The sequence below is a fragment of the Rissa tridactyla genome, chromosome 1, assembly GCF_028500815.1.
Source record: "Rissa tridactyla isolate bRisTri1 chromosome 1, bRisTri1.patW.cur.20221130, whole genome shotgun sequence".
Taxonomy (NCBI): domain Eukaryota; kingdom Metazoa; phylum Chordata; class Aves; order Charadriiformes; family Laridae; genus Rissa; species Rissa tridactyla.
In genome coordinates, this window is record NC_071466.1 from 199736365 (window position 1) to 200024722 (window position 288358).

Genomic DNA, 288358 nt, shown 5'->3' on the forward strand with positions numbered 1-288358 from the left:
TGTAATCATTAATCATTCTGTTCTTGGGCTCTTTAATTTATGAGGTTTCTGTACTCTGGGCACAGTATTTCACAGGTCTGTACTTGCCTTCCCAAGTGATAGAAGTGACAAAAGGGATAGGCTAACTTTCCAACCTTTCTTGAACATTTTGCAGGCGATCAGAAGCAATATGGCATGAAAAGAATTACCATGTTTTCCTTTTCTTAATCTACTTAATCTCATGATATTAATAAACCATTTAAAACAGAATTCTTTAAACATTCAAACTTAAACATCTCCGCTTCACAATATCAATCAAAAATAATAAACTTGTTTTCATGATTCAGCATAGAAGAAACTAATTGCCTTTCAGAGACTGACATAAATGGTTAAGTCTTAAACTGTGCTAACCCCACTGGATTCAGATTTTTTTGCTTATTAAGAGGTTGCAAGTCTTAGTCCAATTATTCCGTAGTACATACTTTTAAATTATGATTAAACATTTAATTAATAAAGAGGGAAAATTTTCCTTGCTCATTTCTAGATCATGTTTAGTTGAGATCAAATAGTATAAAGCATTGTTATGTACTTAACACATCTCTTAGCACACCTTTATGAAAAGATGATTAGTTAGAAAATTTTGTGATAACTTCCTTAGCCAAGCTTAACTGGAAAAGTAGATATATGCATATGACAAAATACACACTTCCATCCACTTACTCTTCTACCAGTCATAACAAAATGACTACAAATTCAGAACAGGATTTTGAAAGAAAAAAAGATCCCTAATCTCTTTAACATTTCTGTGGATTTTCACTTTAGCTTTGAGTAAAAGTTAAATATATGCTTAAGTAACATGTTAGCTTAAGGACTAAAAAAGGAACCCTGAGGAATTGTAGTGATGCTTCTTAGTTCATGATATTCCTAACTCTATCATTTTCACTATATTTTCACTGCAAGCTATTTCACTATTTTCACTCTAAGCAAAGCAATCTTTCAGCAGGAGAAGATTCTATAGAAGCAAAAAGAAAAAACATTGAAGTGAAAGTGATTGGCAGCTGCAAATTAAACACAATTTATAAAACCAAACTTGCAAGGCTAGCTCAGGGGAATTGCACATCCATGCAAGCTTTGAAAAGTTTATTACTTAGCTAAAATATTTTAACTACATATTCCAGCTCTCAAGAATATTGAAACACCAGAGTAAATATACTTCCCGTATAAAGGTATATGCTTTTCAATGTACTGATAAAAATATAGCTGTGTAACAGAGTATAACTTACGTCAACTCTGCATTCAGCATTTAGGATGCATTAAGTCAAAAAGCAATGGAGTTTTATTGACAAGCATTCCATGATCTAAATTTAGTAGCTAACTGATTTTTAAATTAACTAGACAAACTCTATAAAGCAAGTGATCTCATATTGTAAAAGGTTACCTCATGATAGATGTGTTTAATTCCTTTTAGATATGAAAATTAGATACGAAAAGGTCATAGAAGTGCTTAAACATAGTATAATCAGGTAATTAAGTCAGATAATTCAGATCATCGTTGAGTGATTAAAATTCATACTAGTGACACCTGATTAAAATAAATATTTTTTGATCTCTACATAATTGCCTGTTAGAGTGAAACAACTAGCTCGGTGGATGAGGGGAGAGCTGTGGATATGATCTGCCTTGATTTTAGCAAGGCATTTGATCTGGTCTTTCACACAGTTTCCTTGCTAATGAGCTGGTAAGGTATGGACTGGACAGATGAATAGCAAAATTGCTGGAAAACTGACTAAACTGCTGAGCTCAAAGGGTGGTGGTAGTTAGTGGCTTGAAATCAGACGAGTGGAGTTTCTTGGGTCAGTACTGTTTCCAATACTGTTAAATATCTTTATGAGCAATTTGGATGTCAGGATTGAATACACACTCGCCAAGTCTGTGGATGACAACAAATTGGGAAGAGAAGTAGATAAGGCAGCAGACAAGAGTCACCATTCAGGCTGACCTCAGCACGCTGGAAGACAGACCAGCGAGAATTGCATAAGATTTAAGAAAAACAAATATGAAGTAATGTACTTGGGACAGTAAAATTATAAACTTCATAAATATAGGCATGGGACTGATGGCTGAGAAGCAGCTCTGATGAAAAGGCCCTGGGATTGTTGGGGGACAGTAAGCTCAACCTGAGCCAGCAGCATGCCTGGCAGCAAGGAAGGACAACAGCCTCCAGGGGAACATCAGAAAGAGTGTACCAGCAGACGGTGGGATATGATTATTCCATGCTACTCAGCACATGGTGTGCCATGCCTGAAAAGTAAACTGTTGTGATCCTCCTAATTTAAGAGAGACATTGATAAACTAGAGAGGGTCTAGCAGAGGACTACCAAGATGATGAGAAGACTTAGGAACTTGACTTATGAAGAAAAAAGTTGAAGGAATTGGGCCTATTCAGCCATGAGAACAGAAGAGTCAAGACTGGTAGAGGTCAGGGGGAACAATACTCCAGTCACACTCTTTCGTTAAGTGAAGAGGTTACAGAGAAGAAGGATTAATATCTTCTTCAGGATGCACAGGGACAGGACAAGAAGTGATGACCACAAGTTGCCATAGAGGAAATTGTGTACGAATTTAATAAATGCTTCATTGTGAAAACAATTACTCATTGTCAAATGTTGTCCAGAGAAGTGATGGAGACTCTCTCACCAGAACCATTCTTTTGGAAGGGACCTTTAAAGGTCATCTAGTCCAAACCCCCTGAAGTAAGCAGGGACATATTCAACTAGATCAGATTGTTCAGATACTCATCAAGCCTGGCCTTGAATGTCTCCAGGGATGGGGCCTCCACCACCTCTCTGGGCAACCTGTTCCAGTGCCTCACCACCCTCATTGTAAGGAACTTCTTCCTAATGTCTAATCTAAACCTACCCTGCTCTAGTTTAAAACCATTGCCCCTCGTCCTATCGCTACACACCCTTGCAATCAGCCCCTCCCCAGCTTTCTTGTAGGTCCCCTTCAGGTACTGGAAGGCCGCTATGAGGTTCTCCCCAGAGCCTTCTCTTCTCCAGGCTGAACAACCCCAGCTCTCTCAGCCTGTCTTCATAGGAGAGGTGCTCCAGCCCTCTATCATCCTCGTGGCCCTCCTGTGGACCCGCTGCAACAGGTCCATGTCTTTCTTGTGATGAGGGTTACAGAGCTGGATACAATACTCATTCAAGACAGCCTGATAAGGCGCTGGAGCAGGGCCCTGGAAAACCTGACCTGAGGCCTTGCTTTCAACAGATGGTTGGACCAGATGAGCTCTGGAAGTCTGTTCCAGCCTAGGTTTTTCTATGGTTCTATGATTTTACAATGAATTCTATCCACAAATAGCTGTTTTCAGGTTAAGTTGCTTTAAACATTCTTGGGGAAATATTTTTTTTCTTTCCCCATATAGAAACAAAAATACTTTGTCAAATCCCTTGAATGATGTTGACAGACATATGTAATAGATTTATTTCAGCTTAAAATGCACTAAATATATTTAATACTTGAAATATTATGAGGTAGAATACATAAATTTCCATTAATAGATCCCTCAGTGCCTTATGAAAAAGGCCAATTTTACTAAAAAAGCAAAAACCAACCAATCTGTTCTATTTAAGTGTCACATAAAATTTCTGATATTTATGTGAAGTTCTACCTGATGATAAAGAAATTTTTAAGGGTTTCTATCCTTCTCCATACACAAATACGATTAATTATACAGACAAATTAATCTAGAAGTTAACGCAAGTTCTTTTTACCCCTCGCACTAAGCAGAGTTTAAAATTGTCTGCTATGAGTTACAAAGTTCAATAATTTAGCCAGAATTCATCTTCTTATCAAAGTTCTAAGATACAAAACAATAACTTCTGCTTTGCAAGAACTGTGTCTAAGTTCTTGCAAATTCAATCTAATAACAATACTGTAAGAAACAGTGATATATCTCATATAGCCTGGAAAATATCTTTTGAATGAAGTTTCATAATAGAGTCACAGATTTACGTTTGTAGGAAACTCTGGAGATCATCTAGTCTAAACTCTCACTTAAAACAGGACTTGGTTGCTCAGGTCCAGTCAAGATTTAAATATCTGCAAGGTTGGAGATTCCACAGCTTTGCTTGGCAATCTGTTCCAGTGTTTGACCACCCTCATAGTGATTTCTTTTTCTTTATTTATAGTTGGAATTTCCCTTTTTGCAACTTGTGCTTTTTCATTTTTTCCTGTCATTGCACCTCCAAGAAAAGTCTGGTTAAGTGTTTCAAGACAGCAAAAAGATTTTCTCTTAGCCTTCTCTTCTTAATATTAGATAAGTCACTCCTCTGAACATCTACCTGTACATCATATACACTGAACTCCTAACGACGTTGGTGGCTCTCAGCTGCACTCTAGTCAATGTCTTTCTTATAATAGGGAATGCAAAATGCGACACAGTACCCTGGATATGATCTTAAAATTGCCAAATAAAGGGGAAGAATTACTTCCCTTGACCTGCTGGCTACGTTTTTCTTAAAGAACTTTTATCTTCCCTCAGTAAATTTGTTCTGGCTCTTCCTAACCACCTTCTCAATCACCATGTGCCTTGTCCTGGCATCCAAGAATGTTTGCTCCATAATCCTCACAGGGACTGAAATGAAGCTGCCCTCCAGCTGGAAGCTACCTGATCCTCCTTCTTGCCCTTCTTCAACTTGGATTTGCCTTTTTTTTTTTGCATTCATCAGGAATCTTCCTTGATCGTCATGACCTTCCAAAACTGAAGGCTTACAGCAGGCTTACAATGATATTTGCCATCTCCTTCAGAAACCTTAAATACAGGCCATGTGATCCCATGAACTTCTCTATGTCCAATTTACTTACATAGCCCCTGTCTTTCTCTGCTGTGGGTAACGCTTCATTCTTTCACCGATTCACTACTTCAGTCTTTTCCACTCAAAAAATGTCTCTGCATTTCTCCATATGCAAGGTAACCCATACCTGCCCCTGCTTTCTGTGTTCTTCCTTTCTGCATCTGACTTTAGTCAGAAGGTCTTTGTTTAGCCATGTTGCTTTCTGCTCTCCCTCCTCAACAATTCACACATTGGAATAGACCATTCTGTGCTTTGAGAAGGCTGAAGACCAAACTAGCCCTTCTGGACTCTTTTAGGCGTATATCACTTGGCAACTGCCAAGCAGATCACTGAACAAGCTTAGATCTGCTTTCTTGAAGCTCCCTATTTTAATCCTACTATTTGTTTTCCTTGCTTGTCTCCAGATTTTAAACTCTACTGGTTCATGTTTGCAGCTGCTAAGGCTGCTATTGGTCTTCACATCCCTGACCAGTTCTTCCTTATTCCTGAGCAACAAATTCAGTGAAGTTCCTCCTCTGGTGACTTTGTTGACTACCTTCATCAAAACATCCAGCAGTCAGAGGTGAATCAATGACTTTAAAAAATGTGCATGTCTAATGCCTGATTGAGATTTCTCTATTGGGTGTCCCTGTCCAGGTGTTGGTAGTGAGGGGGTTGCAGGGGTGTTTTCTGTGAGAAGAGACCAGGAGCTGCCCTATGTCAGACACAGTCGGTTCCAACTGACTCTGAACAGACCCACCGCAGGACACAGATAAGCCTGTCAGCCAAGCTCTGTGATAATGTATTTAAGGGTAAAAAAAAGCTGCACAGCAGCTGTGAGAGAGAGGAGTGAGAAAATGTCAGAGGAAGAGCCCTGCAGACACCAAGGTCTGTGAAGAAGAAGAAGGAGAAGGTGCTCCAGGGGCCAGAGCAGAGATTCCCCTGCAACCAATGGAGAAGACCATGGTGAGGCAGGTTGTCCCCCTGCAGCCCATGGAAGACCATGCTGGAGCAGATATCCACACTGCAGACAGTGGAGGAGCCCACACTGGAGCAGGTGGAGATGCCCTGAAGAGGCTGCAGCCCACGCAGCAGCAGGTTTCCTGGCAGGAACTGCAGCCTATGGGGGAACCATGCTGGAGTAGTCCATTCCCAAAGGACTGTACTTCATGGAGAGGACCCATGCTGGAGCAGTTTGTGAAGGACTGTATCCCAAGGGAGGACTCCATGCTACAGCAGGTGAACATTGAGGAGCAAAGAGCACAGGGACAAAGTGTTATGAACTGACCTTGCACCACTCCAGGAGTGGGAGGATGTAGAATAATCAGGAATGGAGTGAAGTTGAACCTCAGAAGGGTTGGAATAGGCTTATTTTTAGTTTTGTCTTTCTTTTTTACCATCCTACTCTATTTTTAATTGGCAATATATTAAATTAGTCTTCCCCAAATTTAGTCTACAACAGTAATTGGTAAATAATCTTTATCTCAACCCGAGAGTTTTCTGTCATATTTTCCCCCTCTATGCTGTCAAGGAGGGGGAATGAGAAAGCAGCTGGGTGAGGGTCTGACTACCAGCCAAAACTAACCCAATTTCTTGTCCAGCTTTCTTCTTTATAAAACCAAATAATAAATTTGTGATGTATGGTGGTTTTTGGGTTTTTTTTAAATCTTACTGTTTGTTGCATGTGCATTACTATAAATTATTCCACTCTTATTTTAAGGTCAAACCACTTATATTAGGTAAAATAGTCATATTAACAATACCTGTAGATTAATTTGGGGTGTGTGGGGTTCTTTTTTTCTAGTATCATACAAGGGCACATTTAGGTAACTTTTTTTTGTTTTGATAACCACCATTGTTTCACAACACAGAAAAAGCTCAATTTATCAGCAGCCTTCATAAATAAATAAACTATTTTGAAGCTTGTTGTGGCCTTGGAAAGTATCAACACCAGCATCTTCTGTCTTTTCATAATCTCACAACTGATAATAGGCCAGCTGGGGATCCACTTTAACTTGGTATATCAGCTCCCAAACATAGACACTGGGTTACACAATTTTGTTGTAAGACACAGGTTTCTTAAAAAGGTAATCTGCATGAACTGTTTTAGTTGTATTTAATACTTAAGAAAAGGGTGGTGGGCCAATACTGGCAGTTTTGCTGGTTTTCCATTTTAGCATCACATTAGTTTCAGATTGAAAAATAAGATTTTTATTTTTTTTTAATTGGAGATTGAGTTATTGATTATAAAATAGGAAACAAACTCAGGAAGGTATAAAATGATAAACAAACTGGAGACTGACAATCTATCTAGCAATCACCTTACCTTTTTGAAGTTACCTTGGAAAAATGCTTTTCAGTTCATACTCTTTAATTTCTTAAACCTTGACACACTCTTGTTTTTATGCATTTATATTCTTGCTTGACAGTTTTTTCTTTCCAGGAGGAATTAAATTTCAATGATTTACATATCTTATCCCAAATATATCTACTCTGATTCACTTTGTTGTTTCCACCTCCTCTCTTCTGTCTTTTCTTTATCTCTTCTGTTGATCTTTTTCCCAAACCTTTTTAATGTAAATGAAACATTCAGTACTTGGCCTTAGGGCTGATTCATTGTAAATTAAGCATTCTGTTTTATCAGGGGATGAGGGAGGAATGATACATATTTTGAAGACTGTTACAATATTTTATAAATCGTGTATCATAAGAAGTATTTACCTTACATAGATATTGTGCAATTCAGAGTCTCCATAACACGTTTACTTTTCCACTGAGATTTTATACTATGTATTAATTACATGCGTGACAAATACTAGTTACGGAACACTCTTTCTAAGCTCTCTCTCCTGTTTCTGCTTCCTTTTTGGCCATTTACCTGCATATCACAAGTTTTACCACCCCTACCCCCCCAAAAAAAAAACCAACAAAAAAACTCAAAAAACCCAAACAACTAAAACCCCAAAAACCAAACAAATAATCAAAATTAAATATTCCCTGATGTCTTTCTGAAGCAGAATTTCCCCCTTCAGATTATTCCCCCAGTCATAAAGTTGAGTTCCAGGAAGGGCATGATCTCAGAACACTGAAAGCACAACTCTAAATAACAGAGGCAAACATGGATAAGATAGTTTAAGTATTCAACCAATTTCCCTTTTTAACTCATTTACTTTTCACAGGCTGTAGTCCTGGACTGTGACTATCACTGACCTCACTCAACCTTATGACCAATGACTGGCATGTGCCTTGTTGCAGGTATGCTGCTAGTTCCAAGAAACAGGTACTTGCACGGTTTTTACTGGAAACATCTGTACTTAAGTTAGTGATTCAGCCTTATTTGACTCTGATCATGTAATACTCCCTATAAGTAAAACCAACAATACACAGGGAGGTCTTTCTCCCTCTGTCTTTTCAGAGAGACAATACATCATGCTTTGCCACAAAATGTAAGATGAGAAAAGCTTTCAAAAGAACATGTGGTTTCTCTGCTTTTTTCCTACATCATGTGGTAACTTCTCCTCCCTAAAGTCACGATCTGTACCATAATATGACTTGTGTCAGTTGGCACTGAAGAAACTGACATGCCGTAGGATAACCAAGGGCATCTGATCAGGACTGGCAAAAATGGTGTTTACACAAAACCCACACTTTTCTGGGTAGCAAAAAACGACAAAGCTAATAGGCTATCCTTGGACAACCTCATATGGCAGTAGACATCTGTGTTTAGGCAAGTCAGTCCCTTCCTTGTTGTCAACTGTCACTGAAGTAGAAAGCTAAATGTGGAATTTATCCTATGCATCTTATGGAAATGTTATCCCTTCACAGCAAAAAAAAAAAAAAAAAAAAAAAGAATGAAGAACTAAACATATATTTTTGTAAAATTAAAAACAATTAAAACTTTACTTCTTTTCTTTTTTAAGATAAGCTCAAGAAAGACTATATGACAGTGCAATTTCATTTTTCTCCAATATTTCAATCATCTACTGCCTACCTACAGCAAAAGTTAATAGTCTGAAATCAGTGAAAAAATTTAGATTTGATATGAAAAGACAATAAAGGAATGGGACTTATAGGTTCAAATACATTTTTAAAACAACTTAATTTGTGTCATTCTTTGCTTTGACTCTAAGCCTTGAATGTGAAGGTCTTGTCTTCTTAAATGCCAGTGACTTTCAGAGATCTACATATGTCTTCAGTCATTTTCCAGGGGTTTTCAAGAGGTTTTTTCGCTTCTATGGCACAATCAAGAGTTCACTGAAACAAAAGTTTGCCTTGAATTCTTTTGAGATAGAAAATACTGCAGAAAAAAAATGCAAACATTTTTTTCTATAATTCAAAATCAGATGTATAGCAAAAGTTTATCCTTTCCATATACCTATATTGTTATTTCATCTGAGACATACTTAGTACAAGGTGGAGACTGACTTCATATACATTCTTCTTTGTTCCTTGCAGAGAAAGTTCTTTGCATGCACGTCTATTCCTCCCATAGCTCTAGAAACTCTTGAAAGTCCTATCTCAGTATATACATAATATGCATTATTCTAATGGACATTGTAACCAGTTCTTAAGTCTGTTCTCTTTATCTGGGCAACACTTTCACCATACATTTTAACACTTCAATACGATCAATAAAAATATTTCCATCCCTGATAGATAGTATCGGTACTGGGCCTAAAAATATCTGTTTCAAGCCATGGAGAAAAACTTGAGAATAACTCTGATCTCAGAAAGCACTGGAAGCATTTTTTGTACTTTAACCTCGGCCAAACTACTTATCAGAAATTTGTCCAGACAGTAAATATCTTTGCGATGAGGGCTTTTGGCTACATTCCATGTAAAATTGTCTCTTCAGTCCTTTCCTTTACTTCTTAATGTTTTGCTACATAAGATGTCATTTTTCCATGGCTTTAAGGGATATTAAAAAAAAAAAAAAGAAAGACAGACAAAAAACACACAAAACACCACAAGAATATTGAAGGATGACATTATAAGATGACCTATAGCAGAATTTGGTATGGATAGAATCTACCCGTCATTGTAAAGGCAGCTTCATAGGAAAATATCATTTTTTCACTTTGATAGTGTGGTTAGGGGAACAAGACCTATATTTCGCCTTTTTCAAAGGAAAGAATCAGACATTTATCTAGTTGGGTGACTGTGTTAAATTGAACAGGTTCTGACTTAACACAAATTGTACACAACCCCTCAAAACGAAATAAACCAAAACAAATACAGCCTAACATGTACAATATCCTCATCTACTTGCCAGCCAAAAAGTGGTATATCCCAGTGATCTGTCGGTTATTTATCTACTTATATTCAAAGTATTTCTATGTCATCAAAATCCAAGACAGGATCTTTGTGTGAAAAAACAGCAAAGGAAATTGTTTTGAACTCAGCAGCTTAATGACCCTGGTTTATAATTGCTCTTTCACCTCTCCAAAATATTTCCTTTAGCTAAGCTTTTCTTTTTTTTTTTTTTCCCCTTCCCCACTTAATACAAATTAACCCAAAAAGTAGAGAAGCTATTTCTTAAAGTCCAAAATTATTTCATGGTAAAATATAATACTGTGCAGTATATTTTTCTCATTTTTTGGATATACATTGCATGATGAAGGAATTTGTTCTTTGTGAACATTAAGAGTCTAAAACATCTGCTGGACAAGTAATATTATTTTTTAATATTTTTATTTACATTACCTTTACGAAGCCAGGTTTCACATTTCATGCCTTGGTGGTTTTAAAGTTGTTTAATGCTCTATTTTCCTTATCACTATGGAACATGTTGAGAATTCCTGTTACTTATCTGTCTTCAAGGACCTGTGTACTGGACCGGTGTAAATTTTTAACAGAGGATAAAATGCCTTTGTTTTACACCACCAGAGAGCACTGTTGGATCATTAAGATTTAGCTTTTTTTCTTTCTAGACATTAGCTAAAGTAATGATAACCAGGGAGGCAAATAAAACTTCGCTAAGTATTCTTTCTTTCTTACCACATGACAAATGCCACCTGCACATAAAGCATAATAAATCAATTGGTCTTTTTGTGTTTATAATTCTGCATTCTTTCAACATTCTTTTCTTTTAAATAAATGAAAAGTCCAGTATTCACAAGTTTTCAATTAGTGATACAGTTTGTACCATCAACTTTCATAAATTTTATTTTACTCACCAGTCCAGTGGCACAGCTGTGAGCTATATCACAGGACGACTGTGAAGATCACTTCTGGTTCCTCATTCTGGGAAACAGAAAAAGTATCACTTAATGACTCAATAAATTATATGACAAAAAGTTGAAGACCATGCTGCAAAAATACCTTGCCGCTGTGCCAATCAACTCACCCCAGCAGAAGCCATCCATTCTTTCAACTTTACAGGTGATTACTGCAACAATCACAGCAAGACCAAGGAAATCGCGTTCAACTAGGAAAAAAAAAAAAATGGCATCTTCAGTGAATGAGGAAAAGGGTGGTAACTTGGTCTTCTGGCTTAACTGTCCACCAAAACCAAGAACTACAATGAAGAACCCAAATGTTTGGAAAGTCATTCACTATGTCTGCATGTCTGCATGTAGGTATATGCATGTGTGCCTATGGCTACATATACATGCATATAGCCTTGCATAAAATACACATATGTATAACATACTAATTTATTTAATTTTCTCTTAATTTGTCAAGAAAGCTAAGTACCTCTCTCTATGCAGGTGTTTAAATGAAGCTTTATAGTGAATTCACCAAACATAGGTTTCAGGCTTTTTTCATAATTCAAAAAGTAACCATTAACTTAACTAACAAAACTGCTTGACCACTTCGTAATTCACAGGTTTAGGATTTAGGTTTTAAAGATGTTTTGGGATACTGTTTAGGAATTTTCAAAGACAGGGGAATCCTGTCTTCTTAAGCTCTTAGGATTTTTCAAAGACAGAGGAATCCTAATTTAAGGTCATAACTTCTACTTAGATTCTAAAATTCCCATTTAACTTTAGGTGTCTACGTGCATTTTTATTTTGAAGCTTGGTGATTAAAAAATTCTGGAAAACTTGAAACAAACATATTTTCATTAACCAATTATAAGATTTCTGGTGTAAATAAATAAAAATTAAAAAATTTCTAGAAAAACTCCTAGAAAATTAACTGTGTTCCGGAAAAGTGTCCTCTGGAAAGATACATTTCATAATTTTCTTACACCTAAACTTCATGATATTTTTGTTGTATTGAGGAATATTTCATTAGAATTGTACATTTCTTATGGTACTAGGAGAAGACAATTATTCTGAAATTAACAATAACAAATGTCTTTATTCCATCCATGATTATATCTCATTTTTCCTAGCTTTCATTTTAATATAGTATAAGGAAATTATTCTAAAATTATGATGTAATGATTGAGTGTTAACAAGAATTTTCTCATCACATTGAAGCTTGGATATTGAAATGCATAACTATCAGTTCTACTGATTATTTCTAAATTCTAGCCATAGCACACAACATCAAACAAACCCTTACTGTTATTTTTTCCTCAGCATAGCTTACACTCGTAGCAAACTCTGGAATAGAATACAATGCAAAAGCATCTTTCAGTGTTTCTGAACTGCAGGGTTAAACAGTCTTTTTCTTTTGATGCATCTGCAAAGTAAGAGTTTTTCCTTTCTATCTTTATAAAAATATATCTTATAATGAGCTTTCTCCCATTACAGAATCACAGAATCACAGAATCGTAGGGTTGGAAGGGACCTCTGGAGATCATCTAGTCCAACCCCCCTGCCACAGCAGGGTCACCTACAGCAGGTTGCACAGGAACACATCCAGGCAGGTTTTGAATGTCTCCAGACACAGAGACTCCACCACTTCTCTGGGCAGCCTGTTCCAGTGCTCTGCCACCCTCAAGGGAAAGAAGTTCCTCCTCATGTTTAGGTGGAAATTCTGATGCTCAAGTTTGTGCCCATTACCTCTTGTCCTGTCCCTGGGCACCACTGGAAAGATCCTGGCCCCATCCTCCCGACACCCACCCTTTAAGTATTTATAAGTGTTGATAAGGTTCCCCCTCAGCCGTCTTTTTTTCAGGCTGAAGAGACCCAAATCCCTCAGGCTTTCTTCATAAGAGAGGTGTTCGAGTCCCCTAATCATCTTGATAGCTCTCTGCTGTACCCTCTCCAGCGGTTCCCTGTCCCTCTTGATCCGGGGATCCCAGAACTGGACACTGTACTCCAGGTGCAGCCTCACCAAGGCAGAGTAGAGGGGGAGGATGACCTCCCTCGGCCTGCTGGCCACACTCTTCTTGATGCACCCCAGGATGCCATTGGCCTTCTTGGCCACAAGGGCACATTGCTGCCTCATGGTCATCCTGTTGTCCACCAGGACTCCCAGGTCTCTTTCCACCGAGCTGCTCTCCAGCAAGTCAGCCCCCAACCTGTCCTGGTACATGGGGTTATTCCTCCCCAGGGGCAGCACCCTACACTTGCCCCTATTGAATTTCATAAGGTTCCTCTTTGCCCAGATCTCCAACCTGTCCAGGTCTCTCTGTATGGTGGCACAGCCTTCCGGTGTGTCAGCCACCGCCCCAGCTTTGTGTCATCTGCAAACTTGCTGAGGGTGCACTCTATCCCCTCATCCAGGTCATTGATGAATATATTGAAGAGGACTGGGCCCAGTACTGACCCCTGGGGATCACCACTCGTCACTGACCTCCAACTAGACTCTGTGCCCCTAATCACGACCCTCTGAGCTCTGTCTTTCAACCAGTTATCTATCCACCTTACTGTCCATTCACCTAGCCCACTCTTCCTAAGCTTCCCTATGAGGATGCTGTGGGAGACCGTATCGAACGCCTTGCTTAAGTCAAGGTAGACCACGTCTACCACCCTCCCCTCATCTATCCATCCAGTCATGCCATCATAGAAGGCTATCAGATTAGTCAGACATGATTTCCCCTTGATGAATCCATGTTGAGTACTTCTGATAGCTTTCTTTTCTTCCACATGCCTTGAGATGACGCCCAGAATGAGCTGTTCCATCATCTTTCCAGGACCTTTCAAAGATTATGGAGAGGGGCCCAGCAATGACTTCTGCCAGCTCCCTCAGCACTCTTGGGTTCATTCCATCGGGGCCCGTGGACTTGTGGATGTCTTAATTGACCTAATTGATCTCTCAACCAAGGTAATACAGACTATACTGAAATTATCTAAGATTTTCCATTGGCTCAGAGATGATGATAGAAAATGCTTGTTTCCACAATATTAATTCTTGTCCTTCTCCTCCATGCTTGACTTAGATAAAACATGCATTGGAATTTTTGCTTGTGTAAGGACTTCAAGATATCTATATATTCAAATGAGAAACAGGAGAAATGTGATAATCTTCTTAACCTGTTTTCTTGATTATTGCTTTCTTCTGCTACTGCAGTTTTTTCATATCTATATCATACATTATTTATATGTAAAGTTTATTCTCATGCTTTAAAAATAAATACAACTCAAATATTGAAAAATATTGTGTGTAAATAACGCTTCCATATCATGCAATTTTTTTATAACTTTATCATTGGTTTTATAAAGATATTTTCATGGGAATGAATTAGAACTTGGAATAGGGGTGAAAGGAAGAAAAAGGGGTTTGTGGGAATTTTTTTTTTTCCTTAATTAATTTGATCCTTCTACTTATTCACTAACCACTGTGTCATAACTGTATTGCTTCATGATATTAGGGCAATATCAGGGTTGATGTTGTGATGTCAAGCAATTTATACGTAATTGAGAAACTTATTCCAAAGTAATCTTGACTGATAGTGTATATATGTAAGCCAACTTGAGAAACATTTGCTGTAAATCAAAGATCAAAAAACGATTGAATTATCAACTAGAGAAGGAAAGAAAAAACAAGCAGAAAACCTTATTTTGTGACTTGGGGACTAATCAGAATCTTGAAAAGCTTGTGTGCAGTCTCTGATTGCAATACAAATTGCCAGGATGACCTTGAACTAGTTATTTAGGGTCATATTTTTAAAAGAGCTTTAGATAACAGCAATAGCAACTTGGAATTTTTTAAAACCATGTAGGAGATCAATTCCTGTAATGGAAAAATAGCAAGAATATGACAAAAATAGTTTAGTTTCCAGTAACAAATAAGAAACAATAGACTTGCATACTCTTTGTTCAGAAGACTAAAAGAAAAACAGTAAAAAGAAAAAAAGAGAAATGTTACCCAGAAGTTTATATTTCATGGTTCATTTTAATTCAAATTAGGGGTCAGCATACCTTTTCTAACTGTGAAGGTGATTAACTGCTGGAATAATGTCCCCAAGGAAGATGTGGATTCTTCATCTTTTGACATCTTATAAAGGAAACTGGATACCTATTGAGAAGATATATTTTAATTCAAATGAAGTCTTTTTATGTCCACGCTGTATTATTTGTTTAGTAATATCCACATTATCTAATTGACAAAGTTTAGCCCAGATAATCTCAGGATTTTTTAACCTTAAAATCTCTGTGACTACCATAGGGTAACAGAAGTTGCAGCAACATACGTGTTAAATATTTGGTTATGCCTGTGGGCCAAGAGATTCCACTGTCCACGTGTTTCCAGATTAATTGTAAAAATATAAACAGAGAGCTTGAGGTTAATAGGAATTTTGATCAAAGTTTGAAAGACACTGTTTTAATTTTGTGAGTTAAGAAAAAAAAATGCTTGCTACATGACATTTCTTCAAAAACCACGCCCAACTGTGTTCAGTAGAACTTCAAATCAGTAGTCCTGTTTCATTTAAACAACATAACCGCCTACGCTACAGCTGCCACAACTCTTAAGTCTAGTAAGTTATTATCACTAGATGACAGTAGTCTTTACAAGTACGTCCTACTGCTATGAAGCTAATTCTAAAGACAACTCGTCCTCTGACAGGATTTATTCATAGAATCACAGAATCATGTAATAGTTTGGGTTGGAAGGGACCTTTAAAGGTCATCTAGTCCGCCCCCCCCGCAATAAGCAGGGACATCTTCAACTACATCAGGTTGCTCAGAGACCCGGCCAACCTGACCTTGAATGTTTCCAGGGATAGGGCATCTAACACCTCTCTGGGCAACCTGTGCCAGTGTTTTACCACCCTCAGTGTAAAAAATTTCTTCCTGATATCTAGTCCGAATCTACCCTCCTTCACTTTAAAGCCATTAGCCCTTGTCTTATCACAACAAGCCCTGCTAAAAAAGTTTGTCCCCATCTTTCTTGTGCGCTTTCAGTAGTGAAAGCCCACAATAAGGTCTCCCTGGAGCCTTCTCTTCTCCAGGCTGAACAACCTCAACTGTCTCAGCCTGTCCTCATAGGAGAGGTGTTCCATCCCTCTGATCATTTTTGTGGCCCTCCTCTGAACCTGCTTGAACAGGTCCATGTCCTGCTGGGGCCTCCAGAGCTGGATGCAGTACTCCAGGTGGGGTCTCACCAGAGCAGAGCAGAGGGGCAGAATCACCTCCCTCGACTTGCTGGCCACGCTTCTTTTGATGCAGCCCAGGATACAGTTGGCTTTCTGGGCTGCATGTGCACATTGTTGTCTCATGTCCAGCTTTTCATCCATCAGTATCCTCAAGTCCTTCTCCAGAGGGCAGCTCTGAATCCCTTCATTCCCCAGCCTGTATTGATACTGGGGGTTACCACAACCCAAGTGTGGGACCTTGCACTTGGCCTTGTTTGAACCTCATGAGGTTCACAGCGGCCCACTTCTTGAGCATGTCCAGGTCCTTTTGGATGGCAACCGGTCCCTCAGGTGTGTCAACTGCACCAGTCAGCTTGGAGTCGTCTGCAGACTTGCTGAGGGTGCGGTTGATCACACTTCAGTTTTATTTTGTCATGAAACACCTAGACCTCAAAAGAAGTTAAGAGTTATTCCCAGAGTTTTAGAGGACAGAAATTCTGTAGGAATTCAAATTGTTGAAGTAATTCACTATGTTTTAAAAGAGTTCAAATCTGAGAACCAAGGACCTTCTGCCATAGGCTATTCTACCTTCTTTTTACCATGTGTGATTACAACATCTCTCATGTTAGTAACTCAGGTTTTAATATCCTCCCCTAGTAACTGACGACTTGTTCCAATAAGATCCCAACCCTGTACTGTTATAGTACTCTGTGGGATTGATAAGTTTCTGCTATAATAACTTCTTTTTCCATTCTGAAAATCCTTTTTCAGTAATAGCATTGACATGAAAATTTCCTCCACATCACTTGAGAAAATCAAGTATTAAAAAGAGTCTTAATAAGTGCAATCAAATTTTAATCCAAAGCCATTCTTAGTAAAGCTTTTTAATCAAAACTCTTTCACAATGCTGGCAAAAATTAGGACTAGATTTATGAACTTATTCAAATGACTTGACAGCAAAAATAGGTCAGTGGGATGCAAAAATCCCACATTTCTTATACAGCCTTTTGTTTCTAACTAACTGTCTTTTGCTTTGAAACTTTGCATTCCTTGGACACTTGCTAAGTCTTTAAATTAGCTTTTACTCAGTAAGCCACTTACTTACACGCTCTGAGGTAAAGACCGTCATCCTGACTGCAAAATCTACTAGCTTTAAGCAATTAAAAAGCTAAAGTCCTTCCATGTTGAAAGAATAAGGGGATGTGTAATTTGCATTTGATGTAAAAGTTGAACAGACAGCCTTTCTAAGAAAGCAATCATGCTGACCCCACTCAAGACATCAAAGCCTTGCTGAAGTCATCTGAGGGGAGGGGGAGAAATCCACAATACTACGAAACACCAAAACACACTATCCATTCCCTACTTGTCCCTTCTGCTGCTTTGCTTGCCATCTCTATTTCTGCAAATACCTACGCAAGAACAAAGCTTGTCACCTTGGCCATTTTAGAAATCTGTTAAATGAATTCATATGGAAGGATAATGAATCATAAAGTGTAGGGAAGCATGGATCCACTGTGAACAGATCATTTAGAGCATGCAGAAGTTTAAAAGATAGTTATAAAATAAATAATAAAAAAAAAAATAAATACGCTAATAATTCTTTCTGTTCCTGCAGAAAGAAAGAAAGCATTTATTACAATAGATACTTAATTTCTTTTAATTTTACACAGTGGATAATCTAGTTATGGAAATGCAGAAAATTTCCCATGACAAAAAAAACCACTTTCTACAAATACTGAATAAATGAACTCTAGTAGTGCAATGAAGCAGTCCTGTTCCTTAAACTTCTATTTTAGGTTGAAAAGCTTTTGCATTCTCCAAAATCTAAAGACACCACATTCTTGCTCATAATTCCCTTTCCTGGTGCAATGCTTGCTTCTATAAGTTGCTGTAAATCTTCTGTAAGATGCTGAGCAGCAGAGGAAAGCCTAAAGGAAGCTCAGTAACCTAAATAAAAAATCTGCCTTCATGAAAGAGAAAATTCATCTTACAGATTAAAGTATATTAGAATGTACAGCTAAACAGTTTATAAATTCAGTTCTATAGCTGCTCGGGCACAAATTCCTTTTGGCACCAGTTAAGGTCCACTGCAGCTGTCTGGTATCCTACACAGATAGAACTGAGCATATATCTCCAGTAATTCTTAATGGACTGTCTAAGGAACAGTTCTGTGATTCAACTTAAATTTTTAATGAATTAGAGACTTATTTCCTACTTTGTGTGGACAGTGTCAGCAATTTATATGCATTGTTGTGACCTAGTCCCAGGATTAGTTCAAGGGGTCCTTGAAAAAAAATATTTTGTAAGAAAACATCCACACTGTTACAGTTACCAGTTGAGGCACCATTACAATGGTAATAAGTACCATTTTAATTAGATAAATATCTCAGAAGCAATATTTTTCACGGTTACCACTGATTGCAACTGTTAATTTTTTTTTAATCTCAGACTGGTTGACTGACAATCGCTGAAGACAATATCATTAAAATTAGTATACCAAGGCGCCTCATTTCCCAGTGAGAGCTCTAACTACCAAACTGTTATGATCATGATGGCACTACTTTCACCACCACTCTCCCTCTTAACCCTTGTGTTGCTCCCATTAACTCTTCAAACATCTGAGGAAAGAGTATAGGCTGGCTACTTAAACTTGGATCAGAATGCAGCTCTCAGAGGCAGATATCTACTCAGAAAAGACCACTCTGAACATCTATGTGAAGTAAGATCAGGCACTGAGGAAACTTTTAGGCTTATCCAATGGTCCAGAAAACCCTATAATCACTCAAAGAGGGTTGCTGTCTTGTACCTAAGCAGCAGACATTCATTGCTGATGAGATTTAGGTGGCAAATATTTCTTCCCTGTTATTTAAACGTGTTGCTATTATTTTAGCAAATACGTATTTTTAATTTTTTTTATGATAGTATATGTTCTGGATTCTAGTTTTCGATTGAAAAGACACCTGATTTAATTTGCACATATTTACCTTTTTTACAATGAAAAATTTCAGTGTATACACATTTTTTCCATCTTTCACTATTTTAAAACAACTGATCTATTCCTTTTTTTTTTAGTTGTATTCCTTTTTTGAGTTGTATTCATTTTTTTATCATCAGCAGATGATACAAGGTAAAGTTAATATTTACCTTCCTTTTTCTCTCATCATTTCTTTCCTATCCAAGATTCTTCTGATTCTCTGTTTATTGCCCAATGAAATGTAGTTGTATCAGGCAGGTTTGATAGGTGTAGCAGACGCTGCAAGTCATATATGTGTATGGATAAATATATGAGAAATACACCAATGCTTTGTAGTTATTGTATAATGAAAGTTCCAGATCTAGGATAGAGGCATCTGTTGTTTAATAAAGACAGCTTAGCATATGGAACTTTATTAGGTACAATGCTAACTAGGGCAGAGATGCTATATACACTTATATTCTTTCATATTTTTCTGTATATCACATGTTTTAAATAACTCATTAGCTGTCAATTTTGCCTGAGTGCAGCAAATGAGTGTTGCCTATTGGCTTTATTCCAAGGACACTTCACCCTCTATGTATAAACTTTTTCTGCAGCTCTTTGTAGGTGAACTACATAGTTTCTAGATACGTTATATCCCTGCTGGAGAGGTTGCAGTCAATCTAAAGCAGAAATCATAATGACTTGTAGGTATTTTGATACCTAACAAGTAAGAGATATTTCAGGAACATACTGATAGAAAAGTCTGCAAGAGAGTTAACGAATCTATAGAGTGGGTCTCCCCTTTAGTAACTTCTAGGGAGTTTTAAATCAACATCAATAAAATCACAAAATTAATTAATCAAACCATGCCATTGCATCTCATTAAACTCTGTAGCATTATGCAGTAGTAAAAATATACAAGAGTACCAGAAATTCCATTACCTATTGAACTCAAATCTCCAAGTTAACTACAAAAGAACAATGAGTAACCTTGGAAGCTGAGTTGATTTTGAATTCGCTACTCTAGAAAATTGGTCATTGTAATGGTAAATTCTTGGTACTGATAAATATATGCTTTTAAAAAGATGTTGAAAAAGCTGTTTGAAAAATTTGCAGAAGATATAGGTCCCTTTCCTGCTTGACTATGTATGCATTTATGCATATAATATTAAGTAATCAGTGGATATTAAGAAAGTATTTCTGAGAGCCTGGACTACCTCCTCTCATCTGAGTGCTGTAACAGTAAGCATCCGAAACATACTGTTTTCACTTCCTCTGCTCCTAGTGTTAGGACCTTTATATTCTTATACAGTTTTACATACACAGAAATGTCTTTATTACTGCAGAGAAAATGTAATAATCTGAAGCCAGCAAGCAGTATTCTTTTGGAATATGGAAGATACGGATTAAAAACCTGCGGACAGGCTGAAGGGAGAACTGATGTAGCCAACACCAATTTTTAACCTCTTGTGAAAAAAATGGACACTATCATGTGCCCTTTGCATGGCTATGGAAGATGCAAAAACTGGCAGCTAACTAGATGCATCCAAATGTATGACTTCAGCCTCTACATGAAGGAAATGACTGCAGCCTTTGGATCCTATTTTATAAAGATATTTTTCTCCATCCTTGTGTTAAATGTCAAAATCCATTCTAGTGCATAACCTGCTAAGGCATTCAACTGCTGTGAATACCAGTGTTAGAAAGCTAGATCTCACCATTCATTGCAACTTATTCACCACTATTGTGAATCCTTCTCCCCAGGCCAACAATTTTGATAGCAGAGCATTGTGCTTCACAATGCCAAAGTCATTATCTGGGTTCAGTACAGAGTGTACAGTTGGATTTTGACCATGTAAAAAGATTTCATTACTGTTCCTGACAGAGATATTGTTAGAACAAAGGAGTTAGCTCCCAGAATAGGCACAACAGTGAAATCTCTCTATTAGTGGGGTTTAGGTATTCAGTCATTTTTTGTGGTGAGTGGCTTTGTTTTTTGTTTTGTTTCTGTTATTTTTTTTAAATATATATAGTTACTGTACTATTGCTTCAGCCTTATCCATCATTTCAAATAAAAAAAAAATTATTAAAAAATCCAGTCTATGATGTGTTTAGTATTTTATTTTGCACACAAAGTATTGAATTGTAGCATAGCATGAAGATTATATCTCCTGTAAATCACAATAATCTGTTTTTAAAAAGACAGTAGAATACAATGGAATCTTACTAAAATATCTAGATGCAATTCCTTAAGTTTGTGGAGAAAAAATTCAATTATGTGAGCATGGAAAAAATCAAAATTTCCTTTTTCTCTAATGAGGCACAATTTACCTAAAAGGTCTGTAATCTAACATAATTAACTTAAATATAGTTTACAGGTGTAGTAAAAGGACAGAAAGTATTTTTGTAAATTAAAATATATGGCAGAGACTTCATTTATTGCTATGATGTACTAAACAGAACTCTTCTTTTTATGTCTGTACAGATGAGCCTCTTTTAAGAGTACCTGGATCCATACAAATGCATAACATCATTAGGCTGTAGTTTTTAACAGGGAAATTTATCACTAGTTTTCAGCGGTAAACTGAATATTAATTTCCTTTAAAAAATTTCCCTTTTAAATATATTAATCCTGTGCTATGCAAGTATTTATGCATAAAGTGTTTGGGAAGGAGCTAATTTGCGAAAGATAGCTTTGCTTTGTTCTTGAACTCTTTTGTTGTTTTGTTGTTTGTTTTTTTTTTAAATTCATTCAAAACAAAAACAAATTAACAAATATGCATGCATACACTTGAGACAAATGAGATAATGAAATAATTCATTTTGTTTCCAGAGGTGCTTAAGGGATGTTAACAAATACACTGTCTGCCATCAGGTGGTGCCACTCTGTAGGAATGTGAGTCATGCTCCAAAGCTCTTTGCACACCTGCATGACTGGATGTGCATTCATCCACTGATCAAATGCATCCCTTTTCATTTGATAGGCACAGGTCCCTTCATTTGATGGAACATTCAAGTTGCCTCAGTTCACGTCATCCAATACATAAGCTCTTATGACATGAGCAAATGTGTATCTACTGCAGGACAGAAACTCCTTCCTCATGAGGTGCTGACATGGCAGGTGTACACTCAGTAACTTCTTTCTCCAAAACTCTGACATCTCCTTCCTAAGTATGTAATAAAGAATAAGTTCTGTACAGGATTATTAGCAGTTTTGCAGAACAATCTGGTTGAGAACTTGCGAATGGGGGAAAAAGGCTGATTCTGTTTTATACTAGCTTCCCAGAAGGCAGAGAACGTCATGAGTATATATTTGGATGAAACATAGTTTGTGATAATTTTTAAAGTTTGTGTTGTTTGGCGTTGGTCGGTTTATTTTGGGGCTTTTAATATAATAAATAAGTAAGTAAATAACATTTTTTAAATTGTCACAGAAGCTGTGTAAAGCAATCTCAAAGTCTTCTAAAATGACAACTTTTGAACTAGTCATATGAAGTCCTGACAAAATAGTAAGACATTATCAGTTGCACAGTGCTGAACAGGAAACTTCCTGGTAATTAAAGAATGCCAAACCCACCATAACTCTGAACTGTTTCTGTTTGTCTTGAACCTCTATTTCATTACAAAACCATGAGCTATTTCTTCTGCTTGTGATAAATTGGTAGATAATGCTTTGATATATGTGTGAAAAACACACAGAAGAAGTTATGTATGAATAGTGGTAAAAATAGATCTGGCATTTGAATTATAAACGAGAAGTAGGTTTAGATTTCCAGAGAAGAACTATCTCTTCTGGGGATATTTCTATATACACAAGAATGACTTCATGGTTTTAGCCGGAACTGAAAAATACAAAAGAGCCTTTGATATTCTGTTCTGGGTCACCTTGTTTGCTGCATTTTTTCTTGATATCCACTGGCTTTACTAACTAACATCTGAGTCTTGTTTTAAGCTTACTGATTGCATTGGCTTTGTATTTGCTATGCAATAAGCTGGCACTAAGAAGGATTTTGATCTTTAATCTGGTTCAAGGGATTCTAAGCAGCTCTGATTGCAGCCATAGGCAATACATGTACTAAATGAGATTGAAGGACAAATTAAAATAAATAATGTTTGACTAAATCACTTTGTCCTGGTTAAATGCACTTAACAATTTCATTTTCCCTTGCAAAGCAGGTTTCAAAGAAATTAACAAGTGTTTTATTTTTTTGATGTAAGTATAATGAATCTTTTTCTGCACAGAAAAACTAATGCCATTAAAGTTGTGTCTCTCCTCCATGTATTAGAGTAGCTTCAAAGCTTTTGGGTAGAAAGCTGAGGAGAAGTCAGAGATCTGTAAAATATATCGCTGTATTTATTGCCAAAGGCAAAGCATGGGAAATTGGTTAAGGCTTTCTTAACAATCATAGTTCACTTGAGTAATGACTTTTTAGGCCTTTTGACTAACAGCAGCTCCTGCAGCCAGACCATAGCAACTTTATATAGTTTGCATTGCTCTAAGAAATAAAGTCTAGTAATGAACTAGCTAAGAAACAACAAAAAGCAGGTTTATTTGACCCAGTTATTTTAGCAATCTTTCACCTACCAATTGCTTACTTATTCTACATTTAAAGTAACATTTTTATGATATGTTGCTATATTTGCAGAAGAGAAAACTAAACAGTATACTGAAAGAGTTGTCTGACACTGTAATAAGGGAAAAAAAATAGAAAGGTTAATATTTATGGTTTAAAAAAATGTTACTCCAAGAAGCATATTTGTCAGATTATCTATGTTAGACAGGTGAAAATACCTGATAATCTGATAGACTAAGCCCTGTTTGGCCACAAGTCCAAACAGAAAAAAATACTTATAGATGTTACAGCACTTTGGGACCTATCATTTTATGTTCATAAGTTACTTCTTTATATGTGAATATGTTTCTACAATTTAACATTTATAAATATGAAATGTCAAAACAGCATATGTATCAATTCAGAAAGGAAAAATGGTCACAGAATAATGTTTTAGTGGTCTTTTCTGAGCATTGTTCTGGGGAAAAAACTTTTTTTCAGTACAACTTAGTGTCTCTTATAGAATTCAGAGATAAAGTCCTAGCTACTTCTGCATTATTGCTAAAATTTCTATTGATTTCAGCTAGATAAATATTTAATCTGTTTTGGATCAGGAATTATTCAACTCTTGTTTATTTCATCTACCATTATTTTTCCATGCTTCAGTATTCCCCTTGCACTCTTAGGTAAAATTTCTTGTGTGCTACAGAGCACGGGAATGAATCACTTTTCATATAACTTCCCTCACATTTAATATTGGAGCACCTTGAAATAATTTGACTGCATACTACCACTGCTCAGAGAACTGTAGTAGTTGGGATGTTAACTATCTGCTAATATTTCAAAGTCTTTTTCTAAACACAAGTTTATACTGCTGCTTATGTACCTTTCCCCTCTCCTCTCTTAAAGAGAAATATGAAAAAAGTTTTAATTATAACTAAAAAGAAGTATTTGGGCTCATTGAAGTTGTACTTTTCTTCAGTTGTGGCCTGTGTGGGACGCAGTGCATTCCTACACTGCTGCTTTGGTAAGAAACAGGATTAAACTAGACAAGTTCTTCCATTATGGAATCTAGTACAGCATTTTTGTATATACTTTTATCATATACTCAAGTGATAGCTATAACACTGTCATGAAGACCTTATACTTGTTTTGTCTCTTTTAGAATACCCAAAGCACAAATAAGATTATAAAGGCAACATTTCCCCAGGTCCTGCCAGCAGATTTTTCTGTCCCTTCCCCATGCATTGATATTTCACCCGGTATTGTTGGTCCAGGTCATTCTATATTCTAGTCTATGGTAGTACTCTGTGAATCTGAAGGACCCCTATGCATTGGTTTGAGAAAAAAATCTAGCTTTAAAAGCTATTTTTTTATGGTATAAATCAAGTGAAAATGCAGTTTGACTCATCTTGAAGAAAAGTGCTGATGTTGTATTTAAAAACTGTAAGAGAAAGAGTTCATTTCCTCTAAAAGAATTCCCAACAGCATGAGAAATAGTTAGTACTGGTTTATAGCTTTCTTCCCTCAAGATGATTTAAAACTGTGCTTCCCAGTAGAATATTTTAATCACCAAACTATACTGTACTCCAGTGCAGTAGGTGTTAAACAGGCCTTAAGGGAGCTGTAAAGGTGAAGTGCACCTATAGAGAAAACAACAGTTTTTTTGGGACAGAGATGCCTAGAAGATATGGCCTTTTAGCAAGGCTTTTGATCAGAGGAGGAAACTACATAGAAAAAGGATGTATTCTATTTCCTTTGAGGAATGGAAAATGTTGGCACAATGCCTCTAGCTCACTTAAAGGAAAATAGCAGTTCTTTTTCAAGATAAAATTAAATATTTTGAAATGTTTCATGTGAATGCAGAGGGGTGAAAAAAAAAAAAGAACAACTTGATGTTCCTTTCCCCACCTTATCAAAAAAAAAAAAAAGAGGGGGGGGAGGGAGGGTGGGTGGGGAAGAAAGAGATAACATAAGGGAGATGAGTGCTTAATTCCCTGCAGTATATCAGCCAGATGAATAACAGTGAGTTGGTTCACCCATGTGACCACGCTAGCAGGATATACCAAAACACAAAACTCTTTGAAATGGCTATTAAGAACACAAATTCCTACAGTTGATGGCCAAAGCTTGATAACAATTCGGTAATCCCTGATTTGGTTAATGTTAAGAATCCCCTTCATAGGATTCGGAGAAAGGAAATAAGAGATCTTCATTGGATGCTTATAGAATACATGGAAGATTGTAAAATCTAATTATTGATGGACCGGTTTTGCATTTGGTGCAGTTCTGCATGTTTTTTAAGCAAATACTTATGCCATTTTATGTAAACAACTGTATTCAATAACTATCTTTTGGAAATATTCAATCAGATTTAGCAATAAAGTGCAATAGGTCCCCTGGAGCCTCTTACTTAATCCAGAAAATATATAGTGGTCTATTCAGGATTTTGTTTGACATTTGGAAAGCATATTAGAAGATCACTTGCTGGTAAATGCACTAGTGTCTCTTTTGACAGCATCTGCATTATTTGATAGCCTGTGACATCTTTGCATTACGAAGAAGCACTATGAGACACTCTGAATTAATTAAAAACAAACACATGTTTGTGACTGTTTTTTGTTTTTTTTTCATAATGCACCAAAACTGCACAGGGTTCAAAATTTATATAATACAGTATCGGTCCATTTACCTGTAACATAAAGAGAACTTTTCTCCTATACAAGGATAGACTATACAGTCTACCAGACTACAGCACCCCAAGAAGGGTGTTAAGGTGCTTGAATGCGTCCAGAGGGGGTAGTAAAGCTGGTGAAAGGGCTCTAAGGCATGTCCTATGAGGAGTGGCTAAGGACCCCAAACTTGTCTAGTTCGGAGAAGAGGAGGCTGAGGGGCAACCTCTGCTCTCTACAGCTTCCTGAGTAGAGGAAGTGGGGAGGGAGGTGCTGATCTCTTCTCCCTGGTATCCAGTGATAGGGCATAAGGGAATGGTTCACAGCTGCATCAGTGGAGGTTTAGACTGGACATTAGGAAGCATTTCCTTACCAAGAGGGTGGTCAAGCACTGAAACAGTCTTCCTAGATAGGTGGTCAATGCCCCAAGCCTGTCAGCATTTAAGAGGCATTTGGACAATGTCCTTAACAACATGCTTTAGCTTGGTCAGCCGTGAATTGGACTAGATGATCGTTATAGGTCCCTTCCAACTGAAATAGTTCATTCTGCCTTTCCCCAAGTATTTCACGAACGTTTTGTCAACTATCTCTGTCAGAAGACAGGAGAATGATCCAATCGTTATGGGATCTTTTTTATACTAAGGGTTATCGTTTTCTTCTGTCAAAAAACATTCATGGGCCCAATATATTCTTCTTTCCCTGTTTCAATATTACATCAAATGATTTCTTCCTTTTTCTCTGATCTTGTTACTACTTGGTTGATTTGACTACAAATGCATGCAACCAGGACCTACTGACTATACATATCTACAAGTGGAGTTGCAAAATCTTCTTTCAAGGCAAGACAGTGTTAAAGTCAAATGAGCACAGGTGATAGCACAGGCATTTTTATGATTTCTAAGACTTTCTTAATTTTATATATAAAATTTCTCATCAGAGAAACTCAGAGATAACTGGAGACTTAATATTAAGATAGGCTGAGCAGTTTTGATAATTATAAAGACAAAGAGTTATGACTGGTGACATTTATATAAGCAACTTCATCGTATAATATAATCTTCATGTCCCAATGACAGAGTTGAAATATTTTCTTGTCCACAAAAGGCAGCATGGATAGCAGGAAGAATTTACATATGGAACACTATTCTTAACCCTTGGGTGAAGTAAATTCTTTGGTAAGGTCTTTCTGCTATATCCTTTTTGGTTCATTTTGTTACCTTTCACTGTAATTCATGAATCCTGGTAGCTCCAAAACACATTTAGTTCAACCAGTTCATCAAAATACTTATTTTTATTAATTTTTAAAATTAACATTGATTAGGTGAAATTTGTAAATTGTTAGAAGGTAGAAAAATATTACAATGGGTACATTAGATTGTGCCGTTATGACAAGGTGAAAGCATTAAATATAGACAAGTTACAACACTCAGTAGTGTAGGGACCCTAAAAATTTAATACACTTTAGCTGCAGGCAAGAATCTAGCAGCTGCAAGGACTGAGGTGGAGGAAGGTCTAATTTATTGGTAGCATGTATTTTGTTGGAAAAAGTAGTGTATCATCATAACCCTTTCTGTTTTATTGCTGAAAGTTCTCACAAATTGTCATCTAGTGCATATATCTATGCAATTACCTATTGCTCTTCTTACATATTTTGCAAAAGTAGTAGGCAAAACTTCGTACTCCAAAAAATCTTATTTCAGTTTTTCAGAAATATTAAGTCTCTGCATATTTGTCCTTTTGTATTCTGAACATAGTCCTCTGTTCCTAATAAACCTTCTATGACCATGAGATTGATCTTCATGAACAAGACATCTTTTTTGATAAATATCCTGTAAGAAGAAGCTATGTTCAGGATATAGATACTGAAACAATATGCTGTTAAATGAAAATGATCAGTTCAGTCTTACAATAGTCATGTTTAACAGTCAATGCATAAACAAAAGTAACAAAATGACATTGTTTTTTAGCTATTTATGCAGATCTATTCTCCAACTTTATTCTCCAACTTTATTCTCCAATCCTGCTGCAGAAGGAATGGTATCAGAGCACGTGTACTGAAGACTGATAGGCTTACAGCACATGGGTTTTCTTTCTGGAGTTGCAGGCCAAAAAATGGTGTTCTTCATGTTTCCAGCCAACCTGGAATCTACTTTAACTGAATCTGAAAGAGTCTGAGTCTTTGTTACTAGAGTTCTGAAAAAGAGCTGTGGCATATATTATCACTATTACATTATGATGTTGTGATGTCAGGATTTAGGTGGTGCACTGTGAGTGAAGTAGTCAGCTTCAAAAGATATTAGAAAAATCCCATTATAGGAGTCACTCATTCTAGAAATACTTCACTCACACTAGGCTAAACTACGTGAGGTTAACAGACTTCCCCCTCCATTTAAATGCTCTGTAGAGGTACAGCTTTTTCTTGTTCAATTTATCTAGAACTTTACCGTGGGTAGAGAACACCTGTGCCTAGAGAAAACCTGTGTCTAGAGACACAAAGGAACAAAACCAGCCAAAATAAAACAAAACAAAATTTTTTTATATGATTATCTTATTTTGGGGAACAGTCTTAACACATTCTGTTAATCGTACCTTTTTGTTTGTAAATATAGAGCTAAATTTCACACTATAGTGCATAAATATGCTTTTTTTTTTCAGTCCTGGATCAAATGACATGCACTTTAAATTTGACGGAAAGTAATGGTAAGATTAAGTTGTCTATATGAAACCTTTCAGTTCAGAGGTGAAATGCAACAACTTTAACAGTATACACTGCAATGTCCCAGTCACAGAGAGAATAAAAGCAAAAAAGGACTGTAGAGTAGAAAATATTATTTTTAAAATGTGTAAATGTGTATCGTGTTGACCCCAGACAATACCCATCCAGCCTCTCGCTCTTTCGCCTCTCCACAGGACAGGGAGAAAATAAAAGGAAGATGAGAAGACTCATCGATCAATATACTGACAGTTTAACAGGGAAAGTAAAAATTGCGTGTGAAAACAAACAAACAAAAAAAAATAAGGAAAAAAGAATTCATTCACTACTTCCCATCAGCGGTTAGATGCCCAGCCACTTCCTGTAAAGCAGGGACATTCATAACAACTGCTTGGGAAGAAAAATGCCAATGTCAGTATCATCTCCCTTTCCTCTTTGTTTTCCTGAGTGTTTATTCCTGAGCAAAGCATCCTATGGTATGGCATATCTTTGGTCAGTTTGGGTCAGCTGTCCTGGCTATGATCCTCTTGCTTACCCTCAGCTTACTCACTGAGGGGGTGGGCAGGAGGAAGGAAGAGAAAGGAGGGAGAAGAGAAAAACTTGGCACTGTGCAAGTACTGTTCAGCAATAGCCAAAACACTGGTATATTATCAAGAGTGGTTTAGCCATAAATGCAAAGAACAGAACGATATGGGCTGCTAAGAAAAAAACTTAATCCCATCCCAGCCGGGTCCAGTACAAAATTATATCTTCCAAAAATGATCAAGGCATTTATATCAAGGCATTTATAGAGAAATTGTGATTGGGATTTTCATTAGTTACCATTAGTGTTAGAGCTATCATTTTAAGAATAATTTTATTTAGAACTAGATAAAACACAATTTTAAAAATTCAGTATTTGAGGGTAAAACTCCTTCTTAAAATCAAACCTTTAAAAATGTTTACAGCTGAGCAAACTAATATGAGATACTTCAAAATATTCATAATTTTTGGCATGAGCACGTACACTGGTGAATATATTGCATCTGGGGTTTACATAGAGCAAGAATCAACATCGTCTCTTATGGAGTACCTTATGCGGTTAGGTTAACAATTATAAAATGGCTCATTAAAATTCATAAATGTATTTACAAATGAAGAACAAGCTTTTGATCTTCCAACCATTGCAAATATTATCTACAAAAGAAGCTGAAACACTAGACTGACAAGGAAATTCAAAATATGCAAAGGTTTTATCAGCAAATACAGACATTATCCTTCCTTGCAGCTATCAAATCAGTAAAGTAAAATTACAGAAATTTTCAAAATAAATGAAAATTCTCACTTTATGCTTAGGATCATGCTAGGAGGGCAATAAAGAGAAAAGTTGGTATAATAGTTTTAACACAGCTGGGATGAAGAAAAGCATTGTCAACATGAGGTTGACTTGGTTGAAACATAAGATGAAATACTACTTCTAAGCTATCAGTCTAACCCTCAAGTTCATACTCACACAGAAAACTATCCTTCCAGACTACAGGTGCGTAATATTAATATTTATATTTTAATATACTTTTCACAAGATTCATCACCAACTATATAGCACTTATTATCTATGGGTACTATAAATACTTCCTGTTGGGAAACTTGACTTAAACAGAAAAAAACCCCACACTTGCTACCTTATAAACATTAGTCAAAAGACTGACTAATCACACTAAATTGCACTAGCACAGGATAGATTTTCTTCAAGAGGTAAAATTATTCATCCTTTTCATAGAGCAGGCATGCTACGTCACTCCTGAGCTCATGGAAAGGTACAGTGGAAGGATAATAATTTACTCACCAGACAGAAAGATGTACAATCACCAGAGAACAAGGTTTTTGCCCTTTCCTGCTAGGGTCTATTCCCAAACTCTCGTGCTTCACTAGCACTGCTTAGAAAGTCACTAAATTTGGAGTAAAATGGATTTTCAATATAATAAGTCCTAGAGATCTGATTTCTCCACTCTACCTGTCTTTTGGTTGATTTTTCTATACTTTAGAGCATATGGACAAAAGATGCAATGATCCATCAGATGTAAATTCTATGGTGCTACAAAAAATTACCAGAAGTGACATTTCTGATAGCAGAACCTTAACTTCTTTCAGACTTAATGGCTCACAACAAATGATAGGGCATCAAATGTAAATTACATTATATTTGACTAATAGAAAAATGTTACCTTTTTGCATTAAGGTCATATTTCAACAAAAAAAGTTTAAACTAAATTTGAAAACATCTAGGAAAAGCTTATAGACATAATGTGAGCCATTTCTAGCTCAGTCAAAGTAACAATCTAGGAAAAACATCAGGATAAGAAAATCCAATAGTACAGACTGGATATGTACATAATCAGAAAGTAGCTTTCAATTTTATATGACATATTAAAAGTGAACTTGTCATCAGACAATACAGGCTCACTCATTCTATCTATCACTGGGAATAAAGAGCTCCAACATCAAGCCATGCACCAGCATAATAATTTTCCTTTTCTTTGTATTATAGTAAGTTTTGAACTGAGAACATATTAAGGAAAAAAGTCTAATTAGAACTGTGTTTGCAACAGCAACCAGTCTATCTATGATCACGGAAGAAAAGCTAATTATCACGGTATGATTTAACAGTAGATGGTATTGATCAAAAGCATTATTGACATCACTGACTATGTTGAGCTGTAAATTAAAGTTTTCCTTATTCCTGTCCCCAGACAGTGAGTGAAGACCCTCTTAAAATACCAGGGAGATTATGTATCTACCAGTTTCTTATTGTCAAAGATTTTTCTTAAGCCTCCTCTCTCCTTCATTTGTTAAAGCTCTACTTCCTTACCATCAGAAAGAGGTGGTTTCAAGGAAGAATCACAGGACAGAGTGTAAAAGTGACTTTGATCCAACTCCCATGAAGGACTAGATTTGCTGTTTTAGAAGGGTTGTTAGGGGTACTTTTTACCTTCACTCTCCTCACAATTTATATGGGACGTTTTTGTGGCCATCAGTGCTGCTCCATTTCACCCTTTGTTGTTCAGTACTGATCCTCCACTGAAATTCAATATTGTAGGGAACATTCCTGCATTTTACTTTTACAGTGGGACAACAGCAAAACCTAAGAAAGACAGTATTGAAGAATTATGTATCTCTCTATCTGATAAATAGGAAGAGTAATATACACTCCTCTAAGAAAGAACTTGGCATAGCTTCAGAAATTAATGAAGTATGCCTTTCAAAAATGTGTAAAGAATAATTTTACACATGGCCTGAATTAACTTAACTTCTTGTATTCAGGTAACAGCTGCTATAATAAACTTATTTTTAAAAAGCCCTGCATCTATTGTTATCCGTTTTGATGATAACGTACGAAAATGTGGGTGAGAAATATGGCAGTTAATTTTAAAATCATTATGCAAGACAAGTCTATATGAAACAAATTTTCTGTGTCGGGTGTAACAAACAGGTTTTAAATGAATGAGTGGAATTTATGTAAATGTATCAGATTCTACAATATCTAAATGCTGTATGACTCATTGGGAAGCTCTCACAGTTAAAATTCTGCTGTCTGCATTTTCTAGGAAATGGCAGGAAGCCTATCGCTTTCTTTTGTGAGGATTCATAATGCTTCTAGGTTCTTTATTGCCCCAGTTGCAATTTGTAGGAAAGATTCTGGAAAATGAACTTTTTTTAGTATCAGTACAAGTATTTGAAAGCCATTTTACAATGGAAGTATTTCCATGGATGACCGGAAAAAGATTATATTTAGTTTTTCTTTTCTTTTTTTGCACAATATGATGATACAACAGAATATTTCTGAATGACTTCCGAACAGCAGATTTTCAGATTTTAAGAGAATTTAATTAGTATCAGTTGATTTAAGTAACAAATTGGATGGAAACAGGAGTAAAATGACAGATAAAGAAAACTTTAGACAGCCATTGAATGAATTCATGAATTTGCAGACATTCTTCAGAATTAGTTTGTATGAGTAATTTTTAAAGTGATTATCTGTAAGAGTAACATTCATTATTTATTTATTTATTAAATTGCAAAGATTTATTAAATAAATTATTTAATTTATTAAATATTAAATAAATGATTATATGGAAAATAACTTACCCTGATCTCCCTTAAAAAATATAGACATAATAATAACATCCCTGAGAACAGTTCTCCAGCTAATCTTGATTCATTGTGTCACTTTATGCATGGGTAGTAGAACTGGGACCATTTTATCTTTTCCTAAATGTCTTTTGAAGTTTATGGTCATTGAAAAATCCATGCAAATAAATTGGTGAAGTAGATGATATATGCAGATCTCATACAGAGTATCAAAGCATTATGGTGGCTTAAATCCCTCTAGAAGCAACAAGAGACAGGATGAAAGAGTTTTCTAACAAATGTCTAAGGTATTTTTTCCCATTCAGATGAATGAGTTCTTAAAAATAGAAAAGAATATTATAAGATCAATTTATAGTAGATCTAATACTTTATGTTAAGGGGTGTTAGAAGCGAGGCTGCCTCTAGCAGCGCCAGCCCAGGACTCCCTTCTGCCAGCCACTGGAGCCCAGCCCCATTCCCCCAGGGACCTGGGGTCTCTACCCAGGCTGAGGGATGCAGCTGCCACTTTCCTGTTTGCAGGTTCAACCAGTGGTGAGGCTCAGCACGTATCCCAGAGAGAGACGCACACAGACACACACATGCAGGACACTGACATGGCCAGTCACACAGGCTGCCACAGACAAGGTTCTGCCTTCAACAGCACCTGCATACAGAGCTCACATACAATGCAAGCACACAGGCAAATCCCTGTCTCCTCTTGCGCTGGCAGAGACAGGAGGTCACTAGTGCAGCACACACACGACACTCTCCAGGCTCACAAGCATATGCACGTTCATGGATCCCCTAAGTACTGGTAGAGCCCCTCTGTTCACCTGGCACCCCTGCCCCCATCCCAGCCCCCTGACCCATCCCATGGGTCCCCTACTCACCCACTGGTCCAGATCAGTGCTTGCTGCACACGTGCAGGACTCACACACTCGTGCCACAGTTGTGGACCCCGTGGACACCACCATAGATCCTCCACCCACCTGCAACCTCTGCCCCAACCTGAGGCCCTCCTTCTCACTCACTGGTCCAGCTTGAGGTTTGCCAGCAAATGCACACCCAGACTGCGGAAGATAAAGATGATCAGAGACCCAGCAGTTGGCACCTGGCTGGTCGTGGCACGTGAGGTCCCTCTCCAGCTGCCGGAACTGAGCTCCTCAATCACACCATTCCCCCCGGTAGCTGGTTTTTGGGACATGCACTGTCCTCACCCCATGGCTGGAGGTTAAAGACCTCCACTCGCTCCAGTAGCTGACACTGAGACCCAGCTCACGCCCGTAGCTGAGACCACAGGTCAGGGGCACCCACACCCCTCCAGTAGCTGACACCAATTTTCACTCACACACACAAGAGGTCCACAAGTAGCTGGCACTTTGTCCTTGCAGCACACACACACATAATCTCACAGACAGTGAGATTATGCTGAGAGATATGCCGAGGAGAGGTTCGCAATGATTCCAAGCATGAGATTAAGACACAAATGAGGTCAGATGCCACTAACTGCAGGTTTATTGTTATTCCCCAGCAATAGTCACTGAGACGAGTGATGGAGTAAAGGCAGAAGTAGAGGAAAAGCAAAAAGCAGTAGCAGTATTATGGAGCACAGCAAGCGTATAGTCACTACCACAGGCTCGACAACGTCTCGACGCCTTAGTAGTCCTCTGGAATTTCAGCAGCACCCCATTGATCCACGGTTCTCAAGTCATGATGGTGGGAGGGGAGGTGGGGGGGGGGTCCCAGTCCCCACTTTGTGGTAGATCACCGCACCAGTTATGGTCCAGGTCAGTCCATAGCTTGACCAATTGGCGTGACGGTTGCCTTTGCCCAGCTAATTGTCATTTGATACAGTCGCTGTATGAGCTCTTCCTGCCCCCTGTTGCTTGGGCAGCGCTTGGCTCAGCACAGTCATGTGCCTAAGCAAGCTAGGGGTTAATAGGGTCTAGCCACTCTGATAATCAAAGGTCTACACCCTTTTCAGCTGACAGTAGCACACCCTTTTCAGCTGGTGGCAGTCTTGGGTGGTGACTGATAAGCAAAAGAATGGTCTGCAGAACGTGCTAAATAGACACAAGCAAGGTTCTTATTGGCTTCCAAGCTTGCCATTGTTTTGCAGAGGCTTAAGCAAGCTTTGAGACAATTATTTTGAGGTTCCTGTCTCTCACAGACAGTTAAGAAAAAGTTTAAGAAGATACAAAAGATAGGATAGACTGCTGTGATCAGACACAGGTCTCAGCAAGGCACATCTACTGACTGGTTCCATTTTACATGCAACCGGACCCTTTTATACCCCTTTCTGTGTTCTCCCCTTCATTCCTCCCTCATTTGCTTCCCCTGCATGTTCCCTCATCACAGTCACATTGACCCCCTCAAACATCCTGGTTCCTCAGGTTTGCATCTTTACCATTTCCAAAGTCCTGGTTTGTCTGCAGTTTCGTGATAGCCCATTAATTAGTGCAACTGACCAGGTGTGTTTCTTCTCTTTGCCTCCATATTGTTTGTCAGGTTTGTGTCTCTGTATATTTTGTCTATGGCTTCCTCCTTTTCCTTAGTATCCCATTTGACAAGGTCCTCAATCAGATAATAATACTGAAATAAATATTTTTCTGTTCTGCCTACTCTTATTAGCTAGTGGTTCTGACCATGTTCAATTCTCATTATTGCGTAGTTACTTTGGTGTCTCTGTATGATCTTGCTTATGGTTTTCCCCTTTTCTGATTATCTTTTTTTGCACTGGAAAGGCCCTTGACTAGAAACACTTAAAGGAGCAAATGATCTCACCTTTCACATACCCTTCTTAAACTTTAATACTGCTACAATGTTTGACTTATATCCTCTTAGCATATTTTATCCTAATGCTCTTTCTGCATGTCTAGTTCAAATGTAACACATTAATAATTTTTTAATTTTTTTCTCACCTTCAGATAATTTTTTTGAGTATTAATAATGATAGCATAACTAAAACTTGATTACTTTCTGAAGTAACCATTTATTTTGTTCTTTTTAGTAAATACATTCCTTCATACATTCCTGCCATCCCTCCTTCTGCAATTTGAATGATTTTTATTCACTAGAAATTTGTTCTAGTTTCAACCTTGGATAGAAATGGCCCAAAGGGCTTGACATACCACTTAACTAAAAATCTCCTCCAGTTCAGCTGTGGACTGTACATTACTCAATTACTTTTACTTCTATCTGAGAAATGAATTTTAAAAGTGCTTCCATGACAAATCAATGATAGTTATCACAATTATTAGTTACACTTTATATTCAATGCCATCCTAAATTAGATACAGTAGATAAAAATATTAACACTGAAGTTAAATACAAGATTCATTCTTCTACTTGCATTTCTAATCAAATATACAAGTTGCCTTCGCTGGCTTGTCATTACATTTGGGTATGAGCTTGTTGCTTCACTGGCCAGCCATTGTATTTCACCTGTGAAGGTATCTACAGGATGTGGCATTAGATTCCCAAGCTGAAAAATGTCAGACTTTAAGAAAAGGAGACAGGAGTTTCATAAATTAAGCTGTCAACATATTTTTATTATACATTGCTACAGTGACATTGTATAGTTTCTGGGAGGGGAGGGAAGGAAAAAAAAAAGCAAACAAAATTCTAATATTTTCCTCACTATTTGATTAATCTTTCTGGCTGAATTTTCTCATATTATTTTCTCATATTAAAACTAAAGGAATTAATTTAATGTTCTCAAGTATTTAGTAACGATATCAAGAACTCACAATGAAGTCGGTGTGGGAGAGAGGAATCTTCTCTCCTTTTGGAACTCCGCAATTCTTAAAGTAATACAAACATTAGTCCAAGAACTGGTTTTCCATGGAAATAAAAATAAATGTGGCCTGAAGTATTAAGAAGAGTTCTTTCCCTTAGGAATTTGGGAAAGTAATTCAGAAAAAAACAAGCATCTTGTCAAGACGCTTAAACTCAAAGGGCAGAATCCCTTCTTCTGCTTTAATACTGAATTAGTTAAAAAAATGGAAATGTTTAAAATTAGCATTCTAGACTAAGAAGGTCTCTACTCCCATGCCTGTATGCACACAAAGAATAATCATACCTGTATACTTCTACAGAAGATATTAATTGAGAACCCAAAAAGTATGTGTCCCAATGGAAAACAATACTCTCTGCTTCCATCTCCTGGTGGAAAGAGTTTCAAGCAGAGTTTAATTTGCATAGATTTTTTATTCATAATTCCTTCAGTGACACATGGGAGTGATCATCACTATACACAAACTCATAATTATTTGAGAATTGGAATTGCATGGAGAGAGGTGACAAGGGATTTCTTTCACGTAGCTAAAAGAACATCTGTGAGGTAAGGACTCACAGATGTTCAAGCATCCTACAAGTTATTAGTTGTCAGGCCCTGCAGACTATGTGCTGTTGAGAGGTGAAATATAGGTGCCTCCTTAAAAGAGTCTACAGAGGGCAGAAGAAGAGCTAAGTGAAATCCAGTGATTTTTTTTTTCCTAACAGGAAAATAAGGCTGCATTTCACAGCTTCAGGTCTTGCTTATTCATTAACAGCAAAGGAAGCATGGATATTAGGTGATCAGAAAAGGTGTTGTTTCTTTGGTTGTTTTTTGTTTTGTTTTGTTTTGTTTTTTACAATCTAATAGAAATTCCACCCTGAATCAAAAAAAAAAACACTCCTAGTGACATTTTCTTTAGAACGCTTCATTTTGATTGAGAAAATTAGTAATTCATAATTTTAGAAAATTTGAATAGAAGCTCCTCTTGCTATGAGTTTCAACATAGTATTAGCTTGGACTTAAGAAACTGTCAGCATTTTATGGAAGAATCACAGACTGTGCTTCCATATTATGCATTCATTTCCCTGCTTTGTTCCAGTGGTCTAGTCTCCTGATCATACCTGCAAGGATGTGAATGTGCTCCTGGGTTGTATTCACGAAGGAATCAAGCTGCTTATTTGGCAAGGAAGCAGACCAGCTGCACACACCCATATCTACACCCAACAGACGGTATAGATAATTTTGTTTCTTCTGCTTGAAATAGTCTTCTAATAACTGACTTACTTTTCTCCACTCGATGCCGTCCTTCACATCAGCAAATTGCATACTTTCACATTACTTCCCACAATATACATGTCCCAGTTTCAGCACAGTGTTGTAAAAAAGAAATCTGGAGAGTAGCAAAAGCCTTATTATTCATTTTTCTGTCTCAGGTATCAGCACACAAAAGCTGGAAGAGACCGGCTACCTGTAGGGACCTTGTGTTATCTCAAAGTTTTGTTGTCAGGAGGATTCCCAACAGTATTACAAGGAGGTCACTTGCCATATCTGCCATATGGTCAACATGCCGCAGATGGTTACTGTTACTCTCAAAATCTTTTTATGGGCACAGGGGAACACACCCTGTATGCAGAGCCAAGAATTTATTGTTAGTACAAGTAATGGTTTAACAGTGTAATCAAAATACATCAAACAGTTCTTATTAGTCCAATTACAATAATACTAACACTCATAGTCCAAGTTATCTAATGAGTACAGAAAATTCTCCTTGATAAGGCAGTTAAAACTGTTATTCTCTAATAATATTTAGCTATTCTCTACCTTTTCTTGGGTATTGTTCTCACCTTCCCAGTGTTCCTCTAGTCCTTGATTGATTGTGCTAGCTAGTCTTCCTCAAGAAGACTTATTCAAAAAGAGTGTGGGGAGTTATGACAAATCATCCTTTCACCCTTACTTCTTCCTCTAGGAAGAGTATGATGTTCATAGTGGAGAGCTTCTTCCTCCTCAGATTTGAATCTGCTTTAAGTTGGTTTTGAATATTTTCTAACACAATTTGCTCTGCTGCTCTTTCTTCATTACAAACTCCACGATGCATTTGTACTTCTGTCTGTTATCCCTAACAGCAGATTCACCTGCCTCACAGGGTTACACTTGTTTAGTGACCACTTATTAATCACTATGATATGTTTTCACAGTTTCTAGTATCATTCTTTATCTGTAGTCTTCTACTTCATGTTTTTGTTCTAGGGCCATAAATAGGTTATTCTACACAGAATAAATATTTTTACTACTACTTGTAAATTAATACTTATTAATTAAGGTCAGATGTTACATCACACAACTGCACAAAGCTAAACTAGTGCTAAAACAAATTTAAACAACAGTCATCTGACTGCTAGGTAATTGTTATCACAGATAAAACAAGCTAAGGTCAAAACAAGCCCAAACAAGTCCTAAATCCATGCTATGTCCTTTTACTAGTAATGGTAAAATCATGTTTACTTGGCAAGATTATGAACAAATGGCCAGGTAACATTAAAAATACTGATAGTACCGAATACCAATATTGCACTCAGTTAACAGGCTCAGCAAGGGGATCTGATGTTCTAGCAGAAAAATAATGAAATGGCCATCTCTCTCTAGCTTGGGCAACAGGTTCCTGACACAAGACTGACTGCAGAGCAAAATGAGATATAGTCCCACAAGGGAAAGAAATAAGAGTTAATTTTAGTGTTTTCACACATTACTCATTATGGGTTTCTGTTGTAAGTGCTCTGTGAGCACAGTCTCCCCGCTCCCATTCTGGGGGTTTAGTTGCCTAGGCTCAAGGACAAGTTGCACATGGCACATCTGGTGAACTTAAGGAGAGTTATTGTGATGAAAGCTAGAGGCCTTGGTGAAGTTCAGCCCGTCCTACCTTCGGGAGATGCCTAAATTACAGTTTCATCTGTCTGGCTATGCATTCTGACGATACAGAACATGTCCTTTACAGCTGTCCTCTGCCATAGACAATGGTCTTATGCAATAGCCTTTCCAGGCAGTTGGAGTTCGGTTGGGTTGTCATTGGAAGAGCCCAATGCTACTCTAGATCTGTAACAATGAGCCTAAAGATTTGAATATATCAAACAAAACACAATATATGTAGGAAGATTTTCTGCTGCAATGTGCCAGCAGTGAGTGCTGTTAAAGGAAACTAGGTACGAAAGTAACAATTCCTGTGTATATTTCACAAAATTCAGAGAGCAAGAAAGTAATGAAAAGAAACTTAATCTTTTAAAAAAGTATACTGTTATATAGTGCGTGCTTAGATTTTAATGATATATTGACTTTTCTATGTAGACATTTCATCACCTTTTCTTCAGCTGATCTTTCACTATGTAGAGAGTTCAAAGCTCATGAGCTGCCTCTCAGTTCGTCTGAAGGAACACAGATTTAGAACAGTGGCAATACCATGGTAAAAACATATGAAGAAAAAATTACTAGTATACTTTGGAGTCTTATATTGACTTCACTCAAATCTGGATTTTGCAAACAAAGTTACTTACTCCTTGCATTTCTAGCAGAGGTATGAGAGGGACTACAGTCATGATTTCGAGGTTAGTAAGGAACAGTGTCTGAGACCTAGGAAGAAAGCTCATTTGGATGGCCTCCAAATTCAACTTCTCTGCATTAATAGGGACTAAACGGTGACTACTAACTAAAATTAAGGGAGGAATTCCCTACAGGAAATTTGCCTGTTTTGTCATTAAGCTTTACAAGAAAAAAATATGGTGTAAGCTAGAGAGGCTAAATGCAAAAGGATTTAAAACTAATTCTTATTCAATTGTATGCCAATACGCAGTATGGATTTGATCTGTCAATGTGAAGAAGCTATAAGTCATGCCTCATCTGTGATATAGAAAACAGAGCTCAGTCGCTGGGACATGCAACAGTGACAGCACAGACATAGTCAACGAATACCCAAAATCAGCGCTGGACTGAACTTGATGAGTGCCTGGGCAGGCTGTGTCTTTGATACCCTTTCTCTAATTATTCACTGAAACTGGAACCTCATGTAATATATTCCACAAGGCCTCATGAACAGTTAAGGAGAATCAACATATTAAAATGATATAACAATTAGCCTAATATGAATTAACATAGCTAGGCAGGAAGGATGATCTACATTTGAAGGAAATAGACTTCAGGACTTGTTGTTCTTCAAAATCTTCCTAGTCAACAGCAAAGCAAACTAATGACAAGAAGGAGGCATTCTTCTTACCACTTTGGCATTAGGATTTACTTTATAGCCATCCATTTACTAGAATTTGTTTTGAAATTAAAAAAATTCCCAAAGAAATATAAGTTCAAAAAATCTCAAAAATCACAGAAACAGTCCAACAGTATCTAAATTTAGAAGCAGAACACATGAGAAGAACAGTGAAGTAGGAACAGAAGTGTAGAACCCTAGTAGACCAGAAAAAAGGTTAGAAAAAAACAAAACCCAGAACAGGCAATATAATACTTATTGAACAGATAACAGTAGCATATTTCTGTTGAAATGAGTGAAAATTGAGGTATAGGGTTCTTTTTTCTTTTCAGAAATGAGGTAATGTGTTCTTAGACATCTTAATAATAAATGTCTCTGATAGGAATTTATCACTTTTTCGCTTCCTCTTTGATAGGCCTACAACATTTTGGCAACAACAGAGAAATTCAGATCCAAGCATCTGTAGATGCTCCAGATGGATTTCAGTCAATGGTGATGTGAGGAAATGACTTCCAAACACACTCCCTGCAGTTCTTTCACTCCACAGTGATGAAAGTTTCCTGACAACAGCAGGCAGCTCCCACCATGCTGTGCATGAAGAGAGCAATCACAGAAGGTGCCCTAAATATTCATAGTGTTTAAGGCAACACTTGGGGTATGAAGTAATTCATATTACTCCATATTACTCCATAGTAATGAAGTAATAATGCCTTCTGAAAGACACTGTTAGAAAACTAATGTGAAGATCATGTGATGCTCAGAAATGTAAGCAGAAAGAGATACACTAATGGATTTAGATAATCTAGGGACTTTGGAGTATAATGTATGTTTGCTTGGCTGCAGAAAAGCCCCCTCTGTGGGCAAGTGCTTTGGCCTCATTACTACTACAGACAGTAACTTCATGACACCCAAACAGGCCATCTGTTGAGTTGGATAGCATGCAAAAAATATGTTTTAGGCATAAAAGCTCCTTCCAAGGTCTTCTCACAGTGACAGAACTGTGATGCAACCATAAGAAACCCACTTTTCCTCTACTTTCAAGGGTATAGATTGAAGAGAAGTGAGACTTTCCATGCAATTTAAATTAACTATATTGGGATCACTGGTAACTCAAGAAGGTAACGGTTTGGTTTTTTTGTTTTTTAATTTTTGGAAATAAAAAACAAAATTTAGATGTCATTATGTTCATTCCAGGAACTGAAATTTACTAAACGCCTGCCCACATTGTAGCGGGCTTTTAGTTGAAGGAAAATTACACCAAGAGGAATTTCTATGCCGCAGATTTCATTGTGTTGCCTGAACATTTCAGACAAGTGTAAAGGAACAAGCTCATATAGGAAAAGCATTCTAGCCAGTCTAACCACACAGTCAAAGAGCTCCACGTGGCTTAATTTACCCAGCCCTCCAGTCCATGCTGCAATGGTTAACATGCTTCCAGTTCTCAAGTTAGCTTATAAAAATCTTGCTCAGGATTTGGAAACTATACTGCAATCTGCAAAACACGTATAACTTGAGAATAAATGGCCACTATACATGCTAGTTGGATTTAATTTTCAGGGGTTTTTTAGCTGCCTTATCTGCTTGTTAGAGATTTATGGTTTTTTCAGATTTAACGTATAAAGTGATGACAGCAGTGTGTGTTTCTTTGTGGATATGAGTGGAAAGGATTCACTAGTAGCTGTATACCATAAACCATCAGTTGTTAGGGAGAAATCTTTTTGCTTTTCTGATGCACTACTTCCTACTTCTCTTTTGTTTTCAGACTCATTGTCACCCATGAACACATGGTGCACAAAGGTTTTGTTCATATGATACTACCCATGTAAGGGAATTTCTTTTTCCTAGGTCACCCTGTAGATTTTTTGTCACCTACAGACATCAGTAGAAAATCTGCTGTTTAGCAGTCATTGTAAGTGAACTGTTGCAACTCACAAAAGAGAGCTTTACTCTTTATGCTCTTTATGTTTTTAGGAAAAAGTCATTAACTCTTCGTTAAATCTATTTGAATAACAATAATCTCTATGACAATAAAAGAATGAAAATATCTTGCTTTAGTTCAGCCCCTTATTATTTGTTTTAATATGCTTAAAGAAAGTTAAGAATGACAGCTAGTTATATACAGATTTTCAGAAACAAGGTAATACAGTACCTTCAATATACTTTACAAGCATTTTTTCCTCCCCTAGATTTAGCATTCAGCCTCTTACTCGCAACAGGATTACAGTTACAATTGCTGAAATATTTCTTTCCTTCTTATTTTTGTGTTTACACGCATTATTAGCCCAACTTTAAAACTCATAGCATGGATCTTCTTCATATGAATAAAAAACATAGTCACAGAAAATTTATTGCCTTCTCTCTGATTTCACTTGCTTTTGTTATCAAAAACATTTTTACATCAACAATTGCATATTAAGACACCATGACATGGGAATTAAAAATGAATCACTACGAAGTCCTGGAACTGTTCATTTTAAATGGAATTAAACGAAACTCTATGATTAAGTGTTCCTTCTCTGCCATGGTATGTGAACTTAAAATAAATATATAATAATCTATTCTAATTCTGAACTTTAAAGTCATGCCAAAGTGGTTGATACAAAGCCAAAAAGATATCAGTTGTTGCTGGTTATGTAAAAATATGAGAACACTTCAAACAAAAGGTGTTTGGTGTCAGAATAAGATTTTTATGATTTACTGTTTTGTCAGAAAAAAAACCCCAAAGTTTATAAATGTCTTAGAATTTGTTGTGATTTGAGATTTTTTTGGCTATAAAAGAATTATTCATAATAATGTATATACATATTTTATTGTATTGCTGATCTTTTATTATATTACATTCAGGATACTAAAAGAAAATAAATCTCTTTAATATAATGAATGCATAAAAGCTCATGTCGCTGGTGATTATATAACTTCTATGCAATAAGAATAAAATGCATAGCCCAGTAAACGTAATTTTTGCCATTCCTAGTAAACAACTTTGGGAAGCGTCCAGCAAACTCAGAGGGTCTCTGCCGAGCAAACAAAAGCCTCTGGGGGACTGTGCTTGGGGGAGGCTGTGGGGCCATGCTCACACTCAGCTGGGAGCAGTCAGAAGGTTGTGGCTCGTGGTGAAGAAATATAAAAATAAACCCAAGTAGATCCCATTGCTGAGGAGTAGGGAACCCCCACCATGAACATCATATTTGTCTCAGGAAAGACTTCAAGATGCTGTTGGCTCACCATAGCCCTCCTTCTTGAGGAAGATTCCACTGTGACCTTCAGGATGCATTGGAAGGGAGAGATCTAGGAAGGTCTTTTTGATATAACAATCGCTACTACATTTTCATTGAGGCTTTTCTGATTTGGACTGATTTGGTTAATGCATAAATGACACCAGTACTAAATTGTTATCTCTCTCTATATATGGTGTGTTTTCTTTAGCTCATTAAAAAAGATTTTGAGAGTCACAATGTGTGGATTAACCATAATCTTTCAAGCTTGAACTCACTGGTGAAGTTAAATTATTTTTTAATGTCCAGATACAACAAAACAGAATGAATTGGGTGGTAGGTATCCAATAAATTTCTAGTTTCCCTTGGCCATGAAATCTGCTCACCAAGTCATTTTTAGATGATGCTGCCTGTGTTGGGAGTGGGGCCATCCCACACCTCCCAAGTGGGTGAGCCCCCAAAAATGGGGCTCCCAGCTGAGGTGGATCAGGGCAGTTATGACCCAGGGGTGCTCACTGACAGCCTGTTAATCTAACCCCAAGTTTAAGAATATTAAATAATTAAATTTTAAAATTCATGCTATTACACAGTGTTACACTTTGACACTTAATAATGCCTCTATCTGATTGGGTTGATTTGAGTTTCCTTGCTTGAAGTGTGGCAGCATGTGCCACACACTTCTAAGGCAAACACAAAAAATGCTATTTCAGTACATGTTGGTCACTACATTGAATTCATTTGTTTGTGGTTCTCTCATAATTATTTATTTTCAGAAAAATAGACTTTGAATCCTTAGGTTATTTTAATACCATTGCATGGTTAAGTACAACCGATATGTGCTGAGTGCTTGTAGAGCCCTGTGGCAACCCAAAATCTAATTTCCTCATTACCCAGAAAAGCTTAACATTCTGCGGTTCAGGACTAAGAATGTTACTGGTGCTGCTGAAAGGAGGATATAGTGCACTAGAGGATATAGTGCTTGTCTAAGATACAGGCAACATGGATTCTAGGCACTCTTTCTGCAGATTAAATATTCACTGTCTCAGCCACAGCACTGAGAATTCCAAGTGGAAAAAAAAAAAAAGGCAAGTATTTTCTAGTGGTTTGCTGTGCTCTTAATGGAGAAAAAAAAGTGTCTAACTTAGGACAGAGGATTTCCCTCTGCAGATATCGGAGGTGTCTTCCTCTACTGGCTATATGAAACATTTAGTCATTTTAGGGGAACAAGCTTATACTCCAGGGCTAGACACCTAAAATTTAGTGGAAAAAGTGCAGAGATTAAAGTTTAATAGACTGAGTCCTATAACTCATTATCTGCCAAAATACATCAATATATTCCTATATGATATTTCCATTTGCACAGACCAACATTTTCTCACAGCAGCTTATTCTAGGAGAAAATTGCTAGCCAAGTTTAAAACACAAAGAGTAAATACAAATTAATAACACAATAATATTCATATAGTAAAGCAAGAATGCCCACTGAAGAAACAAGGTCTGCAGTAGCATAAGTAGAGGAAAAAATTCAGCTTACTTTTTGGTATGAAAATACAACAAGAGAAATGAAAATAATGATGGTGTGGGAGCCAAAAAACACACATGCCATTACTCATATGTACCATATACAATACAAATACAAAACTTTAAGGGTTAAGTATGAGTCATCTGGAAAATTTTGTTATAAAAGGAACCACTACTTTTGCAAGAAAAGTAGAGTAAGACTTGGGGATTTTTTCCCTTTAGATCTTTTGGGAGCCTTGACAACATCAAAAGGTCTCTATGGACAAAACATATCATACTACAATACTTAAAGTGTATTTCTATTCAAAAATAAGATTCTCTGCAAATTATATTTTGTTGATACCATGTTTATACGACCCTTGATGCTAGCCAAGGCAAATTTGCTCAGTTTCAGTTGAAAGACAATTCTTCCGGTTAATAGCCTTGCAAAGTCACCCTGGAGTTCAAGAGTTAACATATTTATGTACATCTATAATATAAAACGTGAAAATGAGACCAGAATTTGTTGTTGAAATTAAAACTTAATGAACAGTTCTGTCAACGATGGACAAGGAAAAAATAGAATTTAACTTACTCTTTCAGCTTTCCATCAGGTCTTGAAAGATAATAAGATGTAGATTTTTTTCTGCAGGAAAAAGAATCAGCTATGACTGCAAAATCCATATATGAAACATATCCTTTCAGTGAGAAACCAACCCATATGAGTAATTGCTTTGTTAAACAACACTTCACATATTAACACTGTCTGGCTGCCTCTACCCATCATTCCCGAATATTAAAATGAACTCCTTTAAATGGTACTCAGAAAAAAAAAATGAAATGCAGTCTTAAATGGGGTGCCTGTCTTAAAGCAATTCATTAAATAAAGTGACTGACTCCTTGAATAATACAAACCTATAACTCTAGTATTTGGACAGCTGATTAATTGACATGATTTTGTTTTTACCTTGCCATTTCAATTAGGTGGATAACACTGTACCATAACTTAATAGAAATTGTTCAAAAGCAATGAAGAAAGCAAATGTATCAATTTTATTTGCATAATGCTATCAGTGGAATAACTTAATGGATACTGCAAAAATCTAACTCCGACAGAAGAAAATGGGTTCATCACAATTGTGTAAATTATTCCATCACACAAATGGCCTTTACTTGTTTGACAATTTGAGAAAGGAAGTGAATAAATTAAATTGAAAATCAATTTCTAGCTCCTTGATCACAATTTGATGGTCTTTTATACTTAAATGTGTTGTGAGCAATTTATTTTAAAGAGTACGAAGGACTTGAATCGTTGCTGTTTTCTGGAAGTGAGGGTTTTACACTAATTTCATTTATACCAATGAAGCTACAATTATGTCTTGAAAGATCGATTTAAATTATTACAATTTCCCAAGATTCAGAGGTCTGAGTCCCAATTCAATCTTTTGCATACATTATGAGAAGCAGACTTCAGCTGTGACTGTTGAATTCACTTCACAAATGAATCATTTTGTGACCACACGTATTTGAGAAAAATAAGTCTACCAGCCAATGTTTAAAAAAGTGAAAACCTAAAGCCTTCAAAGTCTGCATTTTTGTAACCAGCTAAACATGCAAAATGCCATCTACCTTTTGTTTCAATGGCAGCTGTTAGGAGCAACTTGGGAAGATGCATGCTCAGAGCAATTCAGTGAACCATGAAAAAATTACTCCTGTCTTTAATAGGCACTGGGTTCAGGTTCTCACAGAGTATTTCACCGATTTATTTTGAACATACATGATACAATGAAGAACAAGACAGAGAATACAATGATAATCCTTTACTGATTTAGTTCCTATGTTTTTCATGATAGTTAATTTTCTGGTTTTTTCCTTTTTCAACAGTGTAAATATTTGTTGTTAAGTTTTCTATGTGATGACTGATTAAATGATAATTGATTAATTACATATACAGTTAATTTCTATTATGCCTGTCACCGATTGTCTTAGAGTAATATCCATCATAGTATTGTATCACAACATATAATGGATGAATCACCTTTTGTTGATAACGTAAAAATACCAAAACTCTTTTAAATTTTGTTCTTCAAAGATGTGCTCTAAATCTATAAGTGAATTAATTAGGCCTAAAGTTTCTCTGCTGCTCTGACCTTTCCCAGCATTGGGACGTTTTTCTCTACTACTCTGACTGTTATCACTGGGCAGACATAGTGATGTTGAAGTTGGATAAACAGTGCATATTTAGTCGTAGCAGAGAAGGATGAGAAGTAGCTATACAGTTTTCCTGCTTTATTCCTACTTTACAATTCTATTAGCTAGGTATCGGTTACTGATAATACAAGAGCATTTGGACAATGCCCTTAATAACAAGTTTAAACTTTGAGTCAGCCCTGAATAGCTCAGGCAGTTGGACTAGATGATCGCTGTAGGTCCCTTCCAACTGAAATCATTCAATATCTAGTCTAGTCTAGTCTAGACAATTTCACTTATGTGGAAATCTGTTAACGTGCAGTGTTTTTTCCCTTCAAATACATCCCAGATAAGAGCAGAAGGGATACTTGTATGTGATGTAGTTTGGGGAAGTACCAGTGTGTTTGAAGGAATGCAGATGATATCTCATAGCCTATTCATTTTTTTAGGATTTTGTGCTTGCATAGCAATCCATAGCTGAGGCATAAGTCTTCATATCTCGAGTAATTAATGTTTTTCCTCAAGATACCTCAACTATTCATAATGGGAATGCATGTTTGTTCAGAGATCCTAGTCAGGCTTGTGAGTTGACAGGCCCTTCATGTTCATCTCAGGTTTATGACAGAGAAGGACCATTGCTGGGTAACATCAGGAAGACAGCTTAACTATATATATACACACATTCTTTACATTAACCATATATTGATACTTCTGCCTCATTGTTCACGTGAGCTTCTTTCCAACTCCAAATTTGAATTTTTTCAAATCAAATGGTTACTAAGATGTGAGGTCAAATCCTCTAATTTCCTCAATATACAGACTCATTACTCTTGAACACAAAGCTTTTATGAAAATGGTATCACAAAATAGCTATAAATATTTCATCAAATGTGATATTAAACTATAATTAAATTTCAGCTTTTCCATATTACAATTTTAAATTTTTATTTAGTCTTATTAATATATTTAACATTCAGCTTCAAAAGTGTACAATATTTTGAAATCTTTATAAAACTAAAATTTACAGCTATTAAAAAATTCTGAAGGCTTTATGCCAAAATGTTAAAATTTTGTAGAGGCATCTCTCAAAAAGGAAGGTAAATATTTAACAAAGTCTAGAAGTCCTAATTTTAATAAAGATTAAAACTGAAATGAGAAATTGAAATTACTACTGTAAAAATTGTAAAAATCATCCTGCAGTAACTGATCTTATGCATGCTTTTAGTCACCTTCTAGGTAAAGTTAAGTAAGCATGTTTAAACTGTCTTTGAAAAGAAGGGGCTTTCACTTGCTTATGTTTAGCAATAGAGTTACAAAACAATCTGTACATTTCAGTGTATTTAACTATTAATTTTTTAGCTATCCAGCTTTGGAAATGTCTAGCACTTCTAAGTAGGTCAGTTCCTTCTTTATTCCAGATATGCAATGGAAGGCCAAGAGGCATGCGTATGAAAGCATTTGCTATACTTTTAATCTTTCTTGTTAAAGCTGGAATGCCAGAGCTTTTTTCCATTTGTTAATGAACACCTCAAAATACACAAACAATAAATCTGATATCAGTACTTGACAACAACAATTAAGATATGGCCATTGTATTTGCATAGTCTCTTAAGAAAAAAAGATTCAAGTATGGCTCTAAGGCACCAAATCTGCATAATACATGTACCACACACACCAGCAGTAATTGGATATATTGCTATAAACAGGATGTTAAACCCCTTGTATATTCCTTGTAAACTTTGATTGATTGTCTCTGTTTAACTTATGCCCTTGTGTATCTCTTTTGAGAACTATACTAGACCTACATTGAATTAAATACTCCTGGCTCACAATGGACTCCTAATACATTACAATATCTTTAGAAGACAGACCTGATTTTTAATGAGCATGTATTATTCTTGAAGTACTACTTTTTGAAATCAGAGCTTAGATGATTAGAAAATCTGATTAGCAATCAGAAAGAAACTGGTCACAAAAGACAGTCTTAAAACACCAATTTTTCTTTTAGGTTTATTAGTGTGTATTCGTTTATAAAAAAATCTCACGATAAGATGATTTAGAATCGTGTTATTCAAACAGTACAGGTTTGTTAACGGAAACATTTAAGAAATATTTTAAACATATGTTTCAATATGGATCTTTTAATATATGGTTATGAATAAAAAGGTAATGTTATAAAAAAACCCATTTCTATTAGAATTTTCAACATGGAATTCAGTATCCATGCACACAGAAAACAAAGTATTTTATATTGTTCTGTTTTAAAATTCTATTTCAGAACTTGCATGCAATGGGTACTTATGTGGGTGTTTCACATAGAGGACCCCTAGCACACAGACCTGAACTGTTTCTCTAACAACCTGTATCACCTTCCTTCCTAGAAGTGTTACACAGCTCTGGTATAATGCTTTTATTCCATTGGATTAGCATAAGTGACAAATCGCTCTTCACCACTGATTCCAGTTACTGATTCTCCTTCATTAGAATAAACTGTGGCATAGGATTTCTATGCACAAACTTCAAACACAGCAGAACTTTTGGTGCCTTTTGCGGCCCAGCATGGACCTTCATAATGGCAATTACATGATGGTTATTGCTAGTAATCCCCCCCACAGGCATGTACTACCATAAGAGATATCCTGGACATACAAAAAACTGGGCTGGGGAGATGTCATAAGGACTGAAGGGAGAGCAAAGGAGCTACAGGTGATGCATGCTCTAGAATGGCAGCTGAAGGGCAAGTATTTAAAATGATCTATGACCACAAAGTCACACTTTGGTACCCATACTGGTGCTCAACAGCTACCTTGTTCTGCAAGGAGTAAATAAGCTACAAGAAGATTTGGAGAAAGGAAGTATTAAGAAAACAAGACTTGGCTCATTGTCCTTACACAACTATTGAGTATCATTCCTTCTGTTGTTGATCTTTCTTTTGCATCAGTGTTCCAACTGTCTGTGTTAGGTGTTTTATATACAACCCAGTAAGTAAATGGTAGTTTAACCTGGAGAGTAAAGATTAGATGTCTTTCAGGCAAATAATTTAATCTTCTCTCATCTGGATAAGTCAGACCTAAACAAAAGTGCCAGAACTTTTTATCGGTGAACAATTCTTCATGATGGTCATACTCGCGTTTTCCTTAATTGTTAATGTACAAGTTATACTTTACTTTGGTAAAGAGGAGATTTTAAGCATGAAACTCTATATTTAGCTAATAGTCTGCTCTGTGCTTTTCTTCTGTGTGCAGAAGGAACCCACAAAACTACAATTTGAAAGACTTACTTCCTTTACTTTGGTGTGAAAAGAAAATTAACTCAATGAAAGAGCATAGAGCGAGACAACTTTTTTTTTCCCCCCACACTGAGGGAGATTAAGGTATACCTTAAGAACTTTTTATTTTTTTTTTCCAAAAACTGGTGCTCAGTGTCTCATTTTTCTGAGACCTGCCCCCTTTTGTGAGAAAGGGGGTTGTACTGGGTCTGGTTGGGATGGAGTCAACTTCATAGCAATCCATACGTTACTATGTCTTGGATTTGTGACCAAAACAGTGTTGGTAACACATCAGTGTTTTAGCTATTGCTGAACAGTGCTTGTACAACAAAGTTTTCTCTGTTCTCTCACTCTGCCTCAACTAGTGAGTAGCCTGGGGATGTGCAAGAAGTTGGGAGGAGACACAGCTAGGACAGATGACCCCAACTGAGATACTTCATGCCATATTATGTCATGCTCAGCAATAAGAAAGGAAAGGAGGTGGATTTGGGGTACATATCCATTGCTTGGAGACCGGCTGGGCATCAGTCTGCTTGTGGGAGGTGGTGATTGCCTTTGCACTATTTGGTTTTTCCAGGGTTCCGATTGGTTCCCCATCATCCCCCCCCAATCCCCCTGTCCCCCTCTTTTTTTTCCTCTTCCTTTCACTTCTTAAACTATCTTTGTCTCTAACCACAACTTTTCTTGCTTTTGCTCTTCCTATTCTTTGCCCCATCCTGCTACAGAAGGAGCAGTGAAGGAGTGTCTATGTGGTCCTTAGCTGCTGACTGGGGTCAACCCAGCACAGGGCATGAGTATTACAAATTAAAATCTTTAAAGAAATGTGAAAACTCTTGCTTAGAAGTTCCCCAGAAATGAAAGAAATTCCATCTTTCAAAAATACACACATTTAATCTTTTAAAAATACACGCAATTGGATAATATTTGAATATTAGATGGTGATTCCTTTTTTTTTTGCGTTTTTTCTGTGGGAATGGCCGACTACTTGAAATTATAGACGAGCTTCTAAACATGTGTGAAAATTTTTTTATATGTTCAGTACTGCTGATACTTATTTTAGAGCAAAATAAAAACTCCAAAGTGACAGTAAAAACTTTTCCATCTTCATATTCTCATTAAGAACATGTATTTCCCAACAGTATTATCCAAACAGCACATGCAACATGAAGAAAGTTAGGAAACTCTCAGGGTAGAATAAAGATATTGTTTTCAAATGGATAGACAGCTTCACAGACTCAACAGAGAAAGATGGACCTGAAGAAATGCAATTTTTGTTTGAAACTATAAAACATAGCATAGTAATAATAATATTTAAAACTTTGGTTGAAACATGTGAGTCCGTAAAACAAAATCTTCAATAATATTGCATCAAATATCCTATGAGATGATTTTTATAGCTTTTCTCCCTTCCAAAGACATCATCAAGTTAAGTCAAATCTCAAAGATTTCATTGTAAACTTCTTTGACTTAGTCCCAATAGCTAGAATACAAAGCAAGAAAGAAAGAAAGAAATGCATAAGGGAGGTACTATCTACTTTGTATTAATTTCTATCTACTAGAGTTATTAATCTTTACACAAAAGCCTTTGAACTAGAAATTTATTCTTTTTATTTAAGTAGTCCATCCTCAATATTTTTTAAAAGTCTAGCATTCTTGGGAATTATATTAATTATTAACCTTTGATCAGGTTCATTTTTATATCTTATCTGCCTGTGTAAGAGGAAATGTTATCTGGCTCCATTTTAGCTGAAACCACACTGCCATTGTGTGTTACAAATTAAAACTTAATATTGTTGGCTCCTGAAAACTGACGAGGGAGATGTGGGATCAATGCTTTAAAATGTTCCTAGTTTCAGGGGAACCATAAAGGGAAATGCCAGGAAGGGAGCTGACACACAATATCACTATATCCTGCTCTAGCTTTTAGATGAAATTAGGCTATTCAGATGAGAGTTAAAACCTTGCAGAATTTGGAGCAATCTCTTGTTCATCCCTCAGGCTGGTTTCCATCCTCTTCGTTTATCCTAGTGTGATCCTGTGGCTTGTTTTCTACCCCACTTTATTTCTCTGATACTTTAAACTCTTATTCAGAAACTCTCTCTTGAAGCACTGAACAATTCATTACTTTCATATGGCTATCATTTTCCATTTCTCTTCTTATTTCACTGATCATTCCCCTACTTACTCTTCAGAAAACCCTGATGTTACCCTGACGTTACCATATTCTTGTCAATGACAGAAAAAAAATGGCTGTATAGAGAAAAAAAAATAATAAAGATGGTGGTTTGTTTTTTGTTTGTTTTTTTTTTTCCAGTGGGTTCATTGCCTTAGACCAAGTACCATAAAGCTGAACATACTGCTAGACTGGTTTTATGATCCCTGTGCAACTGTGGCTGTTCCTGTCTTTTGCTTTCCTGACTGCATGTAAATCACTCAATATAAAAAGGGCCCATAAAGTTATCCACAACACAGGTCTCTCAAAGACCTGCCATCTTAGATTTGCTTCATTTCTATAAGTATGGAAAAAAAATTAATCTCAGCAAAGTCTCAGTGGGTGATTGAAGAGTCTTCTCGGTTGAGTAAATGTAACAGCTTTGAACTCCTGATTGTCATTTGAAGAACCTCAGTCCACAGATTTTATTCATGAAAGCCCAAGTCTTAATTTTTTATCCCATTGGTCATGTATAAATGGCAAGAAAATTGCTAAAAAATATTGTTACTTAGAAGTCTAAATATGGAACAGATCCGAAGATCTGGACATTAATCTGAGATGTGGGAAGTTCAGGTATTGTAACATCTAATGTTTAAACTTTAAAAATATAAATTTTTTAATCTTGGCTTCTCGTTTTAGGATTAATTTTAATTTGATTATCTCTGACCTTGTGTAACTGTGTTGGTTTCGACTTCTCTTAAGGAATCTTTATCCTACTGAAACAAAATTTAATATATTATTTAGGTTGGTATTAACTAAAAGTTAATACTTTTAATACAACTTCCTTCACAGTCATGAAAAAGTACTGGAGTTTCTCTTGTCAGCAAGTACTGGTGTAGACACTGGTGTTTACTTTCTCTGCTCCTCTCTCTCCCCATAGGAATAAAGTAATGTATTGGACATTCTTTATTAATATTATTGATACAATCAGTGTTATGACTGTACATAATGGATTCTACCATTCGTTACTTCTGCTTTATTTCAACCAATTTGTAAAATCTAATTTAAATAAAATTCTTCAATTAATGCTTCTACATTGTGTACAACATAAGTCATAAGGGTTTATGAAAGTAGATCATGTATCAAGTAAACCAAGAAATTACCTTTTCTTTTTCTTTTTTTTTTTTTTTTACATATATTCCAGTAAAAGGTTTTCTTAGGCTTCCATTAGCCTTGTCTTGCCTCGCCTTGCCTTCTCTTCCCTTCCTTTCCCTTCTCTTCCCATTCTATTTCTTTCCACCCCTTCCCTTACTTTCCCTGCCCATTTTCTGCCCATTCCCCTTCCACTTCTCATTCATTTTCCTGTTCTCTCTCCCATTGTATTTCCCCTTCTCCTTCCCCTTCTGCTGCCCTGTTTTAATTTTTGTGATGAATCCAAGCTAGAGGGAAGGGAAGGGAAGGGAAGGGAAGGGAAGGGAAGGGAAGGGAAGGGAAGGGAAGGGAAGGGAAGGGAAGGGAAGGGAAGGGAAGGGAGAAAGAGAAAAAAAAGAAAAAGAAAGAAAGAAAGAAAGAAAGAGAGAAAGAGAGAAAGAAAGAAAGAAAGAAAGAAAGAAAGAAAGAAAGAAAGAAAGAAAGAAAGAGAAAGAGAAAGAAAGAAAGAAAGAAAGAAAGAAAGAAAGAAAGAAAGAAAGAAAGAAAGAAAGAAAGAAAGAAAGAAAGAAAGAAAGAAAGAAAGAAAGAAAGAAAGAAAATGAAAGAAAGAAAGAAAGAAAGAAAGAAAGAAAGAAAGAAAGAGAGAGAGAAGGAAGGATAGAACCATAGAATGTCACGGTAGATAGAGTGACATGATCATAATTTATTATTATCAGATTTACTTCCCCTTTCTCTTAATTTGATTTGGTCTGTGTTCAATTTTCCATCTGTCTTCAAAAAGCCCTTAAGCATGTGATTACATTTAATTATGTACTTAAGTCTAATTGATTTCAGTAAGGTTTTAAAGCACATCCTTTGTATTTTTAACATATCTTAATCTACAAAAAAAATGATACCCATAAAATTATGCTTGATGGTCTTCTCTGGTTGACAATTATGTTCAAGAATTCTTGAGATCATCAGCAACAGATGTTGAAATATCTCACAGTTTCAAAACTGATTTCATTCTTTGGTCATTAACAAAGTTGTGTGAGGAATGGACAAAGGATTCAGAGTGCAGAGTAGACTATTTCATGTCAGAATGTGGTAATCTTCATCTTTTCTATAGCTTTAGCTATAGACTGTACAGTCTGTAACCAACTATTGAGTGACTTGCTAATAGTATTTTTTATTTGATGGAAGAAAATACTTTGCTGCCATTAGAAGCACTTTAAGTACTCCTTAAAATTTATCTTCAAAACCTCATAGGTTTGTTTTGTGGTGAGAAAAAAAACCTACAAGGAGAATGGTTTGACCTGAGATACTGGTGAGGTGATACTGGAGACCTGAGGTGAAAACAAATCACCTATAATTTTCTCCAGACATGGCCTTCAATGTGAAGTGTCAAGACAGGCAGCAGGCCAGGAGAGAGGAGGGAAGGGGAGGGGAGGGCAGGGAAGGGAAGGGAAGGGAAAAGCTACCTATTTTAACTAAACAGGACCAGGAGATGGGATGAAACATTGATATGAAAAATCCTTGTAGATATAGTGTCAGCATGTTCCCTGGTATAAATTTGGCCAACACCAACTGCTGCTTTTACAAGTAATCCCCAGGGATTACTGGTTAGAAAAAACAGTCTTTTTCCTTCAAGGCATTTGGGAGAATCAGCTAGTCATCAGAGAAACACAATTAAATCATACGTGTATTTTTTTATAAATATGTTTGTTCTCATATGCTTGAATCCATAGGCAGAGGAAATAAGTAGCTACAGTCACTGCCTGCAATATACAAATATGCATGTTTTACATCATGTTCTAAGCCAATACTTTTTCTCTATATGGTGAAAAATAAGCATAGAAAATCTTTTCCTCTTACCAAAATAAAATACAGAACTCATGACACATGTGCTTGTAATATATATATTAGTTTTGCTCCACTACTTTTAATTCCCAGCAAACAGTTTACACCATAAGTGGGACCCACTAAATCAGGTCTCTTCCATGTTAAACCAAAGCTATAGCAATTGCCTTGGACTCTGCATTACATTGCTCTGAGTCATCCTGGAGTTGTAGAGATTCATTAGTTTTTGTGAAAAATTCTCAGGAATTAAACTTATTTCAGAGAAATCTTTCACCAGCTCCTCTCATTTTTGTTGACTTCACTATCCCCTGGCCTAAAATGATTTGGTAAAAAATTAAGCTGACCTTCAGCTACATTTGCTTGTGGGGAGTGGCTTACACTTGACATCACTACTGAACACTTGCTCAGCTTTTCTAGGGTGATTATCCTCTCTACAAACCTCCCCAAAAATGAAGTAAAACTCAAGTGTGACAATTCTTTGTTTAAAATGAAACTTGACCATAATTCTTCTGTGTATTCTTTTTTCTCTTCAGAGGCCACGAGAGGATTAATAGATGATTCATGGTGTGCTCCACAGACTATCCATTTTCTGCTTTCAAGATACTACTAGATTTCTAATTAAAATAAGAATTTTTTTTCAGTCCACTAAAAATAATCAGTGATGTCTATTTAAGCAATGAATAGTTTTTCTTTGGCAGCAAAGCATAACTTGATCAGATTTTAAGGCTGAGGAATTTTTTTGGCTTTTTTATTTCTTTTTTTTTTTGTCTCTCCTTGTGGAACTTTGGAATAACTGAGCAGTTAAAATTCATGATCTACACTTTTGTGTCATTATTATTGCATTAGTATGAAATTATGGTTCTAGTTAGTCATAATTATACTCATAATTATTCAATTTATCACTATAGGTCCTCCTGGAAATTTTATTGGAAGAGTTATTAACATTAATAAATTGTTTTTCTTCATATCCATATTATTAATTCACCTCATGTGTGATATGAACTTTCAGCCATAAAATTATTACAAACTCTGTTCTCTGTGTAGCTGATTTAATGATGAAGATTCTGATAACCTTTAGCCAGTTTTCTGGTACAGCTGTTTGTCTTCTTCACCAAATGTAAACAGAGGGAGACAGGTGGACAATGAAATGTTCAGTCCCAGATGCACCCAACACACTTGATGGAGTTTTTTTCTTTTTAGCACAGCAGTCTTTCTGTTTTTCTAAAATTTGTGATAAAAGAAAAAAAAAAAAAAAGAGAAGATATTTCTATGAAGCAGTCCATCAGTTTCACCTGACAGATATTTCTGGTCAAATTCACAGAAATGCTTGTCAGAGCCCAGAATAGCCAACTCAAAGATCCAGGCACTCACTGCAGAATGCAACTCTAACTTTGCAAGTACTTTTTCTCTGATGCTTTAAACTTGAATACACATGTGGATCTTTACAGTGTCACAAAGCTCTTCACACCTGAGTTGTACCCAGAGCTGATGCACTATAGCTGCATCAGTGCAGTTGTTAAGAAAACATGGATCTGGCTTTCAGAATCTAAATTAGAACTCTGCATAGACCTACACCATTTGATCTACCTCCACATTTTCTGAGTCATATTCCGAGTCATATTCCATTATGTATTCATGTATAAATACTTACACATCTGTGTTTATCTATAGATATACACCTACCCTGGCTTCTTTCTTTCCCATCTGCTGCCCTCCTGACAATCTTACCAATAACCGTGAGGTTCTCCATTGCCTACTAACCCTACGTGATATAAATGAAGCAAGAGACCCAACTCCATTTTCACACATCAAAATGAATGTCCAATTATTGGGTCATAGTTTCAAAGGTTTTTTTGTGGGTTTTTTTCATCTTTGAAGCATGTTGATTCATCCCAAAATTGAAAATTACTTAAAACCAGAAATCTTTTTGGAGATGGAAAAAAATAGCTGTAGCAAAACATTTTTTAATATATATGGCAGAGGGCAGAGGAATAGTCATTTATTACCTAGTCTTGTAGTTCTTTTAGAATAAATATCAATACCTGCATTACTGTACAAATTGATTTTTTAATTGTCAATTCCTAGTTCTTTCCAACACAAGAGGTCAAAATATTGTAATTGACATATAATCTTTCATTTAATAAAACTGATGGTTTATGTTAGATCTTGACATTGAAGCTGGGACTTGGTGTGGAGTACTTTTTGCTGTTCCCCTTTCTACTTGTTTTCATTGAAAATCTTTAATTATAATTTCTAATACTTTCACACTTAAACAAGGAATGTAAGTGATCTGCAATTCCGCAGTGCAAAGTTAGATAGGAGAAAGGAATCAAATTCAAAAGCTAAAGACTTTTAAGACTTTTAAAATATGGCCTCAAATAATAATGCATCAAATATTTTTGGTGGATTTTCCTCAGTTCTGAAGAATTTAATAATAGATATATTAGATACATAATACTTTCATTAAAACTTTCTATGTAGAAGTCTCATTGTAGAGACCAGCATGGAACCATAGAACAGATTTTTCATCCTGTATATTGCCACATTACATGCTATCTGTTTTATGTAGCAACTGAGTTATTCAGAAACTTATATTTAAGTTAAAATTATTGTAAATCAAAGGCAAAATGTAGTCATGATTAAGACATAAAAGAAGCAATGATGATCACTTCCTCATTAGATGTTAACACTGTCTGTGCTTTACAAAATCATTGAAATATGAACACAAACAGAATAATTAGCATAACTAAAACTGAAAAGAAAAAGCATCTCATTATTTCAAGTCCTCCGTGAATGAGTTTCGGATCTGCTTTGGTTCCTATTAGCCAGCTCTGAGGCAGTTACATCTTAACCAGAACATATATATGTAGATACATCTGACTATGTTTGCATTACAAGATGGAACTGTTGTACGTATGAGTAGCATTCTGACTTTCTTTCTCAAATTAATGGAGTACTTTGCAAACAAAAATAATCATACAATTCATCCCAGTGAAGGAGGTCTCTGGAACATTTCATATATGAAAGCAGTTGCTGGAGGATTCTCTACCAGGGAATCTTAAGATGTATTTAGTGTATTTATTCACTTCCACTTATAACACCAAACATTTGTCAAGCCCTTGTCTGAACTGGCTGAGCCTTGCAAATTTGGGACAGGTAAAGAAGAACAAATTAAAGATGCTTCTGTAATTGATATTGCTGACAAGGAAGTGTCACTGGAGTTACAGATGGATTCAGAGCTGACGCTGAGAAAAAGGAATTCAAATAGTTCATGACTAAGTGCTCATTGAGAAGCAAAGTACAGATCAGGGAATAGCAGAGGAAGCTGTTGGTGGTCAGTTTCAATCTAAGCAAGACAGGAGGAACAAGAAGAATTTGAACCTGAAAAAAGTGTTTCCAGGGAACAGGTCAATAGATAGACAAGTCAATAGGCGTCCAAGTACAATCAAGGAGAAAGCTGGCCTGCCTTGAAGAAGGTAGCTGTGAAATGTTAAATGGAGATTAGTTTACAGAGGACAAGAATACTGATAGAGAGAATTCTCAGGACAGAAAAATAGAGAATAAGGATTTAGGAACTGAATGCATGAAGAGAAAACACCTGATACACAGTCACAGGTGAAACTAAAATTGGAAGGAAAGACTTGAAGATTAATGCAAAAGCAGAATCCATATTCATATTGCATAAAAGAGAGGCAGGCCCAGCATAACAGATAAAGTTACAGCCAATAAATATAAAAGCTAATACACTCCAAGAATTTAAATAATAAATAATTAAGAAAAAAAAGCAATCTGATTGGCCACAGAATAGTTTATGCCAAGCTTCTGGGTAACTAGGAAACCAGATTAAACATGTTTTTCATGAAGGATGGCACTAAAGAGGCTCCAAATATTCTAGATTATTCATCTGACCATTATAACTATAATCACATGTGATCACACTGCATAATTTTGGTGTTTGTACTCCAGTAGAGGATTCAGACGTTTTTTCACCCAGCTCAGAAGAATCTAAATCTTTTCATGGTATTTTATTGGATATAACAGTAATTTAGGAAGACGTTCATACTCACCTGCAAAAAACAGTCATGAAGAGCCTCACACTGGAAAAGGGGTTGCATTTGGACCATATGAACACAAGGACAGACACATATGGAAACTGCAAGATATCTCCCAGGCTACATTTTGGCCTTCCTGTTTGAAATAACAACATACAGAAAATTGGCAACCTCAATAGCCATATCTCAATATTTCTAAGTAAAAATATTAATTTCCTGCTGTAGATGCGGATTCCCAAATAGTTTTTCTAGTACACCAGATGTTACAAAATGTGTTATAAATACACATTTACTATCAAATAGTATTGTACGCCCCACGAACCTTTTCAGATAACCTGGCAAGCTGTCTCGCAGGTTTGTTCAGTTGGTGATTGGCAATGGCCCTCAGCTGCCTTTTTTCTTTCTTTTTCTTTTTCTTTTTCTTTTTCTTTTTCTTTCTTTTTTTTTCTTTTTTAAATATGTTACTGGAATGGTAGAAAGAATAAAACACACTGCAAAAAGAATGTAATTAGAGGAAGATCTCTCTTTATGTTCATAGAGCTACTTATAAATAGAAATTACTTCAATGTGAAGTGTCTTTTTCTGAGCAGATAAAAATAGAATATTATATTAGGGTAACCTTATAATAAAAACAACTCCCTAAAATCTCCAGCTTGAGTTGGGAAAAACTACTGGCTAATAAAGATGGTAAGAAAAAAAATAATGTGGTACATTAATATAATTTAAATATTAAAGGCCTCTCCTTTAGGGGATTAAATAACAGTCAGTTATAAGGATGTGCTGTCCTCTGACTTTGATAAAGAATCGAAAGAGTCACTGGCACTGAAAAAAGGAATACATTAGAATAAAGAAATAGTCTTGTCCCTAAAGCAACTCTCTCTCTCTCTCAAAGAAAAGTTTCTGCCTAGAATGTTCCACCTGACTGACTTTCTTCCAAAGAAAGAGCATTCACCTCCAAGGGATGAATCTCTTCCTCCAGGAAGAGATGAAATTTCAGACCCGTGTCAGTGAGGTTTTTAATGACAAAATACATGGCAGTAGAAGCTATTTACACTTTATGAGGAAAAGAGAACAGTAAGTAAAGCAAGCTCCTTCTTTTGTCCTCATTTGCAGCCATTATGTTGTATGTCTGATGTGTTAGGCTGGGGCTTCAAACCTCGAGCACAAGACTTGTGGGAAGCCTCTGCTACAGAGAAGTAGGGACGTTAATTCTAACAAGAGGACTTTTTCTCTTGCCCTGCCTGTCAGGGCAATAAAAGGCTCCCTGGCTTCTTTGCAGTGACTTTGTTGCTCTTAAAATGGCTAAGCACTGACTTTGTGCATTATTTCAGGCTTCCTTCTCCCTGATAAAACTGATATCTAGGTGAAAGAAATATCCTGCGCCTCACAAGGTACCTGCTACACGTCAAGCTTGCCTTCTTGAGCCTCGAGGTGTTGTCTCCACAGAGTGAGCAAAGTGCCTGAGGCTCTGCTGTTTTGGTTTTACAGCAGCATCTCTGTTTTCAGCTTCACAGACTGTAGCCAGCAGCTTTTGTATTTCCTTCGTACTCCCACTGAGTTTAGTATAATTTTAAAGTATATTTACATGCATCTTCTGAAGAGTAGGATATTTCATTTAGGACTTTTTTTCCTATACTTTTCTGTTCTGAATATGCATTTTGCTGCTTTTCTAATATGCTGGTGGCAGGCTCTTTGCATCTTTGTTCCCAGTACAGCATCCCTTCCAGAAAAAAAGGGGTGCTATGCTAAGTGGAAAAGCATTTCTTCCCTGAGAGTACTGGACACAAAGAGCTCTCTAAGGTTGTCTCTGTTTTTTTAGCTGAGCAAACACTTGGGTCTCTCAAAATGTCTGTCTGAATAGAGTCATGCTCAAGTATATTATCCATACACCATTTTACAGGACTGTAAAGTGTGCTCCTGAAAGGACATATGCTTGCTAAGGCAAAGCAAGGGGTTTGCTTGGCACTGTACACAATTGAAAACAAGGCAGAGGCACTTCAGTTGTTAAGTCCAGCAGCAGCTTTTATGTATGCATATACATTTCATAGGAAGTAAGTGAGCGATGTTGAGAGAAAACTCTCTTTTTTAAGGGAGAAGTAATATTATCTGAAGGTATCGATATTGCCTGCATTCCTCAGTGATTATTTTTTTTTTCCTCAATTTTGATGGCCAAATGGTGACTTATCCAGGCAGATGGGATGGGCTAAAATGTTCCTTACTGTTCCCCTTGAAACAAACACAGGGCTCAGAGTTCCCTCTGAAAGAATATTTTTTCTCTGGATCAAATTTCAGTTATCATCTTATTTTCTGGCTTTTACAAACTCCCACCCAGTCAGATCTGCAAAATGGATATTTGAAATATTATTTTTGCTGTTAACAGTGGCTTAGGGAAGTGAAGTCTATTGCACTTCATATGGGCTGCTGTAGTCAGTCCCTTCCTGATAACTGTTCTTAAAATGAGGCTGTGGAAATGAGGTGTCCTATGAGATGGATGATCTCCTTTTCCTACTTACACTAGCAGCTGTTTCTTTGTAGTCTGACTTTCTTTTGTGTATCTCTCTAAGATCTATGGCCAACTCAGCTATAGGACACAGGGCAGCACAAGCTTATAATGTTTATTCTAGAGCTTTCTGACTTTTATAAAGCAGAATGCAAATGTAAAAAGCACACAGTCACTAGCATGACAGAGAGGAGATTAAGAAAAAATAATAATCAGTAAGTCATTAAAATTGCAGAAAAAATGTATTGGTGGCTTCTTTCTTTTATTTCAGAAAGGACTTGTTTAAAATCCTGGTATATTTTTGCAACAATATACAAAATACTGACAAATAAGCTGGTAGCTGTAACAGCTGGTACAATGTAAAGAAAGAACCTAATTGCCAGAAATATGTAGGTAATACAGTACTTCACAACATAAACTCAGACATCTGTGTCTGTTTTTGTAAAACCTGAATCTCTGTGATTAAAGGTGGTTTCTCTACTTCAAAAGTTGATTCTACGGCCCCAATATAGTTAATCTGTTTAATATCCTCATTACATTGCACATAATAATTTTCATAGTTTATTGTATATCAGGTGAATCTAATACACAGCAAGGAACATAATCTTGTGATTTTTCCATTTAGCGTGAATTACAGAACTTCTTTGGACCAAAGAATAAGTACAGACTTACTATTTTTCTCCTCTTAACCTTTCCCATGCTTCCATGTGGTTTGGAACATCTAACTCATTAGAAGTAATACACACATGGAGACCACAAACATTGAGATCAGTTTCTCATATATTAGGAAAAGCATATTAATATCAAATTATTTGGGCATTTTTTTACTTTAAAGACGGTGAGATTTTTTTCTTTTTTTTACATGTGATGTCTAAAACATTTATTTAATAGCTGTAATATCTAATAATTATAAATATCAGTGATATATCTACACCCTTAGGGGTTTTGACAGATCTGTGATATTTCCTCAAGACCGGATTTTCTCTCAATACCAAACCCAAACATGTTTTACAGGAACAGCTGGAGGACATTCTCTGGAGACGGATGCTCCTATTGGTGATTTACTATACTGCTATTATGGCTGGATGGTAATTGGCACACCTTCCAGGGTGTTTGTATTTAAAGCAAGCATGTCACAAAATGTAATATGCACACAGCTGACTAGACCTAGACTATGAAGACTCAAGGGTCACAGCCACTGGAGTCTTGCAGGCAGTATAAAACAGAAATTAGGAAATAAAAATTGTATAATTAAAGACAAATGCTGTGAATAGTTTATAACCTGTTTTTTGGTTTTTTTTTTTTTATTTTCTTGTCTTTTTTGGCTGTCCATCGACAAATCTTTTGATTTTTTTTCATATGAAAAGGTAGTAACAGTATCTCTTAGTGGGTTCTGTTCTTTTGGGGTGGTTTTTTTTCCTGTCTGTGAAATTTAGGTTTTGTCATTTCAAATGTTGCTGTGTTTTACAGAAATACGTTTACAATGTCAAAAAGTGTGTAATTTGTATTTCAATTGAGTCTTGAAAATGACTAAGAGTAACTTGCTATATTACAATTTAGAAAGGCCTTCTAATGTATAAAATGGTGTAGTTATAACATGAAAAGCATAATTGATTTTACACAAGTATTATTTGGATTGATTTATTTCTATGATCAGTATTTCTAAATTATGTAAAAAAGGTAGACCTTAGTAGATGTATTAAAGAAATTATACCTTTTTTTTTGTTTATTTGTCAGTGCAAATATGGGTTTGATGCTTGATCTAGTTTTGAAATTACAACATTGAACTGATAATGGCCATAGATTGAAAGGACAATAATACTTTAAACACCTTTTTATTTATTTGGGTCACAGCTGCCTCAAAAGTATTTATGAAATGATATAATTTGAAGAAGCTTTTATTGTATCCATTTGCTTGGTTTCATATTTTCCTAGAAGACAGAACCACGTACGAATTCAAGGATGTGGAAATGCAGATGTTAAAACTGAAGATCTGGATTGCACACATCTATTTTAAGACATGTAAGTAGAGAATTAAATACCAGACTATTTTATTCCACAGAGTTAATCTCCACTTCCATTATAATCTTTGTCACAGGATGAATTAATTTTATACTATTTTCTTTTCTCATTACACTCCTTGACACGAATATAGTCATATGTCCTTTTCGGAATGAGCAGATACTTTCAGAACTCAGAATAATTCTACCTCTGATGCTCGTATACACAGTAACTTCAGAACACTTTAAAAGAATTACAGTTGTATCATCATACAGCCGAGAAGATATACACAATATAATCCACAGAATATAGAATATACACAATATAGTCCACAGAATACAACAGAGATTTCCTTTTTTTTTTTTTGGTGGGTTAGCACTGCTCCAATTCTGATGCTAAGGCAAATATTACCATCTGACAGCCACATGCTCTTCAATGCTTTCCAATGCTCTTTCAGACATTTTCGTTATGTTTCAGTACCTTGTCATTGCCTTTTTCTGGAAACAGATTCATCCTCAAGAACCGGTTTCATGACTTGACAGTCTCAAGTAAACAGACTGGATTTATACATTTTCAGTGTTCCAACAAAACAGCACTATGTTCTCACTTTGTTACCATCGCTGTTTTGTTACTGTTTCATGTTTTTCAGCATTGCAATGTCATAGTACTAGTATTGTTATTTCTTTTGGTAATAAGTATCTGGCCAAAAGTCGAGCCATATAAATTGGATTCAGTTATGGGAGAAAATGATGCTCAAGCGCACTGTTTTGTTTTGATTTGCCATTGTTGTTTTTTTTGTAATTCTATTTATTTAAAAGTCGTGTACAAAGTCCTGCTACTCTGAATACAGCACGAATAAAAGAGAAGGCAACTGTTGTCAATAATAGAGGAGAAAGAGAGGTACCATTTTTCAATAATATTTAGATTAAAAATACTCCCTCAAAACTACATTTTCTGTATCTTCTATACCTCCCACACTGCCTTTTTTAAAAATCAGTGTACACCCAGTGAGATCACAGAATCACAGAAAAATGTTAGAATTGAATCTTAGTCCACCGTCCTGCCAAAACCCTGGGATATCTTTATGGCAAGAACAGGCTGCTCAGGTCCTTCTCCAGACAAGCTCTGAAAATCTCTCAAGTCAGTGATTTCCCATCCTGTCTAGGCAATGTCCTATGAGGTTTAACCCACTTCTGGTGAAGAATCCTTCCCTATCCTATAACTGCAGTTTACTTTGCTGCAGCATTGTGAATCTTAGAATCATAGAATCGCTTTGGTTGGAAGAGACCTTTAAAATCATCAAGTCCAACCATTAACGTAGCACTGCCACTAAACCATGTCCCTCAGCTCTTTTACATCTTTTAAATTTCTCTAGAGATGGTAACTCAACCACTTCCCTGGGCAGCCTCTTCCAATGCTTGAGAACTCTTTTGGTCAAGAAATATTTCCTAATATCCAATCTAAACCTCCTCTGGTTCAGCTTGAGGCCATTTCCTTTCATCCTATCACTTGTTACTTGGGAAAAGAGACCAACCCCCACCTCTCTACAACCTCCTTTCAGGTAGGTGTAGAGCGCGGTAAGGTCTCCCCTCAGCCTCTTGCTGTTGTCTTCTTGGTCACCTGGGCACACTGTTGGCTCATATTCAGCCAGCAGTCAACCAACACCCCCAGGTCCTTTTCCACCAGGCAGCTTTCTAGACTGACTTCCCCGAGCTTGTTGTGTTGCATGTGGTTGTTGTGACCCAAGTGCAGGACCCAGCACTTGGCCTTGTTGAACCTCATACCATTATGAGTCTCAGCCCATTAATCCAGCCTGTCCAGATCCCTCTGTAGAGCCTTCTTACCCTCAAGCAGTTCAACACTCCTGCCTACTTGGTGTCGTCTGCGAACTTACCGAGGGTGCATTTAATCCCATCATCCATTACCTCTTGATCTTTTGCTGTTCATCTTTGGCAAGGGTATGTCTCCATCTTCTCTGTAACTCCCTTTTAGGTAGTAGAAGACTACTGCCCCTCCAGTCTAAACAAACCCAGTTCACTTCATTTCTCCTTTCATGTGATGTGATCCAACTCCTTAACCACCTTGTTGGTCCACCACTGGTTTCTCCCCAATTTGCAGTCTCTCGCTTCTGTTGGGAGAGCTGAAACAGGGCAACATATTCCAAAGATGACCAAGTTGAGGGGAATAATAACCACTCTGGACCTGCTGCAATGTTTTTGTTCATGCACCCTTCATCACCTCAAGGGCATGCTACAGATTCATACTCAATTTGGTGCCTACTAGGATGCCCAGGTCCCTTTCTGCAGACATGCTCCTCAGCCAGTTGTTCCACATTCGTCTATCTATCTGTGCCTCACCTGAGGCATCTTGATCAGTGTCAAATGCCTGTGTTTTAGGAAGTAGCTCCTGTTGCTGAGGTAATATGATTTTGCACACATCTGGTTTTATCCTAAAACCACTTCACTCCAGGTCAATGAACTCTACTTTAAAAGTCATAGCCTCTTCCCAAAGCAGCTGTTAAAATCTGACTTTAATAATCTTTACTCCCTGAGGCTGTTGCCAGTCCCTCAGGAAGCTTCACCTTTTTGTTCTTATTCACTCACACTCAGTTGTGGAAATTCCCACTTTCCAAAATGCATAGATTTGACTGTTTCACACCAGTTTCACCTCTGATTCAAATTGCTCCTCAGACCAGCCCTCAAAGACAAATGATATATTTCGGGCCATAAAAAAAATAACCTGTTTCTCTAACTTAAAAAGTGAAGAATGGGGGTTTCAGCCACTTGTTTCAATATGTTTCAATATCTTTAATAGAACTCACCCTTTTAAAAAGGGACCCTAAATTGTTAGCATGGGAAGAACACCCTTAACAGATTTTAATTACTCACCAAGACCAATAAGGAAACAAGTAATTAAACAAATTACAGATGCCATAACCTTTATTCTTGACATCTTTTCATAGTGTCAACCCAAAATGGGGTCTCTTTCAAAGTCCTCATTACCCAGTGTTGAAGATGAGATTTTCCCTGCCCATTTTTTTTTTTTTCAGCTGTCAAGATGAAACTTTTTTTACTGTGATCCTGAAGAACATTTATGTGTTGGTTTTTTGGTTTGGTTTTTTTTTGTTTTTGTTTTTGTTTTTTTTCTGTGAGCAGCTAAGAAAAATACTATCTTGAAGAAAACAGCAGTTCCTGTTTCATTTTTTTTAAAATCTCATTTTCTATTACTTATATTACGTTTAGCGTTTGGGGACATGTCAGATATTACAAGAAAATAGGGAAAGATGCTACTGATGACAACAAGGAGGTCTCTGTGGTAGGATGATTTGTTTGTTTGTTTGTTTTCAGTGTGAGCATCGCATCTCCTTGATCAGCCTTCTATGGTTTACCTGCATTTTGCCTGGGTAAAATATAAATATAGTGTATCATTTGCTAAGGTATTTGACAACTTCAAATGGAGAATAGCTTTACAGACACAACAGCTCTGGAATATTTTTCAATGTAGCCAGTTGATCATAGTGCTTATTATACTTTGATTTACCCTATTACTTTTACAGTATTTCCCATATTGACTCCAAGACTTACCACTGCGACTAAATGAGCATTTACCATAACTAAAGAAGGTTTCACAGTTTCGTTGATGTATTCAAATTTGGTCATGTCTGAGAGAACTTTGCCTTATACAGTTGCATGAACATGTTAAGTTTCTAATTTCTTGGAAGCTCAAGCCTAACAGATCCACAAGGGTACAAAATAGGAAATTGCACCTCATATAAATGTCTTAGGGATTGAGACTAGAAGATAATCTTAAAGTGAAGCTGGTACTTTTCATCATTTCTACACTACTTGCTCCTGTTGGCATTAAAAAAAAAAAAAAGTCACCCTGAAGATTTACACAGATGCCAAAAAATAACTTTGCTTTTATATAGCCTTTCGTCAGGTTCTCACTCTGTACTTAATTCATAGTAATTAAAAGAAAAAATGTCTTAGAAGCAAATCACATTTACTAGATCTTCAGATTCAGATATATGCTTCCAATTCTATGTACTACATTTGCTTTGAAAATCTTGGGCCTGCATGTACTCTGAGTATTTTCCTACTCTGTACATGTACGCCTTTTCAGTACTCTTTTTTCCTTAGGTAGAAGATGAGCACTGAGATGATGGACTCTGGATTACATGTTGTGTTGTAATCAAACTGTTGAAATTAGAACTCTATTATATTGTATACAAATTTGGACTAAGCAATGTCATAGTCAATCTTCGGAAACCTGTGGGGCTTTTTACATCAGTGGGCTATAATATAAGTTCCTAGCTATAAAAATAGGAAAACCAACATCAGCCCTTAAAAGAATTACTTAAATACTTCTGAAGCTGTTAAGGATTTGAGGAACATTTCTGCAGGGGATAATTTTAAAGAGAGGCCAGAAACATTTGAACATGGTCCAGAGAGCACTTCCTTCACACACTTAAATTACTTCCCTCATTCTGATTATATATGGAGGAAGTATGTGTTTCCTGAAACTATTCATGGCTAATAGAAGTTGCACACAATTCTCAGTTTCTTGAATGGAAATAATTCCTTTTGATCACTTCCCTCTCTATACAGTCACTGCATGCAATTTAAAATGTTGAAACAAAAAGGCATATCTGTGAAAGCACACACTATGACATCCATACGAATACCAATGTTTTAACTCTATTTAATATTACAAAGGATGCTAGCAAGTATTTACAGTAGAAACAGTAAACAAAATGAAATTTAGTTTAAATTGAATTAACTGCAGCAGGATGACATTGTAATACATGAAAGTGACAATCTGAGCAAATAACCTGAAAGTTTGTAGAGATTGGTCTAAAAATCAAATCCTCTATTCTTTTGTTGGTCTTCTAAACTAAAGTGTGTGTGAAAATATTTTATTTGTTTATGTAAGCAAAATAATGCATTAAATACAATAAAATTCTCACCATAGAACAGAAAATCTATTGCATCTCAGGTCTTTTTATTCTTTTAAATCAGTATTGTGATGCAAAAGAAAAAAAAACAAAACACTGTAGTTTGGTAAACCACACAACGAAATCCGCAAATAAAGTACTGCCTAAAACATGCTATTTTAAGACTACATTATTTCCACAACATTTCATCTTATGAATGAGGTCTGTAATGCTAATGTACCAATAAAAGTGTTCTCTGAATGTGTCAAAAAAGTGATTTCAAAATACTTTTTCCTCCATTATCACAAGTAAAATAATTTTTTGCTTAAAAGTGACTTTTGTCATCTTTTTACGAGTGTTTAGTTCTTGGGTAGATGTGGAACTTCTTGTCATGAAATTTGTAACATTCATTCAACTAATACTGTTTCACTTTTCCCTTCTCAGCTACCTAACATTTTTTCATACAAATGGAGCTTTTGAGAACAGACTAAAATGAAAAACACAGTGACGGAGGGAAAAAAAGCCCAAAATCTCATACAAGAATATTCCCTTTCACTGATAGACAATATATTGTTCCTATTTTGTATCGTAACATTTCGAAGAATGCTTTCAGCTTGTAGCCTAACGTTTTCCTGTGCAGGCATATATCTAAGAGCAGCAGGAAGGTTTCTGCTATTTTAGCAGTTTCTATGATGCAGCAAAGAGACAAGACAGTAATTTGCTGCACACGATGCAACACACTGCATCAGCAGGGAGCATCCCAGTGATCTGCAATGTACATGCACAGCTCAGTTTGAGGCATGTCACAGATTTCTGTCACATTGCAGCTTTGCTGAGACATACATAATTGTCGGCAGTTAAGTTATCTTTGTTCAGTAATGTATGCCTCTTGCCATATTCACAATGCTAATAAATAAAGGATGATCAAATGGAAACCAGTGCTGCTGCTGCTTTTACAAATATAATTTGATTCCTCCAGAATCACTGAATGCAAACTAAGCCAGTGAGAAAGTCAGTCCTGTCCAATGTTGCTGCTAGCATTACCATTCACCTTTTCAAAATTTAAACAACAACCAGAAGAAGTTACACAAGAAAGAATACTTACAGAATTGTTTGGGTTTTTTTTAAAGAATTTTATTCTTAGGGAAAGTCATAAGTCAACACAAACAAAAAATGGTTCTTTTTTATAATACTTGGCTGGAAGTATGAGATTAGTCCTTGAAGGGGCGTAAATAAATAGAGCTGTACCGACTTCAGTGTTGGTCCACTAATGGAACCAAATAACTACCTAATCTAGTCAGATGTGAGACAGGTGTTGCCCACATGTTCATGAACAAACAAAGCATGTCCTACACAATTCAAAGCAGATGATCACCTCTGCCATCAAAACCAGACATGGTACACAGAAAGTGCAGAATTAATTAAAGTGCACCTGGTAAGTATATGAACACTTGTGACTGGGAGAGATCAATACGCAATGCTTCTGAAAGTAGGCCAAAACTGGCTTTCACAGACACATATTACCATTACAGCTTAGTAGACTGAATTAAATCTCAGGTGACACCAATATTTCCTTTGCTCTGACGGGAAAAATTCTTGTCCTAGACATGCATGGACACGAGATGTTATTGTTCAGCCTCATGTGATCCTCTAATGCATTTACCTCCAATAATATATAGCCCTAAAAATAAACAAACTATTTTCTTTTGTCATCTTAACAAACAGCAACTCTACATAAGCATGATCATAAATATTTACATTTGTGTTATTTCCTTAATTTAGATAACCAACCTAAAACATAGAGTGATTCTTCTGTTTCTTTTAGCGTCTAGAGAGTTTAATAATTACTGTACTACTAACTTCAGGCTCATCTATTTTGACCCTCTCCTACCATACAGTTATAGATGTTGCCATTATGTTAACACAATATATGATTATAATTCTTCCATTGTGACATTCAGCTTACACACAAATTAGTGGCATACCTACATTTACTGCAGCCTCAAAAAATTATCTTCCCAGTGTGGTTAAAAAGCTACATATATACTACTTAAAATCGGCCCCAAAAAAAGCTGAAGGGAGTAGGGATCGAAAGGACTTTGCAGAATTTTAAAATGCATGAATAAATCAAATTTTTGCTTGTTGAAGAATGGCTATTACTGGAAAATAAAGTTACTGGTGTGTGTCACAGAAGGACACTTGATAGAACTGGAGGTTTATTCACCCTGCCATACCAAGCTTAGGTCCTTAAAGTGAAAAGCTTTAATGCAACAACACATGGCTGAATCTTCATATACTTCTGCTTAAGACTTCCCTGTGGAGACCAGCAATAAGAGTGCTAACTAATGCCAAATGCAGTTGGTATTTCGTGTCTTGGAAGGCTATTTTGTAGCAGTCACCAAACACCTGGCAGATGGTAATAGGTTTTAATCGCTAGTTGAGGAAACAGTGAAAGTAGAGAGGTGAAAGTCTGGGTGGGACTTTAAATCCTATAAATGGAATCATAAGTTTTAAACAGGTAGCTATCTGCACCTTAATATATGTTTATAATCTGCTGAATATGAGCATAATGTAAACAAAGGGATAAACAAACCAGTAAGTATATGATCAATTTTAAATGCAAGTAGAAATCTCTTTAAATAAAAATATCAATATTCGGTTCTGGGTAAAAAAAAGAAAGACATATTTTAGTACAGTGATTTATTTCATTGGTTGCATTGTAGATATTCCCAAATAGAGGCTCCATCCTTTTTAAAGAAAGTCAAAGCATAATAGTTGTAAGGATATATTCCTTTATAAGCATTCTCTGTTCAGTGGCATCTTAATGTCACTGGATCTTGATAATTCAGCGGAATAAATTTAGTAAAAAAAATGTTTCAGTGAAATTTTATTTGTATTTATTTCTAATACTAACACATGGATTATTGCTATCTCCAGACTAGGAATTAAAACACCCCAAAATGAAGGATGAGAACTGGTAACAAATTACAGCTCCTTTTAAGCAAAGAATTCAGCTTTTAATTAAAACTGCTGAATTCTCATCATTTCATTCTCTTCTAAATATTTAGTTGGAATCAAGTGTGTCCAAATTATTTAGAAGCAGTTGTAGAACCTGTACAACAGACTGTTCAGGTTAATAATCTCTTCCCTTTTTGTTGTGAAATGAAGAACATCATAGTATTTTTATCTTTCACAGATTTATACAAGAACAAAAAGCTATGGAAAGCTCACATATGTTGCCTTTGAGGACAATAAAAGTATCTCATGGAAACACAGAGTGAATAAGAAGAATTAGGATAAAACTTAATTTATTTAGAAAACTTACTCATTTGATGCTAGAAAAAAGGACATATACTCTGCTTTATCGTTGTCAATAAAGTCAACAAAATGCTATACGTGGCTTAGCACATTTTAATACCATTGTGACAAATATAAACATACATCTAATGTCATCAATGCACAAAGAACCTGTTTATCCTTCCATGACTCTTGAAGTTCATTCAGCAGCTATGAGCTTCTTTAAATATGTTAGAAGTTTACAGCACCATGGCTGAATTCATATGATCATATACTGATTGAACAAAACCAAGTTCCTTAAAGTTCAGAGAGAATTTAAGGAGGAGGGAACTTCCATTGTTCTTTTTTAGGAAAGAACAATGCTGTGAGATCACAAGCAGTGGATGCTTATAGTAATTTTGTTGAACTGACTAGATCCTTTCTAATGAAGGAAAGTTGGTAACTGCCCAGTGTTGGTGATTTAAAGTAGCATTCACGATACAAGAATAGTGCTTTAACCAATAATGTTATCTAATACATGTGGTAGGATTTTTTTTAAAGTTTCTGGTCTCAGATGCAGGTCTATAGGACCATATAAATTCATCTGCTGTTAATATTATGCATACTGTCAATCATAAACTGGGGCTCAGATTTGCAGAAATCATTCAAATGCTAGAAAAGGAGGCCCTGCAATTAAAGAAAATAATAGATATTTCAGATTTAGTAATAGAATCTATTCATATAAGACACATTCAACCTCCCTGGTGTCCTATTTACTTTTAAGAGCAGTCTGGGTCACTGATATCAGTCCAAATTTCTGTTATTACCAAAGTTAACATTATTCTATGTAGCTGTCGTGGTTTGGGATGGACTGGCCAATGAGACGAACGACAGATGCTATCCCTCATTTCTCTCTCCAAGGAGATAAAGAGATTTATGACTTTAGAAGGAACTTAACTACTTTAATGAAAATATTAATAAAATAATAAAAAGAAAATAAGGAAATATATACAATATGTACAAAACCAGTATTGAGCTCCCTAATTCTGCATAGGTCAAAATTTAATGTCCCAAAGCAATTAGCAGGTTTGGCTAACCAAAAAGTTATCACAATAGGATGAGTGAAGGTTAGTTTTCAGCCTTGTTATTAAATTATCTGTCTTGGGTACTTTCAGTCAAGTTCTCAGTGTCATTGTCGTGTTAATTTTTGTATGTCTATTTGCTTTAAAGTTCAATACAAGAAATAATTAGATGTATATATGCAGTGCCTGGTACAGCTGATAAAAAAAAAAAAAAGCATTTATCTGAAAGTCAATAGCTCTGATTTAGTACAGCAACAAAGATGTTGATAGTATTTCTACCTTTTATTCCCTGAAGTACTTCCTGTAACTTTTTTTTACTGTTAGGAATGAATCTTTCTCTTTGCATTAAAAGATGTCTATCTTAGATTTTTAAGTCATATTACTTTTGTTGGTAACTTTTTCCATAAAGAAGTGAAAAACATAGCACCCTTATTAGCAAGGTAGGGCATATAGCCTTTAACCAATATTAAAATGCACAGATTTACATTGTTGCAAGGTTGATTTTTGTATGCTAATACTAGTAGACTGATTTTCATCTGAAAAACCTAGTTAATATATGGAAGCAACTTTCAGGATAAGAAAGACGAATACATAGATATGAAAATAAATCTGGAAAATTACCAAAGAATGTGCAGGAGTAAAGAAACTCGAGTCTTAGAATTTGAGCTGAGATTGAAGAGAAGGAAAAGGTAAACTGCTCCCTTATATTTGCAATGTCACTCATGTTTTCCTATATCAGTATAAAAAGTTCAAAAAAAGCGTTATCATAAAAATATTTATTTTGTTTCTAACTAAATTCATTGGAAAAAATACAGTGTTTATACATTCAGTTATAAAAGTATTTTTACAACATCTATATGGGACTTCAAGGATTTTCAGAAAAAAAATAGAGGGAAAAACTGAAACTAAAAATAAAAAACTTACATTTTAAAATCTGATAATAATTTGACTCATTTTGCATGTATTATGCACAGTTATTTTCAATGCCTACTATTAAGAGATCTTCTGAATTTTAATAAACCATGTGCATCACATTTCCCCCAGACTTTGCTACTCACTTAAATCAAAGTTTGGTACAAAGTTGAAATAATACTTAATATAAATGATACATGAGTCGGACTATGAATAACCTAGGTTCAAAATGATTTAATATATTCCTACAGTACAAAACCCAGACTATTTAGCTTGTCTGTTAGCCTTTACTTAAATTCAGAAATCCCATCAACGTATGTTTCACTAATGTACATGTAACGTTAAATGTATTTGCTTTCATTATGGAATCATACTATTATTATTAATATTCAAAAAAACATCCCCAGTAAAAAAAAAGTTAATGTAGTCCAAATCGTTCATTACTTGTATAGTGATCAGTTTGTGGTTTTGAAGTATATTATTAGATTGCAGTCTTTTAGGACTTAAGCAAATAAAAAAAATAAAGATACCTGTAAAACTCCAAAGGACTTTTTAATTGCCCTTATAAGATAATTCTTATTTAAATTATAAACTAGCATTACTGACTAAGTAAGTAAAATGAGTCTTGTGTCATGTCACAAAGTTATACACTGTGAAACTATGCAGAAGTCAAACTTGAGAACTACTCTCAGGCTAATCCCTGGAAGATGTTTTAGGTCTGTCTATCAAAAGAGCCAAAAAAGTGCTATATTGTAAGCAGGTCTAAATATTTATGAAATGGCACCTCAAGCCTAATACTTTCTTTATTATGCTTCCTTATTATGGGATAACTGAGGATATAACAGGTCTTGATCTCTAAACCTCCATTTCATCAGAAACTGTCATGTTCCTGTTTATTAAATTCAATATTAATTTCACTCAGATGTCCTGAGTGAAATTCATTCATTAGAAAAGCTTGGAAGTCACTCTTGTCTTTTCCCACTGCATCTTTTCCTCCAATGTTCCCTTCCAATACGACAACTTTAACTGGTTCTTTGGTCACGAGGCAAGCATTCTTTATTCATCAGTTCTAAGGCCTACATTTTGTCTCTTCAGCAAGCAAAACCCCTGCAATTCTTGGGAGTTTTCCAGTCTCAGATCCTACTGCAGACATGCCAGGACCTGTGAGTCCCTTCCTACCAACCCCATTCTGTAGAACTGCACCCACCGCACATGACCTATCCCTCCCAGTGGGCCACCACCCTGGTCCCCAGAGCAATCTCTTTTACAGAACATAGTATACTGTGATGCACAATAAACTGTGTGGGAATGATTCTACAATTTACACAAGTAAGAATTGCTTAAAAACAACATAATTCTATGACATAGAGAAGTATTGTTGAATAAAAGCATAAGAAAATTTATTTTCAAATTGGTCATATTTGTATGTATGGTTTTGATCATGACCTAGCCCTCAACTAGCATCCAATTTATGTAGTTATATACTAGACACAAAGAACAATAAAAAAAAACCCAAAAAAACCCCCAAACATTATTTGACATCACTTGACAACTACTACCTAGAAATATAATGCTCGTACTACAAGGTGCAAACATCAGTGTTCAGAATGATACAGGTTTGGGGGCATTCATCTTCCCCTTACAAGACACAGAAGCAGAATATCACAGTTCCACCTCACTTATCTTCCAAAAGAAGACACTTTGGTTAAGATGATTGCCTGAAAAATATGCCATATCAGTGCTGGCTTGGTCACAATTGTCCTATTTATTTTTCTTCTTTTCTCAGGCTAGAAATGGATGATCCTGAAAGGCCATAGCAAACCAGAGGTTTTAGATGCCTTTCAATTCCCTCTTGAAACAAATATGACATTTTTTTGTAGCCCAGTGTGGAGTGTGGCTGCTTGTCATGTTCCAATTAGTGAAGCAGATGTGAAAAGCTTGTTATCATCACCTGAGCCTTCAATTTAGCTTGAATTTGAACACTCCTAACTATGCAGGAGTTTACTAGTTCTGTTCTTTTTCCCTAAATGTGTATTAACTTATATTATAAGTTATGTCATTTAAACTTTAAAAATACTCTTCTGCTCCTACTTTTACTGTTCCTGGACAAATTTTTGTTCTTGGTAAGTTAATGGCAGTTTTGTCATAATCATCAGTGGGAATAGAAGTAGTTCCTATAATATGATAATTATTTTAAGCCAAATCTTAATATGTAACAGACAGTATTCTATTGCTATATTATCACTTAATTTGCCATAAGATATACTGATAAAAATATACTTAATCCACTTTGTTATGTGTCAGTTTCATATAATTTTCTATCTCATTATGAGTTCTTCTCCATAATAAATGCAAAGCCTTACACATACCTAAGAGACTGGTAGCTTTTTAAATGCTTTTTAATGCACTCTGATGATTTCAGGGGCTACTTGAGTACAGGCTAAGTCCTTAACCAAATCACTAGTACATGAGGAGCTCTGACCTCCACCCCCACCAGAGCTTTATTAAGAGCTACCTCAGTGAAACCTTCCTCAGCTGTTTGCCTCTTGCATGGCACAGAGGGAAACCACTGTACTGCAGCAGAGAGACCATCACCACCACATGCCAGCACGAGCAGCGTAAACAGGAAGCAGAAACACGCCACCCCTGCACAATAATCATGGCGAGTGGAAAGATTCCTATTAAGTAAAAAGTGGTACAGCAGCCACTGCAACACAGTATTCTCTCTATTCATAGTCGAATTTCCAGTGAGTGGTTTGGAACATAAAAAAAAAAAAACTTTGGAAAATAGATTATTAGACTTTATACCGCAGGCAACAGGAGGGCAGTGACAAGATTCAAAGAAGACACAGGCCTAACTGTCAATGCAAGGTTAGTTACCATGTTTATGAAAGGACTCTAGGAGGCCAAGATGGAAACTGAAGAGGAGAGCTGCATTAGTTTTGTCACAGTCTAACCAAATAGTTGATGGATAGAAAAAAAAAAAAAAGAAAAAAAAACAGAAAATTTTGCGCAGAAAAGAAAAAAGAAAAAATATATTTTTTACTTCACCTAATACAGAGAAGGTATCTGCATCTCTTTATTGTCTGTGGAGAGAAGCTATAGAACTAATTTAGTTAAAATGCCTTGTATTTTAGTCAGCTCTAGTGAAAGGAATCTTAACAATGAATGCTAAAGAAATTTACTCAGTGCTAAAGGGAAAAGGAAGAAAAAAGTGGACAGAGATTGCTATGATACCTCACAATAATACCTGCTGACATAAAAAAAAAAAAAAGAATGAGAAGAAAGAAGAAGGAAAAACAAAGGTTGAAGAAGTCAAGAGAAATTAGTTTTATAAAGAGTAACCACTCAGACTATGTAGACATTCTTGCAAATTTATGACCTTTAATAACATTAATTACGGTAATAATAGTTCCAAATATGGTAACATGAAATAATACAAGAATAAATGCACTCTACCTATACCAGTGGATAAGTTCAATGGTCTATATAGTCTGAACACTTTTTTCCCAACAGTATGCATAAGCAATCCCTAGGCTAGAAAAAAATATTTTTTCTAAGTACGGTCCAGTAATTTGCCATTTCCTGAATCAAAGTGGTTTCTAAGAATGTAGAAAACTTTAATAAATTTATTCATTGGACTTGTCTGGTCTTTCCTTAAATCTAAGGATGCTTTCAGTGTTCTCAGCATGCTGAGAGAAGGTGTCACCAAAATAAACAGATGAAGACTTCTAATATATATTAGGAACTACCAATAGCGCTTCAAGCCTCATGATATTGTAATATCAGACCAAAATACAGAGAGGTTGTGAACTCACAGAATCACAGAATGGTAGGGGTTGTAAGGAACCTTCAGAGATCATCTAGTCCAACCCCCCTGGTAAAGCAGGTTCACCTAGAGCAAGTTGGACAGGAATGCATCCAGGTGGATTTCGAGTATCTCCAGAAGAAGACGACTCCTCATCCTCTCTGGGCAGCCTGTTCCAGTCACCCTCAAAATTAAGAATTTTTCCATATGTTCAGATGAAATTTCCTGTGTTCCAGTTTGTGCCCGTTTCCTCTTGTCCTGTTGCTCAGCACTGCTGAAACTCAGATAGTTTCTATTTTACATTTATTTTGCCATGTAGCTCTTCAAAGTTGTAAAATTATTTTAATCACTGGAATATGTGGAACCAGTGCTAAAAGTGATTTAGAAATCATGGAGGCAGTTTTGTCAGATGTCTTGGTGTGATTTTGTGATTCTACTGCTCTGGTCCTTAATACGCTTTGTTTGGTTTTTGGTGCTATGACGAATAAATGAATAACATGGTCTAAAAATATAAACCACATGAGGTCATAAACAAAGATTTCCTTATTATTCTTTTTCCTGGACAAATATTTAATAGTGTATTATGCTGTCATTTTCACTAAAACAGTACATTTTCATTAGTTGATCAATCTGAAACTAATGTATCATTTGGAAGAAATTTTTTTAAGAAAGCATTCACGAAATTGAGACATTAAGCTGCTAGTTTATACTTATGATAAACATTGTCACTGAGTGCAATAAAAATAATGACTTGCATTAATTTTCAATTTATTACATTTTCAAATCAAAACATGAAGTTAACAAATCTTGTGATTTTTCCTTTGAAAATGTTGCTAAATTGTATTATTCCAGTTCAGTACAGTGTCATCAATTTATTAAGTTACCATTACATATATCACTAGGGCCTCTATTGAATATGACAGTTACATTTCCCTATTCTACTTGAATGTTTTCTCCACAGCCCATGAAACCGCTATAGCAATTGCTTATCAGCAAGTAAATATTCAGTAAGTAGATGCTCTAAGATAGTGCCTAATTGAGAATGAGTGAACAACGTCAGCTGAAACTGACTCTAAGGAAGGCATGTTCATAGTGGCTTGATCAGCCATGCTTGTTAATTCTAATCCTGACTAGATCATTTATTTCTGGAAGTGTTAGTAATAGCAGATAGTAATTATTCCACAGTGAAGAAGAGTGCAAGGGGTCAGTTTCTCATTAAAAAAGGAAAATTAAACACATCAGATTTAAAATAGTTTTTCACCTTTTATTTAGCATTCTTTTGGAGAAATTATTTCCAACTAAATTAAATAATTTATGTAGGAAAGGAATTATTTTTATCCTGTATAGAAAAAGAATGCCTTCATATCATACATTCCCAATAGAAATGAAAACATATTAAAACTCTTTTAGGCTACATTATGATCAAACATGCTTTAACATTAGGTCTATTTAGGAATAAGAATAGGAATTCCTCTCATCTTAGTTGCTTCTAGACCGCAAAGTAAGTTACATACCAAAAAAAATATTAACGTAAAAATACATTTCACTGAGGTGAGGATGTCCAATAAAAGTATTGATCATTTTGTCTATTATGGGTCAAAAGAGTGAAAAATGAATGAGAAAACTGCTTTAATACAGTTTCAGTTTACTTAGATTTTGAAAAGAATTGTCATAATTCATAAATCAAGTAAATTTCCTAATGATTAAACCACATGATTAATATAAAACCCTCTGAATGTTAGAAGTCTAGCTCCTTGTAGAGATTAGGTTACAACTTAATTCTGAGATAGTGACGCAGAGTGTGACTGTTCTTGTATATTTTTAGAGATGAGAACCATAGTCCTTTATTTTTGTGAACTAGAGTAGGATCTAAGGATCTTCCCCACCAGAGATATAGTTTGACAAGTAAATCCATAGTAATCGCCTTTAAATCCTATTACATTTCATGCAGAAAACCAGAAGTATTCAGAGATTGTCCTATCTGAACTGTCTTATATACCTATGTAAGGCTGGCCATACTCCTAAAATCAGAATAATAGAATGGTTTGTGTTGGAAGGGACTTTTAAAGTCCATCTAGTCCACCCACCTACCCTGCTGCCCCCTGGCAGCTGAACCTGATGTCCATAGCCACGGACTTCTTTCACCAGATGAGCTTGCTCAAAGCCTCATTCAACATGACCTTGAACACTTCCAGTGACAGCACATCTACAGCTTCCCTGGGCAACCTGTTCCAGTGCCTCTCTACCCTCTTTGTAAAGAATTTCTTCCTTATATCCGATGTAAACCTATCCTCTTTCAGTTTAAAACTGTTGGCCCTTTTCTTGTCATTACAGGCCCTGGCAAAAAATATTTCTCCATTTTTCTTGCAAGCCCACTTTTAGTCTTGATAGACCACAATAAGATCTCCCTAAGCCTTCCATTCTTCAGGCTAAACAAACCCGACTCTCTCAATTTTTCTTCATAGGTCCTAAAAAATTCTTATGGTGATTATCTTCGGATATGAGAAAAATTAAATCAGATGAAACCCATCAAAATTTCTAGAGGAAAACCAGAAAAAGAGGTAAGTCTGTTGGAGTCCAGTTATGCACAGTGACAGACCTGTGCACGCTCAAAAGTATCCACTCATATAAAAGCAACCACCAACTATCAATTCTGATTACTGAAATTTGTCATCTGTGAAAAAATTTACACTCTGAATAACACTGAATCTGTAAAATGTAAAGAAAAATAATTTTTGTTAGACTTTTGAGAATTATTTTTTATAAACAATTCCTATTAAATGAACTTGTAAAAATGCAAGACAAACATCAGAATAAAACATCAGTCTAAAAAAAAGTAAAAACTTTTGGACAGGTATGATTTCACAAAATGTATTAAATGGCTTATGAAATTTAATGTAACTGGGTAAAATTTCCTACTGTGAACCTGTTCACTAAATATGTTAATTATATTGACAAATTAAGTCAAAACTGCAAAACTTGAACTCTTAATGAGATCCACTCGTTGAGACTGACACTGAGAGTGACCTTCAGCAATACTGTAATCGAAAACTTGTGTCTGGAAGGAAAATAAATACTTGGTCTGTATATTTGAAATACAGAAATAATAATGCCCACTTATATTTATAAAAGCATAATGACATATGGGCAGAAATGCTCTATATTTTGTAAGAGTCAGATGTTAAGTCTTCTCTACTAATTAAAATGCAGACAAACTCTCACTCAGATACAAGACCATGAATAACTGTGACACTTACCCAATTGCACCTTGCCAGTTCACCATTTAATTTCAGCTGTGAATACCATTTTGTTAATTGATTGTTTTTCTTCTAGCTGCAAATAAATGCATAATAAGTGTTTTTATAGCTATTTACTACTTCAAATTTCAGTATTCAGTGTTTTGTCACTTGAAGTTCAGTGAAACATGACCTAACATATTAAACAAAGAAGCTACAATATATGGTGAAATATTTTCCCCAAGTGTCCTTCTACACTGATATATAGATATTTTAATTTATGGAATTATGTTAATGGTGAGCCAGATCTTATGTCCTTTTTTTTTTTTTTTTATTTATTTCACTGGTTCATCTATTTTGTTATGTGTGACTTGAGTAAGAGGTCACACTTTCTGCAAATAAGATTGCTGGAAAAAAACATGATAAAATCATGTTTGCTCTGCACTTCAAATACCAAATGGTTAAATAAGAGAGTGAAATAAATTATGTCTATTCCTATGCAGTACCGAAGGACAACAAGAATTATTTTTTTAATACGTTCAGCCTTACATTCTTGTCTCATTTTAGTCAAATATTAGAGAATCTTTTCAATAAAGAATTCTCAGAATGCTTTTACATCACTATAAATTATTTCTAAATTATACTTCAGTAAGAGTAGAAAGACGTCCAACTTATAATTCGTATCCTAAAACACCGCTTCTCCCTTTTGCCAGCAAAGGTTGAATATAGCTAAACACTTTAAACACAAATTGATGATCAGTAAGTGCATATATGCCCAGGACTTTGAGAAATAATGCTGACCAGCTGTAAGGTTATTGTTGACTTTATATTTCATGCAATATATCTCATAACTTGATCCTTCTTTAGCTATAACCCTTCTATGACATAAATTTGTTGTAATTCAGTCTAGGTGAAATCACCTAAAATCATGTTGAAGCATGACTCAGCCACTCACACAAAGGCATTTAGTGTCAGTTGAAAACTCACCAGTATCTAAGAGTTGACAGGGAACAGGCAATTATGAATTTGCAGCAAAGAAACTGATGGAAATCTAAGCATGTAATACGGCACTATACCTATACTCAGACAAATGAAACCCTAGGTGGCTACTTTAAGGTGACACAAAACTCTCCCTCTAAGCTTCATTCACTGTATTGATGCCCCTTTTGAACGTCTCCATGGCAAGAACGAAGACACCTTGTGCTCAGGAATCTCATGCACATACAGACACCCTCATGCAGGCCTACTCATCATACATGGATTGGAGGCAGTCTGACTCCCAGGCACATTAACTTCAGGTAGCGTTGACCTTCAAACAAGGATTATTAGAAGAGAAAATGTTCTTTTTCCTCCCACCCCTGCTTTCAAATCAGATGTACGCTGCAGCTAAGGCAGGATTCTACCATAGATATTGATATTTGGAATTAATTTCTTTGTTTTAACTCTACTTAAACAGTTTTCATACTTTTTTTTTTTTTGTTATGGGATATGGAGCTCAAGAGAGCTAATCTGTCAGGTAGAAATTAAGAGATCTGAGATGGGTATTCAAATGTAACAAAAGAGTTTTAGAACTATCAGTTCTTAGGATTTGGTCAGCACAGTGAGAAACAACAAAAGTCTGACAAAAATTTATAAGCTATTAAAAACACTGGAATAGATTCTTGTTAATTAAAAATAAAATTAAATTAAACAACAAAAAGCTTTTTACATGCTGCTTAGGTTGATTTTACCATAGGAATAAAATAAAAAATTTTTCATAATTTCCACTGGAATCAGTGGAATTCATCAGTCAGATCATACCCATAGAATTTCCACCATAGTGGAAGAGTTAGATAAACAGATGAAAAAAAGACTTCTTTTCACAGCAATGACCCTGTATACTAAAAATAAATTAATTCAAAGCAATACTCAAGAGATATGCATATTACCATAGCCAGCAACACACCATCTCATTTTCCTATTCCCTAGTTGTTCAGGAGTAGTAAAATGCATATTAGTATGGAGATTTTTTGCAATGGGGCACACACTTTTTGCTAATGAAGCAAGTTTGTCAGAGCAACAAAGATGGAAAAAAGGGTAATTGGATCTTACTTGAAAACCTTCAGCTTAAGTTGTGGTCTAGAACTGACAGGTCCTGTCAATATTTACAGAGAGATTTATTGGTATGCCATATATGCTCAGAATGACATACATTTTTGTACTATAATAAAAAAGAATTGCATACTGTTATTATATTACTTTGAACTTGTTTGTCTTTTTAAAGTACAAGAGGATTTTTTTTTCAATTGCATAAAATTTAGAATTAACTGCAGGTTTTGGTCTCTGGTTTCATTGAAAATAAACAGATTGTTATAAAAACTGTGAAAGCTCATTATTTGCATAACTGAAAACAAGGTAGTGAAGCTAACTAAGAAAGAAGGCCTGTTCTGCCTATTTAGAGAATACATTTTGCTTATTTTTATAGTATTAGAACATAATTTTAGAGAAATAACAAAAGACAATTGTGAATACACATTTTTAGTACCTAGGTTCTGCTAAATATCAATATTGTATTTCATGCACAAAGACATGGTCGGAAATAAATCACAACAAAAAATAAATAATGATAAGAGAAACTTTGAAATAAGCTAAAGTTAATTTTTTTAACACTTACAGTGTGCCTCATGAGAGCTTTATGTTTCATCGTTTTCAGTGTCAATATTTTATTAACATGTTTTCATATGATGGGAAGATGAATAATTGTCTAAATGAACAGTGGCTGACAGAAACCTTCTTTCTAGAAGAATTCTGTGTTTAAGGCTTATCTCCAGCATCTGTCATGTTTTAAATATGAAGTTGAATCTTGACCTGTACAGAGAGTGTGACAGATATGTGCTTTATTTCCTTTTGATTTTTTGCCTTGAAATAATAAACAGAAAGGATACCTATTTCTGAATATAAACTGAGATCTGCTATATATGTTTACAAGGGAAATAAGCAAATTTCAGAAAATCCTTGGAATTTGCATTCCTGAAATCAGCCACAAGGTGAATAATTGCATTCCCTCCTCTACTTCTGTTTCTGTTTCATTTTTACTGAAGCTTTATTCTCACTGAAAAAAAATCATATGAAAACTTTGAACAAAATTGCATTAAGAGACATCAATCAAATAAACTATGACATTTCATGAACAAAGCTCCCTGCTTCTAAAAAAATGCTGGTAACATCTGCTGAGTATCTGTAGGTTCTCAGATTTAAAATTTGTTGGGCCATTTTTCTCACCCAATTACGTTTATCAAAATATCAAAAGCTTGTTTTAGACTGCTAGGCTATATTAACTGTGATAATACATGGCTAAGCTATCTGAAAACCACTTTTTGCTGACCAATGTTATTAGCTGAAAAAGCCTGAAGATGAGCTTTTTTAGAGAAGAAATTTAAGATTTGTACATGTGTAAAAATTTATCCTTTATTTTAAGATATAATTCCATAGCTCCCAGAGGAGATTTTAGTCACTAAGTTCTCAAAAATACCTAATTGGAGTCCTGAATTTAGTACTTACATCCAGGACAGAATTTAAGATAAACTTCTCTCTACTGTTTTGCAGAAGTGACTGTTGGGAATTGCACTGAAGCTTTGAGTGGCTGAATGCCTACATGCTATTTTGCCCCAGTCTTAAATATCTATATGGCATTTAGGTAAGGTCTGCATGCTTAGATTTCAAAAAAATTACAGATTTTTTTGAAAAGAAAAAGAAGCTCAAGAAGCTCGTTGCATGGTATCCACCATATGTTTTTTATAATAAATTTTATTAACAGCATTGTCATTTTGTCTTTATATCTTCCTAGATCTGTTCAAAGAAATAAACAAACAACTTTTGCATATTTTTATTTTTAACTTTCATCTATTTACATATTTTATACTATTGCTCTCAAGTCATAAGGAGATATATTACATAGTATGTAAATATGACTAGATTCTGATCTCTGTTACATCTGAATAATAAATAACATAAGACTGCCTTACAATGCAAGCAACAGTACAAGCACAAGATGTAAAAATGATTGAGAACTGGAGTTTATGAGAACACACAAGTAAAGGGAATAGAGGTAAACAAAAATTAATCAGATATGCTTGTGAGGAAGCACAAAATAAATCTATGTGGGTTACTCTTCTCCATCAAGCATGTATAATTATATTGTTTCAAAACTTGCTTGCTGGCTCAGTTCACAAATGTGTTCAAGTCTTTGGAAGCTTACTGTTTTGCATTTGTGAACCATCTCCATGAACTTATACAGTGCAACTGTTTAGAGTGTTGCTTAAAAATATTCTCCAAATTGAGCTCCATGTAGGGGATGTCTATTGTTTGCAATATAAAGTGCAAAGTGGATAATATCTAAATGTCAGCTGATTATATTCTCCCTTAAGCTAAAGGAAGGACAGTAGAGGAAGGGAAGGGAAGGGAAGGGAAGGGAAGGGAAGGGAAGGGAAGGGAAGGGAAGGGAAGGGAAGGGAAGGGGAGGGAAGGGAAGGGAAGGGAAGGGAAGGGAAGGGAAGGGAAGGGAAGGGAAGGGAAGGGAAATTTTTCAAAAATTTTGGCTGTTAGACCTAAAATTTTGTAATCCCAAAGACCCCCCTTCTTTCAATATATCTGTACTGCGGAAAAGAGGTTAAAACTCTCCTCCCCTACAAACCACAAGAACTATTCCTTGTTCATGAAGCTTTTTGAAACTCTCTCTAAAAGAAATCAAGTGAAGAGGTTGCCTTATAGGAAGACATAGTATTTGCCTCGACAATCCTTGAGAGGGTAATTGTTGTATAACACTGCTCATTTTACCACTGGCTACTGTTTTGAAGAGAAAATGCTGAGTATGCTGAGGGAGAACACATTGTAAATTCATGTCTTATCTCTATCAGCTGGTTTTGCTGATCATGGACAGTCTATAAACCCTGTTCAGTAACAGAGCTGGAAAGGATGGATCTGAAGAATGAAAAATATGCTGGCAATGAGACAGGTCATCCTGCTGGCCAGCCCATCAGAAATGGTGCTGAGTGTACCTGAGGACGGCAGATGATGAATCAGTGAATCAGACTAACAGAAGGACGTGAACAATTTGACAGTTCTGTCAGCTAGCTCTTGGTGGAAAGCAATTAGGTTATGATGAATAAGAGAAATAAATCATGCAGAAACAGTGGACATTTAATTAGAAGAAACCTCCCTGAAACATACAAAATTACAGCAAAACTTTCAAAGAGGAAATACAGATTGTGTTGCCACTGCAAAAGTAAAATGAAAGGCAGAAGGAAAGAGCACAAATGTCCACTGAAAATACTCATAATTAATTTCCTTCCTTCTCCCTTTCTTACTGACTTCCCTATCCCTTCCCTCTCTTTCCCTCCATCCCCATATTAATTTGAATTTTATTACAGAATAGCTATAACGTCTCCCCCTCTCAGAATGGAAGTGGCGAGAAATACTCCTTTGACAGCTGGAGCTCAGGGAGCTCAAGGCCTCTACAGCTGTGGAGACAAAGAGAAACAATAGTGCAAATGTGGTGGGAGGTCAGTGTTGGCCCAAAGACACAGGGTGGCACCTGGGAGAGCAGGACTTGCCAAGTCCTGTTGCCTTTGAGAAAGCCTGAAGTGTAGGACATGACAGTTTTAGCATTCCCCCATAGCACTCTTTCTCTCAGAAGCAGCATGAATAGTTATGGTGGTCTATACTGGTCAGAACTAAAGACAGGCTGATTTTTTTATTTTTTTTCATTGACTAAACAGAATCATGACTTCTACTTCTCATCCTCTGAAACGCATCAAATATGATTAGCTAAAGTAACATAAAAATGGAAGTGTGTGTAGTTTTATATTTTCAGTATTAAAGTGGATCAAAACGGAGCTCAACACTGATCATTCTCTACCATGCAAAATCACTTTCTTTATAACTTTATTTAGCTAGCAGAAACAAGCTTTACTTGTCAGCTGAATGGTAAAATATAAGGGAACCATCTCTCTGACTGTCAAGAAAGAAGTCTTGCAACAGGGAGTCTGAATTTGAAATCTCCTGTTCTTTCTTAATATAAACTTACAGTGCTTTTACTTTCTCCTTCTACAAAATTCTATATGTGTTCTGTCAGCATACATAAAATGTGATAGCTTATTAATAAAGAATCCAAAAATAATATCTCTTTTGGGAGATTTTTTCCCTCTATTTTATCAGTTACTTTCAGATTACTTTGTTTCCTTAATGTCTGGTTTTGATTGCACAGGGGGCATTGTAATAACTTACTAGTTCTTAAAAAAACTTATTTTCTTAGTATTCCCCATTGTAAAGAGTAATTTTTGCTGGTATTAGGCATATTAAGATATGTTTATGTGAATATTTTTTTTATTTTTTTTTCTAAATCACCATCATCTACCATCCACCTATCAGTTAAAAACACTGAGAAACTCTTGGTGCCATACACAGAATAAAAACTATTGTTGTTTCATACAAAGAAAAACAAAAGTAAAAGAAAGAAGACACAGCCACTTGGTCTTTAGAAAAAAAAAGGCTGTTAAAGCTAAATGAATTAAATAGAAGAAACAAGAAGAAAACCAAAACCAAACCTCCAGGCGAGCCAAAATTGTTCCACACAAAAGAAGTCTGGCTTTGAAGCCTTGCTAACTCCTTGCAAAATTTTGGCTTTTTGCTAGCAATGGCAATACTGGATGACTGGGTGACTATGAGCTGCTTTCAGGGTTTCTCAGTTCCTGTGTTTTGGGTTTGGTGGTGTTTGGTTGTTTTGGCTTTTTTTTTTTTATTTTTCTCTGATTGAAGGCCCTTGCAATCTTTGGAAAATAGGTATAAAAATGGATACAGAAGAAAAATTAAACCTTCCCATATGAAAGAGTAAACAATACCTACATTCTCTGTAAGTCTTTAACCAAATGGTGAATAAAACAGCTGATAAGGACAGGAGACTTCAGGTTTTTTTCTTATTTTTTAATTGGTGACCCAGGGCAAGTACCTCCTTTTTCTAGTGTCCACATTTCTTTTCTGTGGTTTTAAGGTGACTTATCTGCCTTATGACTCACTCCTCCCTTACTAACCACAGTGTGATCTAGAAACCTGAACCTTGCAATTCATTATTTTAAACAGGGTTATTACTTTTTTCCGGGGGAAAAAAAAAATAATCAAGGAATCTGTGGATTTTTGTTATTTCATAAGAGTATTAACAAGCTCCCAAAACACTGCATCATAAATAGGTTTTCTCTGATTCTTGTAAATCAAATATTTCCTGTTTTGCAGCAGGGACGAGAACTAGTAATTGGATTTTCTTTGACTCTAAGTTTCTTCTTTAGCTTTCTATTAAGCCTTACACAGGATTTTCTAGAAAAGATTCTATCTAGAGTACTGTCTGAGAAAAGCTGACACAAAGTGACATGGATTAAATGGATGTTTATTATACAGATAAATGAAAGGGAATATAATACATATACATACATATAAGTACAGAATCTATACAGTGCAGATTACAGACTATGTATACAAAGAAGAAGGAATGGTATAATGGGCACAGTAAATAATGAAAGTGATTGAGAAAAGAAGAAATATTACACAGTATTTCTTGTAATTTATATAAAATACTTCATGTTTGAGTACAGATTCAGTATTCTAAAATAATTACATACTTATATATCAATTTTGTTTATAGAAGAAAAACAGCGTTGAATTAACTGATTTGTTCCATTTAACACTAAATCCTCACATGACTTTCCTTTCAGTAACTTGTGTGTGTGTGAATTCCGTGATGGGATCTTCTACTTAGCTCCAGTAAAATATCTAGAAAAAAATGTCCATTCTCCTGTTTTCCAACTGGAACTTTACTGAGGAATAAGAATTAGGTACCACTGACATCTGCACCAATTGACAAAGACTGCAATTATGCACAAGTATGTACCTCCCTATCAACATCTGCCATTAGTGTCTGTCTCTTGGCTGCAAACTGGGCTCCTTTCTGGTTAAAAATGCATTTATCATCCGTAACTACGGTGGCAATGGTTTCTATTATTTTACTGTTATACAAACCTCCATCTAGGGATACAGAGTGACAGTGTACCATATTGAGTAAGCATTTACCAACTTAATCTCAAACAGCATTTGGCTACTTGTGATGTAATCCAAAGCTAATAAACTTAGTTTATGCAAATGCAATAGCTATTATACCACACGTAGTTTGCACGGGACACTGGTGCTGATTCAATTTCAACTGGAAATTGGCAAAACTATCTAACAATGTCTAACAATGAAGATCAGTTGTGTAATTTCTTTTAGGTATGTTGTTTTCTTAGTTCATATATGTAAAGTTCCATAGCCTGATTAGATTAATATTTACTAGCAGAAAACTTCCAAGGAGTGGAAATCAGGGCAGAGGCCAGGGGGTAGAGGGGGGAGGGCAGCAGGAAAGGATAGTAAAGAAAGAAGTGTACATGTATAAAGTTAGTTTGAAGGACCTGAACTTAGAGAAAGTAATGTTTCATAGACAATTCCTGCTTTCATTGTCTTGGTTCTGTTGTAGAATTCTTGATGATTTTATTTTTATTTTACTTGAAGTGTAAACTCAATAATTTCTACACAGTTGAATAAATAAGGTCTTGAATTTAACTTAAGTGAAGCATAATGTATGCATGTACATTGAATGCACAATAAATTAGATTTCAAGGGCATTAATTAAGTGTATTTCTCATCAACACATGAGTAAGTTGTATTCAATAATGTACCTTTTGTTCAGAGAAGATAGCAGTACTAGAAGCAACTGTCAGAAACTGATAATGATTCAAATTGCACTATCATGAAATGAAAACAGTCCAACAAAAACTAAGGGAATCACAGACTGACTAAAGTCATGTCCCTACTGGAGCTGCAAAGATTGAACCAGTTTAATGAACCCGTCATACTGTTACTTACTATAAATTGAAGAAGTATTTTGGATTTCTCATAGCGTATTAGCATTCTTCCTTTTCTAAAATAAGCATAGCTGATACATATACCAAGAACTACATCTCTTGGGAATACACATCTACTTTTCCCACTGGATGCCACTGTTTGATCAAATTCAGGCAAACAATATCCTGGAAAAATCTTGAAAATTTGTAGTTGAAAGAAGCCATTAATTCAAATTAAAACACAGGCTCCTTAGGAAACATATGAAGCATGCTTTATTAAAATGTCTGGAGCACAATTACTGTGGTTTTAGTATGGATTACACAAAATTAAAGATTGTATGAGGAAGTAAAAAAGAATTTAATTTTGACTTCATCACGAGAATTTATAAAAATAAGGGCATGGTAGGATCATAGACAAATTACTGATGTATAAAAGCAGAACATACTTGTTGAATAACACAGATAAATGTTTACACCTTATTCATTTTGAGAATGAGTTTGTAATTTGAAATTCACTGATGATGAGACTTGCCACTAACATTAAAATATTTCATGGCTGGAATATCAAGTACTTTTTTCTTCTTCTTTATAATAGAATTAGCTCAGTTTAAGCAGAGCTATGGTTGCAACTCAGGGAGAATTTATGATCTTTGGAAGAAGAGGCAGGCCACTCATGAGGACTATGAACATGTTGTGAGGCTATGTAGGGAGAAAATTAGAAGGGCTGAAGCCCAACTATAACTTAATCTGGCTTCTGGTGTTAAGGACAATAAAAAAAGTTTCCATAAATACATTAGCAGTAAAAGAAGGACTAAGGATAAGCTCCATCCTTTCTTAGACAGGTGCAGAAACGTAGTGACAAAGGATGAGGAAAGGGCTGAAATACTTAACACCTTCTTTGCCTCAGTCTTTAGTAGTAGGACCATTTATTCCCTGAGTTCTCAGACCCCTGACCTGGCAGAATGAAGCCCCCATAATCCAAGGGGAAATTATGAGGGACCTGCTACAGGGCCAGATGGGATCCACCCAAGGGTACTGAGGGAGCTGGCAGAAGTGCTCGCCAAGCCCCTTCCCATCATTTGCCATCAGTACTGGCTAAACAGAGAGGTCACAGTTGGGTGGAGGCTAGCAAATGTGATGCCCATCCACACGAAGGGCTGCAAGGAGGATCTGGGGAATTACAGGCCTCTCAGTCTGACCTCGGTGCTGGGGAGGTTATGGAACAGATCATCCTAAGTGCCATTATGCAGCACATGAAGGACAACCAGGCGATCAGGCCCAGTCAGCATGAGTTCATGAAAATCAAGTCCTGCTTGACTAACCTGATCTCCTTCTATAACAAAGTGACCCACTTGGTGGATGAGGGAAAGGCTGTGGATGTTGTCTACCTGGACTTTAGTAAAGCTTTTGGCACTGGTTCCCACAGCATTCTCCTGGAGAAACTGGCTGCCTGTGGCTTGGATGGGTGTACTCTTTGCTGGGAAAAAACTATCTAGAGGACAGGATCCAGACAGTGGTGATTAATGGAGTTAAATCCAGTTGGTAGCTGGTCAGAAGTGGTGTTCCCCAGGGATCAGTATTTTGGCCTGTTCCGTTTAATATCTTTATCAATAATCTGGATACGGAGATTGAGTACACCTTCAGTAAATTTGCACCAAGTTAGGCATAGTGTCAACCTGCTTGAGGAAAGGATGGCTCTACGTAGGGATCTGGACAGGCTGGATCTATGGTCTGAGGCCAGTGGTATGAGAATCAACAAGGCCAAGTGCACTTGGGTCACAACAACCACATGCAACACAACAGGCTCGGGGAAGTCTGTCTAGAAAGCTGCCTGGTGGAAAAGGACCTGGGGGTGCTGGTTGACTGCTGGCTGAATATGAGCCAACAGTGTGCCCAGGTGACCAAGAGGCCAACAGCATTCTGGCTTGTATCAGGAACAGTGGGGTGAGTAGGACTAGGGAAGTGATTGTCCCCCCATTCTCGGCACTGGTGAGGCCCCACCTCGAGCACTGTGTTCACGTTTGGGTCCATCACTACAAGAAAGACATTGAGGTGCTCAAGCATGTCCAAAGAAGGGAAATGAAGCTGGTGAGGGGTCTGGAGAACAAGTCTTATGAGGAGTGGCTGAGGGAACTGGTGTTGTTTACTCTGGAGAAAAGGAGGCTGAGGGGAGACCTTATCGCGCTCTACACCTACCTGAAAGGAGGTTGTAGAGAGGTGGGGGTTGGTCTCTTCTCCCAAGTAACAAGTGATAGGATGAAAGGAAATGACCTCAAGCTGAACCAGAGGAGGTTTAGATTGGATATTAGGAAATATTTCTTCACCAAAAGGGTTCTCAAGCATTGGAACGGGCCATGCAGGGAAGTGTTGGAATCGCCATTCCTGGAGCAATTTAAAAGATGGACAGATGTGGTGCTTAGGGACATGGTTTAGTGGTGGTTTTGTCAGTGTTAGGTCGATGGTTGGACTCAATGATCGGAAAAGTCCCTTCCAACCTAGACGATTCTATGATTCTTTGATAAAAGTTTCAGTTATTTCTAAAAGCATGTAGTCAAATATTATTGTCACTGGAATCAATGGCATTTTCACCACTCACTTTCAGAGGACATGATCAGGCCAACATGAATATTATGAATGTACTGACTTAGCAGTTTAACTCCTTGAAGTAGCATGGTTCACGTGGCAACAATAGTATTTAAACAATGATAGATATTCTAGCACAAAATAAGAAATGGACTTTATAATCTAGGTTCTCAAAATGCGATACCATCAGACAGGAAAAAAAATACAGTGAGAATATGAACATACCAATACGAATAGAAGATACAAGGATGCTATGAAAAAAGCAAAAACTGCAAGTAAAATTAATTCAATTTTCAGCGTTTATGTCAAAAGACAAGGTACTATCAGAAATTTAAAAAGAAACATGGGAAGAAAAGGTGGTGATAGTATTGTAAATCTTCTGTTTTATCTAGATTACCATAGACTAGTCACTTGTATAGCATTTGAAACTCTGCTTTTCCTTTTTTTTAATAATGTGTGATTTCACATGAATTCTGACAACATGAATTCTTGACATTTTTAAGTACGTTCCAAAAATGTACCACAGCTAAGAAATTACAGTTATCTTATAACAGAGACATAGTATATTTTTTGTGATAACATGAAGTAACCTTTCCTATTACTTTTCAGCATCTTATACATTGCATAGCATTTTCTGATCTGTTTACCTTATAATATTCCTAGAATTCTGAAAATGCATCATACCCCACTCTGAAATACATTCCTAAAGCTTGCTTTACGCTAAAAAGGAGCAGCTGACTCTCCTAGGTTTGATAAATTGCATGAAGGCAAGAATAACAAATCCTTACCTGCTTCAAAGATGTGTTTATACGAAGTCCAGGTTTTATGCAACACTGCAACTCCCTATTTCAGGACTTGGTTTTCAGATTACTTTAAACCAAGATTGCGCACTAAACATTGCCATAATTTTAAATTTGGCTGGAATAGTGTAATACACATTTCATGGTACTTTTCAACAGTGTCTTCTAGTATTCCACAGCAAAAAACTTTTGGTGTCTTGGTTGGAAGCAGACAGAGCTCTGTTGTCTCAAGCCTTTGTTCATCAGAGGCAGTGCTGGCACAGGACAGTCAGCTTGGCAAAGAGGTGGAATAGTAGAAGTTAAGAATCAGTAACAAGAAGGAAGCAGGATGGGGTAAAAGTTGAAGAGACTCAAAATCAAGAAAAAGGGAAAGGTTTGGTAGAAAATGATAAATAAAAATAGAGAAAAGCAAAGAAAAGAAAAAATGAGAAACAAAATTGTAAGTGCTTTATAAAACAGTATTTTTTTTTTTAAATTTTATTATAATTTTTTCTGCATTTATTCTTTGGGTGGATTTGTTGAGGTGATATACCATCTCAGACAGAGTGTTCTCTGTATTTTTATCTACAGGTACAAATATGTATGTCTACCTGTGTCTCTTTGAACGTATGTGTTTCTAACTATACCATTCTATATATAGAGCCACTTTCCCTATGAAGCTGTCCCTAGCTCTGATTTATTTTTTTATTTAAATAAAAATTAGTGCAACTAAATAAAGAGAAATTAAAAAATAAATTAATTAGGAAACTTTGTGCATTGTATCATATAGTAAAAAACCCAACCAACCAACCACAAAACGGAGTCATAAATCTCATAACATCTCATACATGTGATTGTGAGGTTAAAGTAAAAGTCTTCCAGGCACTCATACAAAGTACACAAAAATGAGCCTGAATTCTTAACTAAAATTCAAGGAGTTTTGGGGATAAGACAAACGTAAATTTTCTCATAACCATGTACATCTGAAGATGTCTGTAATCTTAAATGTCAACTTTTCATTAGCCTAAATAAAAGTATAATTTACTAGATCACAAACACTAAGGCGAAAAAGTATCAGTGTCTTATTAAATAATTTGTAACTACTTTGACTGCACATGACAGCACATTTCTCCTATTTCATTTCCTTTTTCTGAGAGAAAAGCCTTATTTGACCATGTTTTATGATAGCACAAAAGCTAACGTAAACTGATTTTACAGGAAAGAGAAAAGTAACATGAAACAGTCTCAGCCTGTTGTATTTGTTAAGTTTTGAGCACATTGTTTGTAAGACAAAATGATACATAAATAATCAAAAGGGGTTCAGAAAGAACTGCAAAGGTAATGCATCTTTTTGTCTCTGTTGTTGACTATTACCTTAACCTCCATTTTGGACATATGAAGGCCTATTAGTCAAGTAATTTATTTGATGATGTTCAATGAATAGGCAAGTCAATGAGCAACAGTGAATTCGCAGTACAAAATGGATACCTTAAAAGACTAATCAGCTGTCTTTTTTTATATTTTTTAATTCTACTTTTAGGAGAAGTAGTAGAAGTTGTATCGTAGCACATAAAAACTGTAATTATTTGCGGTGCATTTTGTATTATTTCTTGTGTTCTTGTGTATCTCTGTGAAAACCTTTACTGTCTGATACAAGTTGGTATTCAGATATATCCATCTATATAAAAAATGTAAAAATCATAGTCATGATACATTTAGTTAATATGGAGCCATTATAACTTTGTTTCTGAATTGCAATTATTGAAAAACTAAAAAAATTATTCTAACATAAAGGATAAAGCATAATTGGCACTGGTCACTTAAGGATGGTGTAAATGGCTCATCAGTTAAAAACTTGGAATGTGGATACTGCTTAGAAGAAATAAGTCTACACAGTCTTTCAGGAATAGAGAAATATCTTCTGCCCACATTATGAACCAGTCAGATAAGATCCAGCCCTGACTGTCAAGGTGGCAAAGCTAAAAGACCCCGCAGGAAAAAGGCACAAATCTCAAGTGAGAGCTGGTTTGTGTCAGAGGAGCTTGAAGCAGGCAAAGCAAGCTCCTGTGCTCCAGGAACTGGAGATGCAAACACGTCCATGCCTTGTGTCGCGGGTTTCCAGTAGTGCGTGCCAGCTGTTCAGGCATTACAGGAGGCCTGTCATAAAGAGGACAGTCCAGGTGAATAAGTCATAGCAGGGACTGGGCTTTATGCTCAGGGCAATCAGTGTTGTCTACTGCTGCGAAAGCAAGCAATGAGGAGGCACTAGTAAGGGTACAGGAATGCGGGAGGAAAAGAAACATGATATGGTCTTAAATAAACATCAGAAGATACTACTGTAGACTAAATACAGTGACAGGGAAGAATGCAGTTGAATTTTCAGCTGAAGATCATTTGATACTAAAGCTTCCTTTTGGCCTCAAGATCTCAAATACATTACAAAAAAGAAATAGGACCTGATTCTGAAAATATGCTTGTGAACAATATCAATTACATGAGTACATGAATAGACATTCTGTAGGATTGAACCAAGGCTAGCAGTACTGCAAATGGTCAAAGTTAGTGTGCTGATCATCCGTGCAATGGTTGAAAAGCATTTCTGCATGTCTGAAATGTTTAAGAAAAGCCCTTTCATACTACCCTATTTTAATAGTTCCTAAAATGACCTGCCTAAAATCAAGCCAGCCGTGAAATAGAGCTATGCAATCTGACTTGGCTCATTCTGTTTATGCACAAAATAATAATAGCTTCATTATTTGATGCTAAAATTTTCTTTTTGTGTTTTTGATTTTCTTTTTCTCTTATCAGAAATACTTAAAGTCCTCACTGACCCATCTTGTCACTTAAATATATGCTAGACCTGCAGTTTCTCATCTTACCATAGTCTTCTTTTTTCTTCTTTTGCTTTCTGAGGTTTGTTGTAGGGTTTTTCATCTCTTACTTCAAAGATTCACTAAGAATCTTCACCTGTAAGTATGGAAATTGCAAACAAAGAGCTCTCTCTTGATGATAAATCAAGTATAGTCTTTCTGATTTATCTGTACTTTAAAGTAATTGTTGGAGTGAGCGCGGTTACCATGCCGTACTTGAGGACAGTGCAAAACAGAACAGTTTCCATCTTGAGCAGAGCTATTCTTCTGTGATCCAATTCATGATCCAGTTAGAAAGAAATCTTTCTATGACATTTCCATATGCTTTTATTGACAAATCTTCATTCATAATTTGTAATGATGAAAAAATACAAGGATATACCATTATTTTCTTTGGAAACAATACATTTTTTGAAAAGTCTACCTATTGACTTCAATACTGTTGACAATAAATTTATCTTTATGGTGGATTTGTGATTTTACTGATGATGTATTTTACCTAAGCCACAATTTATTTTGAGGATTGTCAGATATCAAAATTTGTAATAATCACATTGATGTCAATGGAGTCACTTTGATTTTGGAAGACGAGAAAATTATTCACTCCATTTTTTGTCAGAGATCATAGTAAATATTGGAAGATATAAACTATCACTTTGAGGGGCTATTATAAACAAGGTATATTTTTCCTATTATTTTTAAGATATGAAGAACAAAGCTTAGGACCCAGTGAAGCTCAGGTCATTATACCCAGGTATTAAAAAGTCTCCTTTATTTGAAGTCTCTGCAAAAAAAATATATCTTTCTGTCTATTTAATTCATGGTTAAAATTAAAATTAAAATCCATTGCAGGTCTTCAATATGGAAAAGTGAATTTTTATGGAAAGGGGTTAAGTAGAACACATCTCAAGAACTTTAAACTCTAAAATAAATGCTACTCCATGACCTTCATATATTAAAGTTAGTAGGAGATCTGTCATTACATTTTGGTGAAAAAACAACAGCAGTTGTTTTTCTGAGCAAACGCTATATAAAAGCAGCAATTTTTTTTTCCAAAAATTTCTTTTCCTATCTTAAGCTACCTGGTCTACCCTAGATATTATTGTTTAATGTGCCAGTACTCTAAGATATTATACAAGCAGATAAATTAACTATAATCCCTGCCCCTGAAGAGTTTCATTACACACAACTACAATGATGTGAGAGAAGGCAAAACAAAAGAAAGTATTAGCAGGGGATAAGGGGAGAGAAGGAAGGAAATCAACTATGAAATTCTCAGCTTTAACGGTGCTTTGCATAGCTTTCTATTTGTTAGATTTTTATCTTCCATCAAGGAATAATACAATAAAAAACAGATGGGAGCTGTGGAACAGATGAGAAAGCTATGAAAGTGGACAAGTAGGGACAACTGAAGGAAGGACACATTAAATGAAATGTGTGGTTATAAGAGTTTTACAAGAAAACCAGCTGCAGTCAGTGGTGAGGGAGACTTGCATGATATACAAAGCTGATCCATAAAAACAAAACTACACAACTTTGAGAGGTTTCTGGTCACAAACCCCATTGGGCAGAGGGGAGAAAAATCTGAGGAGAATCATCTCATGGCTATGATGATATAGAGACAAAAAATGAAAAAAAAAGAATATTACACTAGTATAAAATTACTTTGGGGTTTGGGGGATATTTGTTGCAAGAAAGAACAGCACTGTCAGAAAGGCTAACTTCCACGAACATGAAGAGATTCAGAAAAAGAGACAGTGCAAGTTAGTCTGTTTTTTTCTTACAGCTGTTTTGCTTTTTCTGCATTGTTTTTTGAAACTACATTTCCCAATAGAAATAAAGGACTCCTGCTTTGGAGGAGGGATGCTTCGATATGTTGTGAAAATATCTCTGGAATCATCTGAGGGGGAGTGTTTCGAGAGGTGTTTACAGCACTACAGAAGTAGCTAGCAAAGCATCAATGTATTAATATATCTTCTGTTCACAAGCCTTCTTTGGATTATCCCTGCTATGTCTTAAATCATTTTGCAATTGCCCATTAAGGAAAGCAGTGGAAAACGTAATCTCTTTCCTTTTCCTTTGCCTTCTCTCAAATCATCAACTATACATTAAACTGTTTTTTGCCTTACTATATACAGTGCAAACACAACATAAATCCCACAGCATTATACAAAATCCAGACGTGGAAAAAATCTAAATATTTCTGTTTCATAGAATCACAGAATTTCTGAGGTTGGAAGGAATATCTTGAGATCGTCTTGTCCAACCCCCTGCTAAAAGCAAGGTCAGCAAAAGCAGGTTGCTCAGGACCATATCTAGCTGGGGTTTTTATATCCCCCAAGGACAACTCTACAACCTCTCTGGAAAACTTGCTCCAATATTTGATCACTATTAGAGTAAAAAAAGAGATTTTTGTGTATTGAAGCATAATTTATCATTTCATTTTCTTGGTTCTTGTCTTATTGTTGGATATCGCTTAGAGGAGTCCAGATCCTTTTTTATTCCTCACCCATTTATACACGATTAAGATCCCTCCTGAGCCTGCTGGTCTCCAGGCTGAACAGATACAGCTGTCTCAGCCTCTCCTAATACTAGAGGTGCTCCAGTCTCTTGATAATAATTATCAAAGATTACCATCTCTGTGGCCCTTCATTGGACTCTTTCCAGTATGTCCATGTCTGCCTTGTACTGGCAAGACCAGGACTGGGGGCAGTACTCCATATGTATTTCACAAGTCCTGAACACAGAAGAAGAAGCACCTCCCTCAGCCTGCTGGCAACACTCTTCCTCATGCAGCCCAGGAGGCTCTTGGCCTCCTTTGCCACAAGACTGGAGAGTCAACTTGGTCTCTACCAGGATCCCCAGGTCTTTTTCTGCAGCACTGCTTTTCAGCTAGTCAGCCCTCATTAGGTACAGGTGCCTGGGGTTATACTTTGACATTTCCTTTTGTTGAAGTTCATGAGGCTCCCCTCTGCCTTTGACGTCCCTGTGAATGGCAGCACAGCTATCTGATCTAACCAACACTCCCAGTTTTTTATCTTCTGCAAACCTCATGGGGGTGCAGTATATCACGTCATCCATATCATTAGTGAGGTGAAAAAGTATTCGTCCCAGTCTTGACCCCTGGGGCACAACATTAGGGACCTCCCTCCAGCTGAACGTTGTGCCACTAATGATAACCCTTTGATCCTGGCAGTTCAGCCAGCTTTTAATTCACTCCACTGTCCAATTAACTAGCATGTAATTCATCAGTTTGTCAATGAAATGTTATGACATTTTGAAAAAAACTTGCTAAAGTCAAGTTATACAACATCTACCACTCTCCCCACATCCACCCTGCTAGCCATTTCATCATAGAAGATGATTATCAGCTTGATTAGGCATAATTTCCCCTTCATAAATCCATGCTGACAACTCCCAAGGGCCACCTTCTCCTTCATATGCTTGGAAAAGGTTTCCAGGATTATTTTCTCCACCACCTTCCTGGAGATTGAGGCGAGGCTCAGCAGCTTACTAGGGATCACCAGATCCTCCTTCTTGCCCTTCTTGAAGATGCCAGATCTTGCATTTAGTTACTTTATGTATGCCATATACCTGTATGCGTATTATGTTGGCCAAACTTCTGAAAGTCTGAAAGGAGGAATTCTTTCATGTGAAAAATGTCACAGGGTCAGAAACAGATTCAGAAGTGAATGTCGCCCTGTACCTAGGGGCTGTGTGTTGAACAGAGTGTGAGCTGACCCTGCTGCAATGCCCGGTCTCAGCCCTGATAAAGGGGGACAGACACATCCTCCTGCTGGAGGCTTATGATGGTGTAGGATGAAAAGCAGACTGTCTCTGATGAAACTAGCCTGGGAGACCAAAGACTGCCCGTGAATGATGATTAGTTCAATTTATCCAAATCAAACATGTTCTTTGATCCTAAAAAAAAAAAAAAAAAATCTTTCAACTGTTATTTACATTTTAAAAAAAACACCAACACAACTACCAGAAAAAAACAAAAAAAAACCAAAACGAACCTTGAAAGTTGCAATGCAGTTGCATACAGAAAGAAATTTCAATTAAATCCCTGATACAGTTAGAGACATCATTGACTGTCCAAAAAAAGGAATTCTCAAGAAGTTGCAAGGATGGTACCAGTTTGATAATGATCATAATTTAAAAATTATTTATAAGTACATTCCTGCATATTTAAAAAAAAAAAAACAAACAGTATTTGTGGTTCCCAAAGGATTTCTTCACTGCATTTCAACAAAGGCTGACATTTAGAAAGCCCTTTTTGATAAAGTTTACTCTGTAACAAACCACATACTGTGATTTCAAACATGTTTTTGCATTAGATAGATTCACCATTGCAGTTACTTACTTGTTTTTCTGTAAATCAGAGCCACAAAATATAACAAAATCTAAAATGTACTCCTTACTTTTATATGGTAGCAATGGTGTGTAAGAAGCCCATGCTGTGTCAATAACAGATAATATCCCTGCACACTGTGCAGAAAGTTGAATCCCCTGAAGTTTGAGCTATTAGGTTTACATGGGACAGCAAGTATGCTGTTGTGGAATATCAACAAGACAAAATGGCAACAAGACATTTGATTCCCCAAAAGTGGGGAACTAAAATGGAAGCAGTAGGAAATGAGCTACAAGAGAAGCAGGGGACATGCTCTTTGCTTCCCATATGGCAGACAACAGATCTCACACCCCAGAGAAATACAGGAGTTGCAAAATACTCTTATTTGCTGCTTCCTTTGTCCAGTGCTAGAACTTCTAGACATTTGTTGAGTTAAAATCATTGATGATTTAAAAAATATGAAAATGTTGTCAAGTAGTTGGTGAACACGATTATGATATCACAAACAAAATTTAAGTATGTCAGTGCAATACATTCCAAACACAGCAAATTAAACGTATACCAATTGCTGTTGTCAGATAAATTTGATTCTTATTTATAATACATTGTACATGGTTCTGTTTATTTCATTTTCTTTATTTATCTAAACTATATCATCTAACCATAGCGAAATAAAGACATTTACATGTCATGCCATAAAGACATGTGATTATTCTCTTAGTTCACACTGAAAGAAAAAAAGATATATGCTGAAGAAAAATCTTATTCTTTCATTGGAAAATCAAAATTGGTATGGTTCCAAAATTATTCTTCAAGATTAATAACCTAAGAATTTAAATATTTAAAAACGGCATGCATATGCAACATGGAAAACAACTGCCAAATAAGAAAAATAAATCTGTTGTCTCATGTCCTTTTCATCCATGCCCTCTTCCCAAAAACTCAACATAAAAAGATGCAGCATCAGTGAATCCTCATTTCCTGGGAAGAAAAAAAAAATATTAAATTTTCAGGTAAAGCAGAGGTATTTCTTCTTTAAAAAAAAAAAAAAACAAACAAAAAAACCCACAAAAAGCCACAAAAGAACAAAAAAGCCATCAGCACAGCAACAGACATGTTAACACTTTTCAATAAAGAATCAGTTGCCTATAAGCTGCACATTGTTTTCAGTATATTAAAAATGACTTCTCATAAAAGTACACTGCTGGGAAAATCTAAGCATGCTTAGATGTCCATGTCTTTCCTGTGCTAAGGGCTCCAGAGCTTGATACAGTACTCCAGGTGGGGTCTCACCAACGGAGAGTAGAGGGGCAGAATCACCTCCTTTGGCTTCTGGCCATGCTTCTTTTGATGCAGCCCAAGATATGGTTTGCTTTCTAGGCTCCAAGCGCACATTGACGAGTCACGGCCAGCTTTTCGCCCACCAGTACCACAAAGTCCTTCTCGGCAGGGCTGCTCTCGAACCCTTCATCTCCCACCCTGTATTGATACCAGGGTTGCCCCCACCCAGGTGCAGGAACCTGCGCCTGGCCTTGTTGAACCTCATGAGGTTCACACAGGCCCACTTCTCAAGCTTGTCCAGGTCCCTCTGGAGGTCATCCTGTCCCTCAGGTGTGTCAACCGCACAGCTCAGCTTGAAATTGTCTGCAACCTTGCTGAGGGTGCACTCAATCCCACTGTCTATGTCATTGATGAAGATATCGAACAACACCGGTCCCAACTCAGATCCCTCTGGGACACCACTTGTGTCATCTCCATCTGGACATTGAGACGTTGTCCACTACCTTCTGGATGTGACCATCCAAACAATTCCTCATCCACCAAAGTGTCTACCCATCAAATCCATCTCTCTCCAATTTAGAAAGGGCGTTGTGGAGTACCATGTCAAAGGCCTTAGAGAAGTCCAGATAGATGACAACTGTAGCTATTCCCTTGTCCAGTGAGGTAATCACTCCATCATAGAAGGCCACTATTTTGGTCAGACAGGACCTGCCCTTGGTGAAACTATGGCAGCTGTCTGGAATCACCTCCCTATTCTCCATGTGCCTTAGCATAGCTTCTAGGGGGATCTGTTCCATCATCTTCCCAGGCACAGAGGTGAGGCTGATAAGTCGGGAGTTCCCAGGATCCTCTCTAAGTCACCAAGGTATTACTTACTATGCTATTGTTCTGGTATGGTGTTATGGATATATTGGGCATGGGCCTGGAGACAATGGATTAGAAGTAAAATGAATGTCCAATAGTATTTACTCCAGGGAATGAATAAAACTGTTAGTACTGTTAATAGTGGAAGTCTGCTCTCTGCTAGGTATGAAAGGGAAGCTATAGAGCTGTGTTGAGACAAATACCTGCACATCAATGCAATGTGCATATTGCGTAAGCTAATGGAAAGATGAAATGTCCTTCATCAACATACGCATCTGTGCTATAACAGAAACATGTCCATGCTAATAAATTGCTGCTTTGCATGTTTCTTTCTTACTAAATATTGATAAATCAACCACAATGAAGCAAGCCAAATTGCAGGAGTGTCTAGAAATCAGAGAAATCAGCCACTCTATTTCACCATGTTTTGGAGGTAGCCTTGTTGCATTGTTTGGTTCTATTGTAAATTTATGAACAGTTTAAAACAAAAATAATACAAAGTATTAGAGAAATTTACTTAGTCTGGACAAATTGCAGTCATGTGTTTTATCCATTTAAAATCCAGTACTTTAAAGTAAAATATCACTACTTTATTTCCAGAGTAACTTAAGAAAACATTTACAACAAAAGTAAACAAATTCCTAATTCGATAACTTTTATGTCTTACTACTACTAATAGTTCTTTTTCTCCCCCTTTCAGATAATAAAATTGCATGTCTTCTGCTGCACTGATTGTTGGCCCAAACTCGTCTGGCTACTCTAATGAACAGGGGTGGATTATTAATCATTGTCTCTTGGACTGATTACTACCTGGCTGTTTCCCAAAGACATTACACATTAAATAGATAATGGAAAGGCTGCTGCCATGGATAAAAGACTATAAGATATGGGAAGACAAAGGAAAGATGGGGTCTGAAGGAAACTTGCAGCTTAAATTCTCTTCTAACCATGCATATTTTTAAGGGACAATTCATGTTATCTCTTGACTTGTCCAAAATGTGCCAAGAGAACCACCCCCAGGAGCTGTTTATTTCTTTGACTGTAAAGGGAGCCTCAGTCACTCACATGATTAAGCCTCAGGCATCTAAAGCACGGTCAGTTGAATTCCATCCATGAGAGAGTCTTCTGTGCTACTTTTGACACATAGACTCCTTTCACAAAAGAAACAGATAAAATGAGAACATACTTCTGTTCTAAGACAAATTTACACATCTCTTTAGCTCAAATAGGACAAGGTACCTAGAGGTGCATGGAAATCCATTTTTTTCATCAGCTATGATCTGAAGATTTGCAGGAAAGTGATTGCTTACATTCATAGGCATTCTGTGACTATGGTAAAAAAAGATCAACATGAATTTTTCATATTCGCATAGAGGATTCACATGTAGATAGTACAAAACATAACAGGGACTTTAATCCCAGGCTTTCCAAAAGTAATGCAAAAAATTTGTGGGAAAAAAGGATAATTCAAGAGGCAACAGGATATGACATTAATTGCAATTTTACTAATAAAGGACTGATGGTGGTTAACACTTTTGGATAAAGACGCATTACAGTGTCTAAATTCTGCAAAGATTTTGATTATAAAAATTCTTAAATCAAGATTACTGACTGATTTCTGTTGACACGATGTCTTTGTCTTCATTCTAGATTCCCAGGATTTTGGGGGGTATGTGTCCAAAGAGTTTCTTTTTCCTCCTTTTGTCTAGGCCCTGAGTCTGCCTGCTGTTATTCCTGCAACATCACACTTTTCTGAATGTTAACAGCTTCTGGCCCTTCATCTGATTTCCTGAGCTTATGATGCTCTTTTGTAAGGAAAAAATATTTGCTAGGAACACTTGCTAGGAAAAATGAAGTCCACCTTAACATGGAGATTTGAAATGTTCTGAATAGTGCAGTCCTGTCTTTTCCTCACGCTAGCCCTGTTGAGCCACTCACCTGTGTTGGACACTACATGTTGAGATATGATTTTACTGTTCATTACACATGGAAAAGCACTGCCTTTAAACTCCTTTCTTTACCCATTATTAACTGAAAACTGGGCTTCTGGATTGCTGTTACAAAGCGGTTTTGAGGACAAGAAAGGACAAAGAATGACAACATTGTCTGCTAGCATCCTTGAAAGAGGATATCACCCTGAAAGAAGAAATCCCTACTGACACAAAGCCTTTCTTCCTCCTCTGCAATTAACACCCTAGCAATTAGTCAGACTCGTATCAACCCAGAAATACTATTCAAACAATACATTTGCATAAACCATGACAGCTCATTACTTGTTATAAGAGGTTTACATAGAGAAAGGGAGAATGTGAAGGTCCTATTTTTTTGAAAACCATCCAACAACATTCAAGACAGAGAAATCTACTCATTCTGTCCCCACTCTTGTTGGTCTTATTGGTAATAATAATTTATAATTTGGCTTGAGGAGAAATATAAACAAATATACATCTACTTTTCTGTCATGAAGATGTAGGGAGTACTCTCCTTACCTGCCTTCACGGTCTCTGTGACTGATATGCTTGATAGCCATATGCTTGGTAAACTGGATTTCTGAACAGCTATAAGATGTCTTTTAAAGCTCTGACCCAAGGGAAGAAAAGTGTTTTTAAACTGCTGTAGTGAACAATAGTTATCAAATTAGACAAAAGCACACAACAGGAAAACAACACAAGAAAAATAATTTACGAGTATTTGCTATTAAAATTTATTATGGCTCCCAAGATAGCCTGCAATAAGAAGATGGTCTCTTTTTTCAGATCGATGAAAAAACAACCAAAAATCCCACAAAACCTTAAGCTGATGAGAGCAGACCGCTTTGAGAAATGTTATTTTTAAAGATTAGCAAATCAATATATACATCAATAACTGCTTACACCCATAGCACTGCAGTTTTCCTGTTTATTTTTAACTGTCAAAGTTAAGCATGAGAAGGCTTTTATTTTAATTCTTGTATATGAGTGATGCACTAACACGGTTTACCTCTTGGTAGAAGATAATTAAAATACCAACACAATTGTGATTGTGATAGTCTAGACTCTACCCTTATTTTTTGATGTTGTACAATGAATTCTTCATTCAGTATGTGGTTGCTTAGTAAAAGCTGAAGTACAGTTAGCCTGAATTTAATAGCTAAGTGTTCATCTGGAGTGAATCATTGGCTTTGATGACATTATTGACATGAATTGATTCACTTTGGATTTATGGATAAGTAATTTAGATCTCAATCTAACCTACAAAATGTATTCTAAAAAGCTTATTTACACACTCAGGAAGGGGAGGGGGGGTCAGAGGAATTAATCATCTCACTTAACTATGGGCATGTAACTGAGGCATATAAAGTAGAAGCCTAATCTTTCTCCAGATTCTCTAGAATGACATGACAAGAGTAAACTCTGCATCAGCCTTAGGAAGCATCTGTTTTTCTTCACAGTTTATGCACAAAGCCCAGAATGAAAAGTGCCATTGTGTAAGTGTCTTGGTTAGGTGCTTAAGTTTAAATTATATATTTTATTCACATGATAGAAACTATTGGCTGAGTGAATACTAAATTTTGATGCTGTCACTCAGTCTTACACCTGGGTGTTTACTGGATCCTTATAAGTACAGGTCTCGGGACCTGTCTCTTCTTTCTCTATACGTGCTAATATTGTAGTTCAAGCTCTGCAATAAAGGCTGTTCATTGTAGAAATCATTCACTCAAAGTATTTTGAATAGAGCATTAGGGTATTTTTATTATTTTTTTTTTTAAAAAGAGCTCTGACATTGGGAATAAACCCTGTAGGATATTTTTTAAAAAAAAAAAAAGTAGTACTAATGGAAGAGACTTTATATGTCATTTATTTATTCTGAGAGGTTGGAACTGTATATAGTTTTAAACATCATGTGTATACATTGCAACAATTAATAATCCAAATATTGGAATGTTATTAGTATTTTGGGAAGATCTTCTCTGCTAATATTTTATACCAGAAATCACTACCCTAAACAGAATTTAAAGACCTGAAGCCAGAAAATACAAGTCTTCTTTCTTTTCAATTGTTTTTGTCACTGAGGACCAGACATATGCTGTATTTCCTCTGAATGTCATTAAATTACATGCACATAGTCCCTTGTAATGACCTAGGGAATGCACTTCATCTACATTCCATAGTCATGTAAAATTTTAATTACTTTGTTCCTCTTAATATATTTTTTATTACATTCATAAAGATCAAAGAGCATCCTCTGTTGGCTAATACAACACCTGATTCTGTTGTGCTACTCGCTTAATGTAGCCTTGTGAATAGGGTAACTAATGGTGTTATGAAAGGGTATGGGTTCAATTCCTGTAGAGGATTTTCTTTCATTAAAATTTCTTTTATTAACATCTACCTTCTTCTTACTGGGATGTGACTAAATTAATTTTTATTTTTAAATTATTTTTCTCATATTTCTAATTGGTGTATCCAGAAGTCTGGGAGCACGAAAACAATAAGGAAGACATTAGAATGACAAAAGAGATCTCTAGACAAACTTTTCTATTTTTATACAAAAAGATAGTATTACTTTGAAAAAGAGAAGTTTAAATTCTGACTTAAACTTCTAAAGGAAGCTTATAATTTGATCCGCAGTTGATCTGCAGTTTGAGCTGAACAAGATTTGGGTTCTATCTTATGATTAAGAATGGCAAATACAGCAGCTGTAAAGGAATAACTTTCTTGTTTTAAGACGAAGCATCCCTTGTACTGGATAAACAGAGATCAGCATCTTTCTGTGAGTTCAAGATGAAATGTAGGAAAGGATTACCTTAAGCCATTGTAAATTAGTTCTGGATGATCAAGGTCACTCATGATTATCTGGTGGGTTTGATTATGATCATTCTTTTCTACATAGGCCTAGCTATTATCTTTTTAAAATGCTCCTTCTTCCAGGCCAGGAGTTAAAGACTCAAAAACACCTATCAGGTGCGTAAGCAGGGGCATTTAACTACTACTACAAATGTAAATCTGTAGTATCATCATCTCACACACAAGGTGTAGTTCAAATTGCTTCACCTCAAAAAAGGTATTATAGAATCAAAAAAGATTCAGATAAAGGACAGAAAAGGTGGCAACCATTAATGGAATGTCTTTCATTTACTTAAAATATGGTCAAACTGCAGAACTCCTTACTACAGGATGCCTTGTGTAAACTCCAAGAGAAATCGAACACATTATTAGAAGATAAAGACACAAATACCTACTAAACTTATAGGAACTTATAGGAACTACCCTGTCTCAGAAAATCCCAGGCCTGGTGGAGTTGGCAGTGTTAGGTTAATGGTTGGACTCGATGACCTTAAAGGTCTTTTCCTATCTGTGTGAAAGTGCATAGAAAAAAGTTATACAAGATGGGAGAGCTAAGATTGCTGATACAGGGATAGTTAGCAGTTGGGGGATAGAGGAGGAAAAACACTGACATGAAAATATATAAAATCCTAAGAAAAAAACAGTGCGTCAAGGGACAGCATCTCAGCAGCATTGAGTATCAGCCCATTCAAAGGAGCAATGGAGGCCAATCTGTTTGACCTGATTGGTAACTCACAAGCCTGCAAAGACCCTTCAACTACTCTATTGAAGTTGGTGAACATATTGATGGTTAGTTAAGTAACTCCTTTGTCCTAATTATCTATCATGTGTGTTAGTCATCTACCTTATACTTCCACCTTGTGTCTAAAGAAACTTTGTGGAATCTCTTCACATGAAGTGAAAGGTGCCCAGAAAAAGTGACGCAGAAAAGGAGGGCTACAGTATCTTTTGAAAGCATTTCACACTCTGCATGGAAATACATCTTGTTTGATCCTTCAGACGTTGACTTTTCTCACTGCTCTTTAATTTATAGCAATTGATTTCTTAGTTTAAAAAAAGGAAAAAAAAACCAAACACTTCCATTAATTTTAAGTTTCACTTATCTAGACCATTATAGGACTTGTTTCTTGTCCATCTCGATTGTAATAGAAAATTTTGCCTGATTTGTAATTCACATAATTAGTCTTCTTTCAATCCTGATAAATACTGTGAGTTCAAAATCTGACTTGTTCCAACGCATATAAATGTTAATTTTCACCCCATTGCCAATAAGAGGATGCAATTATTTTGCAATTTCAAATACAGTTAGGAAAAGAAATGACCATTGAATTTAAGAATGATTTGAACCTAATCTCTGTGGTGAGTTCATAAGTTGTCTTTCTTTTGACGACAGAAACTGCTCTTATATCTAAAATAGTGATCTCTATGCCTTTTATTTGAAGGTACTCTCTTTTTCTGTTTTGGATCTGAAGTGAAATGAAATTAATCTGAAATTAATTTGGCAATTGCTTTTGATTATCACATGCAGTATTACAGAATCCTTCTAGAAACATAGAAAATGGCTTATTTCAGAGAAGTCCCATTTCATGTCTAGATCAATTCATTAGCTTATGTTCTTTTTTCTATTTAGACATTGCAACTGGGAGATATCCTAAAAAACAGCATTTTGTCCTGTCACACGTGTATTGGATTTTAAATATATCTCTGCAGTTTGGATGATGCTTAGAGCAATATTTTAGCATGAGATATTGACAAATATATATATATTAACTTTTTTACTGTGTGCATGTATCTATACCAGCACAGTCATCAGAATGCTTTCACTAACAGAGGTTAACTAATTCTGAGGGTTGGAAAGTTATTGTTACTGTAATATCTAGTACCTCTTTTAAAAAAAAAAAGAATCAAGAATCCCATGGGCAGGGACACCTCCCACTAGACTAGGTTGCTCAAAGCCTCATCCAGCCTGGCCTTGAACACTTCCAGGGATGGGGCATTCACAACTTTCCTGGGCAACCTGTTCCAGTGTCTCACCACTCTCATAGTGAAGAATTTCTTCCTAATAGCTAATTTAAATCTATCCTTTTTCAGTTTAAAACCGTTACCCCTCATCCTACCACTACACTCCCTGATAGTGTCCCTCCTCATCTTTCCTGTAGGCCCCCTTTAAGTAGTGGAAGGCTTCTATAAGTACATAAAGTAATTATATGATTGAGTTTTAGCTGCTCAACCGTGTCACATTCCATCCTTAACGTTGGTTCAAACAGATTTCTGAAAGGTTAGATGAACTTTTGTATGAGTGTTTCAACCTCAATGAACTATGTGCCATGCTACAGAGTTAGACATATTAATACAATTATTGATTCTGGTTATCAGTGATGGGTTTATAATGGATACTCAGAAAAACCTCTTTGGCCTTTGACACAGCAATGCAAATCAATCCCTAATTCTCTGTTGTCAATCAAAGGAACATTACTTCGGGACAGTGTGCTGCACCACATCCTTTTGCCAGCACTAGATCATAGATTTGTAAGTACCTGGTGGTCCCAGGATTCCCTACCAATCACAAGAGCACTTGAGGCTCACTATTAAGTTTGGTATGAAGGCAGTACTGATTTATATTAGACTCTCAAACATTGCTTAGATTTCCAGGTTCAGATGTACAAGGAAAAATCTTTTTTCAGCTTAATTTTATTTCTACATGTAGCATTTCATTTTCCATATAGAATATGTAGAGTTTCAAATAACTACAATTGTACCGTTAGGTTTTATCTCTCCAACAATCTAAATCATTAAAGATTTAGCAACTCTCCCTGGAGAGTTCAAAAGTGTGATTGCATATTTGACTGTTTTCTGCAATCCATATCAGTTAAACAGGAAGCATATTTTTCCTTTTCTTGCTGAGGAATGTAAAACAGTGGATTTGAAGACAGTAAACCTCAGTCTAGAGTTAGTAAACTCCATCCTAGTACACACATGCAAGATACTGCTTTTCACTAGCAACTCCATTGTAGAAATGCACTGACTTAAAAGAGGAAAACTAAACTTCTCAAAGAAGCCACTTCTGTTGGTTACCATTAAATACTTTCCCACATGAAAAATACTTTTCATGTGATTCTCTAACTTATATATTACTCCTCACATTTAAAATTCTCTGAGGTCTGATTCCTAATTGTTTTTAGATTTCCCATTCCTTCTTTTATTTCATCTCAGTTTTGTCACTACTTTGGTTGCTTAGACACCTTATAAGTGTGATTAAATATCTGAAAATCTTTTAGCACAAGCTACTTAGATATCTAAGTTGGTTACAAGGTTTTCTAAACTTTCCTTTTTTTGGCAGTTTTATATTCTTTATAATCCTCTAGAATTTCTCTGCAGAGTTTTCTGTATGAACTGGGTTAGACTGGAATTTCAGTCATGCATTAATTCACTTACATCTGGCTGCATCAGCTGTTTTCATTTGGGTTTTGTTTGTTTTGTGGTTTGTTTTGTTTTGAATTTTTTTTTTTTACAGTTAGTTTATGGGCAAGTACCACTAGAATAATCACTGCATATGTTTAGTTATTGTGATCTTGACAGCATATATTCCGAGACTATAGTTCATTTCCCATCATTGTATTTAGATACTTTCAGTCTTCCTCAGTGTTCAAAAAAACCAACCCAACCCAACCAAGCAATCAATCAAAAAACCCCAATGTGCTACTTTTTGGACTGTTGTAGCGCTTGCCTCATGCACTCTGCGGAGCTGTAGACCCTGATAAGTGTTTTACACCAATCAGAATCACAGATTTCTTTGGTTGAAATTTGAGTTGCTAATTCCCTTTTACCTAAAAGAAGATTCGTTGTGATGTGTCTCCTCCCCACCCACTCAATATTTCTACCACAATTTCAATTTTTGTGACAATGTGATTATTAATAGTATCAAACCACTATTACCAGTAATAGAAAAATGAATGGCATATTCACTAATTCACTTACATGGTTTACTCACCCATTAATTCACAGTTATGGAGTTGGAACAACAAATGGGAGGCCAACTCCAAACTTAGTACTTTACTCAGATGTGGAGGATTGTACTGACACACCAGTGGCTTCTAGGCTGGTGTTCACAATGTCCTTAGAATCATAGAATCATAGAATCATAGGGTTGGAAGGGACCTCTGGAGATCATCTAGTCCAACCCCCCTGCCACAGCAGGGTCACCTACAGCAGGCTGCACAGGAACACATCCAGGCGGGTTTTGAATGTCTCCAGACACAGAGACTCCACCACTTCTCTGGGCAGCCTGTTCCAGTGCTCTGCCACCCTCAAAGGAAAGAAGTTCCTCTTCATGTTTAGGTGGAACTTCCGATGCTCAAGTTTGTGCCCATTACCTCTTGTCCTGTCCCTGGGCACCACTGAAAAGAGCCTGGCCCCATCCTCCTGACACCCACCCCTTAAGTATTTATAAGTGTTGATAAGGTTCCCCCTCAGCTGTCTTTTTTTCAGACTGAAGAGACCCAAATCCCTCAGGCTTTCTTCATAAGAGAGGTGTTCCAGTCCCCTAATCATCTTGATAGCTCTCTGCTGTACCGTCTCCAGCAGTTCCCTGTCCCTCTTGATCCGGGGATCCCAGAACTGGACACTGTACTCCAGGTGCAGCCTCACCAAGGCAGAGTAGAGGGGGAGGATGACCTCCCTCGGCCTGCTGGCCACACTCTTCTTGATGCACCCCAGGATGCCATTGGCCTTCTTGGCCACAAGGGCACATTGCTGACTGATGGTCATCCTGTTGTCCACCAGGACTCCCAGGTCTCTTTCCACCGAGCTGCTCTCCAGCAAGTCAGCCCCCAACCTGTCCTGGTGCATGGGGTTATTCCTCCCTAGGTGCAGCACCCTACACTTGCCCCTATTGAATTTCATAAGGTTCCTCTTTGCCCAGATCTCCAACCTGTCCAGGTCTCTCTGTATGGTGGCACAGCCTTCCGGTGTGTCAGCCACCGCCCCAGCTTTGTGTCATTGGCAAACTTGCTGAGGGTGCACTCTATCCCCTCATCCAGGTCATTGATGAATATATTGAAGAGGACTGGGCCCAGTACTGACCCCTGGGGAACACCACTCGTCACTGACCTCCAACTAGACTCTGTGCCCCTAATCACGACCCTCTGAGCTCTGTCTTTCAACCAGTTATCTATCCACCTTACTGTCCATTCATCAAGCCCACTCTTCCTAAGCTTCCCTATGAGGATGCTGTGGGAGACCATGTCAAACGCCTTGCTTAAGTCAAGGTAGATCACATCTACCACCCTCCCCTCATCTATCTATCCAGCCATGCCATCATAGAAGGCTATCAGATTAGTCAGACATGATTTCCCCTGGGTGAATCCATGTTGAGTACTTCTAATAGCTTTCCTTTCCTCCACGTGCCTTGAGATGACACCCAGAACGAGCTGTTCCATCATCTTTCCAGGGATGGAGGTGAGGCTGACCGGCCTGTAGTTCCCCAGCTCCTCCTTCTTGCCTTTTTTGAAGACTGGAGTGATACTGGCTTTCCTCCAGTCCTGAGGCACCTTGCCTGTTCTCCAGGACCTTTCGAAGGTGATGGAGAGCGGCCCAGCAATGACTTCCGCCAGCTCCCTCAGCACTCTCGGGTGCATCCCATCGGGGCCAATGGACTTCTGAATATCTAATTGATCTAACTGATCCCTCACTCAATCCTCCTCAACCCAAGGGAAGTCTTCTTCTTTCCCAGTTACTCTCCCCAAAGCCTGGGATTCCTGAGGGCTGGGCCGAGCAGTAAAGACCAAAGCAAAGAAGGCATTCAATAACTCTACCTTCTCCGCATCCTCCATCACCGTGGCTCCTGTCTCGTTCAACAGTGGGCCCACAACTTCTCTGGTCTTCCTTTTGGTTCCAATATACTTGTAGAAGCCCTTCCTGTTGAGCTTGTCATCCCTAGCCAGGTTTAATTCCAAGGCAGCCTTGGCTTTCCTTGTTTCATCCCTGCACGCTCTGGCAGCATTCTTGTAATCCTCCCAAGGGGTCAGTCCCTTCTTCCATTTACTGTAAACTTCCTTCTTCCACTTGAGCTTTTTCAGAAGCTCCCTGCTCAACCATGCAGGTCTCCTGCGTCCCTTGGCCGATTTCTTTCTCTTAGGGATGCACCGATGCTGAGCTTGGAGGAAGTGGTCTTTGAATACCAACCAGCTTTCTTGACCCCCTTTGCCTTCCAGAGCCCTAGCCCACGGGATCTCTCCAAGCAGTTTCTTGAAGAGGTCAAAGTTAGCCCTCCTGAAGTTCAAGGTTGTAATTTCGCTTCTTGTTGTTTTATGCATAGTACCCACGATCCTGGACTCTATCATTTCATGATCACTACAAGCTAGGGTGCCCCCAACCTTAATGTCCGCCACCAGTCCCTCTGTGCTTGTCAGTACCAGGTCCAGAAGTGCTCCTCTCCTTGTTGGCTCCTGCACCACCTGTGTCAAAAAGTTGTCATCAATGCACCAGAGGAGCCTCCTGGACTGTGCGTGCCTGGCTGTGTGGTCTTCCCAGCAGATATCGGGGTGATTGAAGTTCCCCATGAGAACCAAGGCCTGCGATTGCGAGGCTACCTTCAGTTGTCTGTAGAAAGCCTCATCAGCTTCCCCATCCTGATCAGGTGGCCTGTAATAAACACCCACAACAGTGTCCCTCATATTTGCCTGCCCCTTAATCCTTCAGAGGACTCTCTGTTTCTTCAGGGTCATATATAAATTTGTCATCTTTTTCCATACATCAGACACCTCTGGACATGATCAGTTTTACACAATCCACTGCTGATGTTCATTTATGTGGTTTTGTGCAGATAACAGTAGACTCAATCTGTCCTGAGTTTATAAGTTCTTGAAGAGTCAAAGAGTCCACTTATCCCCAGAGCTCATCAGTCCTTGGGAAACTTTCACATATCAGTTTCTCAACAGATGCATTTCCTCTCTTAGTCCTCTTAAGGTCTGGTAAGTAGTTCTCTATTCACACCTGCAGACACTTGTAGAGTCCATTCTACACACACAAAATTATACAGGGCCTTTTATGATGTTTGCAGAGTATAGCTCTGAGAAGAAATAACAGGGAGAGGTGGGCTCTTTTCTTCCTACTCCCTGATTTTTACAAAATTTCTGGCCTCTGCAATGAAGCTGTCATCCAATGAATAACAATATTTTTTGCAGTTATATCTCAGTAGGAAACAGTTTATCCATTCATGCAAAAGCACTCAAGATTTAAGAAAATATCTTAGTCCTCCTCATGGGAGGAAATGGAAACTTTTCAAGGTGCTGTTTTTCTTTTCTATTATCTATTATTATGGCCCGGAATAGTTCTTTAGACAGGGCTCTCACCTGGGATGTGAATGATCCAGCTGTGATTCTGTTGTACCTCATCCAGATCAGAGATTTCAGTGTTAATCTCTAGGATTCTGGACATGTATTATCTGTCAGATTATTAACATCTGTCCTGTTGAAACAGTTGAATTTTCTCTAAATAAGTATTTGATGAGTTAGAAAAAGTAATCAAGTAATTCAAACAACCAACTCTGAAGGATCATGTTAAAACCCTCACTGATGTCATAATGAGTGGGCTGATGACAACATAAGAATCAGCATAAAACCATCCTTCTGTCACACATCATATCTTTTCATACTTTGCATAGTTAATGAGCACAGGGATTATTATTAACATTGTTATAATTAGTAATAATATAAACACTACTATTAACAGTATAGACATTATTCATAGTATTCTGAATTCTCTGAAAGAATCCTGACACAAAATAGGCTGCAAAACTAATTGTTTCTTTTTTGGAGCCATAGCAATAAAAATTATCAAGAAGATCTTGAAGGCAGGAAAATAACATTGTAGAGTTGCTGACAAGGGACTTCTAATGAAGGCCTGTATTTCATGGGTGAGTTACAACACAAAGTAAAAGGATGGTGAGCTAAAAAATGAAGAAGAGGTATGGGTCAACCTCATGTAAGTATTCAGCAAGGATTCTGAGGTCACACAGAACAGCAAAATTATACAGCACTGAGATTTACATTAGATGATTATGGTATGTGAGATTAAGGATTTCCTGAAAAGTAATCCTGCCTGTTGATGTAGCTGTAATCACAGAATGATATCTAACTGAGCTAATCACATCTGAGGTGTTTTCACTATATAAATATTTTACGTATTTAATGAAAACTTTTAATTTGAAGTCAAACATTACAACACCAGAAGCTGAGAAAACTGCACTTTAAGGATATAATATTACAGCTCTCTACAGTTTTCAGTGGATACAGCCTACCATGTCTGAAAAATCAAAAAAAGTTGAACTTCTTTTTTTCCTTGCTAGCATATGATGATTTCCACAATATTGCAATGTCTGTCCATATTGCTCATTGACTTTCCCCAGAAAGAATGCTTATTGATAAATTCATAATCTGAAAGAAATAAAACAACCACTCAGAGTGAAATTGTATAAAGTATGATTTGAAATAAAATATTGTCTCTTATAATAAATCGTACTTTAAAATTGCATGCTGGACATTTCAATACAGTGTATTCCTCTCAGATTTTTAATTTTCAGTGATTAGAATTACTATCAGCTGTCATTCACAGCAAATAGTGAATATTTTGCTATACAGATACTTGAGCATTTAGGAATTGCTGGAAAGTTACCTCAGTGATCTCATGGGAGGAGTAACCTACCAAAAGGAAAAGACGAAAATGAGCATTCAAAATGTCATGCTGCTAAATAGCAAACCCCATCTTGTTGCAGCTGCAGAATAGCATTTTGGACACAGTCCACTCATCTCCCCCTGCAAATTACTGAGAGAATGCAGCTGCTGTCCAAAATGTTTTCTACTGGGACCATTTGTATATCAGGCCACGAAGTAAAAAAAAATAAGCAAATAACTGTTAAAGGAACTTGGCCAGGTTTACGTCTGATGTAACACCACACATTTCAATTTGGCTATGCTAAAAGTTCTTTCATTATGTTTTGGTTTATATCTACTTTTAGTTTATATTGTTTTCCATATTGTTCATACTACTCAATATGGTAAAAAGGAGCTACAAATAATTCTAGCAGGACATCTATCTGATGTTCAGTCACAAAAAACTTTTTAACCAGATTATAGGAAGCTTTTCATCTGAAACCTTCTAGTTACATTCTACCTCAGAGAAAAAGAAATCAAGCACATGTCCTTTTTCATCAATTCACTACCTGAAAAATGCAAAGCAAAAATGGACAAAACATTTACTCTTTGCCTGACTCATATCCTTCAGGACTGTGAACTCCACCAGTGAATGATTGCTGCAGCCCAGACTGCCCCCAATCTTGATGTCACCAATCAGCTCACTTGTGCTGGTGACCATCAGGTCCAGTATCACATCTCCTCTGGTGAAGTTGTCTATTACCCTGCTTAAGAAGTTATCTTTGATGCACTCCAGGAGTACCTGGAAGTAGCCATCAGTGTTAACATCCCTACCCTGATACACCTTTGAGCAATTCCCACGCATGCTATCAGTGGATACCAGGGAGAAGAGATCAGCACCTCCCTCTCCACTTCCCCTCCTCAGGAAGCTGTAGAGAGCAATGAGGTTGCCCCTCAGCCTCCTTTCTCTAAACTAGACAAGCCCAAAGTCCTTAGGCACTCCTCATAAGACATACCTTCCTGTCCTTTCACCAGCTTTGTTGCCTTCCTCTGAACACATTCGAGTACCTTCAAATCTTCTTAAACAAATCTAGGAGGACATCTTTCCTAGTTGGCTCCCTTAGTACCTGCACCAAAAAGTTATCATCTTCAACAGGCTTCAGGAATTTCTTGGACCTGTTTGCGTCCTCTGTATGATATTCACCGTTGACATCTGGCAAGTTAAAATCACCCATAAGGACAAGGACAGCTGATCTACAGATATCCCTTAATTCCTTGTAGAATAATTCATCGGTGTTGTTTTCTTGGGTGGGTGGTCAGACGTAGACTCCCATAACAACATCAGCTTTATTTGCCATCTCCTTCATCCTTACGCAGAGGCTCTCAACTATGTCATTGCCAGCTGCAAGCGACATAAAATCCAACCCCTCCCTTACATACAGCACCACCCCCCTGCCTCATCTGTCCTCCTGTCCAAACCGGGGCACCTCCCCATCCCTCCTGAAAAGCCTATAGCCATCTATCATGACCCACCAGTCACAGGATTCATCCCACCAGCTTTTGCTTATGCCAATGATGTCGTAGCTCTAACACCAGGCCAAGGCTTCTAGCTTCTCTTGTCTATTATTTCTATATATAATATAATATAATATAATATAATATAATATAATATAATATAATATATACAGCATATAACATATATGATATATAATATACAACACATACAATATATAATATTATATACAATAATATAGTAGTATTTATATTAATATATTAATATTAATCATTATTAGTTAATAATATGTATTATATATTATTATATATAACAGACTAATATATATCATTCTATTATATATTCTTTCTGAAGTTGTAATACTTTAAGCTTTGTGCTTTCAGACTGCATAAAGTATTTCTGAAATGAAAAGTTAAACACATACTTAGGGATTTTTCTGTGGAACACAGCCAGTACTACTCATCAGATTAAAGGAAACTGTTCTTTTCAAATTGGACATGCCTGAGGTTTTCCAGTGAACAAGGCACTGATTGGTGGTTGAGAAATCACTGAGAAAAAAAAAAAAAAGTTTGGTTTGATGCTAACTAGTGAAAATTAAAATGGTATCCTTCAAAATAAATTTTGTGAATACTGTTTTTTTTAACCAAAATGCTTACTTTTTTACTTTAAAGAGATGTATAAATAGATCTCCTTATGAATGTAATCTATAATATACAATTTAGATGTCTCCAGATGTTTGACTCATCCATAAATCGAAATTCTTCAAGACAGTTTTCTTTAGTGTGAACAATTTTATTCCTGAAATAAGTTGTACCCATTACCTAGATATCCATACAACGTGAAGCAATCTTGTGCTTATTAAAGAAAAAGTGTTTTACGGTCTTCTCAATGATGGGCTCATTTATCTAGGAACCCACTGGCCAAATTATCGCTTTAGCTATTAAAACTGACCGTAATGAGAAATTCTGTCTGAGAGTAGAGATAAAATACCTACTGCTAAGTAGATTTGGTCATTTGCTGACACCCTTTATATAATCTCCCACTCATGGAATGAAGCAGATGTTTCTGATATGTAATCCAAAGAGTACCTTATAAATACTTTTTTTTCACTCTGAATCAGAAGCGAATTCTGGCTGTGCAGAGGTCCATACACTCACTGGTGGATTCCAAGAACCAACAGCGACTGTACTGATGTAGCTTTGAAATGGCATTCTCAGAGGTAGTAGGCACAATAGACTTTTTTTGTGGCCCCTATTTGTTTCCTAGTATTTCTCTTTTTCAATCCTGTCTCGTACTAGAGTCAACAAAGCAGTGAGGATACAGTGTTTATATGCCAGCTCACTTCAGTTGAAAGTAGTGAATCTTTATCTGAATAGGCAAGTAAAAATTGAAATAGCTCTTAGGTATAAAACCTATCTTCTGTAGTGCTTAAATAATAAAAAAGATTGCAGTAAAAAAAGAACATTGCTGGTAGCAATGAAAATGTTATACAAATATAAAAGAATAGATTTAAGATGAGATGAAATAAAATAAAATACAAGCAGGAAAGCTGACATATTAGTTAGAAAAAGTGGAAAGGAGTGTAGAGGGACACATTATAAGATAGCTATGTAAGACAACCCCATAAATGATCATACGTTTTGTAAGGACAGAAGCATTTCTTAAAATGAAAGAATTCAATGAATACAGCAAAATGAAATCCATAAGGTCTTCTTGAATTAATAATAAAGGCTTCCCTGCAGCATCTGCAATACTGTTATATATACCATTTGTATGTAGCAAATGCTTTGTATACTAAGTTCTCTAGTTTAATCATTTTTGGGAAAAATCCAGATTTTACAATTTAGCACTTCAGTGCTAAATTACTTTTACATCAAATCTATGTGAGTTAAGGACACTTAATGTACTTATTGTATATTTTACTTATTCTAGTCAGAATAAGTAGTCAGAGCTCTAAAAATGGTTTGTTCATCTTACATGAAACAGTTTAAGACTAAAATGCATGGAGAAGAACTGGAAACAAACCCTTTCTTTCTTCCTATATCACCCTTTTTCCATACTAGAGCGAATGAGGCTGGCACTTGTGCTTGCTGAGCCTGGCACTCTTGTCAGCACATTCAGCCAATTTTGGAACGAAAGATGGAGTTTCCTGTTCCCATCCCACAGCCATTTTACTCCCACTTTTGGGAAGAAGGTGCAAGATTCTCCAAAAACAGCAGAGAGAAATGAGTTAAGATCTCAAACAAAGCTAAGCATGTGTCAAACCATAACAGCATGTTTTCTAGCAAGTAAGTATTTATGAATATACAAAATAAGGTAGTGCTGCTGCCTCATTATTTAATTATTTATACTTGAACATCATAAATTTTTCATTAAGATGTGATACTGTAATAAGGGTGAACACAGAAATAAATATAACTTGAATCTTAAAAATGAAGGTGACAAATAACAATGTCAAAAAGTAAAAACTATCCCGTATAAAAACTTCTCATTGAAATTGCTATGAAACTGTGTAGTATGAGGAAAGAAGCGGGTCACACAGCTCGGTATCTGAAACAAAAAAAATATATCCAAAATAGCAAGGAGTCATCTTTTGCAGGCTGCTTTCATGTCGCAGTTAATGGGGAAATCTTCAGCTTTTCAACAATACGTAAACAAAAAAAAAAGTGTAGATAAATATATGTTGCCACAATCATCCGGAAGAGTATCTTTATCTTTGGCTCCAATGGCATATTATAAATATCCAGACTGAAAAAATAAAACAGAACACTACATAAGCTCCGGTCCATTCTCTTAAAGAAGACATCTGTCAGTCAGCTACCGCTGGTCATGACATCACTTCAGTCTCTTAAAGTCATTGCAGAAAGTTAAGACTCTTGAGCCAAGCGATTCACAAAGTGACTGAACTCTCACAAGGTAATTGTAGAATTTGCTGAAATGTCATTCTGTTATCTATGTGTTGCACTTATAAAATAAGCACTTTTATTCCACTTTTACCATTATCAGCATTACATTACCATTATCTTTCCCTTCCTAAGAAGCACAAACACTTTTCGTGATACAGTTTTCTACCTTAATTTTTTTTCCCCAATTGGCAAGAATCCACTACTGTTGTATTCTTCATTTTCTGTATCAAAAAGCTCATCAGAAAGTCATTGCATAAAATCGTTGGCCTGTTGACTTTTTCCAACGTATGTTGAAGTATGTATAGTCCCTTGTTACCAGCATATCCTGATTCTGCTTCTTTATTAAACAAGCAAGAAGGGAAGAGAAAGGCAAAGAGAAATTCTTCTCCCTTTTTGTCCCCAGTGGAAAATCGATTCACTTGGCTCAAACAAAATCAGGATCTAAGCACTTAATGGATTTATTAACCAGCAATCGGTGAACTACACATTCATGATCGATGTCTCCAATACAACGAAAAAACGGTATTCAATGAACGTTTCAAAAATTGTAAATATCCTTCTAAAACTAACCCCCAACACTTCTAACACACAGCCATATGTACTCCACTCCCCCATCCCCTGCCCGCCAACCCCAGTCAGCAGCGGTGTCTCCAGCTGCAGGGCCGCCCCCCGCTGCTGCCCCGCACCTGAGGGGGGTGCCAGGGGAGACAGCGTGGCCTGGCCCAGCTGCAGCCGGCAGCACCCAACCTGACCCCATCCGTCCTGCCGGGATCTTTCCTCATTAGAGATCTCCATGTTCCTTTCATCAAGCGGACCCCTTCTTTCTTCCAAAAGTCTCTGTCATTCCCTCTATCTCAGAGTGTACATTAGACCTTTGATTTGTATGTACCCCTTTCTCTTTTGCCTAGTTTTTTTGAACATTTCTACGTGAATATACCATTTGTGTTCCTTAATGTAAAACTCCCTGTTATGCCAATTAACTCATAAATTTGCTTATGTGTTAAGACTTCTCACTTTGACTCACTTTGTTCCTGTCTCTGGCATGACCTTTCCATGAAGAGAAAGAACAGGCCTTTTGTCATTTGCATTTCCTCAGCCTTTTAGGTTTTATCCTTAGTTATGGCCTTATGTTTGCCTCCACCATTGTTTGTAGCTTAAAGCCTTTCCCATGAGAGTACTAAGCCTCTGTCTTTGTGACACAGAATCATTTCTGCTCAACAGCCCTTGTGCTTTCCCAGCAACAACAGTCACCCAGTCTTGTCATTAATTGTATGCCTTTCCCTACATGTGCACTCCTGTGTGGTCTAGAAAACTTCAGGTCAAGAAGACTATAGCAGTTTCCATTTTTTAAATCGCTCATCTGCTTACGGTTATTCCCAAAAGAACTGTTAATGCTCAGATGAGTGAACAGCACAGGGTTGTAGCCAGAGACTGGATGTGGATCAGGATCTACTTTCGGAGTACCTAAGCTTCTGTCTCAGCAGCTGTCTGAGGTAGCACATCATCCCAGGATTGTTGTTAGTGAAGTGTGCCAAAAGACTCATTCATTTCAGTCACTAGAGAGTACCAGCCACCACCCTTCATCTCTTCTTGAGTGTGGTGGCCATGAGTCTGACGGGCTTTGGAGTTTTCTTTGTTTCCTCTCTGACATCAAGGCAGTACCATGACACCAAGAAGCATATAAGTTGTTGCTTTCAGCAATGACAAGGCTAACACTAGTTTCTTCCTATGTTACAATACCTACCTCTTTGTTGTTCCTTCTCTAGCCGACTGTTTTATATTTCCTTGGAAATACGGCTGAGTGCCACAGGAAGTTACCATAATCACAAATGCTGGCCACCATCACCTAATCGTTTCCTGCCTGTTTCCTAGAAGACTCCAGATGGAAGCTTACCTGGCAGAAGGTGTCTTCACATCCTTCAGTGTTAGGGAAATGCTGCCCACAGCCTGTAAATCTAATCTACATAATAGAGTGCAGAATCTGGTTGTGTTTTCTAGAAGAAGCTTTTGCAGGTGCAACAAGAGACAGACTTAGCAGCAGACTTGTATGTAAAGATTTTATCTTTGCAATAACTGGAAAACTTTCTTTCATGGGCTCTCTTCCCTTGGATTCCCTCACAAAATTTGCCTGCCTGCTGTTTTTGTTGGCTAACCTCATGATTATTATGCAATGTTAAAAAAAATAAAGATGTGATTGGAGAAACTGTAATTCTAATTATAACCAGCATACAGATGGAATGTTTAGTTTACTATCACCAATGTTTGTCACTGAGATGGAAGTAATATGATTTTATTGCTTACAACACTATGTTTGGTCTTGCAGTTCTTCCTCTTATTTTACTATTTAGGCTATTAATTCTGGTTAGCTTTCTTAGATAAAGAAAATTCACCAGATAAACAGCAGTCTTCATAGACTTTCCATGAAAATGTAGTGATATGTAGCTATGCACTTCAAATTCACATCTCAGATGACTGTTCAATAATTTCCACAGATGTAGATGAGCTAAAAGTGTTATAAACTTCAATCACATTAGTGTAAATACCCGTGTTGTTATTGAAAGAAAAAAAAAAAGAAAAAAACAACTACAGTTTTAGCATCTTCCAGAAGATTTTCATTCAATTTTTCATGCCTAAAGTGTAGAATAATGTCAATATGACCAAAAAATGGTAATTTACTAAAGTGGCTTAATTTGTGCTTTTTTGCTTTCAGATTATGCTGTTATGTTATATCTCAACAGCTGAAAAATGGCTATATGCAGAAAAAAATCTAGAATCATTGAAAATCCTGTAACTTATCAAGTTAAAAGCACTTTCTGTTGTTTTAAACAATGTATATTAAAGGAAAATAATTTGTCCTTTGAACTGTGTGCTACATTTATGCTAAAGTAAGCAACCCACAGGAAGCTTAAGTAGCAGGGAGAGAATTTCTGAAGTTGTACTGTTATTCAAAAGTGTGTACATAGCCTGTTGCACTAGAAATATTGGTAAAACATAAGGCAGGTTCTATGAATACTTCAAATTATGCAGATGAAAATTAAATGTAAATTACTGCATATGGTTTTAATTCACATATAGCTTTATTGTAGACCTGTGTCAGCTTTTTTTTAACCTCCAATTTTAGTCATGCCTACCTTAGCCACAGAAGTGCCCCGCGATAGAATTGAACATACATTGAAGACAAATTTTGTTATTAATTTATTACTGTTTAATATGTCATATACTTTGTGCATAAACCCAGAAAGTTTTTACTTTATGAAAACAAAAGATTAAGGACTTGAATTTCTTTTCCCCTTTCTTTCTCTTTCTTTTGATTTTGCTGTATAAGGATCATCTCAAAGAGTATAGGTTAAGATATTTTTGTCAAACAAAAAGTTAACTTTTCCGAAGTGCATCCATGATAAGCATTTTATTTTGCAAACATCTTTTAGCCCAATCCTTTTCTTGTGTCACAGGAATAATCCTATTCAAGTCACGTATATGTAAAATGGGATTTAGTTGCACAGGGTGTTTTTTACTGTCTGAAGTGACAGGCAGTTGAATCCTTCATAACTGCCTATAGAGGCTATTGTGCCATGTTGAGTGATCGTCCCTTGCAACATTGTGTCCCTACCGCTATCAGAGCTTATTTCCAATATCACTAATTTTAGTCAGATAACACATTTGTATTTACACACAAGAACAGGAAAGAACATAATGAACAGCACAGCTGCTCACTGTGTCTGTTTTCCTTCATTCCCTAGTTCCCTTTGACTAAGGACAATGGCAACATGTTTCACTGTCGGAAATAAAAAAGCAGTAGTTAATATGCGACAGAGCGAAGTGAACCACATATTTAGCAAGGAGTATCTAGCAAACACTCTGAGACAAGAGTTTGTATTTTTTAATAATTTTCAAGCACTAGTCAGAAGCTGTTTGCTTTCTGCTCATTCTGCTCTCACATGTCTGTATTGGGAGAGCCCTGGTAGTCATATGCTAGGAGCATGGGTGATCCCAGACATGTATATGGCCCAGAGGCAGCATGACTGACCTTTCCTATGGAGCAGAAAGTCCAGTATGTCACAGTGTTAACGAATGCAGGCACATGACTTGCTCTGCTTTTCTTCAAGTGCGTCAAGCACCACTTATACTTTGCGTTGCTGTTGGGGAAAAATTTTGTGAGCAGGATGCCTACAGCGAGAATAAAGGCAAGGTTTAAGGCAGAATCTGAAGGAGCACTCCTCTCAGCTGTAATTAATCATCACAGAGCAGCTTACGCTTACCTAGCCTTTAAAAGCTTGGTTGAAGATCCATGGCCTGTGACAAAACAGTGTTCCTTCAGTGGGATACATCACTTAAAAGACTCGTAGCAAAGGGCAAACCCAGGTGAAATGAAAGATTCATTATACTAGACATTGAACAGTACTGGAGGCGGTAAAGCACAATTCCTTCTAGGAACAACTTGTAGTAAACAAACCAGACATATGTAAGTTAAACATGGAAACAGAAGCAAAGGCATTTTCTACAGAAAAAGAAAAAAAAAGTTCCAACAAACAAACAAGCACAAAAAAAAAACTTTTTTTTTTTTGGAAATAGAAGAAGTTCTGTTTACTTATAGCTTGTTTTCAATCAGACTGTCCTTCCTACCAGGAAAAAGCATACACCACCATGAAAAACTACATGCTTTTGTAATACTGCAAGGGAAAGTTGCACATCAAGCCAGATGACCTAAATTCTCTGTAATGTGAAGTGAGGGAAAGGTATGATCAAGGGTAATGCCACATTTTCAGCCAAATCTTCAGAAAAAAATCTCTTGAAACATGAATGAGTACTCAAGGCAAAAACTGAAATTATTTAACATTGATGACCATTTTAATGGGAACTCTAATTGACTGAATAGTTCCGGTTTTTGATATGATTTTCCAGAAGACTGACGCAAGACCCAAAGAATTGAAAAGGAAGTCTTTATAAGTGTCTATCTTGCTTTCCCTAGTAAATGAGAGCAGACCAATAAACCTAGTTATATTTTAAATTAAATTTCAAAGAGAAAATAAGATGGTGTCTTCCAAATACACCATTCACTGTGAGGAAATTATTACTAGTGTTTACATACTTTAACAGAAAAGTACGTTCAAGGGTATATTATCAGCTTGGTACTTATGTAAATATTAATAGGAGTGAAGTGCGCATATCACAGAGAGAATAGGTATAATTATGTAAGTGGTATAATATTATTTTCATGGATTTCTGTATAATGAAACCTTTCAATCTGTTAAAAATCCACTTGGGAATAACACAAATAACCAAAGGGATGCAAGGTGGTACACAGAATTCAATTTTGTGTCAAGGTTAAAAAGCTTTATTCAGTATAGTATCAGTTCAAATGACATCACAGCAACTGAGGTTCTTTATTTATTTCCTTCAGCTCAAAGTATAGGCTCTAGCACAAAATTTTCATGATATTGACAAACTGCTTAAAAATCAGCTTCTATGTACAAATAACATTAGTCTCCTCTATGCTGCATCTAACCCCAAGATTAAAACAGCAGCAATGTCATTGATCTAGAAGTTAAACATCCCATTGCTTCAGATTCCTTAACTATTCAAGATATTGACTTTAATTTTATTTACTGCCAGGAAAATACATTTTTCCTATAAAAGGAAACAAGTATCAATAAAATATTAGAGTTTTAATTATTACAACTCATAATATAACTTCCTTTTAATATGCTTTCAGGGCAATATTCCAAGTACAATTAGCAAGAGATACATTGTTCATAGGGATTCCCTTCCCTTCCCTCCCCTCCCCTCCCCTCCCCTCCCCTCCCCTCTCCTCCCCTCCTCTCCTCTCCTCTCCTCTGGAATAATTACTACAATGGCCAAAAATACAACATTGTTCACACATTAAGGAAAGTTATAAAAACAAGAGGCTTCTAGGGCTGAATACAGCCGCAGCTGGCATGCAAAGAATGCAACATCTGTGATTCCCTGTACAATATTGCTTGCGAAACTACACAAGGGATGGAACGGAATGTAACCTTCTGTGGCCTTGCCTTGTGACGAATAGCAGGCATGGGAATGAGATGGTACTATGAAACAGATAAGCTGTACTTGCTACCCTGAGCCAACATTTCATCAAATTTTGATGAAATGCTGTCCTTTGTGTGAAGTTTGCTCATTATAATGTCATTATAATACCAAAACACACCTCCATCCGGAAGGCTACCCGCCTCCAAGGTGCAACCACTCCTCCTTGAGTCTGCACCCTGAATTTTTCATAAACTATACCTTTAAATGTGAAGCAAGAGAATTTTACACCAATCATAATAAAAGTATTTATGACTAAAGTCACTCAAACTCCACTTTGAAGATAAAAAAAAAGTATAAAATTATAAAAGTATAAAAAAATAGTATCAGTGACAACAAACATAAACAACAACTATATAGGTTCTTATAGGCTATAGAAAGGCTCAGCCCGTCGGCTAGTCCTGGAAGTCAGTGATGGAGTTCTCCTAGACTTGTTCAAGATGGTGTCTTCCCCTGATATCCTCCCTCTCTTGGGCTATTTTTATACTATTTTTTTATCTTCAAAGTGGAGTTTGAGTGACTTTAGTCATAAATACTTTTATTATGATTGGTGTACTCAAGGAGGAGTGGTTGCACCTTGGGGGCAGGTAGCCTCCGGGATGAAGGTGTGTTTTGGTACATTGTAATGAGCAAAGTTCACACAAAGGATAACATTTCGTCAACATTTTATGAAATGTTGGCTCTGGTAACGAGTAGGCCGCTTATCTGTTTTGTAGTAAGCAAGTAGGCAGCTTATCTGTTCCGTAGTACCATCTCGTTCCCATATCTGCTATTCATCACAAGGCAAGGCCACGGAATAATCGCATTCCGTTCCATCCCTCGTGTAGTTTCGCAAACAACCTTGTACAGGGAATCGCAGATGTTGCATTCTTTGTGTGCCAGCTGCGGCTGTATTCTACCTCCGAAGCCTCTTGATTTTATGACTTCCCTTAATGTGTGAACAATGCTGTACTTTTATATTTAAGTTCTCTTTATATCGGTTCTCTTTAATATCTTTATCAATGATCTGGATGAAGGGATCGAATGCACCCTCAGTAAGTTCGCAGATGACACTAAACTGGGCGGGCGTGTTGATCTGCTTGAGGGTAGGTTGGCTCTGCAGAGGGACCTGGACAGGCTGGACCAATGGGCTGAGACCAATGGTATGAGGTTCAACAAGGCCAAGTGCCGGGTCCTGCACTTGGGTCACAACAACCCCATGCAGCGCTACAGGATTGGGGCAGAGTGGCTCGAAAGCAGCTTGACAGAAAAGGACCTGGGGGTGTTGGTTGACAGCTGGCTGAATATGAGCCAGCAGTGTGCCCAGGTGACCAAGAAGGCCAACAGCATCCTAGCCTGTATCAGGAATAGTGTGGTGAGCCGGACTAGGGAAGTGATCATCCCCCTGTACTCGGCACTGGTGAGGCCCCACCTCGAGTACTGCGTTCAGTTTTGGGCGCCTCACTACAAGAGGGACATTGAGGTGTTGGAGCGTGTCCAGAGAAGGGCTACAAAGCTCGTGAGGGGTCTGGAGGACAAACCTTATGAAGAACGACTGAGGGAGCTGGGGTTGTTTAGCCTGGAGAAGAGGAGGCTGAGGGGAGACCTTATCACCCTCTACAATTACCTGAAAGGAGGTTGTAGAGAGATGGGGGCTGACCTCTTCTCCCTGGTGACAAGTGATAGGACGAGGGGAAACGGGTTCAAGTTACGTCAGGGGAGGTTTAGATTAGATATTAGGAAACATTTTTTCACTGAAAGGGTTATTAAACATTGGAATAGGCTGCCCAGGGAGGTGGTGGATTCACCATCCCTGGAAGTGTTTAAAAAAAGGGTAGATGGGGCACTTAGGGACATGGTTTAGAAGTGGCTCTTGTCAGGGTAGGCTAAAGGTTGGACTCGATGATCTTAAAGGTCCCTTCCAACCTCAACAATTCTATGATTCTATGATTCTTGGCCAATTTCGTAATTATTCCACACTCCTTCCACACATCTCCCCTCCCCTCCTCTCCTCTCCTCTCCTCTCCTCTCCTCTCCTCTCCTCTCCTCTCCTCTCCTCTCCTCTCCTCTCCTCTCCTCTCCTCTCATTTCTGTGTGCTTTATTCTCAACAACAAAAATTAAATAACCTTCTCTTACCCAAACAAGTTCTAGCTAGTCCCCAAAGACAATCAAGGTAATTTTTATCAGGAATATTTTCATGATCTGAATGATCCTTCAGCCATTTAAAACATCAGGTTAATGTACACAATAATATAAGTTAGTATAAATAAATCCTTGAATGAAAAGCTTCAATCAATAATTTACAGAATGAAGAAACACTTTAGAGATCTGGGAGTGTGAAAGAAACAGCAGGATAAACCTAAACTGCAACAGTCTTGTACAAAAAGAAATTATACATTGGTGAAAAAGGAATAATAAATTTTAAAAAATTAAGGTTAACAAAGGCAAGACAATGAAAGATTCTGAGAGTTAGAGAAGGAAAGGTGACTTAAGGTCTATAGACAATTGCCAGTGAAGGCAAACCACATATGGGAACGTTTTGCCAAAGGAATAAATGCAGGTGACAAATGTGGAGAGGAGACTGAGTTAATGGGGATGTGTGACTTGTGGAGTGAGTGGAGGAGCATGCAGTAGACTGTGCAGATTAACACTGCTCAGCAAAAAAGGAAGTTAAAAGAAATATAATTTGAGGTGATCATTAGCCTATATTCAAGATGTCCACACTGGTGCAACTGGAAAAGAAAAGGCTGAAACTGAAGATGATATCTGAGGTAGCCTGAGGGAGAGAGTTAATCAACCAAGTTGGCTTTCAAATTAAAGCTGATTAATGGCCTGAAACACTAAGACTGTGGGTATTAAATGCACTCAGAGACTCACGAACTAGTAATAATTTGGAATTTTCAGGTAAACAGCAAATAAATTTGGGAATTCTAATGCAATTTTTAAGTAGTTTACTTTGGAGATCCTGTTTGATATTTTAAAAGCTGCTTGAGTTCATTGATTTCATTATTTTAAGGAAAGGGAGGTAAAATTATATATTCTTCTAGTGTCACTTGAAATTCTAATAGCATTTTTGGCAAGAACCGTGGAATTTGTGAGATATAAGAATGAAATTTCACCTGGTCATGTTGTTAAAGTGGTGTGGCTGGGAGAATGGCTGTGGCTATGTGCACATGTGCTGCACTTAGGACATTAATTCCCCAGGTGGTCCACAAATTCATTAGCTAGTCATCTGCATAGACAAGATAGTGGACTGCTGTATGATGGACTACTATGAGAGAAGGCTGAAGTGCTAGCTGCCTTTGCAACAAAGCATTGAATTAACTGGTGCAGGAGCTCTCCAGGTGAAAGTTTTGGACTGCCCTGAAGACTCCCTCAGGCAGCACCTGCAGTACCTAGATTATTGCCTAGACATTATACATGTCAATGTGTTGATTAAAATCCTGGGGAAGAAGCTGGACTTTCTGGGGACTCCCTAGGAGATTACTACTGCAGAACTGACCAAATCCTACATAGATAAGACACTTGTAAATGGTCAGAAACTGTTCTTCCAGATGCAGACATGGTCAAGTAGGACAGGTTTTTGTATACAGTTGACATAGTTAGCTGTTTTATATGTGGCTGTCCTGGTTCCGTCAGGGATAGGGTTAATTTTTCCTGGTATTCCATGCCATGTGAGCCATGCCCACCCTGAGCTGCCGGGGGAGGGGGCAGGAAGTCGCGCTTGGAGCGGGCTGGGGCGTCCCGGGTCCGGTCGGTGAGCGGCAGGGAGCGGCGGTTCCGTAATCGTGTTTGTATATTCCTCTGTCCGTGTTATTGTTGTTGTTTGCCTGTTCCCTTTGCTGTTCTGTTAAACTGCTTTTGTCTCAACCCAAGAGTCTTGCCTTTTCTTCAGATTCTTCCTGTATCGGGAAGGCCCGAGTGAGTGGCTCATGGTTCTTTGTTGCCGTCTGAGGCCAAACCATGACAGTCCTTTTTGGCGCCCAACGTGGGGCTCGAAGGGTTGAGATAACAACAGAATTCAACTAGAGCTTGAAAAAACGAATGTGTTGTATGCGTTTATTGTATTAGGCAAATAGTCGCTGGTCACCATGTTGCTTGGTTTGTTCTCATGGCTGTGTTATGTGAATTCCTATATGGTTTATGTACTCCTTCCGATGATTTTTGTTACTTCTGGGAGAGGGATGAGGATTATCATTTTGTTGTCCTGTGCAATATCGGCTTATGAGATGATAACATCACTGTTCAGACAGCTATTTTGGGGTGTTTATGTGGTTTTGCTGTCCTGTCCGTACCTTGGGCATCGTCTCTCAGAATTTATTAATAATTACACCCAGTCTGTGGGGGAAACAGGGGGGGACACTTTCCCCAGCTCTTTTGCCTCCCTTTTCTCCTTTGGGTCAGGTATGGCAGCTTTTGAGAATTTTGAATATCCTTGGGATACTCAAACCAGCCTGGTCCTATTGTTATGTCTGCTGAATGTGTTCCAGGTCCTGTTTAAGGTTAAACAGCTATTTAAGACTACTACCCGGAGATCTGCTCCGAGGCTGGATAGTCAGGGGTGGCACGGCATGTGGGAGAACATGGGCAGGTACCTAGAGAACTTCTCACCTCCAACGGTCTGGGATTTCACCCCTGAACAATTACAGGACCCTGATAAAGTGGTAGAATATTTGAAGGGAAAATGCTGTGGCTATTCTAGAGAGGCACAACTCACCGCGCTGTGCTGGGCCCTGGCCAGTATCTACCAGGCACTGCTCAGAATTATGCAGCACCCTCAGGGGGAAGAGATGGAGACCAGACCAGCAGCCACTGTGGCTGCTGCAACCCCTGCGACGGACACTGCGGCTACTGCAACCCCTGTGGCACCCACTGCGGCTACTGCAACCCCTGCGGCAGCCACTGCAGTTACTCCAACCCCTGTGGCAGCCACTGTGGCTACTCCAACCCCTGTGGCAGCCACTGCCGCTGAACCAGGGAACCAACCTGTGCCAGTATCAGTTGCCCCCATACAGAAGAAGAAGTACACGAAGAAATCAGTTCGCTTAGTAAGAGATGATGATGAACCAGGGTCATCACGAGAGCAGGAGGAAGAGGCAGAACCAGAGATAATTACTCGATCCCTATCCTTGAGTGAGTTGCAGGATATGCGAAAAGATTTTAGCCGACTTTCAGGCGAGCACATTGTCACCTGGCTGCTCCGGTGCTGGGATAACGGGGCCAGTAGCTTGGAATTAGAGGGTAGGGAAGCCAGGCAGCTGGGATCCCTGTCTAGGGAAGGTGGTATTGACAAGGCAATTGGGAAGAAGACCCAAGCCCTCAGCCTCTGGAAACGACTCCTGTCAGGCGTGAGGGAGAGGTACCCCTTCAGTGAGGATGTTGTATGTCAGCCAAGCAAGTGGACTACCATGGAAAGAGGTATCCAGTACCTGAGAGAATTAGCCGTGCGGGAGATGATTTATTATGACTTGGACAATGCAGACTTACCCACAGACCCTGATGAGGTGCAATGCACAAGGCCCATGTGGCGGAAGTTTGTACGGAGCGCACCATCGTCATATGCCAACTCACTGGCAGTAATGGAATGGAAAGGTGAAGAAGGACCAACGATGGATGAGGTGGCTGGCCGGCTCCGGAGATATGAAGAAAGTCTCTCTTCCCCCCTTGTTTCAGCTGTGGAGAAACTGTCACGGAAGGTCCAGCAACTTGAAGAGAATATGTCCTACTCCCCACCTGTACGGGCCAGCATCTCAGCTATTAGAAGCAGGCATTTCCCCACTCAAGAGAGAGAGTACAGAGGGTACACACCACGAGGCACCCTGTGGTTCTACCTGCGGGACCACGGAGAGGACATGAGGAAGTGGGATGGACAACCTACTTCAACCCTGCGGACACGGGTACAGGAGTTGCAAGGAAGGACAACCACAAAAGGGGATCCCTCCAGGAAAAGTGCCGCCCCAGTTTCCAGTGGGCCGTTCCCCAGACAAAGCAGAAGGCTTGATCTTGCTTCTGATCCTCTTGAAGGAACTTCCAAGTCATTTATGCAAGAAGTGAGTAATGGATACTATGACCAGTATTAGGGGGGCCCTGCCTCCGGCCAGGTGGAGGAAAGGGACAACCGGGTTTATTGGACGGTGTGGATTCGATGGCCTGGCACATCAGACCCACAGGAGTATAAGGCTCTAGTGGACACGGGTGCGCAGTGTACTTTAATACCATCAAGCTATAGAGGGGCAGAACCCATTTGTATTTCTGGGGTGACAGGGGGATCCCAAGAGTTGACTGTACTGGAGGCGGAAGTGAGCCTAACTGGGAATGAGTGGCAAAAGCATCCCATTGTGACTGGCCCAGAGGCTCCATGCATCCTCGGCATAGATTACCTCAGGAGAGGGTATTTTAAGGACCCAAAAGGGTACCGTTGGGCTTTTGGCATAGCTGCCTTGGAGACGGAGGAAGTTAAACAGTTGTCTACCTTGCCTGGTCTCTCAGAGGACTCTGCTGTTGTGGGGTTGTTGAGGGTCGAAGAAGAACAGGTGCCAATTGCTACCACAACGGTGCATCAGCAGCAGTATCGCACTAACCGAGACTCTCTGATTCCCATCCATGAGCTGATTCATCAACTAGAGGTTCAAGGAGTGATCAGCAAGACTCGCTCACCCTTTAACAGTCCCATATGGCCGGTGTTAAAATCTAATGGGGAGTGGAGGCTAACTGTAGACTATCGTGGTCTGAATGAAGTCACGCCACCGCTGAGCGTTGCCGTGCCGGACGTGCTAGAACTCCAGTACGAACTGGAGTCCAAGGCAGCCAAGTGGTATGCCACGATTGATATAGCGAATGCATTCTTCTCAATCCCTTTGGCAGCGGAGTGCAGGCCACAGTTTTCTTTCACTTGGAGGGGCATTCAATACACCTGGAATTGACTGCCCCAGGGGTGGAAACAGCCCCACCGTTTGCCATGGACTGGTCCAGACTGCACTGGAACAGGGTGAAGCTCCAGAACATCTGCAGTACATTGATGACATCATTGTGTGGGGAAACACAGCAGAAGAAATATTTGAAAAAGGGAGTAAAATAGTCCGAATCCTTCTGAAAGCTGCTGTTGTCATAAAACGAAGTAAGGTCAAGGGACCTGCGCAGGAGATCCAGTTTTTAGGAATAAAATGGCAAGATGGACGCCATCAGATTCCAATGGATGTGATCAACAAAATAGCAGCTATGTCTTCACCAACTAGTAAAAAGGAAACACAAGCTTTCTTAGGCATTGTGGGTTTTTGAAGAATGCATATCCCAGATTACAGTCTAGTTGTGAGCCCTCTGTATCAAGTAACCCGGAAGAAGAATGATTTTAAATGGGGTCCTGAGCAACGACAAGCTTTTGAACAAATCAAACAGGAAATAGTCCATGCAGTGGCCCTGGGGCCAGTCCGGGCAGGACAAGATGTTAAAAATGTGCTCTACACCGCAGCCGGGGAGAACGGCCCTACCTGGAGCCTCTGGCAGAAAGCACCAGGGGAGACCCGAGGTCGACGCCTAGGGTTTTGGAGTCGGGGATACAGAGGATCCGAAGCCCGCTACACTTCAACAGAAAAAAAGATATTGGCAGCATATGAAGGGGTTCGAGCTGCTTCGGAAGTGGTTGGCACAGAAGCACAGCTCCTCTTAGCACCTCGACTGCCGGTGCTCGGTTGGATGTTCAAAGAAAGGGTCCCCACCACACATCATGCAACTGATGCTACATGGAGTAAGTGGATTGCACTGATCACACAGCGATCTTGAATGGGAAACCCCAGTCGCCCAGGAATTCTGGAAGTGATCATGGACTGGCCAGAAGGCAAGGATTTCAGAATGTCACCAGAGGAGGAGGTGACGCGTGCAGAAGAGGCCCCACCATATAATAAACTGCCAGAAAATGAGAAGAAATATGCCCTGTTCACTGATGGGTCCTGCCGTATTGTGGGAAAGCATCGAAAGTGGAAGGCTGCTGTGTGGAGTCCTACACGACAAGTTGCAGAAGCCAGTGAGGGACAGGGTGAATCGAGCCAGTTTGCAGAGGTGAAAGCCATTCAGCTGGCTTTGGACATTGCTGAGCGAGAGAAATGGCCAGTACTTTATCTCTACACTGACTCATGGATGGTGGCAAATGCTCTGTGGGGGTGGTTACAGCAGTGGAAGCAGGGCAACTGGCAGCGCAGAGGCAAACCCATCTGGGCTGCTGAGCTATGGCAAGATATTGCTGCCCGGATAGAGAATCTGGTTGTGAAAGTACGCCATGTAGATGCCCACGTACCGAAGAATCGGGCCACGGAGGAACATCAGAACAACCAGCAGGTGGATCGGGCCGCTAGGATTGAAGTGGCTCAGGTGGATCTGGACTGGCAACATAAGGGTGAACTATTCATAGCTCGGTGGGCCCATGACTCCTCAGGCCATCAAGGAAGAGATGCGACATATAGATGGGCTCGTGACCGAGGGGTGGACTTGACCATGGACACTACTGCACAGGTCACCCATGAATGTGAGACATGCGCTGCAATCAAGCAAGCCAAGCGTTTGAAGCCTCTTTGGTATGGAGGGCGATGGCTGAAATATAAATATGGGGAGGCCTGGCAGATTGATTATATCACACTGCCACAAACCCGTCAAGGCAAGCGCTATGTGCTCACAATGGTGGAAGCAACCACTGGATGGCTGGAAACATACCCTGTGCCCCATGCTACTGCCCGAAATACTATCCTGGGCCTTGAAAAGCAAGTCCTGTGGCGACATGGTACCCCAGAGAGAATTGAGTCGGACAACGGGACTCATTTCCGAAACAGCCTCATAGACACCTGGGCCAAAGAGCATGGTATCGAGTGGGTATATCACATCCCCTATCACGCACCAGCCTCTGGGAAGATAGAACGATACAATGGATTGTTAAAAACTACACTGAGAGCAATGGGTGGTGGGACTTCAAAACATTGGGATACGCATTTAGCAAAAGCTACCTGGCTAGTTAACACCAGGGGATCTAACAATCGGGCTGGCCCTGCCCAATCAAAACTTCACGTACCGTAGAAGGGGATAAAGTCCCCGTAGTGCACATGAAGAATATGCTAGGGAAGACAGTCTGGGTTAGTCCTGCCTCAGGCAAAGGCAAACCCACCCGTGGGATTGTTTTTGCCCAAGGACCTGGGTGCACTTGGTGGGTGATGCGGAAGGATGGGGAATTCCGATGTGTACCTCATGGGGATCTGATTTTGGGTGAGAATAGCCAATGAATCAGATTGTGTGCTGTTAATTGCTAAGTAACACTGTCACTGTATGTCCTCATTGCTATAATTGCCATCAGTTGTACTACGAGTAAGGCACAGGGATGATGGGATAAGAACTGACCTCAGCAGCTGGTGCCCAGCAACTTCCTCAACATCTACATCTCCAGCCCACGGACCGTGTGCATGAGCCACACCGGGTCCACCAGTCACAAGCTCCGAAAAATACAGCATGCAACAGACCAGCACCATACGGCATCTCACCTGCCCTGAGAGACTGTTCTAACAGATGGAGCCCAAAGCCATGGATTACAAGAACTCAATGGACACTTTTGGAGGGATGGCCCATAAACTAAGGGCATTATATCTGCATGAATATATATGTATATATATATGACAGGGGAGAGTGGTGGCAATTCACTGGAACCTGTAAGATCTGGGCATGGCATAAATGGTATGGAATAAGGGGTGGATAATGTCCTGGTTCCGTCAGGGATAGGGTTAATTTTTCCTGGTATTCCATGCCATGTGAGCCATGTCCACCCTGAGCTGCTGGGGGAGGGGGCAGGAAGTCGCTGCTTGGACGTCCGGGGTCCGGTCGGTGAGGGGCGGGGAGCGGCGGTTCCGTAATCGTGTTTGTATATGCCTCTATCCGTGTTATTGTTGTTGTTTGCTTGTTCCCTTTGCTGTTCTGTTAAACTGCCTTTGTCTCAACCCAAGAGTCTTGCCTTTTCTTCTGATTCTTCCTGTATCGGGAAGGCCCGAGCGAGCGGCACGTGGCTCTTTGTTGCCGTCTGAGGCTAAACCACGACAGTGGTTTAAGGCAATAGGAACAGGACAGATTGTGCCTGAGCTGGAGTGGTCATGTAGGACTACAAACCAGCTGTCTACGAGAACCTGAGAACTGAGCAGAACAGCAGCTGGTGGAATCTCACCCAATCCATCTGAAGACATCATTGTAAGGACCCTTGTAAGAGAGATTCCTTTCACCTTCTGTACAGTGCCTGAGCACCTGACTCAGAGTTTTGGATTTCTTGTGTAAGCATTACTCTGTTGCAAGAGCTCAGAAATTCAGGATTTTTTAACAATTGTTCTGTGATAGTGCAGCAACTTCTAATTAAAAAGAGGTAAAAAAGAGCAGATCCATGTACTTGTATATTCTTCTGAGTATAACAAACTTTATGGCTCTAAAAGACACATGGATCCACTCAAGTTCAAAGCAAACTGGAATTATCACCATTCAGATCCTGTTCCATAGCCGATTTGTTTATCTCTCCTAAAAGGGATAGCTTAATATTCAAGCTCTTGTAACTTGTTATAATCATTATTTGAAGTAATAATCAGTTGAAACCTTTACATGTAAGTATTATTATTATCACTCCTATTCTTGTTAATGTGTCAAAACCAAATAATGTAATGATGAAAACAGTGTGTTATAAGGTATTTGTGAATGAATTTGCTATTGACGCCATTGGGTATTTTAAACTCTAAGACTAAATTAATTCACATTAAGATTCTTCCTCTGTGGTGCATGAATCAGATGGAATATTCACAATGTATATCACAATATTTTGTAGCTTGTGTTTTTAAAATACAATTCCTTAAATCATTCCAATGCACTTACTCTGATGAAGATGACTTTTTTCTTTGAAAAGAACTAGGACTCTGAAGAGATGGTGCTAATAATTCTGAAAAAAATTCCTTTTCAACCTCTGGAGCTGGAAAAGATCCTCAGGCAAATATTCTTACTGTTACAGTATCATGGTAAATTGTTTAACAAGAAAAGATAAGATCTACATAAGACACCTGGATGTAATAAACTATCCTCAGGGTAGGAAAAGGGTGAGAACAAATGCTTTATGTTGCTCTGCTGTCACAAAACAGTAGGGAGATCAACACATTCGGTGGTTTGAAGAATTTGCCTGTCAGTGGCATACGCATGTCCAATGTCAAGAGGAAGTGTCTGGAATAGACCTTCCTACACCCTATTTGAGCTCTGCCCTTGAGTTATGAATACCTCCTTAGTTTGACCTTGAATTTTCATAGGCGTTGAAATGACAATCATTACAGCAAATCCTAGGCATCATTACTTTAAGCTGCACACCTGCAAAACTTTCCAATGGTAGAACACTGCTTTACCAGTAGTATACAAACAGTACACTTTGTCACACCATAGTATATTACTTTATTGGCTTTTTTCCCACGGGTAAATAAAAAACAGTTAAATAGAATTTTGAAATCTTTGTACCATATGTAATAATTAAGCTGTTCAGTCTTATGGATATCCCATTAAAGACTTCTGCCGTTAAAAAATATAAAATGTATTGATGTCTTTATCGGGTAAAACCATTTCAACATGCTGAAATGTAAATGTTATCTTTTCTAAAGTGTTACTGCAATATTAATGTTCAAATGAATAAGCGAAGTAGAAAACAATATATTTCATTTTAAAGGAGTAGAGAGATAAATATTAAGTGGATTTCATGGATTTGAATATAAATAGGAATTCCAGATTTTCTACAAATATTTAACAACATATTTGAAAGGAAGAATGTGATGGCCAGTACTGTCTTTTAATTAATTCAAGGGTAAAGATAATTGTTATTAAGTGTCTCAGTTTTATACTGATGTTAGTAAAAATCTTATAGCTCATTTCTTATACAATCCAGACAGTTTTCTGTTTTGTAAATGTAGGTGAATTACAAAAATACTTATGAAACTGAGTTTTGATTCATCTTGAATCGCTTCTCATCTTGAGGATACCTAGGATGAGAGCTTTCTAAGCACAGTTCTTTCTGGCACTGTCCAAGAAACTACCAGCAGCACACGACATCAAGACCAAGGAAAATAATCTCTTTTTTCCCACCTGACAGCACTTCTCGTAAAGTTTCCTTTTTAATCAGTCTTCCTCTCCCTCTAGAAATTTATAAGAAATTAAAAGATTCTCAGGTAAAAATCATGATTCAACACTGTAACTCAAAAGAAAGCATGCAAAAAAATAAAATAGTTTACTAGTGGAGATATAGCTGTAATTGATTTTCATCAGATTTATTAGAGGTTTTGAAATTCAAAGCATTTCAGGCAGAAGTGAAAAATATTTTCATTTTCCAAATTGAATTAAAACCTGCAATCATTTTGGTTTGGATATAATTAAATCTGTTTGTCTAAAAGCAAGATATTTTTTAAAATTTTTCCTTTTCTTGTTTTTAATTCTAGTAAAAAATCAATTTAAGAAGATCTTTAAATGAAGCAGTGATTCAAAATGAAAAAACAAAATTTTGAGAAAATATCGAAATAAACATTTAAACCGTTTCCTGTTCTAATTTTTCTTTATTAAATTAAACTATGGTTAGAAATGGCATGATTTTACTAGCTTTTAATAATCTCATTTGTGTATTTAGTGATAGAGTTCAAAATTCTTCATGGAAAATACTGCAGTTTTTACTACTTAATAGATAAAAAATGTTTCTCTTCCTAATGCCCAATTAGAAAGTGATTTCTTAGGATCAAGCAAGAGATTTAACAAACACATTTCATATCTAAACAATGTAAAATGTATCTAGGCAGTAAAATCGTTTGCTGATAGATCAGCATGGCTTGTCCTTACTCAAGCATGTAGGCATACTGATTGTTTACTAGACATACGAAGCATTAGCCAATCAGGTAATAATAGCATCTAAATCATTGGATTAAATAACCATTAATGAAAGTGAGCATTACTAAGGCACATCCCTAGCTATATGGCCATTTTTTTCAAAAATAGTTATTACTAGTTTTAGCAGTATTATTAATTCAGTGACATATCCATCAGAACAGATAGAATCTTTTCCATTCTATTTCTATTTTTATATCACCTTCATAACTGTAATAATGAGTAGCTTTCAGTGATGCATAAAGTATCATTAGTAATATTTTTCCTATGAGTTTTGCTCGCTCTCTCTCTCATCCTAGATAATGATTATTGTGATATAAGATTTTTTGTAGAATACAATGTAATACATCCTTGACTAATTATGCACCAAATGACCATTTAGCTGTTTAACTCCTTTAGACATTTGGAGATTTGACACGTAGCAAGCATTAGGATGTCAGATATTTTTAGTTTTATAAGTATTTGTCGTATCACTGCAAAATTTGTTGATCACCTTTTCCAGTAGAGCAGCCACAACAGTAGCTTTTATTAATCATCTTTTTCAGCTAGTCTGTTTTTTGTTGTCTTATTAAGAACTAACAAAATGTTATAAATAATCCAGGAAAGAGTTCTATATGAGCCCAGGCTAAAGACACTTAAAACCTGGCAAGCAAATATATCATATATACATCAGCTGCAAGGCTTTTGATCTATTCATGTAATAATTATTCCTTTTGTGTTCACTTCTCAATTCACACACATTTAAGAAAACAAATGAGAAAAATAATTAAAAGTTTGAGATGAAGTTGACTTTGTGTTATCAAAAATGTACACCCAAGACAGAAAAATGCACAGAAGTCTTAATGTCTTGGTGCTGTAAAATTGCCTTAAAACAGCAATAATAGCATTTAAAAGCTGATGTCATTTATGGCACCGTAAAAGGCAAAAAAAATTCTGAGCATCCAAAATTGACTTTTTTTTTTCACAAGGTAAATTTAATATCAAGAAGTTAGAAGTATACTGCAACTTTAAAAAAAGTTAACATATTTCTTATCTCCTAGAGAAATGGCAGAACAGACTTCTCGGAAGAATTATGGAATATGTAATTGTTTTAATTCATTTTGCAAATGAGATTACATTCCAGCTTCACCCCGTTACTTCCCTCCCCACCCCATCCCCAACATTTAGTACTTTGTAATTACTGTGAATAAGATTTATAAAAAGATTTAATTGCTTATCTCCTTTTCAAATCTCAGCCGTGCTGTGAATCTGTAAATCACAACCACTGGTCTTAACTACATCTTCAGGCATAATCTTACTCAAGGGTGGAGATGAATGAATGGAAGCATCCTCTGTATAAACTGAGGAGGCACTCTACTTCAAAGGCACCCCTCTGAACACTGGTACCAGCTCCCAGTCATTCTGGAGTAAAAGCCATGTAGTGCAACTCACTGGTATGTGTTTTGTCACAAAGGTAACTGCAACAAAAAAAAACGTTTTATACTTCAATTCTGCCAGCATGTAGCCTTTTCTAGAATTACCTGGGTTTTTAAAACCACGCTAGTTGTTTTTAACTAATGTTTCAGCAAGGCATTGTTAATGCTTGTTTTCGATGGTCCAGCAGAATAAAGGCAAGATCTTGGAAAGATGTTTCCATTTCACAGCTCAGAAATTCCAGAGTTCAAATGTTATTTTCAGCCATTTTTCATAGTTTTTTCTCTTGTTTTTCTAATCCGTATATTCCTGAGTACAAATAATATTTCATGGTTTTGTTGGTGAACTCTTGTCACCAGATTAACCCCGTATTAAACCTGTACCTCTGTGTTATAGCCTTGCATATATATTTCCCTGTGTATAACCCTGTGCTGATCCATCTCATTTTATTAACCCTATTTAGGTTAGTATAATTAAATAGGAGTACCAGCATGTGAGCACAACAGTCCATTTGATTTAACTGGAGTTCTACTAAGGAAGATGGCAGTTGAAAAGGCTATTAAGACCTGAGCTGACATCCTCCCTGGGCTGAGCTAAAGCATAAGGCAGTAAGACCTGAATAAAACCTTCAGTGACATTATTAACAGAGGATATATCAGAATTACAGGTCGTAGCTCAGATGCGAGTTCACTAAATCACAACCCTCAGAGCAGAAAGCAGCCCTGGGTGATGCCATTTCCTCTGGAGGTGCACCTGATGGCTGCTGCAAAGGGGCAGGTTAGAGGTAAGGTTGAGCAGTCAGATGATTTTCTGATATAAAGTTGAAGTAGAAACAGGATCAAACCCAAAAAATGTTCAAATGAGGATGTGGATATCATTAAGGTTAGCTTATTCAAAGTGATTAAAGAAAATTCCTATGTGTCTCTTTCATAGAAACAATTGAATGATTTAGCTCATTTACCTAGAATAGCTTTTATTCTTCTATAGCTTCTAGACAATAGAAGCACATGCTTGTAAAGGATGTCAACTCACTCACCAATTTTTTACAGAGATATAGAAAAGAAATCAGCCAGGATGCAATAAATAACTGTATTGGATTGCTGACATGAAAAGAACTTGAGATGGGTTTTTGTCTGAATTGACAAGTGGCCTTTGGTTTTGTAAACACAACTTTGGTCTTTCTAATAAATGTGTCTAAAAATCTTATTATGCCTGAAAATCATATCACTCAGCCTAAATCCCTCTGGAATTTGGGAAGAAATCCTCTTCTTTAAAATTATCAGCACCAAGCTTTTAACTTTTTGATATTATTTACATTCACAATGAATTGAAGGTCAACTATTTGCAGATGCAGAATTATTTACAAGACAGAAGATCAAAATAAAGCTTTTAAATTGAGCTGAGTTGTATATGTGTGGTCTGTTATATTACCTGAAAAAGAGAAAGTGAGGAAATAGAAAAAGGTTACTGATGACTATGATAACAACTGCTGTAAGGTGAGATTATATTATGACTGTTATTATTTTTGTTCTTAATAGCAGTAACACCACTGTTTGCCAACTCTTCACTCCATTTTTATGATCATGATTGTTATTTTTGTTCCCAGTGTGGGTAGTTATAGCTCCTGAAGAGCAAACATTTCAAACATTTATTTGTACCCCAAAGCACATTCAAAGCCTGATTCCTTTAGTTCTTTCAAGATCCCACTGAATTGTTTATAAAGACTTCTCATGGCAAAGTCCAATACAGACTACATATTTTGTTTAGGACAAATGGATCTGGAGATACATGCACTTGGCTTTAAATCTGAGGCAGAAATTGTATGAAGGTAAGTGTACAACAATGATTCTTCATTTTCTTGTTTAATAACAAAGTACTGTAGTACTTTTCTTGCCATGAAGAGAAATAAGGAAATAAGGAAAACACATTTAAAATAAATACCACACCTGCATATTTAGATTTCACCTGCCACAACTTCATTTAGTTGTGGCAAAGGCTGAAATGTTTTTACATTCTCCAGATCTATGGATAACTACATCTGAGCATTTCACCTATAGAAGAAAAACAACCAAACAGTAATACAGTGAAATTGTATTTCACTTGAAAACTCTTGAAAATCACATTTTTTACATTAGCATAAATATTGAAAGATAAAACAGAAGGGTCTAGGAGATTTCATTTTATTTTTTCTATGGGAATACATTCTAAATTTTTGAACGGAAGATCAGTATTACAGCTTCGGAAGTTAACTGGTGTTTATATGAGTAACAGCGTTATGACAAGAATGTGGTAGAACAGTTGTTTGACACAGAATTTTTCTTGAATGCTCAATAAATGAAAGTAGATAGGTCTTACTCCTGATACTTGCTTTAGCTGTAGTCTTAGAGTAGCTGTAAGAGAAACATCTCAGTGAGCACTAGACATGTCTTGTAATAGTGCTCATGTTAGGAGTAGGATTAATGTGACTGCCTAGTGAACTAGATTGCCTTTATAGTCAACAGACTGTTACATTTTACACTGCAAATACCTGAAATGAGATTAATCTCCTTTTACTGTCTTTGTAGGACAGCTATGTGTACATCACAAAGGTAGTATGGAGTGTACTAAAGAAGTTCATTCCACTAAGATTTTAGCACATCTGGAATACATGTTGTAATTGTGCTCTTTTCAGAGCTAATAGGATTATTGAATTTAAGAAGGACTATCCTTCTTATGGCAGGCGAATAAGCAATTTATGATACCTTTGCATATTTTACTTATGCACATTTTACTATACATAGAATCATAGAATGGTTTAGGTTGGAAGGGATCTTAAAGGTTCCAGTCTCCCTTCCATGGGCAGGTACGCCTCCCACTAGACCAGGTTGGTCAAAGCCCCATCCAGCCTAGTCTTGAACACTTCCAGGGATGGGGCATACACAACTTCCCTGGGCAACATGTTCCACTGCCTCAGCACCCTCATAGTGAAAAATTTCTTCTCAATATCTAATCTAAATCTACCCTTTCCTAGTTTGAAGCCATTACCCCTCATCCCATCACTACATGCTGTTGTAAAAAGTCCCTCTCCAGCTTTCTTGTAGGCCCCCTTTAGGTACTGGAAGGCTGCTATAACATCTCCCCAGACCTTCTCTTCTCCAGGGCTGAAAAACCCTGATGCTCTCAGCCTGTCTTCATAGGAGAGGTGCTGTAACTCTTTGATCATCTTTGTGGCCCTCCTTTGGACCTGCTCCAACAGGCCCATGTCCTTCTTATGTTGGGGGCTCCACATCTGGATGCAGTACTCCAGTTAGGTTCTCATGAGAGCAGAGTAGAGGTGCAGAATCAATTAATTTCCATCACGTAAAATTGCTGAGCTTTGCAGGCAGGATGTGTTTTCATTTCAAGGGCTGTCTCTACCTTTTGTTAAGTGTCAGACTGAATCTATATGGACTGAAATATATCTAAACAGGTGCTTCATGACTTCATGATCTATCTTAATCTCTAGTACTAGAGATATCCACAGAACTGAAATCCCGTTTTTATTAGCTGAAAACTTAAAAATTTTCATTCCCCTGCAAGATATGCATGATATTTACATGTTCTCACAACCTCATATTCTCAGAGTTTACGTCTAAAATGAACTCATGTGATCTTCTCAGTATAACTTAATGCATATTGTACCACAGAAATGGTAGCTCCTGAAATTGAGGTATTTTCAGTTCACAACAATTGGTAATTTAACTAGAACTTCTTCTAGAAGTTATAACACATCTTGCCTTAAAGGCTACAAGTGATGAAGCACTTATAATTTGAATTCTGAAATTCTTTTTCAGAAGATAATTACAGTGTCTGTTAAAAATTTTCCTTTTATTCTCATCTAGTGAAATGTTATACAAGCCATTAAATGTCAGTGGATTAAAAGAACTCAAACTCAAAGGTCATTTAAACCTTGATGCAAAACTGCCTATCTGTTGGACTTGCATCCTAGAAATTGCTTCTTTTTAAAAAAAAAAAAAAAACACAACCCAAACAACATATATTTTCTTTGAAACATGTGTCTTGCACTACATTTAAAAGCCAGGACATTCATTAAGAATGTGAAAAAGAGTCAGCTACACCCATGTATGTGCCTTCCCTTTGGCACAAGGCAGTGTTTAGAGTAAATAGGAACAAGAAACGTACTTTTATCTTAATTAAATGACAATTAAGAGAGTTCCTCCAGGTACCTAGGCAGATGCTTGCAAAGCTGTAACTTCATGGCTTGTTGACAGTTGTTGTAGCTGTTAGGTCTCACTCTTAAAGTTCTAAGCCACAAAGGTGCTGAAGAAATGTTTGTCTAACACATGGTTTGATTAAAAAAATGTGTCTCTCTTTCAGGACCCTGGAGAAATTAGTGCAAAGACACAGTTCAGTGGACCTAAAGATATACACAGTAAAGATGCTGGCAATTTTATTATCCTGAAAGTATTGAAAGCCAAAGGTAGTGTCCTGAATATTTTTTTTTATTATTATTTTACTACTTAGAAAAATGCCTTTGGAGAAAAAAAAATTCGTCTGTGACTAGACAGTGGTTTTACACAGAGCATTAGCTTTTAGCATAATTATACTGGGTCAGAATCTGTCTGACCATCTGCTGGATGCAGAGGTTGTACAGCAAAAAAGGACAAAAGAGCAAGTCAAACATTTTCTCTCTGTGAAACCCAGACAGGCAACACACAAAACTGAAGTCTAGGCAAAACAGTAACTCACACTTTCTCTCCTTACTGTGCTGGATTTAGCTTCATTATGAGGTGAGGAGTGTGAGTATGGAGATTATGGGATGTTCAGTGCTTTGTGTATGTAAAAAGAATCAAATTATGAGTACTGCTTCCTGTGTCCCATCATTTTACTTAGTTAGTTGGACGCGCATTTGTGTAAATTTTATAAAGACACGTACAGACTACTATCTGTATCCCACTAGAAGAGGCAGCACATCTCTACAAAACATGCTACATCATAGCCTCTTTTTTGTACAAACCTGATCTGTGTAAACATTGACAAAGTCTGGAAAAGTTTTTGCATTTTCCACCATAGGGATATGAAATGTGAACAGCAATGTTTTCTGTTTTTCTCAGGGCAAAATTGCAGGCACTGCTGATGAAGAAATTGCAGTAAAAAACCCCAACCAACCAAACCAACCAAATAAATAAACAAAACAACCCACCAGATTTTGTCCTTCCAGTCTACAGTAATAAGGAGGGGTAGTAATTTCATTTCATCTTATATATTAGGTTCTACCTTAGGGCAAAAGGAGAGCTCTAGCAAATTGTGAGAGAGTTGGGTTTTTCAGCTTTGTTCTGTTCAAAGGCTTCCTTATTCCCATTTGAGGATAAAGATATCCTCAGACTCAATTTTCTTACTTGAAACTTCAATGATACAACTTCTGAGACTAAAAACTCAACATATTATTTATAACCAAACATAAGTTACTTTTTTCCTGATCTTCTCATAAATCATACATTTCCTTTTTTTTTTTGTTTACTCATATATTAAATTTTTGTCTTTACTTCATGTTCATTATCATAGCCCAAAGTTTCATTCAGTTACTCACTACTATGTCTATGAGGCTATGTAAGGAGAAAATTAGAAAGGCCAAAGCCCAACTAGAACATAACCTGGCTTTGGATGCTAAGGACAATTCAAAAAGTTTCTATAAATGCATTAATAATAAAAGGAGGACTAAGGGGAATTTCCATCCTTTATCAGATGAAGGCGGTAACATGGTGACAAAGGATGAGGAGAAGGCTGAGGTACTTAACGCCTCCTTTGCCTCAGTCTGAAGTAGTAGAATCGGTTGTTCCCTGAGTACCCAGACCCCTGAGTTTGTAGATAGGGGCAGGGAGCAGAATGAATCCCCCGTAATCCAAAGGGAGATGGTGAGGGACCTGCTACAGCACCTAGAGATACACAAGTCTATGAGGCCAGATAGGATCCACCCAAGGGTACTGAGGGAGCTGGCAGAAGTGCTCGCCAAGCCACTTTCCATCATTTACTGTCAGTACTGGCTAAACAGGGAGGTCACAGTTGGGTGGCAGCTAGCAAATGTGATGCCCATCCACACAAAGGGCTGCAAGGAGGATCTGGGGAATTACAGGCCTCTCAGTCTGACCTCGGTGCTGGGGAGGTTATGGAACAGATCATCCTGAGTGCCATTATGCAGCACATGAAGGACAACCAGGCGATCAGGCCCAGTCAGCATGAATTCATGAAGGGCAGGTCCTGCTTGACTAACCTCATCTCCTTCTATGACAAAGTGATTCACTTAATGGATGAGGGAAAGGCTGTGGATGTTGTCTACCTGGACTTTAGTAAGGCCTTTGGCACTGGTTCCCACAGCATTCTCCTGGAGAAACTGGCTTCCCATGGGTTGGATGGGAGTACTCTTCACTGCATAAAAATCTGGCTGGGCTGGCCAAGAGAGTGGTGATGAATGGAGTTAAATCCAGTTGGTTGCAGGTCACAAGTGGTGTTCCCCAGGGCTCGGTATTGGGGCCTGTTCTTTTTAATATCTTTATCAATGGTCTGGACAAGGGGATTGAGAGCACCCTCAGTTTGGAGATGACACCAAGTTGGGTGGGAGTGTTGATCTGCTTGAGGGTAGAAAGGCTTTGCAGAGAGATCTGGACAGGCTGGATCGATGGGCCGAGGCAAATAGTATGAGATTCAACAAGGCCAAGTGCTGGGTGCTGCACTTGAGTCACAACAACCCCATGCAGCATTACAAGCTTGGGGAAGAGTGGCTAGAGAGCTGTCTGGCAGAAAAGGTCCTGTGGGTGTTGTTTGACTGACGGCTGAATGTAGGCCAGCAGTGTGCCCAGGTGGCCAAGAAGGCCAACAGCATCCTGGCCTGTAGCAGGAATAGTGTGGCCAGCAGGACTACAAAAGTGATCATCCCCCTGTACTCAGCACTGGTGAGGCCCCACCTCAAGTACTGTGTCCATTTTTGGGCCCCTCATTATAGGAAAGACATTGAGGTGCCGGAGTGTGTCCAAAGAAGGGCAACGAAGCTGGTGAGGGGTCTAGAGCACAAGTCTTACGAGGAGCAGCTGAGGGAGCTGGGATTGTTTAGCCTGGAGAAAAGGAGGCTGAGGGGAGACATTAATGCTCTTTACAGCTACCTGAAAGGAGGTTGTAGAGAGGTGGGGGTTGGTCTCTTCTCCCAAGTAACAGGCGATAGGACAAGAGGAAATGGCATCAAGTTGTGCCAGTGGAGGTTTAGAATAGATATTATGAAAAATTTTTACACTGAAAGAGTTATTAAGCATTGGAACAGGCTGCCCAGGGAAGTGGTGGAATCGTCATCCCTGAAGGTATTTAAAAGATGGGTAGACATAGTGCTTAACAATATAGTTTAGTGATGTTTTTTATCAGAGTTAGGTCAATGTTTGGACTCAATGATATGAAAGGTCCCTTCCAACCTGGACAATTGTATGATTCTATGATTCTATGACTACTCTTCCTGTGCTACTATTCCTTGCGTTTGCTCAAGTTTGAGTTGTAAACAAGTGTCCATGTGAGATGCTCATTTTCTTCTAGGCTGCTAGTCCACTTCTCTTCTACCACACATTACCCACTATTCTTATGAGAAATTCCACTCATCCAGTGGCATTTCTGTCATCCTCTACCTTTAAGGAGTACATAACTTTCCTGCTGCTTGTCCACTGTAAGGTGGCCTGTTTATTTTCTTTCTTTGTTTATTTTTCCCCCCTGAATATGGATTATAATATTGACTGAAGTTTATTATACTTACCCATATTTATTAGATCTTGTTAACTCCTGCATCAAGCTCAGTGTATCTTTCTGTCTTGGGTAACATTTCTTATTTTGGTCTATTAGCCATTGCGTCTCCTGTACTAAAAAAACCATTCACACTTCATATGATTCAGACTGGACAATGTCCTTTAGTTTGCTTTAGTAAAACTACGTGTAGAACTCCAAATAGTGATTTATTCCAAATCCTTGTCTGGGCTTCTTTTAGACTTCCTTTTAGACCTAAAGAAAAAAAAAGAGAAAAAAAAAAAAATGAACAATGTATCAAAAGCCCTGTCCAATAAAATGACAACTGAAAAAATTATGAGAAGGGAAGAGAATATTTTGGGTTTTTAAAGGATTCAATAGATGTCCAGAACTAGTTACTTTGAGAATGACCATGACCACACACAAGAAAATTCAAGAAAAATAGCTTCACAGTTGTACAAGTCAGTCAAGAAGTAATGCTTTCACTGCATTGTTGTGAATTTGTTCCAATAATAGATACATTTTGTTGTGTTCAAAGAAGTATATTTTCACTTGTACAAATCATTGTGATATCTCTTGCTCACGAAGAGATTGGAGCAGCCTTGTTTGTTTGTTTGGGTGGTTGCGTGTGTGTTTCGTTTTGTTTTCCCTGAAATATCTAATGCTTTTGCAAGTATGTTCGTTGTGGAAGACAGAGGGAGAAGATAGAGGGTGAAAAGGGGGAAAAAAAGAGAAAAAAAGGCCAAAAAAAAGCAGCTAAGAAATAGAAGGGTTGGGCAATTACTGTAACTACTGTAGCATGTTATCCTATTACTGCTAAGTACAAAAGTTTCTGAGCTTTTGCTTCCAAAATGTCATGTCAGACAAGACCAAGATTACAGCTAAAATTTTTTAATCTTTAGACTTGCGAAGTCCAACAGTTTTATAACAGGATGTGAGCAGTGATACTTTATTGTCAATGACACTGCTACAGCTTTTCATTTAACTTTGGCACTAGTTGCATTTTGTATCTGACATTTGGCGTAGCTCATTATTTAAACTTAATCTTCAGGAAATTATTGTTAACAATATATTTCTATGAGATCCTATTTTAAACAGTGCTTGTAATCAATTTATATAGTTTAACATGGGCATGTAAAGTGATTTGTAACCCATATTCCTGTCATATTTGATGTTTTGCAGGAACTCCTTAACTAAACAAAGCCAAATATGCCCAGTACTAGAGATGAAAACCCAAACACTGCAGGGCTTATTAGTGGTTCTGTATTTACTTGGAATTCTTCACAGTGTGATCTAATAGGAGTTTCAATACTGCAGGGCAAGAATTTCAAAACCTTTTGAAGTCAATAGAAAGCCAAAACTGATGGACAAAGATGAGTAGGTCTTTGTAGTGAAAACATTAGCCCTAACATATTGGTTAAATTTGAAATTGTATGTTTACATTCTCTCTACTTACATTCTCTGCTTGGTAACAATTAGACACAGTGGGGCAAATTCTATCATCTGTTATTGAAGACACCTGCCAAAGATGTACCAAATCAAAGTAAAATGTGTCTGAGAGAAAGTATAAACAGGAAGAAAAAAAACATTAGTGATTAAGACCACCACATCAGAATTTGAGGAGAATAATTAATTCTTCTATTCTGCTTTTTTTTTTTTTTTAGCTTTTTTTTTTCCACCCAGGGTGAGCACTGTGGTCACATACATATATCTCCTGAACTACCAGGTGATAAGAAGTAGTTATAGAGAAAAAAAGGTAATGGAGAAGATTTATGAGTTTTATTGCTTGCTTCAAAGTGTATTAAGTTCATGAGGACCAGTTAGTCTATATGTGAATTTGATTATTTTTTTAAGATTGAAGTGGCTTCTATATCAAAACCAAAATAATTGGCACCTAACAAAAGAGACACCCTCCCTATGCTTTCTTTGTTTCTTCTGTTTTCCTTTCCTCACTTTTCTTCTCATGTCTTTCTTCTCTGTAAAGTCTGTAGAAGAGACATACTTTGAAGTATATTAAAAAATTTTCATCGTTTATTATGTCATTCAGGAAGAAGAGTATTCCAAATCAAATGGATCACTACAAAGGTTGAAAACACCCCAAAGCAAGCAGAACATGAGTATGGATCACTGAAAAATGGTAGATTATGCTGCCACCCAAAGGCTCTGTTGAATAAATTGGTTGCTTTTATAATATACTAATATAAGTTTCCAGGTGGAATAAAGATTTAGTAAGTTATTGCTTGGTTGCTAGTTATCATGACTGATGTGCCAGCATCAGTAATTTTATAAAGATTTTGTGTGCTTTATTTTAGTTGTGAAGTGGCTTGTGTCTCTTTTGAAATAATATTTTTTAAAATTATTAAAAAACACTTTCATATTTCTCTTTGACTTTTGTCAGCTAATGTTTTTTATTAAGGCGCTATCTGCCTTGGATTTAATAATAAGGTTTTCACATTCTATAACTTTCTCTTTTCACCAAGCAAAGAGTATAAAATGGTATCCACTTGAGTAGAACTGGTTGTATCCTTTTGGAAATAACATCTTAGATGTCTCTCAGTTGTACAGAATGATTGATCTGGATCCCATTTGATAACTTACAAACAGTTCATCTCCTTATTTTTTTATGGGTGTTTTCTTGTCCACAACATATGCATGTCTAATTTGCCTAAGTGTGACATATGACTTTCCAGAACACTCGTTTTGTCTGGAAGCTTATGTGTTGTAGATAGATTTGGAAATCCTGCTCCACTCTTTTTTCTACTGTGTCATTGAGTGATTGTGTGCTGTATAATTTGACAACCTCCTCTATCAGCTCATCAGTATAACCTGCAACATGCATAATAATTACAGCTTCATTTCAGGAAATACATGAGAAAGGGTCAGAAATGTGTCAATCTGTCTAACTACTTCTTCCATCACATCTGTTCTACTTAGTAGTTGGACAGAGTGGGACTGCCTTATAAAATAATAATGCATTTTTAAAACTGGGGTAATCTTTTATGCTGTCACAGTGCTCATTCAATGTTATTCTATAACCTGTCTTTTTGAGGATTTCCATATAAAATGTGGTATTTCAATAATATTGTATGAAAATCACTATGACCACATTACCATAAACACAGAGTTGTCCTCCACCAAGGCTTGAATTATATCAATACAGGATAAAAAGTTTGGTGTAAAAGTTCTGTGTGAAATTTAGCATTACCTAGTGGGCCACAGTTAATGTTAATGTTTCAATCATAAATGATTTGCAGGTTTTTAAAGTTTGTTACAGAGACCTGCTATGTTATAAACGTATCACCAGAGGTATATATGTAGATCCATAAACAACACAATAATTTTATTTGCTTTCTGTAGTATATAATAATTGATTTCATGAAATGTGTTGCCTGTAATGGTTTTGTATGTACACAAATTCTATCATTGCTATTTAATAACTGGTCATTAAATAATAATTTCCATGTTTTCCAGAAGACCATTTTTTTTACATTAGACTTCATTGTTCTCTTTAATTATACAATAGCTAGACATGCATATCCATCATAAGCACTGTGCAATTTGTATTAGAATTTTTCATGTTATCCCTACAATTGAGGCAAAACTTATTTGTTGTCTGATACATATTAGGAAATGCTGAAGAAAATATTACATGTGATGGTTCTTTATATTTCTTAAACTTACAAATTCAATTGCCTTTTTTTTAAGTAAAAGATCAAAGATGACTTACAGAAGCAGGAACAGCGAGTTGTAATTCATTGTAATTCAAGTCCATTAACTAGTATATGTAAACACTCCTCAGAAATTGACAGAGCCTACAGCCTGTAGAGGGAGGAACTTCTAAGTGTACTTGAAATTAGAGCCCTTTAAAACAAAGGTGCATTCAAGGGAAACTATCTTTCTCACAATAAAGCTGCAGAAAGAAAAGCTGACATTGCAATAGACTTGTCAGAACTATTTTATAAGAGGTGATCTGTTTTCCATCTGATGAGAAAGCTAATGTCAAGGACACTGTCCAACTTGGCCTTTTTGTCAAAGGTTTCAGAGAAAAAATTATTTTTAAAGAAAAGCAAGCTTCTTTTTCAGATTTTGATTTACACTGTGCGACAAAAATGTTAAATGTTACGGTGAGAAAGGTGATGAAAAACTGTCTTCAAGACGTTTGGTTTTGTATGAGTCCCTGTGATAGAAAAACAACATTTGATGTATTTTTCTTTTTCATTGAGACAAAAAAGAAGTCAGAGACAAGCAACAAAAAGTTAACTATGTGCTATGGTTTGGATATGTTTCTTAAAAGATATTGATATGCTATATCAAAGAAGCATCAAACAGTGATGGGAGTGAGCCTTGTACAGATATTTACATACAGCTAAATAGTCTGAATCCCAAATCTGAATCACATTGGTGACCAAATTCTTATTTCCTTGAATTTTAGTTCACATAAGCAAGCATATTAGAATCAAATTCTGTTTTGTTTTGTTTTGTTTTTATCTTTTTTTTCCATGCCACTATTTCAGACCAGGAACATGAACCAGGACGTAGTGCCGTATTTTGTTATTCAAAATTTGTTGAGTTGAAAGCATGCAGGTAAGAACTTCTCTGAATTGTACAATGGAGAATATAGTACCTTAGAAACTGTGTGATATTCTACAGAACCAAAGAATAAAAAGTACAGGATATTCTTTGAAAAAAAACCCCAACATCTTAGTTTGATTCTCCCACACCCTTTTCTGTTGGGGTAAAATTTCTAGTCCTCATTCTTAGACTAATACCTTGATCAAAAATTAATTATGCCCAAAAAATCAGACTGAATTTTCTTTTTTCCTTCGGAATTTTTATCATTTGATTAATTCTACACTGAACACCAATCTCCTTATAACAGATATGTTTTTCAGGAAGCAGAAAAAATATTTTGCAATGTGACTTGAAATCTATAAAGTATGTTGATTTCATATCATCAGATCTGATATTTTGTTACAGTTGAACAACACTGAATTCATTCTTGAGCCATAGGATGAAAGCGTATGCAATTTTCATTCTCTTAAGAGAGCAAGGATTTTTGGAGTTGGTAATAGTGGTGCTGTAAATTGGACTAATGACAGTAATTGTACTTTGTTTTGATTCATTGATAAAATTTTAATGAGCTTAACAATAAACTCTTAGCTCATATACATGGTGTGTTCACTATTGCCTGTAACAGGATTTTTTGATGGAAGAGAGGGACCTGTCTTCTTTCCTAGGAATATCAAGTCCACACATTAGGAATGTAATTCAGAAACAAACTTTAAAGTCAAGGGTAACATATACTAGCAAGTTCCTCTGTATTCTCCATTTTTAATTCACGTTTTTAATGTAGAAAATCAGAGAATCACAGAATCACAACCTTTTAGACTTTAAAACATATTTGTGCATGTCAAGCCTAACTCAAACTGTCCACACTCAATTGTAACAACTCACTATCATGGTTACAAAGGTTCTGGATCAAATTCTTCTTGCTTCCCCGCAAATTCCCATTCATTTTGAGATTAATTGTGGAAATGGATAGTTAAATATTCATCTTTATGATAAAAATGTATAAAATGCCTAAGGGCAAAAATTAAGGGAAAATTGGTAGTCAGGAATTAGACGGCTTTGTTCAAGCCTTGCTGTACATATCAAGTGATGCTGTACTACTCTGTGGGAGAGTTAATCAGAAAATTAACATACTGATAAGTCCTTATGCTCCAGAATAGTAAAAATTAAACAGTGTCTTACTTTGTCTAGTGCTGTTTTTTAAAGGGCTTTCATAGCACTTTCCTGTTCTGCTCTTGACTGAGACAGTATTCTTTGCTTCTGAAAAATGTTACAAACTATTGCCAACTTGGTTAATGTTAAAATCACAAATAAATCAGATCTTACACTCCCACAGCTCCCTCAAATGAAAAGGAATCTTCTTGATTTAAACAGATTTGTATCTCTTTGCCTACTTCCTCAGCAGGCGTGTTGGAAATGACCCCACACATTTCGTCAAGGACTCACTCAAATGTGGCCAAAATCACTCTGGTTGGACTTCCAGAACTTTAAGAGACATACCTTGTCATTGTTTGCACACCACTGCTTATCAAATATGTGAAACCACTTACAGAACTTCCATGAAATGCTTTCTCTGTGATGAAGTTAAAGACAAATGTTGGTCCTCCGATTCGATAAAAAATACGAGTAATTTTTTTTTTTTTTTTCATGATACCTTTAATGGATTGATACCTTTAGTGGATCGATACCTTTAGTGGATTGATACCACATAAGTATGTCAGATATCTCATACTGCTCTCTTTCTCTGTACAGTGCTATGTTTGAGTAGTGTTATTACTCAATAAGATACTTAAGGTGATTTTCTTAATCTTTTTAAAAAGTGTTCCTTAAATATATAAAATTTTTTTGTAAGTATGTAGTCTTATGACTCATTCAAGCCTCTGTTTCTCCCAGTGTTTGTTCTTTCCTCTAATCATATATGTTAAAGCAGACAAGAGTAGCCATCTTCTTGTGCTCAGTACTTTACATGATTTTAAGAAGGGAGAGTCTACACTTCAAAGGGCTACAGAATAAGACAGTATAAGATTCTACAGAATAACGAGGAGTTTATTTTACAGACAAGCCCTAAGTATGTCATTAGGCATGTAAGAGATTTTCAAAAGCAACTAAGCAGATTAGTTATCTAACTCCCATTGACTTTACGATAGTCAGATGTCTTTGGGAGCTGTGAAATTGAAAATATGACAAGACAGATGATATCTGAATTACCAGAGTGGAGTGACATCTCTAATACCACACCAAAAACCTGATCTGTTTGGGTGGTGGGGAATAAAAGGTGGTTGGGCAGAAGTGAAAGATCTGGGGAAAGATGGAATAATTTAGAGAGTAATTAATGAAATCTGTGCATGTAAGGTATTAGTCAACCCCTAGATGTATTATAAATACACTATGACGAATACCGTGGCAATTGCATAAAGTTAGGATAGAGCTCTCCAAGACTGTCTCTTTTATCCAATGTGATTTACTTCATGAAAGTTTATAAACAATGACAATAGAGAAAATTAAATAAAAATCAGGAAGAAAAGCTTATCACAGGCAACATAAGATGACAATTTCATCTTACGGTAGAGGAGCTAGCTCATAACTAAGGACAAAATGCTACCACAAAAGAAGAGGCTTGGTAAATATCTGTGTGCACTATTTTGTGGTCTACAAATTTGACACGCTATGGAAATCACACAAGTAGCATCTGAATAAAACAGGTCTATCAGACAGAAATTTTTTTGGTGTTATATTCAGTGAAATAAGTATGCTCTTGGCTCCCAAATACTGTCCAGATGAGACCATCCTCAAACATTTTTCCTTTGCTTAAAGCTTTCTTCAATGCCAAGGTGATTTTCTGTCTAAGATCTGACTCCAACCAATTTCAATGAGCATTGGATCAGACACTGGAAATTTTCTCACTGTGCAATATTTATTTGACTGTAAAACTACCCACTGCATTTGGTACGATCAGTAGGATGTTAAATTTGCAATGCCATTTTTAAAAACAAATTAAAAAGCAATCCAAATCTTCAAGTTTAAGTATTTAAAATAAGAGATCACTAAGATGACTACCTGACAACCCACAGAGACTACCACCTCCTTCTTCTCTTTCTTTTCTGGTCATCTTCTTTTCTCTCAGTGTTAAGGTCCATACGCATATGATTTTCATATTAATAATAGATTTCTCTGGTTTTTCTAACTGAAGACCATCTCTGTCTCTATACATATGTATATGAATCTGGTTGAATACTGCTTCTAAATTTTTCGCTATTACAATAATATTTTATAAACAGGCAAACAAAACCCATATAAAAAAGAGCAAAGCCTTCATAATAAAACACTCAACAACTTCATGTCCTGTATGCTAACTCCATGGTCTACAAATTATATCTTCTTTCTGTCAGATACGTCTGTTATTCTTGCAAAATAAATTAAATGAAAACCTAGAGCACAGAAAAAAATGAGAAATGGGATAAATGGAGAGTTTTTCCAACCTGAGTTTTTCCTCAGGAAAAAAAGGAAAGCTTACATTCTCTGGAAGAGGAGGTTGGCAACTTATGAGGATTATCAAGATGTAACAAAGCTATGTAGGGGGAAAATTAGAAGGGCCAAAGCTCAATCAGAACTCAGCTTGGCCACTGCAGTTAAAGACAATAAGAAGAGATTCTTTCAGTATATCAATAGAAAAAGGAAGACTAGGGAAAATGTAGGCCCACTGATGAATGAGACGGGTGCCCTAGTGGTGGAAGACACAGAGATGCCTTCTTTTCTTCGGTCTTCACTGCTAAAGCTGTCTCTCACGAATCCCATACCCAGGAGGCAAGGGGGAAGGTCTGGAGAGAGGAAGATTTTCCCTCAGTTGAGAAGGACTGGGTCAGAGACCACTTGGCCAATCTGAACATTCATAAGTCCATGGGCCCTGACGGGATGCACTCGCGAGTGCTGAGAGAGCTGGCAGATGTTATTGCTAGACCACTCTCCATCGTCTTTGAAAGGTCATGGGGAACAGGAGAGGTGCCTGAGGACTGGAGGAAGGCTGACATCACTCCAATCTTCAAAAAAGGCAAGAAATAGGACCCAGGGAACTACAGACCGGTTAGTCTTACCTCTGTCCCTGGGAAGGTAATGGAGCGACTCATGCTGGATGTCATCTCCAAACACATTGAGGAACAGGAAGTTATTGGAAGTGGTCAACATGGATTTACCAAGGGCAAATCATGCTTGACCAATCTGATAGATTTCTATGATGTTATAACTGGTTGGCTGGATGAGGGGAGAGCCGTAGATGTCATCTACCTTGACCTTAGCAAGGCTTTTGACACTGTCTCCCATAACATCCTCATTAGGAAGCTGAGGAAGTATGGGCTAGATGAGGTGACAGTGAGGTGGATTGAGAGCTGGCTGTGTGACAGAACTCAGAGGGTTGTGATCAGCGGCATAGAGTCTAGTTGGAGGCCTGTAACCAGTGGTGTTCCCCAAGGGTCAATACTCAGTCCAATTTTGTGCAGTATATTCATTAATGACCTGGATGATGGGACAGAGTGTATCCTCAGCAAGTTTCGCTGATGATACCAAACTGGGAGGGGTGGCTGACACTCCAGAGGGCCGTGCTGCCATCCAGCGTGACCTGGACAGGCTGGAGAGCTGGGCAGAGAAGAACCTAATGAGGTTCAACAAAAGCAAGTGCAGGGTCCTGCACCTGGGGAGGAAGAATGCTAAGCACCAGTATAGGTTAGGGGTGGACCTGCTGGGAAGTAGTTCTAGGGAGAAGGATCTGGGGGTCCTGGTAGACAGTAAATTATCCATGAGCCAACAATGTGCCCTTGTTGCCAAAAAGGCCAATGGAATCCTGGGCTGCATAGGGAAGAGTGTGGCCAGTAGGTCGAGGGAGGTTGTTCTCCCCCTCTAGTCTGCACTGGTGAGGCCACAACTGGAATACTGTGCCCAGTTTTGGGCTCCCCAGTTCAAGAAGGACAGGGAAATGCTGGAGCAGGTCCAGCGTAGGGCAACCAAGATGATTGTGGGACTGGAGCATCTCCCTTATGAGGAAAGGCCGAAAGAGCTGGGACTCTTTAGCCTGGAGAAGAGAAGGCTGAGGGGAGACCTTATTATGGCATACAAGTATCTAAAGGGTGGTTTGAAGGAGGACGGTGCCAGACTCTTTTCAATGGTTCCCAGTGACAGGACAAGGGGCAATGGGCACAAGTTGGAAAGTAGGAAGTTCCGTTCAAATACATGGAAAAACTTCTTTACGGTGAGGGTGACAGAGCACTGGAACAGGCTGCCCAGGGAGGTTGTGGAGTCCCCTTCTCTGGAGATTTTCAAGACTCGCCTGGATGCAGACTTCAGACTGAAGACACATTTAATCTTTTTTTTTTTTGGTGTATTTTGCAGATAAATCCATAAGGTTTTGCCTAGAGTCTGTCATTTAGAAAACAGGATCTCTGTTTGAGCATAGTCAGTAATGGTTTGGACACAATCGAAGAAAGTTTCAAGAAACTACCTTGAAAAAAAGCTTTTCTTTCACAAGACCTCCCCTGCCCACCCACACCCACCTCCCCCTCTCCCAAAACAACAGGAATTTGGGCATTCATCTGAGATTTTGTTTTATCTTATTGAGCTATGAAAAACTGTAAATCCTACACAAATGGCCGTAGTACCTGAACAGGTCATCTGTTCAGCTCAAGTTCATTAAGTGATGTATCTCAGGCTGTGGGCTTTTGAAGCAGCAGCTGTGAATTTAGTGTATTTGAACAAAATAATGAAAATATAGTTTTTGCAACACTCTGCAGTGATGCAGGTAATTTCCTTTGTGGAAAAAAGACAAAGTGGCCCAATGTATAGTACAGAGAAGCAGGTGTATGTCATCCTGGCACATCTATAGGTATTCTTCCTATGATTTATATTTTTCTTGCCTGTTTTTCTGTACTGAGAGCTCCCCTCCATATTTTCAGTAGCAAGAGAATTCATTTGAGGGAAAGGGATTCCCCACATTTTCTTGTTCTGTCACTTTCTCAACCAGCCAAACAGTATTAAAAAATCCTTAAAGACTAGGACATCTCTAGATTTCTTGTGTCACCTCCTTCCTCTCTCCCACACCATAGCCAGGCATAGCATCAAGACTTTTTAATAGTTTCTTTGCTTATTTTATTTATTTATTTATTTATTTTAATGATCCTGATCTGGACATAAAATTATGTGTTGGTAGATACCTGATCACATTTCTTTGTAATTTTTTTTATTTTATCTTCTTGCTAATTACCTATCTGGAGCAGGCAGTTAGGTAATCAAACAAATGTGCTTTCATGGTTAACGGTACCCCAGCTGAGAGAAATACAGATAATAGCTGTTTAAGAGTTTAGAGATCAGACGCTGTTTTCCAAGTAGAGATTATGCCAGCAAAGACAGGAATGAGAAAAATCTATAGGTTTTTCTTTACAGTTAATTAAGCATGAACAAGTTTTTGCTTTGTTTTGTTTTATTTTATTGTTTTTGTCTCAGAAAAATCAATACAATTGCATGATGAACCATTGCTCACTGGTACATTTTTATCTTTGCTCCTCCCTTCTGCTCTTCTGTATGAAATATGACCACATTTTTCATTATCTATTTCAGGTCCTTCAGCCTTCAGAATAGCTCTCTGATGCAACAATTAATAGTCAATTTAAATATAAATATCAGGCTATCTCCAGTTCTGGCTAGAATCATTGATTTAATTTCCTAATGACAGAAGAATTAAGTAATAGGCCCTAAGTAGGAATGCAGGCAACCATGTGAAACCGTGTGCCAAATTGATATTTCAGCAACCCTGATAACTTATTAGGATGACAGCCATAGGATGTCACAGAGCTGAATGATAAATCTTCAGTCTGCTCTTTTCCTACTTTAAAATTATTTTTGTATTGCAAAATTAATTGGCATTTTTGTTGACAGTCAGTGTGGTCTTTAGTAATGTTTAAAGTAAGAAACTCACAATGTTACTAAATGTTGAGAAAAAGTAAAACAAGTCATCTTACACAATAAACAGACAGATAAAGGGGGCCGGAATCCATTTCACATAGGGCCAATCCAAGTCTGACATATCATTTAAGCTCAATCAGGGCAAGATACAGCACTTAAGAACTGCATAGGCCTATAAACAGGGAGAATTTCATAAAAGAGGAGTAAATTAGAAAAGTAGGTTTAGAATTGCAGGCCTAAAAGCACAAAATGCCAATAGGAGCAGAATAAATACATTTAAAGGCTGAAATAAACTTTTGGCTGCCGTGAGGATTTTGGGGAGGAAGGGTAGAAACACAAAGTAGCCATGAATGAATCTCCTCTGAAATACTCTGGTCGTATACGTTTTCAAATAATTGAAAAGGGTCAGTGAGGTTTTAATAAGAAAACCAATGTCGGTTATGCATACAGGTTAGATTTTATGTTTTCAAATGAACAGAGAAATTTTTGAAACAAATTAATGGCTGTGCAATTAAATTATCTCCTGTTACACCCAGTAGCAGTTTTATCCCTGATTTTAGAAAGATGAAAAAATCGTACCTTACCTACTTCCTGAAAAATATCACTGATCCAACGCACCCTTAACAGAAGTTCTTGGGTTTTTTCCGATCCTCGCAGTGCACTAAATATTGACAGAAATGTAGAGATTTTAGCTTGTAACAACAAACTTGTATATACTTCACCATACTCCCTTGCTCTAGCTTTGGTTCCAGAAAACTACTATGGAGGCGGTTTTTTTTTCCCATTTCATTTTGTTTGACCAAAAGACCTAGACTTTTCAGATTATCTTGAATATCAAACAAACTGGGAATGCTCCCTGGTAGCATGGTGCACCTCTATTCCAGCCTTAGGTTCTTAAAACAGGTTATGTATTAGTTGTTTGTAGTGCTTATAACATGGAAGAAAAAGCTCTACCTAAAATATAGACCGTGTAACTCCTGAATGACACCAAGAATCAGGATCAGCATTCTGAAAAGGATTTGTTAAGCAGTATTATGAAGGCAATATAACTTGTAGAACAATGGTACTGTTGTTCTTTATACTATGATTTCTAGTGATTTTCCACTGTGCCTAAGAAATCTGCTTTTTGGACAAACAAATGCCTTTGAAAGTTAATGCAGATATTTTGAAAATTAGACTCTCAGGTACAGAAACAGGAAACAGGGTGGGTACTCCATAAATGAGATATGTACCTTCCCTGAAGCATTTGTGTCCCAGAACTCATTTGCAGGTTTGCAACAAGCTTTGTGTAAGGGGAGCACACATTGTTTCTGCTGCAAGAAACCAGGGACCGAATTGTGAGGATGTACGTCTTCACCGATGTATAATTGCTGAATGTATGTTCCAAGCCCCACACCCTCACTCCAAACCCCACAAAACAAAACAAATCAACTGAAGAAATATGAGTTTCTCTAACACTGTATATCTAGGCAGTTGTGACATTTGAATAGGTAAGGGAAAAAATCACCTTATAAAATAGTGATTAGAGTACTTTTAATATAAAAAGTAATAAAAAAAACCAGTTATGAAGTTTATACTTTCAGGCAATTTTTTAAAGATTAAAAAATACAATTGGAGCTGGTGATCCCTGTGTGAGTTAAAAAGATACTGGTATTAGTAAAAGAGATACCCAATGCACCCAAAAGTAGATGAAGCCTTTTGAGACATTATTTCTTTCTTCACATACTGTAATGGCTGTATAAGAATTTTCTCTGAGTAGTGCAAAGCTTCAAAATGTTCAAAGAAATAAACCCTATCATTTATTATGAGTGAGGTAATTCTAAATAAACAGAGTAATTCAAAATGTGAACAAAAGAACCGCAGACTTAACCTTACTAAAAGGTCAAATTCTTCCTTCAGATACATGAACTTTGAAGGAATGCTCATGGGCAGAGTTTGGGCTCTGATGTACATAGTACAATTTAGCAAATATATTTATTGAACCCATGGCTCTGTAAAGAAATTTCAAAATCATGTGTGTTAACTATGTTGCATAGGAATAGGCCTTTGTGAAAGAACTCAAGAGGATTGAAAGTAATTCACTGTTGGAGGTAATGATAGTCCTGAGGATTTCTGACAGTTTAAGGTGACATGACTGAAATAATGTATTACTTACAGTTACATTGATGAAAATAATGTCAGTGTGGAATTATATGGACAGTTGCTGGCACTCTGATATTAAGGTTATTCAATTTTTCTTTCCAACCTACCATTTTCAGTTGCATGTCATATTGCCAGACTTCAAAAGTGTGGATTGAATGAATTGATACTTGGCTTAAAATTGATTTTTTTCAAATATTACTATTTTTAGAGTTCAGCAAAACTGGAAGGGATTTTAAATTTGTTATGTTGGGGGGAGAAAGGTTAGCAACAGATCCTAGAGGTAGTTTTACCTGTTTGTTTGTTTGTTTGTTATTCCATTATTCTTTAGAAAAAGTCTCTGGTGAAAAGTGTATCATATTTGGCAGGAAAAGTTCTGTGGTCCAAATGGTGCCTTACTAGAAATTCTTCCCCACTCAGCTTTATTTAAATAACTGGAAATTGCTGCTTTGGGGGGTGGGGAATAAACTAAACACCCCCAAAAACCAAACATACAAACAAAGCAACCCAGGACCTCCCAAAACAGAAACCTGACCAAAAAAAACACGCAGGGAAGGGGCAGTTACTCTTGTGTATTGAGTATGATGAGTGTCTAAAGTGCTCCAACACTGATTTTTGAGATGAGTATTCGGTTTCCTCATCCACCTGGGACAAATTAAGACCCACATCCTGGGAAAATGCTTTAGGCAGAAAGCTTTAAACAGTTTTTGTGTAGGGAACTAGGGACAGAGAAGAAATTAATATCTCCATTTGAAACTCTTCGACTGTGCAATGAAAATGAACATGATTTTCTAGTCTACTGTGTAGGGCACTCAATAAAAGGAGGTTTGTAGGTCCCAATCCCCAGTTCAAAGCCTGGTTATGTAGTTTAGTGAATGATCTTTTTCATATAAAATACATACCCAGTCACTGAAGCCTAGACGTATTTGTCGGTTCTTGCCAGAGCAGCAGCAGCTGGTAATCAACCCCCTCTGATACTGAGAAAAAGTGAATGTAGGTTTCATCCAACAGTAAAGTAAATCCTATGACAGCTGGAAATCCACTGCATATAAAGGAAGTAGGGAACTCTATTTCCATACAAAACTGACAAGGAAGTGGTAATTGTCATTACGGGGGACAAGGGACCTTGAGGGAGAAAGAAATAGAAGGAGCAGTTTTGGATTCTCATTGTCCGAGGAGGAAACCAGAGGCTAGCGGACAAGTAAGCAGTTAGTTTAGGGGACTTAGATACTTATTTTCCTGATAAATTCCACTTTAACTTCCTAAAAAATGCTTCCATATAAACAGTTAGAAATGTGAGTGTCATTGATTTCAATGGGAATGAAGTTTCCAGATTCCTGCCTGCACTGGGGTGACCATCACCTTCTGGTTTCTCTTCACTTGTGGAGAAGCCTCGCTTTTGCTCCTCCCTGACACACATATTGTGGACCTTAGTGAGGTTATTAGGTCATTTGTCTCTGAAATGGAAATCAGAATGGAAGTGTAATTGCAATGTCATGATATTCTTTTTCACACACTTATCTCTCCTCTGAAGCTGTGTATTTACTTGTTCATCATCATCCATTCACGGCAAATGAAGTTAGGCAAGTTAGGTGCTCCACTTTTGGTCTCCAGTATCTTGGATTTTATTTAATATAGTGGTGTTATTCAAAGGCTCTGGGTGTACTTTAGGATACTCGTTACCTTGCAGTGGTTAGCATTAGCAGAGATTCAATCATTTGCAGAGCTGAAAACCTTTATTGACAGATAGTAATGACATTAAGACTTTCTTTTTAAAAAATGCATGCAGTCAATGTGTTTTAGCAATGTAGTATATCAATTAAAGCCATACACAAATTCAGGTTCAGCTGAAATAACACCACCTTTAGAGCACAAATTCTTCTTTAAAGTATAAAGAAACCAAAAGCACATTAAAACACTTTAAAAGGACCCGGTATCAAGTGGCCCATGTCTCCACTGACATGTATGTAGCAGAAACAACGCCTTCTTATTTCGTTATATCACTGTGAGAAGTGGCTTAGGAGAAAAAAAGTCTATTGTGCTTTGCCAGGGACATGATGTTTTTTAAAAAAATCAAACAGAAAACTGTATGAAAAATATTTTAAAATATATGTTTATTTGCTTATCCTGAAAGTATTTCATTTTTGAAACTTTTGAAATGTGTTGTGAGAGAAAAATGGTACTATTTCCTTTTAAATAACTCAGTCATTTCACAGGAAAAATAAAATGTCATGAACTGCTAGTCATTTTAGTTTACAGAATCAATATTTTTCAAGCAGCTTCCCAGTTCCATGTAATAATAATATATTTCATTGTATTCTACCACCTGAAAGTCCCATCTCTATATCATCTGTGAAAAGATGAAAATGCCTCCAGCTAATACTGCAGTCACCATACGGTTGAATTGTGAATTTTGCTTTCACACACACAAACTGCTAACTTAGCTTATGTGAGTAATATTAACCAAAAACTACATAAGAATTCGAGATTCACTCATGTTCACTAATAAAGGAACAAATAGTAGGAAGGAATAAAAGAGGGAGACTAATCGGAGAACCCTGGGTCGGGAATGGGCACTGCTGAGAGATTTCAAATCACTTACTGGCAATTTATAAAATAGCACACCTGTGAGAAAGTATGGGAAGTCCTTGTCAGATTTTTCAATTGTCAGTGTAATTGGGGTGTAAATGTGGGGAATAATATTATGCATAAAGACTTCTAAATCAGCAATGCAGTCTAGAAAGAGAGCAATTACAGCTTCAAATTTTAGTTCAAAAATGTGGCTGCTGCTGCTCAGTCACATGGAGCTATTTTTGAAATCTCTATAAGAAGCTATGAACTAAGTTCACCAAAATAATCTGAAAAAATATTTTGTGATTTTTTTAAAGATGAAAACAAGAAAGAAAAATTAAGCAATTCCTCAGTTACGGTATATTTTTTTAGGTCACTGTGCAGGGATTTCACTGAAATATGTTTGCTTCTTACATTGATGGGGTTCTTTAGATAAATTAAAACCACATCCCATAACTGGAATTATGGAGTATGGCACTTACTTTAGTGCCACTTCTGGTTTTTACGCAATGTCTATATCTAAGATAAATTACACAAATAAGGGACTGAGTTCTGAGTCTTATACCTCCCGTGAAAATTTCCTCCCTAGTGGCCAGAAAAAAAGATGCTGATTCTCATATTTTTTTCTCTGTCTTGCTTTCTTTCAGGAGAGTGGCACAGCTTTTCAAAAAGGGTGCTTTTTAATCCCTTCCTGCTTTCCTGATCTCCATCCTTGTCTACAACTAGATGATTACAGCACACTTCTGGAAAGCAGCAGACGTGGTTTCAAATCCTGGCAGACTGAAGTGAGAATAAAATCAAGTCTTCCGCCTCCTGGCAAAGTGCACTAACCACTATGCTATAATGAAAATAAGCCGGTGGTAGTAGCAGCATTTGAAAAGAAAGCAGCAGCTACTACAGTATTGTGTGAAGTGCCTGATCTTGTTACTATGTGTTAGGGATTCTCTGAAAAATACTACGAGCTCAAGCCCCTCAGGGGACTTGCACACAAAAGTGCTAGTTTCTGAAATCCAGTCGGGCACTGACATTTATATGACAACATATATCTCATCAATCTCAAATTTGAGGGACCTACTGCCACATTCAGGACAAAAAGTTTTGTGTACTTAAGGAGCACTTATAATTAAGATTTAAAAAAAAAAATAATACGAAAATTAGATGTCACTAACCTTAGGTGGATATTTGAGTTTTCAGGATTACCACTTTTGACATAGAATAGCGTATTCTATCTAGCTAATTCAGGGTCTATATACATAGGACGGGGCGAAAGCGGGCAGGCAGGATTAAATCCGTGCCTTTGTTTTATTCTCAAAACAGATTCAAAATGCTTGCAAAAGTATTTCCTGAAGTTAGCTACATTCTCAGATTTCATGACCCAGCTTGCAACTTGATGGAGTAAACCATTTCTGTGTATTTTATTAATTAGATTGAAGTGACTAATCAAGCAAATATTCACCTAAACAAGCATATTAGTACAATTAATTAAACTAATTATAGACAGAACAATTTTAATTGAGGTCACAGTAAAGACTGAGCCAATAAATAACTATTTTCAAACATCTAAATCTTCAACTGTAACAGGTAATCACTGAATTATGGGTTTGACACGAGATGAGGTTATTTTATACTAAATTTGCTTTAGGAAATATAGTTCAGAGTCATTAAAACTGGGGAACAAGCAATTCCAGTCACTGCAGCTACAATTTCCTACTAGAGAAAAGCAAATAAATATGCAAGATATATGTGTTCTTCATTTAAGTGTCTATTCTGAGCTAAGCTGCTCAACAAAGGTTTTAGATTCTTAATCAAAGGAATTGTCTACTCTTTCTAGCATGCTATTTAGTCATTAAAAAATATTATTTCCTTCTAAAAAAAATATTTTAAGTAATACCATTTTTTAACTCCTGTGTCTATTGATTTATTTATTGGCAGATGCATTTATTTTAGAAAACGACAAATGGTGTTTTTCTCCTACATACCTGCATTTGTGCATAGCTACGCAAAAAGGAAAACCTGATTAATGTAAAGTTTAAGCTTCTTCTGCTTTGTCTCTATAAAGGACTTGAACTCAGCTCATTGATGTTGAAAATATGTGCGTGGAAGTTTGATTGGAACTCCTAGAAAAGGTTTTTGGTAGCAGCCAGATTATGGTACCAGCAAGTCAAGTCTTTTGTCTGTTCCTCCTCTGGATGATAACATCCAAACATAACAGCTGAAAGAGGGAAGAGGCACACAGCCGTTGTCACAGGGAGCCTGGGTAAGGTTGTTACCAGAAGAGAATCACACCACGCAGCAACAAGGCATCTCAAGTTTATTGGCTTGGCAGGACAGGCAGTAGCATTAGCAGGGGAATAGCCATTCCTGCTCCCTAATGCACAAGCACACATGCAAATCAGAACTCGAGCTCCTCCGGGGCAGTTTATCTCAGCACAACTTGGCTCAGGGGAGCAGAACACTTCTGAGATGTCAGGTCTGTGGCCAGCAGTTCGGCCCCTGTACATAGCAGTTCATCCTCAGCCTCCAGCTTCCACAGATATCCCTGAATTCTGCCTACTTCTTTTTGAACTATTTATTAACTCTTTTTAACTATCTACTGACTTCTGTGGTAGTTTATCAGCATAAACTGCTGATGGCTTTGTAGTTCTGCACCCCATGCCAATCTGCAGCTGCCAGGGTGGTTTTTATCACCCTCCGGCTTCCACCAAAAGTGTCATAAAAAAGAAAAAGTTACCTTTGTTATTCAGCTCCTTTGAGATTAATCTGGTTGGTTTGAGTTTGGCAGATGCCATTCTTCATCTGGGTAGCAGGCCCAGGTAAGCTACACCCAGGGGTGCTGCTGTCCACAGAGATCCCTTCTTCTGTTATTCTGATGAGAAATCCAGGTCTAACCTTTCAAGGTTTAGAGAGACCAGAGTGCAGACTGTCTGTCTGTTGAGAGATAGTTTCATTCAACAGAATGTACAAGTGATCTGAGCAAACAGTATTGTATATAGCAAAATGATGACTCCTTTCGCCAGAAGTCCCCTACGTCAGATGGCAGACAATCCCTAAATGAACAGGGGTTGCGTAATTCTTTTCATGCAGGCTTCTTCTTGCTATGTGTCAGGACAATCCAAAATCATAGCTCATCCTCAATACTTCACAGGAAAACTAATTATTTAACATTTGATGGCATCCACTCTGTCAGAAAAAAGCAATACATGTTCCATTTTTTCCATTTTACATATGTATTATATTTTCTGCAATCATTTTCAAATTCACTCGGTAAACTGAGAAGACATTTATGCCAGTAAAGTAAAGATTTGGACCTGCATTTTTTATGCTTGATTTGAGTTGGAAATCTATTTCAAAGAAATTCAAGAAATCCTGTTAAAATGCTGAAATAAAATTATTCTGAAATATTTAAATTGAGGCATCACAAAAGGTTCTGTGTCTATTTCTTACCATTGTATTAAAAATTCCCTTTAATCATCTTCTGTTTATTAAGAAGTTATTAAATGTTTGCCAAATCAATTAACTAAAATATTTCTATTAATTTAATTGCTATGAATATTTTGAAGGTTTCTTACCTTAGAACTGATTAAAACATCAAAAGACCTTAGTGTATTGGTTTACTATGCATTTTACTACTCAAATAACAATGAAACAAAAGTCTGCATTTAAATTTATTAATTCTCAATGAAAGGATTGGCTTTTTTTAACCATTTAAAGAATCAATCAATTTTGCTTAGGGAAATAGAAGCATTATTTTTTCATGGCAAGTACCTCCTGGAAATTATTTTACAGAATAGATGTTTTTGATGTTAAAGAATAAAGAATTTCAAGTATTTATAAAAGAAATCAGTTCCAAATGTCTGTCTCTAAGTTCCATTGAAAAAAATATGGAAGGCTCCTTTTTTTTTCCTATTTCTGTGACCCCATTGTAGACAGAGGCATCTGCCCCCATTTTGAGAAGATAATTTACAATTGCAACTTGATCAGTTGATTCCTGCACTTGGTGTATACTTATAACTTACATTTAAGCAATCTCAGCAAATACCTAAAATGACACAAAATGTCAGCATGAATAATGCAAATGTATATACATTACAAACTGCATTACAGATATTCTCTGATAATTTGGGGAATCTGTGCAAATAAAGTACATGAATATTCTTTGAATTTTGAGTCTCAATGTCTCTAATTCATACCCAAACTCTGCTTAGACAACAAAGTTGATTTGGATTTTCTACAGAATTTCGGTTTTTTTTAATGTTCACATGATCCTATGGAGGGGTATGCTATGGAGCGGTAAAGTGACAATTGTCATGAAATTTAATGAAACAATCTGGAATAAAAAGAAATTTTATCTTTCTATGCAAAACATCATCTATATGTAGTTTATCCTCAACAAGGTTGGTTAAAAGACAGTCAGCTAAAAGCTATGAAGGTTTTGTAGTAATGGTAATAGTGATGGTACTTTGTGTTAGTTCTCCACGGTCCTTTGAATGTGAGAAAGGAAGTACAGCCCTTTAGAGTTCTTTGACAAGTACAAAGAACAATTAAGAATACTAAATAACATGTGGCAATGAAGTGCATATATGTTTTTGTTTGTAGAAATAAAACAGAATATTTCATTTTAGAGGTCTTGAAAAATATGCGTTTCAAATATCTTTAAAACGTAGTAATAGTGGTCTGGGAAAGGTGAGCATTAACTACCAGCAAAAATATGATTCAGTGATTATGATCATCCACATCTCCTAGGATATTTTTTTTTCATGGTAGAGGAAGAGATAGAGAATCTGAAAGTGCCCACAAGATATTTCTGATATCCAGAAAAACATTGTTGAGACTTACTGGAGCCATTGAAAGCTGCTGCAGGGAGCAAAATGAGACCAAAGATAGGAGGGTGAATATGTCTGGAGAAGGGGAAACCTGACAAACACCGGCTTACCTCATGAAATGTCCTTCTCTATCTAAACTCTCCATGTGGAGTATTATGAATCTGCCATGTGGAACAAATTTTAATCGTCAATTAGGCTCATTTTGGAAAGGCAATGCAATTCTTTTTATTGAAAAAGTTCCACTAACGCAAACACTTAATAGTAACTTACATTATTCTGTATCTGTAATATAATGGACGTTGCCATCCACTGCCATATACAAAAAGTATCAAGAGCAGGCCCTGCATCTGCAGAACCTCAGATAAAATTCTGAACTCAGCCTGAAGTATAATGGCCTGCACATATATGTGTCCCAAAAGAACTAAGACTTCAGTGACATACTCCTATTTTCCTGTAAACATGCAGTATTTTTTTTTATTTTCACTTGCCTACACAAAAAGTTTATGGCTCCTTATACTCACAGTTTAATTTCAGAATAAAAAACACAAAATGTAAGCAACTTGCTTATCATGACCAACATGAAAAATGCTAACTGAGCTTTAACTTTGTTGCCATTTTTTGTCCCTACTCTGGAACAAATATAAAGTGTCATAAACTCATCCTTGCCCCAAAGTAAAGCTGATGTTTTTAGCTGTCTGACCAGTAATAGAAAAGAAGAGGTCAGCGGTCTTTTAAGTATGGCTGTTTTGGTGATTTAAGTAATAAGAAAGATGGGTTGCATGTGTCGGTAATCGGGTGGGTGTGTTCAAGCTCAGAACACTGAATTCTTGGAGTGTGTCTTAACCAACAAACGCTTGGTGAAGATGGGATGGCACTTGTTTCCCTACCTCTAACAGGAAATGTGCCATTGTGAAAAGAATATAAGATCTAAAAGAGCTGAGAGTGAATAAGAGATTTAGTAATCTAGCGAGGCTGTTGAGGGCACTGCTCACTTCCTCATTCTTTTTCCATCATCCTAATGTGCACTTAAATACTCCCCTTACTCTCCTCTACCTGCTCCCAATTAGAAGAAAATGATGACTCTGATACAATGATGTTGTAAATGTCACAGTACTGTAGGATTTCAGCAGATCTGATTTTTTTCGCAGCTTAGAAGCTCTGCAGAACAATTTCCGATTTGCATTTCATCACTACCTTAATGGAGGAACAGCAGTAAGCTTGCGAATTAAAGCTTGCTAGATTAGGGAGTTTGTGCACAAGATTTCAAGTCTCTGGTGAATGGCTTGCTGCAGCTCTACAAATCATTCTGTCAAAGCAAATTGTGCTGTTAAAATACACCTTTAAAACAATGCTCCCCAAATAGGTAATATGGAGGTAATTGAAAAACCCGAAGTGCATACAAATGATTGGAAAAAGTGAGCAGTGAGGGAATAAGGAACTAAATGAAAAAAGAAACCAAAAAAAAAAACCCACCAAACCCCAAAAACCAAGGGAAATGTAAATAAACATTACTGTAGAAAGAAGAAATATCATTTACTTTATCACCAACTGCAAATAAACCACATACTTTGGGGCTTAACTCTCACCTATTCTGCACACAGCGCTATCTACTGAGATGTGATGGGGAATCATGGGGAAAAATAAAGAAAACTTTATGCCTCATAAGTCTCACACTGAAATGCAATGAGAAACATGTAATTTTCTGCAAATGCCCAGAAAACTTCCAGCTAGGAGCTCTTCATTTCATTAAATGGCATCATCGATTTCCATGGGAAGTTACAACTAAAAGAGAAAATAGAGGCCAATGACAAATGCTAATCCTATAACATTTTTTTTAAATCAAGCCATTAAATAAAATTTAAAAAATACTCAGCAGCGTAGAAACTCACAGCAAATGAGTTTGTAACTTTTATGAACCCTGCTATAGGCTATGTAGTAGGTATAGTAAAAAAACTTATCTGCTCAAGTATTTATCAAAATGAGCCTCATAAGTTAGTATGTGTGCATACCTCTGGCACTTATCATAAATGCTAAGAAAGAATAAAATTGAATTAGATTTTGCTCATCCCAACCCCTTCAGTATAAATCTATATATTAATAGGCAGGGGATATAATTACTAAAATAATCTTAAGAGATTTACAGGTTCATATTTTTAAGATTACAAAAGGTATACTGAATATTCAGTTCAACTCTCTATATAATTAACAGCACAAGTTTTTAGGTGAGATAAGGATGCTAATTAAGGGTTCTGTTGAGTAGATCTGTTTCCATTAAACACCTGGGCCAACACAGATCCCTTCTTCATATACATGGAAAGGAAAAGAGAAAACCTTAATAGCATGAGCAGTGGATTTTTATGGATTCAACTGAAATTGGAAAAAAAAAAAACAACAAAAAAAACCCCAACCAAAACCAAGAAAACAAAACCACCTTTCTTCATTGAAAGTAAAATCAGTAATCCATACATACCAATGAATTTATACTGAAATTCCCTTCTGACCCACATGTATGTTTCACACCTCATTTAAAATTAAAAAAATACATTGAATTAATTTAATCCTTTGTGACCTTTTTTCCCCAGAGTTCTTAATCAAATGTCTCAATTGATTAATAGGTCTTCATATGACCTTATATTGCTGAAATCTTGTCCTTTTCCTCACTCTCTTTAAATACCAATTAATTCTAGAGCAAAAAGGAATATCAGCAAATGTTTGCCCATCCTCTAAGACAAGCCTCATCTCTTAAAACAAGCTTAGTGGAATATAGACAACATAATTTCTGAAGTTTTCATTACAGTCAGTTCAGCAAAATCGTAGGATGACTTTTGCTAAAAGTAAAGCATCTGCATTGCTCTTCCTATCCTTAGGGGCACATATTTCATACATTATATATTATATTGAATAGTTGGGTCCTCAAAATTTAAAACCAAAGATGGGTTCTTTTTGTTTGGTTGGTTTTCTTGGTTTCATATGTATTGGCGGAGTTGGCATACTAGCGTTTCCTTTTGAAGCAAAAGATATGATTAGAAGATATAACAAGAATTCCAGCTTCTACATCTGGAAATACTTCCCCTTCAAACGCTCTGTGGAAGTCCCAGTCCCTCACTATAATTTAGGATTGATTCTCCTTTATGTATGTAGAAAATGATGCCCTAAAAGTTTTGGAACTTTTTCCATTTGTTTCTGTCACACTGACAAATCAGGTGTAAAACATCAAAGAAACATTTCCTGTTTGTTTTTTTCATATCAACCAGAGCTCTATTTTTGTCAAAATCACAGAACAAAACTTGTATGGTTATTTTTACAGAACCTACATGCAAACCTGTGGATCTTGTAATGACACAAAATTTTAACACCTTTAATTGATCACTTACAGATAAAACTATACACAGGAATATATTACTGACAACTACACTATTGCCTTTTTTCTTCAGTGTGGTAACTCCATAGAATCATAGAATCATAGAATGGTTAGAGTTGGAAGGGACCCTAAAGATCATCTAGTTCCCACCGCCCTGCCATGGTCAGGGACACCTCCCACTAGACCAGGTTATGAATTTCTTCCTAATATCTAATCTAAATCTACCTTCTTTCAGTTTAAAAACATTATCCCTTGTCTTATCACTACACTCCCTGACAAATAGTCCCTCCTCATCTCTCCTGTAGGCACCCTTTAAGTACTGGAAGGCTGCTATATAGTCTCCCTGGAGCCTTCTCTTCTCCAGGCTGAACAACCCCAACTCTCTCAGCCTGTCTTCATAGGAAAGGTGTTCCAGCCCTTGCATTATCTTCATGGCCCTCCTCTGGACTTTAGTCCAACAGGTCCACGTCCTTCTTCTGTTGGGGGCCTCATAGCTGGACAATACTCCATGTGGCATCTCACAAGAGCAAAGTAGAGAGCCAGAATCACCTCCCTTGACCTGCCGGCCACACTACTTTTGATGCAGCCCAGGATGTGGTTGGCTTCCTGGGCTGCGAGCATGCATTGCCAACTCTTGTTGATCTTCTCATCCACCAACACCCCCAAGTCCTTCTCCTCAGGGCTGCTCTCAATACTTTCTCTGCCCAGCCTATATTTGTCCTTGGGATTGCTGTGACCCAGGTGCAGGACCTTGCACTTGGCCTCGTTGAACTTCAAGAGGTTCTGTTTAATCATCTGTTGAATACTGCAGAAGGCGGCAAGAGTATTTGCTCTTGTAGGCCCTCATACCATCCAGATGTGACAGTTAAGCGTATTTTGGTCATGGCAATAGAATTTTAACTCACGGTTCTCTCTTTCTACTCCCCTCCTTTTTCCTTCTTACACAAACTATAACCGTGATCATATTTGTTTATTTATTTGTTTGTTTATTCATGTAAATTCATATTCCCATTTAATGTAGTGGCAAGAAGTATTTTAAATGTAACATGTGGAAGAATTCAAATATGGAAAGAATTTGAATGGAAAGTGAGGGGAAAATGAAGTACTTCTATGAATAGTTAATTAATTAATTGATGCATTTCCAGATAGGAAAGGAAGCGTAATGAATATTAATGACTGTGGGCTATGAATTGAATCCATTTTTCTCCTTCCCAGAGGAGCAAAACTATTTGAACCAATCTTGGCAATGTTTTCCAGCGGTTTTAGTTTTGTGTTTTGGGGCTTTTTAACCTGCCTTTCTGTGCAATGTCTGTTTGGTTTACCCCTTCAGATCATTTGTTCTTGAAATTTTGCTGTAAATGAAGGAGAAAACAACCCTAAAAGACCATGAATGGACAAATAGAAAAATGCAGTCATAAAGAAATGAAGGAAAGTAAATCTTTTCTTTGAGTACCATAAATTGTGTCTCTTGATCATTGTACAGAGTCTTGGATCTCAAGATAGCAGCCTTAGAAATTACGTGTGGGTTTTGATAATGATTTGGGGTATTGGGACACACCAGGAAGCTCAATGTAATCCCCCCTGTAGCAGGTAAGTGCGGAATTTAGATCATCAATGGTATTTTGTTTCATATGATAGCGATTGGAGTTAGGTAAACTATGACATATTAGCAGTACTGGGGAAAAGTGCCCCATTCAGAGTGAAATAATGTTTAAGGGTGGGTTTTTTTGGTTTTTGGCTTTTTTTTTTTTGCCTTAGTGATCAAATTAATTAGTTGTTAATAAAGTTGAATATAAAGGGAATATTTGCCATAATTACAAGATTTTTAAATAGTTTCAAATAAAATTTATGAGTATTTTGAATACAAAAACATTTTTTTTAAATTTATGTACTTTTAAAATATCTATATTGTTGATTTTAAATGTTTTAAATTGGTATACTTTCTGGAAGAAAAAAAGTTAAATGAGTATGTACTTGCTGAAAGTACTTCACACTATTTCCATTGTGGCTCTCACACTGTAGAGCAATATCCTTCAAAAATGAGTAGGAGGGGAAAACATTTCTTAACTTAATACTAAGAAGTATTTCCTTAATGTCATGGAGAATCAATAGATATATAGCTACATCGTTTTTTGGGTGTTTCTGACTGATTTCTGGGCTATCTCACAGTTAGCAGTTCTGCTGTCAGCTTTAACATGTTTTGAGGGAAAAGTGTCACCTACTTATTTTGAAACACCATAAAATACAGGTAGTCTTGTATTTCAGTTTAGGCCTCAACATAAAAGCTTTCTGAAGTTTTACTTAATTCATTATTATCTTTGCTGTCTCCAACTGCAAAATTGACATCTTCCTATATGCTAGGTGAATTTAATTTCTGGACATGCTGACCTCTTTTTCAGTTGAAGAACAGCTGGAAGAACCAGCTCCTTCCTCAAGACAGCTGGTCATAAAGCTGGGCAACGCCTGAAGTGAAGCTGTTCCCTTCTTTCCCTGTCAGAGAGCTTTTTTGACTGTAATATAGACATTTCTGTAGTTATTCTTCATTCTTCCCTCAAAATGTTAATTGAGACAGATAATAAATAGTAATGATTTTCCAGTGTATGGGTGCATCATCAAATATCAGAGTCCATAAAATAAGGACTATCATCAGACTCAAAATTTGAAAGGCACTTTGAAGATAAAAAGTCCTCCAGAAGTGTTCGGTGTTAAAAATACTTTGTCGGATGTAGAGCGTATACAAATGATTGAATAAGCCATAGGACTGAGCTAGGACCTAGGCATAAAATTTTATATATTTTATATATATCTACTTTATCCCTGTTATACACGTATCCAGAATTTAGAGCCATGACTCTGAACCTTTACTCAGCTTTCAGTAATTTCTCAAGTTTCATAAGCACCAAAAAATGCATCCCTATTCATATCCTGACCCATCTCATAGGTGAACTGGCGGGCAGGTTAACTCATATCTAAGCCCAAGTAGAACTGACAAACTGAACTTTCTTTTGACCTCATCCCAGTTACAGTGTGAGTGGGGACACGCTGACAACAGTCAAGTTTTCCCCAATACACTCCAATGCTGACAGAAAGGCTCGTGCCTTCCTCCTAATTAGCCAGTAACTCTGGGAAAAGTACACAGGGAAGCAGAGGGAGAACTGGACTGAGTGTTCTTCCCTGACCATAATTTCTGCAATGTTTGGAATTCCCTGTTCTGAACAGTTGCATCTTACAGCTCCTGCTGTCTGTATAGAGTCCCCTAAGTCGTGAAAAAGATAGAATTTTCTTCACTTCTAAGGAGATGCATTAACACTGGGTTATTGCCTGCAGTGAATTTAACATTGTTTTGACAATGTCAGCACCAATAAAGGATCTAGTTTACTGTTTGGCTGCAACAAGTGCATTTGTAGTCATCTGGCTACAACAAAATCTCTTTCATTTTTCTATCATGAGGAAGATGAGCCTGACATGAGCATGTAAGTTCCAGACAGATGTTTACCTAATGTTCGCTATGATTTTTGAGAAAAAGTAGGTATCCAACCATCTGTGTGACAGGCCAAAGACTTGGCCTTCCCTATGGGCAATATTGAATAAACTGTGCAGGATGGTCTTTGGTAAAGTTTCCAATTGTAGCACCTAATAATCAAGACTGGATTTACTGTGTGTCTTGTGTTCCCTAGGAAGAATGGTGTCTTCAGTAACATTAAAGTCCCATTGTAGATTTGGCTTATTGCATTTCTATAATCATTAACTTTAAAAGACTAAATTGCATTATGAAAACTGTCAGCCTCACTCTATTAACAGAGATAAGGATGTCCATAAAGAGATCATTCTGAAAATGGGATGTCTGTTAATCATGATTTTCAGTGCACTTTATGTTTTGAGAATATCCCACAAATATGTTTTATTCAGTAATGCTACCTTGAACCTAAAATGCCGTTGTGTTCACCATCCCATGATCAGAATTTTTTATTTTTCTATAACAAGAGAAAGACCAGAAATTTCAACTTTATACTTTGGTAAGTTTCTCCTACTAAGAAAAGTGACATATTGCATCCTTCCTTGGATAACAGTGTCAAAGGAAGTGATCCGTAGAAATACTTCAATGATTGGCATTAGCAAGGCTTTGATACGTACTATTTATACAAAAAACTATTATGCTTCACTTAGTTCCTTTGATGTCCTTGAAAGAGATGGCACATAATTCCCCATGTAGAAAATGTGCACAGTGCCTTATAATGAATAAGGAGATTTTCCTTTACACATTGTGGAGTGTTTCATGTGCAGTCACTAAGATTTATGCTGGAGTTTGAGAGACTACAACATGGTGGTAACTTTGCAGTTAGGAATAAGAGTAAGCTGTTGGTTAGGTTATGGGCTTGAACTTCAGATCTCCTGGCTCTACATACTCCTATTTACGGCAAGTATGGTAATAGATAATTAAAGACTGGACAAGTATGATGATGAAGTATGGTATTTAATCTGTGTTGGTTAATGCACACTTGTTTGGTTGTTCATTATAAGATACTTAACCAACCTCTGTAATTTCAAAAGTATCTTTCAGAATTCCCCTTGACCATTAATCACAAATAGGTGCTAACTTCACAAAACTTCCAGTTTTGTTTATTTGTTTTTAATATCTATCATCTGTGCATGTGCAACCAAAAAAGAACAAGTGACACAAAGTTTTCTCTCTTGGCACTAGCAAATGTCAGCAGTTGTCCCCATATCCTTTTATTGTGTTGTAAGATTTATAAACAGTTGCTAGATTCACTAAACTGCTTTCCATACAAAATGTTAGAGGTGACACATGTGACTTTAAAAATTATGTTGTGTTATTACTATTCGAAAAGCTGGTGATCAGTTAGCTGTGCAGAAAACAGCTGTCTTAGAAAGAGTAAAATTAGTGTTTTGAATTCCAGCAAATTCCCAACTGCCTTTTCTTTCAAAGACTTTCGGGAACAGAGTATATCAATAGTTAAACAGAGAAATGATAGATGAGAGACTGGGGACTACTTAGGATGGTAGCCTGAAAAAAAAAAAAAAAAAAAAAAAAAAGAAGAAAAAAACATGCTACGTGAATGTATGATGGAATTACAGAGGGATAATGAGAAGCTGCAAAATATGTAAACTGAAAAACATATCACAAAGAAGTTTCTCAGTAAGTGCTAGATAATTTCATCACAATTGGATGTAAGTCTGTTGTCTTCCATTGTATTTGGGGAAAGCTGTACAAAGCATTTTGCTTAGCCTATGTTTTGTTTTTGCTTTAATAACACAAATGGTGCTGACTTCACAAGATGTTTCCTCGAGAGGTTTCCCACTGTATGTGCTTGAGATTATTATGATGGATTGTGATTTACTGTACACTAAGTGGGGCCTTCCAAGTGCTGCTGTATTCTCATGCAGGTTAAATAGTATTCAGTATGGAATACTGTCAAAAATGTTTTCTGCTGTGGCGAAAAAACAACAGAAAAAATAAAGGAGCACCCATCTACCCACACTCACTGTGGCCAGTCTACTTTTGCTGCCAGGTTGGAGCAAGCCTCAAAGAATGGAGGCAACAGTTTGCGAGTGAGTTCTCTGATGCTAGATAACAACGTACTGGTGTGACTTCAAATTTTTAACGAAGTTATTGATTCTGCAGCACAAAAATGTCTGTTGGAGAAAAAAAAAAAAAACACCAAAAAAACCCAACTAAACTGTGAAGCTATTCATTCTATCATTTTTTAACTTCCTATATTTGGGCCGCGCCTAAATACCAGTGGAGCACCTATTATTTGTTTTTTAACTTAATTTCAGAAGAATCCTACAGTGTGAAAAGAGAAGCATTAATTCTCCTATATCTATTCCATGCTTCAAGAGAATGGTTTAGAAGTTTAACTTATTTAATTTATAAATAATTTTTATATATGTATATATATTATTTGTTTAGATAATATATTTATTTTCTTTAAAATATTTATTTATTTTATTGTTGCAAGAGTCAATAAATCAATTGCAGTACAAAACAAAGATGGGCTGAAAAATGAAAGTGTAATTCAAATTATTTTTTAAATAAAACATTGACAGTATCTAGAGGAAAGATGTTGCTAGCACAATTGTCACAGCAACTTAAACCTGAATGGCTTTTGTTTGACTCATGTCATCAAGTGATTCACTTGTGTATTATTTTTAAAAATTCTGTCTGACACTGTTGACATATCATGTCCTTTGAGTTTCTCCCTCTTATTCAGAAATCAAGGCAAAAAGTTTGCTTCATAAAATATTAATAGATGCTACTATTGTCTCTGACCTTACTTGATCAAAGTTGTTAGTGTCAAAGTTTAATTGCATTTCATGTGTTTTGGTGACTTCTCTAAATCTTTCATGGATTCAATAAATTACTAGCATCACAAGAAAATCTCAGACATCTATAATATAAAGTTGGAAAATTCTGTAAACTAAACTTGAGACTTAAATGAAAATTTAATTTATTTAATCTTAGTCTCTTCCTCCAACTCGTAGTAAAGAAGATCAAAGCCTGAATAGCTCTATGAGGGAGGGAATATTTGGGGTGGTTTTATAGTTGAACCTAGAAAGAGAGTCTACCTTAATTTGAATAGTTACTATGATAATCTTGAGATACCAAAGCTTGTTTGCTTCTTTGGATTTTTTGCAAGACTGCTGTAGACCTTGTCATTTATAGTCAGAAGCTGATTTCTGGCCCTTGTACTGAGCAGACATGCTGACATTTAACACAGTTCTTTCTCTTCAGTGAAAAGGATTCGGTTATTTTGTTTCCATCTTTATGTAGTTGGTTTCCTTCTCTGTTAGCAGTTTTGCTAGTATTGTACTCTTCCTTCTAATGCCCATTTGAATCTATGGTCAACTGCCAGTCTTCCTCAAACGGTGGTGGTAAGATTTTACAATAAGCCATCCAAGTCCCAAGGTCTTTGTTGGGAAGAGTATAACACGGATGATAGAGTCCCTTTGTCCTCAGTCTTGGATATCTTTGAGTTTATGGTTTTCCTTGCCCCATGTTGCTGCCTTCTGACTGCTCCCAGATGAGTATGAATGTGATCCCACAGCCTCCCCAGGCTCAGCCCCTCAGAGGTTCTTTGTTGGGCAGTGACCCCCTGGGTTTGCCAGACCCTTCCCACGGAGGTGCTGGCGAGCTCAAGCTCAGGCAGGGGAGGCAACAGGCACTTGGCCCCGAGGCAGGTGCAGAAACCAGCTCAGCCAGCCCTGGCCAAGGTGAGCCCAGGCCAGCCCTGGGCACATCTGTGCTCTCAGCTCAGGGTACAGCCCTGTACAGCCTAACAGGCTCTGTTTTATGTCAAAAAGTCATATTCACCGCACTACAGTACTACATGTGGAATTTGTTACACACTTACCTTTTTATATTTCTAAGACAATTTTTTAACTGGAGCTTTTCAAGGATCAGCTTTACACAGTAGATGCAAAAATGACCATGCCAGTGCAACTGAGGGAGCTGTGAACCACAGCAGATGAGCCCAATGGAGGCTGTGACCCAGTGGGAAGCCTACACTGGAGCAGGCTCCCGGCAAGACCCGGGGACTCATGGAAAGGGGAGCCCGTGTTGGAGAAGGTTTGCTGGCAGGACTTGTGACCCCATGGTACAGAACCCATGCTGGAGCAGTCTGTTCCTTAAGGACTGTACCCTGTGGAAAGGACCAACCCTGGAGCAGTTCATGAAAAACTGCAGCCCATGGGAAGGACCCACCTTGAAGTTCATGGAGGACTGCCTCCTGTGGGAGGGACCCCATGCTGGAGCAGGGAAAGCGTATGAGGAGTCGTCCCTCTGAGGAGGAAGGAGATGCAGAGACAAAGTGCGATGAACTGACCGCAACCCCCATTCCCCGTCCCCACTGTGCCGCTGAATGTGGGGGAGGTAGAGAATTTGGAATGAAGTTTAGCGTGGGAAGAAGGGAGGGGTGGGGAGAAGGTGTTTTAAGATTTGATTTTATTTCTCATTACCCTACTCTGATTTGATTGGCAATATATGAGATGTAAAGACAGGGAAGGATGTAGAGTCTTTACAGCCTAACAGAAAACAATGCATTCAGCAAGACATCTTAGGTGATCATTTGTACCCCACAAAACTAGTACCTTCCTTATACATGTAGAGTGCTCCTAACCCCCTTTGATGATTTAATCATTCATGCACTATGGAGAACCTTAACCATAAAAAAGGCTCACAAAGTTTCTAAGATGTATGTCTTGGGCAACTGCATCAAAGAGGGCACTCCTGCAAGGACAATAATATCAGTTACCTAGAGAAGTAAATAGTCCAACAAGTTACTTCCAATTTATTTTTGTTGAGAGCAGCTGATCAAAACAGAAGGAAGAAAGGTGCAGAATTCAGAGACACACACCAAGCCACACACCCAAACTTAAATGGGTCTTGGCTATTTTGCAGGCTGAGCCAAAGGTCCATGAAGAATTGAGATAGCTACAGCAGGTGCATCCCACAACTCCAATTCAATGTGTGCAACAGGAAAAATGTCCCCAGCAGCTCTCGGATTCTGTCCTTTTTTATCTTCTAGGCTGCCAGGTCACACTCCCACTAACCTTCTGGGCCATCAGGAGGATTTCTTCTTGGGACTGGCTGCACTTGCATATTCCACTCAGACTCAACCAATACATTTCAGGATGGGGTCATTATTTGGGCCAAGCTTGGTCTCACCAGTTCTTCCTCTTTCATGCTGGGGAGCTACGAATTTACCTCAAGCAGTATGGGAAGATGTGGACATCTTTGAAAGAATTCTCAGCATAGAAGTAATAGATCAGTAATAGCAAGTGCCAAAGATGCCAGATCTGCAGTCTTTGTCAGAGCAACACTCCTTTAAGAGGAGTGACTCTCAGTTCACTGATACGATAGGACACAATTTAGTCTGTAGCCATCTGGACCTTCCTGAAACAGGACAAGTGACCCTGACAATTTTTATAGGACATAATTTAGGTCCAGCTTCAGGACTTCTGAAAAATATGATACTTCCTGCTTAAAAGAAAAAAAAAAAAGAAAAAGTAATGTATATATATGTATGTATAGGTTTATGTATATGTGTGTGTATATATACGTATATAGAAAACACCAAACACCCACACTCATACACACAGCAAAATTGAGACAACTCAGTTTTTTCTTGAGATAGCATCATATGAGAAGTTCAGCAGGACTGACTCCAGTAATGGACAAGGAGGGACAGCTTTGTTTCTCATCACCATCCATACAGTTGATTATTTGCCTAGAGATTGTATGGCAGAAACTTAAATTAAGTTACTTCTTCTGAAGTCCTTCAACTAATCAGAGATGAAGGCTGTTCTATTACTGAATATGCCAGTATCTGCTGACACACGAGTTGTGAATGAATGGCAAAGTGCATAAAGTGTCATGTTAGATATTTGTGATAAGAATGAATCATCCTGGGCCATTTTAAACAAAAGTCTAGTGCAATCATAAGTTCTTGGGAAGAGTCTCAAGAACAAGAGACTTGGAAAACAATACATTCATTTACCACTGTCTTCACAGAGGTGTTGATTCATTAGCAATTCTTTCATGGGAACAAAGCTCTGATATGCTTCAGAAAGATTACTAGTGGGTCTAGACTGCTGAGTCAGGAAGAATAATATTATTTCCCCACAGGAAGAATCTTTTGTCACAGTCTGCTCATGCTGAAGAGTGAAAAGAAATCACACCAGCAACAAGTTTCTCTTCTGGCCACCTCTTCAGACTGTATTGTGCCTTTATTGGATCACTGACAATCATTTCTGACCTGAAGAGACCAATCAGGGAATGATTCCAGTATCAGCTTTTCAGACAGAGGTGAAAGTACTTTGACACTTACATCAGCAGCCAGCTCATCATGTCAATTTTTCTGGCTTGCAAACAGCTATGCAATCAAAGGGACCATCTCTGCAGTCATCAGGATGTGACTGGCAATGTCAGCTTGTCTTTCTCTAGAACATATTCGTGATCTGTGTGAATCTCCACCTTAAAACTAGAGACAGCATTTAGAATTTCAGTAGCAAGCACTCGTCTCGTGCATAGCTTCATTCAGTTTGTGTCAAAGTTCTTGAATAGTAAATGATAAGCACTTCATTCCCATCTGGTTATGTGTAGCAGAGATTGACTCCAATGCCATAGACTGGAACATCACAAATGATAATCAGCAATGTCTGGTTGTCATAGTGGATAAGCAGAATTGGATGTCAGTCATTTGCTCATATTTTTGCAATGCGCTTTGTGCTGGAAAGTCCATTTCCATGGAACTGTCTTGTCAAAGAAGCAAAGAAGAGGTTTGGTGATCATTGCTTTTCATGTTAGGGAACTGTAGCAGAAGTTCCAAGGAATATCTAGAGACCTTGTTTGTGCTTTGTGTGAGATAAATTAAAAATTGCCTTCATTTTGTGCTGTGAAACATATAGGTATCTATTTAGCCTCTTTCTATAACTACAGTACCTAAGAAGGTGACAATCTCCTAGTCCCTCCTCTACTTTCACTGTTGTTGGGGCCCTCCATGGGCTGCAGAGGGACAAGTTCCTTTACCATGTTCTTCTCCATGGGCCACATTGTGAATCTTTGCTCCGGCACTTGGAGCACCTTCTCCCACTCTTTCTCCACTGATCTGCACTGTTTCACATTTTCCTCACTTGTCTCCCTCACAGATACAGTGCAGTATTTTTCACACTTTCTTAAATGTGTTGTCACAGAAGTGCCACCAGCATCGCTGATAGTCTCAGCTTTGGCTAGTGGTGGGTCTATTTTGGAGCTGGCTGGAACAGACTCTGTCTGACATGGGGGCAGCCTCTGGTGCCTTCTCACAGAAGCCACCTCCGCATACCCTCCACAAAAAAAACCTTGCCACATAAACCCAATACACACATCTAGCTGTGTTTTTGTGAAACTTTTGTTCTTCTGCTCTTGGATGCAGCTCAATAATTGCTGGTGTTTATGCTGAAACTTCAGCAGATGATTGCCATTCTTGTGACCACATTGCAGTTGTGGTTTTATAACGGAATACATAGCGCTGAAGTCCATCAAGTGAACATAATTCCATGTGCTAACTGACCACGTGAACAATCACATACAGGTAGGACCACCTGCTTTTCTCTGGCTGCTACTAATTTAATAGAGAGAGGGAGAAGACGTGATGTCAATTCTTTCTGCATCAATAAGAAACAACCTCCTACCCACAACTCATACTGTGCAAAATAAGTGCAGTAACAGAGTGTCCTTGAGCAAATACAACACGCATTCTCACAGGACATGAAGCGGAGACTGATGTTCTACCATTAGAGAAGTACAAAAAGATAATTAAAGGCGTGTAAAGGCGTGCGCTGTGAAATGGATGGCTTTCTTCCTCTCCTTGCTTCCTACATATCTTCACAATAAACAGCTCGCTTATATGTAGTCACTGTAACCTCTATAAAATACTGTCCTTCAGCACCATGTTTACCTGGTAAAAGAAAGTTCATTTACTAAAACAACGCCCCCTCTAGAATACTAAAAGTTTTTTTAACTTTGTGGCTATTTGGTGGTTTGCTTTTTTTTTTTTTCCTATAGTCATATGAGAACTATTTTCTTTACTGAACAACTGTTTTCTTTTCAAGTAGACTACTCAAAAAGTAGAAGGAATTGGTGAAAAGCCTTCAGAAATGCTTTACATCCAGTTATCATTTAACTGAAAGATTTTCACTGATTCTCCTAGACTTATGCCTGATGGATTGTACAAAGATTTGAATCAGGGAGCCAAATAGGCATTTTTGTACTCACGCAGCCATGAATACTGGCACCATTTGTTAGGAATACCTACCATGTGGTATATTTAAAACACATTTCAGTATTTTGGGTGCCTTTTCCTCAGGATTTTTTTTTTTAAACAAGAAAATTATGCATTTTTCTCTATGAAAATTGATATTTCAGTATGTTTTAATTCTTTTGAACAAACAGATTGAGAAAGCAAATATGCAGAGACATATAAGACTAAAACCTAATGAAACCAAAATAAAATTAAAATTTGAATTGTGAAATTTAACTTCATGTCACAGATGTTTAGAATATTCACAGAATCATTCTAAATGACTATCTATTTGTTCCATGGTTCATGTCATGTATAGCTCAGCAGTGCTTAAAACATTTTTGTATAAACTGTTAGCAGTTGAAAACAGCACTTAGTGCACCAATAATTGCTGAAGTCAGTTACCTGCATAAACATCTCTATGGGCTAGAGCAAAAGCAAATAGAAACCACTCAGTGCCTGCAAAACTTGATGTGACCTCAAGATCTAAAAAGTGTTATGTGGCCACATTTAAAAAATTCATAGTTTTTGTATAACATGAGTTCAGTGTTTGATCTCTGTTTCTCCAGTAACACTGGATGAGCAGCTCAGATCAGGATACTAGTAATCCAACTAGTATCACATGGATAAAATATAGCTAGTCCTGAGGATCGTTTTTTTTCCAATTCTGCTTTATTTGCATAAAAGTCATTCCAACAGATAGACACAGTTTGTCAGTTTCTCTGTCAAGCACCCTAAAGGCTGCCCTTCCCAATCTTCGCTAATACCAAGGCCTGCACCTGCAGTGAGTAAAAAGCTTGCAGCTATAATATTTTTATGTAAATTGAATCTATAAGCTTCAAAAGTAATCCAGATTCTGTTTTGTTCCTAAGCATTTGCTAGTCTTAAGTACACTTCAGATTGGTTTGTGTAAGTTTGCGCTCACGCAACTCAAAGACAGTTACATAGATATAGGAAGGGAAGTTAACACTAGAATGCTACTTGTCAACTAGCTCAAAGTATAACGAGATGTAAGATTTGATAAAAATACACAGTGTGTAAAAACACACAGGAAGGAAGGAAGGAAGGAAGGAAGGAAGGAAGGAAGGAAGGAAGGAAGGAAGGAAGGAAGGAAGGAAGGAAGGAAGGAAGGAAAACCACATAGTGTGTTCACATACCCACAACTAGGAAGAAAAACATGCAATAAAGACTGCATGAAAACATTATTAGAAAAGACTGACCAAGTATACACTCTTTTTAAAATTGAATCCACCATTAAAATGAGATTTTGGGCATACCTATGTTCTAAGGTATGAGTTTTGTAAGTCTGGTGCGTAAGAAAGAAGAAAGCACAGCAATGAAGGGAAAGGAGAACTGTTTAAAATAACTTGTGACTTTTGTTGGTTGACAACTGGCAATTTGGAGGAAAAATCATTTCCATTTGAATAACAGTAAAAAATTTAAGAAGTATTTTAAGCTCTGCAAAACATTTTCTTTGATGCAATTATTTCAAAATGAGATAGAACTTTTTTAAGCTAAAGCAAATTAAACTGATTTTTTTCTTTTGAAAATGTATATATGCTTTTATATTTCATTATTAAAAAACATATAATCAATATATGAGAGGTTTCTATGTGGCCAAGTCTATACATATTGCGACAATAATGCAGAAACATTCAACTGTCATCTCCAGTAAATTTGCACCCCTCCCCCTGCAACTAATGAGCGTGTATGAAATATGGAGGGGAAAAGAACTGCAGAGAAAATGCTGGTGACTGATGCACAATGGTGTTTACTCAGTCAAAAACTAGCAAAGTGTTCAGTGAATGCACCTACGTCAAAACACGCTCAAAGGAAAGAGCCGTGGTCTGGCTGAAGTAAACAACACAGCTCACACTTTGGTGGAGCCAGAAGCTTCCTATTTGCAAGGACATATATTCCTGAGCTCAAATCCATGTCTCCCATTATCTTAATTTCTGTATAATGCAATATTGTGAGGTCTTTTATTCCAGACAGGTCTCATTCAGCTGCACTCACTTAGAAGCAGCAGAAATGGAAGTCTATTTAGCAATATAAGTTAGCTGAGCTGTTCTACTCCCTAAACTCCTGTTCATGTCTCTTCACACTCTGGCAGATGCATTTTTAATTGGTATTTAGTAATAACAGACATTAAGTCACAGTTGTATATTTGTCAAAAGGCTTTTTTAAATTTTACAATACCTTGTCTCCCCAACTAGTTATAGCTTTGTCAAGCGGTGAAATTAGAGAACAAGTTAATTTACATTTCAGCAAATGTGTTGTCTTTTGCAAAAATATCTCTGTATCTCAACCTTAATTTTGTCCAAACTGTTCCACAGTGCAATATCATCAGTCAGCAGATGCTGTAAAACTAGTTGACACATTCTTGAAATGCAAAAAAGGAAATACACTCTCTCTGCCTTATGGGAGATGAAGTATGTATGTGTACAAAGTGAGACTGCAAAAATAATGTCAGGATTGAAGTCAGTACTAGACAAAAGCAGGTGACACAAATGGCAGAGAGCACAGAACTCAAAGTAAATAAGTTCCCAGAGAGGATACACATGCTAGAAATTATTTCTGTCACTGAATCATAAATCACTTAAAGCTGGATGGGTGTCTGTGTTTCTGTCTCTGTCTCTATATCTATATCCAGCAGCTGTGTAGATGGTAAGAAACTGTAAAATAAAATTGGAGGAAAAGGCAAGTACCCACACTTAAACGAACAAGATAAAAGTATGCAAAAAGAACCATGCAAATAACGGGAAAATTAATATGAGAAAAACTGAGTTATTAAAAATTAATGAAAAGAATTATAAAAGGACAGTTTCTTACATCGTTAAGACGTCAAATATAAATTTTAAATTAGTGTTTAACAAGAAAAAATAAGGAAAGCATTTTGCAAGTCATGAAAAGCTCAGAAAAAAAAAGGCTTTTCAAAGAAGAGTCATGGAAATGATTAAAGGGATGAATGGACTTACTTATTAGAAAACATTAAAAGGATAAATACAAATGTTTAGTGAAGTAATTAGGTTAGGGAAAAGAGGAGGAAATAATAAACAACTACAAACATCTGAAGGCAGTAAACACCAAGGAAGGAGAGGAATAATTTAGCTTGATACAAGAGAGTATAATTATAAGTACTGGAATTAAAGTTAGAAAGGAAAAAAAAATGACACTGAGCAGCAGAAAAAAATCCCTCACTTATGAGATGAAAAAAGGTGGAAGCGGTGAGAGTCCATATCTAAGCGTAAGCAGATAAAAGGACTGAAAAAATATAACAAAGCAAAACGACAACAACAAAAAAGATTAGAAATTAGTTCTAAAGGACTGCATGCATCTGTCTGACTACAAAATCTGCATTCCATGGACATTGTTTACCTTCTAAAATAATATATTTTTAAAAATAACTGGAAATATTCTTTCAAAGATAATTTTCTCTACTTCTTTGTAAGTCTTTATCAGTACCTGTCATCTTATTGAAACTTTGTGGACTGTTTGGTGTGGAAAGTCCTCTGGGAAGATGAAGAAAGCTTCCTGTACGATCACAGTGAACATCTTCAAGGCATGACAAACCCAGAGAGCACATGTGCAAGAGTTAGGTTTATTCCCAAAATCCCAGGGGAAGCAATGAGCAGAGGGAGGTATGAGAGGCTCAAAACTTGATATTCATCTTGCTTAATAGTAAAAGTTACGGCTTTATAGAGAGGCAGCGTTAGCCTTTCAGATTTGGATCCTGCTGTTTCCTGACCAGATATACTCCCCAGCTCTTTCTGTGACTCTCTCCTTTATATCTTATCCTCTCTCTGTCTGCTTCTTATGAAGTTCAGACTCCGTCACAATCCCTGTTGTTTTCTTTCCCAGCTCTCCTTCTTTTCCTGTCTTCTTGCCTCTCCTCACAAATAACTTCCTGCAAGTTTCCCTTTTATTTCTTTGCAAGCACACTAACCTTTCTCTGTCTTCTTTCCACCATTACTTTCCACTATAGTCCTTTCTCCTGCCTCCATTCTCTGCTCCATCTCCTTTAATATCCCCACTGGTGTTCCAACAGTGACATGGAATAAATATCTCAGTCCTGCACTCCCTCCCCTGAGCCTCCTTCTCCTTCTTCACCTTCCAAATTTCGTCATTCAAAGACAAGCTCTTGTGGTAGGAGGAAAAGAGAGGCCAGTGAATATTTTTTCTATGTTATATGTAGGAATATTCACAGAATCACAGAATGGTTCAGGTTGGAAGGGACCTTAAAGATCATCTAGTTCCCACCCCCCTGCCCTGGGCAGGGATACCTCCCACTAGACCAGGTTGCTCAAAGCCCCATCCAGCCTGCTCTTGAACACTTCCAGGGATGGGGCATCCACAACTTCCCTGGGCAACCTGTTCCACTGCCTCACCACCCTTACAGTAAATAATTTCTTCCTGGTATCCAGTCTAAATCTACCCTCTTTCAGTTTGAGGCCATTACCCCGTGTCCTATCATTACATTCCCACTAACCTATATCATTTCTAGTACAAAACAAAAAGCAAAGAAAAAGTTCAAAAGGCAAGCCACAGGCCCAAATTCAAACATCAGTTTTCAAGCTCCTTTTCCGGTTTTCACAAGAAAATGTATGTCCTAAGACACTTTCTAGGACTTTGTTTCTTTTTTGGGCAAAAAGGAAGGCAGGGTTTTAAAGTGAATAACTTCAGTTACTGCAGGGGGTTGGACTATATAACCTTTTAGGGTCCCTTCCAACCCAACACATTCTATGATTCTATGATTCTAAATTACCATGAGTTTTAACTGAAGAACAAATAGAGTAGCTCAGTTATTAGATAAGTCATGCAGTGCCATAGGGCTGAGCTCTAATTTGACTTCCTGTCTTTAGGTTCCGTTCCCAAGACATATAATCCAATGGTAAAGGCAGTCAAATACATTCCTACTGTGTGTTACCGTTCCTCAATGCCCTCCATTAATCCTGATGCTCCTTTTCTTAACTAATGGATACTGTTATACTGTCTATCACTATTCAGACTTGCATTTGTAATTTAAAATCATACTAGGTTGTAGTGCTTTTAGAAATTTAATGCACGCATTTAATGCTTATCTTCCTATTGAGACATTTAAGGTATAAAATAAAAACAGATAGACAAAGGGAAAATTAATCACCAGTGTAAAGATACCTTTTAACCTCTCTAGGTACAGAAAGGTGTTTTTTTCTACCTTTTTTCGGGTGTTCTGTAATATTTATGACAGATTTCAGAATTACATGTCGTAACTTTTTAGGAAATTACATACATTGTTAACATTGATTTGTAAGTTGATGATATGATCAATTTTAAAAACAAACTTTAAACTTAATAACATCTTCCAGACTCCCCCACTAGCTTGACTGTCAAAGAGGCCACACTGGCCTTGATATGCTACATAAAAGAACTAGACTGCCTTATGAAAGGGCCCTAAAAGATTCGGGCTGTTCCTTTAGTTTGAGCAACTCAAAAATATCTGTAAGAATGCCTCACAGAATAATTACACAAAATGTCTCTCAAATTTGTTTCAAGCACCGTAGCTGCACAGTTCCTTCCTTGAAATTCTGCTTTGTGTACTGTAGCTTTATACGATCCTTACCCTAGTCTTCACTGAAAGCCCCAAGGAAAAAGACACCATAAAAGCAGTCCCTGAAATCACTTCCTTTTGAAAGCAATACTCGAAGTATATAATCCAGATGATCACATTACTCTTTCATTTTGTCTCAGATTAAAATCCAAATTAAAACTAATCTTGTGCATTTCCTGATTCAAGTCTCGTTTCTCAGTTATTGCTCTAAAGACCCTACACTTATAGTTCAGAAATGGTTAGCCTTAGCCTAAGAAAAACAAAGTGTGCTCATGTGTTCTTTTGAGGGAGTGACTGGTTTTTGTCACATTATATATTTATATATACTAATATATATATATGCATAAGTGTGTATGCAAGTGATTTTCCATATGATGAAAATAATAAAAATATAGTTTTACTTTGCATTTTCATTTTTTAATTAGCATTCTTGATTATTGAGCAACTATGAACAGAAACAGTATTAAGAAATCCCCCTAACCCCAAAATTCTTAGATTCTGTTGAAGATTGTAATAATTGTTTTCCTTTAAATTTCCCAGTCTGTCATTTTCTGGTGGCTCAAGTAACCCTTTTTTCATCTTGCTCTTGATTAGATGACTAATAGATGACTCACAATGTGTGTTAGAATGAAAGAGATTTTGCAAGCTGTGGGTTATTTATATAATTTGAATTGCTCCGTACAGATCCATTTGGGAACATTAAGTTGTTTTTAGTGATAGCGTAAGATCAAACTATAAGGTATGATGACAAGTCTCACATCTGTTAAAATTCTATTTACTTACTATGAGGTGTTCTTATATTCTCTTCTCACTGGACATATTAGCAGATCACAGGTCATGTGCTGAAGGAAATATTGCTGTGAAGTGCCACACACCTGCTTGCTTTAATTTGACACTTTAAGCTTAGTGAATTGTGAATAGAGTTATCAACATTAGCCAGTCCAGCTGGACCTGAATAGCACTTGTAATCATCTAGGAATAAGCTGAATGTACTACAATGAAGCATCAGACTGAATCTGCAAATAAAGCAAATAGAAAATTCCAACAAAGTGTTACAGAGAAAGCAGAAGTTGTGTATTTAGTTTACAACAATATAACAGATTTCCATCTTTGTTTCTATCGTGATTGCACTTAAACATTAGTCAGATTCTTACAACTTTCTTCTCATTAAGAGTTATACATCCCTGTGCTATCAGAAGTATCAGCTAAATGTACACTGTACAACTGAATCTATGCTCGTCATTATCAGGCAGTTCCATACCATTCTATCTCCATAAACCAGCTCACAAAGAGAGTGCTAATAAAAGTATTTCTTCACTGAACCACAAGATTCATCTCTGAACTAGTACATTTTAGACATTTATGTTTCTGTCAGTATGACTCTGATTTGTTCAGGGTCACACCCACTTGTGTCATATGGATCAGAGCACATTCTGGGGACAAAAATTATATCTAAAAAGCCTCTTCACAATCTCAAAGATTTTTCCAGTTTTGGACTAAGCCTTCCACAAGTCTCCCCTGGTGCAGGCAATACATGTAATTATAAAAACAAAACCCTTTTCACTGCACTGATAGTTCTCAGCTGTTGCAATAGCCTTTTTGAAAAGCTGCTTAGCCTTTCAACGACTTCTTTATGCCTGATAGACTTAAGAGTAGTTGCAAAATCCAGAGGACAAAATGTCAGTTTAAAGCCGCTTTTTGTTAAATACCTCTCAGATCTCCTGCCAAGCACTTCTTTGTGGGACCAGCAGATATCAGGAGCTACACGTTGTTGCTCTCTCTCTTCTAATATTTTTGAGGTAGTAGCAGGAAAGCTAGAACGTGTCAGAATCTATTTATGAGTGGCTGCCACTACCTGACCTTTTTTATCCAGTGTTTTCTAATAAGTGAAGAATTAACACCCAAAGAGTAACAGTTTGTAATTTCCTGTCTTAACTGTGATATGAATATTACCCTTTTGAACTCTGTCATTACCCTCTTACTCATCTGAAAATGATACATAAAATTAAAATCAGTAGCTGAGAATATAATTTGTTCCATTCAAGACACAGGAAAAAAAAAATTGAGTAAGAGAGCTTGCATTCACAATGCAAATTTCAAGAGCATACTGCATTCAGGTAAGTCTAGAACCACCTAGATAATAGCTTTGGTTCTCCAAAATCGGTGACAAAGAGTTATCCCAGAACAATACATGATTTAAAATCCTTCTTTCCATGTCCTTACAAAACTAATCTGACAGGACAGAAAAGAAAAGATACCAAGACAGCAAAGCTTTATGTTTGTGTGTGATATATGTTCTCTCAGATACCAGGTCCTACCCCAGTGGTAATAAGGTCTTAATTTTGAAGCAAACTAATATAAAAATGGCCATCGGTGGGTATTTTTTTCCCCAGTATTTAGTATATATTCTTCATGCTTGTATTAACCAGTCTGATTTGTTAACTGGTGTTTCTTTTCACTAAAAATGTTTCATATTTGGTTTTAACATTATTTAAGCATTCATTTTGTTCAAAGTTTACGTTTTCTTAACCTTAAAAAGTCTAATACAATCTTTAAAAGACTTTTCCATTTTTTTCCCCTATAAAAACATTCACCACATTTCGGTCCTCTCCTGCTATTCAGAGTTGGATAAATGTACAGCTGAGAGGCATATGAAGAATTCAGGTTATCCAGACTTTGTCCAAGCGTCAGGAATAAACACAGTTATATTATGCTGTGGAATCTGTGCTTTCTAAACAGACTATGATTGATACCATTAGCAGATCAGTTTTCAGGTATATTTCTCCAGTCAGGAACCTCCTGCAAGACAGCAGAATCACAGTGACTTTCATGGACTGACTGATTTATCTTCAGACTTCTTTTATAATACTCCAAAAATCATAAAGCATTTTCATATTGCTGTAAGAAATGGTTCTCATTCCTCTGTATTCTGGCATTCAAGAATCCTTTGAAATAAATAACTAAATAAACAAACTGCAAGTGGAAAAATTAAACTATGTGCTCTTTTGTGGTGGGTTGACTTTGACTAGCTTCCAAGTGCCCACCAAGCCTCTCTGTTTCTTCCCCTCACCAGCAGGACCAGGGGAGAAAATATGATGAATAGCTCATAAGTTGAGATAAGGACAAGGAGATCACTCAGCAGGTACAGTCATGGGTAAAACACACTTGACTTGGGGAAATTAATTGAATTTATTGCCAATTAAACAGAGTAGGATAATAAGAAACAAGAACAAACATCATGAAATAAGAACAAACATCATGATTATGCCTACAGTAACTTCTTTCACCCAAATGTTTTTATATTCATAGAAGACTTCAATTAATTATGAAAAAATGGAATTATTATTATTAATATTAAAATTATTAATATTATTAATATTATTGATATTATTAATATTATTAATATTATTATCTGCAATAGCAGCAGCAGCATAAAATTAAAGAAAATTCCACTCATAATGACTTTGATTCTAGTTTTGACAGGCCATGTGATAAGACAGAAAGAACCTAGGCTCTTTGTGCTAATCTTAACCAGTGAATGTTATTAAAATACTATTGAGGAAGAAAAACAAAAAGAAAGAAAAAACAAGAAAAAAGCTTTGCTGTTCTTAGAATGACTGCCTTAACTGGGCAACACCTGATTAACAGAACAACGCATAAAAAAGTACACACAAACACTGAGATGAAGTCTGAGAAGGAATACAAAGAACTGTTGCATGAATAAATCTGACATAGAGATTCCCAAGATTTCTTTGCCAGGCTCAACACTAGCAGCAGTAGGTGACACCTCTACTTGTGGTAATAAAAGTAGTAGCTGTTTCTGTGCCAACTCACCTGTCTGAGTGTTATGCATGCTATGAGAGGATGTAAACAGTCCTTCAGGAAATAACGAGTTAGAACAAAATAAGATGTGTCCAGCTGTTGGTGTTTCCTGTTTATTTTACTTCGCAAACAGCCTGTCTTTGGAAGCCTGACCTAGGTTGGGACCAAAGACTTGTGCATGTTTTGTCACGTTTTTCTTCTGATCTTTGCAGAACTTTCCTTTCTTGAGATTAACCTTATTTTATTTATTTATTTATTTATTTATTTATTTTTATTCCTGTTTATTTATTTAAAGGCAGAAAATTATTTGGTAGTATCATCTATCTATCTGAAGACAGAGTAGTTATTGGCTGTCCTCATTTGAGGTAAAACAGAACCAATTTTCTGTTCAGTAATTTTACCTTGCAGCTAAGTCTGTTCTAACTAAATGAGCTCTTTGAAACTCTCTGAAATTAACAGCATATTGTAGAGACACTGTTTGCTCTCAGAGTGGTAAAACCTGATTAGTTGTAATTTATGCCAAGGAATGGTACGCAGAAAGGCTTGTGCTTATATTTATTGCTATAACAACCAAGGTCAGCTAACTTTGTTATTTGCCCCATTGGAAGGTCAGAAGCGGAAAAGCGTAGAGGTGATGTACCTGTGGGGAGGAACAGACAGGATAGGTGACCCAAAACTCATGAGCAGGGTATTCCATCCCATCTGCATCATGCTCAGTATAAACGCTGAGGGATTACTCCTGGACTGGACTCAGCGATGGACAGTAATTGGATTCCGGATCTGGATTCAGGAACGCATAGATCGGGATCAAAGGGTCAGCTCTCTTTCTTCCATGACTGGCGCCCAAGGAGGACTCTGTCTGTTTATCTGTCAGGTTGCTAAGGAGGGGTTGGGCCTGTGCCTCAGTGGCCTTTTTTTCTTTAATCCACCACCCTAACTTACTCTTAGACTCCTTATTTAAGACCATTTCTGAAACCCTCAAAGGTGTAAATGGTTCTTATATAGGCGACCTCATCAATTTCTTGGGCAGCTTGAAACAGTTAACATCACTCATGACTTCAGCAGCTTGCAGAGTTGAGCCTTTGCTAATTTTAACATGTTATCTCAGTAGGTTAGCACTACCTTGCTCTCCTTTGGCCTTCTGACACTGATTCTTCCTTTGAGTCATGTACTGTATTAGTAGAAGTTGTGATAATATTGATTTGATATAATTTCAGTTTGGGCATACTGCAAACCACAGTTCTTCACAGGGGCAGGTCATTTCTTTAGTTCAATTCTGGGGTTTTAGTTTTATCGTTATGGGCAGATTTGTTGTTGTTGTTTCCAGATTTACGAAATAATGGAATAGTCTCTGGGGATAATTACTAGAATTGTTCATGATAAGTAATTAAACTACAGGGCAAAAATAATTTTAATTACATTTACTCTACCTCACATGTGAAGGTTGCTTTCTATCTCCAGAGGTCTTCTGTGGTATTTTGTATAACATCTCTTCAATTATCTTTAGCCATGTTCTCCAATCCTCAGTTAAGCTTTCCTCCTAAAAGGACTAATTCCTCCTAATTTTCAGCTGTGTTACTGTGGTTGATTTTGTTGCAGCTGGAAGAGGAGTAGTAGAAAGGATGAGAAAACTAGGAATGCATGATATAAATTCTCTGTAACTTACAAAATACTAAAATAGCTTCGTTGCTAACAGCTGCGGTATCTAGATCTCACACAGTAGATGGAATTATATATGCTCCAGGAGAGAAGTATATTCACGTACACCACTGGTAGAAAAATAATAGTCATAAACAAGGAGAATGCAGTCATGGACTCAATTTTATTTCTAACCTTGTGAGAACAATTTGTGCATCATAATATATTTTTATGTTTCACACAAAACGAATTATAATAGCTAATGGATGGAAAATAATTTTATATCTAATGGACATATGGACTGATGCATATCAGAATATAGTTGACATGAGAGTTACTAATATTTGACCTCAATTTTGTGGCCCAATGCCTTGAGTGAAAAAGTTTTAATTTTTATTTTTTCTTTCTTTTTTTTTCCCTCTATCATTTCTCTATACTAAACTGTCTGGATTCCTGTTGCTGTAATTGATTTAAAACCAGTAGTTTTCCCACAGGGGGTGAATTTGGCCACAAATGCCTAAACAGCAAGCTGTATTCGTTGCCCATAAAATGCCATGCTAAATAAAGATCAGCACATCAATAGTCTGTATGTATTTCAAGTTAAAACAGCCAAGAGGAACCTGGAAATCATATAGAATTTATATTATATAATTAATGTCCTTATTTGCTTTCTTTCCACTTCTATTTTGTTTCAGTTTGGGGGATTTACCTGCAAATAATCAAGTGTTTGTCGCATGTACCTAATGTAACAAGGCAAACACCAAGTTTTTTCATTTCTTAACAGTAATTTTCTTACAGAACAAAAAATTACAGATTTTTGAACTAAGATGAGTAAAGAAATGGCTTTATAACAAAAGGCTGAAGGTGTGTGTGTCCATTCTTATTAATTAAATAGAGCTAAAAAGTGATACATAGCTAGAAATATTGCATAGGTGTGTGTGACTTTGCACATGTCTGCCTATGTGTTGGCACAGCCTTGAAGACTGTGAACACTAATATAATTTCTTTATGATGAGAAAGAGGAACTCTCGGGCATCAAAAGCTTCTTCAAACAACTACAGGAAGCCCCTCATACCTGTAGGGGACTTTAACTACCTCAACGTCTGCCTTTTGGTTAATAGACTTAGATGCTTTGGAGGGGAATGGGGGGGAAGTATTCTGCATATATTCTGTGTGAATTTGTGCAGAACTTCCTGCAGAATTACATAAATGCTATTTCATTTCAAATAATATATTCCAAATAGCTTAACAGACATTAAAGTCTTGTTATCTTTTATAATGTACGGTTAAGTCTTGGTTTAGTGTTTCTATGAAAATATAGCTCAAGGTCAATATTGCTATTTTTAATTAATATTTTTTAAAAATCCTTTTGAATAGCTAGGTAACACTTTGGTGTAATTTTATAATCAACAACTGTTGTACTACATCCAATTGCAGAATCCTGGCTCTTCATAGAAAGCAATCTTTTCTCAGAACTACTAAAGTAATGTGTAGATAACAAAACTAGGGCTTGTTAGTCATTTCTGTGCTGCCAAGAGAGTGTGTGAGTTGCTCACAGATGGTATTTGTTTTCTCTGAAACCTTTTTTGTGGGCTGCTATGTAGGAATGAGGAGCATCAAACTCATATACAGTATAGGCACACCTATTTTGTTCCTTAGATCTGCCTGAAAAGCTGTCTCATAGTTCCTACAGGGAAAGTGATTGCAGAGCTTCACCCTGTCTCCAAGCTGTGAAGTCTCCTGACACAACTTATATTCAATTTGTCTCTCCTTAAACACTGAGATTGGCCAGGTACTGCAATTCAAGCCTCCCATGCTTTTGTTGGACACTAAATCTGGAAGCCTAGGAAAACACTTGCACCTTTATTGATCATCTGTTACCACTTAAGCCAGCTTTTAGGCAGGACCCTGATTCTCCTGTCCTTTTAGCAACCTTAACGAAAAGTTCAAGCAGAAACAAGCCCAAGAAACCAAAGCAATATCTTTGAAGTTGTATGCTCGCAATGATATGTTGTTACCCAAGTAATTGGCTTCCATTAGAGCAAGGCACACAAAATCTCTCCTGATTTGCATGGAATTTGGGTCTTCTGCTGTAACTAAAAATCAGTCTTTCTCACCTACATTTTATATAACTAACTTCATATCCTAACAAATGGAAATAATGGCTTAAGTCTTTGTAAGGAGTGTGGTCATTCTTTAAAACTCAAATATTAACCTCGCTCCCTTTTAAGCTTAACAGACAGAATATTTACATCCTACTGACACTGTTGCTCTTAGTTTTAAAAATTGTGTTATTTAATTATAGTAAATGTTCCACATGTCCTTATAATAACCGCCAAAATGCCATCACGCTAATTACCTTTGGTTTATGAGCAGATATGTTTTATAAACAGATACTTTAATCAGAAGAAAAATCTGTCACCTGATAATTACTAAAAGGATGGGAATAAGGCATATTGTTTATCTAATTCATATGTTACAGGCCTGTGGCCTAATTTAATCTATTCTGAATGCACAGTAAATGCAACACAGTCATTTTTAAATCATAAACCTCTCGAAAAAGCCAGGCAGAAGTCTGCTAAAGTGTTGGATGATGGATCTCCTATTTACTATTGATCTCTGAGTTCAGAGCCAATCCATTCTGAACTCGCAAACATTTTTCATATATTTTTAGAAAATATTGAATGGCTCTTAATCAGTGACAAGCCTGTTTTGTCTGTTACTACTCAAAGTAGATTAGCAACAACCTACTACATTTCACCAGAAAAATGAATGTTGTAGAGGCTGAATCTTGTGTGGTACATCTTGAATGAACTGACTTCACATTCAGCTACCCTTGAATTAAAAGAAAGCTCAGAGTAAGGATTTCCAGACGTAGTGAGAAAAGCACTGTCAGAGTTACTATGCATGGAGATCTACATAGTCTTTTGTTGTATGGACATATTATACACTGTGGTTTGAATCACTGTTGGGGGAAGATTTAATTGAAGCAAACTGGCTACTTGATCATTATAGCTGGTTTCTGTATTATCCGTCTTAAGCAGCTTCTGTTACATCCAACTCGCTACTGATGCTATTTTCTCTTCCTCAAACCAACCCATTCTGATGACCAGTTTCCTGCATCTCACCCTTCTCTATGTTTTTCTATTCAAGTTTGGATACAGAAATCCTCACTATACTAATCTAATCTCAACTTTGTGCTCTTCGGCCTTTTGTCCTGATCTGGATGATATTAAAAGAATATCACACATCCGGTCCAACTAAATATGTTGCTAAATATGAATGCAAGTGGGCATGTAATAAGCAGTATTTAATGAATAGATATTGTAGGGTTTGGACTCTTAAAAAGCTTTCCTTTCAGAAGCCTTGTCCCCCTCTTGTAGCCTGTTACTTCCTGCTTTACATCTCCTTAACCGTCCTTTCCTATTAAGGCTGTGTCATTATACTCCCACAAGACTCAGAAGAAACTAACAGTAGAGGTCATGAATATAAGAATGTGATTCAGTTCACTGATTAAGGACTAATTTTAAGTATCCACCAGCAGATATCTAGTTGTTTGGTAGCTGTTCGTGCTCCTACTATAGTCTGCAGAACTAGAGGGTAGGACTGAATTGTGTAAAAGCTGGTACATAGCACCACACAATTTTCCCTAAGATGTCCAAGACATCCACACAGGACTGTCAGGTAAGATACATGACATACAGGAAACCTCAGCCCTTCTGAAGTAGCAGCAGAAGGACACACAATATATTCTAGGGCATTTCACATGCCACTCCCCTCTTGTTTTTGTTTCCCTTGTTCTCAGCACAATCAGTTTATCTTAGAAAATATTTGGGGGCATTATCCCCCAGATAATGCCTGCCCTAGAATAAACTAAATCCTCTTAATGCATTTGCAAAACAAACAAACAAATAACCCCACAAACCAATAAGCAATAATGGTGGGACGCTAGTTCTTTCCCAGGCTTATATAAATGACAGAAATATTTCTGTTACCTTCTTATTTTCAAGGGAGGGTTTTGTATCTGTGCATGAAGAGCAACAGACTCTTACTGAAGAACAATTGAACTACGGATGCTAAGTAAGAAAAGGAAATTCAGTGAAATATTTCTAAACTTGTCTACTACAATATGTTTAATTGCGGGAGAGCCAGGCTGTGTCTCAGAAGGTATTTAACTCACACTTCTTACAGTGATACTGGCATCTAATAAAAGTACCTGTTTCTAACCCTAGTTTAGTGGGGAAATCCCTTTTTGTACCAGCTTATAGTCACTTCATTGCAAGTTATGGTACTTTTAGTTAATTCAGTTTTCATAATGGCCATGTACAAGGACCTATACACATTAACAGAAGTCCTTGCAGGCAGGCAAATAAGCATAGTGAATATTCTGAGTGTGTGAAATATTCAAGAAAGATGCTCTGTATCTTACTGATTTTTTTAATTCAAATTTGTTTCTAAAACAAACAAAAAAGAATAATTTTGACAATCCTGTAACTGACATATCTTTTAAATGTCATACCCTAATTTATATGTTTTTTATAAATTACCGATATGCCAAATTGAGTTGATTATATATTACTTTTCCTCATAAATGTCATGTTCCCCAAAAACCACTACATTTTTAACATTTACATTAAATCACATGAAAGAAATAGTACTGTTGCAGTATTGAACATTCCTCTATATCAGTCTACTGAGTAACTGTTCTCTCTACGGTTAAACAGCTGGGGAAGAACTTTCATCTTCATCTCCCAGCTATATAACTATACCAAAAATAATGCCAGCTCATACCAGCAGTTTCTTTTTTGAATCTTCCTATCAGCAAGTGCTGAAATAAAGGTTTCAACTTTAAAGGATGCAGATACCATAATAATCTGAGTTTTAAGTTCTTGGGAAATTCCATTGTCTTTTTTTCCTATTATGATAACGCATTTTTTAAATTTCCTCTGAAAAATAAGATTCCTGAAATACAATTCACTCAAATAATTTTGTTGTCATAGAATGAAAACATTCTGAGTGTTTAAAAGTAGTTTTTCAAGCTATAAATAGGAATTTAATTTCAAAAGTCGATTAGAAAGAAAAAAAAAAAAAATCTTTTTCCTTGAATGACAGAACAGGATGTTTCAATACTAAAACATTGGGGAATTATTGCTGCTTTCCTTTTAACATGTGGGTTATCTCCTAGCAGAAGACTGTTTACACTGCCAAACCAATTTAATAAAAAAAGTTCCACCTAGACTTATTCAAAATAATTATGAAAGCCTGTGGAGACTGCAATGTAGGCAGGTTGAAAAAAATAGTTCAGATAGGGATGCCCTGCATAACAAAGGACAGTTATCTCTGCTGATACACCTGGACATCTCAGGAGCTGTCATCACAATTTCTCAATTACTTATGCGCGAGATAACATAAGGCTGGATTTGGTTATCCCTGCTCATTCCAGACAGAGGGTTCTGGGTAGTCATTGGTCACTTGTACCCTTTCCCTAAAACTGCTAATCTTCAGTGTTCTACAGGACTCTGAGATGTCTCTTTTGTGATGGGCTTCTTAAGAAGTAAATAATTCCATGCACTAAAGTGAGACCCTCATACACCAATTACAGACATGACACTAGGCCGTACAGAGCTCCTGGCTCAAACAAAATAATGGCAGTACCAACAGGGAGAGGAAAAGGTTTTCAGAAACCTGAAAGACATTAATTAAACATTTCTCCTCTTCTCATTATACAGGTAATAGACATTTAAAGGGTTATTGAGCGCCTTGCTGGACCATGACAAATAAACAAACAACCTTTTTCTCCATTATATGTCCTCTGCAGTAGACACTTTTTTTCACCCTTAGTTTAGTTATTAAAATGCTTTCTGATGGCAATAATGCAAAAGATAATTGGAAATTCCAACTATATACTATGCATCAACTCATCTTTAAAAGGAGATGTAGAAGAAAACACTTAACCAAAGTTCTATCTCTTTTTCCTGATTTCTTAGTATATCCAGGATTTTTAGTCTGGATCCCAAAAAGAGTACAAGCTAGAACAAGATGATGTATTTGAAGAACCTAATGGTACAGAAAGACTTAATATCAAACTTTGAATCATAACCCTTTGTAGGTCACTGCAGGAATCATATCTACATAAATCTTCTCCACCCTGATGAGTAGCGTCACAATTTGAATAAATGTAAAATACTGAAATGTTTGTGGGGTTTTGGGAGGGGGGAAGAGAGAGTATGTCCTGGCTACTGAATCTAAAATGTTTCTATAGGCTAAATTATAGTGTCATGTTCTTCAAAGCTGCTGTACTTGCATTCACAATGTTATGATTCTGCCTAGAGTTGACATAAACAAGAAAGTGGTAAATGAAAATATTGTCAATGCTATGAAGCCTATAAACCCATAAACACCACCTATTAATAATTTTCTTGTTAAATTTTTATGCATATAAAGATATTTCTCACTATATGTTCTAGGTTTCATTTGACCTATATTCTACGTCCTCTCTTGCTGTTCTGGATAATTACTTCTAGGTCAGAAGTATGTCATGAGCTATGGCTTTTAGGAGCAATGGAAAGGCATTTTATTTGAAAGAACGGGATATCAAGTTAATGGCAATTACACTTGCACACTATTGCAAGAATAAACCTCTCAATTTGCTACCTGATTGTCCCTAGATCACAGATTACTAAACCAATATGGGTTGACATGGTCAAATGGTTTACTGTCTTGTAGCCAGTAAACAGAGTGGTATTTGTGTTAGAACTTTTTTTCTATAAGGAATGAGACATTAAAGATAAAATAGTATGAGTAGAATGGAAGGACAGAGATGTGAAAGGTGATGAAAGAGAAAACAGAATACAGAGTTTAATTTAACATCTTTGCCATCATAAAATAAGATATTTAGGTCAGACAACACATCCTGATATTCCCCAATGACAGCATTATAAAGTGACAAAAGTATGTTCTCTTCAATAATGCATAAGGTGCATTTGATCTGTTTAAAAAGAAATGTTGTTGGGATATAATGTCAGAAAACAGTTTCAAGGAGTTAAGAGAAAGACAATATAAAAATAGCTTTGTTTGATATTTTCTAAATTAATTTGCAAATTCGGAGTAAAACCTTTTGTAGATTAGCTGGATATTTTGAAAGTTCAATCTGTTGAAAAAGTGCAACCAATAGCCTTTATGCCTGGAATGCCCTACTGGTTAATTTGTAACAGGTTACAGGGTCTGAACTTTGCTCTTTAAGAGATGCAATGTTTTGCAAAGTTCAGAGAATTCACAAATGTCAGATCAAGAAATAAATTATGCTTATGTCACCCAAGTAAAAGCTGTGACTTTTTGAAGACTTGGCAGTAGATAAATTAAAATGACAATGTCCATTTCTTCAGATAAAATTTGTACAAAATCCAAGAAAATTATAAAGAAAAATCAGTTTCTGTATTCTGCTTCTATTTTGCCTTTTTCTCAGAAAAATTCCCGTTGCCTTAAGTGAGCCATTCTGTGAGTACTACATGTAAACAGGATGCAGATAATTGTTTTATTAGATTTTCCTCTTTTTTTTTTTCTCATTAAAATTAGTTTTTAAAACCTGCTTATGGTATATAGTGGTTTCAGTACAGTCCATAGTGACAGCTGATCACAAACACTCCCATTCTCAACTTTACAATTATGATTTTCTACGGTAGTCAAAGAAGTGGAAAATGGCCAGCACAGATCTCAGAAGAATCAATTCTCTTGAATGGGCCATGGGACCTGGATTATTTTTCCATTCCAATAGAGGTAATCTTTCCTGGTAAAACTAACCTAAATAAAATCCATCTTGAAAAATAAATGGAAAGCAATGAGAGATTGTTTGCTACTTATCTTCTTTCACAAATACCAAAAATAGCATAAAATAAATAAACAAAGAAAAAGGCATAAATCTAATTTTTGTAGTTTGGTTTTTCAAACATCACTATTGTAATACTTGTTATATAACTTCATTTGACCATACCAACCCATATTGGTTTGATAATCTATGATCTAGGTACAACCAGTTAGCAAACTAGGGGCTTTATTCTTGCAATAGTGTGGAAGTGCAGTACCCATTAACCTTAACAAATGCTGCGTAAGCATGTCAATTGCTGAAAAGTCCCCCTGAAATCTTAACACAGAACAAAATGAACAAACCAAGAAACAATATGATTGCAGTTACAGTTGTTATTCTATGAATAAAAATTGCTATTGCAAAACTGAATAATTGGAAAGCATAGACACATACAATCAGACCTCACAATCAAGTTTTCTTTCTTTTTAGCATTAGTATTACTGTCTCTATAATTTAATTTTTATGTACAAAATTTCCTGAAGGGCATAAATGCATTTCAGCTCTATGCAGTGGTAATTCAGTTTCAAACCATGCATAAAAACTCAATAAACAGCAAAATGCTAATAAGTTGTATATGGGCTGTGACCTTTCCTAGTTATTTTTCAATATTTTTTAACAGTTAAGAAACATTCACTGAAATAAGTTGAGAGAATCTTAGTCTACTATTTACTTTAGAAAAATGAATGTTTATCAAATGGACTTGAATTGATAATAATATGATAGTTCATGCTTGAGAAGCCTCACAGTTGCCCATGTGAAGAACTGGATATTGTCTCACTGGCGTAATCATGTGGAGAGTGGATTACATTTACACTTTGCATGACCTTGAAAACAGTTTCCCAGACCAATGTCAGGAACATTTTTTTTAATATTGCTGCTGCTGCAAAGCATACAGACTAGGAAAATAAAAATTAAAAATAAACATAGTGATAGTAAATTAAACGGTTGTTCTCCTTTTTTTTAAGTGTTTTAGGACAAAAAGCCCCATAAGTATAATTTCAAATGCAGATTTTGTAAGACACTTCACAAAGAGGATTTGGTATTACTGATTTCTTATATATTGTAAACCAGAATTTGAATTGCTAATGTTTTTTAAATGTACATTTAAATATTCATTGAGATTCCAGATTCCTTGATTCCATGATCCTAACTTGCAAAGATGCTAGGTTCGATTCATGAGCTGTGGTTGCATGTTGGATGTTTTCAGTAGCTTTGACTTCTTTGTTTCACTATGTATTCCTAAATTTAGCAGAATATATTTTTCTTTATTTCATGGCATTTTTCCCTTGGATGTATTCTATATCTGCATATTTTTGTCATTCTTTAGGTATTTTCCCCCTACACTGGATAGATATTAATACAGCTGTTGTGAATTATAAAGTTTTTCTTTCCTTCTTAGAATCAGCATTTGTCTATGCTATATTTATTGATCTGTCACTCAGCAGTTCTAGTGTCCTCCTTTGCAGAAGACCTAAGGAGGTCCTTATTTTCCCTCTGTTCATACCTCAACATTACTGTATTACTATCCAGAATTTTAAAATATTTATTGCAACTATAGTTAGAAGGTTACGTGCTCCATGCAAAAATAAGAGAAATCTTGCTTCCTGATTGAGTGAACAAGAAGGCTACATAGGCTTTTACCATGGAAGAAAACAACCTGGGTTTACATGCAGCTATGAAATTCCTAAGCCATACAAAGTTATCTATTTCAGGTTTGGATTCCGCCTATTTTTTTTCCAGCTGAATTTCAGATTTTACCTGTTTATCTGTTTACATTGTAGCCATGCCCCCTTATCTATATATAATTACATTCATATGTATTACATCCATATGTAATCACATCCATATGTAATCCATATTTTTTCGGGTATTTTTTGTGACATTATTCTTGAGTTTATTCAAACTCTCAACGCTTTGTTCAGCTGCAGAAATGCTCCACTGTATTTAAAAATTCAATGGATTACCATATTACTAAAGAAATGTTCTTGATTCAAAATGGGGATTGCAGTTATTGACCTCTTTAAGATTTGCTGGTTTTGGACAAGACCCTAAAGCAGCTCAATGCTTCCCAATTACATCACCATTTAGTGAGAAACAAACTCGTTGAGAAATAACAATCTACTTTTCAATCATGTTGCAGCACCGAGTCTGCTATAGTTACAGTTTATAATGATTTATTAATGCAGTCTGGTTTTGGTTGCTCAAGCATTTTCATTTTGCTTGATCTGAATGCTGTCTTTGACACTGTCGATTATAACATTCTGCTTGATCATTTATGAAATTATGTAGGATAAGCTGGCACCACTTTGAGTTAGTGTCAATCTTATTTATCAAACACGTCTCCATCTGTGTCATTACATATTAGCTTTTTTCTGTACTACCGAGGCACATTGTCAGGCCCTTTAGTTTTTACACAAACTCATTTTCACTTAGTACATGGTACAGTGTTTCTTTTAGGTAACTCCATTCACCATTTAGATATTTCTTCTTTCATGTAAGGTAATCAAGGACATGGGATATTAGCTTTGTACAGCTGTAGAGAAAACCACCAAACACTAGAAGGAACATATTTGGTTTTTGAACATGTATACAGACTGAGAGAAACATGTATGCATGTTCTGGGGCAGTGGTAAAAATGTTTCTCCTCTTTAGATGAAGTTAATCAGGAGAATATTATGACTCTGGAATATGTCATATCTGAAAAAGAGACTTTACCAGGGAAAATTATGAGAGTTTTCACAATTCTAAACCTCTACTTATATAATTCTTCTGGATGTTTTTCATTACAAATACAATTATTGATAATTAAGACAAACTTAATCACTGTAGAAATACACCTGGGACCGTGCACAGCAATCATCAAGTTTTGCTTACAATATCAAAGTGTTTATTTATTTATAGCAAACGGGGTGCATCCCTTTAATTTGGTTTATATCAAGTATTTACATTGATTTCAATTCAAGATGCATATTTACTTTAATGGTAATATTAGCAGTTGATGCCTGGTGCATATCCTAGAAGTAACACATGATCTCTCTCGCTGTTCCTCTTGAACAATGAAATGTTTAGGACGCTCCAGATATTTATTTTCACATGGTAGGTTTTTTCCTCTGTGAAACTGATATATGTTAATGTGAAAAAATGCTTTTATATACTCAAGACGTGAGCTGTCACATAGGAAATGCATTTGCCTTGTTCCGGTTTAAGCCTTCTTCATACTTCTGAATTGCGGTAGAACACTCAAACAGAACACTACAATGAGCCAAAATGTGTACAATAACCAAGTTAACTCCAAGTTGCTTTGTCACCATAGTAACTATGCCTTGGGTCTACCCTAGAAAATTTGCCTGGCACAACGTTGTCAGCTATAGACATTTGGGAATTTTTTAACGATACCGCTTCGACCACCAAAGGCCCGAATGTAGACACAGCAATTCTGAACCAAAAAAAAAAAAGTCCGTTTCTCATATAGCTTATTTTGTGTGGGAAGCTGGTATATACTACATCCAAAGGAACATATTTTTATCAGTAGAAGCTTCATCTACTTTTAGAGCTTTTGCTGAGATAGATGTGTTAGCAATCCCTCTCTAGTTTAGACTAGCCCTTAGCAGTATAAAGCAATTAAAGATAATCCTGCGCAAGCCTTGAAAGGATAATGTTTTCTGTAGTTCTTTTGTTCATGATTTTCAGGTGTGTGCTTTTCTCTACCACCCCTGCAGATCGTGTAATATAGATTGCATACTGATAATGCAGGCTGTTATCTGTAGGTGTTCCTAAATAATGAATAGTCCACTGTAACAGCTTTCCTTACAAATAACTAGCAAAAGCCAGCTTCAGTCTGTTTTTTTGAACAAAAGAACTTATAACATTTCTAAAATAGAAGCCTACCTCAAGGCTTTTAAATCCATTCTTGAGCACCTAAGGGTGCCTTTCAAGTCCCATTCATTTCAACTTCTAAATTACATTTAGCTCAAAACCGACCATCTTTCTTTAGGCTAGACAGTGCCTGGACAAGCACAAACGCTTGTCCTGAAGCTACAAGGACTCCTACCCAAAATTTTAGTCCCTAAGGAATCAAACCTAGGCACAACATTCTCTAAATGTCCCTATATTACATATCTTTACATGAGAGGCAGAAAAAGGCTAGATTATAGCACGTAAGGAAGCACGCCTTACTCTCTTGAGAGTATGTCTCCATCACATTGTAATTATATATATGTCACATCTTCCTCTGGGAATTACTTTAAGAAACCTCTGCAATGTGATGGTATGTTGAGAGTTCTGGCTTTCTTCTCAGTTATAGTTTGCTTTAGCTACTTTTTCATCATAAATTTTCTTTCCATTACAGGCACCGCTATGTACACAGTAAGAGAAATCTCGAAACAGGGGGAAACACACTGTGTTTAGTAACACAGTTTTTCCCTAGCTGCAATCCCCTGACCTTTTCTTTGTTCCATCAGCATGGCTCATGGGGTTTCTCTCAGCTCTCTAATTGCTGGAAAAGCTGTACTCATTGTTCTGCTCTGTCCTTCATTTTAAACTAGATTGCAACTTTTTGGAGGCCTTGATGTTTAATTGATCCACATCTAGCCGAAGATTTTCCTTATAAAAGTCACGCTCACATTGACTCAGATGTGAGAATTCTGGAAAAGTGAGAGGAGTGTACTCTAGATGGTAGTTTGCACAACAGCAATTGAAGATCAGAATTACTACAAGCTCTAATTTACTATCAGAGACAGAGCCACTAAGTACACCAATGATAATGGCATCCCTGTTTTAACTTGTTTGTCTTTCTTTCTATAACTGTGATTCTGGGAAGATATCAACAGGAACGTACAGAAGGACATAACGTCCTTTTCTTTTTTTGTCACAATCTTGCCTTTGTCTACAAGGGAATTATTTCAATATATCATTAGTCATCTTGGAATTAATTTAAAAGTTATTCCTGGGTGATCTTAAGGGATTTCAACATACTTAACTTATTGGTCCTTTTCTCTGCTATTCTCAGCTGACTCATTTAAAAACAAAAGCCATATGAACATCCCTTCCCACCACCCTTGTTTATAAAAGAAAGTGTTGCAAATTATGCTCTTCTTTTTTTCTTTTTCCCCCAAAAAGAAACAGCTTTAACACAAGCACAGGTGTCTTGGTTAGAGTCGATTTACAGTATATATAGTAACAGGAAAGGAAATTAAAGTATAAGGAGGAATATACATAAAAAACCAACAAGCTCATAAAATAAAAACCAAAATGAAATATCAGAGAAAGAAATCAAAATGTCAGAATTTTTATTATAAATCCTTATTTTTAGAGGTTTTATTCCATGTTAAAACCTCTAAAGATGAAAACCTGGCATATGAAGTATGACATTTCAGTCTAGAAACTAATTTTAATCCATATATATATTGGGAAAAGTTAATTTGTGACATTTTTAAAATATTGTATGATTGAATGAAAGGCAGCATTACAAGTTGGAATCATTTCAGTCTATCATTTCAAGGATAAGTTAGTTAAATGTTGGCATAAAAACCCACATCTTTAAGATTCAAGATTTCTTAATAAGTTTTGGGTTATACACATTTCTATATGTATGTTCTGGTATAACTTTTTACACTTGGTATTATTGCCATTGCATGTTAGCTTTAGAATCATAGAATCATAGTATAGTTTGGGTTGGAAGGGACCTTTAAAGGACATCTAGTCCAACCTCCCCTGCAAGGAGCAGGGACATCTTCAACTACATCAGCTCGCTCAGAGCCCCATCCAGCCTGAACTTGAATGTTTCCAGGGTGTCATAGTTTCAGTTGGGATAAAGTTAGCTTTTTTACTATCACCTGGTATAGTGCTATAGTGCTTTTGATAGTGAACTGGTGCTTTTATTTGTTGCTAAACTCTCAAGGCCTTTTCTGCTTCTCATACTGCTGCACTAGCAAGGGCTGGGAGTGCACAAAAAGTTGGAAGGAGACACAGCTGGGACAGCTGATGCCAACTGACCAAACAAATATTCCATACCATGTGACATGACGCTCAGTATATAAAGCTGGGGGAAGAAGGAGGAACAGGGGGGATATTTGGAGTGATGTTGTCTGTCTTCCCAAGTACCCTTTACACGTGATGGGGCTCTGCTTTCCTGGAGATGGCTGAACACCTGCCTGCCAACAGGGAGTAGTGAATGAATTCCTTGTTTTGCTTTGCATGAATGGTTTTGCTCTAACTATTAAACTGTCTATATCTCAACCCATGAGTTTTTCCTCACTTTTACTCTTCTGATTCTCTTCCACATTCCAGATAGGCAAGTAAGCTGTGTGGTCCTAGTATCTGTATGGGGTTAAACCACGACACAAGGATGGGGCATCTACCACCTCTCTGGGAAACCTGTGCCAGTGTTTCACCACCCTCATTGTAAACAATTTCATCCTTAGATCTAAGCTAAATCTACCGTCTTTAAAGCCATTACTCTTTGTCCTATTGCAACAGGCCCTGCTAAAAATTCTGTCCTCATCTTTCCTGTAGGCCCCCTCTAAATACTGGAAGGCTGCTATAAGGTGTCCCCAAAGCCTTCTCTTCTCCAGGCTGAGCAACCCCAACTCTCTCAGCCTGTCCTCACAGCAGAGGTGCTCCAGCCCTTGGATCATCTCTGTGGCCCTCCTCTGGACCTGCTCCAACAGGTCCATGTCTTTCCTGTGCTAAGGGCTCCAGAGCTGGATACACTACTCCAGGTGGGGTCTCACCAGAGGAGAGTGGAGGGGCAGAATCACCTCCCTTGTTGCTGACCACGCTTCTTTTGATGCAGCCCAGGATACAGCTGGCTTTCTGGGCTGTGAGCACACATTACCAACTCATGTCCAGCTTTTCATCCACCAGTATCCCCAAATCCTTCTCGGCAGGGCTGGTCTCAATCTCTTCATCCCCCACCCTGTATTGATACAAGGGTTGCTGTGCCAGGTGCAGGACCTCGTAGTTGACTTTGTTGAACCTCATGAGGTTCACACGGGCCGACTTCTCGAGCCTGTCCAGGTCTGTCTGGAGGGCATCCCATCACTCAGGCGTGTCAACCACAACCACTCAGTTTGGTAAGTCTGGAAACTAGCTGAGGGTGCACTCAATCCCACTGTCTGTGTCATTGATGAAGATATTAGACAGTACTGGGCCCAACACAGACCCTGGAGGGACATCACTTGTCACTGATCTCCATCTGGGCATTGAGCCGTTGACCACTACCCTCTCGATGTGACCATCCAACCAATTCCTCATCCACCAAACAGTCCACCCATCAAGTCTGTATCTCTCCAATTTAGAGAGAAGAATGTTGTGGGGGACTGTGCCAAAGGCCTTACAGAAGCCCAGATAGACAACATGGACAAGCTCTTCCCTTGTCCACTGAGGTAGTCACTCCTTCATAGAAGGCCACTAGGTTGGTCAGGCAGGACCTGCCCTTGGTAAAGCCATGCTGGCTGTCTTGAATCACCTCCCTGCCCTCTATGTGCCTTAGCATAGTTTCTAGGAGGATTTGTTCCATGATCTTCCCAGGCACAGAGGTGAGACAGAAGTCAGTAGTTCCCAGGGTCCTCCTTTCTACCATTTTTAAAAATGGGTGCAATGTTTCCCTTTTTCCAGTCACTGGGAACTTCATCTGACTGACGTGACTTTGCAAATCTCGTGAAGAGTGGCTTGGCAACTACATCAGCCAATTCCCTCAAGACTCTGGGATACATCTCATCAGGTCCCATAGTCTTCTGTACATTCAGGCTCCTCAGGTGGTCACGAACCTGATCTTCTCTTACAACAGGAGAGGTACACGTTCTTTGACCTTCCTTTTCCAGCTGACCTACTTGTAGAAGCCTTTCTTATTATTCTTTGCTTCTCTTGCCAAGAGTGCCTGGGACTTCCTGACCTCATCCCTACAGAGCCAGGCAGTGTCCCTATACTCTTCCCAGATACCTGTCCCTGCTTCCAATGCCTATACATTTTCCTTTTGCCCTTTAGTTTGACCAGCAGATCTTGAGTCAGCCATGCTGGTCTCTTGCCCTCCTTTCCTGATTTCTTATACCTAGGGACTACTCTTAGATTTAGACTTAGACTACTCGTACTGTGGTTTACAATCAAGGTTGTCCTCACATTTAAAGGAAACGTGTGTGTGTGTATGTATGTACGTATTTATGTGACTGTGTACCCATGTGTGTACATATACTATATAATTTTAAAATTATACTTGACACTATAATCTCACTTTAATTGCTTTTTCTTTGCCAATAATCTTGCATTTGACTTCTGTATGCTTGAAGAGAACACAGGATATTAGAAAATATGCCGGTATGTTATGAACAGAGCCATCATGTCTCGCATAATGAGCACAAGACTCAGACACATGGCATATGGTTTGCCCCTTCTCACAGCAACACTTCTGTACCATACATTTTACCAGTGAAAAACCAGATCATTTGTCATACTTTGCGATTCCACATGCCAATCACAACTGCATGCCTTAGCTGTGATCTGTCAAACAGTTATGCTTGTCACGTGGGGGTCAGAAGAAGGAGAAATACCTTGCTGCTATGCTTCAGTTAGAGGAAAGAGGGAAGGAGATTAACGTAGCAGAACAGCCTCAGAGGAACTCCGCCACAAGGTAACATTACCCATCTGAAAGCTAATGTTATTACACTGGTTCACCACTTGAATGTGTTGAAGACAAAGAAATTTTAGTAGCCACTGAAACGGACTGTATTTCCATACAATCTCTTAAAACAAAACTACCAACGAAAATACTCATGCAGTTACACTACAGGACTTTGAATTTCAAATTGTTGTTGTTGGAATGTTGCAGAAGTTTCAGTCTACTGATGATTTGGCTGAAGCAGAAATATAAGCAAGGAATTCAGCTTTCCGCAGAATATTGAGAATGCAGATCACTGTGCAGACTAGTACATAATTGCTAGCCTAATTACACATCTTTTGCCACCATTCCTTGTAGCATGGCGATCAAGTATTTCTGCTCAATATGGCAACCAGAATTCACAGAGAAGCAGAATTCATATAAGGCATTTCCTTCTACCAACAAAAAGAGAGAAGCTATATACATAAACCTGAGATGTCTGACTATATTCCTGCTTTTATGCTTCACCAATAAACATCTCCTGCCTTCCCTCTCCAGCTGTATAGGTAAATAACACCATTTCCTTTATGATCAACAATGTTTCCCTGGCTCCAAAGTTTTTCATCTGAAAGGTTTGAAATACTGTTAACCTACTGGGTGATCAAAATAATCTACTTTTTGCCATATACGAAACTATCAGTCACTTCACATTTATTCTTCTGTTCCTTAATGTATACATATAGAAAAAAACTGAGAATGTAGACATAGCTTTAAAGAACATGTCTTTAATGGACATCTGGAACACATTTTTCAATTAACGGCAAACTGCTTACATACATGCCTCGATATGAAACAGGATAGCAAGTCACAAATTCTTTGCTGAATGAGTAGTGCTGTGCTCCTGACTGTTCAAGAGGGCTATATGAATTCTAAGGAATTAAAAAAAAACGTTAATATGAGGATTTAAGCTGCTGAGTTTGGTAACTCAGCAGTGAATTTTTCAGAAGAACTTATGTGATTAAAAAGAACAAATGCTATTGAAAATCCAAATAATCCAAAAAATTTGGTCAAAATAATGTGGAGGAGTTAAGATGTTTCCCAGTAAAATGTCTATAATATAGACAGACATTTTAAAAAAATAAGAACTGGAAGTGAGATTCACAGCTCTAGACAGTTCCAGTATTCCTGCATTGTTATGAAATACAAATGGTCCTTTAGATGAAAATGTAGAACTTAAAAGTCACCAGAATGCATAAGAAAAATGTGCATGTTTCATGCTTTTCTTGTTTGCACTTATGAACTTAAAAAAAATCCGTAGTGTTTTTGTGGGTCTGGTAGCACTTTTGATAATTCTACTTACACACTTGTAATTACTGACCTGTCCCTTAGGTATTGATATTTTCTGAACCATAACCCCTACAGCAAACCTATAAATAAATGCCTGTTTAGTTGTTGCGTGAAAAGGGGCAAAGTGGTTTTAGCAGAAAATAAACCCCCTTGCGTTCTAACACTCCTCACCAAGGTGGGAGGCTAGGTGCGGCTAGGTTTAAATTCTGAGTGATGCCCAATTCAGCACTATCAGTCCAATCGCGTTTAATGTGTATTAAACTGTTACAATTTGGATCCACTAATAGTGGACTGCACCTTCAGTCTAGTCGTGCTCATGAACTAGCACGGCCACTCTCGAGTCTTTGGTCGCGTTCAGTGAGAAACCGAAATGACTAGCTACTTAAAAAAAAGTGCAGTTTATTTAAAGAACAGATATATAGGTTCTTAGGATTGCTGGTGATAAATACACTGTCTGCAAAGCACATGCAAATGAAAGTATTGTTACATATACAAAACGCGTGACAAAGTTATAAACGATACAGCCTGGCTCTAAATGTAGAAAAGAGAGTCTCTGGAGAAGTTTCTAAGTTTCCCGAGGAAGCACTCGGTATAATCTAAGTCTTACCCAAAGGCGTCCCTATGGGGGGGAAGGGAGGCTCAGCCCGTCGACTGATCCTAGAAGTCAGTGATGTAGTTCTTCGTGATGGTGTCTTCCCTGGGTATCCCCCCTCTCTCGGGCTATTTTTATACTATTTGTTATCTTCAAGGTGGAGTTTGAGTGACTTTAGTCATACATACTTTTATCATGATTGGTGTAAATTTCTCTCGCTTCACAATTAAAGGTATAGTTTACGAGAAATTCAGGGCGCAGACTCAAGAAGGAGTGGTCGCACCTTGGAGGCAGGTAGCCGTCAGGATGGAGGTGTGTTTTGGTATTATAATGACATTATAATGAGCAAAGTTCGCACAAAGGACAGTATTTCATCAAAATTTAACAAAATGTTGGCTCCGAGTATTGAGCGGGCAGCTAATTGGCAGCTTATCTGTTTCATGGTATCATCCCATTCCCGTATCTACTATACATCATAAGGTAAAGCCACGGAATAATTGTATCCCATCCCGTACCTCATGTAGCTTATCAGGGAACCACAGATGTTGTATTCTTCATGCCAGCTGCAGCTATTTTCTACCTCAGAAGCCTCTTGATTTTGTACTTTTCCTTAATGTGTGAACAACGCTGTACTTTTGTATTTTTAGCCAATTTAGTATTTATTCCACATTAGTTTATAAATTCTCTTTTGCCACTTATTATTTGTTTCTACAGTGCCTATCAGCATGAGCCTTTATGAGTGCTACTATATACTAATAATATACTAGTAGCAATTTCATAAATTAATATTTCCTATAAAAGGAAATAAAATTGATTGTGTGTGACATCTTCCACAACATAATCCTTTGCAAGTAAAGAAATGTGAAATTTTCTTGCAAGTCTTAACTACAACATGATGTCCATGTACATCAGTGACAGACACCAGGGAGACACCAAAGAGCTCTCTTCTGTCTCCTTCAGCTAAGGAGAAACACAGCATAAATTAATCATCTCCTTCATAGCTTCACTCAAAGGTAGTTATAACTTTAGTGGCGTCAACAAAATTGGAGACTGAAACACCTGCATGCATTCAGTTTGTAATGTATTAGCCATTTAAAAGACAAGTCACAATTAAGGTTTTGACTGCTTTGTTTCTTCTCCCTTTGTTTTTAAGATATAAATTGATTAATATGACTAGTTATAAAAAATTAAATTAAATTAAAAAAAAAAAAAAACAAAAGCAAAAAAAGTCTTACCTAAGATTAGTTTAAAGGATCTGAGGAACCCACAGTCAAACCTTGATAACATAATTTAGGGAACCTTCTAGACAGGGAAGGAAATAGATAATTTATGTCTTCTTTCAACAAGATTCTGGTGCCTAGAAATTCATGGCAAAAATCTAAAATTTCCAATTAATTTCCACTACACAATTGCTTATACTGTTAGAAATGTATATAACAGACATCACATGGTTAATAATAGACTTAATTTTAAAGTGAAAGCATAAATAATATTTCTGGGGGACTTGAAGGAAATGGCTGTTTTTCTAATTTAAACTGTTAACGGCCTACCTCCTCAAAGTCTCTATTATGTAATCAATTCCCACCTTAAATTCAATCCCATATACATTAAAACCATACATACTAACAACCATGTCTTACAACAAACATGTAATAGCCTCATCATTCTTTTTGTTAATTTTATTTCCTTGTCATTCTCGCATCTTATCTCAGCTTTCCCTGTATTTTCCTACTTGTCACACATATTCCTAACCTATGCTTTCTCTGAGGTTTTCAGAGCTTCCTTTTCCCAACTTGTTCCCATATCTGCCATTATTTGTCTTCACCGTTGCATAGCTGTATTCCCATCCCTTTCCTCACAGTATCTCCCCAGTATCTCTTTTGACGTTTACCAGCACCAAGCCTCATTGCTTCTCTTGCCCACATTTCACCCTAACATCTTCAGCACTTTAGTTTTATCTCCTCATGTTCCCAAACTCCATAGTTCTTTGTGTGATTTTATTTGTTCATTTTTGTTTTGACTACTTGCTATGTTCTGTTTAGAGGATGAACATAGTATAATAATGTATGTTGACAGACCATTGTCAGTTCTTCCAAGACAGGTGGGGAATAAGGACGATTCACATTAATGTTCTTCCATCTGCAAAGACTGTGTTACCTATGTTATCCGTGGCTGTTGTGAAAGATTCAGTGCATCATAGACACTGTGGTGGGAATATATCTCAAAACGTTAGATAGTAGGTTTCCTCCCTGATGGCATTCTTGATTGAGAAACTTCAATGATCCAGACTCGATGGAGAGCTTTCTGAGAAACTGCTTAACAGTAATTCTTTTTGAAGATAACGAGAGTTTTACCATTATTTGTTTCAAAAAGAACGGGATCAAGCTAAGGTAAACCCAAGACTGGTTTTTACTGTACTCCAGAAAAATGGGGAAGATTCTTAGGCAGAAAAAATATTACTTATCTTTGTATATATCGATTGATGTCTTACATGGAACAATTAAAGTGAATTGAATCAAAGAGAGAGTCTACAGTTTAAAAAATGCTGTCTATTTAAAATTCTAGGATAACTTTTTAATAATGCAAATGTTTTTCTCAATAAAAACATTGGATTTATGGTTCTGTTTTTTCACATTGTTTATATATTAATCATTATGTAAATTAAGGCATTCTTTTTATAAGGAAAAAATGTCACTTTTTAGTGCCTTTTTTTTTTTTTTTGCAAGTTATACTGTAAATTTCCTTATATTTTATAAGCACTTCCTTACTTGAGGCAGTAGGGAAAAATTGGGCCTTTCAATTAGCTGAGACCATTTCAGACTGGAAATTTCCAGAAAGATATGGTTTCCCTTTGGGGGTGTTTAAAATTAATCCCTTTCAAACTGTGGCAGTGGATTTTAATTAAGTTAGCATTAGTCCTCATGTCAAAAGGAAAAAACCACTGTAAAGCTCTCTCTCTTGACCTTTGAAATAATAGTTAACCTTAGTATAAGCAGACACTTTAAACAAGACTAGAATTAGGGGATACCAATTTTGCTGAAAACAGGGAGGAGATTGTATCTGACTTAAGCTTATTTACCATAAAATTTGTTCTGTTGCTTGTCAATCCATCTAAACGAAGATGTGTGACTAAGCTAAGTCTTTATCAAACTGCCTCTCTTTCCCAGGTTCCAAACCACTGAGTTTGTCAGCTAGTGATTTGCAGTGGGACTGGAAACAGCCACGGGGCCTGTAGTGTCAATCTCCTTTGTTCTCTTAAATACGTAAAAAGAAAGTTTGAAAGTACTTGAACATGTGTTGTTTTTACCTGTTAGCTTTTACATTCACATGCAGAACTTACTTTCATGATACGACTGTTTCTATCTTCTCATGCTTTTCAGTAGTCACCAGTAAAAAAGGTTCAGTTATCTCCTGGTATGAAATTTTGCATACCAACAACCCATCCAGTTGCTGTTTTCATGAAAGCTAGTGGCTTGACTAAAATTGTTATGAATTTCCAGAAAGGAAGGATTTAATGTTTGCAGATTACTGTAGATTATTTTTTTTTTCCATTCTTATGGTTTGTGTCTAAAAATAATTATTGTAGGCTCTTAGTATCTGTATTATTTTATCACAAACTCATACCGTGGTTTGGAGTATATTTTTCTAGGTCTCCTACTCAAATGTGGTTTCCTCCTCATAATGTTTACAATCAGTGCCAGAGACAGCATTTTCCATTGTTCTTTGGAAGAATTTCAATTCTTCTCTTATTCAATTTCTTCTTTGGAATCTCCAAAATATTTTCACAAATACATTAAGATTAGTAGATGCATCTTTGGATACCCAACTGCTTCCTTACTTATTCTAAAAGATAATTTACACATTTGCCGTTGCTTTCTCATGCTGATTGTAATGACAGTTGAAAGACAACAGCGGAGGACACAGATCTAGGTTTAATTCCCACTATGCCACTCACTTTCTCCCTTCTACTTCCTATGCCATGTAGTATCTTCTCTATTTAGAATGCAATTTTTTTTTAAAATGACATCTGTTTCCTATCATATGCTATTAAAAGCCAGGACCAGGTGATCTTTGATCTTGTTACATCTCTAGATTCCACTACACATAGGTAATAACAAGTAGTATAACAAAGATAATGACAACAGCTATGTAAATGGGGGAATAAAATACGGGTTTAAATGTAAAAACAAATTCTGTGTGTGAGGAAAACAATATGCAAAAGCCAATCATCTTCAAATATTTTTAAACTTTCATGCTATACTTAGAAGAAAAAGATTTTTTCCTAATGTTTTTCCTGGTCTGAAGAATATAGTACTACCGTTTGATTTCCATGCTTGTCATATTAATTCCCCTGGAACAGGAAAATACAGAGCTATCAGGTGGCAGGAAACATTTGGTACAAGAAGCCTGATGAGGACTGGAGTTGTGCAGTGGAAAATGAGCTCAAATACAAGTTCTGGGCTAAAAACTCACATAAAAGGGTACTATATCTAAAAAGCAAAAAAAAATGGATATATATTTTTCTGGAAAAGCTCTTCCCAATACTCTTGTGCATTTCTAAAACCTAATAGCAGCTTGAAAAATGGACTGAATAATAGAAAAAAATCAAGGATAAAACCTCATGGGTTCTGAAGACTTTCTGTACTAGAACACAAAAAGATAATAACTTCCACAAGCATTTATAACTTCTGTTACATATCTACATAGGCATGAATTGAAGAAGCAGCTGAAAGCATTCCCTGAGGAAATAAGTCAATGGAGAACTGACAAGCAATAACAGCTGGATTCAATCACCCCTGTAAGGTACTTTCCTCATATTCAAAAAACTTAGGGAAAAGAGAGTTCACTCCTTGAAAATTATGTAATTCAGGACTGCCAAAAGGGTCATCCAAAGCAAAAAACAAGACTCCAAATATGAATCACTGCATAATTAATCGAGAAACTTGGAACAAAGAAAAGAAACTTCATATCAAGGAAGAATTATTATCACAAGAATACAATGGTCTGAATCCATAAAAAGCACTATAATTTTGCAAGATGCTACCATGACTCCTAGGTTTCAGTGTGTTACATAAAATCTTTTATAAGCAACAGTGAAGGCTAATGCTGCTACTGAAAATTGTTTTTAATGAGTCTTGAAATGTTAGTTTAGGTCAGTTTCTCATGTTATTTATTAAGTACAGTAAAATGGACTGAAATTTAATTTGAATTTAGGTTTCATTAATGTTTCCTTTTGATATCATTTCTTTAACAAGCTGGTGAGTTATAGGGTAGAATGAGGCTTTAAAAAAATGCTACTATTGTGGCATATTTCCATAACTACATTAAAACTTACTGTTACTTAGTTAATTTCTCAGATTACTGAACTTGTAAATTGATAGAAAAAATTCTTTAAGACAAATCAAACACAAAATCATACACAGGTTTCTGGCAATAAAGTGTTTTTTGTTGATTATGATAATTAAACAAAATCAATATATTAAATATAAACATAATCATCCCATTTCACTTTCCTCTGACTGGGATTTAAATTCAGATGGTTGTTTTATTTGCTTTTTAAAGTGCATACCAAATTAAAGTGTCCAAAAAAAAAAGGAAATAGAATCCTATTAAAAAAAAACAGCAAGGGAAGGGAAGGGAAGGGAAGGGAAAGGTCATAAAAACAAAACACAACAAAAAATATCATAATATACTGTATTCTTACCAATAGGAAAGGAATAAACTAATGAGATCAAGTTGTAACCTTCAATGAGGTATTTCAATCCAAAAAAATATTTAGCAGAAGTAACAAATAGTATCCTACTGAAGATAGCAATTGGGAGCATCTAGAAAAAAACAATTAAGAATATTAAAGGAAATACAGTGGATTTCAATCATTCAATATCTATAGGACCAAAGGAAATAAGAAGCTTTTGTCTTCTTTTTTTTTTTTTTTTCCTGACTCAGTGTATCAAACGCTAAAAGTCTGCAAAAGATTTCAAGGTACTGATGAATTAAGAGCCATTAAAAGGGCAGTTAAGCCAGTTAGGGGAGATAAACACATTGCCATAGACCTAATGGATTTATTTTTTCTTTTTTCTTTCCCCCTCCTTTTTTTTTTTTCTTTTTGTTAATCTCAACAGCTGATAATGTGGGGAAACATTAAGGGCTCAATTCAGTTGCCTAAACATAGGTATCTGGTGCTTGAGGGTGTTCAGGACAGTCACAAAGGTGTGGGAGGTAGGAAGCAAGACTGCATGGGGGTACAGCGCTTCCACAGAGGCAGCTGGAGGCCAGGGCAGATAGGCAGGGGTGTGGGCATGGCACAGAAGTTTCTGTTTAGGCAACTGACTCAATGTCACCGTATTCATGTTCCTCACTGGTGGTAAAGTTACTGTGACAGGTTTTAGTGTAAAACTTCAGATGGACCTATGGTTTACTGATCATCTGTCATGGACCCCAACTCTGTCTTGCCCCTGTTTTACTCTGAGAATTTGTCAGGAAGACAATTTTAGGAAATCTTGCTTTGAACATAAGTAGACAAATGATTTATCATCAAAACTGGAATATTTTTCTATCATATTGAAACATCAGGTGAACCAGACAGTCCAAAACAAAGTAACTTGAAAATGGGGAACTAATTATAGATCATCTTTGAAGAAAATTTAGTATCTTTTTTCTTTTCTGTTAAACAACACAAGATGTGATTAAAAGCTGGGTCACAAACAAAAGGCCAAAGAAAGAATTCCAATGTCAAAGACTACCTTGACTGACACATCTTTTCTATTTTGCATATTTTGGAATAAAATTTGTTTAAAGTCACCTGACTTTTTGTTTAAATGGACTCCAGCATTAATTAGAATCCTGTTCCCTTCATCCTTACTCATCCTTGCTCATTCATTTGCTACAATTCTTTCTGAATAGCAAGATCTGTAAATTAACTGTGTAGATACACACTTATTTAAACTAAGAAGCTTCAATCCAGTTCTGTTGAGCAAAAACCAGTACATGTACTAAAAAAATTAAGCACCCCTGGCAAGTTTTATTTCAGAGCTCCTAAAATACAACAGCAAATGGATAAAAATGTAGACAAGTCTGCTTGTGAAACTAGTATAAACTCTGAAAAGTCCTAATGCCATGAAATAAATACAGTGGCTAAGTTACTAAAAAAAACCAAAGCAAAACCTGAAGAGTGTCTATAACTTAATCCCATTCTGTTAAAGTACAGTGCCAGTTGCAGAGAAAATGAGAAAGGACAAATACTGGCAATCCTATGACCTCTTCTAATATATTATAACAATGCTCAGATTATAGCTTGGCCTCAAAGATACAGTTATGAGTGTTTAAAATATTTCATTCAGCATTCCTTAGGATTCATTCCCTTTTTTCTTTCTTTCTTTTTTTTTTTTTTGAAAGATAAGTTTTGGGTTTCTTTTTGGTTTTGGTTTGTTGTTTGGTTTTGGGTTTTTTTTTGTAACGGAAAATGTCACTGGAAGCTTTGGTAAAATTTTGTTCACCTTCCCTAGCAATGCTGCTTTCCATCACAGGTGCATGAGAAAATAAGATGAGAAGACATTTTTAATAAGCTTTTGTCCCACAGTCACTTCCTCAGTTATAATCACTAAGTATTTGTCACTAGTTTTATTTCCCTTTCCTATTATATCAGTTTCTAAATATAATTCAGAAACAAAGATGTCCTAGACACTAATTCTTAAGTTAGTGACCACTTTAAAATAACATGATGTGATTGCTATTAAAATGTAATTCAGCTTTCAATAGACCGCTTGTGTCTGACAACTAATTTTTTTTGTTTCTCCCTTGAGTAGTTGCTAGAAACAGTCCCCAGTGTAGATCCATCCTCTGACTGAAGCACAGAAAGGAAAAGCTAAAAAATGAGCAACGGGAACAGCTTGCTGATGAAGTTGAATGAAGAGCCAGTAATGATATTGATGACATTACTAATTACTTAGCAGGCAGAATTCAAAATGAGAATTAATTTGTCATCATGATATCATCAATCAGCTTTCTATTGCCTTGGGTAATAGGTTTGTGCTTGCTTGGTGCAGTATAAATTCTGCTATATAACTCATTTTGTTTTGTACATCCGTACTTCTTAATTTTAGCTTTTAAAGTTTTACTCTTCTAGGTATTGCACAGTGGTTTTATTAGTGTCCTATTTCAAAGATTTGGTATTTCATGCTCAAATCAGATAATGAGTTTAAAGACCACATAATCTCTGCCGCTCAAAACAAGCAAGTGTTCAACAGATTATTTAAAAAGGATCATAGACTAAAGTAACAACCATCACTGATACAAAAGGGAGCATATTCAAATTTGATACTTAAAAAGATTCAGATAGATTTCTAGACAGATATTTTAATTAAAAATTTACAGTAAATTTATTCAAGTTCCTCTAATTTGGAGTTGCAGGATCAAAAGTCATAGTTCCTGAGTGCTTGAGTAGAAGCAATCTCTTTGGCACTGATTTAAGGAAATTAGTCTTTTCAAACAATCCAATATTCCTAATCCTTCAGACAGTGAACCAGTATCACAGTCCCAAGAGCCTGGAGCCTCTACTATCTCTTCCAAACAGCTGAGATTCCTGGCTGAGTCATCCTGTCAGAGGAGGAGTTGGCCAGACTTCACCAGCTGTGCACTCCAAGATTTTCCTCTGTCCTGTCCAACTTGGCATCTCCGTCTTTTTCATCTTCTTTCTGGATTCTTCTATTCCTGCCTCGGCTTTCACAGGGCCACTTTCCATTTTTGTGGGCTTATGCTGTGATCATTAGTGTTTTGCTCTGAAGTAAGTAGAGTATATCTGCTGAGTCATGAGGGAATGGCTAATTGTCCTCTTCTAAGTCCCCAGAGCTGTCAATGACTCACCCTGCCAGCCCTGTGTCTTGGCAGTGGGGACTAACCTGAGAGTCACCCAGGGTCCTGAACATAAATGTTGTCATCACAGGGGGCTGCTAACTAACTAATCGGCCAAGGAACTGCTGACCTGAATCATCAAGTACATTGTCTTTTAATACACTTATAGTACTATAGTTTAGTAATATATACAGCTTAGAGGTACCCTAGAACTCATTAAACAACCTAATGGATCATCTGACAGTTGGAAAGGTTTTCTGTGCGGGAGAATATTAAAGAAAATGTGTTAATTTGAGGCTATATTATTATGCCATTTCATTTGCACTGTTTTCTATCATTTTGATTGATGCCTAGATTTTGACTAACACATAGAAGGAATGAGGGATAATATGCATAAAATTGTGTCTGCGGATGTTCTTGTCCTCCTTCTAGTTTGTTCACCTGCAGAAAGAAAACACATAAAAATAGAGAGGGAAAAAAGTGTTAATAGTGTTAATACTTTTTTTTTCAGTTTTGTAAAATTTGTAAGATTATAAATTTATTTATTTTCTCTATATATCATTTATTCTACAAGATAGGAATGCAGTAGGTTTTATTTAGTTAAATATCACAACCAAGAAAAAGCAATGTATATACCTTTTAGTCAAAAGCAGAGGAAAGCTTTAGAAATATTTTTAGTATCTAAAAGCATTGCCCTATTAAACAAATTCAGGAGAATTCGGGAGTTCCATTTCAGTGAGTTTATAATTGTGTCATAGATTACATGAAGGTCATTAGTTTCTCCAGAACCCTTAGAAGTACATATGTAGCTTGTCAGAAAATCTCCACAGAGCTGACTTTATCTACATTATTTCACATTGAGTGACATTTCACAGAAGCTGAAGCCTTTTTTATTTCTTCTGTTTACAAATGTTGGACAGATTAAAAAAAAAAATTAAATATGGCAATAATTAGGTATGTTTCAAAAAAATTAATAATCACTAAGGAGGTAATACCCAGGATAGTTTTACAAGTATTAGATTGCATTACAGAGAGAATTCTTAAAGTACTCTACACTTGCACAATCTACAACTCTTATGAAAATGGAAGAGACTTAAGTGGATTTTATCTCTTTCTTCAGCAGTCTAACTCCTTACAATAATTGCTCCAGGTAGAGTTCAGAGTATATTACTGTATCTCCTCTGAAAATCTGAGTTCAGGAAGCTCCTACAACTAAAGCAGAAAATGGCATTGTAAACCTCATCAGAATCATAGATGGAGATGTCTTTCACAGAACTCCCCCAGAGGAAAGAAGTGCATCTTAAACCAGCAAATATATGGTTGTAAATCTGAACTCAGTTCTAGACAATTGCGTTTGAGGGTGTTTGAATATTGCATTATCTGCACATTGACATGCTCTGCGTATTGGCAGCAGAACAGACATCCAAAGTTTGACACACAACACCTGACTCTCCTGCATGTCTGTTTCCAGCCACTGTCATGATAAGCTCTTTCAGAGGAGAGTAAAGGACCTCCATAATGCATGCAAGCCAAACATTCTTGTGAGATATGATGATTTTAAATGTCAACTTATTTTTCTGAATAAATGAACGGTGTTTTCCCTTCTTGTATGAGGGGGGCGTAGCAATTCCATTGGAGGCTGGATTATATTTGTTATTGGACCAATACGTGCAGTCAGCTTAATCTGATAGTTTTCAAATAAAAACACAGTTTGGCAAATTACTTTTTATCTTTACTATTATTTGAACTTTTTATTTTCTCCTCTGTAAACTCCTTTACACAAAAACACTCAAAAAAAATGGCCTTACTTTTGCGTAATGGAAGATTTGGAGAAAGAAAGATTTCATCTGCTGTAACTCAGGCTACCAGCCTTTTCATAGGCCCCTGTTGACAGAAGTCTACAAGGTAACAAAAATGGAGCAGAAAGCGAGCAATTCTATGACCCTTTTTTGATTTCTTTTCTTTTTAATCTATCAGCAATCTTCAGCCATGGTATTGTGCTGGGAATAGCTTATTATTGCCAAATTTGTTCCTATTTTTTAAACAGACATGACTGACTGGGCTCTTTGAATACTCATTTGTTTTTCTCCCTGTCTTTATCATGTCTTTTTTTTTTTTTCCTGAATGCAAGAACTAGTACTCTGAAAGAGCTGTTGATTAATCAAATGACATTTAATAAGATAAATAGGTGGAATGGAAAACAGAAGAAGGGGAGGCCTTTGATCTTTTCAAGTTATTAGACTAAATGATAGTGGAAATTTCTTTCTCAATATATGTAGGAAGGTTGCTTTGGCCTTTTAAGTCTCTAATATTGTCAGTTATTCAAAGACACCTCTCAAGATTTTAACCTCAACTTAATTAAAAGATATATTATATAAATTGACTTCCATTATTTCAGCATCAGAGAGTCTTATCATGCTGTCATTATCTTAAGTAAATGGGTTTGTTTTACATAATGTACATAATTATAGTAGTCTCCATTAAAAACATATCTCTTCAATACCTCTTCAAATTATTTTAGCCATAGGTAAAGAGTAAGGTTTTATATATATATATTCCAATCAACCTTTCTATAATTGAGGATTTCTTCAGTTGGAAAGCTTATTCATTCTCTGACATGTTTGGGGTTTTTTTGTTTTGTTTTGTTTTTTTTTTAAATAAAATAGTTATTAATGAAATACTGATTTTTTTTTTTTCAATAGTATTCTTTCCTGGAAGCAGGAACATTTCAAAATGAAGGTCAATATGAAAAAAACCTCTGAAAGAAATATTTTTTTTCTAAGAAATTCTTAATAGATATTCTTAATAAATTTTTAATTATTAGGTGTTGTCTAATGGCCTAATGGTAATGTATTACTATCTTTTCTACATTACAGATATTTATTTGGGTGTACCTTTCTTTGAAAATCATCTCTTTTTTTTTTCCTGTACAAACAAAGGGTATTGTTTAATCTCTTAAAAGTTTGTTTAAGGCTTTTATTTTTTATTTCCTCCCATGTTTTGATTATACCTATGGGTTTTTTTCCCCATTTTTCTTCACATTCAAAGCCTTCTAGCCTATCAAAGATTTCCTATTCACTAGTAAAAGGACAACTGTCCAGCCATCTTTACCCATTGGTTTGTTTTTCAGAAAACGCCTCTGAGCAAATGTACTACTACTCTGGTTTGGGATGATTCTTCTGCAAAAAGAACTCATTTAAATCTTCTTCAGTTCCAGCTTTGCAATTTTTTACTATGATTCCCATGGAAAATTTGTCAGCAGGTTGGCTGACAATCTGTTCTTGCCATTGTCTGTCGATAACAACTGTTAATCATTATAATCTCATAATTTCTTCAAGGATGTACCAGTATATTGAGGAATACCTCTCTTGGCTTCACCTTTTGCCTAGATTGTAAACTATTTGCCCAAGGGACCATCTTTTTGTTCAGTGCTTTTACACTGCCTGGCGTAATGGAGTCCTTATTTTCGGTAAGTGTTATTCCATTACTGCAACAGTAATACAGGGTAACAGAGTGACTATATTAATAAATAAAATTTAAACAAAAAAGAGAAAAAACTTGATACAGCTTGGTAGTAATATTAAAAATAGTATGAAAAGAAGATTTTTGCTTCAGGAGTTTTTCTTCCTTTTATTTGTAACCATTTTGATAGCAGATTCAGAGTCTGTACCATGGTGGTAGATAGTCACAAGTAAATTATATTTGTGATTGATAGAAAATGTCTTCTACATACTGTGTTCTCCTGTAAATTAGCCATGTGTAGGTACTGCTTTTTGACTGCATTGAACTGAACTGCATTATATTGACCAGAAAAGAAATGTATCCACTTCAGTGTTCAAATTAGTAAAATTATTAAAAATGAAGGTAACATACTGACATATTTTTGAAAACGTTTGACAGTCTGTGTTGTATTTCCTCATATTTTTCCAATCTTACACCTAAACACATGACCTTTTTCACCTGCTTCGATGGTGCTTTTTGTTAAAAAAAAAAAAAGAAAAAGTAGTCAATTACTTTTCTGAATTTCACAGAATTTTCTCACAGTTCACAGTTTCTTCACTGTCACAGTGAGTAAGGGGCTTCAGGAACTCTTTCCTACAAATTAGATGGAAACTCTTGAAGTTCTGGCACTTCCTCATTGCCCTGTTTCAAGCCAAAGATAATCTGATGTTCATCAAAAGAAAATATTTTAAGAAACTAACTAGCTTCCAAACCAGTGCAGCAGCACCTTGATAATTCTTGAATATACTTCCTGTTGCATGAGCCAATGCAAAACTGAAGACAGTGCCTTTTTTTTTTTTAATATTATTCTTGCACTACTTGTTATTAGTAATTTTCACTCAGTTATCTCATTTCTGAAAGAATTCTTGTCGTTGTGCAGCTCTAAACACAGTCATATCATTTCTAGGGGTGTTGTTCAATAAAGACCAATCAGACAATAAATAAAACTCTCTAGTTACTAAATTAGCCAGTCCTTACATAGTATGTCAAACAATTGGTTTACCAATTCACTCCATTAACCAATGAAATGGTTAATGAAGATGCCATCCGAAGACTCATTAAGCAGACTTTCAGTCCCTGTACATAATTTCTTACACTCTGAAAATTTTATTTCATATAGTTAAATCTGTAAGTAAGCAGCTATACAAACACAAAAAAAAACATTGGCTGAGCTAAAACTGAGGATAGCACCCAGTCCGTGGAGTGAATTACCCCTAAGATGAATTATATACTTATTTTGTTTGTTCATCGTGTACTATGTGTGATGCTTCTTTAAAAAACCCACAGCTGTGCAGCAGGGATAAAAAGACTGCCTGTCTGCCTTGTCCTGAGAGGGAGCCTCTGGAGGCAGGGGCAGGTTACTCTTCCATTGGAAGTGACTAAGAAAGACAGGGAGAGGGCAAGGAAAGGAGACAGAGGAACTTCTTTAGCATGGTTTACAAGAGGGAGATGGAGCTAAACACACAGTGTGGGAAAGGCTGTAACACAGACGGAAGTTTAAGAGACTTCTGAGAGTAGGAAGTGGACAGTCAGGTCTGATATGTAATATAACAGGAAGAAAAGAACATTTTTAGTAGGCATCTACTGGGGATTGTGGGGAACATGCCTCACATGTTTTGCAATCCCAAGCACTGCACACCAGAACTACTTCTCAAATACTGCTACTTTCTTGGGAATGAATTAGCTGCAGTTTGCCAGACATCCTGGAAATCTTTTAACATTAGCCAAACGTTAAGGTAGACAAACATCTGGATTGCTGCAGCCCAGAAGGATACTAAAAGTTGCTTGTCCAAGTATAAAACTAGCGGGAACAGTCTATTCTGCGATAACACAGCAGCCAGGATGTTGCTTACAAACTTCTTCCAGTCCATTGTGTTTTACCAGCAGAACTGAGTTGTCTTTATTGGTTTCGCTCATATGATAATTAAATATGTCCTTAGAAAACAAAAGCCCCTTCTTATTCTTAAAAAACTAATGAAAAGATGCAGGTAGATCTACATCAAAGCTCTAGCCAATGTTTCACTGTGACCCGTAAGGCCCCTGCTCAGGGACAAAAGGACCTTGGATACCCTCCCTTAGAAACTGACCTACATCAGAAAGTTCCCCATCTAACAGCCTGTTTGCCAATCGCTGGCACTCACAAACAATATCCACTAGTCACATTTTTTAATTATTATTGTTTTCAAGGATTAAAGAAGAAATCCATTATCTCCAGACTTCATTCTAAACATTGGATTTCTTAAAGTTGACAACACTGATATTTATAGATAGATATATACAGATACCTATATATCTATATATATATATATATAGAAATGAGTACTGGAATGTTTGGAAGCAGAGTTGAGGATGTTACTGTATGATTCCTCTTAGCTCTAGGGGGAAATATTTCACGATTAAATCTGCTGCTCTGTTTTGGAAAAGCTCAGCAAGTATATTTTAAAACCTGCCTTCTAATATTACATACTCATTTTGCTGGAACGGGATATGCCCAGAAGACAGTTTTCTAGTTGTTCCCAGAGTTCTTTGGTGGGAGCAATCCACATGCCATTAGTCCTAGTGGCATGCGTCTGTGCTGCAATCCCACATTGGTTTATCTCTTTCACTTTCACTCCTTCTTGTCTCTCTGTAGGCATTAAAATCATTCTAGCTTTCTTACATAGCCCTTATGACTCTTTACCAGTCTTACCTATGACAAGTATGTGATCTTGTGGTGAAATATCTTCTCTGATATGTGAGATAGGGCAAAGAGGGCAATAAAGAGTGCAAAGTGCAGCTTTTCTTGTCCTGTTCTCAGCTTTTATTTCAAAGGGAATATAAATCACTCTCTCCCACAGAGATCACAAGAAACATTGGTTATTTCAGTAGCTCAGCCTGTCATCAAGAAGATATAGCTACAATAGCCTGTATCCCAGAGTATTATAAGAGTTTTGTCCATTCTTGAATTTTAAAATATGCCACACCACATAGATAGTTCCTGTAACCACTTATTTCTGGACAAACAGTTTAAACTCAGGCCACTAATTAAAGATTTTTAATTTAGTTCATTTAGCCAAAAATATACTTCTACCAAAATAGTCAATGTTTTCAGCCTATGAGCAAGTTATAAACAACCTGAGAACAGCTCATTAGATATGTTACCCAAAGCATGCTCATTTCACAACTGGTTGAGTGCAATGCTGCCCTCTCTCTGCATGTTCAGAAGAACCTGTTCCATCCTTGTCATTTTTAGCCCTCTTCAGTTTGTGGACCAAAACTGTTTCCAGTCAAGATGAAGACCCTAGATTAGCAAACATAAGCCTGACGACAAGCTTGTTTTCCATCACTATATTTCAACACTTCTCAACAGTAGGCCGCTACTATGCTACCAGGAAATGAACCAGGCTAGTGAATGTTCCTTGGTATCAGACCTCAGTCATCAATATTAAATATTTCCTATTTGTGCCAGCTAGCGGTTTTCCAAACAATCCCTGGGCAGGGTTTAGGAGCCAGAACATCCCAGGAACTATCCTTAACAAGCAATTTGCATGTCATTTCCTTGTTCTGAAGATTAAGAGAGTTTATTAGCATAGACACACATCATTCCATGCCAGTTGGCCTCAGTGCTCAGAAATTTTCCCAGGCACATTTAATCTACTTGCATATGTAAAAAATCTGAAGGCCTTATATTAAAATACTTTATTGTAGTGTAGCTAAATTGTTGGCTTATTTTTCCTTCCTTTCTTTTTTCTGCTTTTGGTTGTATGAGAAAAAGTTTTTAGCTGTTTAACTCTTTGATCTTGTATTGTGGTTATCTTGATTTCTGTTTTCATCTAATTTTCATTACAGTGAATACAAACTTTGAAAATATTGATCTATTTAGACCCATACCTAATTTGTAATTATTACAGTCTAACATGAGGAAATATGAGGCCCCTCGAGGCATACAATAAATAATTTTATCGTGAATATTTGAATTGATAACATATTTGTCAGGTATCCAGATTAAGAAACAGTGACAAATTATTTGCACGTATTTCACTCTTAAAAAGCAAGAGGCCTTTACAGAGAGCTTCATTCATTTTCCTTGGGCTGCAAGAAACAAGTTTTCCCTTGTTATAGATATCAACTATTAGGAATGCTCTAAATTGTCTTGGTTAAAGTAGGCATTTCTGAGCCTTCCTACAGCACCAGTCATACTTGTGACAAGAGCAGAAAAAATGCCCAATTTCAAATGCAGTAAATCTATTCCAATTCTTCTTTGAATAGTAAAATTGGGAAACATATTTCTACTTAATATTTGCTATCTTAAATGTTCCCTACATGTGAAGCACAAGTCACTTCACCCATAAGCAAAATGAACCTCAGCAAGAAAATTGTACCCTCAGCAAGTTTGCAGATGACACAAAGGTGGGGGGAGTGGCTGACACAGCAGAAGGCTGTGCCGCCATACAGAGAGACCTGGACAGGTTGGAGATTTGGGCAAAGAGGAACCTTATGAAAGTCAATAAGGGCAAGTGTAGGGTGCTGCACCTGGGGAGGAATAACCCCACGTACCAGCACAGGTTGGGGGCTGACCTGCTGGAGAGCAGCTCAGCTGAAAGAGACCTGGGAGTCCTGGTGGACAACAGGATGACCATCAGTCAGCAATGTGCCCTTGTGGCCAAGAAGGCTAATGACATCCTGGGGTGCATCAAGAGTGTGGCCAGCAGGTCGGGGGAGGTCATCCTCCCCCTCTACTCTGCCTTGGTGAGGCCACACCTGGAGTACTGTGTCCAGTTCTGGGCTCTACAGCTCAAGAAGGACAGGGAACTGCTGGAGAGGGTGCAGCAAAGGGCTACAAAGATGATTAGGGGACTCGAACACCTCTCTTATGAAGAAAGGCTGAGGGATTTGCGTCTCTTCAGTCTGGAAAAAAGACGGCTGAGGGAGGATCTTATCAACACTTATAAATGCTTAAGGGGTGGGTGTCAGGAGGATGGGGCCAGGCTCTTTTCAGTGGTGACCAGCGACAGGACAAGAGGTAATGGGCACAAACTTGAGCATCGGAAGTTCCACCTAAATATGAGAAGGAACTTCTTTCCCTTGAGGGTGGCAGAGCCCTGGAACAGGCTGCCCAGAGAGGTGGTGGAGTCTCTGTGTCTGGAGACATTCAAAACCCGCCTGGATGTGTTCCTGTGCAGCCTGCTGTAGGTGACCCTGCTGTGGCAGGGGGGTTGGACTAGATGATCTCCAGTGGTCCTTTCCAACCCTACGATCCTGTGATTCTGTGATTCTCTGAACAGAGTCCATACCTGATAAAAGAATAGTCAAGGTTCCCAATCTCTACTGGGATTTTATTTTTTTGATATGTATGGAACAGACTTATATTACATAAAGCCTACTGAAGTAGACAAGGTATCTGGTAAAATTTCAGAATTCTAATATAAGAATCTATGCTAATATGTGATACGTTTATTTTGTTCTTTCACTAAGAGAACACCACCACTAGATTCTCCTGAATTTCTTGAAACATTACTTGTATCTTTTTCAAAGGTGTTTCTGAATCTGTTTGGTATCTAGTTAAATATAGAGTACCTCAAAAGAAATTTTAACTGGTAAAGCTTGCATGTAGATGGGTGAGAGAGAGACATGAGGAAAGAACAAATGTATGTATAAGTCAAATACATTACCATTATCTATTGGATGATCACTTCATTATATTAAATTGCATTTCTATGCATTTATAACACATGCTTAATGCTAGAAGAGCTTCTTTTTCTATGGAATTACTGTTAACTTACAGTATACAAGATGATAAATAGGCTTGCTCTACTAAGAACTACTAATTTATACAAATCAGGAAAAATAGTAATGTCTTACGAGTCTATCACCCAGAGTAAACAATTTTTTTTTTGCAATTATAGACTCTCTTCATAATTGCTAAGACATTTCTGGACATAAGAATAAATGAACCAAGATTTTTTCAATGTAATAAAATGTCTTGCCTTTAAAAAAATCAAAATTTGGTAATGTTACAGGATAGATTCACAGAATCATAAATCATAGAACCACAGAATAGCTTGGATTGGAAGGGACCTTTAAAGCTTATCTAGTCCAGCCTCCCCTGCAGTGAGCAGAAACATCTTCAACAACATCACATTTCTCAGACCCCACTCCAACCTGACCCTGAATATTTCCAGGGATGGGGCATCTACCACCTCTCTGGGAAACCTGTGCCAGTGTTTCACCACCCTCATTGTAAATAATTTCTTCCTTAGATCTAGGCTAAACCTACCGTCTTTTAGTTTAAAAAACTTACCCTTTGTCCTGTTGCAACAGGCCCTGCTAAAAAAGTTTGTCCCCATCTATCCTGTAGGCCCCTATTAAATGCTGAAAGGTTGCTGTAAGGTCTCCCCAGGGCTGCCTCTTCTCCAGGCTGAAAAACAACAACTCTCCTCATACGAGTGGTGCTCCATCCCTCTGATCATTTTTGTGGCCCTCCTCTGGACCTGCTCCAACAGGTCCATGTCTTTCCTGTGCTAAGGGCTCCAGAGCTGGATACACTACTCCAGGTGGGGTCTCACCAGAGGAGAGTAGAGGGGCAGAATCACCTCCCTTGATGCTGGCCACACTTCTTTTGATGCAGCTTAAGATACAGTTGGCTTTCTGGGCTGTGAGCACATATTGCCAACTCATGTCCAACTTTTCATCCACCAGTATCCCCAAGTCCTTCTCAGCAAGGCTGCTGTCAATCCCTTCATCCGCCAACCTTATTGAACCTCATGAGGTTCACACGGGCCGACTTCTCGAGCCTGTCCAGGTCTGTCTGGAGGGCATCCCATCACTCAGGCGTGTCAACCACAACCACTCAGTTTGGTAAGTCTGGAAACTAGCTGAGGGTGCACTCAATCCCACTGTCTGTGTCATTGATGAAGATATTAGACAGTACTGGGCCCAACACAGACCCTGGAGGGACACCACTTGTCACTGATCTCCATCTGGGCATTGAGCCGTTGACCACTACCCTCTCGATGTGACCATCCAACCAATTCCTCATCCACCAAACAGTCCACCCATCAAGTCTGTATCTCTCCAATTTAGAGAGAAGGATGTTGTGGGGGACTGTGCCAAAGGCCTTACAGAAGTCCAGATAGACAACATGGACAAGCTCTTCCCTTGTCCACTGAGGTAGTCACTCCTTCATAGAAGGCCGCTAGGTTGGTCAGGCAGGACCTGCCCTTGGTAAAGCCATGCTGGCTGTCTTGAATCACCTCCCTGCCCTCTATGTGCCTTAGCATAGTTTCTAGGAGGATTTGTTCCATGACCTTCCCAGGCACAGAGGTGAGGCTGACAGGTCAGTAGTTCCCAGGGTCCTCCTTTCTACCCTTTTTAAAATGGGATGAAGGAATAGTTTTGTCCCCTAAAATAAAAGACTTCTGAAATGGAATTGTTAGTAAAGAAGATTATATATTTTCGCTTCAAATAGCCAACTTAGCAATCAGATTTTTATATATTTGACCACCATCTATCTGTCAACATTCAGTTTTCTGTTCTGTGGCAAGGTGATCACAACTTTGAGGTTTGGATTATTCTAAGGCAGGACTCTCTCAGTCTGTCTTCTGGCTCCATTTCACTTCAGTATCTCTAAGAGAGACTCAAATTTCCAAAATGTGCTGTACATACCTGCTACACTATGCGCTATGAATTTATACAGAGTAATACAATTTTCATGTAATGCACAGATTATTTAACTCCTAGAATACCCCATTGCTTCTTAGTTAAATCATTAATTTAGAATAAAAAAAACAGAATTACAAGAATTATGCTTTCATCTTGCTCCCTCACATCTAGATTAATTGCATTGCTTTCCTAGCTGTTGGTCCCTTTCATATGTGTTATTACTGCATTTCTTTTCACTTTAAAGACAATTTAATTTTACATATCCTTATAAACATCACCTAGTTATGGTATAATTCTCAAAGAAAGCAGAAGAAGAAAAAGACAAGGCAAATAGATGAACAACATTATATTTCACTGTGAAAATCACTATGAAATATAAGGATTTTGTATTTCTTGCATAGGAATTTTTCATATCATAACATGACATGTAATCATGTTAACATAAAATATTGACAGCTTTGACAACAATTCAAAAAAACATTTCACAAAGAAGGTTCAGTGCATCAACAGTTCCTCTGCTGGGGGAAAATAACTATAATGAAAAAAAGAGAAAGAAAAGGAAAAAAAAGGGAGAAAAGGAAGAAAAAGAAGACAAAGAATGAAAAGGGAAAGGGAAAGGGAAAGGGAAAGAAGAAAGGGATATAGAGAAGAAAAAGAAGAAAAGACAAAGAGAAAAAGGTTTTGTTTATTTAAGTACTTCCCTTGGGGCAAACATAGACTCTGGCATAGTAGGATATCTTCTCATTGATGATATCTGTAAAATAGCTGTTTGAACGACTCTTCTTACATTTATGTCCCATTATCTAGAAGGTGTTTCTGGTCTATTCAGCAATTCTTTTTTGAAAGCATCCTGTAAAACATAATTAAGGTACCCTATCTCATCTTGGCCCAGCTCTGGCATTTCTACTAAATGGAGAAATAAAACACCAAATGTATCTCCATAACCATCTCAAACTGATTGCTGCGGCCTGCATTCTACCTAACAGCTGCAAAGAGAGGCAAGAGAGGGAGCTTCCCACATGCCTTCAACCAGTCCAGAAAAGGACCAAAAAAATGACAAAAAGAAGTCTTATTAGTTAATTGACTTCCTGCTCCCCTGAACTTTGCAGCATAGGGAACTTTCCATTACTGTTTCAGTGACACAATGATAACAGAGAACCTTACTGAATCCCTTTTTTCATTCCCGCACTGAGCAGCAGAGCAAGCCAGCCATAAAATAGGCAGCAAGTTACAATGTTCCTGGAGGGACTGAACTGTACAACCCTCTTCAAGATTCCAAAAGGGACTTTTGCTGTACTGCCCCTGTGCCTCAGACACAAATCCCTTTCCATACCTGACAGCAAAGAAGCCACACTCCTATCTTTACTAAAGTTATATCTTTTTATTGCTTTTTCTCCTTTCCAAATACCTGAAGAGACTAGACATTGATCCTATCTATTTATTACCTAATCTGGAATATGAATATTAATTAGAATATGAATATGAAGGAAATAATAATCATGATTATGAATAGACAGACAAGCAGACAGGTAGACTTAGACCCAGGGTAGACAAAGAATTGAAAGTTGAAACAACCTAGAGAAGATCAGGAAGTTTCAAGGAATTTGGGGAAGAGTTGAAGAGGTGAAGAAAAATAGATGTTTACAACGAAAAGGAAAAGAAGTTGTTAATTCTAAACATGAAACCACAAATACAAATAATAATTGTTATTTTTGGGTTTACCATCTTCATGCTGGAAGCAGTGGGACAAATTCTGCAATCTACCTCATGCTGGCTAGGTTCTTTATTTTACCTAACACATACAGCTGACCCTGTATTATTACATCTTTTTTTACTTTTTTTTCTTTTTTTTTCTGAATGACAGCATTTAGCTTCAAGGGAAAACCAGTGTCCTCTCTTGATATACACAAAAGCAATAGCAATTGTCAGTACTAGGTCATCTCCAAGCTCACTTTTTCTCCTGCTGTTGATGCTAAATAAGTGCAAGGGCTCTGAGATGGATTGGTGTTTTTGCCGCTAGCAATCACAAACAAACCCTCCTGGGTGCAAACTCATGGCAGCATCCACTGGCCTTCCTGAGCAGATGCATTTGCAAATATTTTCACCTTGAACAAACATGTAAAACTCATAAACTCAGTATGTTTCTTGCTGGTGGAATGCAGTGTCTAGCTACCAGGAATGGGAATTGTCTCCATTTCAGACCTTTCTTGTTTTAGCAGCTTTCACTTCTGCCACTTCCCTTGTATCACATGCTAGGTATGACGTAAAACTTAGGGCAAAATCCTAAGACAACTGCCTCTAAGGAGTTTTCTTGTACTCTCTGATGAAAAAGAAAGTAGGCAAAGTGAAAAGTCAACTTGCAAACTATGTGTATATTTTACTACATAGATTTTAATGAGCATGGTAGAAAGGGAAAGAACTCACAAGATGGAAATAGAAGTGTGTGGCAGATAAAGCATAATATTGGAGCTAGTGGTAAAACTTGTATTTGATTACAGTACTAACTGTTATCATTTATGCATATATTTAATACCTAGAGTAAATAAAAACTTTTATTAAATATTAAATCTAATAAGGTATCAATTGAAAATTAAAAGAAAAGTTCCCTGCTCCCAAAACACTCCAACAAATAATTCCAGACAGAGCATCACAAAATTTGGTTCTGTGTTAAGCAGAGTCAACCTTAATTTTAAAGGATGTGTAAAACAGAAGTACAGAAGATAGAGGTGAAGGGAAAAAATTCTCAAACAAGGAAGGGCTACGGAACAGAACTAAGCAGTTATTTATCTAAACCGTATTTTTGTTTCTCAGTTCAGTCAGAGATTGTTTTCTTCTCATGTTTGACTAAAAACCAAAATCTATCTCAGTTATGCCCATGTTTTTCCCTTCAAAATATACTTAAAAGAATAGTTAAGAAAAGAAAAGAAAGTTTAAATATTAACATTTTATTTAGCATATAACATTCAAGTTGAGAAGGCTAAAGGGTGAAAGGAACATACTTATTACGTCCTATAACAGTGTCACTGAAAACAGCAATAAGAATAATAAATTGGACATACTTCACGGTTTTCCCAGACACTTACATAATAAGACACCCACCTTCTCGGTCTTCCAAATGGTCTAAATTGGAAGAAAAGCCAAGAGATTAATTAGGGTAATGCTGAATCACATTTCAAAGCTCTGCATCTATGGTGTATGTTTATCTCTAACCCAGTACAGGGATGATTTAAGAACTCAGCAGTTTGCTGAATGGAGGTCCCTGTCTTCTCCTTTTGTATGAGGCAGGGTGTACCACAAAACACTGAACTCAGTGTTTTACTGAGGCTGTAGGAAGGCTGGAAGCCAACTCACATTGACTTTCAGTGGAATCTGGATGTGCGACTCCCAGCGGGGCTTGTGAAATGTCATCTTTAATCGACATTGAAAAAAGCTTACATTATTCTGCATTCGAATTGTGGTGATTTCATAGGATTGTCATAGAAAATTATTGGAATTACACAGTGATGCATGTTAATTTTTCCATATCACCACCCAATAAATTCTGCAATTAACCCATATCATTGCTCTAATATCATGTACTTTGGGGAAATCTTTTCAATTAGAAACTCAACAGTAGGAGTGGAGAATTGGATAGGATGTCTAAAATTGGATTTATGTTGCTCGTTTTCCCTTAAGGTTAAATAGGGTTTTGAAAAATAGCATTTTTTCTTTATGTCTTTTCTTAGCGGCTTTTTCTCTCCTTCCAATGAATTAATGAATGATATAAAGTCAGAAAGCACAGGAATAAAAGTCAAAGAAGATTTGTGCATTTAGTAAAAGGAGAGATATCATTTAGAATAGTCATAAATGAGTGATAGCTGTTTTAACCATCATCAAAAAATGAACACAGACCTTTTTCTAGCCCATTTAATTCTTGGCAAGGACATCAAAGTGAATAATTTTCATTGGAAATTAAAAAAAAAAAAACAACAACGACAACAACCAAACATTATTTAATCTCTAAAAATGTATGTTATTTGCCATTTGTAAATAAACACAATTAAATACAAGATACTTATCATAACTAGAATGTCTACTGAACTCTCTCTACTGAGAGAGAAATGGGATATATTTTCTATTCTAAAGAGAGGACAAGTGTGGACATATTTGTGGAGTTTTGCCAGAGGGGACAGGCTAGGTGTTTATGACTTTAGTTTGTTTGCTTTGGTGGTTTATTGTTTGGGTTTTTTATTTGTTGTTTTTTCTTTATCCGTGTTTTGCTTTTACAGCTTTTTTTACAGTGTCATTGGCACTGACCCAGAAACTATTGCTCAAAGTCCACATTTTGCATTAGTGCATTTCCTGACCCTAGCCTGGGGTTGGTTTTATACGAAATCGGAATTGAGGTTCTCAATATGCTTTTATAGTCTCAGTACATTTTTTCCTTTCACATTCTATTTTCATGTTCTCACGCTGAAGGATACAAGGAGATCTCATTGATTGCAAAGACTAAAACATATGCCCTAGGTTTGGAAAACATGGCTCCAGAAATTTTGTAAGCTAGCTCTAGAGTGATTGTGACAGCTTCATTCAGACACATTGTTAGAATAGCAATCAATGTGTGCCTTTACAGTTGTGCACCTATGCGAAGGAGCCATGAAGAAATTTATAATATTCCTTTGCAAAATTCCCATACTGTGACTCTTCTTGGTATAGGAAATTCCCAGGACACAATTCATCAGCAGCACAATAATTTTTATTACTCTTCGATATGCTTATAAGGATGGCTATTATAGGTTTAATTAGACTTTATAGAAGACTATTCTACCCATTAAATTAATAAATGAATGCTGGCATTAAACAAACTTGGACAATAATCGTTACTGTTCTGAAAGAGAAAGATTTGTTCTTTGCCAGATGATATGAGAATCTCTCTTTGAAAAAAAAACCTCAAAATCTAGTTCATCTTGAATACAGGATTTCTCATTAGTCAGGAAAATATGTCAAGTTTGCAGGAAAAGCTCCTAATTCACAAAAGGCCTAAGGTCAGGTCCAGTTTCCTTACTCATTTGAGCAACTCTAATGTAGCAAAGTGAACTCTTTATAGAATAAGAGTGAACTGAGGGATTTGTTTCTGGACAAGCCAGCAATCAATTTACAGCCACGTCAATCACAACGTCTTGTATATGTTGGGGGGCACATGACTGCTGAATTGCATAAACTCCCCCCTAGAGCCTGTGTAAAGTCCCTCCTACAACCTCCATAAAGTCTTTAGTAACTTTGGTCAGTAAAGATCCTGTTTAGACTAAAAAATAGAGAAATATACTAAGACATTTTTTTCAAGGGTCACGCATTGATTAAGCAAAGAAATTTTTTGTAGCACTTTTCTTTTTTCATTCATGTCACTTTTATATTGCATATAATATCAGTCTCACATAATACTAGTAATTAAAGATTTAGATCCACAAAAGGACAACATTTGAGAGCTACCCGAAGCACTTAAGCACTTAAGCATTAAATTTAGATTCTCCAGAATGTCAATCAACTGACTTAATGTCCTTTGATGTCCCTTGGTGCTCTTTTCCACCTTGATAAAGGTTTTGGAATCTTTCCCCTTAAGGTTGGCTGGATTTATTTTCCACTCAGATCAATAAGTTAGGCACTCCGCAGCCCTGTGCAAACCATTCTGGGATATACTTTCACAGTACCTTTCCCAGGTATCCACTGATCAAATACAAAACCAAAAGAAGAAATTTCCTTCATTCTTGCTCAAGCTAATATGTTAATTCATTTTCATAGCACGTGTGATATAGGAGTTAGAATCTATGACCTTCCCCCAATGCCTGAATTTCTGCCTTTTCTTTATCAATTATGCTTACTAACAACTAGTTTTCAAAAACTCAAAATCTAGTCTAGGGGTTCAAACCCCATCGTCCTCTCATACACTTTCTGCTGTCTCAGACAACAGTTCTGTGGACTGTTAGAGATTCTATGAGACAAATTAAAACCTCTCCAGAGCAAGGTGTCTAATTCAGCACTGATTACGCCTTGACGACAAGAGATGTAAAAGTTTCAAGTTATGAGGCTTGCAATACCAATGGCTCAGGTACCTATAATGTGTGACTATTTGGACAGAGTTTAATTTATAGAAAAGTATTATCTTTTCTATAGATGTCATCCTGGAACTTGCATGATAACTTGAATCAAGTATAAGAATAGCAAATAAAACCCTAAACTCTAGAAAATATTTTAAAACTGTTTTTCTTTTGTCAATATTGCAAATAATTATCTCTTCACTAATCAAATCCATAATGCCATTGTCATTTTTGCTTCCTGATAAATGAAAAAAGATGTCAATATTTCATTCTTGTTCAGTGCAGACTTTAATTGGTTTAACTTCTTATTTGCATTGCTATGAAAAATCCAATGTTGCATTAGAACATCAGAAAAAATGGAGATACATTTCTATCTTGAGATGCAAAATACTATTTGTTTTTCATGTTCCAGTCTGGTTTTGGACTTAAATCCCCTATGGATGTATTTTAAGCTAAGACCCCAAAAGTAAACATGCTTATTTTTTCTCTCTCTAAGGAGACACAAATAAGTCAGACAAACTGGTATTCATGATCACGCATAAAAAAGATCCTTCAGATTTCTAGTCCTCCTTTTTTGTCCCTTGAGATTTAGACAGTCATATTCTAATTCATTTTATTAGCACTTTCTTAGGAACATACAAATATTTCGAGTTCAAACGACATATTTTATTTGTTTCTCCTTTTTATTTTGTATTAAAATTATGATCTATTCATTGGTATGCTAGCAGTAAGAAACAGGTTTGTTGGTTTTTTTTTTTCTGAAGTTTTTTTTTTAACTATTATTTTTATTATAAATTGATTATGGAGAGAAGCCTCTCTACAGCCCAAACATTGTCTAGCCCAGTGTTGAGGTTCACTATATGGGAGGCAGCATAGAAACTGCAGTGAGAAATCTCTGAGTTTGATGTTAAAATGTGTTTCACCAAAAAAATACTGATTTCTACTAAAAAACAGGTGCTTAAAAAGCCGTTTCATGTTGAAGTTATTATCAGTGAGTTTAGCTTGGATAGATGTTTTTTTCAAGCCTTTCCCAGCGCACAGCTAGATTCTCCCCTGCAGTATGTAGGAGGCTATCTGAATTAATGCTTCTGCAGTTTACAAAACCTCTTGTGCTACATAATTTTGCTGGATGGAAAAAGATGGAATTAGATCTCTTTTGGCAGACTCAGTGCAACCACTCACATATGAGCTGTCCTGCTGTTCCCTCTCTGAAAAGCCATTGTCTCTCTATCATTGCAGACTTCCATCTTGGCAAAATTGCATTGCCACAGTGTGATTTCCATGGGCTTTGTTTTAAACGGAATTATTTATGCTATTCTTACAAAATCTAAATCATCCTGAGACCCTCTAGAGTGAAGGTTAATTCTGTTGCCAGCAGCTGTACCTTCGCCCTCTGAAGCTGAAGCTTGTGGTGGCAGCAATTACTGGCCATCCCTGTTCCGATAAATTTGTGTTTTCCCTTTGATCAAATATGTCAAGCTTTTAATTCTGTATAATCATTGATCGCGTGAAGTGCCAGATCATCTTGTTTTAGCATCATTCACATCTGCTGCTATTTTCTAGTCCCACAGGTAAAATGCATTGACCTGGAACATGCTACTTTAACCTCAGCACCCTTTTGTGGCAGAATGCCAGCTGCTTCTAAAATACTTTTCCCAACCACTTGAAATCCCAGGAGATGGCATGCTAGCTGAAATTATTAAAAAAAACTCAAACGCCCCAAAACTACAAAAACTAAGCCAAACAAAAAAAATCAACCACCATCCTTCCTACCATCACGTACTTGCTAAATTTGCAATGCTATGTACTGCAGCATCTTTTAGTTTTATCGCAAAACACTCTCCAGCAGACAACTGCCATTAACCGGAAGTTCAATGAGTGATTGTGGTCAGGAGGGAATTGTAGTGAAAAATAAATAATTAACAAACTGCAGCCTTTATGTAACACTTTTTTTTCCACTAGATATCGAGGAAACTTTGTATAACTGCATTCACCTTTGAAACACAAAAGTATAACAAAAGAATGCAAGATCCAAGGTACCAAAAATTCTAAGAATGGTCCCAAAAGTAGAGTGCCGTAAACTAAAATGATGTGGAGGAATGGTATCACAATGGGGACTATAAGGCCTTTGATGTTTAAGAATCCTGTTCATCATCCAGAATACCTGTTAAATATATGTTACACAGTAAAGACCTTCTGGAATAACTGGAGCATGCTACTCTAATGACGGGAAAAAAATGAAATGTCCAGACTGCAAAAAGCTGGTGCTTATTTTATTTTATTTTATTTTATTTTATTTTATTTTATTATTTTATACCAAGTTGGGGCAGAAAGCCAACATTTTGAAAATAAAGTGTGACATTAATTACTGTCTATTTAAAAAAGAATTGCTAGTTTCAGATTTTTATGCTGTTTCAATTTCTAAATTATGTATTTTCGGCTTAAATTTCTAAACAGAAAACCACTTGGTGAGCAAACTGAACTTTTCATTTTGAAAAATGCATAAATGGGACTTTCTGACTATTTCAGAACTGTTTATTCTCACTTTTCTCATAGTGAATAAATTCATGTAACAAGAACATTTCCTCCAAACTTTCTGTTTCAATAGAACTAGACTTTCCGATACTTTCCATAACTTTTAAATTGCAGTAAACACAATAGCCAGGTAGCGTCATGTAATGCTCTGATAAACCAAGTGGAACCATTTAGTACCTGTTATCTCCCTATGTACCTGAGGTTTAAACATATGCTAATTCAGAAAGTGGGAAACTCCTAGAACAGGAACATCTTTCCACCACTTGGATAAAACTGTACTCTTGCAGCCGTGATCATTTTGTATTCTTTGTATGCCCTGATACACTTTCAACTCTTCAAGACAAAATGCTATGACAAAGTAGGGTTATATGCGGTTTTAAGTTTTTTCTGAATTGTATCAATTCAGTTTTTACATTAATCACCTTCAAAATTTAGCCCTTTGAAGCTGTAACTTAGAAGCCTAAGTTTTAGACTTGAAGCAGCAAACTGTTACGTTCAGAAGGGAGGGTCTACGTGTCGTATTTTCATATAAGAAAGGATAATTGTTATTGTCTACATCAAGCAGGGTGGTATATCTTTTGACCACATCCAGTAATGCGCACTCCATTTTATAGCAACTTCTAAGACTGTTGTATTAATTCAGGTGTATAACTCCTCTTTAACATATTTTTAACATATTTTTGAGATGAAAGTTCATCACTGCAAAAGTTCTAACGTAAAAAGATTTTTTTTAAAAAAATGGCAAAAAGTAAAAGAACAGGAAAATACATTTACAATTGGATATAAATTAACAAAGAAAATTTCTGAACAGGTGTTAGCCATCAGAAAGTTTTAACACATTTGAAAATATTGAAAGAGTTTGGTCATATGGTTTGGTTTTTTGTTTTGTTTTGGCCAATCCTTATTCACACTTTCACACTGTTTTTTATATACTCCAGTAGAACCAATGGATTTGAATTCCCTCCCTGTTATTACGCTGCATAGAAAGAGTAATTCTAATTAAAGCAACAGTGCAAAGCAGGAAATATTTAGCAATAACAATACACATGTAGATTAAGCTCACTTAGATAAAATTTTTTCATCTTTTTTAATAGTGGCCCTTTTTTTCATCTGAATGACTTTTGGGTAACCCCTACTTTTCAACATTTAATTCCTTGATAACTGAAGGAATGAAACACATGATATTTAGCCATTCCAAATGCCGTCCTAGATAGGGATCTTTTGATACTTTGAACCCTACAAGGGGTCATAACTACACTTTGAAAATACATATATGTTCTATACTGTGACAATGCACCATTCACAATATACCATATGTGAATCAGGGCATGGAGGTTTAAACCACAATGTACATTTTTCTGAAGGATTACTAACATAAAGCTTCAGTTTCCTTTGTATAGATGTGGACATCCATAGAATAAACAGCTATATCATAGGTGTTAGGCAGTTCTTTTTACATATAATGGAGATGAACAGACATGCATAGGCATCATTCAATTTATCTTAAGTTAGACATAAAAAAATCACAGAGGAATCATACCCTAAAAGTACTTCTTCATCCCCTTAAAAATTGAGTTTATGACAGAGTAGCTCAGCTATGCATGTCTAAATTGTAGACACCAACATTACCCAAGACAATTTCCATCCTGTCTTTCTCATTTTGAAACACAGATGGAGGCATCCTAAGGTAGGCCAATCTTTTACTCTTTGAAAACAGGGGGAGTTCCCTGTCATTCCAGGTAAACCTGGATTACCAAACAGATTAGAAATTAAGACCACATAAAGCTTTCATTATCAGATATTAAAAATAGTGTGTGTTTGTTTGAAAGTCTTTGGGAGTTTATAAATAGAGTGTTCAGGCCTCTGGGTTTTTTGTTTTTTGTTTTGTTTGCTTGCTTGTGTTTTGTGTGTAAAGCCACAAATTAAGAGATACTTAACTTTTTTATTGTAAATAAAATTTTCAGATGCATTGCTCATGTTTATCAAGTAACTTGCATCACATCTTTAAGGGAAGGCTGTAAAATACTGAATATCTAATTAATTCTTTCTCTGTCAAATTTAATTTAAAAAAAAAAAAGACAGCCACGATATGTATGATTTTAAATCTATCAAACACCAACATTTCTGCTGCTTATGAGTTCTAGAATTAAAGCTGTATTTTTATTTAAGAATGAAAGGATGGTACTTATTATGAAAAATACTAGAAAGTAGTTTTTATAAGCACCCATTTTCCTTTGTAAACACCTGTCTCCTTTTATATAAACGTAAATTTTAAGTGAAATAACTGTTCAGCATATTTTAGCTACAATGTTGTTACTTGGGGAATTTAAACTATTAGTAAATTATAAATGATAACATTTACCTCAATGCACTAGTCACAAAACCACATACAAAACTCCAATAAGCTTCATTAAGAAGATGCCTACAGTTATTTGTACAAGCTTTCATTAGCTTTAACAGTACATGACAGTACATGCATATAAACATCTTGTGTACTTAGTTATTTGTTCAGCAGTAAGCTGAATCAGGAAGAAATACTATAATTATAAAAATATCTTCTCGATTCACATATTAAAAAAATATAAGCAGACAAGCCTTTCCCCTTTGTTCCTAATTTCAAAGGTCTCTTTAAACATAGGATGAAATTTCAGCTACAGAAAAATAAGAAAGTACAGCAAAGGCAAGAGGCTGAGATTATCTCGGGTACATTATCCTATTGTCATTTCACTTCTGCTGAGGAGAGATTGCCACTACAAAATGCAGAGAGTGTGCTTTACCCACTAAGTTTACAGGGTTTTCCTGCTGAATTCTTTGAAGAAATGGATCTGCATATCAGGAGATCATATACACTCTCAGGAGCAGCCTGAGGGCTCAGTTGTGCTGCAGAGCTTGTCTACAAGAGCCAAATAGTGCAAAGCAAACTGGGCTATGAGCTTTACAGCTCATTCCTCATGTGTACATAAAGAAGGCTTTCCTGAGGGGTAGCTTTCTCACCTTCAAAGATGGAAATGATTACACTTCAAATGGCTGCACACAGACATACTATCGGTAAGTTAGGATACCATAAATTCCGATCTAATCCAACCGTGCTCTGTGCACAGCACAGTGAACCACAAGGAGGAGTGAAATTTTCATTTTGTTTTTACTCAAAAGATCCAAGTCCTCAAAATGAAAAGCAGCTATTTTGACAGCTGCTTCCTAGAAAAAGTGGATTGTAAGCAGGGCCCAAGACAAGAGCCAACGTACAGACTACACTAATTTGTCACCAGCAGAGGCCAGCAGCAGCAAACTACTGTCCTATAGAAGAGCAAGGGATAAATAGGAAAAGAACTGTGGCTCCTGTAGATAACCCTTGGAGGAAGTGATTACCTAAAGAATTGCAGGGCAGTGGGGTAACCATGGAGGGAGATTAGCAGTTTCCAAGGCACCACTCGAGCCAAGGGACAATGCATAAACACAACATGAAGACAACCTGTTAAAGTAAGATATCAAAAGCTCACAAGCACTTGGCCACTGCTTCTTTGGAAGAAGTACTAATGATTTAAAGGGTATGTGTACAGCAAAGAGCAGAAAAGACTTTGACGACTTCAAATGAAACCATTGCATCTTCCATCAGAACCTCAAGCAGTAACCCATAATGTACAACAGTATGAAATGCAATGTAACACTTGCTGAGGGTATTACTATTCGCAAGAACTGATATTGTAGCAGTAAGGAACACATATATAAACTACCAGCTACTAGTTGTAGTGAAAACTACAATTTCTTTCATAATGATTAAGCCCTACAAATAAGAATTACCTTATGTTTATACTGAAAATCTTTTTCTGGACAAAGGGAAGACCACGTGTATGAGAAGCTTAGAATTTGCTATTAGTCCAAATAAAGTTTAACAGTCTATTAGTGCAAGTTATCTACTTAATCTAGAAAAGCCTTTCACTTGCAATTGCAAAAAAGTCATATTAGCTAGGCTACATTTCCTAGTGAAAAAAATAATGAATGATAAATAAAGTTAAGGTTACCCGTGGGATTTTCTGCCATGCCAGGATATTAAATATCAGTGAAGTCAAATTTGTGGAAAAGGAAACAGAAAGTGGACAGGCTTCTACAACATAACATTTATTCCTCCTTGTCAAAACTCCATATACTCACAAAAGACATACACTTGTTCTACTTTTAAAGGTTATTGACTACGGGCTACCATATCTGTCTGATTCCAGTACTATATTTTGTTACAAGAGCATCATATTTTCTTAATATTATTGCTGTTGCACTAGCACTGAGAAATAGGTGGAGCAGGACTTAAAAAAAGTGAGCTCAGATAAAAATGAGTATGTGTTCTTTTATCTTTCAGGTGGTCATTTCAATTACGCTTATGATAAAGATATTTTTGACATGCAAGTCTGGATGACATTACTATTTTAATTGTGGGCAAATAATCCACTGTAAGATAAAGACAGCAATAGAGAAGCATTTATTCCGATTCCATTGACTGGGTTCCATGAGCTCCGTTACCAAAATGAACTTTCTGTTTCTACTTGATCTAAATAAGTATAAGCTAGAAAGAGTTCAAGCTCTCTGGGGGGGAAAAATAAAAAAGGTGTTATTATTGATGTTATCATTATTTTTTTTCCCTCCAGTTGCAAATAGAATCTTTAAACTTGCATGTGTTTTAGTCTAGCTCTGATTTTACACTGATGGATAACTCTAGACATCCCAATTATAAATTGATATTTGATCTTTCAAGCTATTAAGTGTGATAGTGGAGACATTCTTTCCCATTTGTGAAATCTAGTTACACTTATCTTGCTATGCAGGTTTTGTTATAGACAGTGTCCTACTTCTTTACCCATGTCTAGTCAAGATGAAAACAAACAAACAAATAAACCCACTGCAACTGAACAGTTTACAGAACAGCTGAAAAGTTCCTGTTGACTGAAGAAAGAAGTCTGAGGACCCATCTAAATTTCCTCAGGGGTGATAAAAAAATATCAAGTATGTTAGCATTACAAAGTAAATTTACAGTGAAATACCAAAGACATTACATGAAAATGCACCTTAAAGGCAGGATAACACCTTGTTTGGCAACTGCTCTTCTTTCAACTTACATATTGGAATCTATCTTGTAACTGTAAAATTTTCGACACCATACGACACGTAGTTTTATGGTTATCTGATGAAAAGTTAAATGGATAAATATATTGGTCTATTGTTTTCATATGTTATACCTTTTTAAATGTAATCAGTAAGCCTTTGTTCTATCAAAGAAGATAGAATGGTAAAACTAACACCCAAGCAGTAAAAATTGACTAGTAAAACTACTGAGAGCTTATCTGATTGAAGAAAATTTCTCATTTTCAATTCAGTAGAGAGCTGACTCTAAACTGATGGACCTCAAATTTCCTTATGCCTCTTATTTGCTGAACAACAGACGATAATCCCATCTTTGAAGACGAAAGTGTTTAAATGCTACCCTTTTCAATGACCATAGAGGTGGAGTTAGCTATTTCCTATCAGCCAGTTATCAGAACAGCCCAGGACTTTATTTCACCATTTCCTTGGCTGCAAAAGAGAAGCATCAAATCCCTAGCTTCTACTGCAGCTTGTTCAGCAACTGTCACTGTGCTCCAGATGCAGAAGTGGGGTTAAGAGTCAAGACCCCCTAGGCACAGTTTCCAATTTTTCAGATGCAAGCTGAAAAATCATTTTCCCACAGCTAGATAAAAATATTCCAAGGACTGCTTCCATATAATTACTGTGTGAAAAACAGTAAGTTACACTAGAAACCATAAGGAAAACAGGCACCTATTTTGACCCCGAATCCTTTAGTATATAGTCACAATGCTAATCCACTATCCCACTTATAACAGTGGACAACTTATTAGTTGTTGGGAATAGGAAGTTGTATTAAAGAGGGTTGAAAATTTCATGGAAGCATTATATATACCACAAAAATACATAAAAAAAATTAGTGGACTAGTAACAACACTTTTCTATACTAGAACTACTCTAGGACTTCAAGGACCAAAGAAGTGCAATTACAATTACAATGCAATTACAGCATTATTTAAATATGGATATTACTCTTAATTACAAGATACGTTCACTGGCATGTAAAATATTTTTTTCCAAATAATTAAAACTTTGTCTTAAAATGTTCTGTAACGAATAGTGACACACTAACGCTGCACAGTTAAAATAGATTATTTGGAAATTGAATCTAAATGTACTGTAATTCACACTCATTAAAAAGCTAGACATTTTTCAAGTGAATGAGACTGTTCTATAAAAATCAATTCACTATACAACAGTAACATAGTACAAACCTGCAGTTAAAGTGTAGTCATTTAAATGGGAGGAACACTAATCCAGCGGTAATAATTCCATTAACTCAACACTTATTCATATTTAAAAAAATGAAATACCCACCCTGCATCTGTGAGACAGTGTAGGGTATCTTTAGACTCAATAATTGTTGATTAGTCATGAAAAGACAAATTATTATACATAACAAGTTTAAAACATACATTTAGAAATGGAAAAAGGAAATGACTTGCAGAAACACTTTTATCTTCCATCTATAGCTCTTGGTCCCAGTATTCGATATTTGACATAAAATTAATGGGTTTGTTTCATTTTATTATCTTAATGCAAACTATCAGATGATTTATAAGATATAATGACACATAAGTCCATAATTAACGTTATACTTCTACTGAAAACATAAGCTGACACATGTCATTTACAGATTTTCAGGGCGTTTTGATTCACTGAGGGGAGTTGCAGAAGTGACTTTTGTTTGCCTCTTCAATATTAAACATTAAGCTTCAAAAGGCAGAATTTAGAAAACTGACAATTGGTTATCTTAAGTAGTTGAAGTCTACCTTTTATTAAGAATAACCTAGGCTCCCATTGTGGAGCCCACATTCAGCTTCATATATCAGTGTGAAACTTCAGACATTTCCCATTGCAGAGGTGGTGATTATGATCATGATTTTTTAGTCTGAATAGCTTATTTCTTCCTTCTCAAAAAGTCAAAATAGATTGTTTGCATCATATTAAACATTTCTAAGCCTTTTGTTGCAACAGACTAACATTCTCTTTTTCAGTTTTCATGAATACAATATAGAAATTTGGCAGGGGAGTAACAGTTGTACAAGAGATATGTCTACCTCCACCCATAGGTAAATCTACTCCATTTCAGCCCAGTTATGAGCCTTTTAAAAGTTGCAGTTTTCACAAGTTGTAATACTTGGCCTTTAAATCCTTGCTGAAATCTGACACGCTTCAATCGTTCTATCTGAATTGGGTTAGCTGGAGTGGGGATTGAAAACCACACACGCAAGTACTTGTAGAAGCCCACAATGTCAAGGTACTTTTGGTTTGCAAGTCTGTGCATCAACAAGTTATGCTGCATAAGGCAGCAGAAGTGTCCCAGCATTTGTTACGTGTGATAAGTGTGTGCTATATAAACTTCCTTCAGCATCAAGTGCTTTTTGGACAAATGATGTGCACAATTCTCAATAACTATAGACAAGTCCAGTTTCATCTGGATGTTCCTGCACTTCAAAAGATTCCTGATGCGTAGTCCATTCTGCAGGGCCATAACACTGAAAGACTGAAATTGACCTTTGCCAAATGTTGCTTCAGGTAGACATCTGACTTTGGTAGCACGATTATTTTTCGGGAGAAACTGAAATTTGTTACCACGGCCACATCCCATCACAAGTAAAAAACATTACATTCTCTTACATTTTGGTACTCTAGTGAAGTTATTTCCTACCTGTATTTTAATATATTTAGCTGTCGAGATAAAAGTTGGTCTAAACTTGAAGCCAATCTTATGCGAAAATGCATTAATTTATATGCTATCACTAGAAAAAATTTTGATTGATATTTAAGGCCCTTTTGGTCACACCAGCTTGCTGTTTTACTGCATTGGTAGGTTATCTGAAAAAATGTTTATAAACTCTACTCTCATCTACTATTAAAATCAGCTTCCCACCTATTCTTTTCAGGATACAATGAACAATCTCATTCAATCTCATTTTTTCAGAGTACCTTCAAAATGTTTTTTTCTCAGAGGGAAAGATTTTATATACAGGCAATGAAGAACATTCTGCCTTCGAGACAACAGAGAGATTGAATGCCTCAATAAAACTTTGAAAAAGATTGCTAACTTGGAAAGAAAAGCTTGAAAATTCTTCACTACAGACTTTCTACAAAGTTACAAGGTTACATGTCATCCAGCAATTCAAAGAACACCTGCTGATTTACTGCATGGATGGAGAATGCATACAAAGCAAAATGTTAAATGTTAATGGATTACCATTGTCTTAAACTGAAAGATCACAATTGGAATCAAGACAGAGCCCAAAAGAAACAGCAAAAATTTGAAATATACACAGATTGGCAGAAAATACCTTGAAATACGCATTTGTGAAAGTATGACAATCTGGAAGCACTCCGGAAATAAGATCTCATAGAGTGTTTCTCTACTGTCAGTTTGATTGCTCCTTGTTTCATTCCACTGCATCAGGAAATAAGAACGGGGCAATACTTAATCTTGCTCCCTCCTCCTGGTTCACGCACTCATGTCACAGCTCTCATCATGTAGAGCATGCTCTTCACACTATTCTGTGACAGCCTGTGAGGCAGTCTTCTTTTTATTTTGTCTGTATTGTAAAGAGATACTAGTTGTTAAAAGAATTAATTAACACCTGGGGGTTTTTTGTGGCTTAAGCCATACTAGAGTTGGGAAGAGAAGTGATGGTGGGAGACCATTTGTGGCTGCAGGAACATGGGCACGTAGAAGAACATGGAATTATGACTTGATATGGTGGTACTCAAGATCAATTCCAGATAGGGTCATTCAAGCACAATCATAAGAATAAAACCAAATTGTTTTGACATCCATCAGGAGAACCTTTGTGTGTGTTTGCAGCAGCCTAAATACTGTGCAGCCATTCTGGGTCAGTTGGCAGGGGGAACAAGGACTCAGCACCCTGGAGCAGATCACAAAAAAGGATAGGCCAAGGCCATGCCTCTCAGGGTACCTAACATAAAAAGACATAAAGATCCAGAATCTGTCTTGAATAGCTATGGAAAGTTGCTCATCTCTTAACAGAGACAGTGCAGTGCTTTTATTCACTAGTTGTCTTCAGTAGGTTGCTCTCTGCTATTCACTGCAGTGCACGGAGTGTGACAGCATCCTGACTAATCAGCGTCCTCCCAGGTACAGATTATGGAGATCAGATACATATATACTGAAAGAGTATATAACATTATAACTGACATTATTCCTAACGTTTAGTCTTAAATCATAGGTCATTGCATTATTTGGCCTTATTAGTTGGCTAGTTATTTACTAATTGTATAATTGCTGTTATAATAAGACAAATTCTTAATTAATTTCTGTACTTTAGGGCCATCCAAGACAAATGTGAAGAGTTGTTGCATTGGTGCTTCTGAGTACAGGAAGTCACTCAGTTGCTATTAGGTGAAAAGAGAAGCAGAGACCTTAAGCTGTGATATGGACTACTAGTTGTGATTGTTTTTCACAAGATTTGTAATTGACAGTCTATACTGGTAGAATAGACTTGTTAAAACCTACACACACCCTTTCAATTTATATATGCAGTGTTTATGTAGAAATAATGTGGGCAGCCAGAAAGACTCGACATAGTTCTTAGCTTATGTGTTTGGAAACTCTTTAGCGTGTTTGCATTGGACTGAGTCAGATGGTGGGGACATTAGCCTTCTTCCAGTCTTCTGGGATGTCCCTCACTGTACATGACTTCTCAAAGACTATGGAGAGTGGCCTTACAATGGTGTCAGCCAGTTCTCTTAACACCCTCAGGTGTATATCATCAGGGTCCATCAATTTGTAGGGGTCAAGCTCCTGTAATAGTTCGCATACCAACTCTTCCTTCACTGACAGTGGGTCTGTGTTTGCATCAACCTGGATTTTTATTCCCAAGACCCGAGGCCCAATGGTGCTGGTAAAGACAGAGTTGAAGAAAGCATTGAGAACTTCTGCCTTTTCAGCATAGTTCGTTGTCCTGGTTTGAGGTAGAACAGAACCAATTTTCTGCTCAATAATTTTACTTTGTAGCTAAGCCTCTTCTAACTCTCTGAAATTAACAGCATATTATGCAGAAACTATTTGGTCTCAGAGTGATAAGGTCTGATATTTGCAGTTAATGCCAAGGAATGGTATGCAGAGAGGCTCTTGCTTATACTTATTGCTATAACAACCAAAGTCAACTAACTTTGTAATTTGCCCTGTTGGAGGGTCAGAAGTGGAAAAGCATAGAGGGGAGGAGTCTGTGGGGAGGAGCACCTCCCCACCACCTGTGGGAAGGAGCAGACAGGACAGGTGACCCAAAACTGACAAACAGGGTATTCCATCCCATCTGCATCATGGTCAATATAAAAGATGAGGGATCAAAGGGTCAGCCTTCTTTCTTCAGTGGCTAGTGTTTGAGGACAACTCTGCCTGTTCATCTGCCTTTGATCCCAATCCATCCATTCCTGACTCCAGATCTGGAATCCAGTTCTCATCCATCACTGAGTTCAATCTGGGACTTCCCCAGTGCCTGCTGGTGACGTGATCATCATCCTGTGAGGTTGATACGGTTTTGTATATCTTGTATCTATTCCCGTATTTTCTTTTTATTTTTTTATTAATATTTTCATTAAAGCAGTTTAGTTCCTTCTGAACTCATAAATCGCTTTATCTCTCTTCCTCCCCTCCTTGGAGAGAGTGGTGAGGGAGGGTATCTGTCATTCTCATTGGCCAATCTGGCCCAAACCACTACATTGGTGACTAGTTCACCTCTCCTGCTTAACAGTGGGCCAATATTTTCTTTCTGTTTCTGCTTGTTGCTTACGTACATGAAGAACCCTTTCTTGTAGTTTTTGACATCTCTGGACAATTTCAATTGAAGCTGAGCTTTTGCTTTTCTAACTGTACCTCTGCATGCCCTGGCAGTGCCATTGTAGTTCTCAACAGGTATCCATCTGCTTTTCCCTCTCTGGTACACTTCTGTCTTGGTTTTGAGTAGATTCAGAAGCTTGAAGTTAAGCAAAGGAGTGTCTTGCTCCACCTAGTTCCCTTACCTTTAAAGGGGTTGAACTTTTTTTGTGCTTTCAAGGGAGTGTTCTTGAAGAACTCCCAGCACTCACTAGCTCTTTTATCCTACCTGCAAGCTTCTCACGGAATCCCTCTCAAATGATCTCTGAGCAAGCTGAAGTTTGCTATTCTAAAACCTGAAACCTTTGTCTTAGTAATAACCTTTGGCATCCTCAGCAAGATCCCGAACTCCACAATATTGTGATCACTTCAGCCAAGGCTATCACTGACCGGGATGTTACAAAGCAGCTTTTCTTTATTTGTGAGTAGTAAGTCCAGCAGTGCCTCATTCCCGGTTGGCACATATATGAGGAAGAAGTCCTCTGTGCTTTCCAGGAACTTGATGGGTGACATGTGAGCTGCTGTATTGCTCTTCCAACAAACATCTGGATAGTTGAAGTCACCCATAAGAACAAGGTTCTGTTGACCCGAAGCTTGCTTAAGTGACCCAAATATTGCTTCATTGGCCTTTTCTTCTTGGTTTTGAGGTCAGTAGCAGATGCCTACTGTAAGATCCCCCTTGAAGATGATCCCTCTGATCTTGACCCAGAGGCATTTTATAGGGCTTCCACGATTGCCGTAGTTGACTCCTATACATTCAAGGTTCTCCTTAACATAGAACATGACTCCTCCTCTTCTTCCCTGCCTGTCTTTACAAAACAGCCTATAGCCTTGTGATCCTCTAGTCACGTGAGTTTTCCCACCATGTTTCAGTTAGTCCTATGATATCATAGCTTTCTGACTGGGTGCGGAGCTCCAGTTCCTCCTGTTTGTTCCCCAGCATGCATGCATTGGTATACATACACTCGAGGTGGCTGTTCTTCTGGTTCTCATCTTGGGAGGCAACTAAGGAACATTTGTCACTACTCTAGTTGGCCTGGCTTATTCCCCAGTTGTTTGCAATGGTGTGAGTGTTGCCGCTTTGAACCTTGCCCGCTGAGTCCTTCAGATCCTACCATTCAATTTTTTAGATCCAACATATAAAACAGAGAGAAAGGAGTAACAGCTAAAGGGAAAAGAACTAGAAATGCTTCGCCTTCCTTTTATTCAATTTATATTTATATAGTTATATATATATATCACACTATTTATATATATTTATATATATAAAAATATAATATATAATATATATATTTATATATCACAATATTTATATATATCACAAAACATATTGTGGTCAAAATCACAATATCAACAGGATTTATTATACTTGTGGTAGAAATAAATACTTTAGCTGTGGTAATATGATCTTTTTAGGCTATTAAAGAACATTTTGCAAAGTACAATCAGAGTAATTGCAAGCTAAATTTTATTAATCTACAGTGGTTTCCATCTTCAAAGCATTACAAACAGAACAAATTCTTAAGTATTTCCCAAAACACAGAGTGTGCCCCATGAGAGGTCTGATGAAGTAGTTAGAGGCAGCAGGCACAGAACGACCTCCAAAATGCTCTCTAGAGTCTCTGCTGTATTAGTGGCAACAGAGCGTAGGTAACATTTTCGAAAGTATCTATGTGATTTGGATCTGCCAAGCTAGTAAATGAGATCTAGCAAAACCACTTCAACACGTGTAGATGGTAATACCCTACAGTGATCTGTTTTCTACATCAGTTCAGAGTTAATAGTCTAAAGTAACCTCAGCTGTTTGCTTCTGTATACAAGAATTAAAACTCTATATTTTCTAAAACTTTTCAGGCACAGGAATATATAGGCATGTGTCCTCAAAGAACTTGTGTACATTATGTGACTAACTCTTGTTGTCTCCCATACAGTCCCAATTTTTCAACGGTGTTTTGGTACTGAACTGCCTACCTTCAGAAAAAAAGAAGAAAAAAAAAAAAAAAAAACAGGAAAAAAACCCCCAGGAACTAGGAGTTAGGCACCTGGGGGAAATGGTTGTATTTCAGAATTTCCCATTCGGAATTTTGAAACAGTTTATGAAGTAGAATCTCAGAAAGGTGTTTCAAAGGTTTCCCAAAATAAATGTGCTTTCTAGAATACTAGAAGCTGCTAAATAAAACTTTTTAGGGATCTCAGAGTCTGTACCATGGTAAACTTCAAAATTGTGAATTGTCCTAAAGCCTAAAGCAAAATCTCTGGCTGTCTGACTGTTAGAATCTGAGGAGCAAGTACAAGGTCTTCTGCCTCTGCCTCTGAATTGGGGTACTTCAGTGGTCACTTGATTAAAAAGAGCAATTTTAGGAACGGGAACTAAAGTGGTGCTTCTTTTGTGCTCCTTTTGATCCCTGCGTTACTGATTAGTCTATCTTCCAAAGTCAAGGACATGCCTAGGAGGAGGTAGCTATCATTTCAGACCTCCTGAGCCTGAAGGAAAGGACGCTTCTTTTCTGACACAGCCCTTTCAATGCTGAGAGTCGAATGTACATAATTCCTGATGTATGCCAAGCATGTTTAAGTTCGTCTCAGGACTTAGGTAATGTTTAAGATATGGATTAAAAACAGTATACTTCTATACCTGTGTTGTCTTATTTTGCACAGTATATAATTTTAGATGCCTCTGAAGCTCCCACGATACCAGCAAAGGTTCATGTAGTATTATGTAGTGCTAGACTTCTTTGCTTATGTTTGCCTTAAGTTCTAATTTAACTGTTTAACCTCTCCTAAAGCTTTTAACAATACGGTTGCTAAGAAAGCATTAAAAAAATGTTACCAGGTTTTTTTTCTGTCTATGTTTGCAAATACAAAACAACAACATTAACTCACCTTCTCCAGTTAGAACACTGAAACAAGACAGGATGAGGCCTGGAGGTTTGCTGAATTGAATCAAGATGGTACTATTTTCCTGACAGAAATTTACCTTTCAAAAGTTTTCATATTAAAGTTTGGGCTCCTGAAAGGGTTCTGACATTGTTGATAGTGTTGCTTTCCTGCAAAAAATGTGGAACACGAGTGAGAAACCTCTAAGGATACACCATAGGTATGAGCCCAATGATGAAGTCATTATATGCATCTTTTTGTTCAGCTCCCTGTGTTGCAAATACTTCATGACAAAACAGGGCAGTTGGAAAGTGTTTATAAATTTTAATCTCAGCTGCTCAGAAATGGAAAAATAATCTTATAAAAAGACTTGACTGTATTAAAATGCATGCAGATTTATTAATTTTTTAAGCCATACTTAACTGCATATTTCTTATTTGTTTTCTGGATTTTGAACATTTAGTATATGCACATGCTTTTCTCTAAAGCACAAGGCCAATAAACCTTTTTTATTTTTAAATTAAAGATGAGAGTCTCATGAAATGTAATAATGTTGGCTTCAGGAAAACCACCAAATACCATGACCGTAACAACGAAATTGTCAGTATAGCCAACACTGCTCTTGCACAATGACTTTTGCTACTCTTATAAAGTTCATTATATAAAGGTAAATCATATAATGTATCTTAAATTACAAAAGCAGTTAAAAATTGTATAAACACTTGCCTTGTTCAAGTGCTTCACTGCAAATTTATCCTTTAATGTGTTTCTTAGCTTTCTTTCCTATTAACCGAGACTGCATTTTAGGTTTGTTGGTGTTTCTTTCAAAAACTTTTTTTTCTTTCCTCTTCAAAATGCAACCAGCTTCTGGTATTCAAACTGCTTAGTAGTAGGAATGGACAGAGAATACCTATGTGTAGGGATTTTTAACCCCTCTCTAAGGATGAGTATGCAAATACATTCCTGAAGCAAGTAATGAACTAAAACATTTTGTCTCCCTCCTATATTTTATGAATCAAGATATTTTTCTGTACTTGATGCTGGATATTAATTCACTTGAAAAATGACTACTCATCCTCAAAACACTTGAAACAGCTGTCCTTTCAACCCGCAAATGCAAGCAAGGCACATATGAAGAACTGGGACTTATATATATGTAAATCCATACCACACTCTCCTTCACTCTCAGGACACCTACCTGTGTTTTATGTGCAGCTTCTCAGCATGGCTTAGTAGCTTAAAACAATCCTAACTGTGGCAACACAGCTTCTTGGTTTGGAAATGACCTCAGTCTTCAAGCCTAGAATATATCCAGAGCACACTCACTTCCATCTGTAATGAACTGTGCAGGTATACCTTGCATATGAGATACGGGGTACTGGGGCAGAGGAGAGATAATGTATTCCCTGGTTTGTCAGCAGCAGCTGTTTGGCTCTCAGCAATTGCAAGAAATCTAAAAGTTACTGTCAGTCATCTCTCTGATTCTTCATATCCTATGGAGGTTTTGACTGCTCAGGAAAATAGGACTCTCTTTAACCTTGCTGCTTTTTGGTTCTACTATATTGTCACAAACTTCATTTGTCTGACTTTATCTCCTCCATTGATGTGTTTTATTTTTCTTTTTTTACAGCAGAATTAGCTGCTGTATGTTAAGTCAACAAGAGGTATATGTTCTAACAAACTGGAAAACTGAGTGCCTGAGATTTTTGGTCTCTAGTAGTAGAGGTGAAAGTTATGTTTGTAATGCACCATAGAAACACATCAGAGATGAGCTTGATAGTACTTCTGCAGTTATCCTGCAGGAAGATGGTATGTCTTATAAGTATTTCATGTTACACTGCAAAATTCACTTAATTCTTTACTTCATCCAGTTGAGATACTAAACTGGGAACTACTCAGGGTTTGAACCACTTCTTAGTTATTTGTCATCTAACATTCTTGAAAGGAAAATGAAAACTAAAATGCCTAAATCTAAAGAAGTCGTGTGAGTGATCCTAAAGGAAGGTGCTAGAAATGTCTATAGGTATCGTGAAACAAGAAAACCATCTATTTGGTTGGGGGAGGCTCCCCAGATTACTTCTGTACCCACTAGAAAAGCCAGCAGATGCTTGAATTCCCAGTTTGAAGCATATAATCACACAAGAAAGTCTTGGTAACTCTCAAAGGGCTTTAATAACTTGTATTTTTCTTTGCTTTTTGTTTTTTTTTTCTCTCTTGCAAGATCCAAGAGTAATCATGTTGTAAAGTAGGAGACTGATACTACTAGATTCCTATATGCAACCTGTTATCAAAGAAGGGAAGAAACCCAAACTCATTCTGCCTCAAAGAAATGGATTTCAGTTTTCCACCTTCTAACATTTGAACATGAATAAATCCTTTTCTTTTTTTTTTTTTGCTTTTAGCTTTATTCTTTGTTCATTTGTAATGTCTCTGTATATATTTATATACAAATATATTTCAAAAAAAGACAAAATTACTGTTTAGGTAAAAATATATATTTAAACTATTTGACTAAAAATTCTTCTTGTGGGAATAGGGATTAAAGAATCAGAGATGGGAATTTCTCTAAAGTTGCAACAATCTTGTTAAATACTCAAAAAGAACACACTAACCACTGGGAGAAGTAAGCAAAACATTGTGCTGGTTTTGGCTGGGATAGAGTTAATTTTTTAATTTTTTAATTTTTAATTTTGGATTTGCGCTGAAAACAGTGCTGTTAATACAGAGATGTTTTCATTATTGCTGAGCAGCACATTCACAATCTCAAGGCCTTTTCTGCTTCTCGCACCCCCCTACCAGTGAGTGGTCTGAGGGTGCACAAGAAGTTGGGAGGGGACACAGCTGGGACAGCTGACCCTAACAGACCAAGGGGATATTCCATACCATATGACGTCATGCTCAGCATATAAAGGTGGGGGGAAGAATAAGGAAGGGAGGGGATATCTCCAGTTATGGCATTTGACTTCCCAAGTAAATGCTACGCGTGATGGAGCCCTGCTTTCCTGGAGATGGCTGAACATCTGCCTGCCAATGCAAAGTGGTGAATGAATTGTTTTCTTTCCTTTGCTTACACCTGCAGCTTTTGCTTTACCTTTTAAACTGTCTTTATCTCAACCCATGAGTTTTTTCACTTTTATTCTTCTGATTCTCTCTTACATCCCACCAGGGTGGCAGTGAGCGAGCGGCTGTGTGGTGCTTAGTTGCTGGCTGCGATTAAACCACAACAAACACAAGAATGAGGGCCTTCCGAAGGATAAAGTTTTAATTTTACTCTAACATTAAGTACTATTAAAGATATATTAAATTTTATCTGTAGTCCAATTTATAAAGTACCAGGCACCAGATGGGGAACTATTGCCTATCCAGTTGGATGTGCTACTTTTTTCCTGTGTTACTGGTGCTGGAATTTCCACGTACACCAGAAAAGCAGATTATATATTTGGGAAGGAACGCCTTTCCTTGGTATGTTTGAAGTACACAGCACAGTACCAGGGACTGTTCTCTATAGTTGAGAACCAGCAGTATTGCTGTGACTTGAATGGATGGGGTAGAGTCCTTAGAGACACAAGAAAAAAATGAAATTTTAACATAAAGAGTAAGCTTTAAAGCTGAATACACCTCGATCAGCCTTTGCTACTGTCTTTCTACGGTCTTGATATAAAATCGAGAAGGACTTGTTGGTAAGACTGTTCCACTGTGCCTCTCCAAATATTATCTCAGTACTCTTGTCTCTTTGAAAGTCTTCAGGAAGTTGTCCAACTGTAAATAAACTGTATGAAATACAGGAGTTTTTGTTAGAGATCTATAGAATTCAAAAAGGAAAGCTAATAAATATATGGAGCTAGTTGCTAGGATTCAAGCATATAAAGATTGCTTTGTAGGTGTACATTGCTGGACGCTGCTGATATTTCCTCTGTGCAGCAATTTACAACAGTTTTTAGTACACTTCTGCTCACTTTCTAAAATAGGTAATACAAATACAGAAACATGTTACATTTTTTAATATTTACTCCCATTCACAGATCTGGTAGCACCGGTGTGGTACAAAGAATAAAATAATTAAGATAATGTATCCATCATCTTCATAATTTTACATATGTGCTTTATTCCTTGCAGCTTACTTTTCTGACAATAGTGGTTTATAGGCTATGTTTTTTTACTTCATTGTAATTTTTCCCAAGTTAACTGCATGCATTGCAAAAAAATAAAAAAATGAAAAAATGCACATCATGATAGGAAGGCATATATGTAGAAAGCATAAGTTATAGATCTAGTTTGCTATATTCTCCCCCATTAGTTTAGTGGCTGTAATAATAGAATGTTAGGTCCTAGCTTTAGTTTTAACTAGCATCCTATGCCAGCTTGTTAAAATACTTACCAAAACCCGGATGAGGCAAAGCTACGCTTGCCTCTGGGTAGCATAAAAAGGAGGGCAGGGCTGCAGTCAATTTTATTATTCCTTAGCTTCTGGGGTTACAGCTGGCTCCATATTATTGCCCTTCCCACATTCATTTTGGCTAGTCTAGCTGTACATCATACTTCCTATTATCATCATTTCTAGCACTGCAGTGTTGGAGAGGATTTTTGTGCGTTATGGATATTTTCTTCCTTTTCTGTTTACAAGGCAGGAAAATGTAAATGGTCTCTTTAAAGAGAAACTAGGCACTGTACCATTGCGAAAGGACCTTCAGGTCAGTGGCAAAAACTGTGACCCTCTGAGGGTGGCTGCATATACTTAAAACGTTTTGCTCAATCATAACTTTTTTCTCTGTGTAGTGATTTTTCAGCTCAATGTAGCTGTGCAGATAGGCTGTGGTGAGGTATGCCTCAGCCAGCTTTGAGAACAGTAGGCTAAATCTCACTACAGATGGAGTCTGGTGGAGAGCTATTAATCAAATAACCAATTAGCCATCTCTCATGATAGCAGCCTTCAACATCATGTGATACAGCACATACTAGGTGTAATTACACAGGACTGATCACCTTTTGAGAGAAGTTGCACATAGTCACTGAAGTCTTTAATATAATCATTGTGTCCTAGAAAAAAGCGTCCATTTGAAATTAAAACCATACTTAATATAATACGCAGCAGATCTTGTTAAACAGAAAATAAAGAAGAAAATTTTGTTGTTTTTTTAACATGAAATGGAAAGGAAAATTCCATCAATTTTAACAAATTCCACTCAATAAGTTCTACCTTAAAAAAAAATTGTTATTTTTCTTATGAAACAGTTGCCTAGTCAAAGGCACCCAGATAAAAAGAAACAAGAGCATCATATGGGCAGCAGTACAATAATATAAGAAGGAAAAAATAGAAGTCTTGGAGACATGCGGATTAAAATAAGAGGGGGATGTGGGAAGAGTAAAATAATAAGGATTTGTCCCTATGAGTAAAGTAACAGAAAATCTAAACTTGCCTGCAGCCAAGGAGAGAACTGTACTTGCCTGTTTAACCTTTGGAGAATCAGCGGTAACAAGACCACAGAGGCAAGCTACAAGGATTCTACTCAAGGGAAGCAACTCTAACTTCTGCCTTGGGCTTCATGAGATCTGGCTGCCGAAGGCAGCACAAGACATCCTGTGAATCAGCAGCCCTTATCTGTGCACTGCCTTTGCCTAAATGTTACGTTTAGCTTCCTCCTCATGTTTTTACCACCTGCATCCCACAGCTTGTTGGAAGACCAGATCTTGTGTCAGAAGGAAAGATGGGGGATGAAAATGTTTTACTGAGGATATGAAAATGAAGAATCTCATTAACAAATTGTATCATATCATAATATGTCAGGAAACAAAAAAAAAACTGCTGCTCCTTCCTCCTCATGCTCTTCTCCTGCTCCAGCGTGGGGTGCCTCCCACAGGATTCACTCCTTCACAAAGTTCTCCATCATGGGTCCTTCCCACAGGGTGCAGTTCTTCAAGAACTGCTCCAGCATATGTCTCCTCTGCATGACACAGTCCTTCAGGAACAGACTGCTCCAGTGTGGGTCCCCTGCAGGGTCACAGTTCCTGCCAGAAAACCTGCTCCTGAGAGTGCTCCTCTCCATGGGCCGCAGTTCCTGCCAGAAGCCTCCTCTTGGGTGGGATCTCCATGGTCTCCAACTTTCTTCAGGGCATATTCTCCATGGGCTGCAGTGTGGATATCTGTTCCAGCATGGTCCTCCATAGGTTGCAGGGGGACAACCTACATTATCACGGTCTTCTCCATGGGCTGCAGGGGAATCTCTTCTCCAGTGCCTGCAGCACCTCCTCACCCTCCTTCTTCACTGACACGGATGTCTGCATAGTTGTTTCTCTCACTTTTTTTCAATCCATTCTCTCACAGCTGCTGTGCAGTGTTTTTTACTCTTTTTTAAATATGTTATCATCACAGAGGCACACTGGCATCACTGATGGACTCAGCTTTGGCTAACCAGCTTTGGAGCTGGCTGAAACTGTCTCAGTCTGCCATGGGTCAGCTTCTGATGTCTTCTCACAGAAGCCACTCCTGCAGCTCCCCTGCTACCAAAACCTTGCCATGTAAACCCAATACTTTACCAAATTAAGAAATAGAAGACATAGTGTCAATTTAAGTGTAAAACTTCACAACCTCTTCCAAAGAAAGGAGAGTCATACAGAAGTCACGGATTCTATCACAATACATGCTTGGTTTCTGTTTGAACATGAGGATCCTGTACGTAAGAAAGACAGACCTGATCCAAAGCCAAATGAACCCATTAACTGTGTTTCTGGTGAATGCTAAAAACATTAATAGAAATCAGTCCATTAATTTTTCACTGCCTCAGGTAAAATAAATTGTTTTTAACTTCAAAGGCATGCACAAAGTTCCTAAAAAAATCCTGTTACTTGGCACTACTGAAAGTGTAAGCATGAAAAATAATTTAAAAACAGTACAAAAGATAACATACAAGTAAATTATTAGCTGTCACTTTCCCACAGGGAACAATTGCTAGCCTTGAAAAAAAAGCCAGACAGTTATCAAAAGGATAATAGAAATCCCTAAACTATCCTAAAAGTAAAGTACTAACAGCATTTTTTCTTTTCACAATTAATATTAATTGTTCTTTTGGCCCTAAAGTCTTGAATTTTTTAAGCCTGTAATCCACTTACTTTCTATTCCCCTTGTTAAAAATAGAGAAGAAAAGTAATTATTGTCAGAAATAGTAAACTCATATTAATCACAATTACAAGCAGAAATGTCTGATTATAATTTTTAATCAATCATGCTATTCCATGTTTAACTCACTGATGTTGGGACCACTAGAGTGGACAGCCATCTGTGCCTCTGTAAAATTAGAAATATGATGAATTATAGCTACTGGTAGTTTGAGGCTATACCATGAATACAAATCATTAGAGCTGTGACAATTTTAACATACTGCCAAAAAAATGTTATCTGCTGTGTTTGCAGTTCTTCTTGTCATGAAAAGTACCTAGAGAAAGATCTGCACTTCACTCAACAGCTTTTCATAATGATTTACAATGAATGAGAAGACTAAGTTCTCCTGACTTTCTGTTTACATAGTGCAAATCCTTTTTGTCATAGTCAATACTACAGTTTGAAGATCACATTCTTCTCTTATCTCAAGTGGTCACTATCTAGAGTAAGTCTATTAACTTCCAAGATTCACAAATAACATATCTCTCAAGTATTACATTCAGTCGAGTTACTGCATATTCATCACCATTATAACTGAGTGCAGAATCAGATCCCTTAGGAACAACTGTGTTCGCTGATTTATCAAAATGATAAATTTTGGTCAGCAAGAGAATAAAATGGCAACTCCTTTGAAACTACAAATGTAATACAAATAATTCCTTATAGAAGTTGATAATAACATAAAGTCATAACACGCATTTTCTGAATATACTTAATTTATGGGCAGAACCAGTAATGCAGACTTCTATTTTTTATGCAAAATATCTTTTGTTATAGAAAAAGATTTATTAAAAAAGAAAACCAACGAACAAGCCAACTTTGTTTTTGTAATTAAATTTAAAATGGCTGTTCATCATTTTTTTTGGGACTACTTTAAATGTCTGCCACATCATAGAATCATAGAATGGTTTCGGTTAGAAGGGACCTTAAAGATCATCTAGTTCCCACCCCCCTGCCATGGGCAGGGACACCTCCCACAAAACCAGGTTGCTCAAAGTCCCATCCAGCCTGGTCTTGGAACACTTCCAGGAGCGGGGCATCCACAACTTAATTCAAGTTGCAAGGAACTTAAGAGGTCACCAGTCCAAACTCCTACTCAAAGCATGGTCAGGTATGTGGTCAGACATGGTTGATCAGGGACTTATCTGCTCCCAAGCATGGAGAGAGACTGCACAATCGCTCTGGGCAGCCTGTGTCATGTACTAAGTGTCCTCATGAGGAAAAGATTTATCCTTATATTTAGTAAGAACCTCTCAGTTCAGTTTATGCCCTTTGTCTCTATTCTCCCATCTTGTGCTGCTGTGCATAACCTGGCTCCATCTTTCCCATTGCCTACCTATAGGTGTAGGAAAGCTGCTGTTTGGTGCCCCTAAAGTTGTCCTTGCTTCAGGATGAACAAGACCAACTCCTTCAGTGTCTCTTCATGGAGAAACTACTCCAGGCCACCAAGAATGTAGTGACTCTACACTGCACTTGATCCAGTTTTTCTATATCTCTCATGTATTAGAAGATCAAAACTGGATGTAGTATTCCAGATGTATAGCACTAATAAATGCCTAATAAAAGGAGATAAGCAGTTTCCTCAATTTACTATCCATGCCTCTGTTAATACAGCCCAGGATGTAATTAGCATTCTTTACTACTAAATCAAATACCTGTTTATAATATGAATAAATACCTGTCCAGTGGCTACTGTTTTCAAATACATGCAGTAATGGAGAGGCATATTGTAAAAAAATCCCAGCTGTTTTTATTTGTCAGTGTTGGTCTCAAAACAAAGATATTATTTTATTCCCTTCCAAACCACTGTGATTTTTTTCTCTCTTTACATTTTCTCATTCACGTTAATTGTTTGAGTAATTACCCTATTTTAAATGTTCACTGTAAATATGTATTCAAAACAGACATGGAAAGCAAAGATGCAATGAAGACACTTTCTCCAGCTGTATTGTTTCAAATCATTGGTTAAACATCACCCCCTTGAAAAAGATAGACGATAATCACCTTGAACCATTTAGGATTTAACATTCTTTCTCCTTGGTATATATTGATCACAATTGAGAGTGATGTTTTTACCTGAAATGTTAAATGTTTCTGTTATCATTAAACTGTACCACTGCCAGTATTGCTTTTTAGAATAAGATCCCCAAGCATCTCTCCTGACAGAGATGACAGTTGTCTTTGAGGCTTTTAGGATGATAGAGCTGGAAACAGGGTTAAATATGTGACTTTGTGCCTTATGAGAAAAGATTGGGTTGGAACAAAAGTTAGTAATCAAATAAGAAACTGGACTCCAATCTTAATTCTGTGAATAAACTTACTCTGCTAATAAAAATCTTTCATCTAAACATACCTAATGTTTCAGGCATTACAATCTAAATTCAGATTTAGCTCCAAGTTTCATGGTGTCAGCTTTTTTTTTTTTCGTTTAAAAAAGAGTTTTGGATAGTCAGTTTAACAAAAAGAGATAAAAGTGGTTAGTTTCACATAATTCTTTGGTGATTATCATTCATTCAAAATTTTGAGAAAGAAAAAAATAGACACAATATCTTAGTTCTTGGAATGTCTTACATTTTATAGTGGTTTTTTTTTTCCCGAAGCATCTTATCGTAACTTCATGGTAAGCATAGTCACTATATAAGAGTTTGGCAAGAATATATGAAAGGAGCAATGAAACAATAAAAGAGAAAATCTAAACCTTTGTCATCAGTGTTTTCAGTGTTTGCCTGTGTTATAAAGAAAGGCATGTTTTATTCTCAGGCTGTGTCATGTTTCACCATAATGAGCACAAAAAAATGCAAATATGTATCGATTTTATACAGAGGTCAGTACAAGTGACAAGCAATCTGTGAAAAAGTTAGCAGTCCTAAGTAAGGAAAGTAATTAGAAAGATGACTATAACCTTTCTTTAATGAATAGCAATAATAAATGACTTCCTTGGTGTTCTTGTGACCCTGTCAAGTTAGCAAGGTGGTCTTTCCTGAGTCGATTCTATGTTTCGATCCCTTTTGTAATCACACTCTCACAGCTGTGGAAAATAGCACCATCCATTAATTGATCACTGATTAGTTGCATATGTAGCAGACAACAAGCACTCAGGTTCATCTTCATCTGTTCTGAATGGTTCTTGGGAGCAAAAACGAGGGGTATTTGTCATTCTTACATCTTGAATGTTGTTTTTATTTCTTCTTGGCATTGTTGCTAGAGTCATTCACTAATCAGTGTCACAGTGGGCTAGTGAGCAAGAAGAAATTATAGCTTTAGCAGCCACATCTGATGCATGAAGCATGCAAAAAACATCCTCCCAAAAGCAGCCCTCGTGGTTTTATTTTCATCAAAGCTGTTGTCCAGTAAAAGACATACTTAAGAAAATCTACTTGTGTACACGAATTTGAAGTTTTGCGTGCTAGTACGAACATTTTTCATGAAAGGCAACCATTGGACAGTAAACACTGTAATTGGCATCCAATATTTTGAGGCTTTTTGCTTTTAAAGAATCCCAGACAATATAGTGTCTGGAACCTCTTTGCCAGGTATGGGATGGGTAGGCTCTTACTCCTGTGAGATAAGATGCAACAGCTATTTTAACATTTCATTGAGGAGTGGGGAAAAGGAGGAAAAAAGCCACATTCAATTCATTTTCAAGCAGTATACCCACCGAGGCAGTACCGGAGAGCAGCCTGTGTGTTAACACATCTGATTAGTTTAGTTGTCATGATTTTCAAAGCAGTTATGCATATGAGATAATATTTAGGAATTTCCATAAATAGACTTCTTGACCATGTCCTCTAGGCTTGATTAAAGTTAACCTTCCTCACATGGTTTAAAGGCAGCCCTCTTTTCTGGTATTAGTATCTCTTTATGCCTGTAAGAGTATTAAAGGAGGTAGTAAGTTAGAGATAAGATAATCACCCCATGGGTATTCAGTACAAAAATAATAATATAATAAAAAAAATCAGAGAAACTATAGACTGACATTGGGGATTTTTGGTACTAAAAGTTTTTTTCAGAAATCTGAAATTCCATTTTTTAAGCAGAAAAAGCACTGAATGAGCATACTCATGAGCCATGACATATGCAGCAAGAATATATAATTGCAAGAATGTGTTGGTTGGAGTAGAAAAGTGACACTACAGCTTCTAAACGGGGTTATATCTCTGCTTATATCTGAAGTTAACGCATTCTGTCTTTTATTTATATCTTCACAATTCTGAAACAACAATAATGATTGGACTATTACCACTGATAACTCAATTAAATAATTATTAATGCATACTGGAAAAAATCTTAAAGTCTTCTCTTCCTACAATTACCATCAATGTATAGATTTTCAAAAACTGATTTAAAAAAAATCTTTTCTTTAAGTAAAACTTGATCTTTACCACAAATTAGGAGTTTAAATCCAAATATGCTTTCTGATAGTATTCTGATACAGTTTTTAGCTGAAACCAAAACTTACAGTACCTATTTTTCAGGTTTAATCTACAGTCAGGTGAAGTTGCACACAAAAGATTTCTACTATTTGGAGACAGAAGTTCACATTAACAAATTCTGAGACTTAATTTAATTTGGATCTGAACCCAAGTGCTGTTACTATAGAGAAATTAGTCCAGATTCAAACAATTCTCTTTTCAGTGCACCTCAGTTTTCAAGATGGGGCAGAAAAATCGAAATAAAATTCTAGGTTTCTGTAAGGAAGAAACTGTGTAGACTTTAACTGTAAGACTTTCCCACCCTCAAAATTTTATTAAAAAATGTATATCAGAAGATGAACTAGAAGATTCTTGGGGAACTTTCTCCTCAAGCCACATCCTTAGTCATATATCTGACTTTAAAAATGCTAAGAGACAAGCTAAATGTCTTCATATTTTATTGTAGACTGTAAGAATGAACTACAATAATGGCTTTTCGAAATACTACTATTAAATCCTGTAAATATCAGGGGACTGAGAATCTTTCTAGGCTGCCAGTCTTGTCATATGGGTAGAGTCCAAAAGCCCATCGAGGATGTAGTGTTTATGTTCTATGAGCTGCCAAAATGTAATTAAAATTTTTTGGAATACTTACATGTTAGCACATTTGAAAATAAAAAGCATCATAAAGGAAAAGGGAATGTAATTTATCACACTAAAATAAGTACGCCGAAGAAATGTGGGCTGCATTTTAAAGACATTGCCAACAGCCAGTCATGCATGTCTGTTCTTCTGCCAGTGTTAATCTTGTGCATTGTATTTTCCTTTCTTTCCTTTTTTTAAAATTCTTTGTTCTATTTGAAAAATATAAGAGGAACACAGGAGGTGTGGGTGGAAACAGTCAAGGAAGAAGTAGCGAAAAAATGTAATGATATCATCTTATTTTTTACCATGTGTTCTGACAGTGGGAATTTGGGAATACATCCAGTGATACTCCAAATCACTTTGAAAATCTTACCATTTTACTTATCCATCAAGGGATATAGCCATGTAACTGCAGTATCTATCTAAATAAAACTATTCAAATAAAAATTAATTTCATAGTCGTAACTGTTGCATTTTTAAGGCAGAAATTAGCAAGTATTTGTCTTATATAGCTCTGTCTTAGGTTTCAGTGAAAAAAGATTTAGGGCAATGCTGACAGGGTATTTTATACAGAGGATTGTACAGAAGGGTAGGACTACTAACAGAAAGCTCACCCTAATCTTGGTGGAGGAATTATCACTTATTGCCATTTCATTATGTTATTTGTGCCATTTATCTTTGAATGAACAAACACATGCCTAATTTAAGTCTAATGCCTAGTCTCCTTCCATAATAAGGGATAAGCACCTCTACATATCACTTCTTTTAAGCCACATATAGGAAGGACATATGCCTCTTGTAACACATCTCTGTCCAGTGACTACAGGTCTTTGCAGAGGATGTTTGGAATCTCTGAAATAGGAAAAAAAAAAAAAAAAAGTGGAAAAGGCTCAGCTTAAGTATTTGGGCCCATAAAAACTAAATGAGACAAGCATCAGAATTCCAGGCTTTTAAAATACAGCACTTACCTGGTTTCATAAAACTCAAAAACCTACTTCCTTGCACTCTGTTTTTTTTCCAACTTTTTTGATAATTTAACATGTCTACACCCACATCCTGGTACGTATACCAGACGTGTAGCTCACCAGATCTGATTTCATTGCTTTCTTCTTGTGAGTTGTACAGATCTTTGGCTTAGCAATGAAGGAGCGATAAATACTATTTATTCAGAAAAGATGTTGAAAAATGCCTAAAATATTCACAAAAATTACCAGGGGAAGTTACAGTTCATTAAAATACTTAAAACCTCATTGTTTCTCAAGTATTTAGTTGTTAAACAGTTAAAAGGAAGATTCAATTCTTGATTAGTTTACCATAACTAATAAATAACTATGACCACAAGCTAAAAATCAGACAATGGCTGATGCAAATTCAACTCATGTAGGTGCAACAATCTTGCCACGCAGGTGGGTTGAAAAAAGAAAAGTAACGGTATGCTCTCTTTTCTTTCTTTTCTTTTCTTTTCTTTTCTTTTCTTTTCTTTTCTTTTCTTTTCTTTTCTTTTCTTTTCTTTTCTTTTCTTTTCTTTTCTTTTCTTTTCTTTTCTTTTCTTTTCTTTTCTTTTTTCTTTTCTTTTCTTTAATAAACAGGTGTACATGTGTCATGGTATTATCAGGATCATTGTACGTGGATCAGTACAGAATTTGTGCTTTATTTCCTCCTAGAATGAGGATCAAGATGATTGTTGTCTTTTAACAAGAATAATGACCGACATTTTTACAACAAAAACTCCCAAGAGTCAGCCACAAAGACCAAGTTATTAATTATACCAATGGAACTTTCCCACTCAACCTTAACTAGCTAGCATCACTTTGTAAAGGCAAAAGTTTGAAGCACTGGATTTCTTTTTTTAGATTTTTTTCCTTTTTTTTTCCTTTTTTTTCCTTTTTTTTTTCTTTTTTCCCCCTCCAAATTGTTTACATGACTTTCTATACTGATCTAGAATAGATCATTCTTCAGTCACTTAAATGTTCATATACTAAATATTTCCTGCAATGTGTGCTCAGTTTGCCTCCAAAAGAAAGAGAAAAGTAAATGTCTTTTTTGGTTGCATATAGCTTACTATTTAGGAGTCCAAGCTAACCTTTGCAAAATATCAAACATGAATCAATTGCTGTATATTTACTTTGCTGAAGTGATAAAAAAAGCTTAGGCATGCTCTTGTTCTAGCAATGGTTCCTCTCACAGTAGCAATCCCTCTCTGATTGTCACCAGGTATTAAAAAATGGATGGTGTGATAAAGCCATTGGATTTTATTGGAGCATCTACCATTATACTTTGACACTGTTAGTCCTGTTACCAGTGACAAGGATGATGATTTTTGAAGTCCCTGCCTTTAGCCAGCATATTTGCATGCTATCCAATATGTTTAAGGAAAATTCTCTTTTGTGGAAGAGGGCCAAGTTAGTAAGGCTGATGCATGGTTCTCCTTGGTAGAACTGAAAGATGGCAGAACAAGAGAGAAGAAAGACAGTAGAAGCTGATTACAGCAGCAGCAACTGCAATGACATTGCAAACAATTAGTCCATTGAGCTGTCAAAAGACCGGATGCATGACAGAGAATCTCTGCGAATCTTGGAACACTGAACAACAGCCACAACATTCTGTCTTGGAAGATGGGAATTTAAGAGTTATCTAAGAAATGGAAATAAGAGTAGTGACAATCTAATCTAAGACATGCATCTTCACAAGAAACATAAACATTTTTGTACATCAACGTGCATAAAATAAACTCAAATTAGTCAATTGCCTAATGTCTTTGCCCTTTGTTAATGAAAAAATGATCACAATAAAATCCAGCTTCTCATTTATAATCTGTTCTATCTGTTTTGGAGTGCTTTGATGCAAGAGAACCTATATTTGATCATTAAAAAATTAAGATCAAATAGAGAATTAAAGATGTTGTCTCTTTTATGGATGCTATGGGAAGCTTATTCTCTTTCTGTCAGTGAAAAATCTCATACAGGAGGGATTTGCATAAAATCATACAGAAAAGTGATTGGGAAAAGCCAACATGAATTTACCAAAGTTAAATCATGCCTGACTAATTTAATCACCTTCTATGACAAAATAACATCTTCTGTCAACATGGGAAGACCAGTGGAAGTTGTTTATCTGCACTTTAACAAAGTGCTCGACACTGTTTCCACCAGCCTCCTCCTGGATAAACTGACAAAATACGGATTAGACGGGTGGTCTGTGAGATGGGTGGGAAATTACCTAGCAGTCCACACTCAGGACGGTGATCAGTGGTTTTTACTCGGCTGGCAGCCTGTCATAAGTGGGCTTCCCATAAACGTCAATGCTAGGCCCCACACTCTTCTACATCTTCATAAATGACCTGGATGATGGGATTGAAAGCAGCTTCACCAAATTTGCTGACACTAAACTGGATGGTGAGGTGGACATGTCACAAGCATTGTGGTAGAGTCCCTATCACTGGGGGTTTTCAAGGTGTGATTGGACAGGGTGCTAGATAATCTCATCTAGGCTTCTTTTCCCACAAATGGTTGGACCAGATGATCTTCTGAGGTCCCTTCCAGCTTGGGCTGTTTTATGATGCTATGATTCTAACTTACTGTAGACATTTTATATGGTAGATCTGCACAAATGCAGAAAGTCACAGTCAGATCTCGTGCACATGAGAAGAGAAGCTCCTATCACTTTTGCGACTAAATCGCTTCACGTTTATCCCATCACTCATTGGAGGATACTGCTTCCATATCCTTGATTCTCCAAGTCACAAATAATTTTCCTTCATTTTGTAACTCCTACATATCTCAAGTATAACAAATAGTCTTTAAATATTGGCTCTGAATCCATGCTGAATACTCCTCAGTCTATCCTGAGGGAAGAACTTTTGCAAAAGTTGTAAATTCTTTGCTTTTATTGTCACTGAATGTCCTTGGGTTTTGTACTGTCAGAGGTAAAATGAGAATGCAATTCACTTTCCCTGTGGCTTTCAGTATTTTGGTTTTTTTCCCAGCATATCCAGTCTTGTTTCATCTAAAACAAACAGCCAAAATCTTTGCTTATATAAAGTCTTCTGCTTCCAGGAATGTATATATTTTATATGTATTCATATAGATAAAACATATATTTTATATATACGTTTATTTATTTTTAAACTTCTAGTTCATCAGAAAGTAATAGGCACTTATAGGGCATAGCGTATTTAACTATAAGGTAGGCAGCTGAAATACATCATAGAAAGTGCTTATTTCTGTTTGTTGACTAAGAAGGAGAATAAGTTGACTAGCTCAGAAATAGAGGATCGGAAATTGAGTGGATTCATTCTGCTGTTTCAGCAAAAAACAAGACAGTTCTACTCGTCACTGGAAGGATTTCGTATTCCCAGCCAGTACTTCAAGACTGTGGCATTGTGTATTGATATACTAAAAGATAACAGTGGATTGGATGCCATTGCTTGTGTAGTGCCCAATGGGGTTTTGCTACATTTTGCCTCTTTAATGGGCCGGCCAAGAATGACAGCGAGCCACTGAAATAATATATGTCTGTATGTAGTAACTTAAATATGACAGCAGAAGACCTGGTAATATCTGTATAATTGAGGAGGTTGGTTGAACCACAAGAAGTAAACGCGGAGATCTGTGGTAATGACTGCTCAGGAATCCATTTCAGAGGGACGGGGTTTGGGCTTATTTTTTTTTTTTTTTCCTAAACAGCTCCATGCATCATGAAATGACAGGAGAAATGACTCTTCACTGAGATAAAGTACACAGAAAATTCATATTCAATTACTGCAAGAGTAATTTCTCATGAGTGCATAAGTTTTTTCTTTCTGTTAAGATTATCCCAGAAAGGCTGCACCAATCCAATAGTGCTGTTCTTACCCTACTAAAGTCAGCAGATTAGATTAATTGAAAGATTTCAGTTCATAGAAAATGTCAGCAGATATGTTGCAATTCCTACAGTATGCACATTAAGCAGGAGCTTTTATCAAGGAAGTTCTTGATTTCAGGTTTTTGTGTTGTGTTGGTTTCAGTTTTGGTGTTTTCTGTTGTTTGAGTTTTTTAGAAAGGGATATCTGCATACATATGACTTTCACCAAAGCATATATTCATCCAATTAGAAACTAGCAAAAGGTATTTCAGTAAGAGATGTCCAAGATCATAGAATCTCTTCCCACAGGAACAAGGAATGAAACAAATGAAACTGAGTAATCATAGAATCATAGAATCATTTATATTGGAAAAGACTGTTAGTGTGTTTTATTATAATTTCTAAAACAATACATAAAATATGAAAACCACAACATTATAAGCAGATTGAAGCTTTTAAAGAATTATTTAGATATCAGACACATGAGCTCTTTAGACTGTAGAAACTTCAGTGGAGACAGACCAGTAAATTTTCTGCTCTCAGCCATGCCAGTTAACCACTACAAAAGGGACAAAGCTATATGCCTCACTCTTCCCATCTTTTTTAGTCTCTAAAAGTGGCAAGGTTACACTCCCAAATGGGTGGTTTTTCCCAGCTCGTCTGCAGACATGCAATGTTGATATGCATTTTTGTATATTTTCCCCTTCATTCCCACATCTCTGCACTTCAGGTCCAGATACATTCCTGAATTTAATCAGTCCTATAAAAGTATGGAAAATGTGTGTAAAACAACAGAGAGAGAGACCTCTAAGGATCAACAACTGACAAGAAATGAGGTGATTTATATACTTTCATGCTGAGGAGACAGCTATAGTGTTTTGATTAGCCTGAAAACTCATAATGTATTTTTGTCATTTTGTAAAGTTTGAGGATGCTGACAAAGCAGCAATAAAGTAGTAGGAGAGCATACCACTAAAACTGTAGTACTAGGGGTAGAGTAGAAAAGACAGCTGGGATTATTAAGTATTCGACCTCCTCAGATCTCCCTGCAGCAAACTTGAAATCTCTCAAAGAGCACGAGGTACTGGAAGTGGAGTCACACTCCATATTGATAAGCCCTTAATTTCATTTTTGCTTCAAAGAAAAAGCATGAGTCAACAAGAGGAGAACTTTGAGCTACATAAAAATGTTATCTGTATTAATGGGGTAAGTCCAGCAAAATGATGTCTGGAAGTGTTGATAAATAGAAGGTAGTTTAAATTATGCTGATGTATCTATTCCGTTTTCTCAGCAGACTATGGGCAGCATAATTAGATTATTTTTTCATCCTGCATCCAAAGGGCATTCATTCCTTGTGTCCCTCTCCTTTTTACAGCAAGTATCTGGGAGTGATATCCTGTGACATTAAGGCTGTCACTGGAAAATGAATCCTTAGCATGCTTTCATCTGGAGTACAACTTCTCTCACCTAGAACCAGCAAAGATACCTACATCATAGTCATAATGATCTGAACTATGGAAACTATGAAACAAAGGTACAGGTCTCAGTATATCTTCAACAGGTATAGGGACCTTAAATTTTAATTTCATTTTGTTTGCCTTACCAATCTATTGTACTGGTGAGGGGTCTGGAGAATAAGTCTTATGAGGAGCAGCTGAGGGAGCTGGGGTTGCTTAGCCTAGAGAAAAGGAGGCTGAGGGGAGACCTTATTGCTCTGTACAACTAGCTGAAAGGAGGTTGTAGAGTGGTGGGGGTCGGTCTCTTCTCCCAGATAACAGGTGATAGAACAAGAGGAAACGGCCTCAAGTTCCACCAGAGGAGGTTTAGACTGGATATTAGGAAAACATTTTACACGGAAAGGGTTATTAAGCATCGGAACAGGCTGCCCAGGGAAGTGGTTGAGTCACCATGCCTGCAGGTATTTAAAAGACAGGTAGACATAGTGCTTAGAGATATGGCTTAGTGATGGTTTTTGTCAGTTACGTTGATGGTTGGACTAGATGATCTGAAAGGTCCCTTCCAACCTAGGTGATTCTATGATTCTATGATTCTATAAGGTATAATTTATAGATTACTTAATTTTCACCTGTCATTGAACAGCAGAACATGAAGAGCCCATTTAAATGAAGCCTATGTGCTTGGAAAACGACAGGATTGGCTAAAGTGTTTGATGGTCTACACTACACTGAGGGTAATTTGAGATGTGTATGTTCCACATAGTTCCCAGACGACACTCCAGAAAGGTGCAAGTTTTCCCTTGTCCCAAATTGAGCTCCAAAGATGGATTCAACTTGAGGTTAAGACAACTGAACTTCAGTGCCTACTTGTAGGTTTCTGTACAAGAGCAGGTTAATAGGCTCAAGCTAACCATAGGAGTCTGAAAAGCTCTATTATTTGACTACATCTACCGCTGCTTGAAAGGCCTGAGAGTACCTGAGATATCTATGTGGCAGGTATAATATGGGAGAAAAGGGAGTTTCACTCCCATCTTGAGTGACACTGGCCAGCTAAGCAAGGAATATTCTGACATCTTGTCTATATTAGGTGAATATGTTTACCCGATGAATAGTCTTCTGGAAGTCTACTTTAGTGGCAGCTGAGTCATTTGATATGCTCTGATCACTGTATTAACTACAAGACTAGAAACATGCCTGTAACCACCTGTAGCATGAAGAAATGATAATACAGGTTTCTTAAGCTTGAACTGAATTAATTCTACTTGGATGTGCAACAACTTTGTAATATGAAATTTGAAAGGTACGTGGCACTTCTGTACTGTGAGCTTGATCACTACAAAATTGGCTTAAGTAAACACAGAGCTTATGAAATTTTATGTAAAAAAAAAAAAACCCTGAATTCAGCTGTATTTCCCACTGAATAGGCAGGTTAGAAGATGAGCAGTAAAAATCTGGAATTAATTTTTCCATAAACAAGTCATTGGAATGCAAGTTGGATGTGGAATCCAAGGAATAATGGGCTAAGATGTTAATATTCCTTTCACATTTTACCATAACTAGTATGATCAGGTATGATCTATACTGATTAGGTCATTTGTGCATCTCTCTTCAACAAGTCAGTTTCAGGAAATGAAATAATTGAAATGAAATAATACCAGGGAATGATATTACACAATTGCTGAGGACTTGAATCTTGAAGAGCAATCCGACTTTATTATGGCATGGGTAAAAATGCTTGACTGGTACTCCTTTACAAATGTCACTGAGAACAGCGCTGCTTTCTGCACGTAAGACAGAAGTCATCATATGAGAAGACCCTCAGTTTTCAGAGACCTTATACCTAACCAAAATTTAAAAGTCATGTATGATGTGCTACATGTGATCTGTTATTTCCAGCAACCACTCTCCAACAATGAACATATTGCTTGCAAAAAACCTTGAAAAGATACACGTTACTATTTTGATTGCATTGCTAAGCTCAGTCTGTCATAGAAGATTTATAGCACTGTGATATCATATTAAAGAAGAAATAGGCAAGTGATGTGGGGCTTTGCTAAAGTTCATCTTAAGACAGCGTAGCTTAGTGTGCCTCCGTTGAAGTCAATTTTTAATGGCAATGAACCCATGAATGGCAAAATGTGCTATAGAATTTGTAATTAGTATTGCAGCTGTTATGTGGAATGTTTCTAATTTAATATTTTAAAATGTTCTATATTAATTTACAGCTTTAAGATGTACCCAGCTTTGTAAACAGAGACATGTAATATGAAGTAATTTTACAACATTGTTTGTTGGTTTCTTTGCATGTAATATAGCACTGGCATTCTTCTTAATGTTGACATCATAAGACTTTCTGAAAAATATCAGTCTTTTTTATTTTTCTTCTAGCTTTTAAGTATTTGATTTCATAATATTAACTTTTTTTTCTAAAGTATCTTCTGTGTGCAAATTTATTTCAGTCAATTATATCAAACACTAATGTTTTCTCTCTGTTTCTGTGCAGATGTTAACCATATAATATGTTGAAGTTCAGATGAGGGTAAGATTCCCTTTTTCTTTCATACAAGGCTTCTGTAAAACTTCTTCAAGAATCCGGCCCCATGAAAGATCTTTTAGTATTTAGCAACTCCCTGCACCAGTTGTTTTATCTTTTTGCAATTAAAATTGATTACCTTCTTCCTATGAAGAGGAAATCCTTGATTCCACCTCTTATTTCCAAAGAGTCTGCAGTGCCTCCAGCAGCAAAGAGTGTGTATATAGCTGGTTATACAGCATCAGAAATGACAACTCTGAGAGACTAAGTATAAGGAAATATGCTGAATAAGCTTCTGTGCCTTATACAGAGAAATAAAAATGATGCTATTTATGCTGTAGTCTAAGAGTTGAAATTGTCACCAGCTCCAGTTAAAAAAATCTTGGAGCTTTCTACATCTGAAGTGTTAAATGTTCATAGATAAACGTATTATTTTTTGTAGATAGCTACATCAGCACTTTCCACAGACATATAGCTCTGATTTTTGTCCTAGTGTTACAATGGGCAAGTAGGGGGCAGGTAGGCTATGCGGGTTTGCTAAGAGCTACTTTGTTGAAGTGTTTACAACATTAGTTATATTTAGTCATACGGACTGGAGCTGCATGAACACTTGGCTGTCACATCTCTGAACAGTGCAGCACCTGAGCGTTGCTGCTTAGGGAATTCCCAGAGCCTGGAGTTATGCATCCAGGTCCTCTAGACAATGCCTGAGGAGAGACAGGCAGCTTAAAGATAAATCTATGGTGCAGTTATTTGTATGACTGCAATTTACGTAAACAGACAGAAGTTTGTTTTAGAGTGGCTTTGGTACAGACAAGAGTGCAGCCCTTGCAGAATACAAGTCAGAGGTTGCTTCTGCATTTTGCATTAAAAAACTATTGAATAAAAGGAATAAATAATGATATGACCACATATCAGAACCAAAACTTCCCTTTCCAAGACCTTATTTCTGGGCCATAGAGTCATGCTCTTTTTTGCTTATTCGCTCACTCTGTGCCCCTTGAATTTTGCTTTCTGCTATAGTAGCATATATGGTGGACAGGAGGGTGGTCACCTTTCCTCTATAGGTTGCCACCAGGCACTCTGCTAAGAAGCAAGAGAGATGTGGGTCAGCTCCTTTCATGCAGAGGTTTTTCACCTCCTTGATGAACACTGTAACAACTAAGCAATTGAATCAATTACATATAAAAGGTGAATGCCTGCTGGACTCCTCTAGCTATTTTTTAAAAGAAAAAGATGAGCCCAATGACTAAAGTTGACAGTAAGGCACCTAAGTCTGGTGAGAAGAGACCAATATTTTTTTCTATTATTTTTAAAGGAATAGTTATCTCCCATTATTGACTTTATTATGATTTAAGCCATTAAAAGAAATTATTGATGTAAAATTGGAAAAAAAAAGTTATTTCCTAATGTGAATGCTTTAGGAAAGTCAAAGTCTTCATTATAACAAGATCATAGAATCATAGAATCATAGAATTGTTAGGGTTGGAAGGGACCTTAAAGATAATCTAGTTCCAACCCCCCTGCCATGGGCAGGGACACCTCCCACTAGATCAGGTTGCTCAGAGCCCCATCCAGCCTGGCCTTAAAAACTTCCAGGGGTGGGGCTTCCACCACCTCTCTGGGCAATCTTCATAACCTTCTATGAGTTAGCTTAATCTAATCCTGTTGAGTGTTCTGGGTGTTATAAATTCCTCTCTCACATTGCCAAATTGGATTTATGAATTCTACTTATGAGAAAATGTTATGGACATGAAATGACTAAAAAGTAGGAATGGTGACTATCGACCTACTTAACATGTGTGTGTGGATCTGGTCCTGTCTTCATTCTCTGAATCTAGGCCTCTGGAAAGGAAAAATTGTGGTACAGTTTCAACAGCCAGACAAGGGAATAAAGAGCATATACCTTGCACCTCATATTTGTCGTGTTTCAGTTCTCCAGACAAGAATAACAGAAGCCTCAGGGCACTGCTTATGCTCTTTGTGCAAGGGTTCATGCCAGTGTGTGCAGGCTGTTGTAGGAGGATAATCTTGCAAAGGCTGAAGTAGTTGGCGTGTTGCAGGGTAACTTCCCCACAGAACAAATGGGAGCAGACGGTGACAATTTGCATCTTGCAGTACACAGCAGTCTGCTGCCCCATGTCCAGGGCAAAGCTACAGTCAAGCCCAAGGCAAACCACAATTCCAAGTAGGGATGTTCTTTATAGTTCTGACAGGCAAGATAGAAGAGGGTTAAGGTCATTGACAGATAGCCCAGTTAAGAAAGAAAGTAACTTACAAGGTCTGTAAGAAAAATAAGTTCTTTCTTAAGGTCACTTTGTAAAATCTGGCCAAGAAACTCATTGTTTATTCACTCAAGGGTACAAAAGTGATCATGCAGCAGGGTTGTGGATGTATTACGTGAACTACCACCAACTAACAGCTGTATATTTGGACCTACATTGGAAGAAAATATCAAACAGTATGACCTATATCAAAATCCATTTTGTTCCTTTTTCTAATCTAAAAGATTATCCTTCAGAATCACATTTGAAGTCATCATTTAATTATGTGCCATGTATACCACTATATGTCATACTGTCAGACAGACACATACAAGCTAACATAGTTTTTTGTCAATCTTTTATAGCCATAAGTAGTTTCAGCAACAATATCCATTGAATTTTCCTTCACAAAATTCCTTGGCAGTTTGTTTGACCTTCTTTCCAGGGAGGATCTAGAAATCCTGTTTTTACTTTTATTCTAGCGTGTTCTAGTGAGAGAAAAAAATGTAACATAAAGTTAATACCATTTAAAAAATAAAAACTAAATGTATACCATTTTAACTGAAAGTTTCAGGAAAGAGAAAGCAGCATTTTTTTTTTTTGTGTGACCAATTAAGTGTCTAGAAGAATAGAAGCTGAAAAAAACCTACTAATTTAGCAAAATTTAGTAAAAAATTGCAAATATCATGTTACTAGTTCAAGGAAAACATGGATCCCCAGTGGTATTGAGTAAAAGTTAAATAATATCTTTTGTTTACTATAAAAAATATATTTTGTGAATTTATTCAAGCAAATTAATATATTGACTAATGCAATGAATTAGTGTACACTGAACAGGCAATTATCAGCTGAAGAAGAAATAAAGGAAGGACATGCCCAAATAGTCAGTGATTCAGTGCAGGTGGCTACCCTTGTTCAGATTAAGTAAGCAGGCTCCAGAGGTGATGACATTTCATGAACTGTGAAAGAAACCTTAACAAAGAAAGAAATCATAAATCTCTCATATGATTTGAAGGCTGAGATTCAATCTATGACTTGACAGAGAAGGTGGTTCAAGCTACAGCTTTAAAATGTCAAATCAGACAGCTGCTTTTCAAAATAATATTACAATTCATGTTGCTGTAATTTTGGGAGTTGTTGCCAAGATGCATTTTTCATACCGTCTGCAATTTCGGTCGCTTTCTCTTCTCTTTTGTAAGAGTAGAAGTCATATGGGAACAAGTGTATGGGGGAATCTTTCATGTTTGGTTTCTAAATAATTTGAATACTTTTGTCTAGCAGCTTTATGCAGAGCAGGTAGAAGAAAGAATCAATCATTTAAAACTTTCTTTCTAAGTTCAAGTTGTTGAATAGTTTGCTACACCATGCTGACAATATTGAGTTTTCATTAGGTTTTACAGGAGACAACTCAGACAGAATTAAATCAAGTAAAGATAGGTTGACCTCCTACTGCTCACACTGGCCTTCACTTTTGTTTCCGAGCAGTAGGAGAAAATCCATTGTGAAAATTTGCTTTTGCAATGGTCTGTTATATTATTTCAGCTGAGCAACTGCTATAAGAACAGAGAACTCCCTTGCCAAAACCAGGATAAAAGCACTTAAAATTGTCTGTGGGAAGCCTGATGAAAATTTACAACAACTACAACTTGGTCACATACATTTGCATGATTACACAACAGAGAAGTTGTGTTGAGCTCAAGCTTCTAAGTCTGTGAGCCCAGGATGTATTCCCAGAAAAGACTTCAACATCTCCTCTGCAGTTAGGCAAACAAAAGTTTGTGTGCAAAAGCCTAAAGAAAATAGTTACTGTAGCAGTCATACTAGTTCTTCGTAGCTTAAAATGCTTTTCATCCAAGGGTCCTTCTTTACTTTGTTCTAGAAATCTATTAGCTGTTAAAAGATATCTTTTGGAAGAAAACCGAACCTTCCTTTTTTTAAATCCTTTTATTAAAAAAGGCAAAAGTCTGAACTGATCTCCATAATTTAGACATTCAGATGTGATTTATTTTATTAAATCTTGTGTCTCAGCTCACGTCACCTTTCCTGTCATGTCCACTTTGGAAACTCACTATGCATTTAAATTTAATAACCGTGCAGAATTAGACCTGTAAAGGTCCTAGGCAATTTACCTTGCCTTCTCTCACAAAGGCTCAGAGATTGGTCCCCTGCCAATTGTTTCCCTATAGTCTCCCCAATAATTCTAACTCTTAACTAGCCCTTACTGATATAAAGACGTACTATCCTAAGCTAGAGTAATATTGCCGCAAGAAAACACCTTGATGAGCCAAATTATTATATAATTAAAGTTAGAATTAATTAGTTAGTTTGCTGATAGCTCAATAGGTTATATCAGGCTACGTATTATTAAGTATTACATAAGGAAATGCTGGCACATAAAGATTGGATCTAGTGAGATGCTAGGTCAATAAGCAGAGACAATCTACTTCTTTCCCCATGCTTTCCATACTGTAAACAGTATGGGATTATGGTATTCAACTACTGTAGGGTCAGAGTCCATTTCTGCTTCTTATTTGTGTGGTACAGAGCATTTTTACGTGATTTGGAGAGTCCAGTCAGGGTCCTTAGTCCCTAGGTTGTTTTCCTGAGCTTTACCTACAAAAAGTGGAGAACTCACTATATAGTTGCAGCCGTTTTCTTCCACTTTGCCCTTTCCATTTCTCCTTCATCATTCCATCTTCTCTCATGCCAGAGAATTCTTTACACAAATGCTGGCATAGTTCCGTTATTCCTCTAACAGCATCAAAAGGTATACCTTATCGCTAAACTGAGGTGTCAGTGCTGTACTGGCAAGTGCTGAGATATCTGTCTTCTTCAATATTGGAGAGGATGGACACAGAGATGCAGAGTATAAGATACCATCTCCTTGGTCTACCATTTCAGGAGATGGCGAATTCATCTTTTACACACTTAACCGGACCTACTTCTTCCTGTACATTCCCAGCAATCCTGTTGTTTTATGGCCCTTGTTGTCTTCTTGGTTTAGAGTCAGCAAAGTGAGGAAAAGCAGAGTGAACACTGGTGCCTCCAAAGCCTTTTTTAGGTGCTTTCTGACAAAATGTGGTCCAAGATTCCTAAAATTTTTCCCTTTAGAAATGCAAAAGTTCTGGCCATAAGATTTTAATGGAGTGGCATCACACTTAAAATGATGTCAAGTAACATAAGAAAGCATCCAGGTTCATTTGGACATCTACATGGGCATGAACTTACACGTACCACCAGAGATCTCTAAGAATCTCACAGAACTAAATTATTGCATTACAGAAGTCCAATGGATTAAAAGTTTCCTGTGATGGGCAATATAAGTCTGTTTTAACTGAACATATGAAGTTAAACATAAAAGTTATTCACATTCATAAGCACAGAGCAATTGATACTAATTGCTCAAGCACTGATCTTAATTTTTCTTGGAATGGTAATGAAAGAAACATGGTATGTTAAATAGTGAGTAACGTCTCTGAAATTATGTTTCTGTCAAAAGATTTACAAAGAAGTAGACATATGCTCCAGTTCATCCTGAACAAGGAATAGTGCTGAATGCTTTTCAGATTTGATTACAAAGTCAGTGAGTACAGCAAATGCAGTAGATATTGTGTCAGTATAGAACTCCCACACAGAGATTACAAAGACAAATGCCTGTTTTCAGCCTAACTTCCTGTTTTCAGCCTAACCTCCTGTTTTCAGCCTAACCCTTTCTCCCACAATTAGGTTTTATAATCTTGGGCAAAGAGACTATTTGCACGTATTTTCCTGCAAGAAAGGCACAGTTTAAGTTACCACTTAATATCTGCACACACACCCCCCCCCCTCAAAATCCAAAAAGACCAAGGTAAAGTATTAAATTAAAGGATGTTTTGATTTGGGAGCAATAGTTCAGTTACAGTCAAAAGGCACTGACTCTTGCTGTGTCTGTTTTTACTAAATTCATTTCTTCCTGATTTTGGAACAAAAGTAATCTGCTCCTTAATATATTAGTAGGTAGAACTAACAATTGAGATATGCCAACATAATAAAGGAATAGAAACAAGAGTAAAAACTTTCTACAGCACATAAAATGTTTTAGTCTATTGTATCCTGGAGGAAAGCCTTCACAGAACATGCTTACAAAGCAACAATTCAAAAAGATTAGGATAACTCCTAGCAAACTAGACATAAATTTGAATGCAATAAGGTGACAAAATAGCTCCTGCAGAGTCCTGCATAATAAGACACACTATTCCGAGATGATTCTACTGCTTCACAGACCACTGGCTTTTTCTAGAAACAGCCCACAAAAAGTACATAATATAAAAACTAAGGGTCACATAAAAAGGAATTTGGATGCGTAAAGCTGATATAAACATTTCATACCTAGTGTCCTTAGCATACTACATGTTGTCCTCAGAGGTATTCCAAAGATCCTCATTCTCAGCCATACAACATACCCAATGCTATCTATCCCAGAAGACTCTACACTTTTACAGTGTTTCCAAGTCCTTCCTAAGCCTCACCTACCTCACAGGAACCATAAATGCACCAAAACCCAATAAAGCTATGGAAGGATTTCTGTCCTGCTCTCACCGATATCTATCATCACTTCTTAATCCACCTATGGGACCAGTCTTCCCCTCGCCCCTCAGCAATGATTTCACTGCTTCTATGTGCTGTATATGCTGTCATAGGCTGCAAGCTCCTGAGAGCTCTTAAGCAGTAGGAAAACTGTCTCCAGCAACAGTGAAGGGCTGGATAATTTATCACAAGGGCAGACTAGTCACAGCACTGCACAAGTTTTTTTCAAGAGCACACCTGAGTAACAGAATCCACTAGCCTTAAGCAAGATAAAGGGAGTATGTCACAGGTGCTTTTATCAGGACCACATCTCACTCTAGATATCAGCTAGCATAGATAATTTTTCTTTTATAGATAAGAAATAGCCTTCATAGCCCTCTGCAAGGAATACATTATTAGTCCCGGGCATGTCATTTCCGAGTTCCTCTCTTGATCATTTCAGGTCACGGAAAACTTCCTGTTTTGCCTTCTAGAGATCTGACACACAACTATCTGTGCATCAGCTACTTGTCAATCTGACCTCAGAGATGTCTTCTTGCAAGGCCATATTACCATCATCTTGTCTACCTATCAGAAAATACCACCTGCGACGTACAGGTGCAATTCATTGCAGAATTCTGATAAAGCAGCAAGTCCAACTTCGCCGTAAACATCAGTGACAGATATGTGCCCAAACAGTATGTCCCCAGAGGATCCCAGTAGACTATAACAGCAGGCATATTCCTGACCCAGAGAAGGACGGTAGTTACCAGTATTTTAGGGTATCCTAGGACCTTACCTGTTAGGTCAGAAGATTCAGTCACACCTTAATCACCTAGATTGAAATTATTCTTCATGCCTGAACATTTGACAGGTCCTGGTACAAATTGATGTCTTATTTCAGCCTACAAATTCAACTTCTATGACATGAAAACATCAAACTGCATTCTCAGCAATGACAATTACCTCCAGTGTCATGTTGCACGCAGTTTATCTTGGTGTTCAAGGTAGTAAAGTTCACATATGCCATTAAGTGGTTCATTATCTAAACGAGATGTCTGTGATATCAAGTAGACGTCAAAAATGAGAATATAATCAGAAGCACTAGGAACATACCAAAATCTGAGAAAGGATACAGAAAGTCATTCCAACCTGTTTGCAGGAAAGCCCTGAATGCAACATCAATCTCCAGGTTGAGCAAATTATAATATAACAAAACACAACAAAATTTATATAAGTAAAAATTCCACCAAGTACAATGATTATGAACCATTCTGCTTGATCCAGAGATATCCAGCTCCTTCTTTTTTCCTCTTCCTCTCCCTCCTTTCCTTCTTCAAGCAATTTTCTCCAGTTTTCCTTACTGTCTACAGCCTTTCTGTGAAGACCAGACTTTCATTCTGTTGTTATGAACAGAAGCCTGGCTATACTTACTATCCCATGCCACACTTCTCTGTACCTCTCACTGAAAACATTTTCAGATATTAAAAAAAAAAGTTCAGCCTCTTGGCTTCCTATCATTTGGCAACAAGTGGAAAATATTCTTTACATGGAGTACCAATAGCCACTTTCTTCCTTATCAGAAAAAACACTGACCAGTACAAGACAGCTTTGCCAGAACAGACAGACTTGAGTCTCTACCTGTACTGGGTCTGGCTGGGATGAAGTTAACTTTCATCATAGCAGCCTGTATGTTGCTTTGCTTTGCATTTGTGGCTAAAACAATGTTGGTAACTCACCGATGTTTTGGCCATTGCTGGGCAATGCTTGTACAGTGTCGAGGCTTTCTCTTTTTCTCATTCTGCCCCTGCCCCCATCCCCCAAAAAAGTAGGCTGGGAGTGAGCAAGAAATTGGAGGGGTACAGTTGGGGCAGCTGACCTGAATCAAAGAAAGGGATACTCCTTAACACATGATATCATGCTCAGCAATAAAAGCATAAGGAAAGGAGCTGGAAGGGGGAAAACTGGTGGTTATGGTGTTTGTCTTTGCAAGTAACAGTTACCTGTGCTGAGGACCTGCTTTTCAGGAAGTAGCTAAACATCTGTCTGTGGATGGGAAATGAACAATAAACTCCTTACTTTTCTTTGCTTGAACACACAGCTTTGCTTCACTTATTAAAACGTTCTTATCTCAACCCACAAGTTTTCTCACTTTTGCTCTTCTGATTCTCTCCTCCATCCCACTGGTGGGAGAGTCAGTGAGCAGCTGTGTGGGTGCTTAGTTGCTAGCCAGGGTCAGCCCACGACATTACCACATATATCCACAGAGACATACACAAAAAGATTTCTCACTCTCCCTTGCTCTATATTCATTCCTACTTAGCTTTCTTCCAGTTTTCAAGTTTAAGCCATGACTTGTTGAAAGAACCATG